The sequence below is a fragment of the Excalfactoria chinensis genome, chromosome 25 (assembly GCF_039878825.1).
Source record: "Excalfactoria chinensis isolate bCotChi1 chromosome 25, bCotChi1.hap2, whole genome shotgun sequence".
NCBI classification, from domain to species: domain Eukaryota; kingdom Metazoa; phylum Chordata; class Aves; order Galliformes; family Phasianidae; genus Excalfactoria; species Excalfactoria chinensis.
Window position 1 is genome coordinate 233,332 of NC_092849.1, and position 275,721 is coordinate 509,052.

The 275,721-nt window shown below is 48.6% G+C and overlaps 15 protein-coding genes and 1 long non-coding RNA gene across 34 annotated transcripts; 8 read left to right on the top strand and 8 right to left on the bottom strand.

Moving 5' to 3' along the window:
* Nucleotides 1–11,901: 11,901 nt before the first annotated feature.
* LOC140262656 (uncharacterized) lies at nt 11,902–15,363 on the bottom strand. Its single transcript, XM_072357120.1, has 9 exons — nt 15,167–15,363; nt 13,906–15,019; nt 13,735–13,791; nt 13,508–13,564; nt 13,309–13,368; nt 13,167–13,231; nt 12,862–12,937; nt 12,670–12,716; nt 11,902–12,578 (listed from the first exon to the last, which is right to left on the bottom strand). The coding sequence occupies exons 2-9, from the start codon at nt 13,975–13,977 to the stop codon at nt 12,377–12,379; spliced, it is 636 nt and encodes a 211-aa protein (XP_072213221.1). The 5' UTR covers nt 13,978–15,019; nt 15,167–15,363; the 3' UTR covers nt 11,902–12,376.
* Nucleotides 15,364–15,406: 43 nt separating this feature from the next.
* On the top strand, nt 15,407–22,411 carry POLB (DNA polymerase beta). Its single transcript, XM_072357230.1, has 14 exons — nt 15,407–15,526; nt 15,595–15,652; nt 15,763–15,829; nt 16,368–16,442; nt 16,914–16,972; nt 17,544–17,593; nt 17,927–17,978; nt 18,655–18,709; nt 18,797–18,869; nt 19,273–19,343; nt 20,027–20,113; nt 20,587–20,651; nt 21,142–21,281; nt 21,813–22,411. Exons 1-14 carry the CDS (start codon nt 15,466–15,468, stop codon nt 21,905–21,907), a joined length of 1,008 nt encoding a protein of 335 aa, XP_072213331.1. The 5' UTR covers nt 15,407–15,465; the 3' UTR covers nt 21,908–22,411.
* A 318-nt stretch (nt 22,412–22,729) lies between these two features.
* Nucleotides 22,730–31,564, top strand: VDAC3 (voltage dependent anion channel 3). Of its 3 annotated transcripts, none has more exons than XM_072357231.1 (9): nt 22,730–22,825; nt 23,478–23,549; nt 24,082–24,131; nt 26,767–26,919; nt 27,504–27,556; nt 28,699–28,926; nt 29,735–29,885; nt 30,555–30,612; nt 30,837–31,564. In XM_072357231.1, exons 1-9 carry the CDS (start codon nt 22,774–22,776, stop codon nt 30,926–30,928), a joined length of 909 nt encoding a protein of 302 aa, XP_072213332.1. In that variant the 5' UTR covers nt 22,730–22,773; the 3' UTR covers nt 30,929–31,564. The 3 variants fall into 3 exon arrangements, with proteins under 3 accessions (XP_072213332.1, XP_072213333.1, XP_072213334.1); XM_072357232.1 differs by lacking the exon at nt 22,730–22,825 and adding an exon at nt 22,914–22,956; XM_072357233.1 differs by lacking the exon at nt 22,730–22,825 and adding an exon at nt 23,323–23,397.
* Nucleotides 31,565–31,711: 147 nt separating this feature from the next.
* On the bottom strand, nt 31,712–43,546 carry IKBKB (inhibitor of nuclear factor kappa B kinase subunit beta). Its single transcript, XM_072357225.1, has 21 exons — nt 43,385–43,546; nt 43,216–43,310; nt 42,554–42,671; nt 41,392–41,461; nt 40,144–40,232; nt 39,810–39,899; nt 39,308–39,432; nt 38,873–38,980; nt 38,453–38,582; nt 37,840–38,022; nt 37,544–37,658; nt 37,076–37,199; nt 36,681–36,832; nt 36,512–36,573; nt 35,041–35,150; nt 34,759–34,808; nt 34,128–34,227; nt 33,809–33,956; nt 33,489–33,616; nt 32,726–32,816; nt 31,712–32,163 (listed from the first exon to the last, which is right to left on the bottom strand). The coding sequence occupies exons 1-21, from the start codon at nt 43,487–43,489 to the stop codon at nt 32,095–32,097; spliced, it is 2,262 nt and encodes a 753-aa protein (XP_072213326.1). The 5' UTR covers nt 43,490–43,546; the 3' UTR covers nt 31,712–32,094.
* Nucleotides 43,547–43,587: 41 nt separating this feature from the next.
* PLAT (plasminogen activator, tissue type) lies at nt 43,588–57,175 on the top strand. 2 transcript variants are annotated; one of them, XM_072357227.1, is made up of 14 exons: nt 43,588–43,702; nt 46,639–46,740; nt 47,484–47,523; nt 47,909–48,040; nt 48,402–48,515; nt 49,407–49,581; nt 50,140–50,231; nt 50,474–50,648; nt 50,993–51,078; nt 51,443–51,638; nt 52,118–52,254; nt 52,346–52,486; nt 54,882–55,030; nt 55,723–57,175. In XM_072357227.1, the coding sequence occupies exons 2-14, from the start codon at nt 46,660–46,662 to the stop codon at nt 55,879–55,881; spliced, it is 1,677 nt and encodes a 558-aa protein (XP_072213328.1). In that variant the 5' UTR covers nt 43,588–43,702; nt 46,639–46,659; the 3' UTR covers nt 55,882–57,175. The 2 variants fall into 2 exon arrangements, with proteins under 2 accessions (XP_072213328.1, XP_072213327.1); XM_072357226.1 differs by lacking the exon at nt 43,588–43,702 and adding an exon at nt 44,973–45,107.
* A 559-nt stretch (nt 57,176–57,734) lies between these two features.
* AP3M2 (adaptor related protein complex 3 subunit mu 2) lies at nt 57,735–65,796 on the bottom strand. The gene is made up of 8 exons (XM_072357229.1): nt 65,395–65,796; nt 64,088–64,259; nt 63,644–63,781; nt 63,034–63,119; nt 62,178–62,311; nt 61,148–61,355; nt 59,849–59,993; nt 57,735–59,389 (listed from the first exon to the last, which is right to left on the bottom strand). The coding sequence occupies exons 1-8, from the start codon at nt 65,665–65,667 to the stop codon at nt 59,289–59,291; spliced, it is 1,257 nt and encodes a 418-aa protein (XP_072213330.1). The 5' UTR covers nt 65,668–65,796; the 3' UTR covers nt 57,735–59,288.
* Nucleotides 65,797–67,359: 1,563 nt separating this feature from the next.
* On the top strand, nt 67,360–96,203 carry KAT6A (lysine acetyltransferase 6A). The gene is made up of 18 exons (XM_072357224.1): nt 67,360–67,475; nt 69,149–69,198; nt 69,310–70,080; nt 78,407–78,515; nt 78,987–79,102; nt 79,346–79,427; nt 80,200–80,335; nt 80,964–81,277; nt 82,207–82,325; nt 82,506–82,621; nt 84,481–84,622; nt 85,047–85,208; nt 85,363–85,456; nt 86,154–86,385; nt 87,168–87,372; nt 87,571–88,260; nt 88,779–89,097; nt 91,338–96,203. The coding sequence occupies exons 3-18, from the start codon at nt 69,478–69,480 to the stop codon at nt 93,923–93,925; spliced, it is 6,027 nt and encodes a 2,008-aa protein (XP_072213325.1). The 5' UTR covers nt 67,360–67,475; nt 69,149–69,198; nt 69,310–69,477; the 3' UTR covers nt 93,926–96,203.
* A 4,290-nt stretch (nt 96,204–100,493) lies between these two features.
* Nucleotides 100,494–150,100, top strand: ANK1 (ankyrin 1). Of its 9 annotated transcripts, none has more exons than XM_072357207.1 (45): nt 101,140–101,423; nt 117,649–117,741; nt 125,932–126,033; nt 129,490–129,588; nt 130,162–130,260; nt 130,956–131,054; nt 131,167–131,352; nt 131,490–131,588; nt 131,794–131,892; nt 132,238–132,336; nt 132,550–132,747; nt 132,861–132,959; nt 133,252–133,350; nt 133,497–133,595; nt 133,749–133,946; nt 134,101–134,199; nt 134,284–134,382; nt 135,383–135,580; nt 135,760–135,858; nt 136,008–136,106; nt 136,370–136,468; nt 136,564–136,656; nt 136,884–136,956; nt 137,282–137,305; nt 138,093–138,195; nt 138,367–138,514; nt 138,719–138,816; nt 138,900–139,124; nt 139,324–139,478; nt 139,664–139,875; nt 139,990–140,194; nt 140,347–140,443; nt 140,606–140,834; nt 140,918–141,043; nt 141,124–141,243; nt 141,361–141,445; nt 141,678–141,752; nt 141,901–142,032; nt 142,225–142,371; nt 143,745–144,297; nt 144,869–145,127; nt 146,209–146,292; nt 146,579–146,743; nt 147,037–147,160; nt 147,854–150,100. In XM_072357207.1, the coding sequence occupies exons 1-44, from the start codon at nt 101,283–101,285 to the stop codon at nt 147,133–147,135; spliced, it is 6,009 nt and encodes a 2,002-aa protein (XP_072213308.1). In that variant the 5' UTR covers nt 101,140–101,282; the 3' UTR covers nt 147,136–147,160; nt 147,854–150,100. The 9 variants fall into 9 exon arrangements, with proteins under 9 accessions (XP_072213313.1, XP_072213308.1, XP_072213309.1 ...); XM_072357208.1 differs by having other exon boundaries at nt 101,140–101,408; XM_072357213.1 differs by lacking the exon at nt 101,140–101,423 and adding an exon at nt 117,044–117,061.
* Nucleotides 150,101–150,502: 402 nt separating this feature from the next.
* On the top strand, nt 150,503–152,564 carry NKX6-3 (NK6 homeobox 3). The gene is made up of 3 exons (XM_072357199.1): nt 150,503–151,102; nt 151,810–151,979; nt 152,056–152,564. Exons 1-3 carry the CDS (start codon nt 150,724–150,726, stop codon nt 152,284–152,286), a joined length of 780 nt encoding a protein of 259 aa, XP_072213300.1. The 5' UTR covers nt 150,503–150,723; the 3' UTR covers nt 152,287–152,564.
* Nucleotides 152,565–155,106: 2,542 nt separating this feature from the next.
* On the bottom strand, nt 155,107–163,886 carry GPAT4 (glycerol-3-phosphate acyltransferase 4). 3 transcript variants are annotated; one of them, XM_072357197.1, is made up of 15 exons: nt 163,797–163,846; nt 162,922–163,082; nt 162,220–162,363; nt 161,471–162,114; nt 158,871–158,940; nt 158,304–158,601; nt 158,072–158,146; nt 157,590–157,679; nt 157,379–157,472; nt 157,062–157,177; nt 156,903–156,958; nt 156,623–156,708; nt 156,234–156,362; nt 156,073–156,152; nt 155,107–155,486 (listed from the first exon to the last, which is right to left on the bottom strand). In XM_072357197.1, the coding sequence occupies exons 4-15, from the start codon at nt 161,633–161,635 to the stop codon at nt 155,378–155,380; spliced, it is 1,368 nt and encodes a 455-aa protein (XP_072213298.1). In that variant the 5' UTR covers nt 161,636–162,114; nt 162,220–162,363; nt 162,922–163,082; nt 163,797–163,846; the 3' UTR covers nt 155,107–155,377. The 3 variants fall into 3 exon arrangements, with proteins under 3 accessions (XP_072213298.1, XP_072213297.1, XP_072213296.1); XM_072357196.1 differs by lacking the exon at nt 162,922–163,082 and having other exon boundaries at nt 163,797–163,886; XM_072357195.1 differs by lacking the exon at nt 162,922–163,082 and having other exon boundaries at nt 161,471–162,363; nt 163,797–163,886.
* Nucleotides 163,887–164,324: 438 nt separating this feature from the next.
* On the bottom strand, nt 164,325–165,322 carry LOC140262721 (protein phosphatase 1 regulatory subunit 3C-B-like). The gene has a single exon (XM_072357235.1). It carries the CDS (start codon nt 165,320–165,322, stop codon nt 164,456–164,458), a length of 867 nt encoding a protein of 288 aa, XP_072213336.1. The 3' UTR covers nt 164,325–164,455.
* Nucleotides 165,229–172,024, bottom strand: GINS4 (GINS complex subunit 4). Of its 4 annotated transcripts, none has more exons than XM_072357238.1 (8): nt 171,892–172,024; nt 171,608–171,694; nt 171,289–171,402; nt 170,730–170,827; nt 170,292–170,380; nt 169,957–170,047; nt 169,759–169,874; nt 165,229–165,365 (listed from the first exon to the last, which is right to left on the bottom strand). In XM_072357238.1, exons 1-7 carry the CDS (start codon nt 171,982–171,984, stop codon nt 169,778–169,780), a joined length of 669 nt encoding a protein of 222 aa, XP_072213339.1. In that variant the 5' UTR covers nt 171,985–172,024; the 3' UTR covers nt 165,229–165,365; nt 169,759–169,777. The 4 variants fall into 4 exon arrangements, with proteins under 4 accessions (XP_072213339.1, XP_072213337.1, XP_072213338.1 ...); XM_072357236.1 differs by having other exon boundaries at nt 165,332–165,365; nt 169,771–169,874; XM_072357237.1 differs by lacking the exon at nt 165,229–165,365 and adding an exon at nt 166,817–169,164 and having other exon boundaries at nt 169,771–169,874.
* Nucleotides 172,025–172,205: 181 nt separating this feature from the next.
* GOLGA7 (golgin A7) lies at nt 172,206–176,023 on the bottom strand. Of its 2 annotated transcripts, none has more exons than XM_072357054.1 (5): nt 175,771–176,023; nt 175,188–175,340; nt 174,572–174,673; nt 174,072–174,135; nt 172,206–173,428 (listed from the first exon to the last, which is right to left on the bottom strand). In XM_072357054.1, the coding sequence occupies exons 1-4, from the start codon at nt 175,879–175,881 to the stop codon at nt 174,088–174,090; spliced, it is 414 nt and encodes a 137-aa protein (XP_072213155.1). In that variant the 5' UTR covers nt 175,882–176,023; the 3' UTR covers nt 172,206–173,428; nt 174,072–174,087. The 2 variants fall into 2 exon arrangements, with proteins under 2 accessions (XP_072213155.1, XP_072213156.1); XM_072357055.1 differs by having other exon boundaries at nt 172,206–173,431; nt 175,771–176,011.
* A 9,871-nt stretch (nt 176,024–185,894) lies between these two features.
* Nucleotides 185,895–195,011, top strand: SFRP1 (secreted frizzled related protein 1). Its single transcript, XM_072357067.1, has 3 exons — nt 185,895–186,612; nt 189,674–189,751; nt 193,155–195,011. Exons 1-3 carry the CDS (start codon nt 186,090–186,092, stop codon nt 193,475–193,477), a joined length of 924 nt encoding a protein of 307 aa, XP_072213168.1. The 5' UTR covers nt 185,895–186,089; the 3' UTR covers nt 193,478–195,011.
* Nucleotides 195,012–212,213: 17,202 nt separating this feature from the next.
* ZMAT4 (zinc finger matrin-type 4) lies at nt 212,214–255,632 on the top strand. Its single transcript, XM_072357033.1, has 7 exons — nt 212,214–212,958; nt 223,241–223,342; nt 231,395–231,484; nt 234,790–234,946; nt 239,196–239,420; nt 242,535–242,631; nt 246,636–255,632. Exons 2-7 carry the CDS (start codon nt 223,241–223,243, stop codon nt 246,649–246,651), a joined length of 687 nt encoding a protein of 228 aa, XP_072213134.1. The 5' UTR covers nt 212,214–212,958; the 3' UTR covers nt 246,652–255,632.
* An 11,714-nt stretch (nt 255,633–267,346) lies between these two features.
* On the bottom strand, nt 267,347–269,185 carry LOC140262706 (uncharacterized). Of its 2 annotated transcripts, none has more exons than XR_011905854.1 (3): nt 269,103–269,185; nt 268,770–269,018; nt 267,347–268,466 (listed from the first exon to the last, which is right to left on the bottom strand). It is a non-coding gene; the product is annotated as an uncharacterized lncRNA (long non-coding RNA). The 2 variants fall into 2 exon arrangements; XR_011905855.1 differs by having other exon boundaries at nt 267,347–268,509.
* Nucleotides 269,186–275,721: the final 6,536 nt, after the last annotated feature.

The window sequence follows — 275,721 nt, forward strand, 5'->3', positions numbered from 1 at the left end:
GGTGAGCGGCACGGGGACACTACAGCCCCACAGGGCACTTGGGGGACCCTGGGTGTCTCCGCAGCCCTGAGGACCGGGCATCAGGGGCTGGGAATTAATTGATGGCATGGAGGGGACTGTCCGTGGCCTGTTCCAGGGGGACCTGGGCACTGTCACTTCCAGCCCTTCCTTTGCGCTCTATGGGGCTGTGCAGAGGAACGGATCTGGAGGGGGCAGGCTCAGGGTGCCCTATGGATGGCCAGAGTCACCATGCAGGTGGGACAGGGGCTGTGGCTTCCATCCCCAGTGGACCCACATTCTGCCCCGGGTCTCTTGGCTGCTGCCAGTCCTTCTCCTGCCCTGAGCCCTTGGAGACAAACCCTGCAAGGACAAGGTTCCTCCTTGCCAGTGCTGCCCTCTGGTGCCCAGTGAGGACCCTGATGGTCAGTGACACCCTCCGATGATCAAGAAATCCCTCAGCAAACCTACACTCTGTGTGTCTGTGTCCTTGTTCTCATGCTCAGCAGGGACTGCTGGGATCTGTCCCTGCCTGGCAGTGCTCACCTCACAGTTCCGGGAGGCCTCCCCAGCTCCATGCCATGCGCACCATGTCCTGCACCCCTGTGGGCTTCCCCTCCCTCACTCATCATCTGCTCCAAAGTCCTAAAGGATGGAGCTCCTCATGCTGCCATCAACCCCAGTACCCTCCCTCTGCTCTCTCTCAGTTCCTCCATACAGTTCCTCCCAAACCCTTCACCCTTTGATCCACCTCTGCATGGACACAGTGTGACCACGTCAACCTCCTTTTAGCCCCTCTCTTATTGCAGCCACTTGTCACTCCTTTAGGTCTGCTTTAGGCCGCGTGCCTCAGTGCCCCAACCCCCTACCCATCACCCAGAACAAGGGTTGCCTATCCCCACCCACGGACACCTCCAATCCCTTCCCTCCCTCCCCTTCCCTCCTATTTCCTCCTTCCCTTTCCCATAGCAAGCCCTCCAAGGCCAAAATCCAGCCGGCCAGGTGCCCTGCCAGGCCAAAAGGCAGTGGGCCAATCCACAGGCTTGGAAAGGCATTACAAGGGTTAGGGTTAGTGTAGTGTTTGGGGGGGATGTTTAACGTGTACCACAAGGGAATTTGACGCTAGGGCAGTGCAGTCAGTAACTCTGTGTATATATATGTATACAGATCCATGTGCATATTGTGTTTTGATATTGTTTATTTGTAGGTAGATGTTTATATTAAGTATGATGTTGTGATGTAGAATAGCAAGAGGAAATATTACTAAGCCGTGACAGTCTTTATCCCTTGCCTCAAACATTTCCAGCTCCTAAACAGGCAAGGGGTCTTGGAAGAGTCCTCACTCTCTCTCCTTGTTCCTTTGCTTTTCTTCAAGGAAGTGGTGTGCAGGAATGTCACAAATGGGTCTCAATAACCCAAAAGGGACACAGCAGCTGCTTTGCAGCCGCCAGTGCAGCTCTGACTGTCCTGGGCACCCCATGCCCAGATCTGATGGTGGGGGACTCCATGGGTGGGCTGGACTCAGCACGAGATGCTGCTGCCGCCATCTCTTCGGTGGGAGATCCTGTTCCACCCTTTATGGGCAGCAGCAACCCAGATGGGACAACAGAGAGCTCCTTGGGCAAGCTGGGCTCACCATGAGATGGTGCTGCTGCCATCTTTTCAGTGGGAGACCCCGTTTTTTCCCTTATGGGAGGCAGCAATACAGATCTGTCGCAGGACTCCTCGGGCAGGCTGGTCTCACCACGGGATGTTGCTGCTGCCATTTCCTTGCCTTGTTCCCACTCTTCTCTGCTCTTCTCAACCCTCTTCCTCAGAAGTGTCACTGAGTCACATGCCTGAAGCGCCAGCCTGGATGGTGTGCCTGGGGTCTCATCTTCCTGCAGTTCGGGCAGCGCAACCTCACGCTCGACTTCCCCTGCTCCTCCTTCTTCATCGAGGAACTTGACCCGTCTTGTTCGGCCCAGCCCTTCTTGGTTATCCGTTCCCTCCTGGCCCTGCAGCTGGCAGCTCATCGGCTGCTGTGGGGCTGCAGGCACTGCCCGGATGGGTGGCAGAACACTGAAAGGACAGAGCGGGAGGGGTCCGCATGAGTGGCTGATGGCTTTGGGGCCGCATCCCTCAAGGCTGAGCCAGGAGCCTGGGCTGTAATGCAGCCTTCCCCACAGACAGCTGAGCGGCTGCCCCGGGGCTCTCTGCTGATGTGGAGAGGGGCCAGCCCTGTGAAATGGGGGACCCAGGGGAACCCTGCCAGGCCAAAAGCTGAACAGGAACCGGGGTGCCCTGCCACGCCAGAAGCCAAGCAGCCGGCACAGAGGGCGCTGCCAGACAAAAACCCGGCGGACCCAAAACCTGCCAGGCCAAAAGGCGGCAGGCTGGCTGGGCGGGCCCTTCTGGGCCTGAACTTCTGTGCCCTTTGTCCGAGAAGTTGGAGTGAGCCCCAGGCCAGAAGTGGCTGCCTGGATGCTGTGTCTTGGGGCTCTGGAGACAGGCTGGGCTCAGCCCTTGAGAAAGATCTCGAATCTCTGATGAAAGCTGGCCGTCCAGACAGGGAAGCCCTGCATGGCCAAAACCCAGCTGGCAGACCCAGGAGTCCCTGCCGGGATAGAACCAGCTGGCTGGCCTGTGGGGTCCCTGCTAGGCCAAAACCCAGCTGTCCCAAGGCGCCATACCAGGTCAAATGCCAGCCGGGTGGCTTGAGTGGGCCCTGCCAGGCCAATAGCCGGCCTGCTGGCACATGGGGTCCCAGCCAGGCCAAAAGCCAGCTGGCAAGGAAGGCCCTCGGGTGAAAGCCATCTGGTCAGATAGTTGCAGGGCACCTGCCAGGCCAAAGGCCGACTAGGGAAGCCCTGCCAGGCCAAGAGCCTGCCGCCGGCCAGCAAACACTGGCAAGGCCAAAAGCTGGCTGGCCGGCTTGGGGATTCCTACCAGGCCAACATCCAGCCTGCCTGGGGCTCACTGCCTGGCAACAAAATGGCTGACTGACCCGCTGGGCCTGTGAGGCCAAAAGCCGGCCACAAAGTTGGGGGCTACCTTGTCAGGCCTGAAGCTGGTAATCCGGTTAGGGGGGCCCTGCCAGGCTAAAAGCCAGCTGTCTGGTCTGGGGGGCACTGTCATCCCAACACAGCCCCAATGTCACCCAAACGTCACTCCCTTCAGTCACCTCCCAGTGAGCAGCACCCCAGCCTTAGACCAACAATGTCAGTACTCAGCACTGGGGGGCCCCAGGGGGAAGTGGGGGCTCTGAGGGATGCAGGGGGGCTTTGGTAGCACTGGGAGGTTCTGAGTGCTCTGAGGGGCACTGGGGGCAATGGAGGGCATTGAGGGGCACTGGGGGGCAGTGTAGGGCATAGGGAGGCTCTGAGGGACACTGGGGGGCAGTGGAGGGCATTGGGAAGCTCTGAGGGGCATTGGGGGGCAGTGGAGAATATTGGGGGGGCTCTGAGGAACACTGGGGACAGTGGAGGGCATTGTGGGCCTCTGAGGGACACTGGGGGGCAGTGGAGGGTATTGGGAGGCTCTGAGGGGCACTGATGGGCATTGGAGAATATTGGGGGACTCTGAGGAGCACTGGGGAGCAGTAGAGGACACAGGGGGGGCTCTGAGGAGCACTGGGGACAGTGGAGGGCATTGGGGGGCTCTGAGGGGCACTGAGGAGCAATGGAGGACACTGGGGAGGGCTCTGAGGGTCACTGGGGAGCTCTGAGGGGCACTGGGGGCAATGGAGGGCATTGGGGTCTCTGAGGAGCACTGGGGTGCAGTGGAGGGCATTGAGGGGCTCTCAATATCTTATCATAGGATCATAGGATGGCCTGCATTGAGGAGCACTGTAATGATCATCTCGTTTCAACTGGTGCAGCTGGAGGCCATTCCTTCTCGTCCTATCATTGTTATGCAAGAGAAGAGACTGACCCCCAGCTCACCACGGCCTCCCTTTGGAAGTTATAGGGAGCAATAAGGTCTCCCCTGAGCCTTTTTTGTAGTGAGGGGCCCAACAATGAACACAGCACTGGAGCTGCAGCTCTGGATCTCATCTGGCCCCATGGACTCGTGGTGGTCCAGGTGGAACAGCAGGACTCGGGGTTATGCTCTGCTCCCCATCCGAGACAGCCAGCTGAGAGAGCAGAGAACCTATAAAGAGCCTTTTTGTCACCCGTTCTTGCTTTACACCCCTTGCCCACTGCAGCCTTTCGCTTCCCTGAAGCTGCTCTCCCCATAAACTGCTGGAAGAGGCCAAAAGCCGCAACCACCAGCCCTGGGGTAAGGATTTAGTGACAGGGATGCACCATTTGGCACTGGGGTGCACCCTTTTGCTAAAGGGGTTCAATCTTTGGCCCTTTAGAAAGGGCTTCACCCTTTTATTTCTTGGGGTTATGCAGTTTGCTATAGGGCTGACCCATTTGGCCTCGGGGTTCTGCTTTTAGTTTCCATTTCTCCCCATTTTCCATCTCTATCCCCCTCCAGGGCTCCATAGCAGAGACACTTTATCTTTGCTGCAGCCTTCATGGATAAACTGCAGTGGGCAGAAGAGATGCATGCAGACAAAGCAGCAGGCATCTGAGTGCAGAGGGATGCTGCCCATCCCATTTCTCTTCCTATCTACGTCTGCTCTGACTCTGTGCTTTTCAAGGGGTGGATCTTTTCCCACCTCCTGAGCCTCCCCTGCTCAGCAAAGAGTCACAACCACCAAATTGAGGGGAATAATAGGTATGTATTTATTGAGGGCTTTCTTAACAACCAATTGGAGGTAACATTGGGTAATGGGCTAATTGCAATGAGAGGCCGTTAGCATAGGCCACGGCTGCTTTGATGAGTCAAAGAATGAAAGAAGACCAAGAGAAAAGACAGAAAGCAGGGAAGGAGGGACAGAGAGGCAGCAAAGCGAGGCGGTTCAGCGCCCGTAGATCCAGCCACGTCCTGCTGTCGGGTGCGGATCTTCCGTCTGATGGGCCGTCGGAGGTTTGTTCTTCAGCTGACAGCGACTCCCGATGACAGTCCAGACCGATTTCCAACAAGTCCAACGTGGTGGCACTCAGCCGCCTGCCAGCACTGCCCCACTGCTGTGCCTGGGGGCAGGAGCACAGGACAGGCCCCTTCCGTGGGGACAGAGCCCTGTCCCCTGCCCCAGCACGCAGCCCCGAGCTGGGAGGGGTTATTGAGCTGGGCGGTCAGATGGGCAGCAGCCCATCACAGACCACACGCAGGGTCCTGCTTGCAAAGTACGCCACGGAAGCGTACATTGGCTGGGGCAGCACCCGCGGCAGGAGCCGATAGAGCAGCTCCTGGTCATAGTGCCGGGCGTAAAATAGGGCAAAGCCCAGCACGGCCACGAGCAGCAGCTGGAGGCAGACCAAGATGAGGCAGATGGTCCTGTGGGGCAAAAGAGGGGTCCTGGCCATCAGCCCACTGATGGGAGCCCGGCTGCTGTCGGGTGGGCACCGGGCAACGAGGGGATACTCACTGCATCCAGAAGGAGAGCCCACGTCTCCTGGCCCGCTCCTTCTTCTCCTGTAGGTGAAGATGGGGCAGGGATGGTGGTCAGGGCCTGCTGCGCAGCAGGGCTTCATGCAGGACTCGGGAGCCCAGCAGCACAACAGTCCCCAGGGAGACCACTGTTGGATGGGGTGAGGGTGCCGTGTGTTCTGCCCCTTACCAGCTGTGCCTCCACCAGCTCCGGCAGCACAGCCCCAGGCACGCGCTCTACCTCCAGCTCCATCTGATGCTGCCGCCTGTGGGCAACAAGGCTTGGTTGGAGGCTGCCGGCCTCTGTCACCGCGGGGGCTCCCCAGCAGCGTGTGCCCACCCCAGGGCTGGGACGGGGCCGCTCTGCCACACCATGCAGGAAGCAGAGCCCCATCCCCAGCAGCGCTGCAGTCCCATTGCTGCCCCAGGTGTGTCAGAGACCCCCGTGTGCAGGCGTGGGCTGCAGGGTCCCATGGGTGGCTCCCATGCACTCACCAGGCACCCTCCAGCTCCAGCTCCTCCCGCTCCTCTCGCAGGCGCTGTTTCTCCCGCCGCAGCACCTGGCAGACAAAAGGCTGAGCTCCATGTCCACAACACGGGGGTGGGCAGCCCCGCTCCCCTCGCCCCTCCACACTACCTCCATCTCCTCGCTCCCAGCCTTCAGCTGCTCCTCCAGCTGGCCAATGAGCTGCTTCTCCTGCAAGACAACGGCTGTCATGAGGGCTGGCCGACTCGGGTCCCACGGATGGACCCGAGGGATGGGGACCGAGGTCCTCCTGCACAGCCAGAGGCGTGAGGATGCCGAGCTGTGAGGACGAGCCCTCACTGCCCCCTACCTGCTCCAGCTCCTCCTTACGGGCAGCCGTTCTTTCAGCCCGTATTTGCTGGGCGTCCTGTGCGAAAGAGAAGAGCAGCGGCCGTCAGGGCACCGGCGCTCCCACGGGGCTCCGTCCCCTCCTGCCTCCTCCATCGGGGCAAGCAGGGCCTGCAGGGCTGGAGCTGCAGACCCACACGAGGGCACTTCTCCCACCCCACCGCACCCCACACAGCAGCATCTGCTCACCTTCAGCAAAGACGCCCTGGCCGCGGCCGTGCGCTTCTCCATCAGCCGCTCGTGAGCCTGTGCGAGGGGAAAGGAGCGGCGTTGGCACCCGGCTCTCTGCTGCCATGCCGTGGGCAGGGTGCCCTCCAGCCGGCAGCTCGGCCCTTCTGTGCCCGTCCACCCAGAGCTCACCTGCTCCAGCTGCTGCAGCAGCTCCACGCGCTGCAGAGCTGTTAATGTTCCGCTGGCAAACTGGGCCCGCATTGCTGCACCACTGGCACAGCTGCTCGCAGGACCTGCACCGCCTGCAGAATGGGGCCGGCAGGTTCGGCGCTGACCCACTGCCCCTGCCCCACCCCGGGGGGGCTTCTGTGAGGTCAGCGCGACATTGTGACGTCACCAGCACAGGAGGGTCCTGGGAGGTCACAGGGACAGAACGTGGTTTGTGCTGGAAGAGTCCTTGAAGGTCATTAAGAACCAGAGAATGCCCTCTCTTTGGGTTCCCATATCCCATCCTTATGGAACCAACAGATCTCTTTTCTTTAGCAGCCCTATTCTCATCTCTTTTGGTCCCCAACCCCCGTTCTTCTCCCTTTCAGCTCCCCCTTCCTCTCTATTTGGCACTCCCAAGTCTCTAGGCACCTTTATTTCCCTCCCCTTAGTCTCCCTGCCCCTCTGCCCTGCCCCTATTTCCAACCCCAACCGTCCAGGTGAGCGGCACGGGGACACTACAGCCCCACAGGGCACTTGGGGGACCCTGGGTGTCTCCGCAGCCCTGAGGACCGGGCATCAGGGGCTGGGAATTAATTGATGGCATGGAGGGGACTGTCCGTGGCCTGTTCCAGGGGGACCTGGGCACTGTCACTTCCAGCCCTTCCTTTGCGCTCTATGGGGCTGTGCAGAGGAACGGATCTGGAGGGGGCAGGCTCAGGGTGCCCTATGGATGGCCAGAGTCACCATGCAGGTGGGACAGGGGCTGTGGCTTCCATCCCCAGTGGACCCACATTCTGCCCCGGGTCTCTTGGCTGCTGCCAGTCCTTCTCCTGCCCTGAGCCCTTGGAGACAAACCCTGCAAGGACAAGGTTCCTCCTTGCCAGTGCTGCCCTCTGGTGCCCAGTGAGGACCCTGATGGTCAGTGACACCCTCCGATGATCAAGAAATCCCTCAGCAAACCTACACTCTGTGTGTCTGTGTCCTTGTTCTCATGCTCAGCAGGGACTGCTGGGATCTGTCCCTGCCTGGCAGTGCTCACCTCACAGTTCCGGGAGGCCTCCCCAGCTCCATGCCATGCGCACCATGTCCTGCACCCCTGTGGGCTTCCCCTCCCTCACTCATCATCTGCTCCAAAGTCCTAAAGGATGGAGCTCCTCATGCTGCCATCAACCCCAGTACCCTCCCTCTGCTCTCTCTCAGTTCCTCCATACAGTTCCTCCCAAACCCTTCACCCTTTGATCCACCTCTGCATGGACACAGTGTGACCACGTCAACCTCCTTTTAGCCCCTCTCTTATTGCAGCCACTTGTCACTCCTTTAGGTCTGCTTTAGGCCGCGTGCCTCAGTGCCCCAACCCCCTACCCATCACCCAGAACAAGGGTTGCCTATCCCCACCCACGGACACCTCCAATCCCTTCCCTCCCTCCCCTTCCCTCCTATTTCCTCCTTCCCTTTCCCATAGCAAGCCCTCCAAGGCCAAAATCCAGCCGGCCAGGTGCCCTGCCAGGCCAAAAGGCAGTGGGCCAATCCACAGGCTTGGAAAGGCATTACAAGGGTTAGGGTTAGTGTAGTGTTTGGGGGGGATGTTTAACGTGTACCACAAGGGAATTTGACGCTAGGGCAGTGCAGTCAGTAACTCTGTGTATATATATGTATACAGATCCATGTGCATATTGTGTTTTGATATTGTTTATTTGTAGGTAGATGTTTATATTAAGTATGATGTTGTGATGTAGAATAGCAAGAGGAAATATTACTAAGCCGTGACAGTCTTTATCCCTTGCCTCAAACATTTCCAGCTCCTAAACAGGCAAGGGGTCTTGGAAGAGTCCTCACTCTCTCTCCTTGTTCCTTTGCTTTTCTTCAAGGAAGTGGTGTGCAGGAATGTCACAAATGGGTCTCAATAACCCAAAAGGGACACAGCAGCTGCTTTGCAGCCGCCAGTGCAGCTCTGACTGTCCTGGGCACCCCATGCCCAGATCTGATGGTGGGGGACTCCATGGGTGGGCTGGACTCAGCACGAGATGCTGCTGCCGCCATCTCTTCGGTGGGAGATCCTGTTCCACCCTTTATGGGCAGCAGCAACCCAGATGGGACAACAGAGAGCTCCTTGGGCAAGCTGGGCTCACCATGAGATGGTGCTGCTGCCATCTTTTCAGTGGGAGACCCCGTTTTTTCCCTTATGGGAGGCAGCAATACAGATCTGTCGCAGGACTCCTCGGGCAGGCTGGTCTCACCACGGGATGTTGCTGCTGCCATTTCCTTGCCTTGTTCCCACTCTTCCCTGCTCTTCTCAACCCTCTTCCTCAGAAGTGTCACTGAGTCACATGCCTGAAGCGCCAGCCTGGATGGTGTGCCTGGGGTCTCATCTTCCTGCAGTTCGGGCAGCGCAACCTCACGCTCGACTTCCCCTGCTCCTCCTTCTTCATCGAGGAACTTGACCCGTCTTGTTCGGCCCAGCCCTTCTTGGTTATCCGTTCCCTCCTGGCCCTGCAGCTGGCAGCTCATCGGCTGCTGTGGGGCTGCAGGCACTGCCCGGATGGGTGGCAGAACACTGAAAGGACAGAGCGGGAGGGGTCCGCATGAGTGGCTGATGGCTTTGGGGCCGCATCCCTCAAGGCTGAGCCAGGAGCCTGGGCTGTAATGCAGCCTTCCCCACAGACAGCTGACCGGCTGCCCCGGGGCTCTCTGCTGATGTGGAGAGGGGCCAGCCCTGTGAAATGGGGGACCCAGGGGAACCCTGCCAGGCCAAAAGCTGAACAGGAACCGGGGTGCCCTGCCACGCCAGAAGCCAAGCAGCCGGCACAGAGGGCGCTGCCAGACAAAAACCCGGCGGACCCAAAACCTGCCAGGCCAAAAGGCGGCAGGCTGGCTGGGCGGGCCCTTCTGGGCCTGAACTTCTGTGCCCTTTGTCCGAGAAGTTGGAGTGAGCCCCAGGCCAGAAGTGGCTGCCTGGATGCTGTGTCTTGGGGCTCTGGAGACAGGCTGGGCTCAGCCCTTGAGAAAGATCTCGAATCTCTGATGAAAGCTGGCCGTCCAGACAGGGAAGCCCTGCATGGCCAAAACCCAGCTGGCAGACCCAGGAGTCCCTGCCGGGATAGAACCAGCTGGCTGGCCTGTGGGGTCCCTGCTAGGCCAAAACCCAGCTGTCCCAAGGCGCCATACCAGGTCAAATGCCAGCCGGGTGGCTTGAGTGGGCCCTGCCAGGCCAATAGCCGGCCTGCTGGCACATGGGGTCCCAGCCAGGCCAAAAGCCAGCTGGCAAGGAAGGCCCTCGGGTGAAAGCCATCTGGTCAGATAGTTGCAGGGCACCTGCCAGGCCAAAGGCCGACTAGGGAAGCCCTGCCAGGCCAAGAGCCTGCCGCCGGCCAGCAAACACTGGCAAGGCCAAAAGCTGGCTGGCCGGCTTGGGGATTCCTACCAGGCCAACATCCAGCCTGCCTGGGGCTCACTGCCTGGCAACAAAATGGCTGACTGACCCGCTGGGCCTGTGAGGCCAAAAGCCGGCCACAAAGTTGGGGGCTACCTTGTCAGGCCTGAAGCTGGTAATCCGGTTAGGGGGGCCCTGCCAGGCTAAAAGCCAGCTGTCTGGTCTGGGGGGCACTGTCATCCCAACACAGCCCCAATGTCACCCAAACGTCACTCCCTTCAGTCACCTCCCAGTGAGCAGCACCCCAGCCTTAGACCAACAATGTCAGTACTCAGCACTGGGGGGCCCCAGGGGGAAGTGGGGGCTCTGAGGGATGCAGGGGGGCTTTGGTAGCACTGGGAGGTTCTGAGTGCTCTGAGGGGCACTGGGGGCAATGGAGGGCATTGAGGGGCACTGGGGGGCAGTGTAGGGCATAGGGAGGCTCTGAGGGACACTGGGGGGCAGTGGAGGGCATTGGGAAGCTCTGAGGGGCATTGGGGGGCAGTGGAGAATATTGGGGGGGCTCTGAGGAACACTGGGGACAGTGGAGGGCATTGTGGGCCTCTGAGGGACACTGGGGGGCAGTGGAGGGTATTGGGAGGCTCTGAGGGGCACTGATGGGCATTGGAGAATATTGGGGGACTCTGAGGAGCACTGGGGAGCAGTAGAGGACACAGGGGGGGCTCTGAGGAGCACTGGGGACAGTGGAGGGCATTGGGGGGCTCTGAGGGGCACTGAGGAGCAATGGAGGACACTGGGGAGGGCTCTGAGGGTCACTGGGGAGCTCTGAGGGGCACTGGGGGCAATGGAGGGCATTGGGGTCTCTGAGGAGCACTGGGGTGCAGTGGAGGGCATTGAGGGGCTCTCAATATCTTATCATAGGATCATAGGATGGCCTGCATTGAGGAGCACTGTAATGATCATCTCGTTTCAACTGGTGCAGCTGGAGGCCATTCCTTCTCGTCCTATCATTGTTATGCAAGAGAAGAGACTGACCCCCAGCTCACCACGGCCTCCCTTTGGAAGTTATAGGGAGCAATAAGGTCTCCCCTGAGCCTTTTTTGTAGTGAGGGGCCCAACAATGAACACAGCACTGGAGCTGCAGCTCTGGATCTCATCTGGCCCCATGGACTCGTGGTGGTCCAGGTGGAACAGCAGGACTCGGGGTTATGCTCTGCTCCCCATCCGAGACAGCCAGCTGAGAGAGCAGAGAACCTATAAAGAGCCTTTTTGTCACCCGTTCTTGCTTTACACCCCTTGCCCACTGCAGCCTTTCGCTTCCCTGAAGCTGCTCTCCCCATAAACTGCTGGAAGAGGCCAAAAGCCGCAACCACCAGCCCTGGGGTAAGGATTTAGTGACAGGGATGCACCATTTGGCACTGGGGTGCACCCTTTTGCTAAAGGGGTTCAATCTTTGGCCCTTTAGAAAGGGCTTCACCCTTTTATTTCTTGGGGTTATGCAGTTTGCTATAGGGCTGACCCATTTGGCCTCGGGGTTCTGCTTTTAGTTTCCATTTCTCCCCATTTTCCATCTCTATCCCCCTCCAGGGCTCCATAGCAGAGACACTTTATCTTTGCTGCAGCCTTCATGGATAAACTGCAGTGGGCAGAAGAGATGCATGCAGACAAAGCAGCAGGCATCTGAGTGCAGAGGGATGCTGCCCATCCCATTTCTCTTCCTATCTACGTCTGCTCTGACTCTGTGCTTTTCAAGGGGTGGATCTTTTCCCACCTCCTGAGCCTCCCCTGCTCAGCAAAGAGTCACAACCACCAAATTGAGGGGAATAATAGGTATGTATTTATTGAGGGCTTTCTTAACAACCAATTGGAGGTAACATTGGGTAATGGGCTAATTGCAATGAGAGGCCGTTAGCATAGGCCACGGCTGCTTTGATGAGTCAAAGAATGAAAGAAGACCAAGAGAAAAGACAGAAAGCAGGGAAGGAGGGACAGAGAGGCAGCAAAGCGAGGCGGTTCAGCGCCCGTAGATCCAGCCACGTCCTGCTGTCGGGTGCGGATCTTCCGTCTGATGGGCCGTCGGAGGTTTGTTCTTCAGCTGACAGCGACTCCCGATGACAGTCCAGACCGATTTCCAACAAGTCCAACGTGGTGGCACTCAGCCGCCTGCCAGCACTGCCCCACTGCTGTGCCTGGGGGCAGGAGCACAGGACAGGCCCCTTCCGTGGGGACAGAGCCCTGTCCCCTGCCCCAGCACGCAGCCCCGAGCTGGGAGGGGTTATTGAGCTGGGCGGTCAGATGGGCAGCAGCCCATCACAGACCACACGCAGGGTCCTGCTTGCAAAGTACGCCACGGAAGCGTACATTGGCTGGGGCAGCACCCGCGGCAGGAGCCGATAGAGCAGCTCCTGGTCATAGTGCCGGGCGTAAAATAGGGCAAAGCCCAGCACGGCCACGAGCAGCAGCTGGAGGCAGACCAAGATGAGGCAGATGGTCCTGTGGGGCAAAAGAGGGGTCCTGGCCATCAGCCCACTGATGGGAGCCCGGCTGCTGTCGGGTGGGCACCGGGCAACGAGGGGATACTCACTGCATCCAGAAGGAGAGCCCACGTCTCCTGGCCCGCTCCTTCTTCTCCTGTAGGTGAAGATGGGGCAGGGATGGTGGTCAGGGCCTGCTGCGCAGCAGGGCTTCATGCAGGACTCGGGAGCCCAGCAGCACAACAGTCCCCAGGGAGACCACTGTTGGATGGGGTGAGGGTGCCGTGTGTTCTGCCCCTTACCAGCTGTGCCTCCACCAGCTCCGGCAGCACAGCCCCAGGCACGCGCTCTACCTCCAGCTCCATCTGATGCTGCCGCCTGTGGGCAACAAGGCTTGGTTGGAGGCTGCCGGCCTCTGTCACCGCGGGGGCTCCCCAGCAGCGTGTGCCCACCCCAGGGCTGGGACGGGGCCGCTCTGCCACACCATGCAGGAAGCAGAGCCCCATCCCCAGCAGCGCTGCAGTCCCATTGCTGCCCCAGGTGTGTCAGAGACCCCCGTGTGCAGGCGTGGGCTGCAGGGTCCCATGGGTGGCTCCCATGCACTCACCAGGCACCCTCCAGCTCCAGCTCCTCCCGCTCCTCTCGCAGGCGCTGTTTCTCCCGCCGCAGCACCTGGCAGACAAAAGGCTGAGCTCCATGTCCACAACACGGGGGTGGGCAGCCCCGCTCCCCTCGCCCCTCCACACTACCTCCATCTCCTCGCTCCCAGCCTTCAGCTGCTCCTCCAGCTGGCCAATGAGCTGCTTCTCCTGCAAGACAACGGCTGTCATGAGGGCTGGCCGACTCGGGTCCCACGGATGGACCCGAGGGATGGGGACCGAGGTCCTCCTGCACAGCCAGAGGCGTGAGGATGCCGAGCTGTGAGGACGAGCCCTCACTGCCCCCTACCTGCTCCAGCTCCTCCTTACGGGCAGCCGTTCTTTCAGCCCGTATTTGCTGGGCGTCCTGTGCGAAAGAGAAGAGCAGCGGCCGTCAGGGCACCGGCGCTCCCACGGGGCTCCGTCCCCTCCTGCCTCCTCCATCGGGGCAAGCAGGGCCTGCAGGGCTGGAGCTGCAGACCCACACGAGGGCACTTCTCCCACCCCACCGCACCCCACACAGCAGCATCTGCTCACCTTCAGCAAAGACGCCCTGGCCGCGGCCGTGCGCTTCTCCATCAGCCGCTCGTGAGCCTGTGCGAGGGGAAAGGAGCGGCGTTGGCACCCGGCTCTCTGCTGCCATGCCGTGGGCAGGGTGCCCTCCAGCCGGCAGCTCGGCCCTTCTGTGCCCGTCCACCCAGAGCTCACCTGCTCCAGCTGCTGCAGCAGCTCCACGCGCTGCAGAGCTGTTAATGTTCCGCTGGCAAACTGGGCCCGCATTGCTGCACCACTGGCACAGCTGCTCGCAGGACCTGCACCGCCTGCAGAATGGGGCCGGCAGGTTCGGCGCTGACCCACTGCCCCTGCCCCACCCCGGGGGGGCTTCTGTGAGGTCAGCGCGACATTGTGACGTCACCAGCACAGGAGGGTCCTGGGAGGTCACAGGGACAGAACGTGGTTTGTGCTGGAAGAGTCCTTGAAGGTCATAAAGAACCAGAGAATGGTTTGTGTTTGTGATGGCATGCTCTCCTTGGGAGGTTCCTTGATGATCAATGAAGCGTGGATCGGCTTGTGTTGGAAGGGTCCTGGATGGTCACAGGACCGTAGGATGGCGTGGGTTGGGGTGTTCCTTAATGATGATAGAAGTAGTGAAGGGTTTGTGGGGGAGGATCCTTGAAGATCTTAGCACTGCAAGGAAGGTTTGTGTTGGAAGGGTCCTGGAAGATCTTAGGAAGTACAGAACGCGTTGGTTTGGAAGGGTCCTGGACGATCAAAGAAGCATGGAGTGGTTCTTGGGAAGAGCTGTGCCAGCTCAGGAACAGAACTGGGAGTGGGCTGTGGAGTTTGCTGTCAAGGGAAGATTAGAAGGTAGAATAGATGTGCTGCTGTTGAAGATAAGATGGCAGAACAGATGCTTCAGCTGGATGTAACATCAGCGGGAGCCGGTTTGGGCAGCCCCCCTTAAAGGGTTGGGCATTTACAGCGAGAAGAGCTAGTAGCCTTCATCCCACCATCACCAGAGATGTTCATTAATGCTTGGAATTCCTGCCCACGTCCTTGGAATCAATGACCACGGATAGGCTATGCCTATAAATGAGTAGTCGCTGCTTCTCTGGGTGTGTGGGTTGGTGCAGCCATCCCCATGCACCCAGCGCCGCAATAAAGGGAACAGAACCCATTGGTGTGTCACATTCCTGTGTTGGTTTTCTCGGCTTCAACATGGCTTGTAGGCCTGGTCCAAAGCCCCTTATTTTAAAGGAGATGCCACGATCCAAAGAGAGGAGCTACTGAGCTTCTAGCTTCTTTTACCTCAACTGGCTATCTGTGTAGGAAGAAACAAGAATTAACATGTGTTACACATAAACATACCTATATACGTATATATACACGGAATCACTGACTGCACTCCCCCAGCATTAGATTCCCTTGTGGTACACACTGGACGTCCCTGTGTTTCTCCAGCACCCACCGAGTGCACCCAGCTCCCTGGGCAGAAGCAGTTCCATGGAGAGTCTGTCCTTTCCAGAGGCTGGAAGGACCCAAACTGCTTTTCCCATATTCTTTATTAGGGCACCAATGTCTTTCCACAGTTCAGCAGCCCAAATAGGTTTACCCCTCCGCTGCCGGTTCTTTTGCCAGCCGCGCCTGCGCTGTGCCGGCGGAACCCGGAACCGAACCCGGAACCCAACCCGGAACCCAACCCGGCTCCTCCCCGCCGGAAGCGTTTGCCGGCTGCTTTTCCGGCGTTATTCGTTCCTGCTGCCCGCCATGAGCAAACGGAAAGCGCCGCAGGAGAGCCTGAACCAGGGCATCACGGACTTCCTCATGGGTACGGGGGGCGCGGGGGGCGGGTCGTGGGGTTCGACTCGACTGGTCCGACTGTGTTTCTTCCCGTAGAGCTCGCGAATTACGAGCGCAACGTGAGCCGGGCCATCCACAAGTACAACGCGTACAGGTACCGGCTCCTGCCCGTTTCTTTAACCCGCTCCCGTCTCTCGGGTGCAGGAGCCGTGCTTGGGGCTGAGCACTGCTCGGCTTCGGGCTCTGACCGACTCCGTTCCGCAGGAAAGCGGCCTCCGCCATCGCCCGGTACCCCAGCAGGATACAGAGCGGAGCCGAAGCAAAGAAGCTGGTGGGTCCCGGGGCGAATTTGGGCTTCTCGGGGTGAAGGAGTTGTGTTATGCGGTACCGAGGGCTCCGGGAGGAGGGAAGCGGTGTGTGAACGGCTCTGCCTGCATCAGCTTCTGGCAGCCGGCTCAGGGAAGGGGGGAGTGGAACGCATGGGCTGCGGGGGTCTCTCTCATAGGCGGATCTGGGGGTCTCATAGGTGGATCTGGGGACTCCAGCTGGTCTCTTCTGTGCAAGGTTTCTGCCCAGGCAGGTTTCCCCTTTGCTGTGTTGCTCTCTCGCCATGTTTGGGGGATTGGAGTTGTAGGAATCAAAACCTGGTATAAAATAACTGTTTTCAGTGTGTTTGTAATATGGCACTTGAAGTGCTGTGTTTGTGCTGCTTGTGTTGTACCCCTCAGTGCTATTGATCTCTCGTAGACCAATGTTTTACAATGGTTTCTGTGACTTCACGGCTTTTTGTTGAGCTTTATTTTTCTTAGATACGATGGCTGCAAGTGACCTTGAAATTGAGTTGTATTTCATCCTTCTTCAACATTTAGGATGGAGTCGGTGCTAAAATAGCTGAGAAAATAGATGAGTTTTTATCCACCGGAAAGCTCCGCAAATTGGAAAAGGTGTGTTTCTTTCCCTTGTGCTTTATTTCTCAGCAGTTGTTTCACTTTGTTCTTTGGGAAGCAGGCTGCTTCTTTTGTGCAGCTTCTGTCCCTCTCTGTGGAGGGACTGATGTCGAGCACTCTGTGCAAAGTAAAGTGGGGAACAAGAAGCTCAGGCAAAGCCTCTGAACTGTCTACTTACATTTTAGATTGTGCAATTGGCACATGAATGTCCTCTGTAAGAAGTGGAATGCTGGCTCTGGAAGGCTGTGGAATTGAGTTTTAACCACGCTGTTAACCTTAGTATGGGCAGTTGAGACAATTAATGTGCAGGAATGGTACGTTGTGGCACCGTCCTAATGCACAGTATTACTGTTAGCACTGTTTTGTTCTGATTGACAATAGGTCTCCAAAGCAGAATCTGATCAAGTTGTTTTATTAGCTTTCTTTGTCTACTGGAGTAAAGAGCTTGTTCACATTATATTGTTGTAGATTCGACAAGATGATACAAGTGCTTCCATCAACTTTCTGACACGAGTTACTGGCATTGGGTAAAGCTTGGTTGTTATCTGTTGGTGCGGGGGGAAAGTAGTTGTTGTCAGAGTTGTAGAGCTGTCAGTTACAGATTTTTGCAGTAGAGGAGTGGAAGTAGAAAGCTCCTGTGTGCAAGCTGAGAGGGGAGGGAGGGAAGGAGGTGATCAGAAACTGAATCGGAAGGTTGAGAGAAGTAAAATCAAGAAGACATAGTAGGAGCCTGTGAGACTTATGGTGCAAAATCTTTTATCGTGAATGTAGTCCTTGTGCCTTCAGTTCCTTACTAGTATTTGTCTAAAGCTGTGCTGGCTGTTTGGTGAGACTGTGTTGGCTTACTTTTTAAAATCATACATCAGTGTGTACTTCCATCAATACGAAAAACGTGCAGTTGGGTAGTTGTCTCTGTTGCTTGAAAACACAAGCTGAAAATATGCACGACAAACAGATGATAAGCGCTGCAAGCAACTTTAATCTCAACCTTGAAAAATCAGGGCAGTTTGAGTGAACTCTGTTTGAACTCTGATGTCCTTTGTAGTGCTGTAAGATTCCTGCTGTTCCTAATTGCACATTGCCTTGCCCTTTTTGCAGCCCTGCTGCTGCTAGGAAGTTTGTTGAGGAAGGAATTAAGACTTTAGAAGGTGAGTATTGAGTGTGACTTTGGGTCCTCAGTTTGTTCTCTGATAGTGTTTCTTCTGTTGCATTGCTTGTTTCGCAGTGACAGTGAGATAGCAGATAAGCCTTTAGTTTGAGGAAACTATGGATAAAATAACAACTAGCTAATCTAAATGTAGCGCACAGGCTAGAGGCATTAGGAGCCTGTTAGAGCCACTATTGAGCAACCTGTTAAAAATCTCTTCATTCGAGTTGCTATTTGCTTGTTGAATATTCTTCATTTGCATCATCTTTGTGTTGTTGAAAACTCACTGTAAGAACTTTGCCCTTAAGTAACTGTTTATTTTTTAATTTTCTAGATCTCAGAAGAAATGAGCACAAGCTGACCCATCACCAGCGAATTGGGTTGAAGTAAGCTTTTTTGGCTGCTTGTGCTTGGCTTTTCTAATAACTGCTTAAGACACCAGAACGTGATGTTGGTTATGGAGGCCAAGTAAGGTCCTGTCCTCTCTTTATGCTCTCTGTGCAGGGACAGCTTTGGTGTATCTGATTCAGTGGCAGGGATGCAGGGTTTGTGGCAGAGACAAACTGCCTGCTAGCGAGTGAGAAGTGTTATGCAGCCATTTGTTTACTTACTTATTTTCCCCACTACTCAGGTTCTGTACTTAGTATGCATCTTTACATGTGTGAGTATTCACGGGAAAATACTGTTAAGGAAGGGAGTCTAAGATTATCCACCTGACCTGTTCAGGTTTCTTACGTGTTTTTAGCTTGTGTATTGTCCTTGGGTCTGCTTCTGGCACTGTGCTTAGATGTTACCCCAGCAGGAATGGTGTTCAGCTCTCTGCAGGCTTCCTTTTGTCCCTAGTTCCACTTCAACCCACCTGAAGTGGGACTAGGGGAAAGTCCCACATCTGGGAGAGCTCTCTGAAGATGTAGGGATTGGGTTGGTTCTGTGTGGTGAGAATGGGGAAGTTTTGGTGATATAAAAATTCTATTGTTTTTTCTGATACCACTTTTAATTGACTAAAATGTTAAGATGCTCCCCATGCCCCTCTTTCAGACACTTGTACTTTCCTATACGCAGATACTTTGAAGATTTTGAGAAAAGAATCCCAAGGGAAGAAATGTTGCAAATGCAGGTCAGAAAGTCTTTGTCAAAGACTTGTGGCATGGAAGGCCAATGAACAACTGGCATCTTGAAACATTCATCTTTCCTCATTCTGTAGGAAATTGTGCTGAAAGAGGTAAAGAACTTGGACCCGGATTATATCGCTACAGTCTGTGGCAGTTTTAGACGAGGTTGGTACGCTGATCTCCTGTGTTTTGTTTTGGGCAAAGCAGCAGGTCACAATAATACATGCTTTTCTGGAGAGTAAGTTTATGCTGAAGTCCAGCTTTTTCTGCTACCGTTGTTTCTAATGGGTTAGTGCAATAGTCAGACACATTGTTTGCGCTTCATTGCTAGAGAGTATAGCAGCACATGCTGGATGTTTTCTGAGAAACGTAGTGATAGCAACTTCGATGGATCAGAAAAGGTTTTCTTCCTTTCAGATCAGTTTTTCACGTGTTTCTGGAAAATTCACTGACTGTTCTCTACAAGAAATATGTGTTTATCAGAAGAGGTTAGGAGCATTTTTATCAGTGTTCATATACACTTCTCATCTTATGTGGGAGGAATTTTCTTTGCTTCTTACTTGCCCAGGTGCAGAGTCAAGTGGAGACATGGATGTTCTCTTAACCCATCCGACTTTCACATCTGAATCATCCAAACAGGTGTGTTTCTCTGCTACCATGTTTAGTATTGAGCAGCATTTCCAGAAGGGTATTTTAAATGCAGATGATATGCAGCGTCAGACTTGCATTTCAGCTTCCTGCATCTTTTTGTAGCTGTTGGATCACCATTCTTATTTTGAGTAATTAATGCGTGGATCTGAGAAGCAGTTTTAATGCTGTGTTCTCAGCACAGCGTGTTTGTTCTCATCCTCAATCTTCTTCCCCAATTCCCAACGTACTATACAAAGTAGAATTGTAACAACTATGTGAATAAGGCAGCACAGATCAGTATCTCCTTAGGTAACCTCCTTCTCTTGGAGGTGAAGCAGATGTCCTGCTGCCCTTATAGTCTTTTGTGGCTACCTCTGAGGAAGTCCTAATAATAATAATCCCTTTTCCCCTGTTGCTTCTATGGATTGATTGCAGCAAAGTTGAAGACTCAAACCAAGAAGCAAGTTTTGTCACTCTAAGTGGAAACAATCCAACATGGATTTCACTAGAAACTTTTCATTGTAATTTTATTAGTTTTTTTCTCACTGTTGCTCTGATTCTTTTCCTCTTGGTCAAATTTCACGTCGGTATTTCACATAAGTTCATGTGGTGTCCTATGGTCCCGCAGCTAAACAGGTAAGATATTCTTGTTGTAAGCCAAGTAATTTCTTCTGTGTTGTTACTGTTCCCAGTCAAAGCTTCTGCATCAAGTTGTAGAACAACTGGAGAAAGTCCACTTTGTCACTGATGTGCTATCTAAAGGTGACACCAAATTCATGGTAAGACCTTTCAGGGGACGTGGTGGGCGTTACCTGTGCTGACAAAAGCTGGTTTACATACAGTGATGTTTGGGCTGCTGGTGGTGTGGGATTCTTTGTACTTTTTTTCTCTTAAAAACTCTTTGCAGTTGAGACTCAGTGAATCTTTTGTTAAAATGGAAAATAATTCCTGTCATCCTTGCTGTTATATAACTTAAGAAGTAATTATGTGCAGTATTGAGTTACAATCCTCTTATCAGCTGTAGCTCCCAGAACTGGCTGTTCTAACAAATCATTTGATTGGTTTGATAAGAGTTTAATTTTCCTCCAGGGTAACTGATGATTGAATAAGAGCTGCCTGCTTTCGGAAATGTGTGTTTTAAAAGTTAGTGCAGCACTGGGACAGTCAAGAACACTCAAGCTCTATAACATAAGCCCATCTCAGACCTGTTTAACTTAATATTTAATTTTGTACTTCCTTTACTTTCTCCTAGGGTGTCTGCCAGCTGCCAAATAAAGAAGATGGAGCATCTTATCCACATAGGAGAATTGATATTCGGTATGCTTTCCAATAAATAATCTTTCTGCTGTATAACAGACATTCATTTAATGTTCTGCATCTAAATCTCTATTTCCCTGTTTAGAAGAAGGCATTTACTAGATTTCCAATTACCTTGTATGGAAACCACTATAAAACTGCCTGTGTCTAGAGCAAGTTATTAGCAAGAGTGCTGTACTTTAAATCACTGCTTTGTATCCAGTTTCAGAATTGTGACCTACTTGACAATACTATTTTGCCATGAATTCTTGGCAGTAATGAAAGCATCCTAACAATAGGTTCTGAGTCAGGTTAGATGTGTCTTACCTTTCTCTGGTAATGTTCTTCATTCTTGAGTTGGGCATCTGTAAGAATCAAATAGGCAGCGCTGCAGAATGCATGTGCTTGAGCACAGTTCTAGATCTGCTCCCTTCCAAAGTGGCTGAATTCCAAATGGCGTGTAGCTTCAGATTTGTCCTAAATATATACTTCTCTTCCATTTTTATTCCAGGCTTATCCCTAAAGATCAGTATTACTGCGGTGTACTGTATTTCACAGGCAGTGATTTATTCAATAAGAACATGAGAGCCCGTGCTCTGGAAATGGGCTTCACAATCAACGAGTACACAATCCGTCCCTTGGGTGTCACTGGTCAGTCTGAGCTTCTAAGCAGTATTCTTTCTAGTTGCATGTTTTGTGTGATCCTCTCCTTTAATCATCTTCTCCATTGGAAATCTTGGCAAATACTGCAGTTAACAGAATTTATCACTCTGTCCTTCCTGGAACTGTAAACCATTTTAGCAGAGGGAGGCAAGCTGCTAATGTACAGATAGAACTGTTGATTTATGTATTTCAGTTGTTTCCCATTGGAGTGGGGGGGGGGGGGGGGGCTGACTGCACATTGCGTGTGTATATTTTAATTGTATAAGCATTATAGCCTCATAGTTTTCTTCTGACACTGAGAACGATTACCTAAATATTGTGTGAAAAACGGTGCTGGTGGTTCTCTGTGGGGTTGGGCTTTTTTCCTGTGTGTTCTTTGAGGGGAGGCTGCTCATCAGCTCACTTGCAAGTATGTTTTGCTTGCAGTGAAATCGACTGTCTTGATCTTGCATTGCTTTTGGCAGTGCAGGATTACATGGAATGTCCACCTTTCCAATAGCGGCTGTGATGTGCTTGCAGGAGTTGCTGGGGAGGCCCTACCAGTAGAAAGCGAGGAAGACATCTTTGACTACATCCAGTGGAAATACCGGGAGCCAAAGGACCGGAGCGAATAACTGCCTGTATTTGTAACTTAGCTTTCGTGGCTTGTTGTGAACGTGCATGTTGAAAACGTGTGGGGTCTGTGGATGTTCTGCAAAAAATGTGCGTTACTGATCTTCAAAAGGAGGGTGTTTGAAGCTTAAATCCTTCCTGTGCTTTAGAGAAAGTGGATGAGAACCCAGCGTGAACCCGCTCCCTGAAGGGTGTTTGTAGTCTGTTTTTTGCTGTGCTTGTCCTGGTAGCCTGAAATACTTCCTGCTGTTTTAAGCTATAGCCAACCCCCGGCCCCTTAAATATGTCACTTTTTGTCTAACATCCCTAATATTTTAAATTCATGTCATTTGTTTCCTATCCATTCTTTCTGCTGCTCCTTCAGCTGGAGCATTGTATGGCTCTGCAGGCTTCAGTGCAAAGAAAGCTCTTGTGTAGATACAGATGTTTGGGGGGGCTGAAGTGTGTGTGTGGTGGGGGGGTTGTTCTCTAAAGATGAAATAAACAATTTACCTGAAGAAAGAAGTTAACTTTTCTTTCTCTCCCTGTTCCTAAGTGTTCAGGGGTCCCTTCCTGCATAAACTTCTACAGGTGGGAATACTCCTTCCCGATGAAGGATACAGATGCTGTTTTGATGGAAGGTGTGGCTTCCTTTCTAACCGTGAAGCCTTGTTCCATCAGCTCTATCTCAGTCCAAGGCTCAATCTCAGCCTCCGCAGTGTCAGCGGACGCGGCTTCGTGCGGTGAGCGCAGCGCCAACCCGCCCGGCTGGGGAAGCGGCGCTACGCATGCGGAGAAAAGCCGGGGTTCTACGCGTGCGTAGCCCATCGCCGCTCTACGCATGCGGATCTAGCCAGGTCTCCACGCGTGCGCATCCCGCTCGCTACGCATGCGCACGCAGCAGCGCTTCGGCTGCCGCCCGCAGAGCGTTCCGCAGCGCGGTACGGCCGGCAGGTCGCGGTGGGGCTGTGCGGGGCTGTGCGGGGCTGGCAGGGCTGCGTTCCTGTGTTCCCGGCCTCCCCCCCTGCCCTGCGGCGGGACCGGTCCGGAGCCGGCGACGTTGCGGCCGATGGTGCCGTGGTTCGGTTGGGGCGGGAAGCGCGGAGCTGTGGTGTCGGTCGGAGGGGACGCTGTGAGGGCGCGGCCGGCGGCGGCCCGTCCATAACGGGTGTCTTTCATCGCTGTAGCGACTCCCATTTCAATGGGTCCCTCCGGTTTTGACGGTTTAAGCAGCGGCTGCGTTTAGTATTTGTCTTATTACATCAGAGCACGAAGCTGCAGGCACGCCCGCTTGCTGTCGATCCTCCAGGCCCATGTTGTGTCTGTAGATGAATTTCCTATAGGAGAAGAGTCTCCACGCTTCTTTCTTTGTCTTGTTTTCTAAGCTGGGCTTGCTGGTGTGGAATTCCTTTAAGGCTGTAAAAGGATGCTGCTGGATGTATGTGCACAGCTTAGAAATGGTCCGGCTTGTGGCTCCTTATCAGTGAAGCACACAGAGGGCACCTGCTGATAGGTGCCTATAAATGCTTTGGACGTAGGTTAGATTTTGTGCTGTTTAAATTTGAGATTTTTGGAGCTTCCTTTATGTTTCAGATCCAATGGCTGTTCCACCGTCATACAGTGACTTGGGAAAGGCTGCCAGGGATGTATTCAATAAGGGTTATGGTAAGTAACGTGACTGAGCTTCGATGTGCCTCTTTTGTCTTTGGCAACTTGAGAACCACAACAAAGTCATTCCTATTTCAGATCATTTCTATTTCAGAGTTCCGTTTGATTCCTTACGATGGGAATTGTACAGAGAGATGGGGAGAATTTTCCTCTTAGAGAGGAGGAAAATTCCTCCCTTGGAACCAGAGGTTTGAAAGTGGATTTTGTTAGAGGAAATGGTAACAGTATTGATTGGTCCCAAGGTAGCAGAGATACCAAATGATGGCTGGCTGTTAAGCCTGGCCAGAAATGTGTATCCTAAGACATTTATTGGTAAATTCTGGCCGTTACAACCAGAAATTATGAGCCCAGCCACTCTGAATTGTCATAACTCCTTTGATCATTCATCAGTAATAGCAACATCTGTTGAAATATGAAAATAGGCTGTTTCTAGACAGTGCTCTCCATTTATTGCACTTTGGTTGTGTAGCAAATAAGTCTTGCTTGTATATTGCAGTGAAATAGATGTTATATGCTGTTCTGTTTTCAGGGTTTGGGATGGTCAAGTTGGAGTTGAAGACCAAGTCTTCAAGTGGGGTGGTAAGTACTGGGGGCTTTTACCATCCCCAGCAAGGACAAAAGGCTCCTGAATTGGTGGCAAGAACCTGCCAGCACATGTTGATTCAATCTTCTTCTTATTTGAGGATAACTGTCCCCAGTTTGTTTCTACAGTGGGATGTGGAATTGATGTAGTGGTACTTCTTTCCCTTTGGTGCACGCAGATTGCTACAGAATGGCAGAATTATAGGGACGTCAGGAGATCATTCAGTGCAACCCCCTGCTAAAGGAGGTTGCAGACAAAGAAGGTTGCAGATGGAAGCATCCAGGCAGGTTTTGAATATCATCAGCAGCCTGACATGGGTGGCAACACTCCTCAAGGCAGGAGGTTTGGAAATGGATGGCCTTTAAGGCGCCTTCTTGCCCAAGTCATTCTGTGGTTCTGTGATTTCACAGTAAAGCTGGCAAACCAAGAAATTGCTTTCCTAACTTTGGTTTTACCAACAGGCATACATCACACAGCTAATTATTATAGTGAGTCTCAACTCTTGAGTGCCAGCTCTTATTGCTGCTCTCCAATTGACAGGCTTATGCTGCTTTTCATCTGCTTTTAACCATATTTGCTTTAGCCTCCCTCCTTCTCTTGCATTCTTATCACACAAATGGTGCAAGTCACTTTCATTTCTTTGGTATTATTTCACTTGAGCTTTTGATGGATTACTTGCATCATGCACCCAGCAGATGAGGCCAAGGATCTACAACTGCTGTTAGTTGCTGACATCTCTGAATATTTATAGTTTTCCTGCCACAAAGTTATGATTCCCAGATAAATCAGTAATGGTTCCTTACACTCTGTACATGATGCCAACTATATGAAGTTTTTAAAATGGGTTTTTCCTTCTCCATGCAAATTTCGTGTTGGATCCTTTTCAGCTGGTAAGAATAGTGACTATTTTGGCATGTTGGCTTTTGGTTCTTTTGATGCTGACATTTTTGTGGTGCTTACAGTTCATCTGCCTGCTGGCTTTGAGTAGTGCAATCTGTGTCATGAAGTTTGCCTTGTGTCCATAGCGCTTAACCTTCTGTATGATGCATGCATGTGAAGTCATTTGTGATCTCTGGTTATATGAGATAAGAGCACTGTAAAAACATCAGGAGGAAATCTAGATAGATACGGTACCGGTATGTTTGCTGCTAAAGGTTTTATGCTCAGTGGTGTTACTGGCGAGCATTCCACTGCCGAATGGGGTTTTGAGGATTGAGAAGAGGTTGGGTACAAAGTGTGGAATCTAATTCATACTTGGGTGTTAACATTATCTCCATTTCAATACATAAATGTTTTGTTGGGTGTGGACAGTGCCATTGTTGTTTTGTTGGTTATAACTGTTTCACTGATTACGGCTGTTTGTAATCTGTGACATGTGGTAAGTGCATCATGTTCTTGAGGAAATGGTCATTGTGAACTGAAAGGTCAATGAGAAGCTGAGCTCGCCTGCTGAGTCAGACTGGAATGGGATACAAAGCCAGAATGAGTTTGGTTTTCAGCTACAGATAATCCAGTTAATGTTTCTGCGTGAAATGGCCTGAGAAGACTGGTTCAGAAAGTTGTGTTGATGGCAGTAGGCGCTGACTGTGTGCTTTCTGCTTTCAGAAACAGATTCAGTTGTGGGAGCTGGTTGTCCTTTATATGTTTAAAAAAAAACTATCACAACCTTCCTTTTGCTTGATCTGAGAATCAAATTGATGCAGATTCAGTGTCTTCACACTGAGTTTGTGGAAGTGATATTGGAATGGTTTGTAGTGAATTGATCTTGAAGGACAGTCGTGCATCCTGACTTATGTCCTGTATTTTCACAAGGTGGCCAGATACGCCATAAAATTGCTGTGCTGTTGTAGCAGTGCATTAGCTTGAGTATATGTCATCTTTTCTTCATGGTGTGCTAGGAATGTACGCTCATATGGCTGTATGCTGGCTTACTGCCTTGGACTTACTGCAAAAATAGGCCTGCTCTTTGCTTTATGCTGTGTACGTGAAACACTAAGCAGGCTATCTTAAAGTTATTCTCAGAAGAAATGTATTACTGAGATTTCATGGCCCTTAACAAGAAGCTCTGATATGTTAGGAGCTGCTCAAATAGCATAGGACAGGGTGTTTAAAAACAGCATGGAGAATGTGATGAAGAAAAATCAAAGGATCCAAGCAGCTTTCTATTTCAGATGAATATCTTCTTGTACGTGGCTAAGGGGCACTGAATCTATGTGAAATCTAGAACAAGCTGAAGAATGTTGGAATAACAATTGCAGCTTTGGAACAGTAAAAGACAGCAAAGGTTTTCTGTTTTTTAGTGGGGAGCCGAGGGGGAATGTTGGTGAGTAACTCAGGAAAAAAATGTGACAAAAGATCAAGGAGGGGGACAGGGGAATGAGATGCCATGGCTTTGTGTATTAGGGCCTAAGAAAGCTCCAGGGCTATACCAGCACATCTTAGTAAAGGATATATTCAGAACAGAGATGCTAAAAGAAGTGTGCATTTTGAGATGCAAAAATGACTATTTTACTTGTGGATAGGGAGGAGTGTTCTGCTGAAAGGCCTGAAGTCAGTGAGTGTTTGCGTGCTTGCGTTTGACAAGTGGACAAAGTATCCAGAGTGATGAAACTCATGTTGTCCTCTTGGCAGGAATTTACTGCAGGTGGCTCTTCCAGTACAGACACAGGCAAGGCTTTGGGTAATCTAGAAACCAAGTACAAGATCAAAGACTATGGACTCACGTTCATTCAGAAGTGGAACACAGACAACACTTTGGGAACAGAAGTTTCCATAGAGGATCAGGTAAGAGGAAGTCAATACTCTGAAAATGTTTCTGCAGTTGGTATGAGAAAGTAGTAGTGAGTGGAACAGGAGGCACTGAAACAAAACTACCTGAGGTACTTATGCTACATTTTAATGTTTTAATGCAGAAAGCTGTAAGTTTGCCTTCAGACTGAACATGTTTTGTGAGATTGAAGAGCAAGATGAGCGTTTACAGCTTGGGGTTGCTTAAGCAAATGGTTTCTAAGTACCACTATTAAAATAAGTGACTCCTTTCCTAAGTTAGCAGCTTTATGTTTTTTACAAAGTGCCTGCAGCGTTAAGTAGCAGTGCCAAAGGTAACAGAAGCTCTGTGGTGCCCTACACTGTGTATGTCCATCTCCCTTTGTAGTTAGGAGTTTGTACTTTAACCAGTACTTTAAAATGGAAAATGCTGATCAGCTCAGAATGAGGCCTGACAGCTCTTAGCATACAGATTTCATTGTAAAACCAGGTGAGATTTGCCCTTCATGTTGTGTCATCTCCTAAGACCTGAAGTAGCGTCATAGGACCAGAAACCACGTTTCGACAGAGCTGTAAGCAGACTTCTCTGTTTTTCTTAACAGCTGGCTGAAGGATTGAAGGTTGCTCTTGACACTACGTTTGTACCAAACACGGGGTAAATATTTTCTATTACTTTAACCTGGGAAGCCCTAGAATTGTCTCTACCTTTTGATTAGAAGTCCTTGTATGATTCTTTGTGATGGTGTTTGTGGTCCATCTGCTGTCCACTCGGTGCCTTAGGAACACGGGGCAAAGTACTGTTTTTCCTAAAGCTTGTGGGCGTATGGCTCTGCACAACTGAATGAGGAAGGAGAATGATATATTATGATAAGCAGTGCAATAGCATCTTTTTGCCTTCTATTATTATTGATTTCTTTTGGTTAACAGTAGAGCAGAGGAGAGGTGTATATACAGGTGTGTATGTCTGCAGATGAAGCCTGAGACTGCTTTGTAAATAATTACTGGTATTTGTCTATTGTTGGAGTCAGCATAACAAAACAGTTGGTGTTGAAGGTATTAATTAAATATAAGGAAATAGAGTTAAAAAATGAGCTCCTGGGTCTTAAGTTTGACTGATGGGCAGCACGGCATCCCGCTGTGTCTTCAGTAAGAAACATAAACAAGGTTGGGGAGAGGATGGGGGAGGTGATATGTTATTGTTTTGCAGTTTTGTTAACTATGAAGTGATAGCAAGATGAGCAGAAGGACACATTGAGAGAAAGACACGTGCTTCTCCAGAAGGCTGACCAAGTAGGCGATGCATGGAAGATGAGGAAATGTGTTTTTGGTAGAGGATTGGTATCCTGCAGTGGAGAAGGAAGGAGAGCAGGCACTGCACGTGGAAGAATGGTGGAGGGAAGCAACCAGGTTAGAACCATGGGAGATAAATGAATAGCCAAAGACAATCAAAGACAGCAAGGCCAGATATCACTGTGAGATGTCACAGATGGTGCTGAAAGAAACGGATGATACCATGGAACACTGTGCTTGCTTGTGATGAACAAGATTTGAAAACTGATGGTTTCTGGGAAATTAAAAAAAAAAAAAAGAATCCCTTAATTATTTTCTGTAAACTAGTTGATGATTTTAAGTATCTTGAGATGGTGAAAGAAGCACGACCAAAATACATAGATTAGTGATACCTGGTTGAGTAGGCATTACCTTCATTTAATTAACTAGCCTTAAGGGATGTGCATATGGCACTGGAACTAATTCTGTTATACGCCACCAGGAATAAAATGGCATGTTTCTCTTCAGGAAGAAGAGTGGAAAATTGAAGACTTCCTACAAAAGAGAATATGTAAATCTAGGCTGCAATATAGACATTGATCTCTCTGGACCAACCATTTATGGCTGGGCAGTGCTGGGTTATGAAGGCTGGCTTGCTGGCTATCAGATGGCTTTTGATACAGCCAAATCTAAGCTTTCACAAAACAACTTTGCCTTGGGATATAAGGCAGGAGACTTTCAGCTGCACACTAACGTGTAAGTATGGATTTACCCTTGGAAAAACATTCTTGGGGAAACCAAACTGATCAGTAGTGAGAAAGGGGTAGGATGGAGGAGGATGCTGATTTGTCGCAAAATAATTCACATTTGGCGACTCCATCTTCAGTACAATTACAGCAGAGAGCCAACTTTTCAACTTTCGACTGTGATTCAGGGTAATTTTATTTCTGTCTGCACAGAATAGTAGTAAAAAGGCACTTTAAACTGTTAACTTAAAATGAAACCTGTAAGCTGCAATTTCTGTATTGGCAGTAAGAGTCTTCAGTTAAGCTGTAATGCCCTTCCCCTTCTGAGAAGAAAACCTGTGTCTCAGATACAGCCAAGGTGGAAGTAGGAGGTGTCTGCTGCATCGTACTTGAGTGTTTCCAGCTATCACCTCACTGCAGTTCTAGCCTTGGCACTCAGCTGATCTTTGAATGCAGCAATAAAAACTGCAGTGCAACAGCACTGCTTTTGGTCTCACCATTCCCACAGCTGCCTTTGTCCCTTTATGCATTATCACAGGCTTTTCTTTAAGACAAACAAGGTATTTTTATGAGAATTTCAAACCTTGTGTCTTGACTGTTGGAAAATCTCCATCTATTACATTCGGTATTCATGCTTTCAATAACATCAGAAGGTGGCTGTGAGTTCCAGCGAGGAAGTAGACAACCATGGGTCCATGGAATGCTCAGTTCATTTTGAGATAATGATCACACAGCTTGGGGAAAAAAAGGGCTAATCTCAAGAGCTGCTGTTTGCTCAACGAGGCAAATCTTTATGTGCTTACATTTCTTACGAACAGGAACGATGGCACAGAGTTTGGTGGGTCTATTTATCAGAAGGTTAACGACAAGGTTGAGACATCAGTCAATCTTGCATGGACTGCTGGCAGTAACAACACGCGTTTCGGTATTGCTGCTAAGTACCAACTGGATGAGAAGACTTCCATTGTGGTAAGGATTTTTCTAAAGGAGGAACTATTCCAAGTTCTGTTAAATGCTCAAAATCAGTGGTGTGGAATAGTTGCTTCAGCTACTTCCCAAGAAATGACAGTAGACAGCAAACTTCTGTTGTGTTCAGATTTCAGCTAGGAAACTACAGGTGCTGATATTTACACCTGTAAAGTCTTGCAGGAATGCCAGGGCCTGGAGAGAGAAACTGAAGGGGGAAGTTGAGCACTGGGAAGAGATGTCCCAGAGAGAAAGCATGCCCACCAGCAAAAAGTAACTGAACGCATGGTAATACTAAGCACTTTGTTAAGTAATTCCACAATAATTCAGTTAGAATTAAAAATATGAACAGCTCAGAAGTCAGTTTAAAAACAGTTTCCGTATTCATACATTTGTTGTTTGCTCATTTATATATTAAAAATGAGGTTACCACTTTTATATAACCTTTACATATATCACCATTTAAAGATCAGAGCTGTACTCACGCCTGTTAGTTTGAATTCAAGGAGTGTAGTCTAACCGACCAGAAAGGTGTGTGAAGGAAGACTGCAATGTGCCACTGCTAGGGGTTAGTCTACAAGGAACTGGACCAATTAACATGTAAGCTGCCTTCCTGGAGTACCAGGATGATTGTCTGAATATTTACATATTGGTGTCATTTCTTTCCTGCAGGCCAAAGTAAATAATGCCAGCCTGATTGGGATTGGTTACACTCTTGCTCTTCGACCTGGTACGTAAGTTCAACTGGTAGCATTTTGTGTTACCTTAATATTATCTCTGGAGTAGAAAAGATAGATAAAAAACAAAAATTACCTAGAAATCTTACACAGATTCATAGGAATAAATAGGCACCTAAGTTCCTATAGCAACTGAGACACATCAGTGAACCTCAGATACTGGGAGGGGGATGGACACTATAAGGGAAGATCAGGATCTCATTACTTGCTTTTGTAGGTGTAAAGCTGACCCTCTCAGGCTTGATTGATGGCAAGAATTTCAGTGCTGGAGGTCACAAAGTTGGGCTAGGATTTGAGCTGGAAGCCTAATGCAATTTTAAGTAAATCTCTGGGTGGTGCTCTGGAAGATGAAGGTGAAGTGAACCCAGTGTGCTTTGGCCTTAACATCACACTAAAGTCTCAAGAAGTGCGAACTTTCTGCTTCTTCCAAAGTATGCTTTTAACGCAACACTGAAGTCCAGAGAGTACAAGCACCTCTAAAAGAAGATACTTGAAGGCATGTATGGAAGCTCTGATGTTTGTGCCACGTTTCACTTGTTTATCATATTCTACATGGGTTCTTAAAAGGAGAAGAATATTCCACCTCTTCCCCTTATTGTACTGTATGCTGCATGTCCTGTATTTCACTCCCTTTTATAAAAGGTGGTCTGTGCTGTTGTGCAAAATTTCCTTTTATGTCAGATTGAAATAAACCGATCACAGCTGGAAGAGCAAAAACCCGATTCCATCTTCATTCAGGTATTTACATACATGGATCACATTCACCACTGAGCCTCTCACTGTTCTAGGCTAAGAACTGCCTTCCCTCATAGGAGAAGTGCTGCAGTGCTTTCAAATTGTAACTGGAAAAAGCATTTATCTAACACTTTGCTTTTCTGTGCTCTTTAAGTTAACATCTTTACCTCACATTTAAGAGGCCTATACAGTAAAATCAGCTTTCTCATTAAAGTGTTTTGAGTATGTTAAAAAAAGAACAAACAAAAAGTTCACACTTTAGGTAATTTCGTTCCCATACAGGAAACAAGTATTAAGTAATTGTAACTGTTAACATTTAAGAAAAAAAGTGCAAATCAGCAAAGCTAAGAAAATGTGTTCACAGTTCAGGTGTATTAGGAAGGTGTCATATACCAGTGACAGTGCAAGCTGACTGCATGCATTGTCCGTTTGTCATCGGAAAGCCTGAAAAGTAGAAGAACCACATGTGGTGCCTAAAGGAAGAAACATCACGTTGTACAGTAAGAATGTCTGCTGTCTTAAGGCACCGTTAAGAACGTTTTCCAAGCAGTTAGGACAGGCATTTCCTACTGCGTCTTTCAGAAATAAAAGTATCTGAGATGTGGATACCAGAAGCTGTGCCACGTATCTCACACAAGCAGTAGGCAACAGTGAAAAGAGGCACTTCCCCTTCTAGAAGCAGCAGATGATCACAGTTGGCTTACTCAGGTAGCACGTCCTTAGAGGCAGTTGAGGTGATTTTACATGTGGGTTTGTTCTGGACTGCTTCTTTCTTCTACCTGAAGCTGAAGCCAGCTCCAGTCAAGAGCCTGCAGTACGAACAGTTGGAAATACAAAGTTCAGTGCTAGCTTGTATTTGAGACTGCAAAGAAGAAAAACTACTGCAAACAACTTGGTCAATATAGTTTCACGATGAACGATATCATTTATTTAAATGAAAAAAGCACAACCTTAAACTATTTCCTTCGATACTTTACTTGCAAGTCAGTACTCTACTGCAGTAATTACGCATCCCTGCACAACAGTGCATGGCCACCACAGATCCATCCCAATTGCAAAACTGCAGTTTTGCAGTATTTTTGTACTACACTCCCCCACCTGCTCCTGCCGTTCCAAGAAAGGCAAGTCTGAGTATCCCAGATGCCTTATGGTGTGGCACAAAGTGACTTAGAGCCCAAAGACGTGGCACCCACTCTCAACAAGCAGGGAATGTGCCAGCAGTTCAAATGGGAGACCAAGTGGTTTCATTTCACACAACTCCATGTTTCTGTCAACCATTTCACTTATTGAGAAGGCAATGGTACACAACTAGAAATTTTAAGCAGTAAGCTTCCCAAGTCCACACTTGTACAAGAATATCGAGCATTTTACCATAAAGCTCTGCTCCTGATCCTTCATTGTCTCATGCATCACATTTTCTAGTTGGCTGCACAGTTTCTGCGATTCCAGCAGTAGCTCCTCGCTGAAAGATGAGTGTGTTTGACAGTTATTTTCCATGGAAGTTCCTCTAGGAAATCCTTTGCAAAGGTGCGCTGCACAGCACTGAGGAGTATTAGCCTTTAGCAATCAGCTTATAAACTTGCTTTGCAACAGGGGAAGTCAGTGGCATCCCCAGATTTACTGGCATGGGAGAAGAGGAAGCACGTTCAAAGTGGAATTGGGTTCTTATATTGGAGCCACTGTCACCAGAGAAAACATTTGAGAGCAGCCTATAAACTAGAGCATGAAGCAACACACAAACAAACAAGCTAAGGTCTCATTTTAACTAGTGACCCCATTGCTTTAACCAAGCCAGAAATGCAAGTGCTTGGTAGATAATCTTTCATGACAGCCCTGCTATCATTCATTACCTTCCACAATAACGCAATTCCTGCTGTCAGTATGCTGCAAGTAAGCCCAACAAGTGCAGATAAAACAAGCCTGATTTATTGAAGTGGGGGGCATGAAGCTAACTATTATTTCCAGTTGTTCATAAGAAATATTCACAAGCCCCAGAAGAAACAAGCAAACAACCACCAGGCATTGGGTAGATAAGACACTGGGAACTGAACACTAAGCATGGAACGTAAGAAAGCTTCTGTATCAGTTTACAGTGCTGACACTTGCAGTAACGGAACTCCAGCCTTCACCTCACCTTTTCCTGACAGATTCTGGTACAGCGTAGGTTCCAGAAGGGACCTGCAGCAGCAGCTGACCAGGGCTATTAAGACGTGATGTGCTCATGCTCTCTGGGCTACCACTAACAGGACCACGTACTTTACTCTGAAAAGACAGCAGATTCAAATTGCAATTCTTTCCACTTATTTCCAATAGCTGCCAACACAAGACAGCCTAGAAATCATCTTTAATCCTAACTCAGGGTAATGAGGATAAACAACCATAGGATGTACTAAACTTATTATTTCAGTAACTTGGGTCTGCTGCTACCTTAACAACAGTTCTGATTTTACTTACACAAGCAATTTTCAGTAAGTTCCACAGTTCTTTCTGTCGTTTCTCCTGAAGCCTTACAACTGTTTCTTCATCTTCATTCATCAGATTCATCACTTTCTCCACTCTGGGGAACAATTCTAATGCCTTCTGCTTGCAAACTACAGTTTTACTTTACAAAAAGAAATTAATAATCGTTAATTAGATCACACATCGTCAATTGCAGCAGGGAAAGTTTCTTAACCCCTATAACACAGGTAAACCTGTTTCTTATACTGCCAGAACCAAACCTCTTGCCGAAAATGTTTTCTCAATAGTCAATGAAAGGTAACTAAAATCTCACCTGAGTTGAGCATAAATGACTCGGACTTTTTTTTCAAAGGTCTGGATTGCCTGTAAGAGCAACCGGACAATTTCTTGGCTGTCACCACTTGTCCTCTGATCTGGAATAAGAGTCAGAATATTACACAGAGAAGCAGTCTGTTATTACAGTGAGAAGCTTCTTAGTGGTTTGTTCCCACCTTTTCTTCAATCCTGAAACATCCCAAATATAGAGGACATGCATGTTTGGGTGGGATGAAGTGCACTGTTTTTTAGCCACCAAGAGATGGAAAGCAGAGTTGGTAGGGTGGGTTCACTGCCTTGGGGCTGTACAGCTGTTTAAACAAACAGCCATGTCTTTCATGCTCCCTACACAGAAAATGAAGCGTACGCTTGCAGAAACAGTTTGCTCTGAGAAGAGCCCAGAAGTTCCAAGAAAAGCTCAGAAAATGTCAAGAAAGCAAGGCTGGCCTGGTTTAAAATTGAATCCCTGACTCCCCTCTCCAAAATAGGCAAATCCAGAAGAGTCCACAGTACTGCTAACGTAAGTGCAGGCCTAAAAGGCAGAGAAAGTTTCCTCAATGCAGATTATTCCACCTTCAAAGTTGCAACCCACAGAAAGAAAGCGGAATTTGCCATAAAGTATCTTTTACCTCTTGGCTTCTCTCTCAGTCTCCGGTACAACTCTCTGGCTTGCTCTTCCCTAGAAGAAAGGCACAAAAGATTTCTCTAGGACCTAAAATATGAATGAGTAATTAAAAAACTCAGAGCTCTTATATAACATTCTGCTATTTCAGATCAACAGGTGAGGAGTCAAACTTTTAAGTCCCCCATAATTTAAACTGAAGAGAGCAATTTCATCATCCTGGAGTGAATAAGGGATTACATTTTGCTGGCAACACTCCTACACTGATGTTGAAGACAGCGCAACTTACAAATCCTCCAGTGTTCCTCCTTGTTTACGACCCAGTGGGCTTCTCTGAAGGTCCACAATGTCTGTTTGCAGGGCCATCATTTTCTTTACTAGCTGATCCACATCATCCTCCTGGAAGCAGAGCAGCACATAAGCAATGGGGCAGACACACACTCACTGTGTCAGACACTACTACTCACTGACTCTTCCTTTCTCATTCATATTTCTAAACATGTCAACAAAGAAATAAACAGACTTGGACAAAGATAAGTGTGAACATGAGTGAGTGAATTAACTTCAAATAAATTAGCTCCGTGCTCTGGAATAAAATAGTTTCTGAGCTTTTTTTTTTTTTTTAAAGTTAATAAATTTGGTCTGTGAGGAAGCACTACTGAAGGACCAGGCTTCATAACACACGTGGCACTAGATTCCAGGCTGTGATGCCTCCTCCTTATTTATTCACTACTCCAGATTTCTTCTCTCATCCAACCTGTCATTGTTTCCCCTCCCTCCCCCCCCTCCTTGGCATACAACTGCATCCAGTACTGGCACCCCAAGTTCTGCTTTTCACCAGAACTTGTTCATATGCAGAAGCTGCCACTTGTCAGACAGTCCTTCTGCGGCTCCACATCCTTCAGCTAGAGGAAGACCAAGTGTTGGCACGGAATAAGACTAATCCTTAGCTGGGGTCCTTAGCTGTACTTACAGAGATTACACTGTCTTATGTCTAACCATCAAATCATTTGCTTTACTACTCAGTTTAACCTACTATCCCAAATGCTTCTTTCAGCTATCTTAAAAATCTACCTCCAGGCTTGTTTAGCTGGACCTCTGAGTGCAAAATCTCCTCTCACCTTCTGCAAGATCAGCCTCACTCCCTAAGGCCTTGCAAAAACTGGTGAAAGGAAAAAAAAAAATGCAATGCAAACCAAGGCAACGTGATGTGTGGAGTCAGATGCAGTATGTTTCTATTTAAAGGAGAACAAAGGGGAATATATAACCTCTTTCTTTGCATAAGTGATGAAGATTTAGGATCTCTTGGAAAGAGTCCAGCGGAGGGCCACAAAGATGGTGAAGGGCCTGGAGCATCTCCCCTATGAAGGAAAGGCTAAGTGAACTGGGTCTGTTTAGCCTTGAGAAAAGAAGACTGAGAGGGGACCTGATCCAGGTCTTTAAATATCTGAGGTGTGGGGGGCAAAGTGATCAGGCCAGGCTCTTTTCAGCAGTGTGTAGAGACAGGACAAGGGGAAACAGCCAGAAACGAGCATAGGAAGTTCCACATGAATGCACACAAGAACTTCTTTACAGTGAGGGTGACGGAGCACTGGGACAGGCTGCACAGGGGGGTTGTGGAGTCTCCTTCTCTGGAGATATTCAAGACCCGCCTGGATGCTGAGCTGTGCGACCTGGTGTAGGGAACCTGTTCTGGCAGGGGGGTCGGACACAACAATCTCTGGAGCTCCCTTCCAACCCCTACAATTCTGTGAACGTACCCGACCACAAAGTTCCACAGCTTGCTCCATCTCTTTCCAGGCAAAGAGCAGCTTCTCAGAAGCTACAGGAATGAAAAAAAGAACAATTGCTTTTCTCACACTCACACAGGGAAAGGGAAGACACTGCGTGTGATACAAAAGACCTCCATATGCAAGATACTATACTCACTAATTCCAAATTCAATCTGCTCTTTATACTTCTCAAGATCAATCTGAATGCTTGTTTTGAAGAAATCCAGTTTTGCTTTCAGCTGCTGGGAAAGGGAGGCCATGGAATTCTTCATCTTTGAGAGAGTACTGTTATAACGCAGCAGATTCATCCTGCATGGACAAGAACCTTCTATTACAAATGCAGGCCTCCACTTAGAACAAAAGTAGATACAACAGAGCATAGCAGTGAGCACAAAAACAGCTGTGCTAAAGAACACAGTTCTCAGGTTTTCTCTAGTTGTTAACAGCTCCACTCACGGGCTTCCCCATTCTAACAGGATCCTGCTCCTGTCCTTTTACTTTCACCAGGGAGCAAAGGCAGAAATATGTATTCCAGCAAGACTGCCACCGTACATGGCTGCTCGCTGTCCCTGCTGCAGCCGGTTACAATCCTCTTTCAGCATCCTGATTGTGTGCCAGATCTGACCCCAAACTTTCCGCAGCTGGAAAAAGTGCAGATTCTTCTTTGGATCCTGAACTGGAAACAGAAGAATGGGTGGAGGGAAATCAGTATGAAGCTTAGAAGTAGTATTATCACATGACAAAACAGACTAAAACATTACTCCCTTGAAAGGCATGCAGCCAAGACCCCACCTCTTGCAAACTTTAGAGCTGGCTACCCTCTTTGCAGCTTCCCCAGTATTATTAAATCCTTCCTTCCTTCAGCTATTTTTAAAAGCTGAATAAATGCCACACCAGGCTCTTTTATTGCTTCTCCAGTGCTAATACACAAAATCTCTCTCTGCTCTTTGCCCATGGTACAGACTACAGAATACAGGCAGCCCTCTCAACATGAACATTCGTACTAGAGAAAGTTCTTACGGATGTAGTCAACACTTTCCGGATGAGGTCGCAAGGCAACCTGAGCCTCATAGGCAACTTTCTGATTATCAAAAAGGAAGAGGAGGTCTGTGTCTGCAGCTGCAGCATCGTTCACCTGCAGAAGACAGAAGACCCAACAGTGACCCCTCAAAACCAGCAAACCTCAGTAACACCACAAACAAAATGCTCTTCTTCACCCAAGAGAACATGGCCAGAACAGCAGGGAGTGCTGTACTCCCAAGAGCTGCACTTGCAAATTTGCTGAACAGCCAAGGAAGGGGAATATCCAGACTCACCTTGCTATCAGCTGCATGCTTCTGAGTAAACAATGCAAGACCAGCCTCCTGCAGCAGCTCCTGATCCTGCTCTGGGATTCCTGTATCTGCCTGGATCCTGGCCTTCACGGTTTGCAGGGTCTCTTCCTCTGTCACAGGGTAGGTGTGCACAGTTCCCGTAACCATGTTCAAAACATGCAGTAACTAAAAGGAGATCAGTGTGACATGAGAACGGCTGAAAATGCATAGGTTACGTTTGAGCAGAAATCTCTGGACTGAGACACTGACCACCAATAAATTGTTTCAAAGCACATGCAAAGTTCAAACAGTCACTTTGCAGCTACTTCATAACATTATATGCTCAATACCTCATCCTTCCTCAGCTGGAAAAGAGCTCACGTGCCAATTAACAGCTTTTTCAGCAGAGTCCTTTGCCAGAATGAAGGATCAAGAACACACAGAAGCTACTTGCTACTCCCAGCAAGCTCAATTTCTCCTCCAAAAAGCATGAGGAAAGCACATTCCTAAGTAAGATTCTGTGCTGCTCCACCTCCTAGGCTCACGACTCAGGGCTCTTCTCTCATGGACTAGGTTCAACTGCTCGCTGGGAAAGTGATCCAGGTGCATTGCTCACCTTCAAGTTCAAGATGTCATCCAAAGCTTTGAAACACCCATTGGGCCCATAGACAGGATCAGTACCTCTCTGCCGTGGGTGCCACATTAACATGAGTTGCAGCCATTTCTCCAGTTTCCCAGCCAAAACGCTGAAGGACCAAAGCAAGAATGGGATCAGAAAAGAAAGTGCATCTGCAGTCACCACGTGGCCAAGTCTCTGCAGAAAAACTGATAACCAGTTTTCTTTTCCCAAGTGTAAATGTGCTATTTAGAAGGCAGAAATGGAGACTCATCTACACATCTGATAAGGTGCACAAGCACTGTTTGTGCCAAGCACTCAACTTATTTACAGAAAAGCACAGAAAATGCAATGTGGTCCATTCTGAGTAGGAAGTTCATTTCAGATCACAACAGATCACAACAGATTTCTAGTCCTCACCTGTTTAGATTGTTTGGGCGGGGTAAACAGCTAGAAAATTTGACTTCTCCAGATAAGTCTTCTGAAACAACAATATCCAGCTCACTCTTCTGTCGCACTTTCGTGTGCCTAACGAATTCCAAGGAAGTACAACAGTAAAGTTATCGCTTGTCTTTCCCAGCATGCACGTTAGCAAACTTTTACAGTTCAAACAAAGACACTGCTTTAGTTTCTGCTACTTGCCCTGCAGAAGTCAGTCCCGATTCCAAAGAGAAATCTAAGGAATGCTCAACTTGCTCAAGTAGATCAAACTCCAGTAAAAGAAGTCAATCTCCATAAGGGTACGGAATACAGGGATATTACCCTAAAGAATCAAGGGACCACACCTCTACTTCCCATGGACAGGACAGTGGCACCGCATGCATTCTTTTTATCACCTGGCCCAAGGTCACTCACCATTGTACTGGCTGCCAGTTGGGTAGGAATGGTCTGAAGCCTGTAATGCATTCAAAAGCCAGTGTGCCAAAGCTCCAGTAATCCACTGTAACCGTATACTTCTGCTGTTCCAGCAACTCTGGAGCCTGAGACAGTTTACACACGCAGAAGTCAAAGCCATCCATCTCTCAGTTCTCTCTGTCCCTCAAGAGCTCAATAACATTTGTATCACGTTAATGGCTGTGCTGAAACACTGCCGCTCACGAGCTTTGAGATCTCGCAGAATATTCCTGCTTCTCATAAATACAACACACTGTGTTATCATAGACACTGTAATAATCCATTGGGGGTGGAAGGCAAAAGAGGGGGGAAATGGGGCAGATGTTATGTTTGCCAGCTGCAGCACTCCAAATGCACCCCATACCAAGATGATTACTTCATCCCAGTCCAAACTTGAATTACACTATTAACTTTGTCCCACAGCAACGTGGGAGTTGCCCATCTAGCTGAATACCTTCCTTACCAAGTACTGCAGTGTCCCAACAAAGGATGTGCATAGGCTACCCTGATCCAATTCCTTAGCATATCCCAGGTCAATGATTTTGTGTATTAACTGAAAAACAAAACAAAAGAAGAACACTAGAGGTAAGATTTGCTGCACACGTACAACAGACAAAAACAGCTCAGCTCTTCAAAGATATGCAGGAAGGGTGCTGAATGACACACAGATCTGAGAGAGCTGTTACTCTAGGCTGACTGCTTCTGCATGTTCACCACTGTAACTGCAGCAAGCACGTGCATCTTCTCCACTTACATTTACTTGTCCGTGTAGGCAGAGACACCACGTTACTGCTTACCCTTTGCTCTCCTTGCTGCAGCACGATGTTCTCTGGTTTCAAGTCTCTATGGATGATCCTGTTCTCATGAAGGTACCTGAGAGCAGAGGCTGAGACACAAAGAGCCACTTGCTAAGAATGTGGAAGTACCTAGTATGAGCTTGCAGAAGTTTCACTTCTGGTACAAGCATGGTGTTTGAGTTGAATCTTGTACAAAGGACAAAGTCACTGACTGAAAAATAAAGTTCCAAGTGCAAGAGGAAAAAGTTAATGTCAAGCACATCTGGACACAAATTAGTTCTCTTGGCAGTGACATCTTTAACAGTTACAGTAGATTCCCTTCTCTTCAAGTCATTTTCTGTACCCATTCCCAAGTACTAAAGGTTGAAAAAGAATTGTAACAGCTGGCAGAAGTAAAACACGTCTTCACTGGAGGAATGGCTATACTGAGCTTTTCTTTGCCCGTTTCTTCAACAGTCTTAAATCAGGATCCAAAACCCAAACATCTTATTCTGCTCCATCCACAAAGTGGTGCTTCCCCCATTTCACCTCCAAAATTTTTCAGATTCACAAGAATTTTCCACATTTTCATACAGAGCCACCGCAACCCCAAAACCAGGAAATTCTACCTAAACAAGATAAAAACCTCATCTTTGTATGGGAAATTGGTAATCACAGCCTGAACCTCTGATTAATCAGCTGAGGCAAGTGTTGGGTCAGCTGTGGGATCACAGATGAGAGTGATGTAGCTGTGCTCACGGAAGGGGTGGAGCTCGACTCCACCTCCTCTAGACCTCATGTAAGGGCTGACCCCCACTAAGGCAGCATCTCTTGGAGATCGCCTCAGCGGTTCCCAGCAGACCAAAAACTCCCATATGGGTGAGTTTTTTCCTATAAGTAACCTTTTGGATATTTACTATCATCTTTTCATTATTGTCACCGTACAATCTTGAATAAATACCCTTTATTTTCCACACTCTTGCTCAAAAATAGAATCTACAGTGTCTCTCTTTTTCCTGGATAAAATGAGAAAGTGTGTTGCTGGGAAAAACAAGAAAAACAGAAAGCTGATAGCAGTTCCAGGGTGCTTTTTCCAGGAGGAAGGTGTTGAGAAAAAAAGTAATATAAAAAAAACCTCAAAGGCTCACTCTCTTACAATGTGGGTCAGCAAAGCTTAGAGGCTTGTCAGAAATAGAGCTGTTAAAATCACTGCTGCAGTGATTCTACACTTGTGTAGCTCAGGTTTGTGAAGATATTGCCATCACTTACCAATATCAGACAGTAAGATGAGAATAGCTTCTTCCCGCAAACCACAGCAATTCTCCAGCTGATTCAGGTACTGCAAGAAAACACCAAAATGACAGCTGCTCCATCCTATATCCCATCAAAGGATCACAGCCCCACATATTCTCAAAACACAAGATGTTCAGGCATGAACAATTAAGTTTATTTTTTACCAAAAACATGGAGCTGGGACCTCTCCTAGCAATAATTAGGGCTGCAAGCCTCAGTGCATTCATAGGATGAGAAAGGGTGGGTGGAAAGTCAGTGTTACTGTAACTTTGCTGGGTCCTTCATAAGCATTTCCCCTGGAGCCTGGCAATACCAGCTCCACTGGCAGCTGTAAGTTACAGGTCTCATCTATGGGCAGGTTATAGCAAAGGTTAAAAAAAGCAGTAAGATAAGAACCAGCACTAGGAACTGTATTTTTTTCCTATTACAGACAGGGCCTGCACCTGGAGCTACAATGGCCTTGGACATACAACAAATCCTGTTGCATATCCTTCACACATGCTCTCATCTTCTACGTGCAAAATTGCTGCGTTGTTACTTGCAGACAAATAAAAGTCAAAAGCTTCAGGAAGCACTGAGATTTTCAGAACTTCATCAAGGACCAAAATCCTGTTGGTACCACGTAAAGAATTAGGAAGCATCAGAACATGAAAATATACTTTAAAGAGAAACTTCTAAAAAGAAGCCCCTAGGTTTCAATCCAGCTTTTAACCACTGTCAGCACCTTTCACCATCACCACCTGTCTCAGCTGCAGCTGGGATGGTACTGCTTTCTTCAGAGTGCTGGGCATGATGCTGTGTTTTGGTTCTATAAGAAAACCAATGCTGATAACACACCGTTTATAGTTGCTGCTAAGCAGTACTGCACAGCATCAGGGCCATCCTCAGCAAAGGCCCAAGGTGCTCAGAGGGAACAGGATTAGGACAGCTGACTCCAAAGGATATGAGGGGCTGGCTCTTCTACGCTTATTTGTCATAATAATTATCCCTTTCTCTGACTCAGTAAATAGTTTTTATCTCAACCCACCGAGTCCCACTTTTGTCTTTCAGTTCTCTCCCCAATCAGACTGGGAAGGAGAGGACAGTGAGTGAATGACTGCCACCTCCCAGCTTAAACAGGAGCACCTGGTGACCTCACCTTGCGGAGGTCCCCACCCTGGCAGTACTCCATGGCCAGCAATGGCAAATCATTTGGTGCAAGCTTCTGCATTCCCTCAGGAACATCGCGGGCAGCCACCACATTCGGATGGTTCAACCTGAGAAACAGAAACAAGGCAGATACGCACCACACCAGAACCACACCTGCAGAGCCTCACACAGTCACGGTTGTCACATTAAGTCCTATAAGGCCATTAATGGTTTTAGAAACTGAAAGTCAGCTCTAACGGCCTGCAATGTATCCATCCCTCACAGGCCTACAAACTCATTCCAGATCACACCTTACGCGTGCCACGAACGCACCACAGGTGTGCCATGGAGATACAGGACGAGCTCATCGCTTTGCCGGTCCGGTACCACCCCCAGCAATTGCTCACCAACCCAACACCGCACGGCGCAACCCAGCAGAGCCGCTAAGAGGAAAGCCGGAGACCCGAAGCTCTCAGCAATAACAAAGCCAGACCTTCAGCACGTCCTCGGCCCCTCCGTGCCGGCCCAGCCGCCTCTCCCGCCCGTCCCTCAGCGCAGCCGTTATTATAACGCGCCTCTCAGGGCCGGGCCCGGCAGGGCGGAGGCGTTGGGCTGCGTTGGGCTGCGCTGGGCCCGGCCAGGAGCGCCAGGCCCCGATCCCGCCCGCCTCACCTCTTCATGATCTGTATCTCCAGAGCCCAGCGGTCGCGGTTCCGCGGGCTCAGCTCCTGCCGGCACTGCTTGATGGCCACCTGCTCGCCGGTCTCCTGAGGACACAGCGCGGGGTCGGCTGAGCCGCGGGTCGGGCCGGGCCCGGCGGAGCGGGACGGCCGCCTCCTACCTTGTTGTGCCAGCGGATGACGTTGCCGAAGCCGCCGGTCCCCAGGCGCTCCTTCATCTCCCACGGACCGCAGGTCTGCGCCTGCAGAGCCGGCGGGCGGCTCATGGCTGGGCAGCGCCGCTTCACCTCCGCGGGGCCTGGGCCGTCTCCGCCGGCACTTCCGGCTCCGGAGGCACGTGGTACGAGGCAGCCTTAAAGGGGCCGCGACCGCCTTCCGTCGGGTCGGGGCTGCGAAGGCGGTGAGGAATTGCGGCTTTTGCTGTGAATGAATTCCGAGACGTGGGACCCAGGCTGCAGTAGGGATGCGTTCCACGGTTGGTATGTATTGTAAAAATGATACGGTACTCACCAGGCAACATAAAGCCAGAAACCACGTTTCTTCAGCCTTTTACGTTTCCTGCGTTTTGCATCTGGTGTGGAACTGAAAGCAGAGGCTTCACGCAGCACCTGAGCAGCTGCCTTACAGCTGAACAGCATGTAGGGATTCTAACTTAGCAGCCTCGAAAAAAACCCTGTCCTGATGCAGGACCAGCGGAGAGGTAAAGCACTGCTGAATGGAGAAGGTACTATTACTGCCTGCTTTCCTAAAGCACAGTAAGAAGCACACGGAGCACCCACACCACTCTCTAGAAAGCTACAGCTGTCCTTAAGCTGCAAAAAGCGAGGAAGTAACAACTTCTGAAATCCTCCCTGGAAGCCATTACTTCATTAGAATCTTTAGAATAGCAAAAAAAGATCGTCTTGAAAAGAAATAGAAATGAGCCCGTTTGTTCAGCAGTGCCCGACCATCCTCAATACAGTCCCATCTGGAAACAGTCAATTCCATTTGTTCCTAAAGCAGATTTATGGCACGTATGTTCACACATGCAGATGCATATGACAATCTTGACACAGGTTTCCATACAGAGAAGACTTGAACATTCGAGATGGAGTTTCTTCTTTGCCAGCGTGCAAAATGACCCTTAGCATGTTTGCTGACAGGATTCTGTGCACTTATGTCCTGAAAATGAGAGGTCCTAACATTTCTTCATTGATATTAATTAACTTGGGAGTTGATTTCTTCTTCCAGCAACACACGTTGTGACATGAGGTCTCTGTGCCCAAGATTCTGAGGGGATGTCACTGCAGTGCAGCACACTGCTCCACCTCAAAGCAGGGCTTTCTCAGCACTACAGCTAAGCCTGCAGAACTCTGGTCATGTTAGAAACTGTGCACCTGTGCATGGTGCTACCTGCTCCATTCCTCCCTCACATTTCTAGAAGCACATTGAGACAAGACAGCTCTTCATAGGGGATACATGCAATTCTCAGTCTCACTGCAGCTTACGGTGTCGAATGCAGAACATTTTGTTTTGAAGGCTGTATCTGCTCTCTGAAATAAAGAACAAACAAAGCAAACTGGCCGCAAAATCCATTATGTAAAACCCAGTGTGTAAAATCAACAAGTCAGCTCTCCTCCCATCCCATGCAGAAACCCCACAGCTTGGACACATGCCACGCTGTCGCAGACCATCCCAAGATCTCAGCCGCTGCTTTTTCTCTTGGAGCAGTGGGAAGCACACCCTACGGCCCTCTTCAAGCTCCACCCCCTTCAGTGCAGTTTTAAGTAGGACGGAGCTTTTCAGAGATTGTAAGAGAGATGTGGAAAACATAAAAACAGAGCAGTCTGGGAGGCGAATCAGCGGCAGAAAACGAAAGAGAAAAAACAAAACAAAACAAAAAAGGTACGTACTACTCTCCAGCCACTTCATAAAATGCATTTCCTGCTTTTGACATGATTGGCATTTCCATTAAATGCTTTTAATAAATCCTGCTAAAATCCCACAGCAGTTAACTAACTGAGCTGTTGCCTTTCACCTCTTGAAGACGTGCACTGCTGGATGAGACATCTAGCTGCCAGGTGCTTCAAGCCTCAGCAAGCTGTTCCAGTAAAAAGGCAAACAACCTCAGGCTCAAACAGCAGGGAGCTCTCCTGGTTCTTTAGGTTACTGGGAGGGAAACAGAAGAGGGAGCTGCTTTCAATCACTACAAATGACTTTTTGTTTCACCTTTCAAGCTAGGTTTTTATTTCTTAAGGTGTTATGCCGTATCTGTAAGATAATACACTAAGAGTGTAAGTATTACTCAGAAGAACTCTTACTAACAAATTATAGTAGAAATGTGTGATTTAAAGCATTACTGACAACGGTGCTTCAGCAAAACCAGTACATCTGCAGCATTCTTTAGGTCAACTCGAAGTCTGTACTGCTTATGAGAACCTTACCAGAAAGCACACTGCTGGCAGCTTTCCACGTGGAGTTTTGTAAACATAGTATTCTTCACACAGCTATGTGGTTTCAGTTTGATAAGGCTTTATCGCTCAGAAGATTCCAGTCTACGAGCATACACTGTACTTTTCTCAAGACCGGAAAGCATCTGCTAAAATGTGTTAACAGTTTTCCACATATAGCAGGACAGCAACCACCAGTGGTTAGAAAGGCAAAGGAGAAGGGAAGAAGGAAAGAAGGGGTGTAGTGCTGTAATATGAAGTATCTGGAATGGGGGAAAAAATGGAAAAAGGATGAAGCAGAGCAAAAGACTACAGGCCACTTATACATATTAGACCATCTGCATTTTAATAATATAAGAAATGCCATTTTGGCCAGAAGAGAAAGAATATATATTGCTCAGTTTCATCAGTAACATTTCCATGTACCCAGGACTGACTCTGTGTTGTGAAGATGTCACTTGATGCTCACAATGTGTTTTCTGTCCAATGAATACTCAAAACCAGACAGAACTTTTCAAGCCTCAGTGAAAGAAACCATCTGCCTCCTTTGTTAGAAAGCAAACTGGGTGAAGGGAACTGAGTACAAGACTGTAACACATTTACCTCCCTGTAGTCAGAGGCTACAGAATCCCAAATTCATGCTTCTGCCAAGAAACTTCCCACTCAAGGCCAATAAATGTCTGAATTTTGCAACAGTAAGGTGAAATACAGTGGGATCACGGTATCTGAATGTCCTTCCTATGCTTATTTGTAACCAGATCTATGATGCAGAAACTTTTCCAGGTAAGAGATGTTCAAAGCAAATGAGATGAGTGGAGGCAAAGATCCAAATTCATAACTAGACTGAACTGCAGAGTAGAAAGTGCATTTTAATGTAAAAAGCATTCTCGTTATTTGAAACCTTAAACTTGAAGCTTTGAAACCATTCACTCTGTAGTAAAACATCCTTTTCAACAGTTTGTTTTTTTTTTCTTTCATCTCCACAGATAACTTGAGGTCTGGAGGTGATGTGGAAAACACTTAGAATGAAAGGTGAGCTCCTAAGTCTCCTCCTGCTGGTGGGAGCAATCAAGACTATTCAGTGCCAGGTAAGAGGATAATACATCAAGTAATGCTCTTACCATCCTCAGACACTTAACCTAGTTTTCAGCAGCCCTTTCTTACCACTGACTCCAGCCATATGTATCAAAGGAAGGATCTAGTCCTACTGCTAGAAAGCAGGGGAAGAAAGATAATTGGCTGCAGGATATGTATGTGTGCCTTTCTGCTCCTTCCTCCCACCCCACTTTCAGTATTTAAATACAATGGGCAACAAGTGGAAGTCTTGCACCGAAGGATCACACGTCATTGCATACATGTCCAGTCCATGCTGAGCTCTTACTATGACTAATCTTATTAACACATGCGCTGAAAAATGAAAATCAGAGTACTCACAGGGAAACTACAAGCAAAAGCTGCTGAGCAAAAATAACTGCTTGTTCACATTTACATATCTGCAAATTATTTTCTTGGCTCTCCTGCAAACAGCAGAAAGTTGACAAGCTTTAGTTAGGAGTTGGAGTGCTCCACCAGCACATAAATACTTCACAAACGATGCAAGTATAGCACACCACCCAGTTTACATCACTCAAGTGACAAGCCGCAGCCTGATAATCTGAACTAATTACATTATTTGCAGTTTTTCAGTACCCATGCTGAAATACTTAACACACTTTTCGCTGTTCCCTGATTTTCAAGACCTCAAGAAGAGGTGTGGCTTCTCAAAGGCACTTGTTCTCTCAGTTTTCTTCAGATAGCAGTTACTGACAGAATTCACCTTCTCTCCTTGCAGGGCTCACACATGCGTTACAAAAGGGGAGCCAGATCTAGAGGTAAGCCAAGCAAACTACAGCTGCATGAGCCAGGGGCTTTGAAAGCACAGGGGAGAGGAAGGGAGATGTTGTTTTCCATGGCTGGGGGGCAGATTCAGAAGACAAAATACTGAAGTATTAATACCATCCACACCTTTAAGAACAACATTCTCCCCTCTCTCTGTTCTTCCAAGTAATAATGAGGATGGTCATTAGCAGAACAGAATATTCAGCAGCATAACAGTGACAGAGATGGGATAGCTTGGGTCTGGGAATAAGAAAGAGTGGCCTGTTAGACTGATTTGTCCCTTTGTGGATACTTTTTACCTCGGCAAGGGGAAGTTATTTTGCTCAGCACTGTCTTTTCCATGAATCTCTAAAAAGGGTCCCCTTTCTCCAATTACAGCCATTTGCACAGACAGTTCATCTGGACAAATATACCAGCACAGGGAGAGCTGGCTGAGACTCTCAGGGAGCAGAATAGAATATTGTAGGTGTGACAGTGGTTGGAGCTACTGCCACACTGTGCCCATCAGAGGTGAGTATGAAGAAGAAAAAGAATGGAAAGGGTGGGAGATGACAGACTATCCATTTAATCACCCTAAAGAAAAACTCTGTTGTCAGGGAAGGAGCGATCACACAAAACTTGGCTTGAAATGAAAGCATCAGTATACACTGACTCAGGCAGTAGTAAGGAGGAATGGGCAAGAGGCTGAGAAAAGCTTATGATACCATTAATGGAAAGAACGGAGCAAAGGAAGAGTCGAACATGGCATACACATATTAGGGGAAAGCAGAACAGGCTAAAGGAGACCAGCAGGAGGAAAACAAATGGGCGTGTTGCCAGCTGCTTACTTCTGTGAATTCTAACTGTTTCCTGGCTTTTGTTTATTCCACAGCCTGCACTAGAAATAAATGCTACAATGGGGGCCAGTGTTCACAGGCATATTACTCCCCACAGCTCTTCATCTGCCAGTGTCACCACGGTTTCTCTGGGAAGCAGTGTGAAATAGGCAAGTATGCTGCTCCAGCTATTGGGAACAACACTGCTGGTTTCAGCTGTGCAGTGTGGAAGGATTACGTACTCAGAGACCACTGCTGTATGGGGGTCTCTCCACTAAGCTGCCTCTTTTTGTGGTAAAGCTAATGCTACAAACAACTTTAGAAAAGGACACATGGGTTTCTCCGTGTCTCGTGAGGCCTCAGGTGGGATACTGCATCCAGATCTGGGGCCCCCAGCTCAGTAACGACATAGAAACATTGGAGTGAGTCCAGAGGAGGACCACAAAGATGATTAGAGGGCTGGGGCACCTCTCCTAAAAACACAAGATAAGAGCATTGAGCTTGTTCAGCCTGGAGAAGAAAAGGCTCTGTGGACACCACATTGCAGCTCTCCAGTACTTTATAGGAGCTTCCAGTACTGGCAGGAGGGAGACAGACTTTTTATACTGATTAATAACAATAGGGCAAGGAAGGTTTTAAACTAGAAGAGAGGAGGCTTAGATTAGATGTTAGGGAGATATTTTTCATTCAAAAAGTGGTGGGGTGCTGGAACAGGTTGCCCAGAGAAGGTGTGGATGTCCTGTCCTGGAGATGTTTAAGGCCAAGATGTATGGGGCCTGTGCAACCTGATCAAGTGCTTGATTTAGCGGCTGGCAACCCTGCCCACATCAGGGGGGCTGGAACCAGATGATCTTTAAGGTCCCTTCCAACTCAAGCTACTCCGTGGCTCTCTGTCCTCTTAACAAAATACTAAGTTTTGAAGACAAAGACATTAATGTATATGCAGAGCTTGCTTGGAAAGATATTTCCCTGACTTACAAGTCATCTGGAGCCAACTTTAAACAGAGCAGAGTCAGAGGAAGCAGAATTTGTGATGCTGTTTTTTGTTCCCTTTTGCTCAGATACTGAAGTTAAGTGCTACAAAAATGCTGGAGTAACATACAGGGGTACATGGAGCACAACAGAGAGTGGGGCTGAATGCCTGAATTGGATTATCAATGGCTTGATGGACCGTAAATACAGTGGCCAAAGAAAGGATGCTGTCGAGCTGGGATTGGGCAATCACAACTATTGCAGGTGAGGGGCTCACAGCACACATTAGAGATGTAAGAATCTGATTATTCCAAGAGCTTGGGGCAAAAAAGGCTATTTGCAAAAGCTTAGTATCAACCATAGAACACTGCAGACGGGTGCAAACATGTCCAAGAGCAGCAACTGATAGATTTCTATTTCTGAACCATCTAAGAGTGGATGTTTGACAGACTACAAAAATGCATGCCTCTCTCACTCCATAGCCTTTCCCTTGCACCCATTGCTTCCTTCTTAGTGTTAAAAACTCCTGTTGCAAACCAGTTTCCTGTCACATTTGCCTGCAACTCTAGACACTCCTCAGAACTCTACAATGCAGAGCTTCCTGCACGTGATCTAAACTGCACAAACAAGCTATCCTCTCTTGCTACTGGCCATCTCGTCCTCATCTCCATGCTTTTCTAATTAAAATAAGAACACAGATTACTTCTGCAGGTTCAGTTCACCCCTTCACTGCTGCGCACAATCAAGTTACTGAACTAGATGGCACACCTGAGACTAGTAATTATAGCTTTATAATGATGCATAATGTCATAACTCTTTCAGAAACCCAGATGACGATTCCAGACCTTGGTGCTATGTCTACAAAGGGGGAAAATACACCTGGGAACACTGCAGTGTGCCCTCCTGTTCAAAAGGTACATGCAGGACAGAGAATGGGCTTTAGATATAAAGTGAGTCATAGCAGCTCTAAGAGTTCTCTGTGGCTTTGTGAAAATCAACAGTTAACATATTATGTTAAATCGTGTTTAAGGTTTTAATATTTATTACAGAGCCTGAGAGAAGTATAGCTAGTATATAGAAGTCTTGACAGAAATCACAATGGGAGCAGCTGATGGTTCACGTGCACCATGTAACATATGCAGTTTTCTTATTTAAGCTGGAAACATCGATTGCAAAACTGGAAGAGGCACGGATTACCGAGGTAGTCACAGCGTTACCAGTTCTGGAGCTACCTGTCTGAGGTGGAATTCTCCAGTCATTGTCAGCAAGTTATATACTGCTTGGAGAAGAGATGCTTACCAGCTGGGCCTTGGCAGTCACAATTTCTGCAGGTATGTATTCAGTGGTACAGTGTACTTAAAAACAAACAACAAGTTTCCTTGTGGTAATGTTGAGGCAGGGCTCTAGTTGTTTACTTGAGTTATCAAAGGACAGTAGGGATGTTATGGCTGGGAATCAAACTCACTGCTAATGGTAATTTTCATTCCACTTGGTCTGTCTATACTTCTCTAACACCATAAATGAAAATTTAACATGCCCTTGTGCCCTCTGTGTCTCTAAAAAGATCAAAAGGAGTACACTCAGAACCCCATCTGCCGTCCTTAAGTGTCTCCTTCTCCCTAAACTCTCTGCAGATCTGACAATACAAGTTTTTCTTCTCCTTCCTGTACTGCAGGAATCCTGACAATGACAGCAAGCCCTGGTGCCACGTACTAAAAGGAAAACAGCTCACATGGGAGTACTGCGATGTGCCTACTTGCTGTAAGGATCCTAGCACTCCTAATGCTGCTCTTTCTCCTGTACTGTATGTTGGAAGCCTCTTATAGCAAAATAAGAGATGGGGAAAAAACCTCCTTAGGATAAAAAGGGATTCTGTAGCTCAGCTGTCACAGAAGTACCTTCTCTGCCCCTGATGAGATGATCACAGAACGAGGAAATAGGAAAGACAGTTTATTTAATGTGTTTTTCAAATCAATACAAGTTTCCTAGGAAACACGAATGAGTCAGATACCGAGCAGTTCATGCAAGGCTGCCTCAGTATGCATTGATAGCCAGCAGGCTCTTAACCTTAACTTAATGCAAGAGTCCCTGAACAAAAAAGATATTTCTGGGTTTGTCACTACAGCCACCTGTGGTCTACGGCAGCGCAGAACACGCCGGTACCGGATTAAACTTGGCTCCTCTGCAGAAATTGAAGCTCACCCATGGCAAGCTGCCATCTTTGTGAAATATCGCCGAGCACCCGGAGAACATTTCCTCTGTGGAGGAATTCTGATCAGTTCCTGCTGGGTTTTGTCAGCTGCTCACTGCTTTGAGGAAGGGTGAGTTGAGGATTTGGTGTATTTTGGGAAATCGTGATTAAAAAAAAAAAAAAAAAAGTCTGGAAAATTGAAGCATCCGGTATTACTGGAAGAGTGAAAGACCTGAAAAAGACATTCACTTCACTGGGTCATTCTACAGTAAAGAATTATAGTTAAATGTGACCAGTGTTACAGACAGGCAAACTAGCTGCATGGCATTGAGGTACCGTAGCAGAATATCAAATAGCTAAAGAACAAAGCTATGCAGAGCCATCTGAAACTTGCTAACAGCAAGGGACTTACAAAGGAGCTTTGCCATAGTGGCTCTAAGCAATTAGTGCAAAAACTAAAGCAAATAGGACATCTGAGATGAAAATGAACTGCATGACTGATGAAGTAGTAATACACTAAAATAAGATAAGCTCCAGCAGCACATCTTCGAGGAAAGGCTCTACTCCAGTTAACTCTGGAAGAAAGTAAATATACTTTCACTTTTAAAGTTTTAGTACTGATCAGCTGAAGATTGTGCTGGGCAGGACTTCTCGAGCAACTGCAGAGGAGAAGGAACAAAAGTTTCAGGTGAAGAACTACATTGTACATGAGAGATTTGACTCAGAGAATTACGACAATGATATTGGTAAGAATTTCTTTGACCTCACAGTTTGAGGGGTTGTGATCTGCTAAAACTTAGTCAAATGGTAATTCTTGTTTCTTTCCCAACTGTTCAGCTCTGCTGCAGTTGAAGTCGGACACAGAAGCCTGTGCTATTGAAACAGATACTGTTCGAGCAGCCTGCCTCCCAACACCAGACCTGCAGCTGCCTGACTGGACTGAATGTGAGATCTCTGGTTATGGCAGAAATGAAGAATGTAAGTAGAAGGTGTATTGTGGCCAAAGCCAGGTCCTCTGCCCCAAAGAATTAAAGCCCTTAGCACTGTTTAATCTGTGGTTCCTGAACTATATTAGCACTCCAAAATATGTCCAGGTGGAGGCCGGTATCGAGTGGTGTCCCCCAAGGGTCTGTCTTGGGACCGGTGCTCTTTAGCATCTTTATTAATGACATCAATGAGGGAATTGAGTGCACCCTCAGCAAGTTTGCTGACGACACCAAACTGAGTGGTGCAGTCGATACGGTGGAAGGAAGGGATGCCATCCAGAGGGACCTCGACAGGCTGGAAAGCTGGGCTCAGGTGTACCTAATGAGGTTTTGCACTTGGGCTGGAAGAACCCCAGGCACCTGTACAGGCTGGGAGGAGTTGTCCTTGAGAGCAGCTCGGCAGAGAAGGACCTGGGGGTCCTGATGGATGAGAGACTTAACATGAGCCAGCAGTGCGCTCTGGCAGCTCAGAAAGCAAATGGGATACTGGACTCCATCAGGGAGCAAATGGGATCCTGGGCCAGCAGGGATAGGGAGGTGATTGTCCCTCTCTACTCTGCTCTTGTGAGGCCCCATCTGGAGTACTGTGTCCAGGTGTGGAGCCCTCAGTACAAGAAAGACGTAGAGATTTTGGAAAGGGTCCAGAGGAGGGCCACGAAGATGATCAGGGGGCTGGAGCACCTCCCCTGTGAGGACAGGCTGAGGGAGCTGGGCTTGTTCAGCCTGGAGAAGAGAAGGCTGCGGGGTGACCTCATTGCAGCCTTTAGGTACCTGAAGGGAACCTATATCCAGGAGGGAGTAAGCTCTTGGAAAGGGCTGACAATAGCAGGACTAGGGGAAACGGATCCAAGTTGAAGGAGGGAAGATTTAGGTTGGATGTCAGGGGGAAGTTCTTTACTAGGAGAGTGGTTAGGCCCTGGAACAGGCTGCCCAGGGAGGTTGTGGATGCCCCGTCCTTGGAGGTGTTCAAGGCCAGGTTGGACGGGGCCCTGGGCAACCTGATCTAGTAAAGGTGTATGTTTGGTGGCCCTGCCAGGCAGGGGGGTTGGAACTACATGATCCTTGAGGTCCCTTCCAACCCGGGTCATTCTATGATTCTATACATGGAATATACATGAAAACAAGTTTGGGGTTATTTCATTCATCTGCCAGCTGCCCACATTAGCAGGGTTAGTTTTCCTTGAAACTCTCAAACAGTGGAAACACAAAAAATGGCATGATGAATGAGACAGAAATTGTCAGTCAAGGTCCCGCATTTCTGCTGTGCTATTTATTGCATCTAATTATTAACGTAGATAATTGTCATTCTCACAGAAATCCATTTCTGCCAAGATTTAATATACTATGCAGTTGTGGGTGGTTGCATTAACCCAAAGCATACATTGACTGTACAGCAATTAGCAAAAATCAAAAATAAAATTAAAAAAAAAGGCTAAGGATGTAAAAATCCTGTATATATGTTAAAAGGACACCCAAATTAATCAGGATAGTTCAATAGTAATAGTTCAACCAGAGCCAAGAAAAAGCCTGGAATAAAACCTGCCTGGAAGCACATATAGACTAACCTGTATTTCAAAAAAGAAGAAGCTCTAACCTTACTGGCATTTATTTTTATTATCTTCAAATGGTAAATGCTGAGGCAGAGACCATGAAGCATCCATCATAACAAGGACAAATCATGATTTGAGCTATTAAGGCTTTTGGAACAGACTTGACAGACAGTTATATCACAAAATGTTTTTAAAAAGCTAATGCTGGTCCTTAAAGCTTCCTTTCCATAGTGAGCAGAGTTAACTCTTTCAGAGCAAAAGGACACTGCAATTATAACTTAAAACCAGACTGAAAAACAGTCCTGCCAATTTTCAGCTTTGTGCAGTTGCAGCTATGCAGAAGAATAAAACCAACATGCAAGGCAGCAATAAATCAATTCCATTCCAAGATAACATGAGTGTGCATTCCTATCTAGTTATTCAGTATTTTGCAAAATAAGACATCTGTTTTTAACTAACCCAAATCTAATTCTAAAAGTCAGGATCCCTCTTCATACATGTAGTGCTTATTAGATGCACGTCATTTAGATTGATGCTATTCATACAAAGACAACCCCCTAAGAAACCTAGCAAATTGCGCCCTGTAAAAATCTCTAATACTTAAGTTTGCTGAGGTAGAAAAACTGTCTTTTAACTGTATTTAGGTTGTTCTCACTAGCAAGGCAGAACCCCCATAATTAAAAAAAGAATCCTGGCGAAGAAATTAGTTTTGCCACCCTCCTCTCCTGCCTCTAGTTAACGTACTCTCTCCCAAACCACAGATACTGAACTGCAAAGTTAGATATATTAAAAAAAAAAACACATTCTTATATTCATTTATATTCACGTCCCTTTCAGTTTCTCCCTTTTATTCAGAGCACCTGAAGGAAGGCCACGTCAGACTGTTTCCAGCCAGTCGGTGCACCACAAAGCATCTACACAACCGGACAGTTACAGACAACATGTTATGTGCAGGAGACACAAGGCACCTTGATGATGCTTGTAAGGTAAAGCCAGTTCTATTCCTCTTCCCCCTCCTCCCCCCCCCCCCCCCCCCCAAATCTGTTCTTGATTATCTAAATTAACTAAACAGAAATTTTCATTAAAATAATGTAAAGAAGTCCTGCATCTGACTACACGGACATTCTAGAGAACTTCTGTTTAACAGAACTCGACTGCTGGGTCTTCTTTTATAATTTCCTCTCCACCTTTTCCTCATAGGTAGGAATACAGTCTACATTCAGTCAAGCAAACCAGAATACAGACTGAAAATTCTAAATACAGGAAGTACCACAAAACTGAACAGGAAACCCCACGTCAGCAGTTTTCTATTATTTTCTATTTTGTCAGCAAACACACCTAAATAAAGATCAGTATCTTTTCAGTTTCACTTTACTCACAATAGTATAAAGCAGCTTGGGAGGCAGACATCTTAGTTTCAGACTATTTGGGTTCCCTCCTCTGATACAAGCACTAAATGAAGAGTTATGTCTGAAACACAGAAGGTGTTTATGTGAAGGTGCTTTTCCTAAGAGCACTGGAAGCACGGTGTCCCTGATTTATCAGTATCCTACAGAGTGTTTAAGGAGACACGAGAGGTGGCATCTAGCATACCATTATGGCCACTGAATAGGGAAACAGTACAAAACATACACACACACGAAAAATAGGTCCTTACTAACCTGACACTTTTCTGCAGGGTGACTCTGGAGGGCCTTTGGTCTGCATGAAGGATGACCGCATGCATCTAATAGGAATCATCAGCTGGGGAATAGGCTGTGGCCGCAAAGACACACCTGGTGTTTACACAAATGTGAACCGTTATCTTCACTGGATTCAGGACAACATGAAATCCTGAGCAAGAAAGGAACTTTCCACGATCCCACGAGCATGCCCTTACAACTTGCTTTGAGGTGTTGTAAGGATATTGACAGGGCATCCTATCTGACCAGATGCTTATGACTTCCAGTGTAAAAGGAAGACATACTACTGTGTGTGATACGGGCAATTTCTCAGAGTACTCCACTTCTCCCACTACCGTTGTAGGTGTTAACGGGGCGCACACGGCAACACACTACAGGTTGTCACAATCTAAGAGCTCTTTCCCCTTGAATCTCCAAGTTTTCTCCTTCCACCAAATCACACAGATAGAACTAAATTTTGGATTGCAAAATGTGAGGTATGTTGTTTTGGGAACAAAAACTGATGATGAACTTAAGGCAGATGTGAGATTTCATTTCCTGGTACTTTCATCTCCCTCTTTAGATCACCAAGACTCAAGAGACACATGGACGCGTGCCTTCTATAACATGGCCCTAGGGCATACCTAAACAATCAATCCCCTCTGTGAAATATCTTCGTTATTCAAATTATTCCCACAAACCCCTTCCTTACCCCTCCTCTTTGGAGCAATATTCTTTTCTAGCTTTTAAGCCACAAAGCTGTGTGGCAGGAAGAAGCAGAGCAGGGATGTCCCTTTGAACAATGGGAGGGACAACAAACTCTCACAAACTCCTATGAAAAACTATCATTTAAAAAAAAAAAAGAAGCGCATTGGAAATTCACATACTTTCTTATCCAAAATACAACAGCCTGCAGCAAAGTGAATCAAAGGAGGACTGAGCTTGAGCCTTTATTCTACATTGACTTTTTCTAGCTTGGGTTATCCCCATTTGTGCCTCACATAGCAAAAACAGCACATGTCCGCTTCAAAAAACACACTGCTGTAACACTTGTGTGTGTGTGGGCAGAATAAGTCTTTCAATGTTATTTTCTTTACAGTTTTGAAAGGTGTGCTTTTCTGGTTTTGTGCTTGTTGAAGTACTACACCAGCATTTTTAGTTATTCTGTACTTGTCTGGCTTAACAGTAAAATTTCCACCACTGTAAGAACAACCAACAGGTCTAAACTTGTCCAGCAAAACAATAATCCACACTTAGCACCACTGAATTTACAACTGCACTCTTTGTAACACAGTATTAACAATGGATTTGTAAATAAAAATGCTAACTCTCATTTGGATGTATATTGAGAATAATTCCAGATAGAATTAAGCTCCATTCTTACAATGTTTTACTCCAGTTATTTAAGCTGGTTTCCAACTCCAGTAGAATAAATGTTTAAGCATGGGCTGCTTACTTTCTTATCAACCTACCACTTGCTTTTTCAGTTTGGAACAGATTTATTAACAGAGCCTAAGTTTAAGCTATCTGAGCAAGAACAGAATGGCATGCTTGTTAGACACTTGGCTCTTGCTATGCTTTTCCTCCTTTAAGGAGCCAAACATAAATAAATAACGGATAAAAATCAAAATACAGCCTTACCTGCCACAGAAACAGCACTCAATATTTGACTACTAAACATCTATGCATTACCATCAGTTACAAAAGCAAAAGAATAAGTCTAACTGTAGCCTCTTCAAGTGCTTGCTAGACACACATCTATTTAAAAGTGAAGATTGTATCACACAAAGGCTGTATTTCTCCTTTAACAGAAAGCAGGATGAGTTTAACAATGATCACAAAACAGAATCCTGATAATTAACACTAAGCAAACATTACCTGTACCGCAATTGCCATGCAATACATTGCAATGCAATGCTAAGTGGTGTCTATACACTTTCTAACAGTTAAGCTTCTTTAAGAGATGCTTTCTAAAGCTTCAACTGCATATCTTGTAAAGCCCACACAAACCACTCTGAAATGATACGGGTGACAAGTAAAAATCAATTTTATTTATGCTTTTGTTGAAGTATATGTTTGCAATAAACATGCTCCCAAGGAGGTCACCTGCTGTGGCATTCATCAGTTGCACTTGAAAATGCAATTCCAAAAGCAAAATGCCACTCATCCACTGCTAGTTCCCATCACAGGAAAAACAGAGCACACGTTTTATTCTTCATTTAGGGTCATGCTGTTCTGTTCACAAGTGTGGACTACACATGCTGGATTGGACAGCCACCTGATAAACACTGTAACCACATGTACAGCAGTTTATGAACCAGTTCTGCTACCAAGAAATTAACACATTGGCATCTAGTGGCCAAAGAGCACACTACAAACAAAACAAAACTGCATATGCCTCTCATTTGGTATTTAAGCTTTACAGAGCGATGCAGCACAGACCGGGATGGGCATATGTAGCAACAACTCTTGCAGAAGAGAGTCTTAGTAAGAAATCAGGCTTGAATCCACCAATCATCACAGCAGCTAATTGAGACAGGAACTAGATTGAAGTACAGTACATTAAAATGGTACCAGGACATAATTATTTGAGATAATGACACCAGTGAGCAGGAAAACAACAGTATCACCTTCATTTGTAATAGGCAGGCAGAAAGAAAAAGAGATTCCAACAAACTACAGGATAGTAACCATCTTCACTTTGCTGCAGGTTCAGTTTAAAAGGCCTTCCATCAGAGTGCTACATCTGCACACTAATTCTCCTGCTTCTGCCCCGACTACCCAAAGAGACTAGGAAAAACATTACCTCTACATACTGAGGACATATGAAAAGCAACAGAACTACGCTCAGATATCACCGCCCATTAGTTCCAAGATAAGTGCTACAGTCAGCTCTTCACAGGAGTCCACATTAAGATCTGGGTGAGTTTTTAGTCTACCCCAAAATCTTTAAGATACTTAATGACCAAGACAGATTATGAAATATTAAGGAAAAGAGGTCCATTTTTCCACTTCTCTCTGCAGTACCTCCCCCATTCCATCCTGGTTGAGACAATCTACCTCTCTGCTTTTTTCAGCCTTTCCAAAGCATAATGGCCAGCCAATCTCACTGCTGCCAAAAGCTATAGCACTCCAACCTAACATCCAGTGATGGAGAAGGGCCAATGCCAGACCATCACTCTGCAGCTGAACTCTGTGGAAACTGAATTTCACATCATCTACAAAGGGATAAAAAACAGCCAAAACGTAAGGAACAGAAGTTGGAAAAACATTCCCTAGGATTTCCTTTTAGGCAGAATGATGAAGGTGATACAAACTTAGATATTTGACTTGCTAGTCCCAAGGGTCCCAAAGTCCTCCCCCATCTGCCAGAGTTGCAAACACTCGAGGCTCAGCTAAGGATGAGATAGTTTCAGGTCAACCTTATTTTTCCTGCCTCCCCAGCACTCCAAGCACTGGCTATCCTGCTCATGCTACCAAAGGAAAGGGAGCAACCCGAAATAGAAAGACCAGGGAGAAGCTGTATCCAACAGCTAGGGACAGGAGAAACAAGAACGTGTTTTTTCCTCGCTATAGTGATCCTCTAGGTTCGGACTTGGAACTTGCCAGCTTTAGTCATGTATTTTATCCCCTTGAAGGGCTTGTACTTCTCCCCATACATGTCCAATCGATTCACTTTCAGTCCTAAAAACAAATAAAGACAGAATAAGATTGGCTGTTGCCACAAATACAGCAGACAGAACTCCGGGATAAAGGAAAAGAAGATCAAACCAGAAAGACAGAAGGCCCTAGGAGAAGTTTTTGTAAGCAGAGAATAAATAAATAAAAAGGGGAAAAAAAGAAAAAAGAAAGAAAAAAAAAAAAAACACATAGAAAACCTGGCAATTATTAATTGTCAGAATCATTCTTACACAAACATACTCTGAAATTATTTCTGGGACTGTAAGAAATGCTAAGCAATGTAGATAGACCATTTCACAGAACAACAGAGTGAAAAACCCAAAAAACCCATTTAGCTGTTGCTTAAGCATACAATTCTTCATCAGAACGTATTTCGGAAGGCCTGCAGAGCTACACCAACTGTGCAGAGTGAGCACTGGCAGAGCAGAAAACATTCAGCTTCTTTATCTGATGGTCACTTACCAGAAATAGCCAGCTGCTGAATTTTAAATTGCAGGTTAATAGTGGGGTTTTCATCTGGTTTCGACGTCCCAGCTTGCAGATTCATGCTACCCTTCAGGCTTGGCAGCTTCTGGGAGTTTATCTTCCCCACATCCCACGTGAGCAACTTCAAGTAACAGTAAACACAGTAGTAAGCAGAAATGCCACCACCCTCTAAACATCAACTACGTTGACATGACAACTTTTATTGTTTCTCTATGAAAGAAGTTCTTTGTCTCAGCGTAATACTGTAATGTGACAGAAAGCATAGCAATAATAGCAAGACGGCGAAGTCCTAGGCTGCAGCAAATGAGGACAAGCCCAAACGCAGCAGCTGTAGATGCAGAAACAAAGGAAGAAAAATTGCTTACCTTTGAAAGGCCTCAGGCAGGCAGGGATTTCCAGCGAGATCCCCTCACCTCTACTACCAGCTCTCAAATGAGGGCTGGAAGCAGTAGATCCCGGCTCCAGCCCTTCCTGTCACTCAGGTGCACTGCTTGCAGCTGAGCTTCCCTGGCTTGTCCCTGTCTTACCACCGGGCACTCCATCACTGCTTCAAGCATTTCTGCTACACTCAGTATCTTCCTTTTCACGTCGGATACACATTCCTCAGTCAAGTCTGGGTTCCTCCAGCTTAGATACAGCAAAGACTTGGGGAGAACAAAGACAGCTGCTCCTTATCTTTCCAGTGATGTTTCTCAAAAGCACATCCACTATTTGTGCCATGAGTTCTACTTCCTATAGGTAACAGTAACATAAGTAATGCAGAATCACCTCCCTTCCATGTGGCTGAAGCAAAGTTGCCTGATTCTCTACTATGGATAAACCTTACAGCTTGTAGAAAGAAAAAAAGAGAAGTAGAAATCCTGGTTTATGTGTTGGGAGGGAAATCAAAACTCACTAACCAACATACTCAGTACTGACAAAGGATTAAATGTTGGCAGTCAGCATGAAGCATGATAACCAGATAAGCAGAAATTTGTGAACCAGTCACTAGACTCATGCCTCATCATACAACATCAATCCCTGACTTCCTGCACACACCGAGAAACCAGAACTATAATCCATTCCGGCACTTAGCTATCTACCATGTGGCTTAAGACACAAGAAACAGGAGTATACATGTTCAAGAAACAGGGGTATATTAAGTTCACACCTCAAAATAAGAGACTGCCTTCATGGCAGCAACATTCAAAGCAACATTCTCTTAAACATGAGCAGTTCAATTTCATTTGCTGAAAGGATAAAATTAAACAAAAAAAAAACCCTAATTTCTCTCACCTTTGTAACTGGATCAAAGGTGTGTGTACCCTGAGAGGGTGTGAGGCTCATATTCAAGACACTTTTTGGCATCTGGCTGGTAACCATCACTCCCTCTATAGTCTTCCCCATAGTCTGCTTTGGTCCCACCGTGATTTCAAAGCGTCCCAGTGAGCTGCTATCACGGAAACTGATGTTGTGTTTAACATACACAGGAATTGCCACAAGACTAGAAGACAGAGAAAAACAGTCCTTGTTAATTTTTTACCTTCATTTTTGGTTTTCACTGTTCCCAGTAAAAAAAAAAATAAAAAAATACAAGGACTGCAGGAAACATGATCTTCCTAAAGGAGAAGGACATCCTATTCTTTTTAATCTGAGAGCAAATTCCGAATGCTGTCCTGAAGCTTTAATTACTTTTTCTTTTTTAAACTAAACTTTCCATACCTTAGTTTTCTACTTCCTCCAGGACATCCAACATAGTGGAAGAAATGAGCAGTAGACAGCAGAGTCTTTTTACATGTCATAATCAAGCTAGTAAGCAGTCCTGGACAGTGCAACAGCACTTGAACTGCCTGCTTTCAATTTATTTTCCCCTGTTCCTTTTCACTGACTTAAGTCTGATAAAGTTTAACAAAATGCTTTAGCATCTGTAACCTCAATTGCTGTCAGCCTGCTTCCAGAACTCCTAGCTCTATGAAGAAAGACATAAGGAAAAAAAAGATTATCAGACTATTTTGTTTTATCTGAAAGTTTGTTATAAATACAGGTAATTATCAGCACGTTCACTCAATTCTGCCTCACTCATCCTCACTCCAGTTTGTTCACCTGCTGCCAGACTGATCAGAAATGAAAGACAAAAATCACTGCTCCAAACATGAGATGCCACATTTTAAAAAGCACAAGTTACCATGCACTCCTACTTCATGTGGCACAACAAGCCACCAAATCTTTAAAAGCAGATCTATTTTTACTGTTCCCCCAGCCCTTCCTTCTCTCTAGTCGGGAAGATCCAAATTCTATAATTCACAGCACTAAATGCAACACTTACTTCTGAGCACTGACATGGTAAGACAGCAAGCGGAAATTTCCATCAGGTGGAATGAAAGAGAGGATCCTCTCCGACTCCCAGCGCTTAAAACGCACACATGGATGAAAACTGACATCATCCAATAACCGAGGGTTCTGAAATAAAAGAAAGGTTGATGAAGGCAGTACTACCTAAAGCAACTGCCTGAATTCTTTGCAATCTTCTGTGTGTGAAGGGCCTACCACTTGACAGTGTCCCCATTTGAACACCTACACTGAGGCATGTTAAGCTATCCGAAACTGTTACATCTGTGCATAGTGGTACTCAATATTCTTAGTCCTATCCAGACCGGGTATCAGGGGAAATCCCTTTACTTTGAGGGTGGTCAAACACTGAAACTGACTTCTTAGAAAGGCCACTGATGCCCTGTGCCTGCCAGCATCTGAGATGCACTTGGATAACACCCTCTGGAACACGCTTCAACTTTTGCTTAGCCCTTATGTGGTTGGATTAAACTAAACTATTCTGTTCTATCTTAGCAAATTCAAGTCACATCAAATAATTACACTGATGCACATTCATAAAAAGATAGGTCATTAGAATATTTGCCTAAACACCAAATCTCAGAAACTTAGCCAGAGAACACATGAGCAGTAATTTTAATAAAGAACCTGAAAATAAAACCTTTAGGCTCAAAGTTGTTGGAAGTTCATTGTGGACCATTGTCAATTGTCCATTTGTCAATTCCTTCTCTTCTTATTTGGTGTACATAGGTTCTGACATACTGGAAACCATCACTGTAATCCAGAGATCTTAGTGGCATGGCTGAGAAACTCTTTTCAGAATACTTAAGTAGAGATACATCCTTGAGCTTTACCATAAAGGAAAGGGTAAGATCTGGCATCCCCGTCAGCTTGACACAAGCATCAATTACTCCTTGGATTTCAGCTGTAATTGTAGAACCTACAACAACAAAAGCAAACACAGGAGGTTATATGAACCTTACCAAAAGTCATCACAACATGGAAAAATTATCCATGAGAAGGGAATTTAATATCTTTATGAAGTGTCACCACACATTATGTTGCCTGTTCAACATATTTCTCACTTCCAAACACTTCTAGAGAAGATGTATACAAACAAGAAACACTGACATCTGTAAAGGCCATCCAATGGGCGATAGCAGTAGCTCCCCGCTCTGGTAAGACTAAGACACATTAAAACTAAGGAGATAGTCCTGTACAGAATTCCCAGTTGCCTTCTATTTTCCCTGTACAGAACTGTTTACAAGACAGTACAAGAACAGTCAGAGGAGAAGAACAAGCGAAAATGTTAACACTTCTCTGAAAGTTCTGACAGAATGGCACCTACAAGTTGGCAACATTTCAAAGTAAGAAAAGGAACAAAACTTTCCACGTTTACATGAAGGAGCACCTCTTTGGAAAACAAGAACTATTGCTGGTCTTAGCAAAAAGCCACTTCCATACCTGATTTGTCAATTATTGCATCTATCTCCTCAATCACATCAAAATATGCCTCATTGTTGGTGTATTTCACACCAGTACGTCTCCAAGGCACCACTGATAGCTGTCCAGTAGGGAGCTGATCACCCACATTAGTACTTCCTAGAAGAAGAAGTGGAAAAAGAAGAGTAATCACACATAGTGTTCCAGAACAAGTTCCTGGCCTCCCCTAACTAGGCTGCAGTTAAATTTCCAAGAAACCTCTGTCTCTTTGTGGGAGAGCAATTATTCATTGTATTCTACAATTAGCATCCACAAGCACTAACTCGAGACTCACAAAATACATCTGTGCTGTGGTTTAGAAGGGTATGGAACAACATATGTTTTTTTCACCTATGTCCGGATTGACTTATGTAGGAGTACTGCCACACAGTCACACCCATTTGTCTACTTTTTGTTTCCTTGTACCTGTGATGGTGTTGACCACTGTTCTCAGGATAGTTGGAGGCTTAATCAGTTCTTTGAGAATATTGGATTCTGTTGCCAATGGAAAGCCATTGTCTAGCATCTCTTCCAGCACCTCATAAACCACCACAACATTGTCCTTGATCATTACCTCTGAACAGACGCCGAAGTAATCCTGTGCAAAAGAAATAATTACTTAATCTCTACAGGAGGACATTAGTGACCATTCAGTTCATTTTCTCCCACAAATAAATAAATCAAGCTTCTCCTTGCAGCAGGTGAAACAGCACTGACACTCCACATGTTAACAGAAGCACATCATACTGAACGCTCCAACAAGCAAGTACAACTCTAAGCAGACTTCCTCCTCTGCCCCAGAAAGCTGGCAAATCACTGCACTGCTGTACGCATCTATTTCCTTTCTATATAACAGGATTCGCCCTAATAGCCAAGAGAGTTCTCAATTGGCACTTGAAAGCAGCTTTAATGCAACTGGATAAGTAGCAAAATTAACTAAAAATAAACAATTTCCTGAAGTACGTTTTGGCTTGAACATGAAACAAAACAGACTTCCATATCAATGTAAGTAACTCAGATTTTGGCTGTAATTTTACCTAGTTACTTCAATACTGATGGCCTTCAGAATCTAACAAACAAACCTATAGAACAACGGTTAGGAATCTACCTGTGACAACATCATCTGGAAATTCCAATTAAATTGTTTTTCCACTCAAGCCACACCTAGCTAAACAGCTCAGCACAACATGAGAATCAGCCTCAGGCAACCTAACGATAACAGGTCACACCAAAAGAAAGTCAAATCCACACACACACAAAAACAACCACCAACCAAGATGCCTGAATTCAAGCCCTGGGGGTAAACAAAGAGTCACGACTGTGAACTTGAATTTGATGAAACATAATTCAGAGCCCACTGCTTCATCCTGAGGAGCATTTGGAAGGAAAGTTCACATGATACTCATCTGACCAAGCACTTTCCTGTGTTTCAGCAGGATGCTGATCACAAGACAACTCAAACCCAGACTATACAACCACGTTGCTGGTCTTGATCGCTGAAAGGTCCTGTAAGCAAGCATTTATCTTAAATCCATCGCCTAACTGAGAGGTTAATTCTACTGCAAGCACTCAGCACACACTCTAAATCCTCGCCGGTGGAGGGTGAGAGTTAAGAGAGAGCAAAAAGAGAGAAGCAACTGTCGCTAACTTAGCAGACTCCCTTTTTTCTCCTCCCTGTCACCGTTCTCCATCGCAATACTGTCATCTCAGGCCCCTCCTCTCCTGAGCCGCACCTGGAAGGTGTCGACGACACGGTGCAGAAACTCAATGACGAAGAGAGGCGGCACCTCGGTCTGGATGACAGCCACAAAGAAGATCTTGTGGCGGTACACGCTGAGGAGGTAGTGATGCGGCGTGGAGATGACCGGCGGCACGTTCTCCGCCTCAGAGGCCCTCTCCTGCGCCTCGAAGAAGTAGTCACAGACAGAGCGGCTGACGACGCTCTTCCAGTGCTTCTCTAGGAAGATGTCCCCCGAGGCGTTAATCAGGAACAGGCTGTGGATCATGACTGCGGCGGACGGGCCGGAGCAGCGCCGTCACACGGCAGGACGGCACCTCGGGCCGGGCGTTCGCAGCGAGCGCTCTGACAGGAGCGTCCAATCCGGCCCGACACGCCGCGGAGGCGCGCGGATGATGACGCACAGACCGGCACGGAACGCCGCGCTCCGATTGGAGGAGCGCCCCGCCGCGGCGCACAGCACGCTCCCGCCAGCAGGGGGCGCAACGCCGCCTTTGCACGGTCGCGATCAACTGCAGCAGCAACGAGAAAGTGGAGTGTTATAAAAGCGGGCTGTTCTAGCACGGGAAAACAGCTCCGAAAGCTGGTCTGCACTGCTGCGGAAGCAGCGGAGCTTGTTGTAACTACTCGCTGTAACTATTTTCCCCCCACATTCCCCAGTTTGTTGCCGAGGTCAGGCCGTCTGTGCTAACACGTCATTAATCCAGCCTAAAAGATGAACTCGTTCACAAGAGCAGAAAGGACTGACCTATTTACCGTCATTTACACTTAAGATTTGTTTCCAAGTGAGTTTTTAAACACCAAGTTTTGTTTTGTTTCGCTTTTTAACGTCTAATTCAAAGCGGCGCAATGAATTACACAGAGAGCAACCAAGAGGAATATGGCATTTAATTACAGCGTTTTAAATTGAAGCACGAGGCTCGTGCTGCGTCCTCAGAAGTCATACAGGCATCACAGATAGAAAGCAGCAGCACACCGTTAAGTTGAACAACAGAAAGCCTTTATAACAGGTTATATCTCCGAGAAGCTCAAACCTCTCTGTTTTTAACCCAGGAATTCAAGTCTATAGTCATGAGATGCTTCTTATCTATGTGAGCAGCTCAGGAGTCTGTGCAGGCTGGAATGTAAAGGACACGGCAGAAGGTACAGCCAGGATTCTGTGATGCTGGTTAATTTCCTGACAGCCTGAAAACAACTCAGCTGAGGGGAGCCGAGCCCTGAGGGGCAAAGATCAACACTGGAGAGAAAAAGCTGTTGGCAAACCGCGCTATCTTCATAAAACAATCCCTTTCTAACGTAGGTTGTCTCATAGAAGAATTCTGACTGTGTAACTGCGCTGTGGAAATAGAAAGGCTGCCAGAAACAACCTCCTGCGAACTGAAACAGAACGGGCTCCACAGACGGACGGCAGCCTTCAGGAACACAGCGGGCTTCCACACTGACTAGTACTGAGCCCTCCCTGTGATGTGCGAGTAAGTTCTGCTGCACTTACGCTGTTCTCTGGAAATTACGCTTTTATTTCACACCGAACGTTTTCTTCTGTACTGAAAAACCTCGTCCCAGGATGTATGTCAGAAAGTTACTGAAATTGCCTGAACAAGACGCCCGGTCACCGAACGAGGGGCAGGCGCTGCAGAACACACCGCTTCATTCCGCCTACGAGGCAGATATTCGTCCTACCTTTTCACGACGGTCCGCCCGGGCCGTTCCCTCACAACTCCGGGCGGCGGGGAGCCCCACCGCGCCGACAGCCCCACCGCGCCGACAGCCCCCCGGCCCCGGTGCGCGCAGCTCTCCCGCCGCAGCGCCGCTTCCGAGCAGCCCATCCCGCCCCGCGCTCCGGGCCGCTCCCGCAGCCGCCCCGCCTCCCGGACCCCGCAGCCCCTCCAGGCCGCGGCCGACGCTCCTGCCCGCTGCGCTGTTCCCGGGCGGCGCCCCCGCCCGCCGCGGGCTGTTCCGCTGCTGCGCCCCCTCCCCCCGTCGCAGAGCTCCGGACCCAAGATGGCCGCCGTGTCAGTTTCGGGCTTCGCCGCCGTTCGGCCTTTGCTTCTTGGTTCCCGTCTCTCGCAGTCTTCGGTGAGTAGCGCCGGCGGGATCTTCCCGTCTCCGTCGCCCGGTGCCGGGTAACACGGGGACGGGCGTCCGGCAGGCCCCGCGGCCCGAGGAAGGGGAAGGCCCGCCGGGCTCCCCGGGCTCGCGGCCTGTTCCGGCCCCGCCGCCGCTCTGCGCCAGGCCCGGACCCGGCTGCTCGCCGCCCTGGGCCCTGCCGGGCGCTCAGCTCGGACGGGCGCGGATGAGGCTCGCGGTCGGGCTGCGGGCTCGCGGTCGGGCTGCGCTTCAGCTCCGGCGCGAAGGAGCGCGGATGAGGCGCGCGCGGGCCCGGCCGGAGCGGTGCAGGCGCCGGGTGCGCTGCCCGGCCGCGGGGGGGTGGGGAGCGGCGCGGCGCCTGGCTGGTTCGGGCGCTGCGGCCCGGGCACGCGTCTCCCGATTCCCCGGTGCGACTCTCTCGGCTGAGGCGGGGCGCCGCGCTTGGGGCCCGTCCGGGAGAGGGATGGGCTTGAGCTGTAGCAGGTGCAGGGCCGTGCTCCGCGCGCTGAGCGAGCAGCGTCGGGACGGTCCTGGCGTCGCCCCGGTCTGACCGGGCGGTTACGTAACGAGCCGGGCCCGGAGCCGTGCCTTCTGTGGTTGCTGCCGGCTGGGTATAAAAAAAAGGAAAACTCCAGGCACGGACGTTAGTGCTAAACAGTAGTTTTGAGTCCTTCTGGTACTGGCTGCCTGGAGCTGTGGAGTTTGATGTCTGTATGTAAATACGTTCAGTGCATTGATAACTTCCTGAATACTTGCTAGAAACCAAAATGGAAGAGAACGGTGCTGGCTGGCTTATGAATGAAACCTGCCTTGAAGAAAAATGTTATCCATTTTAATAAATAGATCGTGAATTCTTCAGGGTTTGTGTACTTTTACACAGGCGCTGTTACCACACTAAGGAAAAGTCTTTGTTGAAGAGAACTAAAGACTATGAAGTAGAACCCTTACATCTGCATCTCTAATTAGCAGTGACATAAGCACTCCTTTTTCATTTCTATATGATCACTTGTTACTTTGTCCTCAAGTGTGCTTCATCCGTGGAGGATTTTACTGTTGTCTCTTCTACGGTCTGTAGAAGTAGAATATTTAATTACAATCTCAAGCTGTGTTTTTACCTTTTTTTACCGATGGAACAACTGTCTCAGCTTTTCTCAGCAGGAGGGGAGTCAGGGCTACGATTTGTGCTCCTGGAAGAGTTCTGAGAGTTCCTCGCTGTTTGCTCAGGACTCTTGATTATTCCTACTGTTTTCTGTTCAAATTTCAAGCAGTGTGTGCAGAAATGAAAAGAGCTGCTGGTTTGGGTTGTTATTGTTTGGTTGTGGGTTTTTTTGCCAATAGATCCTTGACATATATATATATATTTAATGTTGGTGTAGGTTGTGCTCAGCATTGATATAAAAGTTGGAGTAGAATTTATGCCAACTTTATAGATCAAAACAAGAAGAGCACTTTTTTTTTTTTCCATCCTCAAGGTTGTATAGAATTAATTTTTCCAATATTAAACCACTGTTTCTCAGCAGTGAAGATAGAACCTTAATTGTTACTTCTATGTAACAACCGTAGTAACGGATTAAAACTTTGCTCTGTGTGTGCAGTGAATTAATGTTGGCTGTTATTTATGTTTTTTAATTGTTAATTTCAAATATCTCTTTCTCTTCCAGGTGTAACGTTACAGTTCTTCTAATTGTGAGCGTGCAGACCAGAAGCTGAGGTGAGATGCACTGAAATCTTTATATCTCTGTGGAAAAACCTTGAGAAGCTGTTACTGCATTTATTGGAGAGAATTAGGAAATTTCTAATTGTTTTGCTTTCTTCCCCCCAGTGTGACAACACTTAATGTTTGAGAAAGGAGAAGTAATTCAGAACAGAAAACGTGTATGCTATGGTTAGCTGTTTCCCATCATCCGAGAATCTGTTTTCCCATTGTGTGAAACTTGTTCAGCATCAGGATAAAGGATAACGACTCTATGGATATACAGAAGTCTTCACCATGGTAAAGCTCGCCAACCCCCTGTATACGGAGTGGATTTTGGAGGCAATCAAAAAGGTAAAGAAGCAAAAACAGCGTCCTTCAGAAGAAAGGATATGCAATGCAGTGTCTTCATCACATGGCTTGGATCGCAAAACTGTTCTGGAACAGTTAGAGTTGAGCGTTAAAGATGGAACTATTTTAAAAGTCTCCAACAAGGGTCTCAACTCCTACAAGGATCCTGACAACCCTGGGAGAATAGCACTTCCGAAGCCTCGGAACCATGGAAAGTTGGATGGTAAACCAAATGTGGACTGGAATAAACTTATCAAACGGGCAATTGAGGGCTTGGGTGAGTCCAGTGGCTCATCCTTGAAGAACATTGAGCGTTTTCTGAAAGGTCAGAAAGATGTGTCTGCGTTATTTGGAGGTAGTGCTGCCTCCATTTTTCACCAGCAACTACGATTAGCTGTCAAACGTGCAGTTGGCCATGGCAGGCTCCTTAAAGATGGACCTCTGTACCAACTCAACACTAAAGCAACCACTAATGCTGATGGGAAGGAGAGTTTTGAGTCTCTTTCCTGTCTGCCTCCAGTGTGTCTCCTTCCCCATGAAAAAGATAAGGTAAGACCCAATTTACTGGGCATTTTTGTACAGTTGGTGAAATGTGTCACTATACGATCACAGTTTGAGGTCAGTTTGTTTAACTTGCATCTGGTAAAACAGGAACAGCAAATGTACTTTAAGGATCCTTTGAATTTCTGAGCATGACCAGAGAGACTTGTATAGATGGTAATTTGTACATTGGACCTGGAAACTGCAAATGAAGTACTGTGGAGAAATTACCTCTTGTGTGCTCAGTACTGCTGTGTAGAAACATGACGGGCTTACCACGTGGTTACAATAGAAAAACAGGCTCGCTTGTCTCCTCACTTTAAGTTGCTTTAAAATAGGGTAGATTGGTAAAGCCAACTTGAGATTATCTTATTTCTGTGTTTTAATTTGACTGCCACTTTAAAAGCTTATCTGAGTACAGCTAACACTGCGAAGTACCAATGTGCTGCTGGTGCCAGATCTTGTCATAGAGGCTTTAAGCGTTCACAGTGAAGAATTCAGTTTTTGTCCTCATGCAGCTTTGTTGTTAAGTATGAAGAGAAGGTACATGGGTTACAGCAGTTGAAAGGAGGAGTGAAATCAGAGGATGTGGAGAGCAAAGGAAGTGCTGTAATGAGCAATCATGAGCTACTACTCTTTTGTGTGCCTTCTACCCATCCTTGAATGTAGCTCATTATATAAATCAAAGCACTTCTCTGTTGTTTTCTCCTATTTTCATGTTTCCTTTTTCCCCTTTCTTCCATCCTTCTGTGTGCCTAAGGTCTTTGACTCCTCTCCAGCCTCAAGATCAAGTTGTTGCATTGACACTGATACCCAGTCAGTATCTTTCCTATAATTTTCATACTGCTGTGGAAGCAGAGTAAGACTGAAGTCTTTGTTTATTCAACATCTATTTGCCACTAATCATATTTATGCAGGAGTCTCCAGGAGTTTTACAACTTAAAAATAACTTTTTCTATCCATAATATATATATTTTTGGATGGATTTTTTTGTTGTTGTTGTTGTTGACCTCTTCAGTGATGAGGTTTTTGAATGTTCTGCTCACAGTTTTCCTAATCAGTTTCACTCAGCAGGGGGAGGACGTATTTCTGATCTCTTAGGATTTGAAGACTTAAAGTTACTGTAGGAATCTTCTTCCTAACAAATCTGTACAGCTGCTTTGATACCAGTAAAGATTGTCTGAAATTTTAATTGTGGGTATTTTGTTATGGACGGAGTAGTTGATAGAGCTGTGTTGTAGGCTGGTGGAATGTAATAATATGCTGAAAATTCCAGTAGCTTTTTCAAGTTCTCCATCTAAATATGTTTCCTGTGTACTTCTTCAACTCTGTCTGAAATGAAATCAGCAAAGAAAACTGATAATAAACAAGTCTCATAGATGTGGGAGCTGGACTGAGGGTGGGATATACTAGCTATACATATTACTATTGGCTGTGTGTGTTTCACAGCCTAATCGGTCATCTGTCAAAACCCAGGACCAGTTTGATACTCTTTCAGATGAAGTGTTTCCTGTTTTTGTCATAGAGCAGTATAGATCAGATTGGCCGTTGATATGGGCTACCATAAATACTAAATCTTTTTGAGGTTTGTTTGTGTTTAGGCTGTAATATATTCTACTTATTTCTTCTTGACCTGCTCAAGTCTGAGGAGCTTGAATGCAGCATGGATGGTTGTTAGGTTTAGAAGGTCTTACTGTAAGCTTTTAAACATTAGCTATAGTAGAAATATTGCAGAGGGTTTCTTCACTCAATTCTGACTTATTTTTTTTTATCTTTAATATTAAGATTCCACATTTCTACTCTTGCACTGTCTTCATGCTGCGTAACTCATACTGAGTTTCATACTAAGTTTCTTGAGTAATTTTGAAGATATGATACAAAAACATGTATGTAAATTCTGTCAGCATTAGCTGGCATGTCAGTGGAAGCCAAAAGATCATTCCTGTTCTGCAGGATTTTTAACACATATTTTTTTCTTTATGCAGATGTTGTGATAATCTTCCTCCCTTCTACTGTCTTACTGCATCTCAACCAGTTAGGTGTGTGCAAATGCATGCTGAGGTGTAGTAGTTTTCTTGCTGGGTACTTGAGAGTGGTGAGGTTGTTTTGTTTTCGTTAAGGGAATTATTCAGCATAGCTTTTTCAGCAATATCACTTTTCTTTAGTTCAGCTCTTGATGTGGTTTTGGCAGTATGAACGAACCCTTGGTCTCCCAGAACTGCTAAATTCTACTGACATTTTTCAATAATCACTCTTATCTTCTTTTATCCTTGTACTGTTTGGTCTTTAACATCCTCTTGAGAACGCTTTATGTATTTGTGTCCAAACTTAGGATTCTTAAGGGTGCAATAGTTCATTGTTTCATTTAGAAAGTGCTTACCTGTCTGTGTTTGACAAAAGCATCACTTGGTTTAGGTACCTAAAAGTAAATATTCAGTTACGTATATTTGCCTGTGTGAAAGTTGACACTTAAACTTCTTAAATAAAATTAATATAAAACGGTACCGTAGAAGTTTGTTTCGTAAATATTATTTACTTTTTTTCCACCATCTTTCTTCCTCGACTTATGTAAATACCACATCACAGTACTGAGGGTGCAAATTACGATCAAGTTATCATGGTTCATCAGGTATCAGTGGTGTGCTGATGGCAGTAAAGTTTTGATATCTCTAGCCTAAAGACACAACTTGGATGAAAACAAGCAAATAGAGCAAAGCCCATTGATGGGTAGAGTCCAGTGCAGAAACTGGCTTATCTGTTAGTGACAGTGACTGACTAAAAAAATGATAATTGTCTTTGAGTGACCTTCACTTTAAGGAAGAAACACTTTTTTCTTTCGGTTTCCATTACTTTAGGAGGTAGAATGGGAATTGCACTTCATTGTATCGTAGTAATTCTTCTGACTGTAACTGAATTTGGCATTGATTGTGTGGTAAGTAACAGACTGGTAACATCCACACAAAGGAAGAAAGGTAGGAGAGGGAATAGCAAATCGTTGCAGTACCTAGATGTAAAGGAAAGAGAGGACTGTTGAGTTGCTGCTGCTTGCCTAAGTACCAGGCAAACACCACCTCTTCAGAATACCTGTATGTGAGGAAGCATAGATGGCAGGCCTCTTGTGTTGGGTTAGCCAAAGAGATGGTGAGCATGGAGCAAAGAACATTGTGCACTGAGTCAGTTATCTGTTAGTGGCTTTTCTTCCCACATCTGTAGGGAGCGAACAATACAAGCTAGATTCCAAATAACGCAATCCCACAGTTACAGTGCAGTTTCCAGTTACACTGTGAGACAGTCTTATATGCCATTTAAAACTGGGATGTGGTAGATGTAAATACCAAAATATTGACTCTCCTGGCAGTGCAGCCAGGAGAGAAAAAAACATTCAGAAAGTGCTCCCTGGAAAACAAAAAAGTGAGGAGTGTGCCTCTGGCTGAAAGAGAACAAACACTTCAGAGTAGATTCCTTGTGCTGGTTTTTCATATGTTCTTACAGCATGTCTGTTTCTCAGTTTCAGGATGTTAACTGTATAGGGGTTACTATAAATGCAGCATCTTGTAGGCTTTCCCTATAGCAAACAGTAGGTCTGAATCACCTTATCACATCGTGGTGTTTACCTAGTGAAGGCAAACTTCTTGTATCTTTTTGAAAAGTTGGTATGCTTAAAAGGCCTCATAGTTGTTTTGGAGGAATTAAGCATGCAGTTGTTGCTTTAACATTGTGTCTGTTTTGAGTAAATACCTGTTCATTCCATATCTTAAAACAAATTGCTGTCCCAGTACTGGTAAGGAAGTTATTTTTGGATTGGTCTGTTCTGGGTGGAGTACAAAAAGTATCAGCAACTGGAGCATTGTGATTCCATTTTGTGAGCTCACCAGTGTTCTCCACAGGTGCTCTTCAAGCTTTGGCTACCAGCTGGAGGAGGATTAGGATTCTCTCTCTTCCAGCTGGCTCCTTGGAAGAGTGGTTGTAGTTCTTTCTGTCTAAATAATTGTGGTTGATAACAGATGGTCTCCATCTGTACTCTGTAACTCTGGAAACCCAAGTGCTAAAAAAAATTACCTTGAACTTGATTTGCTTGATTAGTGAACAGGTGAAGTAGCTCATAATAATAGAGCAAATGTAAGCGTGTCGGAAATGTTACTATCATGAACAACTTTAAATGGATGCTTTGAAATAATGCCCTTAGGATGAAATAAAGCATGATGATACCAAGAGGTGATCTGTCAGAATTTGGAGAATTGTTAACTTAAGCAAAGGCTTGTGACTGTGGGAAGACATGAAGTGTTATGATGGAGTGATGGCAGTGGGGTACTGCTGAGGGAAAGGATTTGTAATGGCATGTGCTGACACACCTTCAGGTGAAGGTTAATGTTAACTTTCTAAAAAGTGTGAGATTGGACCACTGTGTTGGCTGAATCCCTGTTGATAGTTCATTTTGTTCTGGCAATTATTAATGGATATGGAAAGATGTATCTCTGAAGTTTGGCTATGAAAGGAATCTTATTTACTGCAGAGTCATAAAGCACGGACAGACAGGATGGATGGATGATGGAGAACATTGCTAAATAAATGACAGCTTGACTCCAGAGTTAAATGTGTTATGTAACAAGGGAGGAAACAGCGGGGAGGAAGAAAATAATCTGCTGTCATTCTGCCCTTTCCCTGCTTTCCCAGCAATTTTGTGTTATGTCAAAGTGATGGTAGAATAAAACAGTTTTAGGCTTTCCTTCCATTTAAACATGCTTCCCTAAGACAGACTCAGCTAAGTGAGTTAGAGACAGAATATCTCCATAGGCAGACATACACGCATGTTGTTTTAATAGGCACACAAAAGGCTATTACAGTTTACTTATGTTTTCTTCAGCACAAAGTTTACTTTAATATTATTTCCCAAATTATGTTGGTTGTTTTGTTTTGGTTTTGGTTGTTGTTTTTTTTTCACTATGTACAATAACAACAAAACATTATCTGTAAAAGAGCTTTGGTAACCTGAAACCCAGCCCAAAGCAGCACCATACCAGTTACTGGGAAGAAAATTTATGCCAACCAAAACCAGGACAGAGGCTAACAAAAACCTATGGCCTAGCATGAATTCTAAGAAGCCATCTGTCAGTGCTCCTAGATAGGAACTTCTGGCTAGGATTCTAAGATACTGTAGTGGCAGTGGTTCTCTAAGCACTGATTATGGTAGATTCTCTCACTGGAGAGCTGATAAACATTCAGGATGTCTTAAACAGCAAAGTAAAAAAAAAAAAGAAACAAAAAACTGGGGGTGAATGTGTGTGTTTCTTTTACTCTAGCTTTGTCTTTACACCTAAGTGATGCCAACAGGCAGATGTGTAATGATGGAGCAAACACAGTCCTGGTATCTAGTGAGTCTGTGGTACTAAAATGTTTGCAGTAGGTTGTGCGTTCAGGTTATTGACAATTAGCACTGACAGCGTGGGCTGCAGAGTTTGCTACGAAAGCTTATCTGTCAGTTTTGAGTAGCTTCCTAACTCAGTTTTCCTGAATTAAGAAGAGAAGAGCAGATGGATTGGCCAAAACTGATTTTGTTTGTTTGTTTGTTTGTTTGTTTGTTTGTTTCTTCTCCCCCTTAGGTACATTTTTGAAGTCTCCTAAAGGGAGAGGATATGGTTTGTGTAGAGCATGTTTGGTTTGTAGACATCCTTTGTATAGTAACAACATGTGTTTAGAGGCTGGCAGCCTGTAAGACACTGTCAGTCTAATTTTTTCTGGCTTCCTCCCTCACTGAGTCTGGTGACATCATGCAGATGGATGCTCTTGTGAGAAAAACAGCAGAAGGAGTTGAAAGTCTGCCAAAAATTTGCTGTACGAAACTGAGCTGGCTGCTTCCAGTCTTATTTTCATTCTTATTGTGTGCTTGCGTTTCTCACTTGCCAGGATGTTCTTTGCTGAACAAACAGAGCAGCAGTGAGGTCTCTCCCGTCTTTAGCATAACACCCTTCACTGAGAAGCTTTAGAGGAGTAGCAGTTCTATATCTGTTCAACATCATTTCAATTTAATTAATTATTCTAAAACATTTTGATTTCTAATAGTGCCTAATTCCCCGCAAACTTGAACTGTTTGCTTTGTAAGTCTTGTTAAATGTGTGTTTGCAGTCTGTCTTATGTGGTAAACGCAGGAAAACATCAGAATTGTGAAGGTTAGCTTTGGAAGGATCAAAGACTGGACAGTGATTATGTGTGAGCATGCAGATTTGAAGGACTTTGGGAATGGGGCATGCAGATGTACCACCTAGAAGAGATGAAAAAGATTAACCTAGACTGTTGGTCCTTACAGACGCCTTATAAAATTCTCTTTGACTGAATAAATAATTCTCAAACTTCCTGCAGAGGATCCTTGAAATATTTTGCTGCTTTCCTGAAAAACGGTGTGAATGTTGCAGCTTTGCTAGAAGGTTGCAGCTTTGCTAGAAGGTTGCAGCTTTGCTAGAAGGTTGCTTTCACAAACTATTAGTGTAGCTGTTGTTAAATGAGGCCTGCTGTGTTTGGGGAATTTTTAATTCTTTTTTTGTGAAATCCTATGTCAGTCTGCAGAAAACTGCTTATATATGTATAATATATATATAAGGTTTGGCTTATATATATATTATAAATATATAAGGTTTGGCTACTTGATCATTTGAATGACTTTTATGTGCGAATAATCTTTTCCTGCAAATTAGGTTTTCTTCTGGCTATCGTTAAACTTTGCTCTAGCTGTATGAAGTTTGTAGAGGTGGTGTTGGATAGAAACTTGCATGGTGTGATTAGAAATGAAATTAGGCACTGATTAACGTTAATAAGCGATTTTCAAATACAAGTGCAGTGTAACTGAGACATTTCTGTGTTAAAAGATGACAAAGGATCCCTAAACAGGTGATTTTTAGCCAACATTACTGGGATGACTGTGGGTGGAGAATCCTTTCCTGACTTCCTGTGGAAGTGAAGATGCTGTCTTTTCCTCACCCGCTTGAAGACTGTGTGCTTTGCATAGCTATGTACAGTTACCAAAGGCAAGGATAAATACTTGCAGTCAGGATGTGGGATGTTAGGCTTTGGTTCCCCAGCAGTCATTCCTTGCTGCGTGGCCTAGTTCAGACTGAATTTATTCTGGTTGCTTCCACCTAGTGGCTGTTTTCAGGTGCACATCTCAGCCTGTAAGAATGCTGCATCTGTACATCATTGTAGGGACACAGCTTGAATCTCCCCGTTTCTGTGTGAATGAGAAGCAATATAGAACAAGGTGATTTCTGCAGGGAACCATTCTGGATGTAGCTGTTTCTATAATCTGTAACATGATACAGCCGTGCAATGTATGTTCCTGGAAACCTGCCATAATCTAACTTCTTTTCGTGGCTCCATGGTTTTAAATGTGATTCTAACAAATGCTTTTATTTTGTATGCTCACACAAGTCAAAATTTCTACTTGTGTCTTTGCTCTTAAAACTGTAAGTCACAGACTTTTCTTGGAAAACACAGAATTGGATTAGAAAGAAATTCCTAATCCGGCACTTAATGTTACTGTAGGCAAGGCTGTACTTTCCCTCTCATTAGTTGATCAAGTATTTTTAATTTAAGCCAATCAGTTTACTGTGCTCATTACTTCTTTGAGGAAGCTGTTACAGAATGCCAGTCCAACGGCACAAGAACTTTACAAGTATTGCTGACTGGTTAATATCGAGCTATGATTTTGCAAGTGTTGTTCCTTATCTTAAATATCTCTTAGGGAATGTTTAAATGACCTGAACTTTTCCAGAGGGGACAAACCTTTTCATGTGCTGCTTCTGAGTGCTAAATAGGACACTTGTGTAATTTCTTGCGCAGAAATGTCCTTTTATTTTCACTTTTCATCCACATGTTAATGGTATCGTAGTAGTTATTGTTCCATGTGATACATTTTATTTTAGTTAATAAAACACTTCTGAGACAGTGGCTGCCTGGATACATGAAGGGAATTTCTAAGATTGCTGTGTTCTGGGATCATGTGTGTGTCACCTCATAGCTCCTTCATTTGGTGACAAATTGAGACATCAACATGCTCTAATTTTCTTTCTCTTACATATTAATTTGCTGCTCTTGCTTTTCCAAGTTTCCTCTAGTCCTGGAATTCTGTTTTCTTTTCTGTTTGAGCCTGGAATTCTTTCTCTTTAGCATTCTAACTTTTCTTTGGGTTACAGTGTTGGTGCAGTATTTACTGTGTGGTGAGAACCAGCGCAGTGTGCAGTACATAATATTTACATGTGATGTAAATGCCTACGTGATTTGGTGTATTATATAATTTGCTGCTTTGATATACTGAGTTATTTTGTTGTCTGTTTTTCTCGTGTAGCCGGTTGCTGAACCAATTCCAATCTGCAGTTTCTGCCTTGGTACAAAAGAGCAAAATCGGGAGAAGAAACCTGAAGAGCTTATCTCTTGTGCTGACTGTGGCAACAGTGGTAGGTGACCACTTACATTGCTGCTGGTAATAACCCAGTCACCTGTGGCAGAAAAGTTTAGTGTAGTGACTGACACTGATCCATGCGTACTGGGAGTATGCATCTGTGACATGATATAGTTAGTTGAACTGAATCTCTTGGTTCTAGAGACACTTAAGTTAACCTAACACACAAGTAGTTCATTTACTCCATGGAAGTTTCTGGAAAAAATCCAGTAATGATGACTAGCATAACTTAATTAAGTTATGAAAAAATATCTTGGTGTGCTTTTGAACATGGCCCTGCCATTTACTTTCTAGGGCGCTATGTAGAAGTGGATAAGAGTAGGTGCATCTATAAACAGAAGCATCTGAATAATCACATTTCTTCATGGAAATATGTGATTAACAAAGTGAACTCTCTGTGAGCTATCTGTGATCATTAGCAGCAGTAGGGTGGTTTTACTTGTATCACATTCTCTATTTCCTACAGGTCATCCTTCTTGTTTGAAGTTCTCACCAGAGCTGACAGTTCGAGTCAAAGCCTTGCGATGGCAATGTATTGAGTGCAAAACCTGCAGTTCCTGTCGAGATCAGGGCAAAAATGCTGTGAGTACAGTAGAGTATGGTCTGATTTAGTATGACATCAGCCTTGTGAATGTTCTGTTAAAATATAACATAAAACAATTCTGGAGTTAAGTATTTGAAGCTTCTGTTTTATAGTCTTTCTGACACCTGTCAAATACAGTGTCAGTAGTGTGAGAAATACATGTGTATTCTCCCAGATGGTGACAAATTAATGGAGAGATTTATGCACATCAAAAAGAGATTAAGTTTATCTGTCTTCAACAGGATAACATGCTATTTTGTGACTCATGTGACCGTGGCTTTCACATGGAGTGCTGTGATCCTCCTCTTACCAGGATGCCAAAAGGTGAGGAGTTTGTGATGAAAGCTGTAATTTAATGTGGTGTAAGAAGAGATCAGTGGCTAGAAAGTGCTTCAACACACTTTATTCTCTTTTAGCTACTTCTAACTTGCTCTTTTCGTTAGTGCTTTTCAGGCATTAAAAACTAAAGTTTTCTTTGGGAAGGGTCAGAGCTGAACATCCAGAATTTCCCCTGTCTGTTTCTGCTTCCTATACGTTATTTTCTGTGAAGAATTTTGAAAAACAAAGACTTCAAGAACTGAGGGAATAAAATTGATCCACGCAGATTAAGGTGGTCAGCTTTGATTTGAAAGAATAGCTTTGTACGTCAGAAAGAGTTTGGCTTGTATGTTTTTGAAACAGTATTTGCTTGGACAGTAGAGAATCCTGGAGTGTAACCAAGCTTGTTATTTCCATCAGAGTACAGGTTATCTGTGGAAGGTTCTTCTTGATAAATGAAAAAAAAAGTCCTATATAATAAATAATAAATAATAAAATGATACTTTTTTACATTTTTTCTGACAATGTGCTACCAGTTCAAGAGGCTTCTTAAATGGATGTGGGAAATATATCGTGATGGGGTATGAGGGAGTGGGAATTAACCAAATATGAATTTAGATTGCTGGTTTATGCGTAACTTTCCTTACATGTGTATCTGTGGAGAGGACCTTTGATCCTATTCTTACCCTTTCTTTTGGAAAGCCTGGGGCCTTTAGTTGTACCTTTCTTCAACGCTGATGTTCTTTGCATTCAGTAGTGGAGACTGTGTGTTTTATAGGTATGTGGATATGTCAAATATGTCGGCCACGTAGGAAAGGAAGAAAACTTTTACACAAGAAGGCAGCACAGATAAAACGACGCTACGCTAATCCAATAGGACGTCCCAAAAACAGGTTAAAGAATCAAAATGCAACGTAAGTTTCTATATAAAGAGGAATGAGGTGTGTGATTCTGTAGGACAGTGAGCATTTCTGAAGTGTCATGTCTGCTTTCCGTGAGATTTATTTATTTTTTTTACAATGAAAAGTTTTTCATTTTTCTTTAATACAAAATTTCTGAAGGGTTATGTAAAAGAATGAAGCAATCTCACGGTTTATTTGTGCCTTGATTTTTTTCATTATTATTCTTTGCAATAGCTCGCTGTTTTGTTACAAACTGTTCCTTCTAGTCATTGATTTATTTTGCTGTTTTTGTCAGATCTGTTATTCTGAATGGCTGCTTCTTCTGATAGAATAGCTTTGCTTTGCATTGTTTCTGATGCTTAAAGAGACATAAATTGAAAAATCTTAATTGAAACTTTGTGTATTCATTCTGTCTACCATCTCCTGTAATCTCATTTATTAAATTCAGTAAATATCTGTTATTTATACTTAAATTAATTGCACAAACTTTTCAATGTGCAGAACCAAGGTGTTTAGAATTAGTTCACATTTAACTTCCGTGTGATACATAAATAAATAGGGAAGACATTAATCCACTCTGTAAGTCACTCCAAACCACTTTACCAGCTCTTACCATATGTTTCCCTTTCTGTTTCTTTAGATCAAAAGCACCCTTCAGCAAAGTTCGAACTGGCCCTGGTCGGGGTAGGAAGCGTAAGATGACTCTGTCCAGCCAGTCAGCATCATCAGAAGGAGGATACCTGGAGCAGACAGAAGTGTTGGACTACTGCAGAGATGGCAGTGCTACCTTGAAGTTTAACAAGAAAACCAAAGGGCTTATAGATGGCCTTACTAAATTCTTCACTCCCTCCCCTGATGGACGAAAAGCTCGAGGGGAAGTGGTAGACTATTCTCAGCAGTATAGGATAAGGAAAAAGGGTAACAGAAAATCTAGCACTTCAGAGTGGCCCACAGGTAAAGATTTTTCATTCTGCCAGTGCAGGTATTTTGTACTCCAGGAAAAATGTTCGCAAAGGCTAGGATGCTGAAATGATGAGAGTTGTTGGAGGCTGGAAAGTTACTCAAATGCAGCTATCTTTGGTGCATTGTCGCAGCTGGAAAAGGGAAGAAGAGACCTTTGCCACTTTATGATGGCAAGATGTGATTAGGGACTGAATGATTACTATCAAGTAAAATGTCCTTTTGGTAATGAGGAGCTGGCTTATAACCTAAATTAATTTGCTAAATAATGTCATGGTTGAAAGGAATAACATAGGGCGTAGCTAATGCAATGAAGAAGAAAGAATGTAGAAGTGTGAAAACATGTTTCAGAAAGACTTTTTTCTGATCAGGCTTACATGCAAACATTTCTTACCTTTTCCTACCCATAGAGGAGCTTGCTTCATGCAGTGCTTGTCTTCCTGCTGGAGAGCATCCCTTCCTTGAATGTAGTTCTACTTCGCTTGTTTTGCTTTTTTTTTTATTCTGTTTGCTGGGGTTATTAGTTTTGGGTCATTGGTTTGCTTTGTTTTGTGGGAGGGTGTTGCTTGGGTGATAAGCATCCTGATTTTAGTTGTAGCAAATATAGCATTTAAATAATTGTGATCCTTGTTTGACAGGTGCAGCGGTAAGCCATTTATCCACAGTGGTCTCATTAGTACCATGATGACATTTGTAACATGAAATCCTAAGTGATGATCTTTGGTTAAATATCTGACATTCCTTCTCACCTGGTTAGAAATTCAAAAATGGTTTTTCTTTTGTTCCCAGATCTAAGTAGAAAATGTTATTACAAAACTCAACAAAGTGACTGAATGCAGATAGAGGCTGCATCGTGCTGCACTAAAAAGTATGTGCTCCTTTGTAAATATAGGTGATGACAAGTTTTTCTTTTTTATTTACAGACAATCAGGATGGCTGGGATGGAAAGCAGGAAAACGAAGAGCGTTTTTTTGGAAGCCAGGATGTCTTAACTGAAAAAGATATGGAGTTATTTAGAGATATTCAGGAGCAAGCACTGCAGGTAAATTAGTTTTTTAGTGTTCAGTGGAAAATACTTGTAAAAGAGGAAAAATTATGCCAAGGAATATGAAGTTCAGATGAGTCAGTTTGCATTGAAGCTATGTGAGCATTGTAATTTATTTTAGCTTAGAAATCTTTCACTTGGAAAAATAAAGTTTTTGTGATTTTCCTTCTTGCATAGAAAGTAGGGGTGACTGGACCTCCTGATCCACAAGTTCGATGCCCCTCTGTCATCGAATTTGGCAAGTATGAAATTCAGACCTGGTACTCTTCCCCATATCCACAAGAATATTCAAGGTATGACTGAACATTCTTCTTTGTTTTGCTTCAGTGTTTATGGGAAAGCTGCATTCCAGCAGATGTAGAGCTCTTAACAAGATTCTGTGTAGGACAGAGGAAAAGTACACATAATACAGATACTTTTCCTGTTAGTTGGTAGATGTCTTAATGTTTTTTTAGACAGACACGGGCTATAAAGTTTCTAACAACCTGTATATACTCTGAGCCATGGGAGTGTATAATTACATGGATTCTAACAGGTGTGACTTACTGCACTGCAGAGAGAGCAGTCTCAGCTACATGATAAGAGTATCTTGATTGTGACTACAGTAGTTCTTTACACATGGAATCATCATGACAGAAAATAATAAAATTGTTGAGGTAATAAAATGTTAACCACTTATTAAATGAGTTCATTAGAAAGGGCTGTCTGCTATTCAGGACTTGAAAGAGAAAAATATGTAGAAATTCAAGATGAATCACTTTTGATGTGTTATTTTTATGCTGTTTGTTGTTCAACACATCTATAAACGTTTCACGTTGTGGTGTCTCAAAGGCTGTTGCTGTGATGTTTTGATGTTCTTTTATGAATAACTTTGCGAACTTGTCTTAACAGTAAACTCTCCCAACATAAAGGTGATTCAGAAGGAATAACTTCCAAGGGCCTTAGCTAGAGAGAGAAAATGAAGTGAAACTTATTATTCTACCATTTCTACCACAGAGCATGTGGTCTGTCATCAGGAATTATTCTAGCTTTGCTAAAGGTGCTGGGGGTAACTGAGAAGAGTAGATCTCAAGCTGGAATTAAATTGCAGTAGTATCAGGATAATTGCATTCAAATTGTTTGGGTCAATGAATGTCACGGGGTTATCCCTGGATCAATCCATGGCAGGGGGCACAGGCCCCAAGAGAAAGAAAAAAGGAGAGGCAAAGGAATGATGGAAAGAAAAAGAAAAGGAAGGAGTTTGCCATGCAACCCAGTCAGCCCCAGGCCACGCGTTCCGGTCGAGGGGGGAGGGCAGAGAGCGAGCAGATCGTTTTAACTAAGAGGTAACACAATGGCAACGATCTGAGGAAGAACTGAAATTGACCAAATATAACCAAATCAAACCAAACAGAGAGAGACCAAAGTAGGAGTCAAACCACGGCAGTGCGAGGACAACACGTGCTTTGCTCTGCAGCAAGCTGAGATGGCCAGAGGCAGAGAATGGCTGGGATCTGGTCCAGAGTCCCACCCCGCTTCCTCCTCCAGGGATGCTGCCCCTCTCCTCCAGGAACCCAAAATCACCCAAATGGCGGTAACACGGAACCAGGACACAAACTCTAACTGCCACAGTTCTGGGTGATGTTCTGATGTGGAATAGCAACAGAAATCACAAAACCACAACAATATAATATGAAAAATTATTTTAAAAGTGCTTGATGACATTGCAACCCTTTTCTCAGTGTATAACGCTGCTTTTTCCACAAGCAGAAGTGGGAGAACAAGAGCGATCTATTTAATCCACTCTAGCATCACTAGTGCAAAACTATTATTTGTTATTTATCTAGTATGTTAATTGATTAATTTATTTCTTCTGGTATAATAATGTAAAAGTAAATAGGTAGGATATTAAATATATCTTTTTTTCTTAATATGTATTTACTATAGAATAAGTAAATGTTGTGACTATAAGCACGGTAAGGGTGCTGGGGTTTTTTTTGTTGTTTTTTTTTTGCACGAGTAGTGCACACAAGTTTGCTCTATCATAGCGTCATAGATCTGTGATTATATATATAGGTTTTGTTTTCATCAAGTTTTTTATCTTCAGGAGTGAGGATTTTCATATGAAATTCGTTTTCTTCAGTCTTCAATTTTTCTTTACCTTTGCTTATAGGCTACCCAAGCTGTACCTTTGTGAATTCTGTCTAAAGTATATGAAAAGCAGAACTATTCTCCAACAGCATATGAAAAAATGTGGCTGGTTCCATCCTCCAGCCAATGAAATTTATAGAAAAAACAATATTTCAGTCTTTGAGGTAAGTTAAGAAACTAAGCCTCTCACTGTTACCTCTAAAGCAGAGTTTTTAGTATCCAGTAGTGTGATAAGTGTTCTGTAGCCCTCAAGATCTTCATGTTTTTAAACATTCACATGCGGAGAGTAAAGAGGTACAAGCAAGCAGCAGTTGCTGACCTTTTCTTAATGGATAAACAGTCTGTATACATAAGAAAAGGCATATACATTTTTGAGAAAAGAGTTTTAAGTTCTCTTTTAAATTAATGAATCTAACAGACTTGGCCAGGGCCCTTATGCTGTGAAATTTGAAATCTCATGAGATTGTACCTGTAACTTTGAAGCTTTCATTTTGTGTTAGGTGTTTCAAATGCATGCGGGTACCCAGATGAAGCATTTCCTCGTATGCCAGCATATAGAGTGACATAACTTTTCCTCATTTTTCTAAGGTGGATGGCAATGTCAGCACTATCTACTGCCAGAATTTGTGCTTGTTAGCCAAACTCTTCCTGGACCATAAGACTCTTTATTATGATGTGGAACCATTTCTTTTCTACGTGCTGACACAGAACGATGTCAAGGGTTGTCACCTTGTTGGTTACTTTTCCAAGGCAAGTATCTTAGTACTTCAGACTTGGAAGAAGCTTCATAGTTATCTCGGTTTTCATTAAAAGTAATTATGGAGTTGTGTGGAATAACATCTGGCATTTATTATGTTCTTTTGTTTTTAAAATGTGCTACCTTTATTCTTTTTTTCCTCAACAGGAAAAACACTGCCAACAGAAATACAACGTTTCCTGTATAATGATTCTTCCGCAGTACCAACGTAAGGGCTATGGCCGGTTCCTCATCGACTTCAGTAAGAATTTATTTTGTTTTGCTTTTTGACTCTTTTTCTTTTCACATTTTAAAGAGAAGCTTATTTTGAGTAGAGGATGCTTATCTATTTTTAATTTAAAAAAATCTCAGGGGATACTGAAGTTTACAGTCATCTGAACTTAACTGGCGCTCTTAATTGGTAGGCTTAAATTCTGAAGAAAAATTGATATTTTTTTCTTCTATCTCATGTGTCCTGTTTCCATAAGCTGGAAACTCCAGGCACATGTCAGTATAGAGGTTTTGCAGAAGCTTACCTTGTGTATGTAGTTATTTATACAGAAAGCAAACTGTAAAACTGCAATCTGTTGAAACTTGATTAATTAAATGTGTCTTAAGCAAAAGGTAGCCATAGTTAGGTTTTGATTTAGTTTTAAGAGCAACAAAAAAAATGGCTGTTTTTCAGCAGTGGATGTTCTATGAATGTTCTCACATTCTTACAGAAATCCATATGTTCACTGGAAAACTTGCTGTTCTAACTATACCTCTCATTTTGGTGACACAGACCTCTGTGTGGATGTGCTAATGCTCAAGTTACTGTCTTGAGGAAGAATTTTCCTTACCTAATTATAGTTTTAGAATTAAAAAAATCCTTGTGTATATAATCTGTTGTTCTCCTAAACAAAGCAACTGAGTGAATTGTCTTGAGAAATCAATGCTTTTTTCCTGTGCTTCCTTAGGCTATCTGCTTTCAAAGCGTGAGGGCCAAGCAGGATCACCAGAGAAGCCTCTGTCAGACCTGGGGCGGCTCTCATATATGGCCTATTGGAAAAGCGTAATATTGGAGTGCCTTTATCATCAACATGACAAGCAGTTAAGCATCAAGAAATTGAGTAAGCTGACTGGAATCTGCCCTCAAGATATCACTTCCACTCTGCATCACCTCCGAATGCTTGACTTCCGTAGTGATCAGTGAGTACATAGTTCTGTTGCATTTCCAGTTAGACTGATACGTATTCAAAGGAAGTGTCTGGGGGCAAGCTGTGTCTAATAAGCTTAATTTTACTTAAAAGTTAGTTGTCCAAATATTGTCTACTGAGATCTGTGATGCTTTCTTGTGGTGGAATAATTGTTCAGTGCCAACACTGTACCATATTACTAGCTGTGGAACTCTGCAGCTGTGAAACTTCCAAGTAAGCTGCATCTTCGAAAGAAAGCAAGCTGGTCTCTTAGCCACATTCTCTTGAAGTCCTTCTAAGTAATCAGTAACCTCTGCAATGAATGGAGCAAAAGAGGATCTCTAGGGAGACATATGTTCTATTTTCCTGACACTGAGTAAAAGTTTCCCCCTTTTCAGTGTTCATCCAAGGTGTCATTAACTTGTTTAGATAATAGGCTAGATCACTGGGAGAAATTAGATGTTTGGATATAGAATAGAGGTAGTTCACTTGATCAGCGGAGTGCACCAGTCAAATGAAATTCAGGGAATTACTATTAATTCAGACAGTTGCTGTTTTGGAAGCGGAGTGATATTCAGTCTTAGTTTGTGTTAAGCTCACTTTAGAGCACTTTGTGATACTTTCTACTTTGATACAAAAATAACTAGTGATGTTACTCCCAGACAGCTGAATTTAACTTTCTTAAGTTACTTACATTGAGATTACATTGATTCAAAGTACCTTATTTTATACTCGTGCCACATGACAACATGTATATTGTGTATCCTGTTGTTAATCGGCGTCATTATTGTTTAGATTTGTCATCATTCGTCGAGAGAAGCTTATCCAAGAACACATGGCAAAGCTTAGAAATAATGTTCGACCAATAGATGTGGATGCAGAGTGTCTGCGTTGGACACCTGTTATAGTTTCCAACTCTGTTGTGTCTGAGGATGATGAAGAGGAGACAGAAGATGGGGAAAATGAAGAGCAAGAACATCATAAAGACTCAGAGTCCAGTGTAAGAGTGAATCTGTTACTTCTGTGTAGTGGGGGGGAAAGGAGAGACAGTGGGTGCTGTGACAACCTTGTACAGGTCAATTCAATTGTTCTGAGATTCTGAAAGGTTGTCCTTGTTACAGTCTAGCAATTTCTTGTTCAAAAGGTTCCATTGCAGCAAATAGAAAGAATGAAATCAACTTGTTTTTATTTATACTAGATGGTAAAATCCGTGTCATGGGAGAAGAAAGAACAAGAACCCTATTCACCAACAAAGAATGAAAAAAAGCCGGATGTCATTGCTCCCGTCAACTCCACGCGGCCAAACAAGCATGTTTTTTCACTGGACAGTCTTCCAGCAAACAGTCAAACATCACGAAGAGGTCGATGGAACCGCAAGGGCAAAAAAGTTCGAGAACCCTTTTGTGAGAAGGAACCAATATTGCCCATTGAAGACAAAACAGCCATTCCCGGTGAACAGTGCAGCGAATGCGAGGAGAAATCAGCAGCTTCACGAGGCCGGTGCAGTGAATGTGAGGAAAAGTCATCAGCCTTGCAGGAAAGGTGTGAATGTGAGGAAAAGTCTCCAACCCCAAGAAGCCATTATGCTGAAGATGAGGAAAAGTCCGTGGTTTCCCAAGCACAGTATGGCAAAAATGAAAAATCTGCTGTTCCCCATCAGCATTATAGTGAAGGTGTGGAAAGGTGGAGAGGACAGATGAAAAAGAACACAGAGCCACTGAAGAACAGGTTCCCAGAGGACTGTGAAAGATTACCCCACTGCTACAGCGATAGCGATAGGGCACTTCTGAGGTGTTTTAGTGAGAGCAGTGAGGAGGAAGATGATGACCCTGTGAGTCCCCGATCAAACTCTCCTCCTGTTCTTACCAAACCAACGTTAAAACGAAAGGTCTGTGCTTTATTTCTTCTTGTTGTCTCTGACTGTGTTATGCAGCCTGTTTTATCAGTATGCTGGTGGCGTTTTGAGGGGCAGGGCAATTCATGATATAAGTATCAAATGTACAGGTAGCATCTGGTCAGTATGATGGAACTCTGGAGAGTGCTGTTCTCTTACAGTTAGTGGTCTTTTTTGTTAGATCAGAGGTAATTTTTTTTCCCAATTTTTCCTTGTGCTTTTGCTGTTTTCTGGCTTGGTTATTGAAGTTTTATTCATTCAAAATAAAAATAGATATGCTACTACTTTTAAAAGAAGCATTGAAAATACAAATACTATCTAAACAACTAAAATCACAGCATAAAGTCTTTGAAATGGTTAACCATAGAGGAGTCAGTCCTGTCAACATGAATAAGAAAATCCTATGGATGCTGCATTAAGAAGTAAAACTCAGCTGTTCATGTTTTTTATTTTAAGTGTGCTATTTCTGTAGTCAGTAAAACATCTTCTCTTCTCCCACCATCTTTTCTCAGAAGCCAGTTCTTCATCGGAAGAGGAGAGTGCGCAAGCGTAAGCACCACAACAGCAGTGTTGTTACTGAAACAATCTCAGAGACCACAGAAGTGCTGGATGAACCATTTGAGGACTCAGATGCTGAACGACCAATGCCCCGTTTAGAGCCTACATTCGAAATTGAGGAGGAGGAAGAGGAAGAAGAGGATGAGGAAGATGAGGAGAATGAACTTTTGTCCAGTGGATACTTTCAGCACTTAGCCCCACAAGACACCCTCAGGAACAGAGCCTCTTCTAAGAGGAAGTCCAAAGATGAGGAGGAGTCTGATGACAATAATGGTATGTTTGGTGGTAAGCTTTAAAAGCTTGGTTAGGCACCACTGAAAAGAGCCTTGTTCCATGCTCTTTGTTGCCCCTTTTCAGGTATCTGTGCCTATTAAGATCCTCCTGAACCTTCTGTAGTCCCTGTTCTCTCAAGCTTTCCTTATAGGAGAGATGTCATCTTAGTCATTTCTGTAGCTGTTTGCTGGACTCTCTCCAGTACATCCACATCTTTCATGCACTGGAAAGACCAGAACAGGACACGTTTAATATTAAATTACTCTATGGAAAGCCCACCGTCATAAAATCATTTACTTTTTTTCCTCTTTAGAGTTGTTAAGTCAAGGACAGTACAGATAAAAGTACAGGGTCTTTACAAAAGAACTAGTAAAAGCTAATCTCTTTTAGAAGATAGGAAATGTAAAAGAAGAAGAGAAATAGATTCTATGGGTTTTTAAAGACATGGATTCTATTTATTTATTTATTTGGAATGTTTTCAATGTTAATGCTTTAACAAGTACTATGAAAGAAGCATTTTCTTCTCCAACCTCGTCTCATCTGGCAGATCCTTTCTTTCCCTTATTCACATTCAGGGTATTTTTTGATGGATGACTTAAAGGGGTTGTTAAATTTTGAACTCAGTGTTTAAGCTCATTTCTCATACTCAGAATTTTTTCTAGTATGCTTTTGGTCAGAGGTATTGAAGATAAGTACCTGTCAGAATTCGTTTAATGTCATTTTTTAGTGGATATCTAACTTTGAATAAATAGCATCTTTGAAACCTTAGAAAAAAAAAAAGTGGCTTACCATGGATGAACTTATTTGTAAGTGGATTGAGTAACTTCTGGAGACGCCAAACGCTGTTCACATCCAGAATCGCAGGGTTAAAGTTGAACACCAAGGGCAAGAGTAACTCAGCTGACGTATTATTGGTTCTTAAGATGAACTTTTTTATTACTAGGAACACATTTAGTGTTACCTTTTGAATTCTTTGCATAACTGGGAATTTACAACAGCTCTCTTTGGAAAATGCCTAGAATGGAACTGAGTTGGTCTTTCGAGTTCGTTTACTGTTTTCTGGGTGAATATTAAAGAAACTGTGTTGCAGCTGACGAAAGAAAGGATTTGGTAAATGAAGGGAAGGACATCTCAGTGGCATACATAGTCTGTGAGGAAGTATTTGTAGTTCATGTCTAGTAATCAAGTGAGCATGGTATTCTAGCTCAAAGATTTGGATGACCCTTAAGTATATGAATGGGGAAATTTCAAGTGGAACAGAGATGCCTTGTCATCTTTGGTGAAGCTGCTGCTGCTGTCCTTATTGTTATTCACACTTGATAAGAGAATCAGCAAATTGAAATATTTCAAAGAACAGTCGTGGGTTAATAAAGGCACTGAAACAAATTTTCTATTATGATAGATTCAAAGAATACAGTCAACTTGGATTATAAGCAGAGGCAAGAGCAACTTACTACTTTTGTTTACCTTATGTGAGAACTGTTAATTGGTAAGAATGATTCTCTGTCCAGCAGATAAAATAAAAACTAAAGCAAAAGCAGATTAAGAAGACTGAGTGTCTGACAACCAAAATTCAGGTGATAAAGTGTGAATATTGACTAATGTCAGTGCAGGAATTTTTCAGCAGTTGATTGAAATGCCACTGACTGTTGATTGTAATTGACAGGTTCAAAACAGAATTACTAAGGGGGAGGCCTTGCAGTGTTTGGTAAATTCGTTAAACATCAGTTTCTGATAGTATAGGCTGTGGAACTGTTACAGTATTTGAAAAGCTACTGAAATAGAAAGTAATATTTCATCCAGCAAAAGTCAGATGAGAGAGGAATTTTGATTCCATTAAGTGTTTTCTTAGGATAAAAACAGCCAAGTTCAGTCATTCGTGTATTTCTGTAGGCATTCAAAAATGTAAGCTGTGACAAGGTAAAAATATGTCGCTACTGCAGCAGATGCACCAAATACAGATCTAAACGGAAGCATAACTTTTATTATAACGTAGCCTCATGTTTAATTTGACTTGTTTATTAAAGACTCGGGTGTTTGACCATGTAAAATCTTGAAAGCATTGCTCTTTGGAAGTGTAGTATGCTTTGCAACTGCTGATGAGCAGACCTTGATCTTTCTTACTACCCTTTGCAATAACTTCCTAAACTAGAAATCTAAGTTGGTATATATGATAGAATGCTTGGTAAAGTTTCCATGAATGCTCAGGGTGAACAGCATTTTTCTCTTTGTGTTTTTAGATACTCCAACTTTGAAACCATTATCTATGCTGAGAAAGTGTGAAGCAAATGATTCTTCACTTGATCCAGATACTTCTACACCCATGAAAAAGAAGAAGGGATGGCCAAAAGGCAAAAGCCGAAAACCAGTCCATTGGAAGAAGAGACCTGGCCGAAAACCAGGGTTTAAACTGAACCGGGACAAAGTGCCACCTTCAGTTCAGGGAGAGGGAATTGATGCAGTGATAGCTAATTCAAAAACAGGGCGTAAGTCCAAAATTTCAGATAAAGAGGAAGGTGTTGAGCAAAAAGAAGAGCTGCCTCTTAATGAGGAAAGGAAAGAGGAAGATGTGACTATGGAAGCAGAAGAGGTTGGAGAGGGAGAAGAGGAAGATGCAGCCAGCAGTGAAGTAAGAGCAGTTTCTCCAGTGGACAGCAGCAGTAGTCCAGTGCCTGAAGTTAAAGAGCCTGAAATAGAAGAGGAGGTGGAGGAGAAACCACAAGTATTAGAAGAGCAAAGGCAATCAGAAGAAGAGCAGCAAGAGCTAGATGAACCTGAGCAGGACCATGAGGAAGATGATGAAATTGCAGCAGTGGCAAATCAAAATGAGGACCATGATGCTGATGATGAAGATGATGGTCATCTGGAGTCTGTGAAGAAAAAAGAATTGGAGGAACAGCCTGTAAGAGAAGGGGTGAAGGAGGAACCTGATGTTCAGGAATGTTTTTTAGAAACAAATATACCAAGCAGTAGAGAAGATGCAAAAGGAAAAGATGAAGCAGAGGCAGATTCTGAGGAAGAGCAGGCTTCCAATGAAACATCAGTGGGCTCAGAGCATGTCCCTGGGTCTGAAGATGATCGTGAAGAAGATCCAAGTAATAAAGAAGGTTTGATTGAATTAAAAGAAGAGGAAGAGATTCCTCATAGTGAACTAGATCTCGAAACTGTTCAAGCAGTCCAGTCCTTGACGCAGGAGGAAGGCAATGAACATGATGTCGCTTACCAGGACTGTGAGGAGACTCTTGCTGCTTGTCAGACTCTGCAGAGTTACACCCAGACTGAGGAGGATCCTCAGATATCAATGGTTGAAGATTGCCAGGCCTCGGAACACAACAGTCCAATATCCTCTGTTCAGTCTCACCCCAGCCAGTCTGTTCGTTCTGTCAGCAGCCCAAATGTGCCTGCTCTGGAGAGCGGCTACACCCAGATAAGCCCTGAACAAGGATCCCTGTCCGCACCCTCTATGCAGAACATGGAGACCAGCCCCATGATGGATGTGCCTTCAGTATCAGACCACTCTCAGCAGGTGGTGGATAGTGGCTTCAGTGACCTTGGCAGCATTGAGAGCACTACAGAGAATTATGAAAACCCAAGCAGCTACGACTCCACTATGGGAGGCAGCATTTGTGGAAATAACTCTTCTCAGAGCAGCTGTTCCTATGGGGGGCTGTCTTCTTCCAGCAGCCTCACGCAGAACAGTTGTGTTGTCACTCAGCAAATGGCAAACATTGGCAGCAGTTGCAGCATGATGCAGCAAAGCACTGTCCAGCCTGCAGCAAACTGTAATATCAAGTCACCTCAGAGCTGCGTCATAGAAAGACCTCCAAGTAACCAGCAGCCAGCAGCGCAGCCTCAACAGCAGCAGCCTCAGTCACAGCAGCCACAGCCTCCACCTCCACCCCAGCAGCAACCTCCACTGTCCCAGTGTAGTATGAACAACAGCTTCACCCCAGCACCTATGATCATGGAGATACCTGAGTCTGGAACCACTGGTAACATAAGTATCTATGAGAGGATTCCAGGGGATTTTGGGGCTGGGAGCTATTCACAACCATCGGCCACGTTCAGTTTAGCCAAGTTGCAGCAGCTGACAAACACCATTATGGACCCTCATGCCATGCCTTATAGCCATTCTCCTGCTGTGACTTCCTATGCAACCAGTGTTTCTCTGTCCAACACAGGATTGGCTCAGCTAGCTCCCTCTCATCCTTTAGCAGGCACACCACAAGCACAAGCCACCATGACACCCCCACCAAACTTGGCATCCACCACCATGAACCTCACGTCACCTCTGCTTCAGTGTAACATGTCTGCTACCAATATTGGCATTCCACATACACAGAGGTTGCAGGGGCAAATGCCAGTCAAGGGGCACATTTCAATTCGCTCTAAATCAGCACCCCTGCCCTCTGCAACCGCACACCAGCAGCAACTCTATGGCCGCAGCCCACCTGCTGTTGCCATGCAGGCTGGCCCTCGTACGTTGGCTGTTCAGCGAGGTATGAACATGGGGGTCAACCTAATGCCAACCACCCCATACAATGTTAATTCCATGAATATGAACACCCTTAATGCCATGAACAGCTACAGAATGACACAACCCATGATGAACAGCAGTTACCATAGTAACCCTGCCTACATGAACCAGACAGCACAGTATCCTATGCAGATGCAGATGGGAATGATGGGGAGCCAGGCCTATACCCAGCAGCCTATGCAGCCAAATCCTCACGGAAACATGATGTACACTGGCCCCTCCCATCACAGCTACATGAATGCTGCTGGGGTGCCCAAGCAGTCTCTCAATGGACCGTACATGAGAAGATGAGCAAGATAAGCTTGCATCCAAAAAACTTAAATATATAAATAAAGGAACCTTTTATACTGACGAACCAGAGAAAACGGACCTTTTTCCAGTTAAAATATTGCTGTAGATTTAGAGGGATTTTCTTTGGTTTATTTTATTTTTTAGGAAGCTTGGTGGTTTTTGTTGTTGTTGGTTTTCTGGGTTTCTTTTTTTTTTTTTTCCTGTTTGTTTTTGTTTGTGTTTTTTTTTTTTTTCCGGGGGGTGGGGAAGGGGAAGAGGGGTTGTTTTCTTTACAATCCTGAAACATTTTACAGCTGAAATCATTTACAGATGTTTTTTAGAGGGAAAACATGCACAAAATGTTTTCATAATTTAAAAAGAGCCTTACTTTGCTGACCATGTGGACAGAATATGTGTAATGGTGAAATCATCTAATTTTGTTTTCAGATGTATGTCCTCCTCCCTCCCCCCTGTCCCTCCGTATGCATTTCTTTAGCGCTGCAGTAATGTAAAATGTCTGACATCTCAAAGAGTAACAACCCGCCCCTCCAAGCCCCACTTAGAATGTTCTACTTCTAGCAGGAGGCACTTATTGGGAGAAGTGGAAGGGGACACAGAGGATAAATGAAGCTGTTTATTTCTGCAAGTCAGGAAAAACAGTTTATCTTTGAACTTTTCCTGACTCTCGCCTTCAGTAAAATTTGGAGACATGTAAACAAACTATTCACATTGGTGTTTTTTGTAGATGAGTTAATTGAAATTGTATGTTTCATTCTGAAAGTATAATGTACTTTTAAAATGATCCCATTTACAACCCAGGCATGCACGTCTGCACGTGCACACGTTGTCACTCTGAACTACTGGAAGCATCTATGAGCTGTTCGTAGCCATCATGCAGTCATGAGGAGGGTAGGATGATTGCTGGACAGAAAAAAAAGGGTTGCAGGCTCTTCTGGTGAACTGCAAGTCAACCACAACTCTGAGATCCCAAATTCTGCTTTAGTGTGTACTTGGAAATGCTGAGGGTCTTGTTCTGAACCTTTGAGCAGTCTGAGCTCAAAAGCATCTGATTCCAGCGATCTGCCTCTTAGTCTCTATACTTCCATTATCTTGCAAGATAAAAATGTGTGTTAAGTGACTCGGTGAGAGCCTTGTGGTGTCCTTGTTGCTCTTCCATTCCTGGTATGGCACAAGCAGATGCTGAACGTGCCACTGTTAGGGGGGGAATCAGATATGCTGAATGTTTCCCTGATTCTTCCACTGTTTGAGACCATTTTGTCAGAATCGCTTTGGATCTCGTGTGGGGAAACAAAGGGACTCAGCCTGTTTTACAGGAGTGAAACAGTCCAGACACCGCAGCAGGATGCAGGTGGCAGGATTTTGCTGTTTATTACCGCATAATCCAGTCTGTGTTTTTCTTTTGGCTGTACTGCTCTGATAGAGACAGCACCTGCTGGCACGTCACACGTCACCCAGCTCCAAAAGGGACACCCCTTCATGTAGAGACCTTTTTTTTTTTTTTTTATTGTATATGAAGCAGAAATACACGTTAATAAGACTAATTTCTTATTTCTTTAAAAAACAAAAAGAAAAAAAAAAGAATCTACAAGTTGGGTTTCTTTGTATGCACTAAAATGGACTTTCTTCCAATAACTGCTAACCATAAAAGGCAGAATTCAAAGGACTTCCTTTTATCTCTTTTTTCTTTGTTTTTCCTGTTTAGTTCTGAGCACGTACGAGGCTGTGTAAGACTCATTTCTCTGTACGTACAATTCCAGTTCCAAATAACCCACGTAAGGAAGCACGCTGTGCTGCCCTCCCTGCACCTCCAGCTGCGCTGCTGCTTCCTGGCTGCTGGGCTGGGCGGTGGGGTGGAATGGATCTGAGACAGGAGGAGAAGCTGTTGAGACGAGGGCCACGAATTCCATTTGTTTGCTGTTCTGTTTGCTTTGGGTTTGTATTTTATTTTTTAATCAATTGGGCAGCTCCCTTTTCCACAACCTTTGTGACTGTAGAACTATTGTAGAAAAAGAAGTTCTTTTCTATATATAAAAAGAAATTATCCAAACACAGTAATATTGGTACCTACCATTTTTTTCACTTCTGTTTAAAAAAAAAAAAAAAAAGAAAAAGAAAAGAAATAAATGTATTTTTAGCAAGATAACTTGGGTAATCTTCTAAAAGAAATTAAAGAAATCTCACTGTTAGTGACTTTGATGCCTTTTAAAATAAGAGCTTTTTCATTTCATTCCATCTTCAAAATTTTTTATCTTTGTTGTAGAATATTAAAAACTATTTTAAGAAAGAAAAAAAAAACAAAAAAAACAAATGTTCTCTTTAAAGAGATCTCTAGAGTGTGTGAATAGGAGCTCCAGATGCCTCTAAAAGCCGCATGTACAAATGACGCTGAGTTTATTCCTGTCTGTTTATATTTGCTTTTCCTGTTTTGTAATCTCTTTGTACTTCGTTCATGGTGACTTGTAAGCTAAGGGGAAGGGGGTGCCTGGATGCCTTTGGAATTCTCCATGTCATGCTCCTGGCTGGATGGTCTCCCTTCCTCTACTTGTATGTAATATCACTTTTTTTTCCCCTTTCTAGCAAGTACTTTCAAAAGAACTCTGTACATTTTAACATAAAAAATAAATTATGTTGAGCCATTTTGGATGTCTGTTGTGCTCGTGGATTCTTTTTTTCTTCCACGTGAGCACCGAGCTCCGTTCCTATCTCTATCCTGAGAACGCGGTTCCCTGTTTGTCCTCTATTCCTCTCCCTGAGGGTGGCGTGAAGCTGAACCGAAGCGCTGCGGCTGCGCCAGGCGGCAGCAGAGCTCCAGAGCTGCAGAGCTGCGCTGCTGCAACCTGCGGCCTCCGCCCGTCTGCATGCGAAGGGCAGGCCGGGTGCTGCTGAAAAGCGAGAAGCGCCCTGAGAAGCACGAGCTTCCTTTTGAACGGCAGTTTGCAGTCCTCGCGCAGGTTGAAACGTCTCTTTTTGCTGGCGATGCTGCATTTAGGCTGACGCTTCTCGGGCACGTTGTTCCCAAGTTTGCAGGTCTGGCTGTGTGAGGACAGACGGCCGCTGCTGTTTGCGATGCTCGGGGCAGCCCGCTCTGTTCTGCTTTTATTTGTCTCCAATTTTCAGAAACGTTCTCATTTTTTATATGCAATGCAGGTTTTGAAAGTAAAACACTAATGGAGAACAGCTGGATGTGCTCCACTACTTCGGACCAGCTTTGACTTCTGCAGTTTACATGCTGAGTGATTGGACCAAAACATCATTGTGTTGATTTAGGTAGCTCCAGAATCCAGACTGATGGTGGCAAATCACTGCCATGAAATGAGGTCGTGCATCTCTCCTGTAGTGAGATCCTCCCATCATAAGCTGATGGGTAGGGCGAATCTCAGCCTTCATCTAATGCCCTGGTGCCAAATGGTGGTCATGTATGCTGCTTTGAAATGCCCTTCAGTTCTTTGTCAGAGATCTTTTCAATGCTTGATTTGATGATAGCCACGTTTGGGAGTCAATATCGAAATCCTACTGTCTGTGAAGGCTTACCGAGGTGAGTGTTTGGGTTTGGGTTTGGTTTGGTTTGGGTTTGGAGAGCTGCCATGCTAAAATGGGTTTTAAATCAGGCAGTACAAGAACCACCAGCATCTTACAGCATGGCGTGAGCAGCTGCTACTGCCTGCTCTGCACTGCCACTGCCAGGTGTCGTGCTGTGAACACAGAACAGTTCCATTCAGTAGTGACAGATTTGCTCAAAATTAGCTGTTATGTGGACCAAAATGTCTGTTACCAACACAACGTGTAAGGCTGCATATGTTGGAAGCAACACACGGCAACATACAAGCTTTGGCCTTGAAGATTTCAAGGGTTTCAAAGAGGTGAACTGAAAGGCTTTGAGAGCTCATCAGTGTGAGACAGGTAAGAAAAGATCAAAAGAACAGAACAGTTTAAATTGAGTTCCTGACTCAGTGAGAGAGATCTGTGCTGAGATCCTCCCTCTGCAGCAGCAGGGAATGCAGATGGACTGAGCAAGGCTTGGTTTACAGCAGCTGAGGTGTGGCCTGCAGCATCCTTCATCTTTGCAGATTGTCAACCAGAAGAGTTTGGCTGAAAACAGCTCCTTGAAATTGGAGTTTGAATGTAAAATCCTATTGCCTCTAATACGAAGAACAACGATTTCCATGAGCTGTTCTTCACTGAGAGCAGAGCAGGACTCCAGCTATGCTTCATTCCTGGAAACACCTTGTAGGCAAACAGGACTTTGTTTCTGTACTTCCTTCACGTGGGGTTCTGTTCTGCAGGATGGCTCTGTGTGTTGAACTGACACTTAGTAGCCTTGTTCATTTGTGCAACCACTTTCTTAAGGGTTCTCCTTGCTTTCCCTTGCCAAACCCTTTATCCCGTGAGCTCTTTGCAACAGGGACTGTTGTTGATGATTGCCATTTGTCTGATATGGTAGAATCCCGATCTGTTACCAAGGTACCAGAGATACAGTAGAGATACTCTGTTTTCAAGGAAAAAATGTTAAATACAGTGCTCTGTATCAAATAATTAAATAAGGCTCTTTAAAGTCTTTTATAGTGTTGTGCTGTGTACACAGAGGTGGTATCTTTCAGCTGGAGGAGGAGGTCTGTTTACTGTCACCTTCCATTTCTCCATTTTGAAGTGCTGTTGTATTTCTCCACTAGGAACAAGCAGCAACAAGAATATGGTCCATGGAGTGATTTCTTCTTTGTATTTCCTCAGCAAGTCATTCAAAGGAGAGAAAAATCAGAGTTGGATAAAAAAAAAAAGAGTTGAAGTGGTGACTGAATAAAGGGTCCATCCATTTCTTGCTGCCCCTGAACAGAGTCCTGCCTCCATTCTGAAACAGCAAGAACGCTGACGAAGATGAGCTCTTCCTCATGTATAGCAGATCTCCATGGTCACTTTTTACCAACCATACACCACACACCAGCGCAATAAAAGCTCAACATCAACCCAGGGCAAATGCTTCACAACTTGGAATGTGACATTTGTAAGCCTCTGAGGAGGACAACCTCATGTGTATAGCAGAGAGAACGAGTTCCAGTTAACGTGGACTCTTAAATGATGCTGTCAGCATTCAAAGTAGACATTTCAAATTCAATGTCCGTGGTCATTTTTTGCATCCTAGTGTAGCAAGACTGCGGTTACTCTGGGACTGTCCTTGTCCCCTCTTGGTTTGTATTAAGAGAGCGTGCTGTTGAAATCAAAGCAAACTGCAGAGCTTGGTCCTCAGCAAGCACTCAGACCTGCCCTGGCACAGGCAGAAAGAAGTCAGCAGGTGACTGTAGAAACTCTGAGGACAAAGGAGAACTGGAAATAGTCCCTGTAGAGGCCATCACAGATGCCCTTGGTGATCTCCCTGTGCATCCAGCTGTAAGACACCTTGGTGTGTTAGCAAACATGACCACTGTTCTTGGGAACCTTTGGCACAAATGCTGTGCAGGGCTGGATGAGTCCAAGCAGAAAGGAGGCAGAAAGGGAGAGATGTTCTGAGAAAGCACTGTCTGGAAGCTCCAACACTGAATGGAAAGAGTATAGGTTTTTAGTTATTTTAAATAGGGTGCCTCTGACCAGCTGTGCACGTGGCATCTCCTGTCTATGGAGTGTTGTGCTGGGTGGTTTCTGTTTAATTCTATGTTGTGTTTTTTTATACATGTATTCATAAGATGTATAAGATGCGTAGCTCTATCTAAACCTGAGAGCTGTGTTTCTCGAGATGGGTAAATATCAAAGAACTAAAGCTGCTCTTGGAAAATACTTGTAAAATGTGATGGTTTCCTGTTCTCAGATTTTATTAGGACCCCATAAACCTTATCTGTGTTCTCACCCATCACAGTCTGAAAGAAGCTGTGATACACTGAGCTGTTTTCTGTTGTTTGGACTCTTCTTGTTCTGTGGATAAAGCAAGATAATAAGGAGGACTTCAAAGGGAAAAGAAATGCAGGAAAACTTAGCCAGAAAAGTGACCTACATTATCTACAGTTAATTTTGCATTTCTCAGCTTCCCATCACTCTAAATAACCTGTAAGTGACTGTCAAGTAGTTGCTAAGGAATAGACATTAAACCCTGCTTCCCCATCTTCTGACACAAAAGGGACCTTTCTGTCTAAAATAGGGTGAGCTATGCCAGAAACCTGCAGCATATGTAGGGCAGATAATGCTCCCGGTGCTCTGGGATGCAGTGCAGATGGGTGACATTTTGGGGCAGAGGGAGAGCAGAGAATTGAGCTGATAAAAGTGCAGACCCCAGTTTGTTTCCAGACCCCTCCTGCACTGATGCAATCCGAAGGAACAAACATTACATCTCTGGGCTACACATCTGATTTCCAGCCCGTGGTTTGTTGTGCTTTGGAAAGGTGGCTGCAGGTGAAATGGACCGATGTGCACAGAGAAGAGGTGATTGCCATGACCAAGGATCCTCTGGTGATGCCTGAGTGGGGCAGGAGCTGGGGTCTCTGGTTTGCTTTTCTACAGCTGTGTAGTCAAGGAGCAAACTGAGCCTCTGGTTTCTGTCTCCCATTCACAGCCAAGATCCCTCCCCTCCTGTCGCTGTTCACTCAGTGGAGAGATGTGGGCAGAAAAGGATGCTGTTAAGCTTCACTTTGCTCCAGCATTTGGCACAGCCTTTGCAGTATTGACTGCTTGCTGAGCAGGGATGCTGCCTGCCTTCTAAGCAACGCAGCGATCGCCTACTGCTCCCCCTGAAAGGAGCTGGAATCACAACCAGCCGCATCGCCCGCTGCACAGAGTGACTGAGGGAATCAGAGACTGGAATATGTGCCTGCCTCAGCAGCACTGCAGTGGTAGATCCACCGACTGACTACATGCAGGTTACTGCTTTCAATGTATTGCTATGGAGAGAACAGAAGTCGAGATGAAATGCACCAGCCTCCTTTTCCTCTGCTTCTCTGCTGTCATCATGCATTAATTGCTGAGAGTTATTTTTCTTCCTATGGCTAGCTGCCTGCATCTCTTCTCATACTGCAGGAGAGGCAGTGAGGAAGCGAGCACAGAACAGCCTGGTGCCCTGTCCCATCAGGAGGGTTCTGCATGATGTGCCAGTGCAGTCAGGGGCTGCTGCAATGGTGCACACAACCTCTGGAACAGCTGGATTTGGGATTATTAACGCTTTATAAAGGTGTTCTGGACTTCATCTAGCAATCAGCTGGAGACACTGTCTGTCCTTTGGGGCTTGTTGTCTGCTTTCTATCTTCCTCTCGTTACTGCTTTCACATCCATCTGGGTCGGCAGCATTTGAGCTGGAAAGGGACCTTCCTGGCCAGGAACAAGAGTGTGCTGTGTGGAAAGTGCCACTGTGAGCTCTGGAGCAGCTGCAGTCTGACCAGCCATGGCTCAAGCAGCAAAGCAGCTGAAGAAAATCAAAGACATTGAGGCTCAGGCTCTACAGGAGCAGAAGGAGAAGGAAGAATCCAATCGCAAGCGCAGGAACCGCTCTCGGGACCGGAAGAAAAAGGTCAGTGATGCTGGGGTAAGCAGCCCTATATTCAGATGCCTGTGCTTGTGGCAGTCAGTGCTGTTTGCTTTTGGAGGGGGGAGATGATGAGGGGCACTCAGTTCCCAGTACAAATCCATGTGCTCTCTGCACAAGAAACAGTCCCTACCCAACAGAAGATAACTTTTGGGGCCGGGATTCTGCTGTTTATCCTGACAGTGTAGGGATGGGGGTAGAAAAAAGGAGGGTGAAGGGAGAGAGGAAGTAGAGGGTTTGTCTAAGCATCGAATTCTCACGCAGCCCATTTCCAAGCCCTTTCGACATATGTCAGTAATGGATTTGATCTCTGGGATGCATTTTCTGTCTTTCAGCTTCATGCAGTCTCGCAGAGTTGCAGAGCAGCAGGCAACACCTACCCCTTTTCCCAGTGCAGAATGTCTCTAGTATTCTCTCTGTGTCCTGCTTCTGGCAGGACATTGCACCCAGGGTACAGTGACAGCAGGCTACCTGGGGAGAAGGAGCAGCTTTGTGCAGGGAGTGCTCTGCTGCTGCTGCGTAGCACAGGCGGCCTTGGTGAGGGGGATGTAAATCATCCCTGCCAGCAAAGGCATCACACTCGCTGGCCACCGGCACGTAGAGGGCCAGGAGCAAGAAAAGGTGCCTTTTCCTCTCTGCAGACATCAACATGCTATAGCCTTGGCTCTGCAAGCTGTTCTGAGCTGTAGCTCTGTTCTGGGAAGCCACTGTCAGTTTTTTCTTGCTGCCAGCTTTCCACAGGAGCAGATGTATGGCAAAGATTGCTTTGCTGCCCCTTGAAGATCTCTTGTTCTTCTCACAACAGGGCCTGATGTCTGTGCTATACACCAATGCAGAGAGGCTATGAGGAATGAGGTGACACCAAGGGTAATCCAGGGTATGTGTGAGAGCAGGTTGCAATACAGAGACATCTTAATGGGCTTCTCTCCTGTATTTAGCAAAATAATTTGAGACTTCTGCTTGTCTCCTGTGAGCAAGAGGTTTACAGCAGACTTCTGTTGCTTAGAATGTGTCAATAGCTGCTTCTGCACTATGTCCTGCTGAGGGGGCAGAGCAGGCACTGCTGAGCAGCCCTCAGAGTTTAATTCTTCCTGCCCCACTGCCAGACAGCTGTCCATTCAGGCAGTCTGGGCTAGTCCTGGGCACTGGAATCCCAGTTTCATTCATGTCTTTTTGGAGTGAAGGCTCACCTTGTGGCTTTGAGAAAACCATCCTGTTTCCTTCTGCCCCTCACCATGAGTCACAGTGTCAGTGTGTCTCAGTGATGGACTGGGGAATCCAAAGGTCTCTGTAAAGTGTCTGGGTTTCCTCAGGTGGAAAGGACCAGGGGGGACCTTCTTGTCAGCTCTTTGTGAGTGACTTGAGTTATGCTTGCTGCCAAGACAGTGACATAAGCAATGGAGTTGGCGAAACTCCCTTAAATAAGCCCAGGAGCTCTGCTTCCCTGAGATGAAACAGATCTTGCAGCTGTAAGCATTGCGGTGCACTGCTCAGGACTGTCACAGCATGGGGGGCATGGTGCAAGGTCTTAGGGAATTCAGCAGGATTCTGGCACACTGCAGAGCACCTGAGCTTCAGCTTTCCCTTCCCAAGCATTATGCCCAGGGAATACACTTTGGGAAGGGAGGCTGAGCTTCCTCACAGCCCCTGCTTGCCCTCCATTTCTTCTGGGACCAAAGCTGGGGTGAGGGATGCTTCTGCATGGGGCTGAGGACTGGGATGTCTGACCAGAGCAGCCCAGGAGGGCTCTATGTTTGCAGAGAACAGTGAATTTGGAGAGAGCAGCAAACACATTCAGCACAGATATAAAGTCTACAGACAGCAGCTTGGCACTGGGTATGGGGCCTTTCAACTACCACACTGGCAAGTTAAACACTGCTTTCTTCAGTGATAACTGCTTACTGCATGCAGGCTCACAGCTTTTCCCTGCAGGGCCTTTTACTGTTCTACAGAGCAGCTTGTCTCTTATGCTATCAGAAGGCAGTTAAGGAGTTCTATTCCGAACAAGGAGATTTTGCTATAGGAAAATTCTTCTTATCCCTTACTTCCCACCGCCTGAGTGTCTGCAGTGGTGGCAGTTTATTGTACAAGTCTCTGTTGGCACCACAGTGAGGGCTACCAGAACATGTTGGAGTTTCTCATTCTGTTTTGCAGTAGCTGCTTGAGGGGGTCTCCATGATGGCTTGGATGCCTGGCTGGTGCCTTGAAAGTCTGCATGCAGCTTACCAAATGTCCATACAGGAGGCCTCTCTGTCAAAATACTCTCACACTGTTCATCACTGTGGACTGAAAACACTGTTGTGTTACTGGATCCTTCTTCTTCTCCACATGTGCCAGCTGGTTGTCTCTTGCTTTATATGCAAACACAGGCTCCTGTGGGCAGAGACTTTGCCTTGTGTTTGCACAGCGCTGTATGCCTATGTTCTGATCTATAGACAGATATCTGAGCCCACCATGCACTGCTGCAATTCACTTTCTTTGTGTCAATAGCATAGGGGCAACCAGTCATCCTAAAAGGTGCTAACAAAGCAGTGGAGATAGCCAGAGGAAGGAGATGATGGCCACAGAACAAGTTCCTTCTTATCCAATGCAAGCTGATGCTTTCTATGTCTTGGGGCACAAGCGGTTTGCATTCTGCAGCATTTCCAGCCACTTTTGTGTTGCTGTGTATGTTGTGTGTTCTCTGATGCATCCTCAGTACGTTCAGAGTAAGTTTTGCTTGGGCCTCTATTTGCTCCTTTTTTGTTTGTTTTGAACAAGGAGAATCAAGCCACTTATTTTCTCTTTCACTGCTGTCTGTTTCCTTTGGCTTGCAATTGTCCAAGGCTAGGACAGTCTCTCAGTCTGAATTTGTACAGTATCTCACACAATACAGACTTGAATGCTAAAGGAAAACATTTCCTAATAAGAATCTTTTTGTACAAAACTTCTGGCTGTTTTTCTAGTTGCCCATTTCCAGGAAGCAAAACAGACTAGTTTGAAGGCATCTGTCTCCTTGTTATCAAATAGCACCTGCACTTGGGGCAGAGGTTCTTCTACGTGCTGCTGCAGGAAATACTTCAGTGCTCTTTACCTGAAATACATCACAGAAAGAGTCAGAAGAAACTCCGCTGTACCTTCTGCCTGAAACTTGATGCTGCTGTGCAGTGGAAGTGAGGAGGGGCACAGAGCATCGGGGCAACCAAAGCCTTTGAGAGCCAAGGAGGCACCACTCTGAACGTAACTGGGGTAGCATGTAGGCAAAGAATTGGAGTGTGTTTCTAGGAATGGGCACAGTCATTAGCCATCTAGCTGTTATCTAGGCTTAGAAAAGGACTTTGCAAATCACAGCACCATCTTAAATCTTTCTGTGTCCTGTGTGTGTGCGAGGCTGAAGACAGTAGTGCAAAGATGAATCTTTTCTGCTATAAATGTCCAGGGTGTCAAGCTGGGAAAGTGTTTTGTATATGCAGCTACTGATAGACTGGGGCAAAACTGAGCTCCTTTAAGGTGATCCAATGCACTGACTGATGTCGCAGTGGTGGAGGATTTGCATCCCCGCCTCTGTCTGCCCAGCGTGCCAACGAGGAATTGATTTATGTGACAAGAAGGTAACTGTGACCCTCTGAACACTGTCAAGGTTGTTGGGGAAGCAAGTCCTGTCAGGATCTGGGGAGGATTACATCAGCTGGCTGCACCGTGAGGAGATTCAGACTTTGTAGAAGCATAATAAATATTTAGCTTGTGTTTTAGGCTGGGTTGGGAAGGATGGGGGCTGTGTATGATGACGGTTCCCTCTGATGCTGTTTATCTGACCTGCCACTGGAGTGCTGTGCGGATGGAAAAGCTGTCAGGATTAGAGAAAGCATCAGCGCTGTTCTGGGCTTCTCTGCCAGCAGCTCTGTGAGAGCACCCACGGGGGCTTCCCTTCCAGCTCTCTCCGTGTCTCTGTTTCTTTCTGGTATGGAGTCAGCAGGAAGACTTACTTTTGACTAAACTCTGTCCAGTTTCACTTGCTGCCATTCACAACCTCTAGCATTTCTTCCATTAGGTTGTAATGCAGTGTACACTGGTTATAATGGGAGCATCTGTCCTCCTAACATTTGGATTTTCTTCCCAATGATAACATTAAGTATGAGGGAGAGATGGCAGAGGACGCGGCGTGGTGTATTTATGTGCAGAAAGCAAAATGGCAGTGCAGACATTAGACTTCTCTCCGTGCTCCTCCACAGCAGAGAGGCTATAGGAGCTTGTGGCTGAGCACGTGATGTTGCAATGGGCACAGCCCAAGAGATCTTTCAGATGGCCCAGTTAGAAAAATCAGAACACGTATTTGGTAGCAGTTCCTTTTACTTCTCTCACCGCCCACCTTGGCCTTTGGCGGATATGGTGCTCAGGCAAAGGGAGCTGATATATAATGGACCGTGTTTGATTGCTTTCCCAGTAAGCAGTTGTGCGCAAAAACTCAAGTCAGTTGTAAATGAAGAACAGCATGTACACTGCTGAGCTAGCAAGGCATTTCAGAGACTGTGCATCTGTCCTTTCCTGACATTTCCAGACAAGGAACTGCAGCACTGGTGATGGGAGGGGGAGAGGCTGGCGTGTAAAACATGAGCTGAATGTAGGCATCTGGAAGGAAAGGATGGGAGGTCGGAGCAACCTCTGCTGCTGCAGGCACACATCTGTGGGGGGAGGAGGCACACAGATAAAGCTGGTGCCATTGCACACTGCTGCTCTGCAGGTTCTTAAATTATTCAGGTAATAAAGGTATCCATGTATGCTTGGTGAACTCTCCGGATATCGAGATACTGGGACAAGGCAAGCAACATTCTAAACCTTGCAGCATTCCAAAATCGATTTCTGAAGCAAGGTCTTTTAACTGCACCCTGTTCTCTGTACCTGGACCCTTGTGCAGTGCAGAGCACCCCAAGTGTCTGCCCAAGCAGACCAATTCCTATGTGCAGGGGATGAGGCCAAGGGCAGTGCCTTCTGTGACAGACCTGAGCAGCACGTGCAGCTCGCTTTGTTCATGATAAGAAGCTGTTTCTATTGTGCTGCAGCTGAGGTACAGCAGGCTAGATTTGAGCTCAAAGGAAAGCAGATTAACAGAGATCTAAAATTAGAAGTTTGGTCTGAATGATGCTAATTCATTTTAATTGCCTAAGTATGTCAGTGTTCTTCAGAAATGTACGGTCTCTTTGCTGGTCTGGGAAGATGCAGCATCACTGGAGGTGTGATGAAAGAATGGGTCAAGGATTGCTGAGATTTCTGGGTTCTCTGTCCTACTTATATATTTGTAGCAACCATCACTTCCAGCTCTCAGAATGCCATCAGGGTGGGCTCTAAAAGCACCACCCCTGGACTGAATAGTCTCTTTCAAATCTGAGGTGTGCAGAAGGTATCCTTCTGGTCACAGAGAGATTGCTGACGTCTCTCTATAAAGGGACAGTTCCACACAGCAGAGCTATCTGAAAATTCCCATTTCCTTTCTCAGATGAACTGTGTTGTGTTTTGAGCCACAGTGCTGCAAACAGCAGCAAAATCCTTCCTTCCTATTTGCAAACCAAATTTTGCTGAGTGGCTGAAACATTAAGCCAGAGCCACACAGTTCTGTGCAGGGCTGCAAATGTAGGGGACTGTGTTATATCTGGGACTACAGAATGTTGCTGTGAGAAATCTACAGTAGAAACAAAATCGCAGGTATTCACCAAAGTGAAGGAGGGGGAGGGAGAGAATGCAGCAGCAGGAGAGCATCCAGAAAACAGACGAGGCTTCTATATTTATACAGCGATAAGGGAAGAGAGAGAGAGTGTGTGCATGTTTGTGTGTGTCTGTCTGTATGTCTGTCTGTTCAGGTCACTGAGAAGCCTCTTATTTAAGCAAGAACATACTGCAGCAAAACACTGAATAGAAGTGATGGTTACAGTCCTTCACTGTAGTGTGGAAATGGGACTTTTCAGGTCCTGCCCATATGCATATGTTGGACCTCTGCTATGGGAGATGCAGAGAACACAGTGCTTAAAGCCTTTGCAGAGTACAGACTATGTTTATACTTAAACTATTTAAACACACTTTAAACTATGTCATATCTCCAGCTCATCTGGTGGTGACTGCAAAGGGATAATAAACATATTTCTACTTTTTTTTTTTTTTTTTTTTTTTTTTTTTTTTTTTTTTTTACAGCGATGTTTGTTCAGAAAACAAAAGATTCTAAATAATGTAAAGGAAAGCCTTTGTGTGTTCAGAGTCCATTTAGTTTTGTCCTGTTGCCATGCCTGGAAGGGGAGCGCTGTGTCTTTCCCAGGACTTGCTGATTACAGCACAAAGCAAAGAATAAGATAAATGCTATGAGGAGTGCTGCTTGGTGGATGAGACAGACAGGTGTGGGGTGAGCTGAGGACAGTTTCAGCTTTGACAGTGCACTTCCTACTTGCACTGAGCATCTCTGAACAGAAACTGGACAGGAACGGCCCCTGTCTGTGGAAGGTCCTCGCACAGGGTCTCCGAGTGGGTGAGTGTAGTGGGAAGTGTTGTAATGGGTTTCCCAAGCATTTGACCCTTTCATCTCTGAATACGTTGTGATTAAACTTGATGTCTTCTGTCCCCAGCTGCAGGCACTGCCTCTCATGACAAGCACTGAGCCTTAGCATGCTCACATTGCTCTACTTGGAGAGGTCTGCTCTACTGAGCAGTAGATGCTATTTCACAGCCCAGCTCTGCGGTGTCAGTTAAAGTGTAGCTGCTCTTAATGGTACCTGGAAACTTCAAAATCATTTGTGCAAGAAGAGTGGGGCTGTTTTGGGCTGTACCTTTTCTCTAACTATCAGAGCTTTAGGCAGAGACCATGTGCCAACTAAACTTGCTCTTTCAGTCTTCTCAATGGGGAGGGGAGAGTGTGAAAGATGTCCTCCTTCGGTATGCCTGGGAATCAGCTCTACTTTGTTGACGACTGGTGTGAGCTTTTACTGGGTGCTGTAATTATGTGCATGGCTCTTCCATTTCTAGGTTCTTACTCCATTATTTGAATCAATAATGTTTTGCTGTAAGTTATTTCCATGGCTTCTGCTGTAGGAATAAATAGTGTATTCTTAAATAAGATGCTGAACTTCAATAATTCCATTCCCTGACCCTGCAAGTCTCTGCATGGATCTCCTTTTCAGCTGCCTCTCTAATTTGCCTTGTGGTGGATGAAAGAACTAAGGCTGGTGATGAGCTTGAGGAGTGGTGTGGGGACAGGAAATGTGCTGGAGTGCTCTCAGTAAGGGAAAACTTATCTAAGCGACTTGCAGTGCTGTACTTGATTTCCCTTTAGTGGGGATGCTTGCAGTTCTGCTTCTCATCTTAAATGCTGAAATAGGAAATATATCTGTGGGCCACTGTCTTTCGCATGACAATATTTCAGCTCTTGGGCAAGACATGCCTTCATAGGATCTATATTTGTCCTTCAGGCTATGATTTTCTAATCTCTTCCTTTCTTCAGCTTTTTTCCTGGCAGGATTAGCTCAGCTCACTAGATTTGGTCCAAGCAAAAATTGCTCAGTGAAGCATGGCATGGCAGCTCTCTTTGCACACAGGTTGGCCATGCACTGATGCACAGTAATGTATTCCTCTTAAAAAACAACATGATGGCCAGCAGGAAAAATGGTTCCTGTCAAGCTCACTGCAGTGCCAAGATTGCAGTAAAAGGAGCTACAGTATCACTGGACAAAAGTATGAAATATCTGCTACCCATCAGCACAACTTCTCCACATAACTTCTTGAACTCAATCCCATCAATAGGGTCAACAGGGAGAAATGCATCTCATACCAGCCAGCAACCAGTCCAGAAAAAACAAAAAGAAAAAGAAAGAAAAACCCCGAAGAAAGTAATGTGCTCTTTGTACTCTCTCTGGAGCTGCAGCCACTACAGTTAGCTCCCACTCCTCCAGCTGTCTGCTCTGTACTGCCAACTGCTGAGCTCTGCCAGCAGGTTATGGGGAGAACGTAAGGGCGTAAGGCAAAAGGTACTTCAAAAATGTGCATTAGTTGTGTTTATGTTTACATTAAGAGAGTCGCACGGCATGCCAATGATGTGACTGTGAGCTGCTGAGAAACAGTAGGGATTCAAGGAGCCTTTTCAGGTGCTGAACAATGAAAACAAGGACCTAATTTTGACTATGGTACTGAAAATCAGCATGGGCAAACATGCATACAAACGTTGTTTGGAAGATGCTTCTGAAGAGGTACTATAGATTGCAAAAAGGTTAGAGAAGAGAACACAGAGCTGGGGGCTTTCAGCTGCAGTTGTGTAGTATGCTGTCATTAAAATGAATGTGCTGGCAATGGCAGAGTGCAGGACACAGGCATTATTTCTGTAGGAGACCACTTTGGATATCTGCTTTTCATGATGCAAAGCATATTCTGTTAGAAGTCTGGCATAAAACCCCCTCAAATAAATGAAATTTTCCCTTGTGCCCTCACGTTTCAGGGCTCCTTGGCTTGCATTGGACCACCACAATCTGGGAACCCAACAAGGGTAGATGGGATGCAGGGGATGGTATCTCACATTGTCTGTTACTGAGAGCAAAGCCTCGGGGATCCGTAGTGCTAAATGATACAAGAGTATGCATCTCTGAAGGTATGCAGTTGTGCAGTGCTTTTGAGCTTGGAGATGCCCTTTCAATGCAGGGGATCTCTGTGAGTTCCTGGAGAGGGGATCAAGCAGCCTGCTTGTCTTGTGCTTTCCTTGTTTGTCACTGGGAATTGCTTCCTACTTTCTCTGCCTATGATGTGACAGGAGATGGGGACAGTGTTAAGCTGCATGTTGCTTGGCTCCACTAATGTTCTGACGCTGCAGCAGCCCTTTCCAGGCTCCTCATTAACTGCTCAGTGGCCAGTGCTGTGGTGGTGCTCAGCTCCCAGCACTTGCTGCCAGTGCCAATAACCTGGAGTAACAGCATCTTATTTTTTTGAATTATTTAGAGCAGATTTTTTATTAATAACTCAAATTACCCTGTGAAACAGCAGCTTGTCTGATGTTAAATATTAAACTCTGCTAAGTGTGTGAGCTGGGGCAGAGAGCAGCACGCTGTGACAGTGCTCTGGCAGTGGATGGCTGCGATGCCCACCATCATGCATCAATCCCAGCTCCTCAGAGAGCCTCCATCTTTAGGGCAGCCAGGTGCCCCACACACAGCTCCCCAGCTTCTGAACTGCATTTTGCATGCTTTAAACAGATCAGCACATCAAAGGCTGGCGGAGCCTCTCTCTGGCGTTTCCATGGCAGCAGCAGCTGAGAGGATTTGGATGTTTCTGGGGTGGGATGGTGCTGCTGGGTGCACTGGGGCAGAGGGGATTGCTGACCACAGCCAGCATCCCCATAGATCTGCACAGTGCAATGGGCTGCTTCCCCATCTTGGGGTGCTGTGATGCAGACGGCTGCCTCTGGGCTGCCCACCTCAGCTTCCTCTGGTCTGGGAGAAAAGGATGCTGTGCTGCACAGCAAGTAGGTCAGCTGAGTTATATCCTCAGAAGTGCTTGCTGGTTGGTGCGATGAAGGAAAACAGGTCATTTCAGTTGCCATTCCTGCTCCTTGCGCTGCTGCATCCTTTGGGAGATGATGAGGTGGTAGAGATAACACTGTCACATGGTTTGTGGTGGGTATGGCATCATTGCAAGTTTCTCTGCAATCAGCTGAATTAATTCCAAGCTCATGTGCATCAAAAGATGTGTTCTGTTTTCATTGCCTCCAGGGGCACAGCATTCTCTGCTTCTCCTAGGCTAGGCTAGACTCCCTGATGTAGCTGAGGGCAGTATGTTCCTACATGGACATTCCAACTAATGCTATGTATTTTGTCCATATCTCCAAAATGATGCTCTTTGAGTTCAAAAGCACTTTGCATTCAGAGGGAAAGTTAAAACTCCTCACAAGTCACAAAATTTTTCCTTTTCTTGCTGCTCATTTCAGCTATGCGTGCTCAGACTGTTTTGCCTTCATCTCTAGAGTAAGGCATTCGGTTTTGGACACGCTCTCTCTCATTTTGTTCGATTTATTAGCCTTAATCACAATTATATTATACTATATAGTGTTATCTTGTATTCCGATATCATATTTTGTAAATTAACTTCCCTCCTCAGATCATTGCTGCTGCTGTTTTTAGCCAATCTCCCATCTCCCTGTATCCCCTTTTCCCTTCCCAGGACTGTGAGTCTGTGGATCCCCTTGCCCCACCAGTCACAGCTGGACCAAACCAGCCTGTAAAGTGTTGGCACCCCCCCAGCTCTTCTGGGTTGGTGGGCCTGTGGACCTGCTGTCCCCCTGTCGTGGGCACAGAGGGACCCAAGGATAACCCTGTGACACTTTCCAACAGTGAATGCCACCGCATCTCCCATGTGGTAGCTGACAGAGCTTGCAGGAGCAAAGTTCCACTGCTGAGGCCAGGGAAAAGCGCTGATAGTGCAGGAGTTCAGTGAAAGATGTCCACTGGGAGAAATAAAATAGTCGATCTCCTTCAAGTTTAGAACAATGGTGAGACTCTCATAAACTCTGCTGGATCACTAGAGCTATACCTTCCCTCTTGTTCTACAGAATCGCTCCCTTCCCAAAGTCATGTACAAATGACTGCTTCTGGGACTCTTCTTCTGTCATCCAGAAGCATCTTATGTAACTGAATTAGACTGTAGGAAAAGATACTGTGAGATGAAATTATTTCAAATGCTGATCAGTGAGAACAGGGCCGTGGGCATACAACAGAGGTGTGCGTGTCTCTTCTGAATCATTCATTAATTATCCTTAAATGGAGCCCGTGAGGTTCAAGATTTCAAGTGGATTTTTTGCATGTCTGCCAAACCCTTCTTCAGAGCATTGCAGTACATTGGTGTGAGCCGTTGTTCTTGCTGTAATGTTCATATCATGTTGTCCAGGCATGCCAAGGATGCTCAGGAAACAGATGAATCGATGGTATCTGGAATAGCTAGTCATGCCCACAAGATGCACAGTCATCAGAACATGGGTGGATAATGGGAGGCATTTGGCCTCTTTGCTTGCTCAGCAAGGTGATCAGCAAAGGCACATGTTTCTAAGTTCTGTGATTCTGGTAAGGAGTAAGAAGCCACTTCTCTAGAGGGTTTTCTTCTGGGGTCTCCTCTGCACTGGAGCGGCTCTGCAGGCATTGCAAGCTGGTGGGGATGACCAGTACAAGGAAGTTCAGTGCCAGGATGAGCACACTGATGTTGTCACAGTCCCTCTGGACAGCATCTGTATTAAAAAGAGGAGTGACCTTGTGAGTGCAGAGCTTGATGGTACATGAAGCTCTGAGCTTCAAGGAGAAGAGTTAGCATTGTTTTTAGTCTTTCTGAGTGGGAACCATGAGAGCAGGGACAAATCCGGCTCTGTGAGCTGCTGCAGTATGAATATTCACCATCATCTCAATGGCTTTCCACTGAACAATGCCAGGACTAAATAGTAGAGACAAATTTTGATAGTACCATAGAGTTTTCTTGGCAATGCCTCTCATGGATTTTGTTGATGATGACATAACCCAGTCAATATTGCTCATCCACCTCCCAGGAGGAGTGTCTAACAGCCTCAATCAGTTAGAGGTATGAAGAGAATGGAGGTTTCCCATGACTTATTTTGCTATGACTGTGCCTTGATTCTGTAACCACCACTTATGGTAACCTGCAGCACAGCATTGTCACTGCCACGGATGTTCCTGTAAATGGCTGTGCTGCTCTCGCAGTGCCACCAAGTCTCTTGCCAATCCTCATTTTGTTATTTGTGCCCAGCTGCAATCCATGACTATTCAGAGGAAAAAGCTGTACAAGTTGCAGCTGTCTGTGGCATGAATATTGATTGGAATTCTTTTAATTTTTGGTGCAAACCTTCCTGCCTTGCTACTGATATTTGAGCCTTTCATCAAACTCTAGAGAATTTCTGTGCCAAATCACAGGTGTACAGCTTGTTTTGTTTATTGCTCTGAATATCAAAATAACTCCCTGACACTTGTCTGGCTGCAGAGCTGGTGACAGCATTGCATACAGCACAAAGAGGTGACTGAAGGCTTTTCTTGCTGGTACAAACCCAGAAGAAAATAATTCGAGAAATAAAGATAGAAAAGGTTTACAGAAATGGTTTCTAAATTCTGTTCAATTGCTTGAACTGACCTGACTGAACAGGAGGATCTTGGTGGGACCATGGCATGTAGGTACACTGCAGACCTCAAAGGCTGCTGAGAGTAAAGGTACACCGAAAGGTTCCTCCTTCCCCTTTTTGCTTAGCAGCAGAGTCAGAAATTTCTTGCCAAAAGGAGCATCTTGCCAGGTGGGGACTGTGCATTCATCTGCTCTTGCAGGATGTCAGTCTGCTCTGCCTCCAGGCATGCATTACAGCTCAATGCTGGATGTTTCTCCATCTTGAGATCCCCAAATAGGCATAATAACACTCGGGAATCTCAGTGGATCTGTAATCTTGCAGTTACAACAGAATCGTTGGACTCAATAGGATCAATAGCTGGGTTTAATTAGCAGCAGCTTGATAAAGGTCTCCTTATGTCTTTCAGATTGGTACCCGCCTGAGTGAAAGCAGAAACTTGTACCAAAAGCAGTAATTAAGAAGTGATTTGCCCTTGGCCCACATTATGGGCATAATGCCAAGGTGATTTCCCAGAGCTGTTTTCTTCCCATGGAGGCTGAGTTAGGTGCTTTGCCTCTAGCAGAGGGGAAAAACCAAATAAAACCCAAAAGTGGTTGTTAATCTTGTGGGCAAGGTGTCTTCTGGTCCACTGGATGAGGAGCTAAGCAGAGGCTGCTGAACATTTTCTATCTGTCTGTGCAGCCAGGACAGCATGGAGCTAAGCTGTAGCATAGGCAAGAGTCCATGGATATTGCTTTTATGTGAGAACTCTGCACTTCTTTCACATCTGCACTCTGTGAATGTGAGTCTCTGAGATTTCTATGCATGAATGAGCGTAAGATGAATTGGCGATGATAGCATTTTCAGCTGCATTGCCTGGCTCATCCAAATGAGGAGCAAAAAGAACATCTTATGGCTCGTATCATAAAATGTCAAAGGGGCACACACAGTGAAGCCTTCTGTTTGATCAGTGTCAGTGTAGTGAGGGGCAAGGGCTGCCCAAACCTCCTAATTTCATGCTCAGACTGTTTCCTCTAAGAACTAAGCAGTGGTGATGCTGGTAGTAGGCAGTCATCTCTTGAAGTAACAGAGCAGGCTGCTCTTTTCAATTTGCATTTCTGGATTTCCTTTGTGAATTCCACAGCTCAAACAGTTCTGAACTTATGGAAAGCCATGAAAGATTTATTTGATCCAGGGGTACAATGGGAAGAGATTACCCATACTTATCTGCTGCTGAGCTTTGCAAATGCAGTCCATTGGTTTTCTTACAAGTTTTAATCCATCTCGTGCTTCTGGGTGCGGGTTTTTAGACTGATTTCAGGGCAAGTATCTTCCCCTTTTCTCTCTGTCTCACACACACAAGATGATGGGGAGACAACCAGCATGACAGCATGGCCTGGAAGATGTGCGCAAAGTGAATCTTTGTTCCCCTTCCACCACATAGCACTGCACGGTTCCTGCTCTGACAGAAAGCTGAAGAGCAAGTGTCAGTGTGGGCCCTTCCATGCCCTTCCTCTGGCCCACAGCTGATGATTCCAGCACTTTGTAAGCTGAGGAGCTGACATCAGAGCGGTGAGGGACCAGCAGCTCCTACTGACTTTCTGTGAAATGATGGATGCCAGAAACAACAAATACCACGGGAGAGCCAGCTCACTATGCTCAGAGAACTGCCTGCTTCTAGCATCAGAGTCCCTGTCTCAGCACTGCAGAGTGCTGTTCTCTGCTTATTTATGCCTGCATCATGGCTATTCTCTCTTAGCAGGAGGAAGCAGCCTGACAGCAGCACTGGTTTTCTTTGCAACTCTCTCCTTGCATGAAGCTCAGTACCTTCCATTACCCACAGCTGGGCAGCAGTGACAGAATTGCTAAGGATTTAAATTATTCATCGTTTGTGCCTGACTCAGCCTTAAAATTGCATTCATGTTTCCTAAGATAACAGCTTGTTGACCAGAGGAGCCAGGGAGCTGGCTGCTCTTTGGAGCCCCAGCAGGTGACTGGAGCACAGGGACTGTTGTCCTCAGTAAGCAGAAAGGGGACATGCTGGATAAAAGAGAGCCTGCTGCACCTTTGTCCTTGCTCCAGGAGGCTGCAGTGAGGGCTTGGAAGACCAGCTTCCCTTCAGTGACTTCAGCCCTGGACCTGTCCTAGCACTGTTTCTCAAGCTGCTGAATGCAGGAAAGGCTGTACCTCATTTCTGAGCAAAAGCACCATGCAGTTTCCTCGAAGAACTGAAGCCCACTGTTAAAGAGAGGTATTTACTCTTCCCCAAGGCAATGTGTTTGAGGCACTCTGCTTCACTCACTCTCCATTCCCATAAATGAAAGGAAAATAACAGCTGAGAAGAGACTGGCAGCAGCCCGTGGTGCCCGGAGATCCCTTCTCTGATTACATGGAAGACAACAAGGCAGAGAAAGGAGCCTTGCATTCCTTCACAACTACATCATAGTGCAGCTGAAGATCTTCTCCAAAGGCTCTCAGGAAAGGTCAGAGGCAGGACTTCGTATCTCAAAAATCAAAAAGAAAAACAACAACAAAAACCACCCAAACTCTTAGTAGCTGTACGAGTGGTTTCCTTTAGAGATCTCCTCTTCTTCCTAATTGCTCACAGGTCACTTCCCTGTGTCCCACCTCTGTCTGCAGTTGGTGCTGGAATTGGGTCTCAGGTAGAAACCTGTAATGCTGCGGCACTGAGGCTCTAGGGCTGCTGTGTGCTGTCACAGGACAGCAGGAGAAATTGTTTTTCCTGTGTATGATAGATATTTCAGCATCTGGGGAACAATATTGGGGTGCTGGCTGGCAAAAAGTCTCCTTGAAGTCCATGGGGGTGCACACAGGAGCACAAGAGAGCTGACAGCAATAATTCATTGTTGCTCCCGGATGCTTTTTTTTGACATTGGTTTGCATTTGCTTACAGACTGTTTCTATTGCGTCCACTGAAATCTCTTCCCTTTTCAGAGCTCTGATTTAGCTCTGTTAGCAACTGTGCATGCAATGTGATGCTGACTTGTAGTCTCATAGGCCTTAAAGCAGATGTTCACATAGGTACACTGCGTGGTACTGTGTAAAATCCCAGGGAGTGAGCAACCCAGCCAACCTCAGTTCATGGTCTGAAAACAGGTAAGTGTTAAAGTATCGCCTGAGACTTCTGAAGTATTTTCATGGAAATGAAAGGAGCTCTTGGCAGCAGAACCTGCAGAAAGTTTGCATTATGCTGAGCCAGTAGCTCTGGACAGACTCATAGCCCTGGCTGGTAGGGTTCTGTCTTCAGAGGACTCATATTTGCATTCATGACGTGCAGTTACGCAGGGAAAAAAACAGCAGGATCTGAGACATGGCTGATGTTGCCTGGAGGTTCAGAGCAGCAGTACACTTCAGAGCAAATGCAGTGTGCCAAGCAGCAGTATATTGCTCATCCTTCTGATAATTAACATCTGAGCTCTGCTTGAATGGGAGGAGTTTATTATAGATCAAACGCTTGAGGGATCCTGCACTTCCTGGGAAGTACTGAATTGCACTGGACAAGGGGAATATATTCCCTAGGACTAAGGTATGGACTATTCCTGCTCTACTGTTTCAACTCGGCACAGTAAAACAATCCCAGTTTCTATATAATACAAAGCATTTTTTTCTATCCTAACAGGCTCTCTTGATTTTCTTTTTCTGCCTTTGCCAGTGGTGGGCTGGTCTGTTTTATAGGAATTCCCTAGGGGGATGTAGCTGACAGAGCTGATTTTGTTCCCCCTGCAGCTGAAAGCATCACAAGCTGTGTTTATCAGTGTGATGCTCAGGCCCTTCCAGGTGTGATCAGCTCATAGCCATGCTAGCTAGCCCCAGTAGAGAAAGTTCTTGAAGCCATAATTGGCATTGAGGACCTGCTGATTGGTAGCTAGAAACAGGAACTGAGCTGTGTGGCTTCCTTGCACTGCCCCAGGGCTTTGTCAGGGCTGCCCTGTTTGGCATCTGGACCCCAAATAGGGTAGCAAAGCACTAGCAGAAGAATGCACCCTGCCAGCCCAGAGTGCCAGGTGAGCATGGCTCTGCAGCGTGTGAGCACGAGGAGAGGGTGGGATGGGAGTGGTCTCCAAGAGGGCTGTTCCTTGGACAACTGGTGTGACTCCCTTGCGTGTCTTTCAGAGAGGGCATGCACCAACCACTGTGGACCCCTTGCCTTCTTGTTGCAAGCAAGGATCTCCTGAAGGGATGCTGGAGCAGGAGTCTGCTGTGCAGGTAGAAGGGGGGAAGGGGCGCGTTCATTGTGTTGCAGTGAGCCTCAGGCCCTACAAAGGGCCTGGAGCTGCTGTCACCAGACTTCATCTGTCACTTCAGTTCCATCTCGGTGCCCCCCATTTTGGGACCGTACCCTAGCCAAGGTCTGCAGCAACCAGTGAGCTGTTTGGGCTCTGCGCAGCACAAACCAAGAGAACAGCGTGGTTCAGGCTGCAGGATTATTTCATTTTGCCTTGTATTTCTGCACTTCCATCCTCCCTTCTTCTGTTTGATGAACAGGGTACACATAAGTGGGCTCCTCCCTGTTTACAGGTCCGAGGCATGTTTATGAAGCACGCCTCAGGTGCAGCATAGGCTGAGTGCTTGCGTACAGGGCAGCTGTAATCTCCCAGCTGCAGGCAGGGAGGTTACCCTCCCTCAAGGGAAGAGTGCCACTGCAGTAGACACGTGTGAGTGGAGATGATAGGGTTCAGTCCTGCTGATAACTCTTCCAGTCTGGCTGATAACTCTTCCAGTCTGCTCACACTTTGGCTGCAGCATTCAGCATCGGTGAGCTGATCAGACCTGGTTGCCCAGGGTGAGCTGACTTTCCTGCAGCAATGCCATGCTTGCATTACTTGAGGGTGAGTATTTGGATAGTCCCTGCCATGGTCAGGGGCTTGCTGGACTGCACTAGGGGGAGATGAACCAGGTCAGCTCAAAGAGTGATGTTGTTATTTGTGGGGTTGTTTGTTTGTTTTTCTTGTTTGTTTGTTTGCATTCAGGAGTTTAGGTGCACCCAGGCCAGTTAAATAATTTTATGTCTGCCCCAGAGAAAATGGCCTTTGTCCCCAAAGTATGGTAGCCTAAACGGGCCCTGGAATGGTAGAAGGGGTTTGCTGCCCTTCTTAGGTTGCTGGAAGCTTGCCTAAGGTCATGCTGAGATTCCACAGCAGAGTCTGGCGTTAAATCCAGAATTCCTGGGTCCCCCTGGTGCCGTGCTCACCTTGTCCTTCTTGGTGCTGCTTTGCTGGGAGATGGGGGTGCCCTCAAGTGTTGTGGTTGTTAGGGGTTTTTGTTTGTTTGTTTTCCTCTCCATTTTAATGGTACATGTTGATTTCTGTGCTATCATCTTCCTTATTTCATCCACACGAAACTCTGGGACAGGTGCACAGGATGACGTTTCTCTCTAGGCATAGTGCTGTATTAGCTGTGCTGAGGAGCAGGTGGCTGTGCTGCCACAGCTTTTGCTTGCATGTCCTCACCGGGGATAAGTTGGCAGCAATCTATTTCCAGGCTGTGCTTCAGGTACTTTCCTGTTAATGCTTTCTTCCCTGCATGGCTTCCGGAGGTTACACTGAGCCTGGCCAGCCTTGCTGCACACTGCCAGCAGTGAACCTGCAACCATGTGCTGAGTCTGTGCTGCGATCCTTCACAGCCTGTCCATCCTAGCAAGAAAGCCTCATCCTCAGCGCTTTTGCTCATGGAAGCAGGTGTGGACTGGCCCTGCTGAAGCAGAGGTAGAGAATGAGCCAGGGGAGAGATCGCAGACATTAGGAAGAGTTCATACAAAACACTAGCAAAGGGAAATAATTATTTCCACAAGGCACTGAGTCAGACCTTGATGGCACATTCTGGCCTCTGCCGAGTGCAAGGGCACTGCACTGAGCCTGGGGCAGGCTGGGAGCTGGTTTGCAGGATGTGCCTCAGTCCCTCAAAGCGTGTCCCTGTCTTCCTCCTTGTACTGACATTGTCCATTGCTCATATTGCCTGAGCCATGGCATGGCTGGGGAAGGCAGTGCATTAGGAAAGAAGGAGATAAAAAGCAGTCACAGCGCTGCTGCATCTCCCTCACAGCTGTAAATCCTATTATGTTGTAAGAAGAGGTGTAGCTCCTGAGTGACAAGCACTGGTGTATTGTCTTCAGTCACAGTCTATGTATTTTCTGATGAGGTAAAAATAGCTTTTCTTTTTCAGGATGTGCAGAGAGCAGAGGCTCCTGCTAACATCAAAGGAGTGTGACAGCTTTCCCCTGGATGTGCCTTGCCCCAGCTGGCAGGAGCAGTCGCTGTGCTAATTCTTGCTTTGCTTTGGCGCTGTGCAAGAGGAACAATGTTCTGGTCTTCAGCTCCTTATTCCTCTGTCCAGTCCCTGCTGCTGGGCTCAACACTGTGCTTCATTGACAAGAGGTGGTTTGCAAATGTCAGAAAAAGATCTTGATGGTACTGCTTAGAAACACCATTAATGCTATCTGAGCAATGACAGGCAGGCATTCATAGAATTAGGGGATCCTTATCAGGAAGGATCCGTTTGCTACATAGGGGCAGCTCCCTAGTACTTGCTCACTGCAGATTAAGGAGACATCCATCTCCTCACAGTCCTGAACCCCTTTCAGCTTCAGCATCTAGCAAAGGGGATCTGTGAGGTGGGAGGGAAGGGACCAGCACAGTTGTCTACATCTGAACGTGCTCAGCAGGGATGGAGATCATTTGGCCATGAGCTGCACCACCGGTGACAGTCCAGAACAATCTGTCCCATTCAGAGTGCATAAAAACAGGCTTTCCAAATGCTGGTTAGTTGTGATTCTGTAAGGATGGAGGACTGTGCCTGACAGAGGGGCCAGATGACTGCACCTGAAAATGTGCCCCCACTCTACTAAACTCAAAGCTCAAAAACTAATTGACAAGTTGCTTCCCTTCTCACAGACCTGAAAGGCACCCCCTCCTTTACTTTGGGATTTCTGCGCTGCCACTTGTGCCAAATTCTCTTCCAGCATTAACAGCCCCTCGATGCAGGAACATGTGCAGATCTTTCATTTCTGCATGATCCGATTCTCTTGCTGCCAGATCATAGTGCCATGTCCATGTCCTGCATTGTCATGACTGGGGATCACTGCTGCATCTATCAGCCATGGCCTCTGGTGGTCTGTGCCTTAGGGAAGCCTGGGGTATATTGTGAAATCTCCACTCAGTAACAAGGAGCATGGGAAAAGGTTTTGCTTAGGGTGGTGCATGAAACGAGAGCAAAATCACTTGGCAAATGCTTTCCAGAGATGACCTTGATGCCTTCATTCTCATAAGTTCTGTTAAGATCTGCAGACCTGTCCTAAATCGTGGGGGCGTAGGTGGTGAAAGGGTAGAATTTGGGTGCATGGAGTTATCCTTTCATCTGATGAGCTTTTCCCAGTGTTCTGCTTTTCTCTTTCATCTGAGTTTGCAGTCTGTGCCTGGCAGCTTCTTCTCTGTGCTGCTCTGGCTGCCTGCCTGAGGCTTCGTTCCTGTGGCCTCTCTAGAGATGCTGTGCACTACTAAATGCTTTCTTCCACCAGAAAGGCTGAAACTTGCTGGTAGGTTTTGTTTCCACTGCAGGGACCACCCGTGTCAAGCTTCTGTGAATGCAGATAGAGGAGAAAATTCCTGCTGATCAGACAGTGTGGTTTCTGTTTCTGGGCATTCCAAGTTGAATCCAATTCAATTTTCCTTATCTTTTTAGAGAGACCCCAGGAGCCATCTCTAACTGCACTTAATCTTAGCAGCTGCTTTATTTTATTTCCAGAACTGACATATTCTTCTCAACTGAGGAGAAAGGATCACTGTTAGCACCTGCTGACCTGGACATTTGATGTCTGCAGGGTAGGGAGAACATGGGGAGCTCTGGCCTGAAAGAAGTCCCTAGGCTGAGAACTGCTTAAAGTAAGGCAGTACATTGTTTTCTCTGCTGGAAACAATACCTCAAGGTTGAGGACCATGCCTGCTGCTGGACATATGCCCACAAGAGCAAAAAATGTCAAAGCAAACTAAAGGCTATTGCAGGGGGTGTTGTACTTCCTCCCCCCACTGGCAGTGCTGACAGCAACCGGGTGATCTCCTGGGAGGTGGTCTAGACCTTTTATATACTGTCTAGATAGGATGCCCTTTGCAACACATGGCTCCAGTGCAGGAGTCAGGCTTGCATCTCTCCGTTGGTCCTGAGGCTCTGTGCATTGCTGGAGCATTGTGTGCTGCCCCACCTGCTTCCCTTGCTGGACCTCCATGAGCATATGGCAGCCTGAACAGGCAGGGGGGTCATGCCTGCTTGGCAGGGTCAGAAGCCCCTGTGGGAGATCCCCAGGTAGGACCTTTCCCTTAGCAGCAGCATCTGGCTCTTCTGTTACTGTTTCTCTGCTGTTCACAAACTGTTTGGCCATCCCAGTTTTCCAGATGCTTCCACTGGCTTTGCTCCCAATGCATACCAGGGAAAGAGTGGCACGTTTTGCTCCAGATGTTGAGTTTCAGTAGCATTAGAGCAGTGAAGCTGCAAATGCCACTGAGTGTGCAGAGCAGGAATTGCTGGCAGGAGAACATGGCTTACAAAGAATACAACAGTGGCAAAATTTTGAAGATGCAGAGTTATCTTTAGTAATAAACTCATGAGATAGAAACGTGATACAGTGGTATAGTTGCTTTGAAGATCTCTGCTACAGAGCACACGCAGGAAGTTTTCCTTGCAGCAAAGCCTGCTGTCTGAGCCTCCTCAATAGCAACGATTTTCAGTAGCTTGGCCTGGAAAAAAGCAAACTGACCGAGTGTCAGGTCTGGCAGGCCCCAGGCATGCGGCAATTGAGCAGTGTAGTAGCATGCACATGTGCCTTTTGCCAGTCTGAAACAACAGGGCAATTTGCTTCCTTCCTCACAGCCCAGAAACCACCATGAAAGCAGCATGAGCCTATGAACTCATTTGCACTTGGGAATCATCAGCATGCAACGTTTAACAGCCTCTACAGAGTGTGTTCCTGACAAACATGGCCCCCTTCCATAGAAAGAGACAATGTTGAGAACCTTCCTTTATCGATAATGTGCAGAAGGAGCTCCTCCCTTTATCAATAACGTGCAGAAGGCGAGTGAGAGTGATGGCACTGCCAGAAGAGATTAGGGAAGGCTCTGACTGTGTCTAGGAGACAAATAGAGCAAGATTACCAAAATCCAGCCTGAACCTCTGGCTTGGCAAAACATGCCCTGTGCATACTGCCTTAGCCACAGCTACAGCTTAAAGAGCTTGGTCAGATCCAGGCTTCTGTTGAGGTGAAGGAGCCGTCATCATGCAGTGGTGATACCCTGTGTGGGCAGGGAGGGCACCTGTGAATAAGGACTGAGAAAGTTTCCCCTCAGGACTGGGAAAGAGAAATAATTTGATTATCAGAAGACAAGGGGAGCTGTTTTCTGAGAGAAGAGAAAGTGAAGGAGAAGCACAGCTGCAATGAGCTGTGTTTTCCACTTTAGAAGGTCTTGGAGCGTGTTGCAAAGTCCAGATCTGGGAAGTGCTGGAAGCTGCATCCTGCTGCTTCACAGCTTGAAGATCCGCAAGTCTATGGAGCACCTGTATGTGCAGCTTAAAAGTAGTGTGACAAATAAGCAAGTTTACATTCTCACCTTGAAATAACTCCTTCCTGAAAAATTGCTGGGAAAGTGAAGGAGAATGGAAAGAAGCATTGCAAACTGCAAGTAAACCATTGGGGGCATTCTTTTCATCTGGAAGCAACTGCTGTATATCCTGGGGCACATGGATAGCAAGCAGCTGCGGGTGCAGGCAACAGTATGTGCACAAGTGCAAAGCAAGTGCATACAGTGTGCCTGTGCTGCACTTTGTGCTTAGCTGTGGATGGCGAGTGTGCAATGCGAGTGTGTCTGTATTTAGGAGCATTTGTGTAGTACTCCCTGGGGTGTGCATGCATCTTTTTGATATGCATACATACTTATGTCCACGGAGTCTCTGCATTTCTTGCTGTCACTGTTCCCTTTTGTTGAAAAAGGAGATGGCATTGACCCAATGTATGCTTTAGTTCCATGGCTAATCTCATGCTGTCAGGCTGCCTGTGACACCCCAGAGTAATCAGCTGTTGTGAAAGAGTACCACTGAATGCCAGGTAGGCAGTTCCAGTGTGTGCAGGGACCTCAGGAGGAGAATATGACTGCAGATATGTTGTCTGCTTTTGCTGTCCGAGCTGCATCTCCATCCCATCCATCCGTTAGTTCTCTGGTTCTGGGAAGCAGAAGGGCAGTTGTTTAGCAGCACCCACACCTCTGCCATGTGGAGGGGCCCTCCACCCCTCTCCTCCAGGGTGGTGTTACCTGCAAGATGCTCCTGGGCATGTCTGTAGGGCTGCTCCTCTCTGCTCTCCCTGCAGCTCTGACTGTTCCCTGTGCTTGGCAGCAAGCATCTGCTTTCCACAGGCAGCTTGCTATTAAATATCCTGTCTGACACAGTAATGGAGAGAAAATGAACAAATTCCATTAGTGGCTGGCGATCCCTGCAGGGTCTGTGTTGGAGCGAGGAAGGAGTTGGTATTTTTAGAGAGAATGCAATGCAACTTACTGGCTCTCTCAAAGCTGGGAAGTAGATAACCAAGGAGGGGAAGAGGGGACACCGGGCTCAGGTTTCAGCTGAAGTGCTGGACTATGGCAGCACGAAAGGGCAAGTCTGGTCCAGACGTGGCTGTGAGTATACAATGCGCTTCTCCTTCATGCCCAGAGAGACCTCTGCTTTGCTCCTCTGCTTGCTTCCTGCCTGTGCTCTCTGCCGCTGGGTGCACCAGGGTTTTGGAAGCGCTTTGCTGCTGGGGTGTGTCAGGTTTTACCATATTGATCTTTGCAGCTCCATGCGTGTCCTGTGGGTGGGATCCCAGGTCTGCCTGAGCTACGCTTTGAACTTCCAAGGGGGTTGCTGTTGTAGGTCTGTGCTGAGACTGCCATGCCTGCAACATAGGTGAGGGCCTGATCTGAGGTACAGAGGTTTCCACCAGGAGCTGGAGTTAGAAAAGCCCTTTGCACTTAACCTGTTTCTTGGAGCTGTCAGCGTTTCCTGCTGACCCTAGACAGCGTGCAGGGCTCTGAGTGCAAATGTGCACTTCTAAGGGCAGCAGCGTGTTCTGCCTTTCCCAGCAGATCAGCCTGAACGAGCAGAGTGCACCCAGGCATCATGCTGACTCTCCTCCACACCTGCAGCCCTCCATGAAGCTGACAGCCTAGCTTCAAATCTGGGGCCTCCTCCCAGGCAGACCCGGTTGTGCTGCGAACCAGCAGCTTGTGGTGACAGCTGGCAGAGCAGGGCATGCCAGCAGCACGTGTCTCCCTGTGTGCAAAGGCTGTGCCAGCACAGGGCATGGCGATGCTGCCCTCCACTGCCTGTCCCTCTGTCCTGGGCAGGGCTGCAGCACCCATCTGCAGGCCTTCATTCTGCAGGGGCAGCAGGGCAGTTGGCCCTTTGCTGGGCTGTGTTTCTCTGGGTAGGATGGTGAGGGAAGGATGGAGGAAAGCAGGAGGCAGCTGAGCACTGCTGCTTCCATCTCTGAGCTGCCCAGGTCTGCTGCTGAGGCTATGCTGCTGCCAGTGCTGGCCCCACGAGCTTGATGACCCCAGGGCTGTGGGCACTGGAGGGTGAGGCTGGCAGGATGGATGTTCATGTAGCACAGGAGTTTTCTTGGACAATCCCAGCATGAGTGGTAAGAAAGGGGCTCTCATTTTCTAGCAGAGCCAAGGACAGAGGAGAGGTGTGTGTCCTGCTGCTTTGCCATGGATGTCTCATGGCTCTGTGCTGTGGACAGCCCTTTGGGCTAGACCAACCAGACAGGAACCAGTTCATAGGCCCAGCCACACAGAGCTCTCACTGCATTTCCACTTTGTTCTCCAGCTTCTGGTGAGCCATCCCATTGTCTTCATTTGCTGCCTTAATAGTGTTATACAAATGACTGCTGTGCCTTGCCTGGGGTGGTGACACTGCCTTGCTGTGCTTTTCCTGGCTGTAGTGTGCACAGTTGGGGTGGTTGTCACAGTGATTGTCACCACTGCCACTGTGGCTTTAATTTGGGTTTCTGGAAGACAGCAGAAGCAGACTCACCAACGCTGCAGTATATTGTCCATTGCTGTACTCTCAACCAGGACAGAAAGCATTCCTGTGCCTATGGAGACTGCAGCAATCCTGTTAGAGCACCTTCCCTGCCCCACCAGCACTGCTCAGACCCATACATCTCTCCTTCCTGGCCTGGACAAAGGCTGTTCTTCCCGAGCCTCACTCTCAGCCCTGCCTCGTCCTGTTTGATGAGGAGCACCTCTGTCTGCCTGGCCTCTACCTTTCCCACCGGGTCTCTGTAGTCAAGCACTGGGATGATCCCGTATTGCTGACGGGAGAGCACAAGTATGATGCCAAACCTCATGCTGTTCATTTTTTTTCCCCAAGGCTGATGCTGCGACCAGCTTCCTGAGAGCTGCAAGATCTGGGAATCTGGACAAAGCCTTGGATCATCTCAGGAATGGGGTAGATATTAACACCTGTAACCAGGTAGGTGAAACCCTCAAGGTTTCTGGTATCACCTCTAGCTCATGTGGAAATTGCCATGCTGTGGCTCCCCAAGGTTGAGGTGACAATCACTCTGTCCCTTCCTTACTCTGCTCCATGGGAGAGGGACAGGGAAGGGCCTCAGGGAGCTTGCTTGGTCCTGATCCTGCTATGGAGCAGGCCATAAGTGGGCAGTGGACACCGTGGCAGAGCAAGTTTAAAAACTGGGAGGTGTTTAAAAACAGGGGATGTTTGCAGAACACCAGTGTGGGGTCCTCAGGAGGTGGTGTTCAGGTGGAGCCCCCTCTAACACAGAGCAGGGATGGCTCTGCCCCGGAAAGCTGCAGGCACAGAGGAATGGTTTGCACGTAATTGACAGAACATTTTGTTACCTGTGCAGCTGCCAAATGCATCGACTCAGCCTGAATCAGAGGAGGTGCTGCAGGGAGGGACACAGGGGACTTGGGCTGAGCTGGGGGACAGACAGGCAGACGGCACTGTCAGCTACTTTCCAGAGCATCAGTGATGCCGGGGAGGCTGACTTGGCAGGTAGCACAAACGGATGTCCCTCTGCTTCAGCATCGAGTTCCCAAACGAAGCGTGGTTCAGACCCATCAATCTATGCACTGCAGTGGCCGGTGCATTGCTGCAGACATCTTCCCCCAGGAAATGCTGCTGTCTCCTTTTCTTTTCTGACAGCGCTGTGCAGATATGCTGGACTTATGCTGGCCACTGAGGCACGTTGCACCTTGCTTTCTCCTCCCTAGGGCACTGGAGGAGGCTTGGGGAAAGCTCAGGAGGTGCCCATTTTGTTCCTCATTCCCAATTATTGTCAATGCATAACCAGCATCTAGGTGTTCCTGTCCTGGGGTTGTGTGGACATGCACAGGATTAAAATCAGATGGGTGCTGTAGGGAGAAGTAGGTAGAAAACATTGTGTTTCTGTCCTTGAAGATGAAATAGCTTTCAATTTCTTCACCACAAGGGGCAGTCCCTGTTCGCTGGGAGCAGTCCTGCTTCCAGACAGATTCCTGCAGCTGATGGGGAGGGGGGGGGGGGGGGGTGTTTAATACCATGCTGGGGAGCACGTGGCTGCAGCAGGATGAGATGCTTCTTTCAGTAGTGCCTTTGCACTGGTTCTTGCCATCTCCCTGAGGTTAGATGGCACTTTGGGGTTTCCTTCTGAGGAATATCAGACCTGTGGGAAAGGTCCAACCTCACATGTCCTGTATAGAATAAGGAGGGATATATGTGGTCAGACCTATCCCACAGGCCCTGTATTCTTACACAAGTGCAGAGACCTTGACATGCCATCTGATCTTCATCCTACCAATTCCATCTTCTTCATGGTTGCCATCTGCATCAGTATCCTTATTGTGTTCTGAATCTGTGCATGCTGTCCTCATCGGTGAGGAGCTGGAGCTGAGGATGAGCGGAGCAGAGCCGGCTGCCAGAACACAGCAGTCATGGTGGTGTGGGCAGGAATCTCTTCTGGGTCACAACCCAGAACAGGGTCCACTCAGGGTACAGCAACATGAAGGAGTGTTTTACTGCAGAGCTGAGTTTGTTGCATTGGCAGCACCATCCAAAGCTTCTGGAAAGCAATTGCAGTTGGTGAGGGTGTGTGGCAGTGTTCAGATCGAGTACATCCCACGGCAGTTCTGGGTCAGATGAGCCATCAAGCCAGAACAGACCTGCAAAACAACCTGCATTGTACCTGGGGCAGAAATATCGATGGGCCTCTGGGAAACAGCCTTCAGTAAACACTGTGCTTATCGCTGTAAGGATGGAGAATAACGATTCCTCAATGGCTTTCAGCTTTCAAAAGGTTATTTATGAATCCTTTGCGTAAGAGGACATATGTGCAAGGAGAGCAGCTGAGTATTCATGATCTTGTCCTCCCTGCATCTTCTTACATGGATATAACAGGGAAAAAGCATGTGTTATGTCTGTGGTTCTTACCCAGCTGGTGAGGTTAACCTGTGACATGAGCTCTCAAGATGTGGGTGCAGAGCTGTGTAGCTGTGCCCTAGTCAAAGAGCTGCAGCATTCTTGCTGCTTTTTCCCTTGGCAGCCATCCCCTTGTGCTTAGAGCTCCAGGAGATGCTGGAGATGCTGTGCTGAGGAAGCCTGTAGACTTGATATCTGTGCACACCTGAGTAAAAAAGTGTCTGTGATCTTGGAAGGCTGGTGGTTTGAGCATGAGAGAGGTGGAACCTTTTTGTGCCATGGTAACTCCCTCTGGAAGCTGTTGTGAGTTTAACTGGGATGTTGAAGACTGCAACTGGAGCTTGCTCTGGCATGTTCTGCTCCCCTACCTGTATTCAGATGGGGATGAAGCAATCCTGCAAAGTGACCTTCCAGCACCCTCCATAAGCCAAAGCAGATGGTTGGGAGGTGGAGTGCTTGGGCAGCACTGTGTGCTTCTGGGGAGCTGGCAGCTCTTTGCCACATGAGAGTTGCACAGGGGTGAGTAAGCACAGTGCATCCATCTGGGAGAAGTGCTGCACTTTTCCCTTGTGGAGGGAAAAAAAAAAAGTGTCATTTGAAAGCGCCTGCAAATATTTAACCTCTCTGCCAGTAAATATCTCAGCCCTTTTGTTCACGTCTGGGAAGCTGGAAATAATGGAACATAAGCTTTCTCAGCTGCCTCTGGGGTGCCAGCAGGCATAACCAGCCACTTTTGATGGCGCAGGGGTATTCCAAGGGTGCTTTTCAGCCCTTTGCTCCTGGGAGTGTGGTTTCATATGTACCTTAGAAAAGGAGGGCTGAACTGGGGCACCAGTAGCAGTGTTCCCAAGCAGTCACCTGCACTGTTCAAGAGCTTCCTGGATCCGGCAGAGCTGAGCAGCTGCACAACCAGTGCTTCCCCCGGGTCTCTGCTGCAGCTCAGTACTGGAGGAGCAAGGCAGCCCTGGTGCTGAGCGTGGGCTGTGGGATGGAATTGGCAAGGTCAGCCTGCAAGGCCACAGTTACACAGTGTGTGCATCCTCACCCTGGGCCATACAGGGAGCTTTGGCTGTGACAAGTGTGGCTGTGGGCAGGAGATCTTAGGGATGGACACCCCTGGGAAGTCACTGAAGAAGAGATGGGAGCTGACAACAGGAATGTGTCTTGAGCAAGGAGAGCTGAAACAGTGCCTGTGGAGCCATACGCTTCCACTGAGCCATGGGGACACCCATCTATAGGAACCAGCCCAAAAGGGCTGCATGTCACAGGGAAACCTCCAGCATTAGTCAGCAGCTCAGTGCGTGGGGCTGCATGCAGCTGCCCTGGCAGCACGAAGCCTGCTGTGCAGGGCTCAAAGGCAGTGAGTGCTGCTCCTGACAGCCAGCACCTCCTCCAGCCCACACCAAGCACCTGCAGCCAGGTCCATAGAGGAGCTCAAGGGTGGTTCCCAGAGGCCATCAGTCTCATCCTGTGACTAATGTGACTAATGCCCCTCTTTGTGCCCTGCAGAATGGGCTGAACGCCTTGCACCTGGCCTCCAAGGAGGGCCACGCAAAAATGGTGGTGGAGCTTCTGCACAAGGAGATTGTTTTGGAGACCACAACCAAGGTGAGAACAAAGAAGTCTAGTCGCATTCCTTAGCCTGCTGCTCTACAGCCTGCCATTGCTGGTGCTCCATAAATAATGCATAGTTGTCTCCCTGCATGTCTTTGTCACAGAGAAAGGGGTCTGGCTGTGGAAGCTGCAGTGGCTGGCATGCCATCTCTGTGCACTAGCAAGGCTTGGGGTGCAGAGCAGAGCCTGGTGTCCTGCCCCCACCACCCCAGAGCACATGCTGGAGGGAGGTGTCTGTCTTTCAGTCCACTTCTAGCTGAGCTCTGCTGGGAGGCCTTGGCTCCCAGGGCATGCACTGTGCTTCTGCCTGAAGGCTGCCAGCCCAGTGCTCCCTTCTCCCTTCCCCTGCTCATCTCCTGGTGCTGGAGATATACAGAGCCTGACAATCCACACAGCTTTGGCTGCTGATGACTTCATAAGGAATATGAAGTCACCCCCTTTCCTGGCCAGCAAATGTGAGTCTGTAGCAGGAATGGAGCACAGAGCATGGCCCTGCTGGCTTGCACTGGCCAGGATGGCAGCAGCCCTTTTCACACCTGAGTGCTGCCCTGTGATGATGTCTTTCAGAAGGGGAACACAGCCCTGCACATCGCTGCCCTCGCTGGACAGCAAGACGTGGTCCGGGAACTGGTGAACTATGGGGCCAATGTTAATGCTCAGTCACAGGTACAGCAATCCAAGCTGGGGTAGGCAAAGCCATAGCATGTGAGTGGTGGTGTCCATGTGGTGGGAGCTGTGCCCAGCAAGGGCAGTGCGGCAGCCCCTTAGTGTCTCTTTGGTCCTGTTCAGGGACAAGGACAGCTTTGCCGATCACTGAATGATCACAAGTGTGTGAGTGGTGGGGAGGGAAGGCTGGGGGAGGTGAGGAGATGGACGGTCTCTGGTGGGAGTCCCATGGCAGCATGGACAAGCATGCTGAACTCTTCCTGGCAGAACTCGTGGAAGATGCTCCCTGACAATGAATTGGGGATGTGGGTGTTCATAGAATGGCTTAGGTTGCAGGGGACCTTGAAGATCATCTAGTTCCAACCCCCCTGCCAAGGGCAGGGTTGCAGAGCACTAGATCAGGCTACTTAGGATCCCATCCATCCAACCTGACCTTGAATGCGTCCAGAGATAAGGCATCCACAGCCTCTCTAGGCAACCCATTCCATTGCCTCACCATTCTCTCAGCAAAAAATTTCTTCCTAGCATCTAACCTAAATTTCCCCTTTTAGTTTAAGACATTCCTCCTATCCTGTCACTATCAGACTGTGTAAAAAGGCAATCCCCTCCTACTCATATGCTTGGTGGGGTGCAGCTCTTCGAGGAGCAAGGAGCTGGAGGAAGGGTTGTTCTGATGTGTATGGCTCTGTTTGCAGAAGGGCTTCACACCGCTCTACATGGCAGCGCAGGAAAACCACCTGGAAGTTGTCAAGTTCCTGCTGGAAAATGGAGCCAACCAGAACGTAGCCACAGAGGTACAATCCTTGGGGAGAACTCTGCAGCTCTACTTGTTAAGGCTGCCGTCAGATGTTCCAGGTGCTGCCATGGCTTCTTGGCTCTCCCTACTCACCTACCTCTCCTTGGCAGGATGGCTTCACACCACTAGCTGTGGCTCTGCAGCAGGGTCATGAGAATGTGGTTGCTCACCTTATCAACTATGGGACAAAGGGTAAGGTCCGCCTGCCCGCCTTGCACATTGCAGCTCGCAACGATGACACGCGCACAGCTGCCGTGCTGCTGCAGAATGACCCCAATGCTGATGTTCTCTCCAAGGTGTGTGTCTCTCCCACCCTGTCCCTGCCAGCTTTCCCACTTCCCAGGGAGAACAGCAGCTTGGTATGCTGTATATATCCATCCTTTCAGCAGGGATCATATATCTGGCTTGGCTGATCCCTCCTTCTTTCCCCTAGACTGGATTTACGCCCTTGCACATTGCAGCCCACTATGAGAATCTCAGTGTGGCCCAACTATTGCTGAATCGTGGTGCCAGTGTCAACTTCACACCCCAGGTGGGTGCTATGTGGGTCGGCTGCTAGGGAATCTGCAGCTTTCAGCCACAGGTGGGCATGTGCTCACCTCTCACCTGTCCATCCTTGCACAGGAGTTTAGCCATCCACTGCCCTCTGTCCCTTGTTTGCCCCTTGCTTCCTGGCAGCCCTGCAGGGAAGAGAGGACGGGTTGCCTCCTGTAACAAGCTGTCCTTCCTTCTGCCAGAATGGGATCACTCCTTTGCACATAGCCTCCCGTCGAGGCAACATCATCATGGTGCGGCTGCTGCTGGACCGTGGGGCCCAGATAGAGACAAGGACCAAGGTGAGACCCTTTCTGAACAACCAACAAGTGCATGGGCCGTCTCTGTCTTTACGCTTCCTGTGCCCAGGGAGCACTGATGCAATACCCTCCTCAGTCCATACCCTGGGAATGTCATACAAGGGCATGAGCACAAACCCTGGTGTCATAAGGGGATGGACCAGGTTTTTTAGTGATGCATGCTCAGGTTGAGAGGAAGCTGTATGGCTGTTGGGCCCTGGCGGCTGAGGGCAGGCTCAGTTTTGGTCTTGTTTTGCAAACAAGTCCCAAGTTCCTGTTCCTTTCTGGCTTGGGATGCTTTGCCTTTCCCTACCCTTGCTGAGCCTCGGAACCCTTCTCTCTCCCCAGGATGAACTGACACCTCTCCACTGTGCAGCTCGCAACGGGCATGTGAGAATTGCAGAGATCCTACTGGACCACGGTGCTCCCATTCAAGCCAAAACAAAGGTGCCTGTGGGACTGTGCTCGGTGTCAGTGCAGGGGTCACAAACTGCATGCATTTGCTGGATGCTCTACGTAACTGGGCCAGGGTTGAACTTTTGGCCATCGAGAGGCAAGGAGCTTCCTGATCCTTCTGCTCAGAGCTGTGGCAGGGAGCAGGGCTGGGTTGGATGCCCAGTGCCCCCCACTCAGCCCTAAGGCTCTGTTCCCTGTTCACAGAACGGTCTGTCGCCAATCCACATGGCAGCACAGGGTGACCACCTGGACTGTGTGCGCCTACTCCTGCAGTACAGTGCTGAGATAGATGACATCACCCTGGACCACTTGACACCTCTGCATGTGGCTGCACACTGTGGCCACCACCGTGTGGCCAAGCTGCTGGTGGAGAAGGGAGCCAAGCCCAACTCCAGAGCCCTGGTGAGTCAGGAGGGGTGGGCAAGGAAAGGATAGATGGGCTGGGGATGGAGGAAGAATAAGGCAGAGGAAGAGGGAATGTGCTTGCAATTGACTGATGGTGATTCTGTCTGTAGAATGGCTTCACGCCTCTCCACATCGCCTGCAAGAAGAACCACATTCGGGTGATGGAGTTGCTTCTGAAGACAGGAGCCTCCATTGATGCCGTCACTGAGGTGGGTGAGCTGCAACCCAGCCTCAGCCCTTCTGTTACTGCCCATGCACAGCAGGGCTGGGTCACTGCTGCCCTGCTGCCCCCCAGCATCTTCTTCCTTGTGGCTTGGGAGAACTGCAGTTCAGGACCCACTGGGCAGGTGGCATCTGCAGCCTGTTTCCTGCCAGACAGAAGCTCTGTGCACTGCTATTGGCTCAGCTAGGGGCTCCCAGGGGCTGAGAGGATGGGGAGGGATTACTTCTGTGTCAGGCCATCAGCCCCCAACATGACTCTTTGCTGCTTTCTCTCCGCAGTCTGGCCTGACCCCCTTGCATGTGGCTGCCTTCATGGGGCACTTGCCCATTGTCAAAACCCTGCTGCAGCGTGGAGCATCTCCTAATGTGTCCAACGTGGTGAGTCCAGGCCTGGCTGGAGCTGTGAGGGCTCACTGTGGTGGGGTGTAGCGGGGGGCTGCACCCTGCTTTCTGTGTTCCTGGGCAACCCCTTGGTGACGTGTCCCCTCCTGTGGTCTCACCACTTTATTCTGTCCTTGGTGCAGAAAGTGGAGACTCCCCTGCACATGGCAGCCAGAGCTGGGCACATGGATGTGGCCAAGTATCTGCTGCAGAACAAAGCCAAAGTCAACGCCAAGGCCAAGGTAGGCAGGAGCTCCCATGTGCTAGACCAGTGCTGAGTCCTTTGCTCTCATCTGTCCAGGTCTCTGCTGTGAGGGGTTGTGGAGCATCAGGAGTGCTGCAAGGAAGCAGTGAGTGCAAGTCCACCAGCAACAGCTTCTTTGCCTCCCTTTCAGGATGACCAAACTCCTCTGCACTGTGCTGCACGCATTGGCCACACCAGCATGGTCCAACTCCTGCTGGAGAACAATGCCAACCCCAACCTGGCCACCACAGCCGGACACATGCCTCTGCACATCACTGCCAGAGAGGGGCATGTAGACACAGCCTTGGCCCTGCTAGAGAAGGGAGCATCTCAGACCTGTATGACCAAGGTAGGCTTCTGTGCCTGCTTCAGGAAGATGGCTGGCAAGGCTGTAGGACAGTGTCCTTGTCACAGAAGGGGCAGCCTCCTCCTGTGCTGCAGTGTGCATCTGCATTCTCCTCATCATCCCCTTACACCCAGTGATGGGCTGCCTATCTCCTCAGAAAGGATTTACCCCTCTCCACGTTGCAGCCAAGTATGGGAAGGTGGATGTGGCAGAGCTGCTGCTGGCGCATGATGCTCACCCCAACGCAGCAGGGAAGGTGAGGGTTGTTCAAAAGCTGTGGGAGAGGTGAGTGTGGGCTGAGACTCCATCTCACTGCTCCATGCTCTCTTCCCCTCCTTAGAGCGGCCTGACCCCACTGCACGTAGCTGTGCACCACAACAACCTGGAGATCGTCAAGCTTCTGCTTCCCAAGGGGAGCTCTCCACACAGCTCAGCCTGGGTAAGGCTGGATGGGATCCCTGGGATGGGGGAACATGGTGTGTGCCCAGTACCCTCCAGCTGGGGCTGACAATGCCCCATGCTGTGTCACCCCTCCACCCTGACACCTGCCAGTCCCACCATAGCTCCTGCACCTGCTGCTTATGCTGGCCATGCACCCATGGAGGTGCTGAGCAGTCACCCAGTTCCAGCAGAGAGGCTTTCAGGGATATTCCCTGTTGGCAGCTGTTGCTTGGAAATGTGTTCCCATGGCAAGCCCTGCTGAGCAGTGCTGCAGTCTGGCAGTTTGGGAAACCACATATGAACGTTTCCATGCAGCTGGAAAGCCGTGAAGGCAGAAAATCCAGCAGCTTGTGAGAGTCCTGCGCTCTGACAGAGCACAAGGAGCCTTTCCTCATGGAGCAGCCCAGCAGAGTTTTCATGCTGTTTGCAGAAGCTGCATCTTCTCAGCAGACAAGCAGCTGCTGGTGCTGCCACGTGACCCTCCCCTCTTCCCCCCTTGCAGCTGCTGGCAGGCCTGCTGGGCTGGCATCAGAGCAGCTAGTGCTGGTGCTGGTCTCCCCTTGGTCTGCGTCATGGCAGCCTGAGTCATCACAGGCACAGGGTGTCTGCTGCATGCAGCCTCTGCCTGAGTACTGATCCTGGGTGTTGTGGGTTATGCCCCCTACCTCTATCAGTAGTGCCTGCCTGTCCTGGCTCTTTCAGCCCCAAGTGGTTGCATGCTAAAAACTCACATGAAGAAAACCCCAGGACAACTGATACTAACCAGACCTGAGGCAAGTGACCTTGGAGCTCTCTCACTGTCTTGACTAGGGAAGCAGGATTGGGTTCGGTGGTAGGGTTAGCTGCTGTCAGGGAGATGGTTTGGGTGCAAGCTTGTGTCCCTGAGCCCTGGAAGCAGCCTGGGAGGGCAGGTTTGGCCTGGAGAGATGGGGTGGTACTTCCTGTTCAGGCAGATCTGCTCAGTGGGTGCTGAGAGCTGCCATGGTCCCTTCCTACAGAACGGGTACACCCCTCTGCACATTGCTGCCAAGCAGAACCAGATGGAGGTGGCCAGCAGCTTGCTGCAGTATGGTGCTTCTGCAAATGCAGAGTCTGTTCAGGGAGTCACCCCTCTGCACCTGGCTTCTCAGGAGGGGCATACAGACATGGTAGCACTGCTTTTCTCCAAGCAAGCCAATGGAAACTTAGGCAACAAGGTATGTTGTACTGGTGCTTCCTGCCAGGCTGGCAGGCAGTAGCAGACCCAGTGCCTTCCTGCATTCAAATAGCAGTGCCCCAAATGTTGGCCAGTTTGCTGTATTTACAACCCAACTTACTCTCTCTGCTGGTTGAGCTGCAGTGTTTCCTTTGTGTACGTGACATGCTCTTTTTGCAGAGTGGCCTGACTCCTCTCCATCTCGTGGCCCAAGAGGGACACGTGCCAGTTGCTGATGTTCTGCTGAAACACGGAGTTGCAGTGGATGCAACAACCAGGGTAAAGTAGTGCATTGGCCATGGTTGGGTGAGAAACCACTCTTTAAAACCACTACTTTACATGCCCCATCCTTCAGCTGTAGGGATTGGCCTATGCAGTTCAACATACCCAAGCCAGACAACAGTCTGAGACCTGATCTTGTCTTTCAGATGGGCTACACCTCACTACATATAGCCAGCCACTATGGGAACATCAAATTGGTGAAGTTTCTGCTGCAGCACCAGGCTGATGTCAATGCTAAGACTAAGGTACAGTGATGCTCTGTGCTAAAAGGACCCTTCTGCCCTGGGGAATAGTGTGCAGGTTGATGGGGAAGGCTTTGTTTCACTACACCCCCTATACCTTGTGTGGCTGGAAGCTGTTGTAGTGCCCCTGGGTGCACTGTGGATCCTACACAGTCCTTTACTAACTGCAGAAAGCAGCCCATGTGAAGCACCGTGTGACACCTTGGGGGGCATTTGAGGGGCAGCATTCCCCAAAGCTGATGCAGTACTCTCTGCTCTCCCTACAGCTGGGCTACACACCCCTGCACCAGGCGGCACAGCAGGGCCACACAGACGTGGTGACCCTCCTGCTGAAGCATGGTGCCTCTCCCAACGAGATCAGCACAGTGAGTAGGGCAAACTGCCTACACTTCCCCATTGTGTGACATGCTCGGGCACATGCCCAAGCACACGTTCCCTTACATCCTCTCCCCTTGCACAGAATGGCACCACTCCCCTGGCCATCGCGAAGCGCCTCGGTTACATTTCTGTCACAGATGTGCTCAAGATTGTCACAGAGGAGACCAGCATCCCAGTAAGCTTCTAGGCATGGGATTGGCTGGGCACGGGATCCTGCGGAGGAGGGTTGGGACTGGGAACAGCCAAGTGAGGGTCTGCCAGCCTTGGCCACAGGCAGTGAGCCACAGGCAGCTCAGGCTGTGGGCTGCCAAAAAGCAGCTTGTGTGCCCAGACACATGGAGAGGGGCTGCGGGCAGCTGTGGGTTGTGTGCTGTCCTGCCCTGACTGCCCTCTGCTCCACAGCCAGTCAGTGACAAGTACCGCATGAGCTTCCCGGAGACTGTGGATGAGATTCTGGATGTGTCGGAGGATGAAGGTGAGGGGCTGGAGCTGGGTCGCACCCTTAGAGGTCTGCTAGCAGCCCCAGGGATGGGCACAGGGTGGGGAGCTGCCTGGCCTCACTGGGATCTTGCAACAAGGAAGTAAGGGAGCCCAGCAGCCACCTCCTGGCTTGGCCTCCCCTGTGCTGTGCAGGAGGGTTGTGCTCAGACCTGAGGATGGTGTGCAGAGAGACCTGGGGCTCTCTGAGCACCACACCACGCTTTGCTCCCTGGGCAGTACCAACCCACTGCCCGGCTGCAGCTGGTTTGCTCCTATCCCCTCCCATCAAGACCTTACTTTTGCCTCTTCTTACTTTGCAGGCACTGCTCATGTCACAGTAATGGGTATGAAATTTGTCCCTGTGCCCCAGCTCAATGGCCCATTTCACCCCATGGCCACTAACCATCCGCACGCCACCTCCATCTGCTGAGCCTTGCTGCTGGGCTGGTGCTACCCAGCACAGGCCCCGCCATCCTGCCCTGCCCATCTGCGTCCGTGCTGCTTGCTGTAGTGTGTCTGCATGAAGGGAACTATCCCCAAGCAGAGGGAGCCCTGGCTCTCATCAGCCTTGCTCCCAGCAGCAGGAGCCTGCTACTGTTGTGAGCCCTAGTGCTCGCCCACAGCCAGCCCATGCTGCTCTGGCATCTGGTGGGATGAAGCAGAGGAAGGTCCCTGTGCTGCTCTCCACTCTGGCTGTCCCTTCACTGGGAGGTGCTGGGCTCTTTCCAGCAGGGCTCTAGCAGGAGCTCAGCCTCGCTGGATTCCTTAGCAGGTGTTATTTGGGTGGTAAGTGGGAATGGCTGGGCTCATGCCCCCAGTGAGACGTGTGGCTGAACTTGGTGGCCTTGGTGAGTTCTTCCTGTGGTCCCAGCCCCACCTGGTGGTGGGGGGCCCCAGCAGGCTTGGCTCTGTGCTTGAGTGTTATGAGGTTGGGGTTGGCTGGTTCCTAACAGCTGCCGTGCCACACTAACAGCCCAGGCTTCTGGCAGAGGGAAGAGCCTTCCCACGGCTGAGACCCAGGGGATGAATGTGTGTGTCCAGTGGTGGGAGCAGGGATGGGAATAAAGCTGGGCAGCTGTGCTCCCACCTTGTCCTGCTGCCTCTGTGTGCTGAGTCAGCTCTTGGTTTCAGAGGAGGAGCTGATCCCACCGAAACCCAGAACACCTGAACCCAGGGAGCAGGAGGACAAGAGGAAGGTGCTGGAATTTGTGACCGTGACAACGCTGGAGCAAACGTATGAGGCACTGGATGGTGGGGAGGGGGTGGGCACAGGACATGGGCCAGCCTGGTGCTGGGGTGGGATGTCAACAGGGCAGGAACCCAAGCACTGGGGGACTGTGGGCAAGGTGAGCCTGGGGAGCCCTGGCCTGTTGCTGCAGTGGCTGTCACTGTTCTCTCCTGCTAGGGAGGAGTCTGCAGCTGTCCCACAGGTCCCCTGTGTGCCCCCTGAGACTGTGGTGACCAGAGCAGAGGAGCCTGAGCAGGTGGTATCTGTGGAGACTGAAGTTGAGCAAGGCAGCCTGTTGCCCGTGCCCTCAGTGTCCCCGCAGGAGGTGAGTGTGACACAATTCCAGCATGTTTCCTATCGGGGGGAACACCCATCCTGTCAGCCCAGAGCCAAAACACTGCGGGTGGAGGGGAGGGGTCAGTGGTACAGGGCTGCCCAGGCAGGATGCAGGAGTGCAGAGGGTTAAGCAGGCTCAGCATCACCAGACAGGACCCTATGCTCATGGCGGCTCTTCCCTGCCTTTGCACAGCCCTCCAAGGAGTTCGATGAGGACTCCTTGATTCCCAGCAGCCCAGCCACCGAGACCTCGGACAACATCAGCCCAGTGGCCAGCCCCGTTCACACCGGGTAAGTAAGTGCCAGCCCAAGGCAGCACTGTGCGTGTGAGCTGGCTGCAGGGCATTGCTTGCCTATGCCTCTGCCTGCCGCAGGTTCCTGGTGAGCTTCATGGTGGATGCACGCGGCGGCTCCATGCGGGGCAGCCGGCATCACGGGCTGCGCGTCGTCATCCCACCCCGCGCCTGTGCTGCACCCACCCGCATCACCTGCCGCCTGGTGAAGCCTCAGAAGCTGCCTGCACCCCCACCGCTGGCTGAGGAGGAGGGCCTGGCAAGCCGCATCATTGCACTGGGACCTGCTGGCGCCCAGTTCCTCAGGTGAGCATGGCAGGGAATGGGGACACCCCTTGGGCTGGGGGCAGATCTGGGCTCCTCTAGAGGCTGGGGGCTAGGCTGTTGCTAGCCGTCTGTGGGGATTCTGCTGCAGGAGCTGTCCTAGCTCTTGGCCAAGTGCAGCGTAATGCTGAGGTGAGCCTTTGCAGCATGGTGTGAGCATGCCCTCCTCCTTTAACTGCAGCCCTGTCATCGTGGAGATTCCTCACTTTGCCTCCTATGGACGTGGGGACCGTGAGCTGGTGGTGTTGCGCAGCGAGAATGGCTCTGTATGGAAGGAGCACCGCAACCGCTATGAGGAGAGCTACATGGACCAACTGCTCAATGGCATGGACGAGGGTGAGCATGCTAGGCTGGGGGCTTGACACCCCAGCCAGAGCTGCAGCCATCCTGTGAATGGCCAGCACTTGGAGGTGGTGGTATGGAACAGAGTGTGGCATAGTTGGTGCAGTCAGAGGAGGAGGTGGATGAAAGCCATGGGCTTGGTTTGAGGAGGAGCGCTGATGACTGTGTTGCACTTGCAGAGCTGGAGAGCCAAGAGGAGCTGGAAAAGAAGAGGGTCTGCCGCATCATCACCACTGACTTTCCTCTCTACTTCGTGGTCATGTCCCGGATTTGCCAGGACTGTGACATGATTGGCCCCGAGGGAGGGTGCTTGAAAAGCACACTGGTGCCCATGGTGCAAGCCACCTTCCCAGACACCGCTGTCACCAAGAAAGTGAGGCTGGCTCTGCAGGTGAGTGTGAAGAACCTGGTCTGAAGACCAGCAGGCAGGAAAAGGCAGCTTATCCAGCTGCACCTCAGCACTGCGGAGAGCTGGCCCTGATCACCCCACCTGTGCTGCCCACAGGCACAGCCTGTGCCTGACGAGCTGGTGACCAAGCTGCTGGGGAACCAGGCAACCTTCAGCCCCATCGTCACGGTGGAGCCACGTCGTAGGAAGTTCCACCGCCCCATTGGCCTCCGCATCCCTCTGCCCCCATCCTGGAAGGACAATCCCCGAGACAGCGGTGAGGGTGACACCACCAGCCTGCGCCTGCTCTGCTCTGTGATAGGTGAGGCCATGTGCATGAATGGGCTGGTAGCAGGATGAGCCAAGGTGGGATGCAGCTCTGGAAGTGAAGGACAGGTTTCATAGTCCAGCGGAGAAGGCAGATCCACTGCAGCAGGAAAGCAGTGTGCTTACCCCTGCTTTCTGCTGCTGCAGGAGGGACAGCACAAGCTCAGTGGGAAGACATCACAGGCACCACAAAGCTGGTCTATGAAAAGGAATGCGCTAACTTTACCACCAATGTGTCTGCCAGGTGAGTCATGGGCGAGCACGTAGTTGGATGGGATTCTTGTTCCTGGGGAATTTCCCTGCCCCGGATGGATTTCCCACACTTGCAGCTCCTGTGCACCCTCTGTGGTGCTGTTACCCCCTTTCCCTGCCCCCAGTGCACTGCTCTGACCCACCCCTCCTGCAGGTTCTGGCTGGCTGACTGCCCGCGCACTGCTGAGGCTGTGCACTTTGCCACCGTGCTGTACAAGGAGCTGACGGCTGTGCCCTACATGGCCAAATTTGTGGTGTTTGCCAAGATGAATGATGGACGGGAAGGCCGGCTGCGCTGCTACTGCATGACTGATGACAAGGTGGACAAGACTTTGGAGCAGCACGAGAACTTCACTGAGGTGGCCCGCAGCAGAGACATTGAGGTTTGTCTCTTGCGATGTTCCTGGAGGGCAGAAGGAAGAAGCTGCTCTGTGCAGAGTCCAATCCCATGTTCCACTCCCTGTAGGTGGTGGAGGGAATGCCTCTGCATGTCGAGCTCTCGGGGAACCTGGTGCCCATCAAGAAGGCCACACAGTCACGCACCTTCCTCTTCCAGTCCTTCCAGGAGAACCGCCTTGCCATCCCTATCAAGGTAACGGCAGGTGCAGAGTTGGGCTGTGGTGGGGCCCTGCGCCCTGTTCCAACCCCCCTGCCTGGGTGCTTGGTGTGTAGGTCCGGGACAGCAGCCGGGAAGCCAGTGGCTCCCTGTCCTTCCTGCGCAAGGCCATGAAGTATGAGGACTTGCAACATGTGCTCTGCCACCTCAACATCAGCATTCCACCCTGCACCAAGGTCAGCTCTCCTTTCTCAAAGTGGCCATGCCACCCTGTGCTGGGGCTGTGCAGGTGCCAGGGCCGAGCTGTTACTCTTTTCTGGCTGGTGACCCCTTGGTTTGTCCCCACTTTGCAGGGAAGCAGCACTGAGGAGCGAAGGAGGACACTGACACCTTTGTCTCTGCGGGAGCGATATAGCATCCTAAGTGAGAGCAGTTTTGGTACGCAGCCTACTGGGTCTGTTCAAGCCTCCCACCTCCTTTCCTTAGTGTAGGGGTGCCCAGGCCAGGAGGAAGGGCTGGGCTGATCCTGCTGCACTTGTGTGTGTGGCATCCTCCTGTTCCCAGGGAGTTTCTTTGATCCTGCCTGCAGGGCTATGCTGAGCCCCTGCAGCCTGTGCCTCACTCCTACCCCAACCCACATCTGGAGTTGTGACCCCTTCTTCTCCTCCAGGCTCTCTGAGCAGCACTGACAGGGCAGACCAGAAGATGATTGATATCGCAGAGCAGCTTGGCCTCAGCTGGGCAGGTGAGTCCACACCTGATGGATGCTCAGTGCACCTTGAAGCTCAGCCCATAGGAAGACTAGAAAGATGCTGCAGGGTTGCATGAATGTGCTTGATGCTGTCTGGGGAGCTGCGCTTGGATGTGATGCTGAGATGCTGTGTCTCTCCCAGAGCTGGCACGTGAGCTGCAGTTTGGGGTGGATGACATCAACAGGATTCGTGTGGAGAACCCTAACTCCTTGTTGGAGCAGAGCATAGCCTTGCTCAACCTCTGGGTCAGCCGTGAGGGCAAGGGTGTCAAGAGTGAGTATCTATGGTTCCCAGTACAAGGGTGATGGTGTCTGAGCTGGGTGTGCAGCCTACATGTGTGTGCTCAGGTGTCCCTGGCTGAATTTAAGCTACCAGTTCCTACATACCTACCTGATGGGGGCAGCTGGGGTATGGCCACAACCTCCAGCCTTCCCTGCCTGCTGCTGACACCAGCTTCCCCTGCAGTTGAGAACCTGTACACGGCACTGAGGAACATCGACCGCAGCGAGATCGTCAGCACACTGCAGGGCCCCGGCCGGCAGAGCCGCAGCATGAAGGGCAGCTGGCGCTACACAGACAGGGACTATTCACTCTCGCCCTCCCAGATGAATGGTGAGCCCCACATCCTGTGCAGGGGATACCGGAGGGGCTAGGAGCAGGGTTGCTGCAGACACAGTGGGGCTGATGTCTGTCCCAAGTCAGGCGCACTGCGCCTAGGAGCTTGGTGGGTGCTGCAGGCAGCTGCAGTCTCTCAATGGGGACTTGTGCTATGGGAACTTTGGTCCTGCTCTCCATGGAGAACAGACACACGGGGCTTCCTCCTCCTGAGGTACCAGTGCTGGATGCCCCTGGCTTGTTGCTCCCAGCACCACCTGCCCAGCCATGGCTGTACCAGGGTGCAGGACCACTGTCATGTATCCCACAGGAGAGCCGGTGCCATGGGCAGGGATGGGGCTGTTGCTGTTCTGCACCCAGGCACCACTCATGCAGCTCTGGCTCATCGCTTTCCCCTTTCGTGTCTGCCCTCGTTGTGTTCTTTCAAATGTGCTACCTACTGCCACCAGATGTGGGCACTCCTGGGGACACAACCTCCAAGTTCATCCTGACCTCTCATCTTCCTCCTCTGCCTTTCTACACCATTTCCACCTCAGCTGAGCCCTCTGGGAGCAGTGTCCTGTTCCAGCAGCTGCATGTCACCCAAGACTGCCCCTCTCTTGGCTGTGTCATGCTCTTCCCTTGCTGGTCCTGCACTGTTTTCCCCCCTCACTGGGGAGGCTGGGGGCTCCTGGTTGAACACTGTGCTGCAGCTGCTGCTGACGATCCCTGGCTGCTGGGGAGCAGTATTTCTCTTTCATTCCCTAGGACTGAGCAATGGGCTTGTGGCTCAGTAAAGAAGGAAACAAAGCTGCCTTGCATGCCTGAGACTGTTTGGCTTGGCTGTAGTCTCTGTTGGTGTGCCTGGGCTGTGCATGAGGCCCTCAGCGATGAGGACACAATGATCGCTTATAGACCTGGGGACATCAATGGGATCATACAGCCCTGGCTGCATCCTGCAGGGCCTTAGAGCTGCATGATATTTGCCAGGGTCATCCTTCCTTGCTCATGGGTCAGCTTTGGGAGTTTGGTGCCTGCAGCAGCTAGCTACCTGAGCTCCAGGCTGACCTTCAGATGCTGGTTGGGGGCTGTGGGCAGGGACTGGGGGCTGGTAGAGCAGGGTGCTGGAGTGGGCACCGTGTCCTGCAATGGGGGTGGGGGATCACCAGACCCCAGGCTTGTCCTGACCAGGGGAATGGACAGCTGCAGGGGCTGCCCAGCACTCAAGGCTGAGGCACGGGGACACTTGCAGGGACAGGAGGGACTGCACGAAGGCAGCAGCCACTGTGAGCACGCACCTCCCAGAGGCTGCTTCCCTTCTCACCCTGCTGTGCTTGTGTGTGTGTGTGAGAGATGGCTGCTGGAGATGTCGCCTCTGTCTGCCCATGTAGGTTACGCTTCGCTGCAGGACGAGCTGCTCTCCCCTGCCTCTTTGCATTATATGCTGCCATCCCCTCTGCGTGCTGACCAGTACTGGAACGAGGTGGCCATCATGGATGCCATCCCCATGGCCGCCACCGAGCAGGACGCCCTGATGGAGATGTCTGACATGCAGGTGTGGTCCTCAGGGCTCACCCCTTCACTGGTGACGGCTGAGGACTCCTCTCTGGAGTGCAGCAAGGCTGAGGACTCGGATGCCACAAGCGAAGGTCGTTTCCCAGGGCAACTTCTGACAGACGCACACGGCCCAGACCACATGGGCTCTATGGACTTAGTTGAGGATGACACAGTGGACTCAGATGCCATGAATGGGCTGATTGAACTGCTAGAGCAGGAGGAGGGGCAGAGGCCAGAGAGGAAGATGCCAGCCAGGGACCACCAGCTGGGGACTGGAGAGCAGAACCCAGAGAGTGAAGTCTCTTTTGTTTCAGTTCAACAGAAGGTACAAGCCAGGATCGTGGCATCACCGACCGTGAGCCACACAGTGGAGAGGAGTGCAGACAGGTATGGCGGTCCCAGGTGACGGGGGCAGTGGAAGGGGAGCTTCGCCAGCTACTGCCTTGTGCTGGGCCAGCTGCAATAACCACCCAGCCTCGCTTGCTTCCCTGCTATCCTCCAGCTCTGAAGCCCAGCACCTCACCCAGAGTGGTGGCTTGGGCAGAGTGCCTGTAAAACCTCTGGAGACTCTCTAAGGGCTCCTTGAAAAGCACGCAGGGGAAATCCTTGCAGACAGCCAGGCCCTGCATGTGGGTTGTGCCTCCCAGCACCATCTCAGGGCTGTGTTCTTCCCAGCAGCACTGGTTACATGAGAGCCCAGTGATGCTCTGAGGCATGACCTGAAAGCCTGCGGACTGGGGTGCTGGATGGGCATAGAGCATGGCAGGGAGAAGGCCCATGTCCCTTGTGCATCTGCAATGTATGCTGCTTGTGCCAGGCACCGGCAGCACCAGGAGCTCTGTGCCTGGCAGGATGCAGCTGTGCCAGCTGTCAGCTGGTGTTCTGGGTGTAACACTCCAACAAAGCTGACTGCTTCTCTCTCTCTGTCTCTCTCTCCCTGTCCCTCTCCGGTGCCCAGGCTGAGGGACTGGAATGCAGAAGGCTCCTTTATCTCCTGCCTACAGGACCTGACAGAAGGCTCCTGGCAGGAGGGGGTCACCCGACGGCTGGGCCCAGCACACTCTGCGGCTGCTGGGGCACAGGGCCAGGAGCAAGAGCAGGTCCTGGTGCCGGACGTGGAGCTGATGCGGGTCAGCTCCACAGAGGACGGTGACTGGCAGCCCCAGCACCCCGCGGGCAGCTGGCCAGAGGAGCCCGACAGCCGCTGCTTTGGGCAGGTGAGGTTGAGAGCAGCAGCAGATGCAGCCCTTTGCCCACCACCGGGTCAAGAAGTCCCAGCAGAACTGCTGCCCTGGCCCCAGGGGGGCCTCTTGGCCCAGAATAGAATGCTGCACACCCAGTATGCGAGCTGTTGCTCTCCATTTATAACCCAGGCAGGCTCCCTGCTTGCTTCCTTATTGAGTATCTGCCCTGGCCTCTGGCCTGACAGCTTGCTGGGCCAGAAATAGAGCTGGTCTGGGGGCCAGAAGGAGTGATGGGCATCCTGCCACGGCCATGTGGAGCTGATAGGGATGGGATGAGAGCAGGCGTGTGCCTCCAGGCAGGCACGGCGCAGCTGCAGCTGCAGCATGGCAGAGTTCAGCTCTGTGCCACGTGTAGCTGTCCTGTGACAGAGGACTGACTGCTCTCTGCCCTGTCAGGCTGCTGGGGAAGGGGGTCATGGCTGTCCCTGTCCCTGCCTGACAGGGGGACGGGTGTTGCTGTTACAGTCCCAATCCCATGACTTTGATAGAAGCTGTGAGTGCAAAGGACACCCCACCTGCCTTCTCCCTTCTCCCGCCCCGGGCAGCTGATCTGCAGCAGCTAGGGTTACAGCAGTGCTTGCACAGACTGGGCACGGGCAGCTCCTGTGCCCAGGGCTCTGCCCACCACAGCCAACAGCATGGCTGGGCTCTGAGCGGGGCTGCGGGGCACATGCACGACCCTGCGGAGAGCAGGATGTGGTCTTTCCTGGTCCAGCTGCTGATTGTCGTGGTGCTGCTGGCTTTCTTCCTGGTCAGCTGCCAGAACGTCCTGTACATCGTCAGGGGCTCCGTGCGCTTCCTGCTCAGTCATGCGCACCGCGAGCTGGACAAGGAGCTCGGGGAGAGCCAGGGGCTGGCGGACGACGAGGAGTCTCTCTCTACCAGAGTCGTCCGCCGGCGTGTCCTTGTGAAGGTAACGGGCAGGGAGCAGCGCCGGGGTGTGCGCAGCTGAGAGCAGAGACAGGGCTGGGGCTGTGCAGGAACCGGAGCCGTGGGCTGCGTGCTGGAGAGCTCTGCTGCCCCCCCTGAATCGCTCTTCCTCCTGTCCCTCCAGGGCAACGAAGTCCTCCATCTCCCTGGGGAGCATGTGACTGAGGAGCAGTTCACAGATGAACAAGGCAATATAATCACCAAGAAGGTGAGTGACTGGGGCCAAGAGTTTGTAGGGTGCTCTCCACAGTCTTCCTCCGCTCTCTTTCCGTGCGGTCCCTCTCTGTAGCCCAGGACCCCATACAGGGTGCTTGCATTCTGCTTTCTCCAATTACTGTCGTGGCTCTTCTCCAGACGGATTCTGCCAGGGGGTGGTGTGTGCGGGGCTGAGGGCCAGACCAGCAAGAAGGAAGGCACGGTGTCGGGGCTGGCCGTGTCCCCGTGTGGGCTGGTGCCGGGGCTGGCAGTGCTGAAGGCTGCGTGGGTCTCCGCAGGTCATCCGGAAGGTGGTGCGTCATCTGGGCCCTGATGGCACAGTTGACAGGCAGGAACATGAGGACGTGATCCTGGAGGGTTCCCTACAGGAGCCCCAAGACCTGGAGGCAGAGGCTGATCACTTCATGTACTCCATCCTACAGCGGGATGGTCTGGGAGCCAAGGTACGTTGTGGTTCGTGGCTGTGCCTTGCAGGTGCCCTACTCGAGGCCAGCGCTGCCTCTTCAGGACTTGTGGGCTCCAGAGCTCCTTCGTCCTCTGTCCTTCCTTCTGTCCTGCTCACCTCTCTCACCTGTTTCCCTCCTAAGGCTGCCAGGGGCTGCTCTTGCCCCTGCACCAGTCTTCTTGCTTGGTGTCTTCTGCTGACTGACTCAGCCTTTCCCTCTCCTGTCCTTTTCTCTGTGTCTGTCTGTTCATCTGGGTGATGTCCTGCCTCCTGTCCCTGTGGCTCCCTCAGGAGGAGGTGCAAGTGCGTGTCCCAAAACTGGAGGTCTCCGGGAGCAGGATGGGGGCTCAGATAGTGAAACGAGCCAGTCTGAAAAGGGGGAAGCATTGACCCCCCTCAAATGGCCTCCTTGGAGGTAACCGCCCCCTTTGCTCTTCCTTTTGTGCCAGCTCCTTGTGCTGCTGGGATAAAGGTAGTAGGGATGTATATGCATGGTGGTGTCTGTCTCCTCTCTCTCTCCAGTTTCTTCTTTGTGTTAGTGGGATATCTGTGGTACATGATAGTCAAAACCCCTGTGTTTGTGGACATATGTTCATGAAGTGTCTCTACGTCTGTTGTCTGCAGCTGTCTCTAGAGAGTCCCTGGGCCAGCTTCAGTTGAGGCAGTCTACCTGCTGCTTTACTCTTGCTATTTTCTGCAGCATGCAAAAGCAGTTCAGGGGAGGGTATTAAGACTTATGGGGGTCTTCCGTGCTGCTGTGCGAACAAGGTACAGTGAATCACCCTCACTGAAGCAGGACTGGCCTCCAATGGATGGGATATATCTGTCCCAGGCTCTACAGCAGCTTTCCCAACTCCTTCCAGTGCTGCCACTGGCTTTGGTGCAGCTCAAGTCTTACTTGTAGCTGCTCTCTGCATCTGAGCTGGCACCATTGGTACCATTTGTGCCATTGCTGCTGGTTCCAAGCAGGGCACTCATTGATGCTGTGATGGCATCTTCTGTAAAACTCATCTTGTGGGTGGTCAGAACGGATGCATGTGGAGCAAGTGTAGGCTGGGGCTACATGTGCCTGGTGACTCCATCTCTGTCTCTTTCTGTGTCTCCCCAGGATCTCACCTCAACACCAAACCACTGATCTCCACACCAACCTGGGAAGAGAGGAGAAGAAAACAGAGACTGGAGGGAAGCAGGGCTGGCTGTACGTGTTTCAATAGGCTAATGGCATGATTTCTGTACGAGATACCTACCGTCCTATCCGCATGACTGACTGACTGCAAGACGCATGAGCTACAGTACTTCCAGCAGACAGAGAGACCCTGTCCCTGCCTTGCTGCCATCAGGAGCCTAAAGACAGCAGCATGCACAAGGGGCATCCTTCGGCTCCTCTGGGAGGCCAGAGCTGGACTGGCAGCAAATGAGAGGGGAGAAGAATCCACTCTCGCACGTCCACCTGTGTCACTACATCCCTGTGCAGTGTTGCAGTGGCAGGTAGGAGGCTGGGGATGCTCACTGACGGAGAAGAGGGGCTCTGTCCCTGTCGCCATTCTTGCCTCTGCTGGACTCGCTTCTCATCCCTCTCAGTGAGTGCTGGGGCAGGAGGAGGGCAGCAGTTGGGAATGTGAGGGAGGAGGGCTTGTGGGTGCAGTGTTGTCCTGAGTGCTTGGCCTGATGCAGGGCTGCCCTTCCTCTCCCCAGCATGTGCAGCATCTCCTGCCAGGGCAGGGCTCTGGGCCGAGCACTGAGCTCGTTGCTTATGTTGAAAGTGTTAACTGTACAGCAATCAGCCTTGTGTATATGAACCAATAAATACTATGCAAACACCTAGGGACACTCTAGCAGTATGTACAAAGCACTAACAGCTCCACTCCCAAATACCTCTTCAGGCTGCAGGATGGGCAAAGCCTTTGGAGTATGTGAGCAGCTCTGGTGAATGGAGCTGGGAGTCTACAGGGGTGAAAGGGCGGCAGGTTGTCTTGTTCTGTGCCCTTCCATCTGAGTCTGGCCCTTCTTGGCCTGAAGAGAGAAGCCCATGGGGCAGCCCCATGGGCTGGTCCATGGTGCAAGCCCCAGTTTGTGCTGGCTTCAGCTGGGGTGAGGCTGGCAGCCTGCACTGAGGTGCTTGGGGCCCAGGGAGGATAGGTAGTGAGAGCAGGGAAGGCTTGTGCCACGCACTGGGTTGTGCATAGCTCTACTCAGCACAATATCTGCTCAGGAGATGAGCCGGGAGCTGGCAGGAGCCAGAAGCCCTGCACTACTTTGCAGAGCCTCCTGGCCTTCCTGTGAGGGCACAAAAGAGCACAGACCCTTGGCCCCATGGATGCTGGCCCACCCAGGACCAACCCCAGAAATGGGGGGAGCTGCTCCCTTGAGTGGCTGCACTTTGGCCAAGTGAATGCACTTCTGCAACCACTGGGCTCAGCAGTTACCCTGAAAGCAAGGGCAGTGCTGGGGCAGCTGCTCTGGCAGGACAATCATGGCGGTCAGGGCTGCCCAGGCAGCACTGAGATGTTCAGAAGGTTGAATCTGCTACAAAACTTGATCCTGGAAGGACAGTATGCAGACAGCAGCAGATCTGTGTCCCCAGCTCTGTCCTTTACCTAACCAGTGTGGGAGGGGCCTGGCCTTTGTAGCATGGTGGTGTGGAGACCCCCCTTTGCTCTTTCCCCAGAGGTGGCTGTGGACTTGTTCAGCAGGGCCTGATTGCTGCTCTCGGTGGCCATGTGTGGAACAAGCCCACCTCCAGCTACAGGCAGGGCAGCCCTGTCTCGCAGCGGATGCACATATGCCAGGAAAGTCTCTGGCTCTGCTGCAGTCTGGATAAGAAGCCCAGATGCAGCAAAGCTAAATGGCCCAGCTTAGCCATGGAAAGCAAAGCAACCCCTTCCTCACCCCACCTTGAAGTAGGCACAGACTCCATCCATTACCCTTGCTGTGTACAATAACCTACCTAGACCCACTGCGACAGCTGACCCTGTAGCATCACCGTAGAGTCGTGTGTGGGTCCTGTGCTTTGGCCTAGTAATACACGTTAGGGAATGTGCTGTGCTGCAACTGTGCCCGGCACCTGCAGTCACATTGCTTTGCGCTCAGATTGCTCGTAGGGCTGGTAGGGGGGAGGCTGCACCCAACATTGAGCCTAGAGAATGCTGCAGTTCTGCACACTAGAAGCTTTTTAGAAGTTTTAAAAAATAAAAATTAAAAATAAAAAAAAATAAAAAAATACTTTTATTTCCTTTTTTTAATTGTTATGGAAACGAGCCTTTTGGATCTCCCTGTCTCTTAGCCCCTGATGTATAGATCATATCCCTGTACACACCAGCTATCAGACTATGGATTAATAAAGAAACTAACACAGACCGTGTCTCGTCTCTGCTTTTCCAAGGGCGAGAGGGGAAGGCGGAGGTTGCCGGGGCTGCGCTGATGCTGCCGAGGACTGCACGCCCCCCCAGCCCCCCCCACGGGCTCCATTCTGCCCGGCGCTGTCCATCGGCCGTGGTGCTGCAGCGCAGCGTCCCGCAGCCCGAGCCCCGCGGCGGCTCCTTCGCCGCCGTCTCTCAAAGCACGATTTGTCTGTGCAGAGCCAATCCCGGGTTGTCCGTCAGCCTAACCAATGGGAATCGAGACCGCGGTGATCCGACCAATGGGAACCAGCTCTTGCGGCAGCTCGGCCAATGGGAGCGTCGTATTCTAATAGACCTCATCTTTATCAGAGAAATGTTGGCTCTTCCCAAGCTCAAGTTGAGTTCCCGGTGCCGGTGCCACGTCGGGTGCGGGGTCAGCCGGGGGCAGCCACCACCGAAGCCGTGGCCACCTGCTGCAGCAGCCCTGGCCCCCGGGGTGGCTCACCCAGCCTTTTGGCTGCCCATTGGCAACGTGTCAGCTGGTGTGGACGCTGCAGGCCAGTAGCCCCAGAGCCGACAGGGATGGGCTGCATATCATGTCCTCGGAGTGCCAGCCTCTGAGGGCAGTCCGGGAGCCATGGACACCAACCTGCCGGGCACCTTCCTGCTCAGCGGCCCTTCACTGGCCCCCTTCCCTGAGACCAAGGCACCCGTCTGCCAGTACTCGGTGCAGAGCTCCTTCTACAAGCTGGGTCCCCCCGGCCTGGGTGCCCAGCTGGCCGCCGGCACCCCACACGGCATCTCCGACATCCTCGGCCGGCCCACAGCGACTCCAAACAGCAGCCTCCTGCCCAGCTACCCCCACACGGGTGGATTTAACGGACTGAGCTCCCCGGGCGTCTATTATGGGCCGCAGGTGGGGGCCCTCCCTAAAGCCAGCAGCGATTACATGCCACGGGGCAGGAGCTGCTGGGCAGAGGCGCCCGACTGGCAGGGCAGCCAGCAGTGCGGTGGCCGTAAGTACGGGGCTGGGAGAGGGAGGGCAGCTGGTGGGACCCCATCTCCTCTATTGCTTTGTGCGAGGCACAGCTTGACACCTGGGGATGTGCTGGGGGGGCATGGCTGGGGAGCTCAGGCAGAGCCCAGGTGGACCCCCTACTCACAGAGACTCCCAACCCCTGATAGCCTCCCTTGGTGAACACCGGGGACAAGAACAGTCCTGGGCTGGCATGCAGCTGGCAGGGGCATTGTGGAGCACGCTGCTGCCATGATGGGACTGTGCTGGGTGAGCACAGACACTAACTCATGGGGAGCCCACGGAGCACCCGTGGGCTGGCGGCTCTGGCTCAGTGCCTGCAGCTCTGTTCCCCTTCCCAGGTGATGCTCGTGGAGCAGATGAGTCAGGCAGCTCTTCCTAGAGCTTCCTATTGCACACCTAGAAAGGTGGGGGGTATGGGTATGGTGCTCCCAGTGCGGTGTGGTTCCACAGTCACATGCTGCTCCTAATGCTTGTTCCCTTCTTAGCACAGCAAATAGTTTCTCCTCCCAAGCAGGAGGTGCAGAGCCCAGCCTTGGAGGTAACACGGCTCTCCCGGGACAAGGTCACAGCCGTGGAACCAGGGTGTTGTTTTACTTTGGAGGAGAGCAGCAGCATAGAGGGGTGTGGGGATTGGGCTGTCCAGAGCCATGAGGCCGGTGCTCACCCCCTGCCCTTGTCCCAAAGCCCCTGCGCACCTGACTGACAGCCTGCACAAGAAGAAGCACACACGTCCGACCTTCACAGGGCATCAGATCTTTGCTCTGGAGAAGACGTTTGAGCAGACCAAGTACCTGGCAGGGCCAGAGCGGGCACGGCTGGCGTATTCCCTTGGCATGACTGAGTCCCAGGTGAAGGTGAGTGCAGTTGGGGGGGGGTTGTGGGGTGTGGGGTGTGTGGCAGACGGCTGCTAACAGCCATGTTGGGCTGCAGGTTTGGTTCCAGAATCGACGCACCAAATGGAGGAAGAAGAGTGCCCTGGAGCCCTCCTCCTCCTCGCAGCGGGCGGGGGGCTCCAGTGGAGAGCGGGCAGCCTCTGAGACTGAGGATGATGAGTACAACAAGCCCCTGGACCCTGACTCGGACGATGAGAAGATCCGGCTGCTGCTGAGGAAGCACCGTGCAGCCTTCTCTGTGCTGGGGCTGGGTACACACAGTGGCTGAGCACCTGGCAATGGGTACTGCTGTGCACCCACTGCAGCTCCCGCCCAGGGCTCAGAGAGCAGCAGCAGTGAAATAAAGGCCCCTGCCCCAGCACTTACTACATGGGTCTGCAATGCCACAGGTGCCCCAGAGGCTGGGCTGGGAAGGGACTGAGGCTGGGGGGCCATGTAAGGGGCAGGAAGGTCCCCCAGAGCCCTCCCCAGAGTTTCCCCAGGTTGGGTGTGTGCTGGTAGCAAGAAGTGCTGTCCAAAAGTCACTCATTAGGGCCTCTTGTTGGAACCTATTAGCAGCAAATAAATATAATTTATCTTAACTGTGTGAGTGAGAGCCCATTCACCTGTCGGGGCTGCAGGATTGATGCGGCAGCAATAGCCCTGGCTTGTTTGCTGCCAGCCTGTGGGGGGCCCCCCCCATGCTGCACCCAGCTCGGTGCAGGCTGTGTGCACTGCTCTGGCCATGCCCTCCCTGTTTGCCACTGGCTCAGCCTCTGCTTGCTGATGGCACAGGGCCACCAGCTGTCCCTGCTGCCTGAGGTGCCAAGGGGCTGCTGCTGGGGCTGCCGAGAGCCGACAAAGTGCAAGCAAACAGTGCTGCGGTGTCCTGGTGGAGAAATCAATAGGCAGTGATAAGGTGCTGCTGGGCCATTGTGCAGTGGTTGGCAGTGTGGCACAGGGGCGGAGGTGCTGTTGGGGGCCCCCCTGGCAGCTGCAGGCAGCATTGGTGTTCATGTCCCCATTTGAGCAGCACAGGTCCTGCATCACAGCAGCCCCCAGTGCTCCATTATGGCATTGGGATGCTGCAGGCTGACACTGGGCCCCCACCTGCCCGGCCCCAAGGCACACACTCAGCTCCAGGTCCTTACTTTCCACCACGCTTTGAGCTCTGCAGGTACCCCCGACAGCTTTGCTGGGGACTTGGGAAAGGCTGGACTACCCCAGCAAGCACGGGAGGTGTAATGCTACCCCTGACCATGTGGCCCTTGGGTTCCCCTGAGCTGATGCTGCTCCATTGCAGGGCTGTGGAGCCACGCACCACCCCTGGGCATTGCACTGCAGGAACGTTCTCTGCGTGGCCAGAGTGTGAGGCTGCTGCTGGGATATTTTTTTGACATTTTCTAAGCTGCTCGACGTGGCTGACAATTTTTAATGTACTAACTGCCTGGTCCAGTGAGCTGATTAATTGGTGCTGTAGAGATCAATAGAAAACAGAAAATTAAAACAATTTTAAAGTGATTAAGTAGTTTAACACCTGTCTGATGCAACGTCAGTGCTGGGAGACAAATAAAGCAGGTGGCAAAGGGCCGGCTGCAACCCAGGAGTGACAAATCGCAGTCACAGCCTGGCTGCCCTAAAGCATCCCATGGCTGTACCGGAGCTGCGGGGCTGCTCATGGGGCTGCAGTGCAGGATTAATCCCACCTCCAGCTCTCCTCATCCCGCAGCCCTGCAGACAGCACTGATAGATGGTGCCAACCACGTGGCACGGCTGATGGCTGCCATGGCAGTTCCAGCCAGCACCGGAGCTCATAGGGCTCACAGAGCCCGGCCCATGGTGAGTACCAGCACTGCGACCCCGGCCCTCCTTGTGCTCCTCACCGGGCACTACTGTGGAGCGTGAGTGCGAGCGGGGTGGGCTGGCAGGCAGATGGATAGCAGCTCCACTTCAATTCCACATCCCTTTTCTCCCAGACAAACCCCGTCGGATTTTCATAAATCAAAGCGCCACACTGTTTAATAAAAATTTATTGACTTACAAGTGATTATTTATCAAAAGGCCATTAATAGCGGCTCCGGGAATGATGTGCTACTGGGTGGTGTGGGGAGACTAATAGCAAATCAATGCCAGCATCTGGGCAGAATGCATATGAGGGCCCCTGGCCCCAGCGGGCTGCATGGCTGCTGCTGCTGGGGCCGGCAGCCCCTACCCCAAGGGCTGCCCCACGCTCCCCCCGGTTATTTATCGCTTACAAATGAAATGATCAATACTTTTAATCTAGAGCTAAATTTATTAACTTTCCCATCGGAGAGAGACATATTGACTGGGAGCACACGGAGGGGGAGCTGAGGCAAGATGGATGTGTGCTTGCTCACCTGCCCAGCCTGCTGCACAGCATCCCAGTAGCAGCAGGACCATGAAGCACAACTCCAAGCACAACGAGGAGGATGGAGGCAGCCCGGAACCACAGACTGCTGCTGCCACCACAGCACCTGTAACAGAGCCAGGGGCCTGCTGCAGGCAGAGTGGCAGCCAACTGCAGCCAGGTCTGAGTTCTGGGTGCAGGAGTACTATGGACATCCAACATGGCAGTGTCTGATCCTGGCACAGCCCCTGCCTCTGTGTGCAGCTATTTGCACAGCCAAAGGCAATGAATGCCCTGACGTGGAAAAGTGGAGTGCAGGGTGCGATGAGTGCTCAGGAAAAAGTGGCTGGGGAAAGGTGAAGGGAGCCTGGAGACCCAGTCCCCACTGAGCAGCAATGCTCATGTGCAGCACAGTGGAGCACGCCTGACTGTAACTCAGTGCAGGGGCACCAAGGGGGCATGGCACAACCTGGGCACCCTGTGGCTCTCCAGAGCAGGGCACACCTGTGGGGCTCAGTGCAGAGGACCTGAGGCAGGGAAAAGCTTCATGAGCCTGGAGGCTGGAGCAGCCGTATGCATTTTGTGCTGCAGCCAGGAGAGGCACAGGCTTCTAAGCTTCCCTTGGTTGTCAAGGCAGCTTATCTGAGCACAGCTCACCAGCTTCTGTGCCGTGGGAGACTTGTGACTGACACACATGCACATCAACACACCAGCCCTCCCTCTGGGCCTGTAAACACCATATGGAAGCATATGACACCAGAAGTGTTTCATTTTAATATTGCCCCTGCAAGGGGCTTCACTGTAACAGTAACAAGAAGGCATCTGTGCCAAGAGTTGCCCAGGGCCTGAAGACTCTAGGCAGTAATAAAGCCTCCAGGAAACAAGAGCCAGGAGATGAAGGAATAAGTCCAAACAGCTCTGGAGTAGCCAAAGTCCAAAGAAATGGAGCTGCTTCACACAAGACCTGGAGGCAGAGAGCTCTGGCCAGGTAACGGTGCTGGAGACAGAGGACTCAGGAGCGACTTCGGTCTTCGTGGTTGCCTACAATCATTTTGCTGTAAAGTTTCTGTTGCTCCTCCTTGAATGTATCTTTCACCTTCTCCCTCTTTAGACCTCCATCCCTAGAAAAAGAATCATTCACAATGCAGCTGAAGGAACACGCTGACACTGAGGCTGGGGCTGCTCTGAGCAGGCTGGGGCTTCCACATCAGCCTGATGAGTGCATTTGTCCCTTAGGTTGACAGGGCACACTGCAGGCTGACTGTCCACAGGGACGGCTCCTTTCACTAAGAATGTCTCACGTAGTCCTGCACGGAGCTCAGCACATCCAACACTACTGCAGCACATCCAACACTACTGCAGCACATCCAACACTACTGCAGCACATCCAACACTACTGCAGCACACTGCTTGCAGAGGCCCTCAACCTCTGAGGCTCCAAAGATCTCATTGGGCTGACAAGGGAGGTTCTCAAACTTCACATGCTTTGCTAAGCAACGTCAAGTAAGAACTGTGTGCCCAACACACAGAACAGAAGTCAAGATACTTGTCTTGACTATATAAGGGCAGTTTTGGATATTCATTTCTACACAGCTCAACTCCGCCCAGTGCGAGACACAAATGTAGCTCTGCAGCTTACAAACACATATCAGGACCCAGGGACAGAGAACACTAGACCAGGGAGGAGAAATATCTGGCAAGACTCACCAAAGCAGATCCACAAGTCCTCCCTGCCTGGCAATAGCTGACTTCACTCGGTTGGCAAACTGGACAGCATCCTCATCACACTGTAGGAAAATGACATTGTTCAGACAGACCAAAAGGCCAAACATGCAGCAGATCAGACAGGGCAGGTTCACCTTACTTACCTGTCTGGTCATTGGGGGCAAGTACCACACGCTGCAGACAATGGCCCAGCTGGTCATCATCCTAAGGAGGTAGGTTACCATGCCATACTTGCTGCTGTTCCAAAAGGCATCTCCAAACTGTGGATCATACTATGGAGGAAGGAGAGCTTATGATGTCAGGTAATGGGTGCACCTTCCCTGAGAGTCCAAGTTCTACATCAAATCCAACCAGGAGTGCCAGCCCACCCCCACTGCACGTGGAATAACTTCAGTGTCCCCACATCCTATGGTCTGAGGTCCTGCTCCAAGGACCAGGCTGTTGTGCCCCAGCAGTGCCAATACTGGACTATCAAGGCTGACCTTGTAAGCAGATAACCATTTCTGCTGTAAAAAGATTGGCCTTCTCATACCTTGATGGCTACAGGGTAAACTGTGGCTCCAATTTCAAAGCTCCCTTTCTTGAACATCATTACAGATGTGTTGTTGATGCAGGTTCCTGTAAGAGACGAGCACAATCTTTGCAAGTCAGTCCAGAAGTCCAAGCTGTACACCTACAGGCATCCAGTAATTGCCCCTGACACTCCAAACCTCGCTGTGTGCGTGCACAACATGTGTAACATCATTGAGACACAGGAAGGCTGCTGGGCCCTCTTCCACCATGTGTCTGCCTGGCAAAGCTCCTCAACTCACCTTCCGGAAAGATAAGAATAGGCAGTTTGCTCTTGTCCTGGACGTGCTCTGTGAGCCTAAACAGAAGAGAGTCACCCATTATCATGGGAGCTGTGCTGACAATCCACAGCAGCCCTCAACCCTTTCCCAGCCTCCAGAGCCCCCCTGCAGCTGTCACACCTTTTGGCAACAAGATGACGGTCTTTGACCTCAGAACGTTCAAACCAGACGTGGGGGCAAGCTTTCACCATGGCTCTCTGTATCACACCCATGAGCCCTCCATGGATTTGACCCACCTGAACAGGGTGAGAAAAACATAAGTTACAAGACCTGGGGACATAGAAGGCCAAGGAAGCTCCTATAGCTTTACTGTTCAGTTCATCTTTCTACCCCAGCTCTTGTGAGGCTGAGAGGAAAAGTTCCAGGCTCTAAGTGTAAAGCAAGCCCCAGGGGAGGTCAGGCTTGCTGGAAAGGCAGAGCTGGGGTGCTGACCTTACCATTGCATAGTAGCCATCACTAGCCAGGATGATCACATCAATGGGGGATGTGTGATTAGCCACACAAATGCCTCCATTTTGGGGCCTGTTTTCTCTAAATGCAAAATAAAGGCACAGGTTAGGGCAGAGGAATGAAGAGCAAGGCCTATAATAGGCACAGCATGATGCAGCCGGGGGGGGACTGACACTGCAGCAGACAGTGCTACCTTACCGGTCATGGTAGGTGATGATGGCTGTGAGGGCACGCACACAGATCCGGTAACACATCAGGTGAACGTGTTTGCTGAGGAACTCTTTACACCTGCAGCCCAGAACAGAGAGCATCAGCCCCAGCTGCCCACATCGGGACCACTCAGCCCAGCTGTCTGAGCTCACGAGATCCCACTGAGACTTCACATCATGCCCACATAAACATATCTCCTGCTGGGTTTTGCTGGTTGCTTACTGATTCATATCTCATGAGAACCAAACTTTTTGTTCTTCTCTGCTTTTACTCCTTTCAGAGACCTGGGCTGAGAGCTCTGCCACAGGCTTAATGCTTTTATTTAAAGTAGTAGGATATACATTCCTAACAGGCTACAGATGACAGGGCCACCTGCCTCCTCTGCAGCGTGCAGAAGAGATAGGCCTTGCAGGAAAACTTCCTAATTATCAGGTCTCAAACAGCACAGGGCCTTTCAAAGGCCAACTCACCTTCCATTTGGCAAATATCCCACCACTGTAGTACCAATCACCAACAAACTGATGCCAGTGAATGCCAGGGCTATCCTGTAGAAAGAGGGAAGTTACGTGCTAGCAAATCCAGGCCAGAGGCCCTGCCCATCACATTACCTGTCTCTCCCAGCCATGCCAAGCAGGGTCTGTGAGCTGGGGGACCAGCTGCACCAGGAACAGCCCACAGGCAGGTTTCTGCAGCGGCACCCACCTGAGGGGCAGGAGGAAGCAGTAACGGATGAGAACACCCAGTCCCCAGAGTACAGTGAGGCGCAGACTGATGTAGTGGAAGTTGTAGTTGGTCCTGCTGAGCAGGTTCCAGGACTCCAGCTCTTCAGCTGAGAACCTCTTGGTCACTTCATCGTCCATGATGGTCTCGATGCCTTTGCGGCAGAAATAGAAGATATCTGAGAGCTCAAACTCAGGGGCATCCAGGGCTTTTCCACTGCCACTCCGACGGATCTCTTTGATCTCCTCTTCCAGTGATGTTGGCTCCTTTGCAATGATACCTGCAACAAGCCACAGGCAGCTCTGAGCAAAGTATGACTGCTGAAAGACAGCTGAGGGCCAGGGAGACTTCTGCGGACCTTCCTGCAGCCCTCCCAACTACCCAGACATGAAACATGCCCCGAGTGCCTCATGCACTGGACCTTTCCACATCTACTGCCAATCCATCTATGTGGAGAGGGCATCCCATCACACTTCAGCAATCAGAAACACTAAATTTACCACACAGAAATTTGAAGTCCAGATGTCCCCAGGAATGGCAGGATCTTACCATTGACATAGGGCTTGTATAATGGATGATTCTTCTCCTTCGCACCACGCTCTATTCTCAGTGTTGCCCACTGCAAGAGATGCACACAGCAAACAAGACTGTCAAAGCCTGTAGTTCTACTTGATATTATTCCTAATTCACAGCTGGCTTCTGGGGAAGACTATACTTAAGGGGACCAAATGAGATGAAAGCAGGATGCTTCCATACAGAACTACGTGACGAACATGCAGCTGAATTGAAGTGGAAGCACACACTAGGTTGGGAAGAAAGTTTTCTCAGCAGAGATTTGTGTGTAATGGAACAAGAGGAGTAAGGGGAAGATAACCAGCACTTAAGAAAGACATAACGTGCACACACTTGTGTACTATTCTGCATAGCAGAGCCCCAGGGGAAGAATGAGTGCCAGAAGGTGAAATTGTTCTCAGTGGTGAGATGGCACAGCAAGACTTTCTACAGCCTCCTGTAGGCTGCTGCCAATTGCACGTGGCTGCCACTGCACAGCCTCCAGATGGACCTTGCATCCTGCATGCTGGGCTGGAATGTGCTGTAGTTCAGCAGGCAGATAACATGACCAGCGCTATTTTCCACTACTGGATTCCTCCAAACTCAAAGCAGAGACTGTGTTTGCAGGCTGCTGCTAAGCACATCAGGCCAGCCTCATGAGGAGCTGGGATTCCTCCCTATTGCTTCTCAGCTCGTAGTCAATCCAAAACAGCAGCAGCAAGCACCCTCAGACAAACACCCCCAGCTACTCTATCAGCCATCCACGAAGAAGCAGAAACTACTGGGAACTCCAGGGTTCCCAGTCTCAACCCATGACGCTATTAGGTGAGAAAGCAGTGATGTGGCAATGCTAATTGTGGGTGGAGCTTCTAGCTCATCTGGCAGCCTCCTCTGCCAAGTAGAAGGAACTGCAGGCTTGCAGAGGACTGTCCAGACACTGCCATCCCAGGAGAAGGCAGAAGAGAAGCTCTGACCCCAGAGGAGTGGGGCAGCCTGTACAGAAGGCACGTTCCTTGCCAGCCCCACAGTAGAGACCACAGCGGCAGAAAACCCAGCTTGCCACATGGGAAGCAGCAGGCAGGTCTCCCACCCCACCAGTAGAGGTGTGTGGCTGCCAACCCAGGCCCACAGCCCCCCAGGTTGCCAGACTCAGGTTCTGCCTCCCAGGCTGTTTGTAACACTGGCCTCATGAACTTGAAAACTATTTCTTGTGAATAACACCCCTCATAGAGTTCTGAATGAGCAGACCCAGCCACTGAGCTTTACATCAATCTATCAGCCATTCTGCCAGAGCGCTTCTCTCTCCCACCACAAAGATTCTTTGAGAAAAGCTGAAATAGATTTCTTCTCAGAAAAAAAAACAGTTGCAAAACTGAACACCAAAATGTGCTGAGATTAAATGTTCCTTCATCGAATGAAAGCAAGAGAAATAATTACAGTAAAACAAAATGTTCCATCTCTGATAAGCCAAAATTCTTATTCATTTTTTTTTTCTCTCAGTTCAGTCACTAAATTGAAAACCAGATCTTCAGACACCAGTGTTAATGAAGCACATCACAAAGCACTGGGTCTTCCCCTTCACACCACAAACTGTTGGGAGGCCTCAGTCACAGCAAACTGCAGGGCTGTGCCCTCCAGCCAGCAGATGCTCCCAGAGAAGACCAGCTCTGTTCCTAGAGCAGAAGCTGTACTGAATACTGTAGCAATTTGGACATCACATCTAAAAGCCTGAGACTTCCCTACTATGCACAGTGTTATCTTATTCCTTTTCCCTGGGCTGCCAGGTTTGGGTTGATTTGGGTTTTATCTACTGGGAGCTTTGCAAAAATTCTGGTCTCACCAGGGACTTGATTCAAGGAGAGGTGCTGGCTAAAATGGCCCAGAAATCAGCCTGCTGAAGGCAGCCAGAGGAACAGCATAACCCCAACTTGGAAAATTCCACTTGGCTTTTTTTTGTGCCAAGAGGAGCAGTGAGTGCTGCTGCTGTCCTCTGAGGCTGCGGGTCCAGCTGTGGCTGCTGGGCTCAGCAGATAAGCAGGCAGCACTTTGGGACTTGGGAGCTCTGCGTTCTGGCTACAGACTGCCCAGCACTTGCAATACATAAAGGTCCACCTTGCTGCCTGCTTTTGCTTCATCCGAACATACTGGAGATGAGCAGCCCACTGACTGTAGCTCCTCTCTTACACATCTTACACCCCTTTTGGCTTCCCTCCACATTCAACTGTGACAGCACTCAGCCTTGCCTTGGAGATCAACCCGGCTAAGTACACACCTCCTCCCAGCACATCCCCTGGTACTGCTGTACTACTTGCATACTTATGAACTATGCTGTCCTACTACTTCACTTGAAGACTCAGAGTCTTAACCACAAAGAAAGAAAACACAACCTGTCAACAAAAGTCCAATGAATTGCATTTGGCTGAGATGACTGCAGCAAGTCATCTGGCACCAGCACGTTAACAGCAAACCGTACTCTCGTCTCTGTTGTCTTCTGTGCTCTACAAGAAAGGTAAAAGCTTCTCCTCCTACCATTCATACGCTCAATGAGAGCCCTGTAAACACTCTTCAGCAAAGAAAATTCTGAAAACATGACTTACCTGAAAAATCTTCAGTAATGTTTTCATGTAAACCTTGCGGATGCCAAAGGAGACTCCAAAAATTGCTGGCACAATGATGAAAACCAAGAGTAGAGTGAAGAGGACAGTTATGGAGATTCCCAAGAGATTGACAACTAGGCTGTCAAAGGGGAGCAGAAGGAACATGATGAAGGACCCAAGCAAGGCTGGTGCCCTGCGACCCTGCAGCCAAACAGGAAGGCTGCCTGCAGCAGTTAAACAGTCCTCCTATTATTCAGTAATAGTCTCACACATGCACTGAGTCCGCTGTTGCTCACAGACCCCATTCCAAAGTTCACATCCTTTTTGGGCTCTGTGAGAGAGGGAACGAACAGTATCTGGGAGAGAGGTTGGGAAAACAAGCAAATACTGCCAGGAGTCCCAGATAGTTCAAATAGAGCACGTCAAGGAGCACAAAGAAGATGGAGAGTGCAGGCAGGATCCTCCATGGGTTTGCAGTGCGTACTGTTCCAGAACGACTGTGTGAATACAGGCACCCCCACAGCACTGCTGAGTAAATCCTGCTGAGGAGCAGCTTCTGAAGACACTGGCTGTAGAATCTGTCTCAGGCTGCTGGCAGTACGCAGAGCCTCCTCACGGGGACAAGATGAAGTCCATCTCTGAGCCTGCATTGGAGGAAATGGTGGGAGTTGGCACTTGCAGGAGCCTACTGTATGTGGAGCTATTATTGTTCCTTCCAGGAGGACACAGGTACTGGCTCAGATCCTCACATGACGCCCGCAACAAGTTCAATTCCAGAAGCTCCTGGCATCTGCTCACATGGATGAGTTGTAACCGACTCAAATGAAACCTGCGCCCCTGGAAAGCTCTCCAAATAGTGTGTTGGCTTCTTGGTAGACCAGGCACTCACAGCACTAGAGGAGGAAAGAGAAACTGAAGTCAGACAAGTCATGCAATCAAAGACGTCAATGGCAGGAGGCCAAGGACAGTGGGTGCTGAAACCACGAAGGCAGTGCTCAGGCTGAGGACGGACACATCACTCCGAGCAGCTCCTGAGACACTTCAGACCCAGACTGGTACTCCGGCTTCCATTTCACACCATCAGACACGTCCTGTGCCTTCCTCCCAGACAAACCTTGAACTGAGCAGCTGCCACCAGAGCCACTCTGGAGTACAGGATGTTGAGTGTCTCTAAACAGGTCCCATGTACAGGAAAAGAGCCAATGAAGTAGCAGAAAACCCTTGTGAATGACAGAGCCCTCAGCAGCTCTCTCATTTCAGAGGAATCCAAGCTCAAGGAGCCAGATGTGTGCTGGATTCCTGGGAAGGAATCACTTCCTCTCCCCCTGTACGCAGGTTCCTGGGGTGTGGCTCACCTGCTGCTTACACAGGGCAGCTTTACAAACAGTGCATGACAGGAAGTTAGCCCAAGGGGAGAATTACTGCACATGATTAGCCACAGTGGAACTCACCGGGACACGGGGAGCAGTCAAAGGTCAACACACAGCACTGCAGCCCTCGCAGGGGATGACCCGGCAGAACAGGTCAGGCCAACACTGGTTGGAGCACCGGCTCAGGGGAGAACTCCCTCCAGATATTATCTCTGCCTGCTGCCAGAGGGCACAGTGTCAGCCTAAGGGTGGGATGGAACGGTGCTTAAACTCAGAGCAGGAGGGAAGAGTGACGATGCCATTCTGCTTCCCGGTACGTGCAGTGTCGCTGCTTCAAAGGAACACAAACGCCTCTATAAACTCTTCCCTGAGAGCAGCCGTTCTGCAGCCACACACACGTGAGTCAGAACCGTCACTGTCGGACCGGCCCCGCCAGCCGCTCGGTTCCACGTTCCCGTGCCGCGGACCCACACACCAGCAGCCACGTGCGGTGCCCGACTCGGCCCGACTGCAACATCCGCGGCCCGGCAGCCCCGGCCTCGTGTCCGGCCCCGCGCTCGGGGACCGAAGCTGCGCCCTTCCACCCACCGCGGTCACCCGAGGGCGGCTTCGTTACGGCCCACGGGACGCCACCCACGGGGGCAGCGAATCCGGGCAGGCCCGGGGCCGGCGGCGACCTTTGTGCGCGCTGGCAGCGGCTGCCGGCGGGGAGGGGCGGGGGCCGGAGCCGCTCACACCACGCGCGGGGGCGCTACGGTGCGGCCCGCACCTCGGAGGAGGCCGCGCTCCCTGACGCGGGCGCCGGTTAACGGTCCGCGGGCGGCTTGGGCCCGGCCCTTCTCTCCGCCTCCTCCGCCGGCCGCAGCGGAAACGGCGACCGCGGCCGGAACCGGAGCGGGACGGCGGGGGAGGAGGAGGAGGAGCGCCGGGCCGGGCCTGACCGCTCACGCACTCACCTGCCGCCACTGCCGCCGGGCCCGGCTCCGCCCCCGCCACACGCCGTGCGCGCCGCGCCTCCGCCCTGCGTATGCTGACGTCAGCACGCCTCCCGCGGGGCCGCGCACGCAGCAGCACCGCACACCTCCCCGCCGCCAGGGGGCGCCGCAGCCCCAGCACGGCGCGGAAAGCAGAGCCGAGCCAGCGCGGTGCGCTCACTTTATTGCCACCCGTAACAGCGCGGCCGGACCGCGGAGCCCCAGCGCGGCACGGAGCGGCCTCGGCCCACCCGCCACGTCCGCCGGCGGCCTCCACCCCGCGGCCACAGCCCCGACCCGCCCCGTCCGGCTGCGCGCAAGGCACTCTCCCGCTGACCGCACTGAAGCGGCCCGTAAGCAGCCCGTACGCAGCCTGTATGCAGCCCGCTTTGTCCCGCCGTCACATCAGCGCTGCCCTGAGGACGCACCAGCACGATCTCCACCCGCACGGCTTCCAGCCGATGATAGAGCAGGATCCAGCTTTGAAGCCCAGCAGCCGTTTGTAGCACAGCCCGGCCAGCCTCGAGGCGGGGTTAATAGAGCTGGGAACAGCACCTGCTGCCGCTGCCCCCATCCACCCACAAGGGACCCTGTACCAAAGTAGGGACATAAGGGACCTACAGCCCCCCTAAAGCACCTCCCTACCAGTACGGGGCGTGGGGCTCTGAGTGCCGCCAGCTCTGCAGGTGAGAAAGGATGAGGGCAGCAGCCCGGGAGGTGCCGAGGTGCTCCCGAGCCCCCTTGGCACTCTTAACAGCATGGGAGGGGGAGCGGATCACAGCCACGTGGTAGATCCTGTAGTTCTTGCCGTGGTTGTTGTCCCAGTGGGTCTTCTGCCCACAGCGGAAGGAGATGCAGAACTCTGTGACCCTGCAGGAGCTGGAGGGCTTGGGAAGGGAGAGCTCAAAGGAGAAGGTGTCCACGTCTGCCGAGCCATACGTGCTATGCATGTACTGGCAGGAGATGTCTCGGAAGCTCTTCCAGCCATCGAAGCTGATGCGGACGAGGACTTTCTTCTCATACTCAATGTTTCTGACCTTCACTGTCCCAGACAGGGCACGGTCTTGGATCAGGCAGCTCTCCAGGCAGACGAGGTTGCTGAGCAGGCAGCTGCGGAAGGTTGCATAGTCTGCTGAGGGTTGTGGGAAGTCCAGCACATACCTGCACACTTCTGAGTGAGAGTCCCGGAGCCTGGGCCGGAAGCAGGTAAGGTCTGACAGGGCGTGCTGCAAATCACAGAGATCTTCCTCAATCTTGGAGAAGAATCTGACGGCTGTCAGCGAGAGCCCCTTCATGTCAGCAAACACCACCCGCTTTTTCTTCTGACTTTTGGAGCTCTTGGTGCTCTCTCTCCACTCAGGCTCATGATCTGCGCTCTGCTTCAGGTTCAGACAGGAGCGGAGAGGTTTGCGTCCTCGGCTGCCCCGGAGCTCCTCATAGGAATTCAGCAGCTTTCGAATAGGGGGTGAGTGGCCCAGGCAGAACCGCATGGCCAGGTCCACAGGCATGGCTGGGGGAGTGACAGCTCGCGTGCTATAGACCTGGAAAAGGCTAGAGGTGAAGAGGGGTCATGCAGTGAGCCCTGGTTGCTGGACAGTTGTGGCTGCAGCCCCAGCCCGCACCCTTCCCTCCACCCTCCCCACCCGCGCTCACTCTCCGCAGCTCATCCCGTCCCTCCACCGGCGGCTCAGCGCTACCAATGGAGCCGGGGAAGCACCCGCGGCCGGGACACCCCATGGCTGCGACGGCAACCAATGGGAGCCAAGAACGCGCTGCTGAGCAGCCAATCAGAGCACGGGCCGCACCCCCCCCCTTTTTCCTCCCCCACAGCCGGGCAGCTCCCAAGAGAAACTACAGTAAGAAAAGCCTGCTTCTCCCAAGCTGTGCTCAACGCTGGCAGCTTTGAACCACTTTCATACATCTCTTTTCAAGTACTTACTCTGCAAACTATTTCTAAGAGCACGGAATATCCCAGGCTTTGGACTCGCTGCGTCGAAACAAACCCAACTCAGAAGCTTCTTTCCTCTGTCCCTCCGCACTGAAAAGCAGGGCACTGGCACGTCCCCACATTCAAAACCACCTTCACTGCTTAGCTCACATGTGACTCCTTGACCGTCACCCTAAGCCAGATCACCCCCGTCCTGCACTCCCTGCTAATCTCTCCAGAGCTGTCTAGCCATTTAGGTTAAGCAGACCTGATTTTTCCTGCTGACAGCACAGATCTTGATCAGCTCATGACACAACCCATCTATCAGTATTTACACACAGCTTTCCATTGCCATTGATCTGAATGCTTTCAGCGCAATGCGAGATGCTTCTCACTCCGGATGGCAAATTTGAATCCTTGTGCATGGCTGGGAGAAGCCTGTATTCAGCCAGTAGGCAAAAGACATGTGAGATACCAAGCTGTGCTCTGCCCTACAAGGATGTGTGGCATTCAGGTCACTGTTGGTCAGACACTCCTGCATGGGGAGGAGCACAACAGAGCCCTTTGGGGGTAACCAGGAGCCAGATACACTTGTATGGCAGGGCCTGCAGGAAGGGGTGGTGAGGGACAAGCCACATTCTATTCACCCCTGCAAAAGGTAACTGTGGCTGCACCTGCCCAAATTACAAACTCAAACATCATCTCCCAAAGGCATGACAGCAAATTGACTGTTTCCCCCCCACTGCACAGGTCTGCGTGCATAGTCACATACAGCACAGGCAATTTGTTAGCTCTCACCTGTTGCTTTCTGAGAACCATTCCTTCATCACATCCTCTCAGGCTGACAGCACGTATTCCCCCCTTCAAGGGCTTGGGGGAGTCAACAGTGACGAGGAAAAGGGTTCCTACTAATATAAGTACTTACTCCACATTTCTCCTGCACTCAGGAGAACAGATCCGGCTTAAACTGTGAAATCACAACTCAACCAGTGCCCTCCCTGTGACCTCTTCCACCATCCATCCACTTTGCGTTTAGAGCTAATTGCACAGTAAACCCAAGTTATCAAAACACCTTGAACAGAGAACAGGAGATTTATTTCAGTCCAATCTCTCCAGCAGCCCCTAGAGAAGCTGCTCTGTGCATTCTCATCATAGGCACAGACTAAGGTGGATGAACGAGTCTTCCCCTCCATCTAAAAGTACAAGCCAAAAGCAACTCTTCCTTGACAAACCAAATCTCACTGATTAGCCTGACCGATTCCAGCCTAAATAGCCCATTTGAAAAGCTGCACAGAATGCAATAATTGTGCTGGCTGCCAAACTGCAGAGAGGAGCTGTGCTCAAAGCACTCTAGGAAAAATCAGCTCTGGTGAGGATTTGGCTTCTAGAACTGGGCCCCCGATGCTCACGTTGCAGCAGCCACGTGAGATGCAGTTGTAGGGCAAGTACGTACTAGCTGCCTGGACAACTGTTCAGTCAAACTAAATAGGGCTAAGGAGAAAGTCTTACTGACATTCTTCAAGCAGCTCTTCTAGAGCACGTTTTTGCAGCAGCGGATTAAGAATGACTTTGACTGGGAGCTTCAGTCACCTCTGAGAAGCTGTCTGAGCTATAAGCGTGAGCAGGGTACAATCCAAAGCCCTTTCTTCAGGGCCAGGCAGAGGTGTGTGCTACTGATTCCTAAGGATTAAACACAACTTCCTCTTAATGTCTATACTTAAAAAAAGAATCCACTTTATCTAAATGGATTCATTAGGAACACTATAAACCACACATGCAAAGCCACTCGCACTGCAATATGCCCTGCATCACACCCTGCCTGGCAGTGAAAGCCTGTTCCCCACACAATATGGTGCAAGAAAGGCCTTGTCCTGAAGGAAGGTGAGCCTGTCTGTCCACACCTGAGAGGTACCAGGCTGTACAAGCAGGGGACCAGGAAATGCATGAGGGTCAGCAGGACAAAAGCTTTTACCCTGTGTAATCAACATTAAGGAATTCATTGTCTCTCAAAGGTAACATGCTAGCCTTAGAGGAAGTAATGCGAATACCATACAAAACACAGGAGGTAAGGCAAAAATCAAGACCATTTCTGTTCTCACCCTGCAGCAAGAGACTGTTTTGGGAAAGCCTTGCTGAACTCGTACTCTGTTACCATTCTAAACAACATGAAAGTACCACAAGTTTACAGTATTCCTTAGAGATCTTCTAGTCCTCAGCTGCTGATCATGCAGACCATCCTGCATCAAGGGCCCCATTTGCCCTGGAGTTCACCGACAAAGGCAGCCTCAAGCCCGAGGATTAGCTGTAACTGTGTTGTAATCTCCCTGGAGTCTGACAGCCCAAAGAAGGGGGTCAGAAAAGGCCAGAAAAGCAGGAAGGCCTTTCATTCCCCTTGCTGGAGTTGATCAACATCCAGGAATTTCAAAAGGTGAAATGGCAGCATTTAAATCAGTGAAGAATCTGCTGATTTTGGTTTCAATACAAAGCTTGTGCATGTAACAAAACAGTGGAACGAAATACAAATTGTACATGGGCATTTTCAAGACCTACTAAGTGTGAATCGTTTGTTCAGTTAAGAAGGTTTGTGACAAACTTAAAAATGCTGTTTGACATTTCCAAAGCTTCCATCACAACTGGATGAGTCACAGCCTGATCAGAGAAAACACAGATGCCCAAGGCTCCTGTAGGCACTCATTCTTTGGACCATGCAAGTAAAGCCACTATCAGCACAAGGGCCAGGAAGCAATTCCAAATCCAGGCCTACAATGCAGGCAAATCTGAGATACTTGAAATAGCAAAGGTGGATATTTTATGAGGACAGTGCTACTAATGCCAGAATACCAGAAAAAAAAGAAAACATCAGTGTAACTTCTCTCTAGATCAAGTCAGAAGGTGCTGTGGACAACTGTGTCCACACTGGGAAAGACACTGCACAGGCAGAACAAAGTTTATTCCATCTGCAAGGTAAATTCTGCCTTGGGACATTCCAAGGAAAAAGAGACTTGCTGTTTGGCCCGTGTAACCATCCTTCAAAGCAGACAATCTGAAATCCTAAGCTCATGGCCATTTTCCAGGCAATACTTTGAGAAAGACAGAAGATAAACTTGGTAAACTCTCCAACCTCCCTTCCTGATGCTGGTAACAAGCTGGAGTTTAGCATCTCTCACATGATCCTAGGGCTCTCCCCTGCTTGCTCATTCTCTTTGTTCTGAGTTGCAATTTCCATCCTTAATTTGCTCCCAATCCTTCCTGCTCCTTGAGTGATAATCAAGATTTGCTCTGCCAGCAAATGCCTTCATGCATGTGTTTTTGCTCAATGGATCATGTGGCAAAGACGGTGCAGAAGTATCCCTCCAGTTCACCTCAGAGCAATTGGGCACTTGCACAACATCCAAAGTTGCACAGGCTGTGATGAGATCAAAGCTGATGGGGAAAGGTGGAGTTCACACAAGTTACCACAATGTTCCATCAGCCAATTTTCACCTGATAGCCTAATCTTACAAACAGTGCTAAACTGGGACAAGAATGAACACATACATGTAAGGTTTTATAAAAGTGCACCCTTACATTTATAAAGGCATTATTCACCTCTGAAGATATATGTGCTCTGTACACGTCTGCTGTCAAACCACTCTGAGATATCAAAAAATGCTGTCTACGCTCATCCATCCCTTGGGATACCAAAGAGACTATGGAAGGGCTCAGCCAAAGCCCTGTGAGTGAGTGCTATGACACAGACTGCCCTCATTCAGCAACAGTGGGAGAAAGGAGCCTGGCTGAATTCCAAGTGTGCGTCATAAGCAATAGCTTGATGTGGGTGGAAAGAAAAGGAATAAGCCCCTTGCAAACGCAGAGAGAAAGATGTCTTGCTGGCTTACTTGAATGCTTTCAGAGATGCACCTCCCAGCCCTGCTGCTACCCTTAGCCAGCCCTCTCCAAGCCACACCCATCCCAGACCCCTTCATTGCCACCTGCCAGCTGGGCCTGGGCCATACCCAGGAGGCAGCACAGCCCCACCTCAGCGCTCACCACTTGTTCAGATGAGCTGCACTGCTCCTGAGGCCACCAGTGGGGCAATGGTCTTGTAGCGGATCAGGTGCTGTGAGCCCTCCTCCAGATCAATGGTGTACTCTCTGAAAGAGGCAGGTGCAGGGTGTTAAGCTGCTTCTGGGAAGCAAACCTTGTTCATATGCACTGTGTGGAAGGACCACCTACCTCTGCTCATCAGTCTCTGGCTCAACCAGGATGTTCTCCTGCCTCTTCAGCACTCTCAAGAACACAAAAGAATCCAGGTTGGGTTTCGGGACTGCAGATACAACAGATTTGGAGTACAGACTCAGCACTCACTCATGTTCCTCTGCAGAATGCTCAGTGAAGAAAGGAGTACTAAGGGCAACAAATGCATTGACAACAAAGGGAATGCCAGAGGTAGTTTGCATTGCCCCAGCTTAAGGAAAAAGCAGACGGAGGTGGCTAGCATGAGCCCAGAGCTTTCTCCATACCTCATTTGCAATAATTTTCCAGAGTGCCTGTAGTCTGTCTATACTCACCTGATTTTAAGAGAGCCACTTTCTGCAGGTTGGGTGGCATGTGCTTTAGGGCCACATTCTTCAGATAAGTCTCGGTGTTTGCCATGTACCTGAAGGAACAAAAAAAAAAACCTCAAAAACCCCACAACATCGGAGCATTTATTGATTAAGTCAAATGCAAATTTGCCTGCAGAGCATTTGCTCAAAAGTGCCAACAGGTGACACCTCCTGGTCATCCAGTTACAAGCAACCCACTGACAGGACTGGCTCAGATGCTAAGTATACCACAGACTCAAAATAACTGTTTCATTTTAGCTCTCTCCTTGTCCATAAGGAAAGTTGAACACCTGAATCTTACTGCAACTTTGTCTAAGGCTTAAGAACTGTTCAGTATAACACAAGGGCAAGTTCTGTACCCCATGCAAAGGGAGGGAGGAGATGCACTGAAAGCCCACTCACTCCTTAGCAAAGGCAAACTCCTCTGGTGATAGAATGGAAGGCTCCCCTCTGGCTCGAGATTTCTCCTTCTCCAACACGTGTGGGAAAAACTTCTCTATCTGTCATTGAAAGAAAAAAAAAGAGAGATTAAAAAAAGATTAAAACCCAACTTTCCAGTAGTTCAGTGCCTAAAATTCCCCAGAGACTTCCCTTACAAAGTGATCCTCTCCTGAACAGGTATATGCAGTAAACATAAGCCTACACAAATTACCTGCTTCTGACTTAGTAACAATACAGTCAGATGGGGTCTTAAAGCTGCATAAGTGCACGTGACAGGACCCAGAAGGATCATGCACCTTGGCTTAGATAAAAAAAAATATGCCATTATAACAGAACATCACAGCAATACTGTAATTCTCCACAACAGAAAAGCATGCCCAGGGGTTGAAATCCTTTCGGTTGCACTGTAGATTGTGAGATAGGGGATCTTTAACAAAGTGCCTTGCTAAAGCAGAAGATAATAAAACAGGCTAGGAATCACTCCTGAAGTAAACCTTCTCTATGCTCTGTACAGAATTACCTTCACGAGTCTACACCTCAAGTAACTACTGAGCACATAACGGATCCTTTCAATCTCCATGCGGTGGATGCTGACCTTCAAGTCTCCTCTCTTTGCCCGTTTTAAGTTTGCCTCCTGCGAAGAAAGGCAAAGAAAACTGAAAAGGCTGAAACAGCAAACAACAAGAAACAAAGAAAGAAGCCCGTTTAGCACATGAGGAAAATAAAACGTGAATTTCCCAACGCTATCCTCAGGAAACAAGCACTGAAAATACTCAGAAGAGCACCACCCCCACACACATCTACCCCCACACACATCTTCCCCCCACCGCAGCACTCACCATGTGGTCCAGCTGCTCCACAACGCACTCGATGATCTCAGGCTTGCTCTCCAGCAGCTCGGGGGCAAACTTCTCGTTCATCCAGGCCTAGGAGAAAGCAGGCTGTGAGCGAAGGCCGAGAGAGCTCCTACCGAGCACCGGGAGGCGGACCCCGTCCCCAAGTCCCCCCTTCCCGCCCAGCGGGCCCACAGGTCTGACCCTCATCCTCCCCGCGCCTTCCTCGGACAGTTCCAGCTGCCGATCGTCTAAAAGTCCCCTCGGGGCTCATCCCTGGGCCGCACTACCTGCTCCAGGCTGCGGATGAGCTGTAGTGGAGTAAGTACCAGCTCCTCGCTGCCATCGTCCGATTCCGGCTCCTCACCGCCCGCCGCCGCCATTCCAACAGCCGCTGCTCCACTGCGCAGGCGCACAGCGCGACCTGGATGTTCACTGCGCAGGCCTTGACGCGACCCGGATGTTCCCCCACTGCGCAGGCGCAAACCATGACAAAATGGCGGCCGCAAGGGGGTAGTGCAGTGCAGCCCTGCTAGGCCTTGTGGATGTGCTTTTAGCCTCTTCTCGCTTTACAAAGATAAAACGCTACTGAATAGGCCACAGACACGGTTTAAGAAAAAATTTACTGATCCATTAGCACTTCTGCCAGTATTGCAACAAACATGAAAGGCAACCACCGTTAACAGCTTAGAAAAAAAACAGGTTTTATACAGTTAGAATATTAAACAAATTAAAAAAAAAAACAAAAGAAGAACCCCCACAAAACAGAAATTACCGGCTGAGGAACAAGGCTGGAATTTCAGACGCAGTAGCACCTACAGCACCACCAAAAGCCAAAACACTTCATCTATATTATTCCTAAGCTCTTGAATTCCTTCCATAACTGGATAATGGCTCAAATCTGAACATCCTTGAGAAGGGCAAAGAGAAAAGTATGAACCCAAACCTGGTTCCTAGGAACCGCGCTTTTAGGTATTGCTGAGGAATGTCAATGCAGAAACAGAGGAAATAACACAGAGCTCAATAGTGCGCCAGCAGGCAAAGAGTGATGGAACCATCTCATACAACAGCTAGGTCTGTCGAATCAGCATTTTGCTATAAGTTATAATAAATTCATAAAGAAACAGTTTTACACTTCACGTATTAATCAGAGAAGGGGAAGAGTTACGTTTATTGGTTCAGCATCCCTTTTACTGTACTTCCTGTTTTATAGACTCTCCCTCTTCTGATCAGCACTGACAAACAATAACAGCACGTACACAGCAGTAGAAAAAACACCAGGAATAAAGTCCCTCTCTTCTAGGAATAACCAAAACATTAAAACAAGAAACGCTTTGCCTTCTAGTTTTTTCCATAAGAATCAGTACTGGATGCTTCCAACGCTCGTTGCCTTGAGTCATTTTGCACTGGGAAGAGGCACCACGTATCCCCCTCACTGCAATACTGACCTCGAGGGAAAGCCTTTCTTCTGGAAAATTCCACTCTGACTTGTAGGTTTCCAAAGCCCAATCAGAAAGGTTTAAGAAGTAGGGAGGAACGGCACCACATTTACATGACTAGACTTCTGTTGGGTTAATGCGGTTCTGTCAGAAGAGTACGCAGCTTCACCACTTCTGTGTTTCCTTGAGAAACTTCAAAGTGATCTCAAGGCTCAATAATTTGCCACAAAATGAATGCTGACCAACCAGCTGGGTCACACCACGTGGGGTAGTTTTAGGAAGTCAGTCCCTGTAGAAAATGGCACTGTGGATCTGGCAGCAGAAAGAGGAATGATGCTCTAAAGTAGGAGGTAGGGGAACTGATACAGCAAGTCCACTGTTGAGCTGTCTGCTAGAAAAGAAGTTACATGTTAGAATTGATTTCCAGGCAAAATACAAGGCAATTCTTAACATGGGTTATGACCTTTTCATAGATGCTTGAAACACAAAAGCTTTTAAAACAGAGCTTGCTACAAGGTACCTCTAAAAACATTCAAGAAAAGCTGCATCTTTCACAGCAGTACAGCACCATCAATACTTTTCCTAAGCATTTCTTCATCTCTTACGCTATCAGTCTGAAAACTGTTTAGAGAACCAAAATAAGCATTCAAATAGTGCTTTGTTTTAAAGTCAAGATTTAAGAGCAAACATTATACTTGTCTCTTCAGAAAGTTATGCCAGAAAAGCTTTGTGAAAAATCAAGACTCTTCAAATACAGAAAGCCATTCTGGGCTTAATACAGTGCAAGTTTATGCATGTTTTACCAAATTCAAATCTTGACTGTTTTAAGTCAAAACTGTTATTGTTTGAACTGGCAGTAGCATAAAATTAACCACACATTCAGAAAACCTACACCACACAAGACTTAAGTAAAAAGCCATTGATTACATGCAGTAGCTGGATAAACATTCTGTTTCAGCAGAAGAGAGTCTACCACTCTGAGCACCATAAAGAAAGCAGAGATTGGCACCTACTGTAATGTTGGTACGTACCTGAGACTCCACAGTTTTATCTTCCACTGCTCATGCCTCTGTCTTCATAAATGGTAATTTCAATCTGTGTTGAAAGGCTGTTAGGAAAATATACTATAAGAAGTTTACATAAATGAAAGTGAAAAATCGTTACGATATTAGAACTTTTGATCTTTCTGCTTCATAGCTGCTTTCTCAAGATTCTCAAGAGCTACAAAGCAAACACAACAGCTCACCTGCCTTGTGTGATCAGACAGGTCACCTATGCAGCTCAGGACTGTACTGACAACAAGAATACAAGATGCTGCACACAAAGAGCTTGTGAACCTTGCCACCTCCTCCTAAATCTCAGGAAAAGCTCCACAACAGGGCAGAAGTAAACATATCTGCTCAAAGAACAGCACATACCTGACAGTAACAAGACTGATCACGTATTCTGCAGTATCACAGATCAAGTATGGCTAGAGAACACCATACTATTAAAGAATTAAGAAATAATCTTAGAAACCACACAAGGATACAACTCTTAGTCCTCTTTCAATGGGGTCGGTCAGAAGGAGGCCCTGAGGAGCATAGATCTTCTCATTCTGTTCCTGAATGAACTTGGCAATTTTCTTTAGAACCTGATAATAGAACAGCAGATAAGTCACAGTTTATTAGACCAGGTTTCTTAATTAAGTTTTCCTATCTTAGATCCATAGCCCAGCAATACCATCGATATAACAATATTAGGAGAACCCAGCGTGAGAGCACCAATACCCACCAGAGACAGAAACTGTTTGTTCAGAAAATGTACAGAAAATGTTACACTGCTCAGGTAACTCATATATCAGACAGGCTTGTCTGTACATGTTAAATCACCCTGTAGTAAGATCCAGAGTCTATATGGAATTCATACAACTGTGGTGGAAGTCACTGAAAACCTACCAGGAAATAAAGCATCTGCAGTCTGTAAGATATACTGCCTTATAAAAAAGAAGGAGAACTAAAGAGAGCCCAGGTTCGAATCCCCCATGTGGCGCAGGGGGTAGAAGTGCCGCTTCGCTACACAGGGGGCTCGAAACCTGGGAGTTGGACTCGATGATCTCTAAGGTCCCTTCCAACTTGCACGATACTATGATACTATGATGATGATACCTTTTCATAATGTGTTTCCATGCACAAGAAGATAGTATAGGCAGTCAGACAGGCCAGACATCCCTCAAGGTACGACTGGCCCCCAAGCTTCTCAGCTTCAGCATAAAGGTTATTCAGCGTCCGGACGGTCTCTTCAAACTGCTGCCTATCGATCTGAAAGAGAAATCAGATTTAGCCCCCGCAGCTCGGAACTCATCAGTACCTTCTAATAACAGCCTTCGCTTGTTTTTATTCCCAATTTTTCCTTCCTTTTCCCCCCCCCCATAGAAATATCACCTACTGCCATCTTACACAGCTGATGTGCTTAGAGCAAAGTGTGGAGGATGCCGCGAGTTACAGGCATGAAACTCTTTGTGGTGATGCTGTTACATCAAGTCTGAACTGCAACGCAATCTGAACACAAAGCGTTTAAAAGAACTATCTCCACCAAGCAGAAAGAAGCTTACTTCACACACAACGGGCTGCTAGATTAAGAAGAGCATGAGGGATAAGCATTAACTCCTCACTGTCCGGAGGGGGGGGCTGTAAAGCAATACAAACTAAGGCGGGGGGAGTAAAAGCTAAAGCCCGGTATCCGCTATACCCGGTTCTCCAGCTCGGCCGGGAACTTGCTCTGGAACTGGCAGCGCGTCCCACCGCTGTAATCACGCTGGATGAACACTTTGCCCGACACGGGCGCTTGCTGCGGCCTCATCGCACCGCGGCCGCCTCGCTCCGCTCCCGCGGGCGCCGCCGCTCCCTTCAGACTGTCGCAAAGGCGTCCGGTAAGCTCCGGGCCGGGGAAAAGGCGGAAGCGACGTTCCGCGCATGCGCCGTCGCCCCCATCAGGCCTAGGGAGCGACAGTGCGCATGCGCTTACGCCGGAGCGAAACAGAGCGCCAAGCACACGCATGAGCACTCGCTGCCCGTGTCCTATTGGCTGAGCGGAGTCTCCTCCACCAATCACAGCTGACGCACAGCCCTCGTGACCTCCTCCACCGCCCGGAACGGATGGCACCGCCCTTTCTCACACCCCCTAACGTCCGTAGCGTGGTACAGCCCCGCTCCCCCCCGCCTACAGCTCACATGGCACAGCCCGGACACGCCCCCTCGCCGCGCCCCGCCTATCCGCGCATGCGCGCTGAGCTGCGCGCTGCGAGGCCGGCGGAGTGGAATATAGAGCTTATAAAGCGCTGTGTGAATTGGAAGGCGAATCCAATCCGTTATCAATGGAAGGGGCGTTTGTGAATCCAGATGTAGGATGGGGATCCAGCGCCTGGGTTCAGACACATCCATTGACCCCTGGTTGGGTGCTGGGGTGTCCATTGGGACCCTGGGAACACCCACTGCCATGTCCATTGCACAGCAGTGACTGCTGGATCGGGATGCTCCATAAGAACAGAGCCTTGCTTTACTCAGCTCTGGGTTTGGGTTTCTCTTGGCTGATGTAAAGTGACTCCAGCCCTCCGTAGGGAGGCAGGTTGTAGCTGTTACGCTATGAGTTCGGTACAAGGGCTTGCTGGTGTTGGGTAGCAGTGAGGCTTGTGAGGCTGCAGGTTACCCACAGAACGCAATTACTTACAAAGGGAGCACAGCTCTGAGCAAAGCAGGCAAAATGAGGTCAATGGGAAGCTGAAGCTAGGTGAGTCAGGCCTTAATGCAAGGGCAATTAATGGCTGAGGCAGCATGCTGCTGGTCAGGGTTATTCTCCTGCATCCCATGTCTCCAAAGCCACAAGTGCTGGGCAGGAGTGCTGCATGGGCTCTGATCGGTAGGGTTCAATGCCTTGCTGAGATTTATGAAGCATTTGTTGTCCCCTGCTGACCACGCCACAAATCAACGCGGAGGAAACAAATACAAGAGTGATTTATTCGGTTTGGTTTTTAACAGAGCATAATAAGCAGCCGCCATGTCACGCTCCAGACAAAACTAACAATTTTGTGATGATAAAAAACAATAAACAGTTGCTGTCACTGTCCCCAGCACACAGCCCAGGGGTGGCAGCTAGGGAAGAGGCACCCCTCTAGCCCGAAGGAGGGTTCTTCTTTGTGCTGAGCAGTTTGCAAATGTGATAATGACACCTTTGAATTGCTCAGGGAGGAGAGAAAAAGGAAACAAAGAAAAATAGAGAGCTGTCTGAGTGATGAGTGTCCCAGGAACATGGCTATCAGCTGCTGTGATCTCTGTGCACACCCCCCTGTCGTCATCGTCCCCCCATAGGAGCAGCCTGAACTAATTAACCCTCTAGCACTCCATAATGAAGACTAATAAACACCTAGTGGGTCTGCTTGAACAAATAACCCCTGTGCCTTGTGCAGGAAGCGCCCAGTCAGTTGGAGCAGCGTGGGGACAAAATGTGGCATGAGCTGAGCCCCATTGCTGCAGCCCTTGCCTGCCTGAAGTCCTCTCAGGAATGATCTGCTTCAAATGCTGCACCAGCTGGAATGCGTTTCCTTAACCTTTAGCTGCTTGCAATGTGAAAGCAGTTAAGATCGTGATGTTAAAATTTCTTCAGATGTTTAATGTGCATATGAAATATTTCAAGAAGAGTGAATGCAAACTTTGATCCAACTACGGTTTTACTGGAGTTTATAGAAACAAAAAATAGATATTTCCAGGGTGTCTTCAGGTAAAGATACCCACCGTTGAGCTTTTGGAGTGAAAAAGATGGCAAAGGCTGTAACCACGTGGAAGTTTGCTGCACTAACATGAAGGCTGAACCTGGAAATGGTAACCATGTAATCATAGAATTACTCAGGTTGGAAAACATCATTTGAACAGCTTATTCCAATCCACCATCTCTGAATCAGAACAAGCGTGTTAAAATTACACAGCGAGCGTGCATGAAATACTAAAGGAAAGCAAAGCATTGTCTCATCGGGGACAGAAGCTGCATCTTCCAGGCTCAAGCAAGACCTTGGTGTTTCTGAGAGGCACTGCAGGAGGAGCTGCTTGCCAGCACCTGGCATTGAAGGCTGCCCTGTTCCCATGGGACACTGAACACACGTGGGCAGGAGGAGGTTCCTGTGCCCCGGGAGGGTAATTTGAAGCTGTGCTGGTGGGTACCACACTCAGTGTTACACAGAAAAGGCAAGCTCGAGGAACAGGATCGTGTTTGTTATTGGTAAATCAAACCATCTGTGATCCATGGGCTGCAGACCTTTCCTCTGAGAAACACCAAATGTTGCTGCTGTTCCCCTTCCCTTGGTGCTGGGCTGCTGGAAGGGGAGCATCCAAGGGGCTGCTGCATGCAGGGACCCAGTGGGGCCGTGGAGCCTCCTCCATCCCATTGTGACAGAGCGCAGCACCTGGTTTGGTGGAGGGGACAGGGGGACTGTGGAACAAAGGAGCCTTTCAGGCCACCTAATGCAGTATGGATCCAAGAGGACCAAATGAATTTACATGGCTCAGATTGGGAGATATGCTCGCAAAGCCAATTTGTTTCATTTTATAGGCCTGAAAGATTCTACATCAGGGCTTCCTGTATGGTTTGAATTAAGTTTGGAGAGTGGCATTTTGGAGAGCAGTTCGGAGGGGTTTTCATGCAATGAAATGTCTGTCGTTGAGCAGGAGCCATGCAACACTTTGCAGTGCTTTCTGGCAACATAATCCATGTCTGCTCCTGAAATGAAGATGATAAATACCTGAAAACTGAGCTATCTGTCTCATATTGTTTTGGAATCAGGTTTCACACACCTCCTGATGGAGCAAGTGAGAAGTTTGAAGGATGTTGCATTAAAAATAAGAGCTTTTTTTTTTTTTTTTTTTCCTGCCAGTTTGTGCTGCCAGCAACACTCCTGGGGGTGATGCTGCCAACTGGGTCTAAGGGTGAGACCGGACCCATAGGCTGGATGGGCGATCCCTGCTGCCCTCCGGCTTCGTTAGCTGTTAATCACCGCTGGGCTCGGGGAGCTCTCCCGGAGGAGGCTCCTTTCAGGGCTTTCAGAAAATAGGGTCAGACGTGTCTTCTGACCTGCGACCTGCCGCTTCCCCCCTCGCTGTAATTATCTAATACCGCGCTCTCCCTGCCAAGTACAATGAAACAATTTGTCACTTCGATTGTCTGTCAGTCAACACTGGGGCCTTTTCAACAGGCCAACACATGTTTTTTGAGAGCTTGTCAGCAAGGGCTGTCTGGCCAGGCACATAACCGTGGAAAATGGAACCTTTGTTAATTCTGGTTCTTAGAAAAGTAAATCCATTCACTTGCTTTTTCTTTTTTTTTTCTTTTTTTTTTTTTTTTCCAAGGCCTTCAGCTTGGAATTTGCACAAGAAGCTGAATTGCCCCTGATCCCTAAATGATTGGTCAGAGGATTTGCATGAGGAAGCAGAAATTAATTATTCTTTTCTTTTTATTTTTCCGTAATTGTGTGTTTAGAAATGAGATTACATTCTGCAGCCGCACGACGGGCTGAGCCGGTGGGGAGGGGGGTAGGAACCGCTTTGCATTTGTTTAGCGCTTCGGAGTTAAGATCACCCTAATCGCTTCAAGCATTTCCTCGGATTCCCTCTCTCATTTTTGTTTCCCTGCTTTAATGACCAAACAAAGCTTGTGCTGCTGCTTCCCGGGGAACTTCTCTGGCGGCGAATGCCGGCGCTCATCGCTCCGTTCCTGCGCTGCGGTGCTCGGGGCAGCTCGGAGCCGTTCTACGCTGAGCTCAGACGCTGCCCCGATGCATCCCCGGTTCTGCTGCCTGCAGCTCCGAAGTGCTGCAGCCCCTAAGTAAAATACGGCGTGGAATCGCGGCACAGCCACGCCATTGAGAGCGCTGCTTGCTTGGCTAATACCAGTAATTCAAAACAGATGAGCCCAAGGCTGTGCGCTGCAGACTGCGTATCCCGATCTGCCCTGACCCCTGGCACTCACTGAAAGTTACCTTGAGACTCGCCAGAGCTCCTTGTGACTTCTACGAGAGTTATTTATTGCAAAGTCATAAATATTTGCTATAGATTTTCTCCATCAATCTACAAAACGACTCGGGTTAGAAAAAAATTGTGGACTTGGATTTTTTGGGCTTGTGTTTCTTGGGCAGGGGAGAAGAATTCGGATCTCCATTGTTCAGAGCTGCACAACTCTGGGCTCTGCTGCTGTGTTAATTAATTCCCTCCTGCAAACGGTTTGAAATGCTCAGCGTAGTAGAGAAGGGAAGAGGTTCTCCTTTACTTCTGTCTTAAAATCTTCCATAAAACTATTTATGGGAGAAGAAAAAGTCTGTTTCCCTCTCATCCCTCTGGGATTCATTGCAATTAAAACACATTGAAATCCGGGGGCTGCTGTGGCCCAAAAAAACCCACTTGTAGCCAACACTTCCCAACTGGGTGCAGTAGGGCTGGAGGAGAGCATCCACCTCCTCCTTGCACCCCAGGCACTGCTGCCCTGGGCCATGGCCAGCATGTTTTCCCACTCCTGAGGTGCAGGATCAGGGCTGTTGCTGCCCTGCAGGCACTTTCCTGCAAAATTAAAAAGCTTTTACTCAGAAAAGTTGAGCAAAAACCGCAGCTTCCTGGATGCTCTGGAGGTCCCTCGGTGAAGTGGATTCAGGCACTGTTGGATGTGGCGCTGGGGCTAATGAGCTGCCATGTTAAGAGGTTATGACTAATAGTTCAATGGGACTGCCTTTTTTTGTTGTTGTTTCAGAATCGTTTGCGGTAGATGTGCTTGCCCATGTGCAATGTTGTCATCATGCCCAGGAGAGAATCTGCCTCAGCTCAGAGCAGTTCTGTGCTGCGTTCATGCATAGCTCAGTTTCCACAACCATGGACCAGGTAAGAAGATGGATGCAGGGCTGGCAGTGTGGATGCCACGACAGTTGCTGCTGCTATTCATGGCACACCCTGCTCTCCCATGTCTGTCTGTCCATCCGTCCAAAGCCTCTTGAAAAGCTTTGCATGAATGAGCTGACCCAGCTTTGTTTCTGCTGCCCTGCTTTGCCCTTTACCCTTTGGCCTTTGCCCAGCAGTGTGGTCAGGGAGGCAGGGTTTGGCCACAGATCACTGCACAGCTGGGCAGATGATCCCACAGAAGCACAATGAGACTGTGGTGCAGCTCTTGGGCTTGCTCTACACCACTGCAGGATTTATCTCCTGATTGCTTTCTCTTCTGCCATGCACCTCTTTCTGGTCCTGCCCAATGCGTGCCACAGAGCTGGATAGGTATGTGGTTGGTGGTTGCATCTGCTAACACTGGGACCACAGGGACATGGGGGTTCTGGTGTGGATGGGGCTGTGCTGGATAAGATGGTTGTGCAAAAATCTGACAGCAAGAGCATGACACCAGGAGCTATTTGTTCGATCAATGATTTACCAGATGTGTACACTGTACTAAAGGCTTGTAAACATGCTTTAATGGCCAGCTGTAAATCCAGACAGTAGCAGTGCCAACTCCAGCTCCGTTGGACATGTCTCAGAACAGCAGCGTATGGCTCTGAATCACTTTGTTATAGGCTCTGTCAGCTCTGCAATTGTGCATGTAAATCAAAGAGCCAATGTCCTGAGGTCAAAATTATTTGGATGTCAGGAGAGGTTTTATGACCACAGTTTTTCCCTTTCTGGGTTCCCTGCAGTTTCATGTCTTCCACAAACCACATCTCCAGAACATCAGGTTTCTGTCCGAGTGCCCCAAGTGCAGGACTGTGTTTTCCCTGACTGGGTTGGAAGTCTCTTTTGTTAATCACTGAAGCAGAGCATCATTAGCGAGAAGTGCAGAATGTACACAAAGAAGAACTTGCCAAATTACTAATAAGCAGAAACTCCATCCATCTTAATGAGATGGGGTTAAGAAAATAGCAACCTAGAATGTACACAATGGAGCCTTTCCATGCTGTTTGTTTATCCATGCTAGAAAGTAGTTCGAAGCTCCATCTCCAATGCTTAGAGAGGCTGAAGCATGGTTTCCAAACCACAAGCTGCTGGTGCTCTTGCAAATCATCAAGCATGAGAAAGATAAATAAATAAACGGACAGACAGCTCAATAAATTATTAGAGGGAAGATAAGTGTCTGTTTTCCAAACAAATGAAACACCACCACAACAAAATGCTGGGCTCTCTTTGCTGCTGAGCGAGTCAGGTTTGCTCCACACAGCAGATGAGGAGCACTGCTTGGAGGAGAGAGAAGCGCACAGTGCTGCCCACCTTGCTGTGCTGCATGGAGGGCTGGGAAGGAGCAGAGAGATGCTTTTATTTGGGAAAAGCTGGGGATTGAATTGCAAATCCATGGCTTCCTGCTGACCTCCTGGGCATTGGCAGCACAGAAGGTCTCGCACCACACTGAGGTGGCTGCACACCTGTGCTGCTGAGCCACGTTTTTCTTTTGTTGGGTAGAAATGACTTGAAGTGCATTTCAAATGAGCTGCTCAGCTGCTGCTATTTTATTGAATGCCAGCACTCGCTGTACATTATTGAGACAAACTTTATATATGCTACAGCAGCCTGCACCTGGTCCAGGGCAAAGCTGAGCCTCCTAGAGAAAAATGTGCTGTAATGCAGCAAGTTATTATGGGATAAATATTTATAAGCGCCTGTAAATATTTGCCATGGGTTCCCTCTTGGGATTAGGGGCAGACGGTCAGAGTTTTCAGCAGTGCCGTTGGAGTTCTTTATGTGTTATCTCAGCTAGTAAACCCTTTGCTGATTGTGCTTAGTTATAGAATTTAATGGTGCTAATTTCACACTAATGGGAGATGTCAGCTGGAGCCGCACATGCCTTGACCCCAGCTGGGCATGGGCGGCTGCATGCCAGGGTGCCCTCTCCATGTGGGCAGCAGCACAGGGCTGCCCAGCTGCAGAACTGTGTGTGTGCATGAGCCTGAGGGCACATTCTTGGCTGCTTTGGTGCTAATGAAAGCTCTGAGCTATCTGCTGAGCAAAACCAGAAAACAAACACGGCAAAGCTAACATCCTCCATGGCAGCCTGACCCCAGCAGGGGCTATCACTTCTGGCTGCCAGGGGGGTCTGAGCTAAAGCAAATATTCCCTGCGTTTTCCAGGAGCTGCCCTGCTGCAGGAGGTGGCACCACAGGGTCCCTGCAAAAAGATGGGGATGGGGGTGGGGATAGGGTTGAGGATGGGAATGGGGATGGAGATGGGGATGGAACAGTTGCTGCCAGCCTCGCTGCTGCTGGTGGCTGTTGTGTCACTGCTGCCACATTGGGGTTGGGATGGGGCAGGCACGGTGGTGGGAAACTGGGGAAGAAATGCCAGGGCAGGCAAGGCCATGACTCCTCCATGCCCTCAAATGCTGCAGTGGAACAATGGGCCCTGGGCAATAGTGCTCACTGGATTGTTGCATGGGACTCTATTTGGGGGCTCCACTTTGCTGCTCATGCACGAAAGGCAGTCATTTGGCAAAAATCAGCTCAGTTAGCAGCCATTGTTCGTAAAGAGCCTGGGGCTGAATGGGCTCAGGGCTAATATATTCTATTATCCCATGGCTGCCTGTTCCCGGACAGCATGGAGGGAAAGGCGCATTCCAGTCCCAGAGGCCAAGCACTGTAGGCAGAGCAGCAGGGCCAGAAGGGATGGGGAGCAGTGGGCACAGCTCAGGGGCTGCAGTTTGCAGGAGTGTGCTGACCATCGCTGAGCCTTTAACACTGCATGTCCATGGTGGGGGGATGGGAGCACCCGAGCAGCAGAGCAAGCAGTCCTGCAGGGTCCCACAGTCTGCAGGACAAACAACGGAGACTGAAATAAGCATGGTTAATTGGGCTGGGCTTGTCATGGGGCAGAGAGGACTCAGGATAATCAAAAGGGTGCATGTTGCAAGGCATCTTGTTGTTCAGTAAGGATATGCCAGCCCCTGTGGGAGAGGCAACAATAAATGGCTGTAAAGTTAAATGATGACATTGCCGAAACTTAGGAAGCAGAAGAAAGCTACATAATTGTGAATGGAGATGGCTGCATAGCCATTTGGAAAAGTTAATGCCCAGTTTGGAAAGGGTTTATTGAAAGAGCAGTCCTCCTTGGGCACTGCTATATATACGGCTTATACTGCGTGTTATGCAATGCAGTGGTCTAAACCAGAGCTGCTAGATCTTTCTTCTGTTTCCTGAGGCAGTTCTATTTCAGCCAACAGTTCACCCATGAATACTCATGCAGGTGCAGCTGCCACAAATGTGGGTACCAAATACAGAAGGGTGCCAGCAGAGCTGTTTGTAAGGCTGAGAATGGAGCTGTCCTTGCTGTCTGTGGGATGTTTCAGAACCAAAGCAGCATTCTGCTGGGATGGGGAGGGCTGAGCTGAGGTGGTGCAGCACATCTCTGGAATGGGTTTGTTTCTCCCTCTGTTGAGGTGGGCATAACCAGCTCTGATGGAGAGCTCTTAGTCTTTCTGGTGCTGTTGCAATTAAAAATGAAGTGTTGCTTGCAAACAGTGGTTCTGAGCACCCAGAAGAGCAGGGGACTGTGTTCAGGACCAGACAGTTGTGCCTGCAGGCAAAGTACTTGGCTGTGAATAAAAGATCTTGAGAGAAATGCAGCCAAGCAGCCTTAAGCAGATCCACGTCCTGTTCTGTGCAGCACTGCAGCACGCTGCTTGGACTTTGCAATGTATTCTGTGTTCTATGAGATGTTTCAGTGTTTCTAAATGGATGCAGGTAAAAGCAAATTCTAGGATGTCAGGATTTCCCCAGGGATGAAAAGCCCATTTTGCAGCTGTTTCTTTGTGCAAACAGCAGTCGGGGTTCTCCTGCCATTCCCTGAGCCTGAGCAGCAGGGAAGGGCCTGCTCCATCTCACTGCTTTTCATTCAGTAACTGGCACCTTACGGTGAAGACTTCTCTTGTTTACTACTGAATTCTCCACTTCGTTAGCAGTGCTAACAGGCTGCTCTCTTCTACAGGGCCTCAAGTGGCTCTTTCACGCTTGCAGGCTGCAGAACCTCTTCCATTTACCTCTCAATGAGGTGTAGTTCCTGCTTTAAATCTCACAGGCTGTTGAAGCAGAAGGCAGCTGAAGTAACTGAGCTTAATGTAGAGCCAGGGGAAGGGGGCTCAGGGGGGCACAGGGACTGCCCGATGGCCCAACTCCTGCACACACAGTGGCTGAGCTGCACGGCCAGAGCTGAGGGACCCAGCTGTGACCATGCCTGGTGGTGGGGTGGCATTGGGTGCTGCTGCTGCATGGCTCTAGGGCTGTGGACAGGCTTCCAGGTGTAATTCCTCTTTAAGAAACAAACCTACTCTTTCTCCCGTTTTGTTTTGTCGTTGTTTTGCTTTTTCCCCTGTCAAACACCGCAGTTTGGGTTGGAATTTGTCCGCAGGGGAAATGAGATCTGCACGGTCCACACCAGGTCCTCAGAAACATTCACAACCTTGGAAAAGCTGCTCAGGAGCGCCGGAACTTTGCAGAGCTCCTTCAGCTCCGTGCAACCCGACCGCCCCCCGGTTCCCCAGCAGCTCTCCGGGGGAGGAAGCAGCAGGAGCTACGGCCGTGCTCACGCGTGCCCGAAGCCTACGGGAGCCTCCCCGTGCTTTCCTCCTCCCGCAGTGCCGCAGGTGCCCGCAGCCGCCCGCCCGCTCCGGGGCACGGAGCTCCTCCGCCGAACCGCGGCGCCGTCCGGGCTCAGCCTGGGGCGGTACGGGGGCGGCCGGGCCGGGGCGCGATTGGTTCCCGGTGCCGTTGATTGACGTCGGCGGGCGAGTGCTCGGCGGGCGGTACCGTCGTGATTGGCTGCCGGGGGGCTCACAAACCCGCGGCGCGGGGCGGTGGGGCCAGAGTGGGGCCGGGGCTGGGGAGGGAGCGGGGAAGAGAGCGAGGGGGGAGCTCTGCGTGCGGCTCTGCGTGGGGCGGCAGCGGCGGCAGCAGCGGGCGTTTGGCTCCGGGCGTTTGGCTCCGGCGTCCCGGGAAGGGGTCGTTGGGAAAAGCGCGGGGGGCTCCGGGTGAAGCTGCGGGCGGTGGCGGTGCCGCGGGCGGTGCCGTCGGGGCGGCCATGGGCGGAGTGCGGGGAGCGCTGCGGGCTCTTCTGTCGCTGGCCGCGGGGCTGCTGGCGTGCGGAGGGGCCAGCGAGTACGACTACGTGAGCTACCAGTCCGACCTGGGCCCCTACCCTGGGGGGCGCTTCTACACCAAACCCCACCAGTGCGTGGCCATCCCTGCCGACCTGCGGCTCTGTCACAGCGTGGGCTATGATAAAATGGTGTTGCCCAACCTGCTGGACCACGAGACCATGGCCGAGGTGAAGCACCAGGCGAGCAGCTGGGTGCCGCTGCTCAACAAGAACTGCCACATGGGCACCCAGGTCTTCCTCTGCTCCCTCTTTGCCCCCGTCTGCCTGGACCGGCCGGTCTACCCGTGCCGCTGGCTCTGCGAGGCTGTGCGTGACTCCTGCGAGCCCGTCATGCAGTTCTTTGGCTTCTTCTGGCCGGAGATGCTCAAGTGTGACCAGTTCCCCCAGGATGATGTCTGCATTGCCATGACAGCTCCCAATGCTACCGAAGTCTCCAGGCCTAAAGGTAAGGCATGGCCAGAGCTGGGGGAGGGGCAAATGTCAGTTCAGCAAAGGCTGTATCCTTGTCCCCAAGCAGGAAAGATGTGCTGCCTGCTCCTTGCCGCTCTTGGAGCAGTAATCATGGAGCAGGTGGAACCTGGGGAGATGTAGTGCTGTATCTATGCATTAGGGCTCCGTTTCTCTCCCGTGGTGCCACTCTTCAGCTGCAGCAGGATGTGTGCCTACACATGGCAGGAATGTCTGGCTGGAGTAGATGGTGGCACTGGTCCCAACAGAGCACCATGCTTCCCAGGCAGCACTGAGACTCAGCATCCTGCCCTAGTGGAGGCATGCAGTGGAGGAGTGCATGTGTGGAAAGGCAGCCCTGCTTTCCCGGTGGGGGCTGTATGGTGGAGGGAGGCTGCAGGCATAGGGTCCATCAAGAAGCAATTGGGGAAAGTGGACGTGTTTCTTATTTTCCTGGATTGTGCTCTTTGAATCTGCCTGTGTCAGACCAGCTTGCCTGCAGTGAGTCTGGTTTGTTGACGGAAACTTTTAAAGTAATCAAATAAACCTTCTGGTGTAAGGTAAGCATTCCGTGTTAAAGCACTCTGTAAAGCTACTGAGAGGTGTTTGCAGAGGGAGAAGGCAGGAGAGCACAGCACTTAACTGAAGCAACTGCTGGAAGGAGCTCTTTGTTTTCAGGGGAGGCTCTAAGTTCTCTGCTCTGGGTGAACCCAGACCCTTGGTCCAGACTGCTGCTGTGTCCTGTGAACAGGTACAAAGGTTGCTTTTATTCCTCAGGGACTTGCAGCCAAGCGAAGCGGAACTGCAGCCTGTAGAGCTGCCCCTGTTCTGGGCTATTTGCAGGTCAGTATCTTCAGAGGCTTTAGTAGCTCCAGACCTGGAGTCACCCTTGTAAGCAAGCAGCATCTGCCGGTCTTCCCTGGTGTGGTTCAACAGCCATCTTTGTGATGAACTTTCAGGCCTGTTTAGGTGGATGGGGCAGCATTGCTTTCTTTTGGTGCTGTGCAGCAGTTCTGTGTTCAGTACCACACTGTCACTCACATCACTGCAATGACTTTGTTACAGCAGAGCAGCTCTGCTGCATGCTGCTGTGTGCAGTCTTCTGCTGGTGCATGTTCTGGAGCCCCATGGATTTCAGGCTCTGGGGTGTTTCCTATTGATTCGAAGAGGGTCAGAGCCCAGCAGTGTCCCTCCCCCCACCCCATTCTCTGGGCATTAATAAGAACGAGTCTTTTCAGTATTTTTCCCCATTAACACCTTAAAATTGGAATTTGTTTCTGCCTCTCAAAGAGCTGACCTGCTGAATTCCTTTCTCCTTAAGCATTAGGCAGTAAAGCCTGCAGGCCCACGGGATGCATCAGGGGAGTTGCAGATTAATATAGCATTACACATTCCTTCTCCTGCCCCTGGAGTAAGCTAGCTCTTAAAGCCAGGCATTGGAAAATGGTCAGCAGGGAGAAAACGAACTAGAAACAGGCTGAAGTTGTCCTCAGAATGAAGCTGTCAAATGCAGAATGTGGGCTCTGTCCCAGTTGTAGCTTGGGAGGGGGTCAGAGCTTGGACTGTTGGGTGCTGGGCTGGGATCCCTGAGCTGCTCAGGGCGCACAGCAGCGGCCCCTGCTCACATTGTGGGTGTGCTGCAGCATCCCTGGGGCCATGCACACAGCTCAAACAAAGCCTGACTTTTCACCAGGGGACATTTATTTTACTTCTTTTTTTTTGGGGGGGGGGAGCTTGGAAAGTTTGTAAGTTGGGCACTGTGGTGCCTTTCTTGCTGTCTACCTGCCCTGTGTGGGCTTGACCTCTTGGTGTGCACTTTGGCTATAAGGTAAGCTGACAACGAGGGGTACCCCTCTGCTCTCAGGGTATGGGCTCGGGTGGTCCGCAGCACAGCTGCTCTCCTCCTGACAGTGTACAACGTGGGGTCCTCCCACCAGCATCCCTTTGCCACGAGCTCATTAAATGTACAGGCAGTATGGAAAAATTCTGACTGCTCATTTTAAAAGTGAAGCATTTGGGCTGTCGTCATGTCCCACAAACTGTCAGCTCTCTGTGTCCTCGTAAGCTAAGCTGGTAAAGTGCTATGGCATCGATAGGGTGTTGGAACCCAGCTCAGACACCAGGAATGGCATTCCCAAGGCTGCTCCTGGATGCAGTCAGGATTACCTCGTTGCTGGCAAACTGAAACAATTGGAAGGCCAATTGCTCTGCATATGTGATTAATAAAGACGTGGCTTATGACCCCAGGAATGAGGGTTTGGCACAAAGCAGATTGGGTGGCGGGAGGGGAGAAACACGGCACAGGAATGAATGAATGTCCAGCTGGGAGTCCCACGAGGCGTCTGCGGATGAGGCAGCAGCACTGTGGTCTGCACAGGGTGTGCGGCTTTGCACCCTCCTGCTGGCAGCTGTTGTGCTGCAGGGCCAGGCTCCGTCTGCGTGCAGAGACTGGCAGATGTTGCACTGCAGTGCGGGCTCCAGAGAACAGCTCTTGTGTGTGGGAAAGAGCCCTTCTGCTGGACCGAGAGCATCGCCCTGCTCAATAAATTCAGCAGCACAAACCTCTGTCTGTGCTGCTGGGTGGTCTCTGCTGGCTGGAGGCAGGAACCTGGAAGCAGTTCATTATCCTCTGGATGTGAGGAGCTCTCCTGATGAGCTGAGTTGTGCCTGTCCTGAACCCAGTCAGGCTCTGGGGTGGTTACCCTTGTGGTGTGAGCCTTCCCTGCCATACCTTTGTGTGTGCTGTGTGCCAACTTGGTGCACCGTGGGACACAGTGTCAGCAGGCTGCTCATCATGGGCAAGCATCTTCCCCAGCCAGGAGCTTGGCCGTGAAAACCCTGCTCTGTGTCAGCCCTGTCCTCTGCAAGCATCTGCCTACACCTGGACTGGGAGGAGCAGGGCTGGTAGGATGCTGTGCTGGAGCTTGGACCAGGCAGGTGCTCTCGTGCAGAGCTGGTTGCTGGCACCCCCAGGGTCAGTCTTCAGGCTGCTTTTGGTCCTCCTGGGTTTGTGATGCTCTTGAGCTTGTTCCTCATAACCTGTTCTCTCCTCTCACCAGGAACCACTGTGTGTCCCCCATGTGACAACGAGATGAAGTCAGAGGCCATCGTTGAGCACCTGTGTGCCAGCGAGTTTGGTAAGGAAGCATTTCTGCTGCTGTTCCTCTGTGGTATGGCTCTGCAGTGTGGAGAGGAGAAGGCCCTTAGTGCCTTGGCTGCAGAGAATCCTGCTTCCCTTCTGTGCCTGGGGCAGCAGGTTGGGTGCACGATGCTGGAAGGGCAGGGAGTAGGGCACTACAAGGTGCCACAGCTGCTCAGCAACCACTGTGCTACCCAGGGAAGCTGGGGGCTGCCTTGTTGTGGGCCTGGAGGTGTTCTTGGGGTGCTGGGCGGCTTCCTGGGATGTGCAGGGCAGTGCAGCTCTGCATAGGCTGGATCCTGGACCACTGGATTCCCACCACCCTCGTGGTTGACATGGGTCAGTGGTACAGTCCCATTGCCTGCAGGCAGCCTTTCCTGGGGGCAAGCATGCCTCTAGATGTCAGTGTTGATGCGTGGTGGTAGCAGTGTGTGGGATGTGTTTGGTGGGGAGTGGGGTCTTGGAGCTGCATGGCCCCATAGCAGCTTAGCAGGGAGGTATCTCAGGGTGTCTGCTGCCCAGGCTGCTGGCACCCCTGGGTCTCTTTTTTAGCTCTTCTTGCCAAGTCCGGGTGTTGAACCCAAAAGCCATCCCTTGCTTTGTTATGGCTGAGGAGTGAGGGGGGGGAAAAAATGTAGTGCTGTTGGAAAGTTATGTCCTAGATCCATTATGGCTCTTAAGTCCGAGTCAGGCAATCATAGGGAAACAGAGCTTCATTTAAAAAACAAACAATACAACAACAAAGAAAACCACAAAGAAACAACAACAAAAAGAAGCTGTTCCAGGAGAAAATATGAGCTTTTTCAGATCAAGCCTTGCATTAACTGGGTTTGACATCCTTGCTGGTATATGTAACTTTCCTGAAAAGCTGTTAAAGGAGTATTGAGCAAGGTGTGCATTCCGTGGGGATTAGCACTTGAATGTGTCCTGTTCCAGAGTGCGCCGTGCAAACCCCAACCTGCTCTGTGCTGATGCTTTACCCCTTCTGCTGGAAATGAATTCTCCACTCCTGCAGGTTTGGTATGCCAAAAGGCCTAAGTTCAGTGCATACTTTTTCTTAGGGGGAAAAGCATCCACAGGAACACCCATGTAATAGTTGCTCAGGAATGTGCGTGCTCCCGGCGTGCAGGAATTCAGTGTGGCTGGGAGCTGCCTGCCCTGAGCTCCTCATCTGTGGCCCAGGAGTTTTCTTGTGAAAATTAGATGACTTCTTCCTGGAGAAGAGTCCAGAGCAGCTGAGCAGGACACAACTGGTGTCTGCTGTGTGTGAGGCATCATTCTTTCCTCACAATGGAAAGCTGGTTGCATTTTGGGTTGCCTTTTGTTCTCCTCTTCCTCCCTTGTCACCAGAATAAATGGCAGTGGAAAAGTTCATTTGCATGGATTCTCAGTGGTGTGGGTTTCAAGCAGCTGCCTTTGGCGCTTCTTCATCTGCCACTGTGTTTTTTCCTCCTCCATTGAACTCTGTTGTTCTAGGAGCTGGGGTGAAGGACATGGGCAGGCTGCTGTGGGGATGCCTGGCAGTGGGGAGCAGCTGGTGAGCGATGGGTCGGCCCCAGGAAGTGCTCACCCAGCACAGCACGGGATCCTTAGATCTCTGTTTAGTCTTTCAGGGGTTACTGTCGTGGGGGCGATTTCTCACGGCGAGCTGTTTATCTGGCACTAACGTAAACTCCCGTCCCCTCCAACTGAGGTTTCTCATGCACATCCAGCAAGGTAAACACCGGCAGCTGACAGGTTACAGAACCTCATCACAGCCAGACATGTACTGTAAATGTTTAAACTACGTGTACTGTGAGGGGCAGCTGGTGGTGGGCTCTGCTAACTGCTCTTCCCTAGTTCTCAAGGTGCCATTGTTGCAGGGCTCCTGCACATCCCCATGCTGTGCTGTGTAGTGCTCTGCCCGTTCCTTGCAGCTCAGGGTTGGGCAGCCCTGGCATGCTGCTGTTCTCACTTTCTCTTGGTGGGTGTATTTATCGTTTCTGCCCTTTCCCTGAGGTCTGAAGGATCCTGCCCAGCGGGCTCTTGCTGAACTGGGACTGCAGTACAATCAATACATGCTGTTTATTTTTCCCCTTGACTGACAGCTCCTTGCCTGCAGCCTTCTCCAGTTACAGCCCTAATGTGTCTTCTGGCAGGTTTCCTTCTTCTGTGTGATTCCTGAAAGAAGGAGCAATAGGGCTGCAGGAACAGCAGAGCTTTCCACTCTCTTGCACTCCCTTCCCTGACCCTGGGGGTGTGGGGCTCCCACATATGGGGGAGCACTGGGATGGAGCCAGGTGGTGTGGGATGGGGTGGGGGTGATCTCAGTGATGTGTTGCTGTGCCTCTTGCTGTTCCAGGGCTCGGTGCAAATTGAGCTGGTTTGATCTCTCCTGCTCTGTAAAGCTTGCATCTCTAGCTCCCTGAGCATCCTGAATTTGGAAAGCAGATAGAAAGAAAGCTGCTTCTTTAGTTTCCAGTCCTGGATTGCTTTCCTGTACAGTAATAGTACAACACAACAGGGCTCTTGGCAAGCACAACAGCTTTTTTTTGGCACATGGGCAGACAAATACCATTATTCTTGTTGCCAATGCAGTGGCTGGGAGCATGAGGGTAGCACACAGACTGTACTGCCTTCTTGAGACTGTTATTGCTGTTCTTTTGCCATGTGTGTCTGCGGTGGTGACCTGAACGTGTGTGTTTTTGCTATAAGTTCCGGCAGGGCTAAACTCCAAGGAGCAGTGATGCAGGGGACTCTTTTCCCTTCCAGAGCCAGCGGTTCTGCTGTGCTATCTGCTGCTCACACATCTAAGAATCAAATGGGAAGGGACAGCAGTCAGTCACATATGTGAGCGCTATTTATCTGCAGCTCTGAAGTGAACTCCCATATGATGGAAATATGTTAGTCATTTTGGGCCATATGTGCCCTAAAAATGAGGCAGAGCCCAATGGCACAGAAGTGGTACTTTAATGTACAACACATTTCCACGATTTTTCCCATGCTTACTAAATTCCTGTTCATGGTCATGGCAAATGAGCATTAATTTTCTGTTATTTGGGTTGCTATTTGCTCAGGAAGGCACTGAACCCAAAGAGGAGAATAGATCTGTTGGGATGGGATGGGGTTGGCCCTGCTCCTCAGATCCCCACCAGCTCACACATACTCACTACTCAGAATGTGTTTCACAGATGCCTGAGGGCAGGAGAGCCTGAAAGCAAATGTTTGAGGAGCTGAGTTGATCCTCTTAAGAGTCTGTCTGTGCTGCTGAAGTAGGGACGTTGTGTCATTGCTCAGCTAACATTTTGCTAGCAAATCAAGTGTTGTGCTGCTGAACAAATTTCCTTCTCAATTAAAATGGCCATGTTCCGTGCTGAGAACTTCCTGTTGTTTTTTTCCCTTGTCCTTGGCTTGTTTTTCAGCTCTTAAGATGACCATCAAGGAAGTGAAAAAGGAGAATGGGGACAAAGTGATCATTCCACGGAAGAGGAAGGCGCTGAAGCTGGGGCCCATCCGTAAGAAGAACCTGAAGAAGTTGGTGCTGCTCCTGAAGAACGGGGCTGACTGCCCCTGCCACCAGCTGGACAACCTTGGCCACCACTTCCTCATCATGGGCCGCCAGGTGAAGACCCAGCACCTTCTGACAGCCATTTACAAGTGGGACAAGAAGAACAAAGAGTTCAAGAAGTTCATGAAGAAGGTGAAAGCTCCGGACTGCCCCACGTTCCCGTCCGTCTTCAAGTGACCCCCATAGGGGCCAAACTCCTCCCTTTCCTCCTCATCCTCGGAGCTCCCCACAGCCCCACCTCCTGCCCCCTGCCAGCATTTCCCAGAGTGAGCACTGAGCAGAGCCCGAGGTCACGGACCACATACATCTGCAGTAGCCAAAGACCCATTGCTAGGAGTAGATGGAAATAGCAACGGTCAGATGCAGAGGGGTGTGATACCACATGATTTTGGACCTGATCCTCGTGACCACCTGTGTTCGTGGCTGTAGGGGCACTCGAGTTAATCCCTATAGGACCCAAGCCAGCCTATTGGAAAAGTATTCTGTTCTGACAATGCAAGTTAATAAACAAGTGCAGCAGTATCCATCAAACCCCTGATAAAGCCTCCTAGTTCTAATTGCCCTCATGGTAAATACAAACCAACCAATATTCCAGCCTGAGTGCCTTTGGATTGAGCCTCAGCCCTGGGACCTGACGGTGCCCTGATCTGCTGGGTCTCATTCCCAACCACTGCATGATCCCATTCACCTGGCTGTGTCCCTCAGCGAGGCTCTGCTCGCTGGCTCGTGTCATTGCTTGTTTTACCACCAATATTTCATTTTTCTTCAGGCCATCAGCAAAATATGGCACTGCAGAAGGACAAGGAGTGGTCCCTGCAGAGTACCACAGGACTGCATCACCTCGGTGCTCCTTTTCCTGCAGTTGCTGTGGGGCTGATTGGTGTCTGGGTTTTGCTGAGTGACAGCTTGGCTTTGTATCGTTCTGTGTTGGTTTCTTTTTTTCCTGTAATCAAAATGTCACGTTAGTGTGAGGTTGAGTCGTTTTATGAAAGGCAATGAATACTGCATCCAAATGATTACACTTACTGACCAGGCTGAAATTCATTATTCTTTTAATTGGAGTGTTCTTTTCTCCATAGTCCCATATTGCTCTGCATTAATTACACCGTCCTGCTTCTATTCATCATCCTCATAAATCACGATTGCTCCTAAGAGAATGGCTGTCTTCAAACTTGGAATAATCCTGTAGCTTTGCAGTTAACTCTGCTCAGACCTGGTGAATGAATCGTTCTCTGGCTCGGGAGTGCTGTGTGTTTCTTTCATGACTGAACCATGGACTTTATTGTAGATAAATACAGTAAATATGCCGAGCACCCTGATGAATGCTGCTTCAGAACTAGCAGAGAGATGGATTTAGGATGTGAACTCTTTAGAAAATCCCACTAAGTGTCTTAGACCGCCGTGTGTATTAGCATTGTTACTATGATGCAAAGTTAATCATTGTAGATAATGTACTTTATCAGTGAATTAAAAAGAAAAAAGCAAAACCACAAGAAGAGCCATCCTTAAGCTTTAGAGGCAGCTCAGAGCTGCCGAGCTGAGCTGTGTGTTGTTTCAAGCACAGTGCATTGGGCATCTCCATATACCTGGATGGTCACTGTACCACCCTGCTGCCAAAGGGCTGAATCTGCCAGCAGCTCTGCAGATGGAGCAGGCAGAGCCCCTGTGCATCATTGCTTCCCTTGTGCTCTCTTTGTATGTGGAGGTTTTTAATAAAAAGAACAAAAAAATAACAGCACTAGGAGAGATACGTTTGATGTAACATCGTGTTGTAGGCAGGATATACTTACATTTTGTTTCAATGTAATTTTAGATCATTAATATAGAATGCGTGTGGCAGCCCCAGATTGGAGCTGCAGCTGCTGTCTGTACCTCCCTGTGCTCTCACCCCCCACCCTGTGGGGGTCCCTGGGGTGGAGCAGCACTGGGGCTGCAGTCCAGGCCCACAGTGCCAAGGCTGAGGTTGGATCAGCATCTGCTTCTGTGGTGTGGGTGGAAGCCTCAGATGTGGTGAAGGTGTTCAGCACTGAGCTCATGGTAGATGATTTCAGCCATTGGTTTTGATGTTACAGCTTGCATTTATTTGCTGTCCTTTATGCTTCGTCTTTTATGTATCAATCGTCTCTTAACTAGAACTGCTAAATTAATCCACAACAATATGATTCCCCCTCCCTGTTTTGATAGAGACGCTGTTTTCTGTCCTTTGTTGGTGCTGTCAGAGGTGGCTGCAGAGCAATGCAGTGCGATGCAATGGGACGTGATGCAGTGCTGGGGATGTCTGGGCTGGGTGTGCTGCAGCTTTTTGGACAAGAGGAGGGGGATGCTTCTCACAGCCAAACCTGACACTCCCCAGTGGTGCATCCCTGCTGTAAGAACACAGAAACTGTCTTGCAGTGCAGCCCCATGCACGCTGCAAAGAGGTCTTGGGGTGTGAGAGCTACATGGGAGTCATGCAGGGCACAGAGCTGCAGTGGGCTCCGAGGACTCCAACTGCATTATTTACTTGTGAGGCTCAAGGGGAGCAGCCCGAGCTATGCATCAAGTAGCTTTTGAAGGACAAATGCTCCCAATGTAATTGTGATGGAGAGCGTAGAAGTGCATGAAGAGCACACGCTGTGTGAGTGCTCTGGAGCAGGCACTACCCAGAGCTGTGCGAGGAGTCTGTGCTGCTGTGGGAACATCTCATGTGAGCACAATGCATTGCAGCAGAGCACAATGCATTGCAGCAGAGCACTGCTTGCTTTTCTCCTAGAATATTTTGACAAAGAAATCTGTCCTTGATTGTTTTGCTTTGTTTAAAACTTGTGGTTGATATAAACACGTTATGGCTTCTGTTCTCTCTCTTCTGTGATTGGAGCAAGAAAACCTCTCAATAAAATGTGTTTTTGGTTTTGGTTTTTTGGTCCTTTCTTTCAAAGTTATTTTTATTGTTGCCTTTTCCGTATCAGTTGCATTACTCATTCCACATGGCACCCACATCCACAGGTTCAGCACGCTGTCTCTGCAGACAACAGCTTATCTGTGCTGCTGCCTGGCAAGGAGAGATGCAAGAGCTTAAACCACGCATCCACAGTGCTGGGACAGAGAAGAGCTGTCAGAGTGCTGTTGCTGGACAGTGCTTTATCTGTACATTAATACCCCTGGTGCACACGGGTGCAAACAAAGGCAATGAGCTCCTTACAGCAAACAGCACTGTTTGCAGGAATTATTTCCTAGAGAATGTTTTTGCTGTCACTGGTTGCAAGGAAAGCAGGCACCACACCTGACACCCCTACCCCATTGGCCAGCCCTGACTCCAGCTTTCAGGTTATTCTGAGCAATCACCCCTCCTTTGAGAAATGACCCTCAAGTGTGAGCACAGCTTGGAGTTGGTCTCTGATGCAGGGGAGCTCCTACCAGTGCTCTTGGCTAGGGACATCAGCAACAGCATGTGGTGCCATGAGAGCAGGTAAGAGCAGCTTAAGCACATGAGTTCTGCTATAATTGCTTCAAATACTGATTGCTATGAGGTCTGTTTATGCAGTGTTCACACAAATGATCCTTCTAAACCAAGCCTTTGATGAGTTCTGCTGTGTAATATGTTGGGGGGGGTGATTTTCATGTGCACGTGTGTAACTGTAAAGTAAGGTGTGTGCTTAGATCTTAAATGCTTAGATCTTTTCAAGCTCCTCTGTCCATCTCTGAGTCTGGCTTCACAATTCAAGGAGGCTGAGAAGGCTTGGGGATGGCTGAGGATTGCCCAGCAGTGACTGCATTGTGCCTGTGGGCTGTGCCCCATGGAAAACTGCTTCTAGTTTGTATGAGGGTGTAACAGCTGATCTGGTAGCACAAGGGTGTTCAGCCTTGCCAGCAGCCTGCCCTGGGCTTGTCAGAATCTTGCTTAAAATAAAATATCATCCTCTTGTGTCTCCGTTTTTCTTCCCAATGATGTTTATCTTATTTGAACTAGCGCTCTTTCTGTCGAGTATTGTCTGTTAATTGAGTTTCTGGTCTCCAGTTCATAGTTAAGCTTTAAATAAATACATTTTTCTTTCATGCTACACAAAAGTCATCTTCCATTGCACAATTAATTTCTCGTCCTTGGCAATCTGTGTTCTTCTTTGACCCCTGCTGGGGAATGCAGGGCTGGAAATTGTGAGCAATTAGGGATGGTTTCTCTTGGAGAAGAGCAGATACCAGCCTGGTGTGTTTGACGAGGAGCTCTATTAATGTTCTGTGGGATGGGGAGGTGATGCACCACAGCTGCTCGGGCAGCCTGGTGACATGTCTGCCTGTGTTTATCTGCTCCTGGCGCAGTGCTGCTGCTGTCTGGGCACGGTGTAACAGCAGTTCCCACCAAAGCCCTCCCCTGCTCTGGTGGTGTTCAGCTTTGCTGGGACACAGGCTGCAACTTTAGCATTGAACTGCACAAAGCCAACTGCCCCTCTTTGTGCTGCTGAGGGGCTGAAGTCATGCAGAAGTGGCAGGGAGCTGTGTGGTTGTTTCCACAGCTAGGAATGGTGTTTGTGCCCTAACTCCTTAAAGCAAAGGGTGTCTTGTTGCATGTGGCCAAACAAAGCACACTGGGAGAGATGCACAGAGGAAACAGTTTGCAACGTCCCACTATGAAGAACAGAACGGGAAGTGGGAAAGAAATTCTTCCTTTCAGACACTCTTGTAGAGAAAAGATCCATTGAGGATAAAGGGATGCAAAGCTCCCTACTATCTGAGTGTGCCCTGAGCTGCAGGGCATGCAGACATGGGAAGCACTGCTCTGCTTCAACCTCGGTGCAGAGAAAGTCTTCCATAAGATGGAGGGAAGGAAAAACCTCCCAGGATCCACAGCAAGTGCTGTAAAAGCCTCTGTTTTGCGAGGGCTCAGACTAATTTTATTGTCATTTCTGCTCTAGTAATCCTCTGAGCATCCTACCTGTTGGCTGAGTCGCTCCCCTGTGCTAGTCTGGAGGTGACAAAGTCACATTTCAATGCCCTTTTTGGGAGCCTGGCTGGCTCCTCTGCTCTATGCATGGGGCCGGGGCCCCTGCAGTATGTGGCTTCCTTGGGCAGAGCTGTGCCAGGAGCTGTGGCTCGGCCCATCAGGCTGGCCAGCTGAGCTGCAGAAACCTCCCAGTCTCTGGAAAATGAAAACTCTGTTCCAAGACCTTCCCGGCGAAGGCTGGAATCTCCTCTGGGTTGACTGCCAGCCACAAGCTGTCCTGGTGGCAATGTAAGGGCAACGGTGTGCCCAGCTCTGCAGTGCAAGGTAACAGTGCCTGCGGGGTCATCAGCTCCACTGCACAGAGTGTGCTTCCAGGATCCAGGTTGCTGTGAGGACCCACTTCTCTGGGACACAGCGCTGCTGCTGCTCAATGTGACCCCCCCAAACTCCTGAGTTATTAACATGGATAAAGAGATTAATTTGCTACAAGATGTTTGTCTTTGCCAGGAGAGCAAGAGCATCATAGAATGGCCTGAGTTGTAAAGGACCACAGAGTTCATCTCATTCCAACCCCCTGCTATATGCAGGGTCACCAACCAGCAGCCCAGGCTGCCCAGAGCCACATCCAGCCTGGCCTTGAATGCCTGCAGGGATGGGGCACCCACAGCCTCCTTGGGCAACCTGTTCCAGTGCATCACCAGCCTCTGGGTGTAAAACATCCTCCTAATATCCAACCTAAACCAGCCCTGTCTCAGTTGCACATGCACAGCTCTGACATGCATAGGGTCAGTAAGCTGCACTAACGATGATCTGCAATTCCATTAGCCAAAGCAATTTATACCGCTGGTGCCTTAAAGCAGCAGAGTAATTGCAACCAGCCTGGGTAATCTCTGCTATTGCACAGTTGGGGTAAATCACTGATCCTGGAGAGGGCTGAGCATGTCTGTGGCAGTTCCAAGGTAATTCAGTGTGTGGCCATATGTGCTGGCTGTGCTGCCCTCCTCACCTGCAGTGCCACTGCTGGACACCCATGGGTGAGATCTCAGCATCCCCAGCGCCCAGCCTGGGGGCAAGGAGCAACCAAGGGCGGCTGCTGAGGTGATACACTGAATGTCCCATGTTAAATGGTCTAAAAAAAAGAAAAGAATATTGAGCTAAATGTTTATGAAAATCTCTCCCCCGGATTAATGGTTGCCAGAGAGCGGAGGGGTAATTACACGTGATACTACTTTAATTTCTAAGCACGGAGTTGCCCAGCTGAATCACTGTAGCTCCTAACTGCCTACTCCAGTGTTTACAATTTCTTCACCATTCCCTGTTCTTCCCTCTCACTCACCCTAAATGTTTATTTAATAATCCTGGAAGACCTTTTAAGCTTTCTGGGTTTAGTGTTTGCTAAACACCCTGTCACTTTCACTTCTATTGAGAATTCCCTGGTTCTGCTCAGCCCCAGAGCTTTGCAGGGGGACCGTGCTGATGGGGGAGCAGCCAGCATGTCCCTGCCTTGGGTAGGCACTGCATGGGGCACTGCAGAGCTATGGAGCTGGCACACGGTGCTGCCAATCGGGTCATCTCTGCACTGCATTGCCTCCATCTCCAAGCTCTCTGCGTGCTTGCTCAGTATTAGTTTCAGCAAATTCATTTTTCTTCACAAAAGCTTTTGGTTATTTGAGATTAGGGGCTGTTAGGGCTCATTGTTCCCCAAGCTGTGCCTTGTTTTGCTGTGCTGCTCTGAGTCTGGTCTGCAGGAACTTAATCTCCCCTCTCCTGTAGTGGTTCTGTTCTTAGAAAATCTGTTCGCTGCTCTTGTGCAAATTGTTGATGGGAGATAGCAGTGGGCCTTCCTGCTTCTATTTAATGTGTCAGCAGAGAAAGACATCTGCTTGCAATTAAGGTACAGCCATGCTGAAGGATTGGTGTGGTAGATGTGAAACGATAGTGGGAAGTCTTTATCAATTCCTAATTCCTCATGTTGTACAAAGGAACATATTTCACTTAAAATTCCTGGCCCAGGGAAAACCAGCAAAGCAACAAGCAGTGCGGGCAGACTTGGGAACAGAGCAGAGGAATGGGAAGGATGGAAAATCCTGGGCTCATTTCTAACATGCCATGCGTTTCTGGGTGTTGCTGAAAGAGCCAAGTCTTGGCTGAGGTAGGGAAGGAAGCGCGTGGCAGGGCGTGCAGCCGGGGCCAGTTCAGGGCTGTATCCCACTTCGAGGCAGCTGCCTTCAGTCTGTTGGTGTGGGACAGGAGCTGTGCTGTGTCCCCTGGGCCCTGCTGCTTAGGGACACGGGCTGCCAGCACCCTGTGCTGAGGATGTTTGTCCCTTGCAGAGGAGGAACAGCTTGGTTTCATTTCAAGCTCCCAGATGCTGGTTGTGTTGCCAACGTTTTTGCCTACTGAAGCAAATGCAAAACACCTCTTTCTCTTTAAGGTATGAGGCGCAGGGAAGTTCCTGTCTGTGCAGCTTGTGACCAGCGTGCAGAGCAGCCCTGGTCTGTGCTGTGGCATTGCTCCATACCGACTGCTCCCTCTGTGTCTGCAGGGTTGTGGGGTGGGTGGCCAGGAGTACCCAGACCTCAGCTGGGGCACTGCTGTGGCTGTAGGATGAGGATGATGTGTTCCCAGCAGCACTATAGCTTTCCACATCTCCACCGGGCTGTAAACCAGCTTGCAAAACCAAAGGCAAAAGCTGGATTTCACTGTTAAACCCAAGTGGAACCTTGGGCTTGGAAGGAGGAAGCCAGAGGAATCTTCATCTCTGCTCAGGGCCGAGGATCTGTGGGACAGCGATTCGAGATCCAGGAAATCTCCCCCTGTCTGCAGTCCATTCGTCAGGTTTCACACTCGTGGATGTGTTGTTAAACTGCTGGCCCAGATGCGCGGAGCGATGGAAATTCAAAGCCTTTTTCATGAGCTACTTGGAAGATCATTAACGAGCAATTAGTTTGCTAAGTGTTTGGCCGCAGGGCTGCTTTATTTCCCCTTCCTCTCCAAAGGCAGTAGCAGCTTTGCTGGGCTCGAGGTGCGATTCCTCCCATCCCCATTGCCCGGAGCAAAGCTGGCTCTCTGCGCCATGCACGGCCTGGGGTGCGCTGCCCCACCGTGCTCTCCCTGGCTCCGAGCATTGCATTATACAAGACTGAGTTTGATTTGTTCCCCCTTTCTCTGATGGTGTTTTTTTTTTTGAGTAGCTGACAGTTGCTACCAACGTGAGGCACTAATTTTTTATGTATTTTTGATTTGGGACGCATGAGTTCAGGCTCTTTAATCATTTCCAAATGCCTTCCTTTAAAGGCTATATTGTTTCAGCGTTCAGCCACTAATTTTTTTCTTTTTTTTTTTTGGAGATCTCTGAAATAAGACTCTGCTCTTGAACATGTGCCGGAGAGTTGTTCCTTTGCACTGTAGTTTTTAAATATACATGTGGTTTAATTCAATGCAAGGACCGGAGGGGACATATTTTGCACCGTTTCCCCCCCCCTCCTTTCTCTTTAGAACGGTATCTGCCAAACCACCACCGGGCTCTGTGCCAGCAGCAGCCCCTTGGATGAGCCCAAATGCAGCTGGGGGGTTAAAAAGTGTTTGCAGTGCAGCTCAGAGTCGTTGCTTCGCAATGCAGGACCTGGGGAGTGTCCGCTGTCACCTGCTAGCTGAGGACAATGCCACCAGAGCTGGGATGCTGGCTGCAAAGAAGGGAAATTTAATGTGCTTGCACCGAAGGGCTTTTTGTTCTCTTTGCTCTTTTTGGTGTTGTTGCAGGGGGTTAAAGCCAACCTGAGGCAAGTCCCTGCTCTGTTCAGAAGCTTCACAGAACAGCTGGTTTTGGAAAGGCAGAAATGCTGTGAGGTAGACAAGAAATGGCAGCACCTTTTTGAGAGCAGATGTTGAAAATCCCTGATGTACTGAAGCAGTGGGTTATTAGGATTCATAAGAATGCAGTGAGACCAGAGGAAAAGGGCAAGGGAAAGGGAAAGCTGCTGCTGAGCACCCGGTGGAGACTGAGAGGGTGCAAGAGGTGAGCGTGAAGCCGATCCTCAGTGCTGGTGGGGCTGCAGCTGTGCAACCTGAGCAGGCAGTGGCTGAGGCTGTGCAGTGCTGCCCTGCCCACAATCACGGCTGATGCAGTAACACAGCAAGGAGATTTCCAGGCAGCAGCACCGACAGCCTCTGAAGGAGCTCCCATAGGAATCTACTATTTGTGTTGGCAGCCATAAATTCCCCAGCATGCAGATGACAGTGGAGGCATTATGAGTCTGAGCTGTCTTGTGTCTAATATCTGCACTACATTCATTTGTGAGTCACCGGCGTAATTATTTCTGTTCTGCATCACCGACCCGTTCACAAAAATAAAGCAAAATAAATACTTAATGCTACTTTAAAAAGGAAATAACGCAGAGGCAGAAGGACAGCAGACGTGTTGCAGCCAGCCAGCTTCCTGCAGGGCCCAGAAGCAACAAATCTAATGGGTTCACATCGATCCTTTCACTGGTAATTTCACAGGGGCTTTTCGCAATAATTAGCTGGGATTGGCGGTTCCCCTCTGAGCAAAGTCTACGTATGTAACGTCGGCTTTCTTCGTGGTTCGCTCCCGCACAGCTCCGGGCGCTCACGGCGAGGCTCGGGGATGCGGATGAGCCCCGCATGCGGGCTGCGGCTGCCACCTGGCGGCTCCGCTGCTGCCCGCATCCTCACCCCGTCCGGCGCCGCAGTCCCTGCGGTTTTAGTGCCCGAGCCCCGCACGAGCGGCCGCTCCGTCCCTCGAGGCTGAAGATACACGCTGGGGAGGTAGTTCGGAGCTCAGGAGCTCTGTCGGAGAATGGATGCGTTTAGCCCCAAATCAGGGCTTTAACCGCGTGCAATTTCAAGTCCACCAAAGGGTTAAAGCGAGCATCTCCGTATCCATTCCCGCAACATGACCTCTGCGGGACCCTCCTCCCAGCGATGCAGCTATCTCGTCTCCGTGCTCTAGGAGCTGCTTATCCTGAGCCTGACAGTTGGCTGCTGTCTCCAGACACTTCCGTGGCAGATGGTTTTCGTTACCGTCGCTATGTGGTACCTCACCTGCTCTGTGAACTTGGCACCGAGAGCTGCTGGGAGAGCGGAGGAGCGCCACGTGGTGACCCTGCAGGCTGGGCAGGAGTTCTGCATGGGAGGAGATTTCTGTTGTCGCTCCTCTTTGCACTGCGCTGGCTCATGCCAGGTCTAAATTTGTCCCGGTGAATGAGAAACGTCTGCAGGAAATGCTTTTCCTTCCCCTCTGTGGCAGAAGGGGTACACGGGATTGTGCAGCTCATTAGGAGGATTTCTGGAGCTGGCTTTCAGGAGTCAGGTCCCAAAGATGACCCAAAACACAACCAGCACCCTCAGAGCCTCTTGGTGACAGAGTTCAGAATCTATTTGTTCGGGTTCCTTGGCATGTATTTGCAGCCAAACTAACTTTTCAGTTGAGGAGAGCACAGAGGGAGATGATTTCCCACCTCGGTGCCCAGAGGCTGTAGCTGGAAATGGTTCTGCTGTCCAAGTGAAAGCTGGATGCAAGCTAAGGGGGAACAGATGGTTTCAAGATCAAGCCCATCATATGGAGGACAAGCCAAACTGCTGATGGATGGGGCAGCATTTAACTCAGGCATGGAGCCAAATGCAGTGTTGTTCTTTCTAAACTGCAGGACCCAAACCACAAACTCTCAGGTCAAGAGTGGCCCAGCTGTAAGGACAGCAACAGTGGAACTGCAACAGCAAGGAGCGCTCCAATGGCTGACTGCATCGTGTCTGTTTTAGAGGGCTGAGACAGGTCCTTTAGGAGCATGGAAAGTGGCTCTGCAGTTGCGTTTAGGAAGTTACACTTGAGATGTATCCTGCAGTCCTTGGTGTGTTGCTGCAGAATGACTGCTGTGAAGGCAGAGACAGGAGGTGATTCCAAGGAGAGAGAATGAATTGCTTCATTCAGTGCAGCCTGGTCATCTTCCCATTGCCCACATGCCAAAGCAATTAGTAGGCGCAGGGCTGCCTTCAGCACATCCCTTACTGTGACAGAGCACACCAGAGATGTGAGATGCTGACTAGGTGGGGAGTGCTCCTCATTTGCAAGAGGAAAGGGGATTGCAGTAGGGTATGATGTGTCTGGCAGCTACGGAGGTGGAATGGAGCCACAGGGAAGCAGAAGTGCGTTGAACCACCTCTTGCCTGGCTGGGCACGTGGTGACAGATGCCTGAGCTGAGTGTTGGGGCTGTGGTGTGGAGCCAGGACTTGTGCTTGGTCAGCAGCGCGGCTTCACTCCCAGCTGCAGAAAATCTGTAAGAGGAAATTAGATTTAAAATGGTTCTGCCTAGCTCTAGGGAGAAAGCTGGGATTGAGGGAGGCTTCACTCATCACCAGCTCATTTAATGTGGAAACCCAATCCCCAGGAGCCCTGTGCTCTGGGGTAGCCCTCTGCAATTGGTCATCTGTGCAAATGCGGCAGCAGCAGTGATTTGGCACTTGTGAAAGAGCATTGTGCTGTGCCCTGAATCCACATCCAAACTGGGACGTTTTGATTATTTTTAGTGTTACTTACCAAGCATGCCCTATATTCACCCTGAAGGGCCAATTCTGAGCTATCACTGACTTTTTGAGGTGGAAACGCTTTGTTTCTGTAAGGTCTCCTGCTAGATTCGTGTTGTGTTTACATTTGCATTTCTCATCTATAACTTGGGACGTGTGTCATGCAGTGAAAGTGAGCTTTGTGCTTGAGGAAGCGTATGGTGTGGGGCAGGGATCTCCCTCAGCAAACCCACTGCAGCCTGGAGGGGTCACAGTGGGGCTGCACTTGAATATTCACAGAACATCTGGGCAGGCAGTTGATATCTCAGTCCATTTCCAAAGGCTCACGACCGTCAGCACCCCTGCCCAGATGTGTGCATTTTATGTGCCGCGCATAAAAAGGCAGATATTGCACAGGGTGGAATGTGTTGGAATCAGCACTTTGGAAAATACACGCTCTGCTGGAATGTGCTAACATCCAGCTTGTGCAGAAGGGCAATTAACTCTATTTATGTTCATGAGGCTGGGTGAACAACTGGCTTCAGAAAGCAGCTCGCTCACATTAAAGGGCTTTATTATCATTATACTAACGTATTTCTTTTGAAAACATTTTCAGTTTCTTAAACAGTTAGGATATTTATAAAATACGGCATAAATTACTACATATTTCTTTATTCATGCTGATTACACAACCTATAATTATACTTAAGCCTCTTATTTGTATATCATGGCAGCATTAAGAAAAGCTCTGTGATTTGCCTGTGTGTTATTCTTCCCAGATAGCAGAGGGCTGCAGTCTCTCCTTTAGGAGAACTCTCATGGTTGTGTGCCCAAACAGCACCCCAGGTGTCTGCATCCCCCAGCTCTGCACAGAACACACAGAACAAAGGTTTGCAATGTATTGTGACAGGTAACATTTGGCTTTATGCTCGTTGGACTGCACGCACTGTGCTTGCAGCCAGCTTTCTGCAGTAATTCACTCACAGGGAAACATTATTCTTGATCCCTTTTGCTTGCTGTGTTGGGGTAGTGGAACTCGGTGTTCCCTTCGGCCACAGTCCCACCAACACTTGGGGTCCTCTGATGAAGTCAGAGATGTGAACGTGGCTGCTGAGGGTTTGCTGCTGGTCACAGCATCCTTGGTGTGAGCAGCTCAATAGGGAAAGCCACGGGTGGGAGCAGACCTGGTCAGTGCCACTGGGGATCCATCTGTAGCTGCACTGTGCAGCGTTGCACTGCTCCAGTTACACCGTGATGTGGTGTGTAAGTATGTTAATGCCTTTTAAGGGATTTTGCATCTAAGCAAGGACTGTGAAAAGGAGGCAAATAAATGTCTGCTTGCCTTGCTTTGGTTTTCACAGTCTTTTCTGAATGTATGCGTGGCAGTGTAGGGGTTAAGGAAGTGGAGCACTGGAATTTCAGTGCTGAAAGGAACTCCCTTGCAGTGGGTAAGGCATTACACAGCTTTCCTTGTTACGCCTGACAGATGTGTGACAATAGACAATGAGTCAAAGTGGGGAGCCAGAACAGAGCTAAGGAAAAGCTGCAAAGAATTACTGGTGCGGGTGGGCGAGCGAAGCCCTCCTATAGCAGAGCATTGTTCTTCTGGTTGTAAATTTCAGCTGAAATATGAATACCAGGCTTCCAAGGACTTCCCAAAGCTGGAATGTGCATCAGCAATAACCAAACCCAACGTGCCCCGCACAGGGTCCTATTTATCACTTTTATGCTGAGGCATGAAATCCCCATGCTGTGAGGGTGAGGTGGGAGTCTGTTCCCACTCATGGTGGAACAGGGGCCAAGAGAAGGATTTTCTTTCAGAGCAGATCCTTCATCCCAGAACGTGCAACGTGAGTGGATAACAAACCCAATGACACTGAGCGTTATTATTGCTCTTTACCCCATGCGGTTGGAAGCAATGCAGTGTGTTTGCTCTCCCAGATTGCTGGTGAAAGCTTTCAGTGGATAATTCTCACTCCATTGCTGTTTACAGCACGGTGACCATTCCCAGGTGACAGTCTGGAACTCATACTGTGCTGGCAAGTTGGGAGCTATTGTTTCCCTCCTTGATAGAATGGCTGTACAAGTCTCAGCACAGCACGGGCTGTGGATTTTTCTTGTTCTATTTATGACTGTCAAATGTTGCATTGTTTCTGCTGACCTCTCTGTGCTCAGAATGCCTTTCCAATCCTGCCAGAATCTGAGAGATTTGGGGGGTGGAGGGGGGGGTGTTATAAAGTTAGAGAACTGCAAACCCACATTCCCCTCATTTTTCCTGTGTGGTGGTTGTTCTGTTCCATGTGCAGATGAGATTCTGCATCTGATATGTGTAGGAAAAGACAGATCAGTCCCACGGATGACTTGACTTGCTCCCCAGATCCCTCCAGCACAATTCTCAACCCACATCAGATCCTCAAAGCTCCTCAGTGTCTGTGACTGCACCTTCTGTCTCACTTGGGCTCCTCCTCAGTGTCTGTATACCGTGCTGGGCATGTTTGGCACAGGCTGAGGTCCTTCTGGAAAGGAGGTCGTTGTCTGCTCACTCAGGTGGCCCACAGCTGTCCTGCCCCACATTACAGGTCTCTGCTCTTTCTGGCAGTGTAGCTGGGATGCAGAGGTTTGGCTCTTTGTTGAGCATCTCCTGAAGCGTGTGAATGGGCAGGATTTGGACAGGATGACTTTGTCACTTCAGTGCAACGATCAGATTACAGTCTGTAAACCAAATTGCCTGCAATTTCACAGCTAAATTAAGGGGAGATGGGGACATCAACATACAAAATGCGGTCATTGTTCGTCAAGTAAAACTCTTCAGTTCAGCGCAGTAAAGCACCGCCGTGTTTCTCTGAGAGGCACAAAACCTCGATTTGCTGCTGCTTTCGGCTCTGTTGGAGCCCGGGCCGAATTCCCTGCAGCTCACCGTTAGCGCTGCGATGGGGGCAGCGCTCAGAGCCCTGCTCTCCGCTGGGGGTTCCGCCGTACTCGGTGCCGCCCGACCCAAAGCCCGACGCGCCGGGCGCCGCTCGGTGTCGCCGTTCGCCCACGAACGCCGCGTTCCGCTCCGCCCCGATGCAGCGCTGCTCCGGGGCTTTTAAAGGCGTTCTTTCATCAACTCGGGGCCTTTTTTTAATATTTTATATATTTATTTTTATTTTCTTTTAAATATATTTTAAATTGCAAATCCCGAGAGAATATCAGCAAGGTGAATTTGCCCGAATTTCTGCAAGTCCAAACGCTTGAAGCAGCTCTTTGCAAGCCCTTGATAATAACGTCTACAAGGATTTATGCTGAGAGCCCTGCGATGCTGCTTCTGAGTTTTACACACGTCCTGTTTGGCTGTATGAGGTGCAGCAGTCGGAGCCTCCATCCAAGCCCAAGTCGGATGGTGCATCTCTGTGGAGCAGCCAGTCTGGGCTCCAAGCTGCCTCTTGGGGCAGCCACAAATACAGACCACACTAGAGTGGGAAAAAACCCCAAAGCGTGTTGCGTGGGCATCATGAATCAATCCAAGACCCTGTGAAAAAGGGAGGGCAGCCTGGAGATGTGCTGTGATTTTACCCCTTATTTAGCTTCATGTGTTGTTTTTCCTCAGCTGTCTCTGACACGAATGTGCTCCTAATCTCTTGGTGGAGAGCAAAATTCATTAAGCTACGGGGCCTGCAGCAGGGCTTGATGATAATTTAAATTAGGAACCTGAGTTGTGGCTGTGTAACACGAGAGTGATGGCTATAATTAGGGAGGCAGCAATTTCCCCATGACCTTTTCTTTTTAAAGTGTTTTAAATGGACCGCTCTCATCCCCGGAGCTCCCTCCTCTGTGGGAAGCTCCTAATGTGGGTCACGGCTCTGCTGTTTGCAGGTGGCGTGGAACAGAATCTGCATTTTGTTTTTCAAAGTGAAAGCGTCTTTGAAATATGGTTTTGCATCCAATGCAGAACGTAATGAAAAGGCTTTAAAGAGCTGCTGATGCCTTGTGGAATAGTGAAAAAACAGTTTGTTGTGAAACAATTCTGCTGGGCTGTCTTATCTGCCGTTCCCTTTGCTCGTTTTTGATAGCAAGGGGCACTATAAATATACATCCTTATACATAAAAATGAGAAACCTTGGCAACCAAACAGAGGTTGGTTGTTTCCTCATGTTGGGTTGCTTTGGCTGGAGGAGATGTAACTCATCAGCTGGAAAGCCATTCCTACGGCCCTGATCCCACAGTGTTCCTTTACCCCTAACAGAGCAGCCCGAGGTGCTGGCTGTGGAGCTGATAGAATTGTTATCCTGTGAGACCTTAAATGAAACCTGACAAACACCAGGATCTCTGCTGCAAGGATTGCCTTGTATTGTTTCCAGATGGCTGGACAAAATAACTTGCCCCATCCCTTCCCTTCTGATAGCTCTTGCAGAGAGATGCAGTGACTGCCACGAGCTGCTGAAATGTGAGCAGCTGTGCAGCAGCACAGGGGTCAGCTGTGGCAGTGCAAGACGTGGAAAATGCTCCTTTCCAGGAGGTCAAAGTGAGCAGCTGCCTCGTAAACAAGGACGGCCAATTTAAACCCAAGGGTTAATTGGGAAGCTGATATGGAACAGCTCTCCTGCATATGCAGAGAGAGCCATGTGAGACGGAAAGAATCACAGATAATGTTTGTGCAAGCACGGCTCTGAGGAGTCTCTCAAAGCCGTTAAGGTTCCCTTTTGTAAACTTAGAGCAGGCATAGATTCCCGATGTCCTCTTTAATACCAAAGCACGTCCTTCTTCATTTGCTGCACTTCTGACTTGAGATTCCTTAGAACTGTGAGGTGATGCACAGGTATGTTCTGCAGGCAGCAGTGCAGCCAGGCACTCAAAGTGGGCTCGGAATGCTAAGCCCACTGTTACCAACTGATGTGGTATAATTAGAAGAGTCATTAATTCTTGCACAGTAGTGCTGCAAACTATTTATAACTGGGCAGACATGCAGCGCCCTGCAATACAAGGCCAGGGTGGGTAGGAAATGGCTCATGGTGCCAAACATAGTGCAGAGTCCATATCAAATATGGTGCCCTGGAGCTGCAGGAAGTCCCAGTGCTGCCTTCAGCTCAGCAAAACAGTGCTTGTGCTCTGTGCTGTGAACACAGTTTGCCCAGATGATAAAAGGTGACCTCAGAAATTACATTTCCAAATACCATCTCCTGTCTGAGCAGGATGGCACTTATCCCAGTGTTTCAGGCTGGGGCTGCCTGGAGTTCTTTGTTTAAGCTCCCTGGGTGCTGCAGTTCTTATGCATGGAGCTGAGGATGCTCTGCCAGAGTCAGGGCTCAGCCTTTTTTTATCCCCCTGGATTAAAAACTGTGGTTGAGGATGAGCTAACAAAACCAGAGTAAGCTATCCAGGGACATCCCATCAGCATGTCTAACAGTGTTGGAGAGAGGGTCAGCTGCTGTGAGTTACGATTGCTTGGTTGCCATAATGCTGATGTGCAGTCCCAGCATGAAGGAGAAGCAGAACAGTGATTTGGTTGACTGCTGCCAGGTGCCCTGAGCTGGGATTTCAGGTCAAGCTGAGCTCTGCACCTCTGGTCTCTGCGTGCACGAGATCTGCTCAGAGGGTTCCACAGAGCAAGGATCTTGTCCTTGAGGAGGGGAGCATCTGCACAGAAATGCAAGGGGTCTGAGAATTTCATATCCTCGTGGTTGTAATGTGTGCAGGAGGAAGGGTGTGCTCCTCTGGGCAGGATGATTTGAAGGGAAATCACATTATTCGCCTGCAAGGTTGTTGGCTTCTCTCTGGGAGCAAAGGGAGCTTTGTACCTCCACCACCTGGCAGTGACAGATGTGCTTTGCAGCCAGGATCCCTGCACGTGTCCTGCTGTGCTGGATGATGCTGGGTCCCAGTGCCAATGGAGCAGTGGGTACATGCCCGAGCCATCACCATTCAGTGGCACTGGTGGGGTGCTGCTGTGAAGGGTGCAGCAAGGAGAAATGGGAATAAGGAGATGATGCCCACTGAAGGGATGGGCTGGATCTGGCCAGATGGGCTGCTCCGAGGGGCAAAGTGCCCTTGTGCTTGCTCATGCAGTGCTGTGCTCTTCATTTGCTGCAGGCACCACAGTCTGCTCAGAGACATTGAGGGGAAGAGAGCCCGGCCTGAGCTCTGCTTTGTTCCGTGCCTGCAATAGCCTCTCCCTCTTTGGAGAATGAGATATTAAAGAGGTTTTGGGAATGATCAAACCCTTCAGCTTCACTACTGTGATTAATCAATCACAGCTGTTGTTTTCCTGCTCTGTATTTTGAGGCATTTCGGATTGCTCTGTAATTAGCCCAGTTCAGGGCCAGTAAACACATTCCTCGGCCTTGGCAGTGCACTGGGATGGAGAAAAACTGAATTTTCCAGTGTTGTGCTTTGGTCTGAGCCAGGGCTGTCCGAACCTATCAGGGAGAGCTATGGGGAGCTCAGCCTCTTTGCTTGGTACCAAGAAGGGCAGTGCAGCACCACTCACATTCACTGCTATCATCTGCAAGGCGAATTCTTCTTGGAGGAAGCTTTGTTGGAGGAATGGATTAGGGGGGCTGGCAGAAAGGAAGAGATTTAAGGAATCTCCATTCCCTGAATGGCAGCTGCGTCACTGCAACCAGTGTCTGACCTGCACCTCTCAGCAGGTGGCAACTTGGAGGAGTTTGTGTGAGTTTTGGATGCTTAGATACATGGCTTAATAACCAAGGATGCTTACTTTTTAAGGCTTAAAAATGCTAAGGAGCATTTGCAGCTAAAAAGCCAGACAGGATCAGGAAGCATCATAGTCCTCTGGGTGATTTAAAGACCATCTCACACTGAAGTGAATGTTCCAGACACCCAGCACAGCAGTGTGGCTCAGCCTGATTCTTGCACAACCCAAATCCATTGGTTTGGAACACCTCTGCCCCACCTTTGTGAGTAGTTCCATCCTACTGTGCCAAGAGAATGTGCTTTTAGCTCCTTGAGGCATTCCATGCAGAAATAAGGATCGTAGTGCTCTCTGAGTGTCACTATAACGTTGTTGTTGTGTCTGAGGAGATCTGGTTTTAAATATAAATCAAAATAGTAACAGATCTCTGATATTCTGTGTGTGTGTGTTTCTTAAGTCTCCAAATTAATTGGCCTACGAAACACAAAAGGAATTATCACAGCATCAAAGAGAATATTTATGAGCTGCTGAGAAGGCAGAGGGATAAGCAGCTGTTTGAGGACTATCCTCAGCTCTCTGATCCTCTCCCAAACCAAACAGGTGGGGCTCAGTCAGACAAAGCTGCAGGAAGGGGCTGTGTGAGCATCCAGCACTGCTGCTCACCCACCAGGCATCACCCGCGGGTCCCAGCAGGGCCAAGGGCAGCTCCTGGCCCCTATTGCAGCTGCTTTAGCTGGGACTCACGTGCAGGCACAGGCGGTGCTGCCAAGTCTGCTGAACGGGGACAGAAACACTGGGTGGAACCCAGCCAGTCCTCAGCATCTTTTTTTTGCTAGGAGCAGAAAGGAGGGCGGAGAGACGGCGGCGTCTCGGAGGCTTTGTGTTGGCAGAAGAAAGATGCAGGAGATTGTGCCTGTGTTCACCGTGGTGCCTGGGTTGTTCAGCCCGAGCTGTGAGCTGGGCATGCCTGGAAGATGCTCCTTACAAAAGAATGAATGCCCACTTTGCTTACCAGATTACCTGTTTCAAAGAGCCCTGTTTAGTGTAAGCCTGGCTGTGCATTACAGACTTCCAGACCTGTGTGCATGATGCTGCATTAGGTACTGTCCTCTCATTGCATGTGGTTTGAAGGGCTCTGCATCCCTTTGTTTCTCCTTCCCCCATTTGTTGCCACACTCTCGTCTGCTGCTGGCCTCGAGCGTATGTTCTTTGGCTTCAGCATCGTGTCAGCCCTGCCTGAAGGAACCTGTGACAGCTCTTGGTCCGGGGATGAACCCATCCCCTTGATAACTGCTCTCCTCTGGTTACTGCTCCGGGAAGCTCCCGATGGTCTCAGGAGCTCGAGCTGGAGGGAGGCTGTCGGGGCCAGCGCAGCCTTGCAGAGCACCACGGAGCCAATCGCTGCTGCTAGGGGTGGAGCTGGAGCTCCAGCAGATGAAACCGAGTGCCTTTCCAGCACAGTTGGTCTGGGCGACTGAGAGATCTGTTCGTGGGGAGAGGAGAGCTGGGACTGCGGCTCCAACGCGCTCCTATCCCGGCAGCACCGCAGGAGCAGCCGTTCCCCTCTGCACATCGGCGACACGAAGGTACCGCCCCTCCTCTCGGCTCTTGTGCTGCTTGTTGCTTGATTGCTGCTTAGAGTTGGAGGAAAGTTTATGGGGGAATCAGCGCTGTGCAGTGACAGCACCCGTCTGAACGCGGTGGGAGGGATGCACGGTGATGCTGGGATGCGGTACCGGGTGTACGGGGTAGCTGGGGTAGTTTTGGTGCTGCTTCTGAGCCATAGCCTGCATGCGAGGCCCACCAGCACTGCTGTGCTTCCCTCATGCTGTGCCAGAGGTCAGAAGTGGCCAGCGTGCATTGTGTGTGACCCAGAGCCTGCTGGGTGCCAGGTTGCTCTCCAGTGATGCTATGGAGCAAAACATCCACCTGTTTGCATGTGCCTGGAGTTGAGTTGGTGCCTTGGTGGGGACTTTGTCCTGCATTGGTTGATCTGCAGAAATGAGGGCTGCTTTTACTGAGTGGGCTTTGCACAGGCTTTTCCCCAGCGTAGCTCGCAAAGCAAGCTCCTTGGACTGCAGACTTGATGTCTGCAGATGCAGGAAACCAGCATTTGTCTCTGCTGCTCTTAAAGTTTGGAGAACTTCCCAGGCCAGCACTGCTTTGAGTGCAAAAGCAGGTTTTGGGGAGGTAGCTGAGCAGTGGGACGGCCGCCCCTGGCCTGCCCTGAGCCGAGCACTGCTGAAGAACCCACAGGGAAAGCAGCAGCAAAATTGCAGCAGTGGCTGATGGGGGGGCTCGGTGTGCTCCTGGGTTCAGCTGACCCCACGTGTTGCACTGGAGCTGTCTGCAGGTCTAAGCTTCAGGACAGCTGTCCTCATGCACCATGAGCACTGCCATTTGAGCTGCCTGAGAGCTCTCTTGTAATGACTCTTGGGACATCTGAATTGTTGGTGATCCCTATCCACGGACTGGTAGCACCTGACCAGGAATGTGCCCTAGTGCTGCCCTTCAGGCAGCCACATGCTCCTTTTCCATCCCCTGGTAGTACTGGAGTGACCTTAGTGTGCATTGACTGGGTGCAGAACAAGATTTGCAAAGCCTGGAGCAGGCAGTTCAAAACCCACAGTTTGCATTTTCTGCAGATCGTGCTGTTGGCTCTCACACGAGCACGTGCTGTCTGACTGCAAAACACAAACGGGAGGCTCTGAGCCATGGGGTGCAGGGCAGGAGGGGTTCAGTGCAGGGGAAAGGAGCGCTGAGTGGGGGGTCTCCTTCTGCTATCCCTGGTACTGCAATAGATGGTTCCATAAGAGGTATTTTGATAAAGGTTGCTAGACGGTGACTCATCTCCCATAGGAAGGGACAGGAGGGAGGAGAAGTGCAGGAGCATTTTAGGGTGAGATTGGAAAATGGGTCTCCCCACAACATTTGATCAGAAGCAGTGAGAGTGGAAGCTCTCTGCCCCCCAGAAGGAGAATACCCATCAGTCAGAAACCTCTTGATCTTGGTGCCCCTGCACCTGCTCCACTGCCTTCTGCATCCCTCTCCCTGGGGTGGATGTTGCCCAAAACACGACTTGATTTCTTCTGATCAGTCTTAGTCACTTCTGAGTCACTCCGAGTAATTAATCCTTATTCCCTCATAACAGTTAGTGCTTCTATCTGTACCTGCCCAACCTGGGTGTGCATGTTTTCAGAAGTCACTTCTCTTTGCTCTGTGTTGCTCTGTTGTAACTTTCCTCCCCATCCTCCCTCTGGTTCTCCTGCCCTCCTCTGCTCTTCCTGCTGTGCTGGAGCCATGAAGAGCCCAGAAGAGCTGGAGTGCTGCACCTCTGCTTTCTCAGGTGTGCTGCAGTGCACATCCACCCAGCAGGTTTTCTTAGCGTTGCTGCCTGACCGCTAACCATTCTTGGAAGGGTTTGCTCTGCGTAGATGTTTTGTTGCTACCTGCCTGTTGATACCCATTTGCAGTGGGTTTATTGCAGCTGCTGACCCCCGCTGATGTGACACTTCCCTCTGGTATGTGCACAGTTGGAAGCATTGGTGCCCAGACCATTCTTGTTGTGGGTTTACCTTCCAGCTGCTTTGGGACTGAGGTGCACAGAGAGGCCAGCACTGCCAGGTCTTGTCTGAGTGCTGTGCCATATCTGGGTTAAGCTCCTAAGGAGCACAGTGGGATGTGAAACCCAGAACCACATCGAGAGATCAGAAGTGGGCCAATTTCTAGGCCAAAACCTGGTCCCAGATGCTCCCAAGGGTGGATTTGGGTACAGAAATGGATACATTTCAGGGGGCCAATCTCCCTCCATTGCTCAGTGCTGAGTGCAGAGGCAGTTGATTTCCTGATGGCACCGCATGGAAGTTCAGTTCTTCCTTTACAACTTGTGCAAAATGCCCTTTTCTGGCAGGTGCAGGAGCTGCATGGTGTGGAAGGACCCATCCTGGGAACAGCAGCAGCTTCAGGAAACAGGGGGAAGGTTTCCCCCCACGCCACGCTGCCACCTCTGCAGTGAGATTTACTGTATTTGCATCTACAGGGGAAGGTTTAGCAGAGCCAGGTGTTGCTGCGTTGGTTTAGCAGCTTTGACCTTCAGGCAGCCTGTGGATGAGCCTGGAGAGATGCAGGCTTGGGGGATGTTGCATCTTTGCCTCTTTCTTTCAGTTCCATTGTATTTTCTTGGGCACTGTGTTGGCACCAAGCTCAGTGTCCCCTGTCCCCTGATGAAGGACGTGCAGATCGCTCTCCCCAGACTTTGCCAGTGTGGTCGTATGGCACTGAGGATGCTGGAAGTCCCCCATGCCAGGATGGAGCAGAGACCGATGCCCAAAGGCCATCCTGCTCCTTTTGCAGCGCACTGGAGCAATTTGAGTGTGCTTATCCTTAGGCAGTTTAGAAGAGGAATTAATAACTATCTGTATGGACTGTGGCCTTTGTAGAAGTTGTGCACAGGGGAAATACGTTTTATCTATGGTCACTCCTGCTTTGCTTTCTACTCATGCTTCCCACCTGGTCCTTGCAGGAGAACGTTTGGGTCTGTGTGATCCTGGTCAACTGCAACAGCTGCATGGAGGGATTTCTGTTCCCACTGCCGTTGCTCCGCATTCAGCTGACAGCTGCAGCTCAGAGGTGTGAACACTTCTACCTGCACCACCATCTGCTCCTGCAGAGCAGGAGGATGGCATTTTTCCTGGCTTGGGGGGAGCTGGGACACTCGTGTTTTATTAATTAGAAAGAAAGAAAGTTGCAGAGAGATCAGATATTGAGAAAGACCCCGAGTTCCAAAATGCTCCCAGAGGACAGATCCCTAATTGCTCTCTAATCGCATTAGGATTTAATTTGTTGTTGTCGTTACTGTAATGTTCCCATTTTTCTTGACAGTTTGTTTTGTGCCATTAACTGGGAATGGCTGGAGATGAATATTCTCAATATTACAGCTTGCCTGTTTGTGCAGTGCCTGATGGCTTTGTGCCTCGATGTGCCCATGGGAGACGTGCCTGGCTGTCGGGCTCTCCACCACGTATGTGTGTTAAGGCACATACCTGCCCATGGTCCTGGGTGCAATGGAGCTGCATGTGTGCCTTGTGGAAGGTGATACCAATGCTGGAGACACAGAGAGCTGCCGTGTGAACTTGAAACTGCTCCTCAATTTGATCCAGCCGCTTAAAACCAGTGGGAGGACTTGTGGCAAAGTGAGACATGGGCATTTAAGGCTGTCATAAAGGGTAGAGCTACAGACACACCGCTCAGCAGCTGGCTGCTAATATTCAGAGCACACTGGTTTCAAAATTACATAAAGCAAATGGGAAAAGCTCTGAGGCTGAATCTGCAGCACCCAGAGCAGCTTGTCAGAAACTCCAGAATGGGATGGAATCAAACACCCACGGCTTCCAAAGCCGTAAATTAATCAGCTAAACCCCCTGTTGTACAGGATGTTGGGTGAACTCCTCTATTATTAGAAATATAATAAGCACATGTGAAGTGATGGTGTTAGCAGGGGCGGCACAGCTCTGCCTGCCCTCCACGCGCTGCTGCACTGCATGCTGTGCAGCATGGCCGAGAACCCTGCATTGCTCCATGCCTGGATGCATCCATGCTCTTTTTGCAAGCAGCAGGGATCAGAGCAATCGGGGGTAGCTCCTTCCCATCATGCAAAAAATGTCTAGGTGTTGTTGTGCATGTGCACAGCCCCTGTGCTGGCGGCCGAGCTGCTCCTCGGGGGGACCAACCCTCCTTTGGGGGTTGGAACTACATGATCCTTGAGGTCCCTTCCAACCCGGGTCATTCTGTGTGATTCTGTGTGTGTGCTCCTGCTCTGGGTTTGCATCGTGGTGTGCTGGTGTACAGGGCCTGCTGCTTTCCCTCTGGGACTAGCAGGCATCTTTGGTGCTGGAGTGGTGCGTGGTGCTGCTTTGCAGGGCACCACTTTGCTGCACAGTGAGGAAGAACTCTGCAAAGCAGGGTGCAGCTCAGTGCCATCAGCTCAGTGCCATCAGCTCAGTGCCATCAGCTCAGTGCCATCTGCAGGTATTGTCGCTGTTCCACATTTACAAAACTCCTCAGCATTTCCATAATCTCTCTCTGTAATGCAGTCTGGTTGGCATTTGGGGCTTTTTTGTTCTGAAGCCGAGTGAGTTCTGTTGCTGCTTCGCTGTGAGAATTGACAAACCTCACTTTGAAAACTGAAATTGCATAAAATATATCACCTTGTTTTAATACCTTTCCACTGCTTCTCAGTGCCACTGATAAATCACATAGGAATGGGAGTCCTCAGGCAGTGCAGAGAGGTGAGGCCCTCCCTGCCTGGCTCTACAGCCCTTCTGCAACTGCAGCTCATTTCTCCCTGCCAAAAATAGGACAGTTTGCATTTCTGGAGACCCTTTCACACGAGGAATACTACAATGGGCATTGATTAACCATTTCTCATTGCTCATCTGGTGATGAGGGAGAAAATAGAGGTCTGTTGTGTGTGAGATGATCCTTCTTCTTTAAAGAACACAAATGCAAACACAGGAATTTCTTTTCAAAAATCAATGGTAGAGGAAGAAAAAGAAAAGGCTCGAGGAGGAACTCGAATGTTTTATGTTTTACTTAAGGTAAATCTCCTTGCTGTTGCATGCAAAGTTAATTGACAGATTACATGATAATAGGAAGATGTTTAATGAAATCTGCTGATACCCTTTAGAGGCCGTGGAATTTGGAAGTGCAATTAAATTAGGCCAGAGGTTTAGCTGCTCCATGCTAACGAGGGAACTGAGATGCACAGCATTTGCATTCCTGGTGTCTGCTTTCTCAATTACTTCATTGATTACGAAAAGCTCTGCTACAGCAGTGGACCGGAGCCGGAGGGAGCGAGGTCCATGGGTCAGTGCAGTGGGGAGGGGGGTCTGGGCAGTGCCAGTGGGCCACCTCGAGCAGCTGAGTTCAAACAGTTGGTGACATTAAACTGATGTGGAGTTTGTGCTGTTGAGGCTGAAGCTGTTTTCTGTAGAGGTGCTTTAGCTCAGTCAGCGAGGCCAGCGTGCAGACTTTTATCAAGGAATACAGTATTAAAATAATCCCCATCAGTGATGGACAGATTTGTTCTCCAAAGGATTCTTCTAAGCTCATTGGCACCTTACAGGGCTTTGCCTCCTGGGTTTCCGAGCTGAAGCTGATGGGGAATGACAAGCACTGATTATGCAAAGCACCAGAGGCTGCCGAGCTGCAGGCACGGGATTCAGCTTGACTCGTTTCCTGCCGCTTTGTACATCATTAGGGAAAAGTAGGTCCTGCTTACCCAGAGACTGAGGTGGTGCTGTGCTGGTAGGGACTGCACGTGGGGGCTGAGCAGCACGGCACTCTGCAGCACAGCCCTGGCACCCAGCACTGGGCAGCTCATGACCCGTGTGCCTGCACCCTGGCACTGCTGACTGTGCTCTGCTCTGGGAGGCACGGGGACTATTGATGCACGTTTTCCATGAGAAACTACTGTTTCCATAGCAACCACGAGCATCACATGGTAACCCTGGCTTTGCAGTGTGCCAGCCTGCTGGGCACCCAGTGCCAGCCCTGCGATGCCCGCCGTGCAGCACACAGCCCCTGGGCAGCAGTTTCCTGCCCCCCTCTGCTCCTGCATCCCGGTATGAGTGAGTCCTTCTGCTGCCTTTAGGCTGTATCATCCCTTTTATCCCCAGAGCTTGCACAAGGGTTGCTTTGGCCCCTTCTTTTGGGCACATCCCTGCTGACAAGGCCTAAGCTGCACAACTGGGATGCTCTGGGGCAGGTGCCAAAGCCTCGTCCTTGAGGTGTGCTGGGCACAGAGCAGCTGCTGTGAGGCACGAAATACGATTGCTCTTAGTGCTGTTCCCACAAACTTTATTAAATCAGTCACAATAGATCTATCTGCTTTTGAAATGTATTTTCATTCAAGTCAGCATATTCACAATTAAATTCTGCCGCACCGGGCGGTGTGAATAATCAAAACAATCTGTAGGTATAACCAGCTGCACACATTGTAGGGATGGTGCTGCTCTCCCAGTTGCAGTGTACCTCCCTTGAAACCCTGCAGCACCCACCTCTGCCACCCCTGCAGCAATCCGTGGCACTGGGTTGTGCTCTCTGCTGCATGCACGCACTTTCCTTTGCTGTCTGAGTCTCTATTGAGGTGGGTCCTGGCACAGAGCTGATGGGGAAGTTGTGCAGTGCTGGTCTGAGGTTGAGTCTGTGTTCCATCTCCTCCGTGTCACCCCCCTGAGCCTTTCCTCTGTGTTTTGACACATGCAGCAGACACGTGCTGCGTTTCTCCTGCTCTCCAGCTCATGCCACACACAATCTTGTTCTGATTTTCAAAGCTCCAATAAGGCGTGTCAAAATGCATCAAAGACTGAAGGCAGGAGTGAGGCAAATTGACGCTGGAGAGGATTTCAAGAGAGAGGAGAGAAGGAGGGAGGTGGTGGATGAACCCTGAACCAGGGAAGAATTGCAGGGAAAGTGAAGCATTGGAAGGGGTGCAGGCAGATGTGCAGCACAGCTGGAGGAGCAGAGAGCAGTTTGGTTTGGAGCAGAGCAAGCTGAACCCCAAAGCATGCAGCCTGAGAACTGAACTCATGGAACGGGCTCAGCCATCCATCACAGTGCTGAAATACAGCACTTCAAAAGGCAGTGTTTTGCATTTCTTCAGATGCTTTCTTGTAAGTGCGGTGACACAGTTGCTGAAAGCACATTAATTATTAGCACAGACTTTTTTTTTTTGTCCTTGTTGCAAGACAAATTAAACAACTGAAGATAACAGGAAGTGTTACATGAGATGTTAATCCGTGAGAGAGTGACAGTCACAAATAATTCATACAATGAAAATCGGGGCATTTAATTTTTGGCTTGTTTGCTTTTGGCATTCATGCACATGCTCAGTCGTCACTTCTTTGGTGCTCCAGTGCAGAGCTTTTGGAAGCTGGTAATTCTGGGGAAGGTGATGAAAGCCCTTGAGAGTAAATGGTATAAGGGACCACGTCTCTTTCCTTTTGACTGCAAGAAACAGAGTTGCTGAATTCAGTGCTGTGTAATACAGCCTTTCCTGCGCTTGGCTGTACAACATGAAAAACGAGCCTCTGCAGAAATTCACACTGAGAAGTGATGGAGCACCACTGCCACGGCTCACATCCCAGCATGGCATAGCACACGTCCACGTCTGCTGGGTTTCAGCTGCAGCACACCTCCTTATAGAAGCAATATGGGGCATGTCATAGAATCACGGAGCCGTTACGTTTGGAAGAGAGCACTGAGATGTCTTTGGTGTCAAGATGTTGATTTCTCTCCTCTAAAACGGAATGCAACGTAGCATCTTCCTGATGGTTGCCAAAAACTGGAGTCAGCCCCATCAAATTGATTTTCATTAAGCCGTTGTAGTCACTGAAACTGCTGAGAAGAATCGTGGCCATATGGCAGAAGGTATTTAAAACAAGGACTCTCATGACAGCGTGCCACTCCTGGAGGTGCTGAGCCAATATGTGCAGAGGTTACGGAACAGGAGGGGAACAGCAAAACCTGAGTGCCAGCATGAGGAAATAGTGAGTCATAAACCCCGCTGTGGGGAGAGCAGGAGGGGTGATGGTTGTGGTGGAAGCACCACCACATGCATCTGCACCTGAGGAGGAGCAGACAGGGAGCTTTGGATGCTCACACCATGCAGTGCAGCCTGGTGCTTCACTGAGTCTGGCTGGCAAGGTGTGAATTACACATTAATTCCTCAGCTCCCAGCAAGAAAACCTCTGGGAATGTACAGGGAACAGATCTCTCCTTGCTCAGCGTCTGCACTTCTCCAGCATGAGGCTGGGGCTGCTGGTGGGGAACAACCTGGATTCCTTCTGGCAAAGGTTACAGGTGAGGATAGTCCTGACCTGGCAGTTCTGTGAGCTGTCAGGTGCTGGTAGTCAGGGAGAGTTAAAAAGGAATTAAGTGATTAGAAATGTATAAATATTAATTGCTTGTGGACTCCCTTTATGACACTCTCAGGTGGAGGAAGTTAATAAATCACTGCTGGCATTGACCCACAAAACAATACAGAGCGTGTCTGAGACACAGTGAGGGGAGGGGGGGGAAAGGCCTTTCTGGAGCACGTGAAAATGCTGTTTTTAGGTCAGGGAGTGACACAACAGAACTGTTCTCTTTTCCCCCAGGCTTTGTGTCTGGGATCTGCCTTTGCTTCAGATGGAGCCCTTGCAGCCATGCACAGATGGCACCGGTGGGGCTGCCTGCAGTTTGGACCCCTCTGCAGGGGGCAGGTGGGACCCAGCTGATGCTGGCACAGTCCTGCAGTTGCTGTGCAGGGTCCCCAGTGTCCTGCAGCAGTGGTAGTGTGGTTTCTGTGATGTAGAGATGTGTGTGTGTGTGTGCCTTTGTTTCGCTGCGTGTTTCCTTGGCGCCTTTCTGATATACAAACTTATTCACAGGCTGTGGTATTTAGTGGTAGCTCTGCAAGGGTGCTGTGTTCAAGTGGGTGCTGGTAGGGGAATGTTGCTGTCTGCTGAGCAGAGGGCCAGCCACAGATTTGGGCTTTTTTAACACTGATTTAATTGTCACACACAGTCTGCCATGGGCTCCTGATGCATTACTTTAGAGTCTGTTGTTCCAGCGAGACTTTATTAGGGAACTTGAGTAGTTGCACATGAATCACTCCACAAAGCTGCGGAGCTTTCACGTTGTCAGCATAATCACTGCACTCACCTGTTGGGATGCATTTCATCCTTCTGTTGTAACAATGGTGCATGAAACCGAGCAGACAATATTGAAACTAACAAATCCTATCTCTGAATCTGAAGTTACTGCTTAGAGAAAAGGCATTAAATCTTGTTCCTGGATAAGCCCATTTAGCCCCTGCTGCAATGAAGGGGAGGGGTTGGGTACAGCTCCATTCACATGCATGTAATTTAGAGGCAGAATAGACCTGGGATCTGTTATCTGAGCAGGAAGGGCTGAGCTAATGCTGAGCAGTTTTGACTTACTCTGATTTTTGCAGTGAGAGTTTATACTGTGAGTGCTGCAGACTGAATGCAGATGAAGGCGATATGCCTCTGCTTGGCTGCTGGATTAAGATTTAATGAGATTCTTTGGTTTGCCTTGTGTCAATCTGTTGTATTTCAGAGGTTGTTTCTTCCACTTTATTTTGCCTTTGATGCAATTTTGCAGCACTACTTGTACTCCTAAAAGGTTCTTTTGGCGTCTTTGAAAGTTTCCCAGTGCAGCAGTACTCCAGACAGAGTAAATGAAGATTAAACCTAAGAAGAAAGAGGGGTAAAGCAGCAGTGATTTGCAGAGTCAGTGAGCGAGGGCACCAGCAGGGGAGCTCTGGGCTTTTGCACCTTTTGTCTGGCAGATCCAGAACACCAAAAGGAGCTTTTTGCTACAGCTGGCAGAGCCTCCCCTGCCTGCCTCAACTACGAGAGCTCATAACTCGGTTATTGTCATGTTGTTTTCCTTCCCAATCAGCAGAATAAGTGCCATAAAAGCTACATTATCAGTCTTCATTGTGCCTGGGTTTGTTATGATTAAGAATTAATTGACGCTTTATCTTGGCATTAGTCAAAAAGCATTGGCCTCTATTTCCCTCTTGAATTGCACTCGTGTTTGTTTTGGTTTGGTTTGAATTTCCTCTCTCTGAAGCTCCTTCTGGTGGTTTTTGTTCTGCCTGGGCTCAGTGTGGCTGTAGTGCAGGGTTTGGCACCTATGGGTGCCTGCATGGGCAGAGAGCTGAAGGTTCTGGGGCACTGCATGCTTCCCGTGCTGCCAAGGACTGCTGGCCTCCTCAGGGACCTCCATCAAACACAACTCCTCTGCCATGCTTTGGAACTAAATCTGTTTGTTATCTCTTCTCTTTGTTGCTGTGAACAGATGAAATCATCTGACATTGACCAGGAGCTGTTCACTGAAAGTTACTGCAGAGTGTGCAGCGCACAGCTAATATCTGAGTCCCAGCGCGTGGCCCACTACGAGGTAGGATGCTCTTTGTTCACCGCTGTTGGGTTGTGATGCTCCATCGGTGCCTCTCTCACCTGTGGCTTCAGCTGCTCTCCTGTTAAGCGGGTACACAAGGCTCCAAAGTTCCTCTCTGCAAAGTCAATAGGCTACAGTCTGACCTCTGCTAAAAGGCAGTTTGCAAAGAAACATAGCTAGCAAGGAGATTGCTACGGAGTTCTGCAAAACAAATGCAAGCCTTTATATTAAATGTGCTTCACTATACTTTGCTGAGCGGGATAGCTGATTGTGCAGAGAACAGATTAGTATTTGTGAATGCATTCAAGCACTTAAGAGGTAGGCAAGCAATAAACAATTAGAAGGGATATATCATTAGAGACATGTTAGAACAGCAATTAACGGCACTGCATATCTTCAAAACAAAATTAAATAAATTCCTATTAAACGAGGGAGGAAATTACTGAAAGGCACACTGCTGTGAGATCCGTCCAGAAAGGAAACTGCTGCCTGGCAATGCTGCTTCTTGGGGCTGTGGGTCTGAACCCCCCTGCAGTTATACATGTAGGGAGCCTGGGGGTGAAGGTCTGTGTATTTGCAGGGATGGAGAGGCTGGGCTGTGCCTTGGCCTGCTTCTGTATGTGCTGCACTGAGAGGGCCTGCAGCAATTCAGCAGAATCAGACTGTGATACGAGACCCTGGAGATGGAGTTTCCCCGGAGTTTTGCTGTGAGTGTTTAGCAATGAAGAAACACTTGTCTCCGTGAGGCCACAGGAGATGTGCAGGAAGCTTAATGGGTGCACAGTATCCAAGGATGCTCTGCTGCATTAGTAAACAACAACAATAATGCACGTTTATTTATAAGGCACTTTACGCGTCTGCTTTGGCAAACTCCTGGAGACGTTTCCTGTAAGTGCTCCCTTGGCTGCACTCTGCAGCACACAGCCTGGCAGCAGGGAGGGCTGCAGCTCAGGGACACCTTCAGCTCCGGGCCAACGGGTGAGTGGCTGCCAAGCTTTGCTCCACCGGAGGCAGAAGTGTTGCTGCAGGAACAGTGATGCGCGAGCAGTGGGGTGCTCAGCCAATCCCTTTTCATCCTGTGCCTGTAATTGTAACTATGAGCTGAATCATTAATTCCTAGCAGATGTTTGCAAACAGCGGAAAACAAGGTTTTTTCCCATATATTTCCAGGCTGAGGTGTAATGTTTGTGTGCCCTCTCCTGTGACCTCCCAGCAGGGCAGTGCCACCATCCTGCAGTGCCTGTTGGGCTGCGGAGCGTTTTCCTCCGTGGTTGGTTTGGTTTGGCCAGCAGTGCCTTTACCCACACTGAGCTCAAGGAGAAGGGCAGCTCAGCCCTTGGCTCTTCAGCACAGCCCAGATCTGCAGCCCTTGTGCCAGGCGTTGGGATCTTGGCTCCTTTGTGCCTACAGAATAAGACATTTCTCTGTAAGAAAATAGAGGAAAACAGTCTATGAAAGGGGGATGTTTTATCTTGCCAAACAGGAATAGGCAGTTCCAATCGCTGTCTCATCTCCTTCTCCAAGTCATCAACCAATAACACTTTTTTTCTCCTGCTGCACTACATTGCCAGGAATAAGAAATAATTTGATGTCAGTCACACAGTATTAAGCGGTATTATTTCCAAGGGCAAGTGTAGTGGAAAAAATGACAAAAGAATCAGTGTGTTTGCAGCATATTTTTGCTTCCAACCTGACATACAGCAAAATCCTTCCCTTATTTCATGTGCTTTGTGCAGCCCTGTCTCTGGCTTTCTCTGACACATCTGTTGGACCTTTGCTCACCTTTCTGTCTCTGTGGAGCTGTGGTGCCACGTGTGGGAGAAATCAGAGGACAGCAGTAATGTTGGGAGTGCTCTGTGCCATAGAATGTGCCAAGCAGAGAAGGAGAAAGAAATGTGGTTCATCTGCTGCAACTGCACCAAAATCCTTCACTCCAGAGAGGATTTCTGCTCTTCTGCATCCAATCACCCATAATTGAACGCTGCCTTCCAGCTCTGTCTTTGAGAGAGGGCTGTAGCAGTCCCTCTGGTGTGCTGCTCTGTACATTAGAAAGATAAGCTTCTTTAGTTAGCTCCGAGTCCTCATTGCTGCACAGAGGTGTTCCCAGCCATTAGAAAGATCTTACTTTCATTTTCAAGTTTCTCCTTGAAAATCTTGCAGGAAAATTACCAGATATGCAAAGTTGCTCTCAGGTTCCACCTTGAGCTGCGTGCTCATCACTACGCTGATCCTTAAGCTGCTGTAAAGCTTTCCCTTCATTGTAATCTTTATTGCTTCAGGTGTTCAGATGGTACTTTATTTTTCATTTAAAATGAAGAAATACAGCAGGCTGGTGGGAAGAGATGCCCAGGAGTATATCACCTGGATGTGCTGTTATTGGTTCACCTTGTGACATGCAGGAGCGCTGCTTCATTGCTTGCTGTGGAGGCAGGGGGAGGGCAGAGGCAAGGTGTATTAAAATTGAAATGCAGTGCAAACTCAGAGAACAAATACAGCACTGAAGCCTTTGGCTCATTGCTGGGAGCTGAGCACCCAGCCAGGTGGGCAGAGCAGGCAGTATTGACAGCCCCATCAATGCTGCTCGTCTGCGTGGTGCCCGACTTAATCTGCTTCCACGGGGCTGTCCTGCTCCAGGATACTTTGCATAGAATGATGGCTTGTCTGGAGGAATAATAAACATTGTTTACCATTGGCACCTCGGTGCTTTAAGGAGCAAGTTGTGTGTGCTCAGAAAGGCAATCCTGTGTCTGAAATATTAACACAGTGCACGTATTAACCTAAGAGCACGAATTCCTGTTAACAAAATACATGTTGCAGCAGTACACAGTGGGCAGGGATGTTCTGTGCCTGGTGGGAGCTCCCTACAGGGGATGCTGTGGGTGTTTCCAGGGTGGGGGGGTCAGCAAAGACATACTGGTGCCTGCTGTGAGCTGGTGAAGGAATGCCAGCGGTGCTAGCATCGCTGTTTGTCCCTTGGGTTTGTGTTAGGGAAAGCAGCCTTTAATTTCATAGGGGCTGGAGGAGGAGAGAACGCGTCCAAACGTTCCTATGTCCTTCCCCACAGCTGTGGAGAATTGGCTTTGCTGTGGTGGATGCACATGACCCAGTTTTTAGTGGCTGCTCCAACTTTACAAAGAGACTAAAGAAAGAATTTCTGTGCGGTTTGGGTGCAAAGATGCTGTAGGTGCTGTTCAGTTCTTGTATGTAAGCACAGAGCCCTTCTGCAGGCTGCCTCAGCACCTGCACTACTTTGTGCCACGTGCCAGCAGCCAGGGAAGCACAGCGAGGTATGTGTGGCCCAGCAGTGTGTGTGGGAGGTGTGCATTGGTGTCAGCAGTTATGGGGGGGCTGCTGTGATGCCCCTTCCCTTCTCTGCACTCAGTATGTGCTCAGCAGTGCGGTGTGAGCTGCTCCAGAAAACCTCTTTAGCTTCAGCTGGTACTTTATGAGGCTCCGTGTTACTGTGCTGTTGTCAACATTAATGGCTAAACATTATTTTTAATGCACTCCCAGTGTCCAAATCTATTGCTAAATAGCAGCAACACAGATAAAGCCTTCTCACCCAGCTCCCTTCCATGGCTCCTCTGTGCAAGTCCCATTTCTGGCTAAAAAGAGCCCAAATTCTGCTCAGAAATCAAACGCACTGCAGGGATGGTCTCATGGGGCAGAGGTCACAGAGCAGAACCAGGGACATCCCCAGCAGCTGGAGTGGCTCTGGGCTGAAAGCAGCAGCACATGGCTTTGTGCTGATGGTGCTCAGGGAGGCATTGCTGTGTACCAGGTATCGATTCCTGCTTTGCTTTAATATTTTAAACTCACAAGCCGTGTTTGGATTTGGGTTCCAGGTGTTTGAAAGCAGAGCCTTCAGTTGTCTCTGTGTTGTGACAAAGTCCGCCCACGTACTGCACGGGGGCAGAGCAGCGATTTGCACTGACATGCTTTAAAAGTGATTTGTTTCAAGCACGTGGAGATGCGATGAGAGCAGGAGCTGCTGCTGTTTGCTGGGTGAGCACCGTGGGGAGATGCTGTGGTTGTATTAACCCTTCTGGTGCTGCTTCCCACCCGGTGCCAGGACCATCGCTGGGGGCTGGCAATGGAATGAACCCACAGAGGGTCCCCGTGGCACCCTGCAGGGCTGCTCCTATGGGGCTCAGGAGCAGGGAGTGCTCTGGGTTTGACAGGCCATGAATGTGGAGGATACACGCTGAGCAGGTTTGAATAGTTCACCAGTTAATTGCCGCTGTGTGGGTATATTAATGTCCAAACTGGCAGCACATCCACCTGTTGATATAAAGAAACCTTTCCCGGTGGTGGTGGAAATTCAGATGCAGGCAATTGGGAATTGCAGACACGTCTCTGTGTGCCCACAAAGTCACAAGTCTGAACAGGCACATTTTAAAACATTAACTCCCGGAGGAAGAAGGGGAAGTGGATAGAAATGACCATCAATTATAAATGAGGCTTTGCGAAAATTACAAAGAGAGAAAAAGGACGTTGGCACCCAGCAGCGTCTGGAATAACAGACGGAGTTGGAGACCAACGGGGATCTGACAATAGTGTTTGCTTGTTGTGTGGGCAGGGGAGGCAAAAAAAGGAAGGAGCTTTCTGAAAATAACTTGTGTCCTCTGTTTTAAACAAGCAGAGGATGTTGTTATATCACAGAATGAGGGAGAAGTTGGTTCCATTCCGGTAGAAACTTGAAAGTTTGCTAAATAGATTTTGAAATCCAGACTGTTGTGATGCTGAGTCAGCTGGTCCAGTTGTTTGCAACCCAGTTGACCAGAAGGGGCTGTTCCCACACTCAGTGCTGGTTTTTGGCCAGTGGAGGGGTCCCTGGGGGCAGTGCAGCTCCAGGAGGGGCTCCATAGGGCCATTCCATGGGGACACAGTGGTTGGCATTCTGCATGAGGACTGGGGAGCTGACCTTCATCTCTTTGGAGGAGGTCGCAAGTAGGGCACATACAGATGATGCAGTTGATGTAATTGTGTGACTGCATGTTTCGAGATGATTTGATTAAGAAACAGACGGCGTACAAAAAAGAAGGTAACAGTGCACGCTAAAAGGATTAAAAACCAACCAACTGGGGAAGAATTTATTGCAGGTGAAGTGATGCCACAGCCATTAGTACTGCCCTCACAGTTTTTGCTGTCATTTCCTGCTCCTGTCCCTGTCTATGCCCAGGGTCTGCTGTGTGCAGTGGTGCAGAGCAGGCAGTGAATGAACTGTGGGACTGGAGAACGTGGGTCAGAAACAACCTCAGTTCAAGGAAGGCAGCGGAGCGGTCGGTTTGAACCTGGTGAGGTGGTTGGGACTAAGCTGGTGAAATATCTGCAGCTGTCAGGTCTTCTCATGTCAGCGGTGCTGGGTGGGAACAGACCCTGGGGCTGCTGCAGGCTGCTGCCCAGCAATCCCAGAGCCAACGTCTCTATCAGAGACCTGCTGAGATCCTTCCCAAGGACACTGCTGCTGGGAAATGCACAAAAACCTGTTCAGTTACTACAGCAAGTGAGCAAATCCTCTGTAAGCCCAGGCTCTCATCTCTCATCCCTTGCTGTTCTGGCTTCAAAAGCAGAAATCATTGCTCCATTCCAGGGTCATCTGCAGCCACGGGTCCTCAGCTGTTGTCTGCCCACAGAGTCTGCATTGTCTGCTCCTGCTGTGTGCTCAGGACAGAGCTGTGTTGCAAAACTCGATTTATGCAAAATCAGATTGCATTTCCTAGCATAACGTAGGGCAGAGCCCTTTCATTTGTTGAGGTTGAATTGCTGGGATGCTGCTGCTGCCTCTGCCACAGTCCTCGGGATTAGAATAGATTTGATATGGATATAAATGATCCATTTGCCTAATTTTATTGATGAGCCTTCCAGCAATAGGTGAGCTTGCAGTGCAGGAGCCTGCAGTTGCTATGTGAAAACAGCCTCCTCCGGAGCTCCCCCACCCCACACAGAGGGGTGTTTTTGAGGCGTGCAGTACTGATGTAGTCTATAGACTTCTTCCCTGTTACAGGAGCTGTCTGCAGACACTGGAGACAGAGGATTGAAGTGAAAATGCCTTCGGCAGAACGCTTTGTAGATCTACAAAAGGAACACCAAGGAACACAGAAACTCTTAAGATGAAGTTGTGGTGCCTATTGATGAATGAGCAGACATGCTCAAAGGCAGTGCTCTTGTTGAAGACCTTGGATTTACATCTGTGTTTTCTGAGGCTCCTGCATGCTGTGAGAGGGACCAGAATGGGATCTGTGTGAGCTCTGATCCCATCCATCCCAATTGGGTGTGTGGTGAGCACCTCCTCGACCAGCAGTGCTGCTTTTCCTAGCTGTTCTCCAGGGCTGGAACCCAGCAAACCCTGCACAGCTCAGCATCACTGTTGTGGAGCATTGCTACCAATGCTTGCCCTCCCTGAGTGTCACCACTGCAGTGGGTTTGCTGGCTCTGTGGAGGAGAGGAGAAGACCAGCAGGGTCTTTGGTGAGCAGCGCATTAAGGGTCATTGCTTTGCTCAGGCTGTGGTGTTAGAATGATAAATGCACATGTAAATGTAGGGAAGGCCAGAGATAACGCAGGCTGACAAATGGGCTGTGCTACCTCTGCTTCCTCAGGGGGAAGAGATGATTTTAAGCTCTGCTTTTAGAACCGCAGGATAATAGGGCTGCATAAGGAGTGTGTTGTTTGCAATGATGCCAAACATAAGTTATCCCTTTTTCTTGCCGTTCTTAAGTCTGAACAAATGCATAAATAAAGCGAGAAGCACTTTAGACCCACAAATAAACACAGTAAAACTTTGCAAGCAGTGAGTTGAGCGGCTGTAGCTGCACACAGTCAGACAGCACACACCTGTCTGTTGGCTTCCCAACGTTTCTCATGTCATCTCTTAATTGTGCCACTGCCATCCAGGCTGCTAATCACCGAGAGGTGGAGCTTTTGGGGTTTCCAGTGCCCCATTCAGAGCAGCAGGCGTAGAGCTGAGCTCTGCCAGGGCCAAACAACGTTTCCTAAATGCACGCAGGAAGAGCAGGAAGGGCGAGATATTTTTCATTATTTATCTTGACTGATTTTCTCCATTAAAAAAGGAAAATTATCGCGTCGTCACATTTCTGCATTCAAATTTAGCTCTGTGTAAATTTAGCTCCAGGTTCACACCGCGGGAAGGAAGAATGTTCCAGTACATGCTAATGATCATTTAATATCTTAAAATTGCAAATCTGTGATCTGAAATTATAATATTATGGGGCCGTTGTTCTGCGAGGCAATCAGAAATGGAGATTGGGGGAAACATTTGCATAATAATAGCTTCCATGCACGCCTGGGCTGCGGATGCACCACGTTTAGCGGCTGCAGGCTGCTCTCCCCAATGGAGTTATTGCTCAGGAGGTGCCCCCTGCTCCCCTCTGCAGAACCTTTCCCTCCCTGTGCACACAGAACCCCAGCACTGCTCTCTGGCTGCAGCTGGACCTGGCAGTGCTGTCTGCAGGGTGATATGGGGCCAGCAGCAGCTGCTTCCCAGCAGAGCAGGAGGTTTCACATAATGCACAATTATCTGGTAATTTACCCGCGGGGGGAAATTTCTTTCAAACCTTTGGCAGGTATCGGTTGGCTTATTTCCTAGAGTGAGATTTTATTCCCTTTATGTATTTTATTCTGCTGGATGTGAAGGAACTGCGGGCTTCCGCGTGTGTGCATCTTATCTCTGTTGATGCCGTCCCATCTCCTCCTGAAGCCAAATGGCCCTGACTTCTTTGGTCTCTCCTGGAATGGAAATGAACTGCTAACAAACGCTGTTCTCCTCTCACCTCTTCTATTTCCCCCTGTCCAGGGGCTGTGAGCAGCACTAAGCTGTCAGTGCAGGCAGCAGATGCCCTGAGCCCGTGGTAAGTTCAGCTCAGGGAGAGCTCTGTGACACCTCTGTGAGATGTGGGCGTTCTTCACCTGGAGACACATCTCAACATGATGTGAAATGTCACCGCAGTTTGGTTTTGTATGCTGAAGAGCCTTTTGCTTTTTGAAACCTCATTTCTTCCTTTTTATTTTTCCCCCCTTTTTTCTTTTCCAGAGTCGGAAACACGCCAGCAAAGTTCGCCTCTATTACATGCTTCACCCCATCGATGGAGGCTGTCCAGCCAAAAAGCTCCGCTCAGAAAACGTGGGTTTTTACCTCCAGTCCCTGTTTGCTCCATGAACTATTGCCTCTGTGCATTTGTTGTAACTGCTGCAGATAATCAGGTCCCCAGAGGTAACATTTAGATTAGCCACAATGCTAAGTAACTGGAAATAATTCTCAGTAAACTGTACAAGAAATATGATGTGCATCAGCAGCTGTAATTGCATTTCCAGTTATTTCAGTGCTCTTTCATTGGAAAAAGAAAACGTTGGCAGCCAATATCAGCTTCACAAGGACCAAGTAGCCTGCAGCAGCCGGGTCAGGGTGTGCTGCAGGTTGGGGAGTGGCTGCATCCATCCCTTATGCTGGGCTGCACGAGAGATGCTGCTGAGCTTCCAGTAGACAGCATCCATGTGTGGCTGTGCCTCATGCTATCAATATTTAGCGAGATATCTTCTAATTAAAGGCAGAAGCCTGCAAGAGTTGCCAAAGGGATCTGAAAGCTCCTTCACGCAGTAATTAACATTTTAGCAGAACTTTTATGTGGCACACAGGGTAATTGCAGACGCAGTCTGCCCCATAACAACAGGATCTCGTGCTGTTTTTTCCTGAGTGATTAATTACAGGATGTGAAAGATAGAGTGGACATGCACGTATAGACTTGGAACATAATTCTTTAACGAGCTCCTTTACATGTAATGAACCCCAGACCCACACACACACACCTCAACACACTGAGATGGTGAATAGAGAAGCAAATAGACCTTAAGTAAGTCAAAGCTGAACCACTTTCCATTTCTTTTATGAGGAGGCACAGTGAGAAGTCAGGTAATTCAGTGCTGATTGTGCCAAGGGCAGCCCTTAATGGGGCCGAATTGAGCGAGTCCTTATGAACCAGGTGGGTGATTTGCTACAGCAGACCTACATTCTGAAGTTATTAATATCATAACAACGTAGCAGGGAAAATCTGCCAATGTTTACAGCTCAGTGTTTGCAAAGTAGCCCCGTTGCTTATCAGCTTTATCCAAGATTCTGCATGCGAGGGGAACAGAAATATTTAGGACATCTCTGAGGCAGCAGAGTAACATCATTACTGCCTACAGAATGCAGCTGCATTGCCCAGCTCAGATGTCTGCCAGTCAAGCCGTGACATACTGACTTTAATGAATATTAGAAAGAATCCTTGCAAACCAAGTACATTTCCGCCACTAAAAGGGAGACATTAGCCCGCTTCTACCAAAGGGCTGCACTGCTGCAGAGCTGCGTTCCATTTCTGTTGTACCCTTTTAGGTTGCAAAACTGAAATACTTTGGTTTCCTTCCACAAATCACAGTAAGAAGGAGAAGCTGCTGCAGTTGTAGATGCTCCATGGAAAAGGCTCTGAGAGTTCCAGTGTCTGCTACCTGACCTCTCAATGGCATGGAGTGTTCTATCTGCTATTTGGGGGGACTATGAAGATATCTTGCATTCCTGCTAGCACCTTCAAAGCAGAACCTTCTTGGTGCACAGAACATTAACTCAAATACAAGACACTTTGCAGCGCTTTGAGTGCCACGTCTTATACTGCTGTATTTCAAGGGTTTGTCTAATCTTTTCTTCTCAGTAAAGCCCAGGAAATGCAGACAGCAGATTTGTATCTGCGGATTAAAAATCCATACTTTTCTTGAGGATTGCTTAGGGAACATCCAGCAAAGCGCTGCTGCTGCCTGGCCCTGTGTGAGGATTATGCCTTTTAGCAGCTGTTAACAGGCAGCTGAATAGCTGAAGCTAATTCTGTTGGACGCACGAGATTTGCTTTGAAGTTTGTAATATTACAAAGAGAAGCCCCTGCATGCTGGGCTGTCCTGCACTGCTGCAGAGCAGAGTCAGTGCTGGGAAGCAGGCAGTGATTGCCAGGGCTGTGTGTGTTGTGCTGCTCTGTGGCTGATGGAGGTTGTTATCCCACCGCCACTCCAACTTTGCAAAGGGTTGAGAGGAGACTGGAGAAAGCTATTGAAGCAGATGGTAGGAAGAAAAAACCCTTCCACACTGGCTCAGCTTCTGCGGTGTGCAGTGGCTGCTGTGGGTTTTATGGAACTAAATGGTGCCTGCTTGCTGTGCTTTGGGCTGAGCGGGGTTAGGGGTGCTGCGTGCAGCCCCCAACACAAAGGCCATGGGGAGCTGCCAGGCTCGCTGCCCTGCTTGACAAGTGATGTTGTTTTACCGCTTGGCTGCACAATCCCATCAGCGAGGCATCACTCAGCGGGTGACAAAAGACACCGGGTCAGGTTCCCCCCCAGCCCATCTGGTTACAGGTAAAACAGCCGCTGACAAAGAGCCCAGGCATAATTACCCTTCAGGGCAGGGCAGGGAGCAGTGCTGCACTGCTGCTGGGGTGGCTGCCTGAAGATGCTCCCAGCATCCCTGGTTTGGTGGTGAGATCCCACCCGCACCCTGAAATGCTCTCCCAGAAGCATCAGTTGGTGTAGCCATGAAGCTGAGCTCTATGTGAGGGGTCTGAGGGTTGTTTGAAGGTTTATTGCTTTTTTTTCTTTTTAATTAACTGTAGCCTATCTGTGAAATTGGAAAGAGAAAATCATTGCCAAAGAGCAGAACAAGAGGAGAGACCCTATTGCTACACACTGAAGTGTATCAGGTTTTCAAATGGTCTCTGTTGGAGGCTCTGCACATGTTACTGCTGCTGATGATCAATAAAGGCTGGAATTTTTTCTACTCTGCTCTTAACTTTCAAGTGATTTCTCTTTGAAGATGTAAAATATCTTGAGAGAATCCTGCTTAAAAGAGCTGCAAATTGCACACAGAACAGTACTTATCACCTCTTGAGATTTCTCCCTAAGGTTTAAGTTGATTTATAGTTAATAACAGCAACAAAAAAGCGATGAAAATCAGTCCTCCTTCTAATTGTGCTTCTTTCTTAGGGAAAGATGACCCTGAATATGGGTCGGGTTAGGCTGTATGTTCAGCTCTCTGCTTGCTGTCCATACTCAGTGCCTATGATCCATTCCATGGCTGCTGGGGCTCCATGTCACTGCGGTGCTGCTGGTTTGGGTGCTGTGGTTGCCATATGCTTGAGAACATCTTTGCTGGGTGTCCAGCAGTGAGCCAACCACTGTGCCTGAGTCTTCTTCTATCTCTCATCTGGGCAAATCACAGAAGGTATTTACCATCTGCCTGTGGAGCTAATGTGAAATGGAGATCGAGGCCATTGTGTTGCATAGGAGTGAGTCTGGGGAGAGATGTGTGGGTGGGAAGCACAGTGCTGACATAACCTGGGTCCCCCTCCTCCTCCCTCCTTGTGCAGCCTGGGGATGACGCACCTTTTCCTCGTGTTTTCTGTCTCCATGCAGGGCAGCGATGGTGACTCGGTGGATAAGAACAAATGCTGCACGCTATGTAACATGTCCTTTACCTCAGCAGTGGTGGCTGAATCGCATTACCAAGGGAAAATCCATGCCAAAAGGTTAAAGCTGTTGCTAGGTGAGCCGCCGGCGCTGAAGGCCGCAGGTAGGTGGGGGCAGCAGGGGGGGACATCACTGCTCTGTCTGCTGGGCTCGGGCAGTTGGGTGCTCATCATGCTGCCTTCTGCCAGATGCCCATCTCTGTGTTCCTAAATTGCTGCCTGAAAGGCGGCAGGTCCGCCAGGCAGTGGCTGAGCCTCACCCTAACTATCAGGAGTTATTTGACAGCTTAGCTAATGCATGTAATAAACCTTTCCTGTTATTGCACGGAGCGGAATCCCATTTGCTTTTACCTCAGAGGGAAATGCAGTCTTTAAAAATGTTTTGGATCGATCACCTTTTGATTTTCACCCAGATGGGCATTCACGCTTTCCTCCATGGCGGTTCCAATGATGCGAGCCTATTAACTTCCACATTTTAAAAGTCAAACATTGCAATCAGATAACCTGGCTGTGCCAGAGTGTGCCTGACCATAACAGCAGCACGCTGAGAGCAGGACCTGTGCTGGGACTGTGCTGTCCCTCAGGCTGAGCTCTGTGCTTCACTGCTGCCATCGGTGGCACTTAGCATAGAGCAGGATCTAAGAACTGCTGTGTGTTTTACATCCTGCCTAATGAGGTGTGTGGAAATCCCAGAAATGGTGACATAAGGTTGTTGTGTCTTTATCTGTCTGTATGCTTTTGTTGCAGTTGTTTTTAACTTCTCAGACTGATGATGCTGATGCAGAAAGCATCATTTGTCCTTTATAGGGATTGGCTTGAGGGAAGCTATGGCCTTTCCCTGGGGGATGCATGGGGTGTGTTAGTAGGTGTCTTGCTGCTTCCCACTAATGAGGGCACCCTGGGAAGGCTCATTAAGGGCAGGTGTAGCAGTTCCCTGTGCTGCCCCTGGGAGCTGTGCTGTCTCTTGGGTCTGCAGGTGTGGGATGGGGTGTCCCAGGTTGCACTGAGTGAGTGTAAGCATGGATGGGTGATGGTCAGACAACAGCAAGTCCTCCTGTCCCCAGGCAGTGACTTTGGAGAGCTGCAGCTTCGCATTGTGTTTCCATTTAATTTTCTAATCATCTGAATCAGCTTCACAGAGGCAATAAGTGAGCTGCACCACATGCTCTGTAAGTAATGGGCTCTTCAGCTGCAGTAATCACTGGGAAGGAATAACTCAAGGACTCATTGAGTCTTCCATACACTTGATCTGATGAAGCTGAGATGTGGGAATACACTAATAAGCACTTCTTGCTCTGCAGTCGTTCTCAGGAATGTGCCCATTGGACACAATGCTTTCCAATGGGACACGTCCTGCTCTATCCCGGGGTGCTGAGTGCACCAAAATAGGAAGCCATCTCCAGATGGCAGTGCCTGGCTTATAGCTTTGCATGGACACATACACTGCTACCCAGCATGGCTGGAGAGCTCTGAATTGACCCCTTGCTTAATGGAGGGATCTGATTGTAAAGGGAGGGGTGAATCTGTGAAATTCTTGGTGCATTTCTGGAAGGCATCTCAGCCACACGGGTGTACAGATGCTTCTGTTGTGCATGGCAATGGAATGAGCTGAAGGGACAAAATGAAGAGTAATGAATGCAGTTGGAGCTGCAGGGAAATTCAGGCTGAATTCCAGAGCTCTTTGAGGAGCAGTGTTTTCCAGTAAAGAAAATGCACTCCCATTCCATTCCCATTCCCGGAGGTAGCAGCACCCCCAGGATCCCAGCAGACACCGCAGGGGCTCAATCCCAGTCCTGGTGCTGGAGTTTCCTCCTGCTGGGTCTGCAGCCCTGTTCTGCAGATGCTCAAAACGCACTGAGGGCTGCAGTCTGCTGCTGAGCAAATCCCTCTTTAATATTCTGGTTTTTGTCTCATCAGTCTCATAGAAAATTAGATTTATTCTCAGCCTCTTTACGGGGCTACACCTTCCCTGTCTATTTTATCATCTCCTGATGAAACACAGATCTCCAATTTCTCTGCTGGTGCTTTCAGAGGAGGGAGGAGGGCCCTAACAGTAAGGGCTCTCACAAGGGGAAAGCAGTGTCTGATCACTACAGGGGAACATTGGTGATGATTTTCTGTTGCTTCTCCTGCAGGAGGTTGTAGCCCTCAGAGGTTTTATGTCACTGCTATTTCCAATGAATTCCTGCACTCACGTCCAACACCCAGGTACCAGGATGAGTTATAGAGGGCTGTAGGGGAAAAGAGCTGCTGCCTTCATTCCTCCATGTACAGAGCATGCAGTACCCTCAGCCAGGACTCAGCCTTTCTCTCCTCCTTTAGTTCTTGGAGAGCAGCAGTGATGACAGGTTGGGCACCATTTATGCACAACTATGAATAAAAAGCTGTACAAGCAAAAGAAGTCAGCCATGAGTTCATCACCAGAGTGCTAAGTGTTTCTAACTTTGCTTTTTGCTTCATGCAGCAAAGGAAGGCTTCTCGCTTCCCTCCCACAGTACAGGGGAATGTAAGGCAGAGTGTTGTGAGCTGTTTAGCATTTGAAGTACTTGAAATAGTCAAACTCACAGCTTTTATGTCTGTGTGTTAGGACAGAGCAACATTTTTAACGTCTTGGGAGTGTTTATTATTAATGTTCATGTTGCGGCTCGAGGAATGGTGATGTTTCCTGTTCTGTTCTTGTTATGTACCAGAGATCAGAATGATAAATCCACCTTTGTGGGAAGTCAGCTTTCATCTGTTTGTTTGCAGGAGGGTTTGGAACATGCAGGGTGTTTCTGTTGGCTGTCAGGATGGGTTCAGCACACCTTAAGGCTGTAAACTGGCCCCGAGGAACGTGGCTTGAGGTGAAAATGCTTTGTGTTGTGGGAGCTGAGAGGAGACCCCAGGCACTGGTTGGTGTGGGGTGCCGAGCTGGAGGCTGTGGGTGGGAGCACTGCTCAGCCCTGCAGCAGAGATGCTGCCATCAGGTCTCTTTAACGAGCAGGAAGATGTAACTCCTGCAGACACCACCAGCTCTGCAGAGTTAAGCCTCCGTGGTTCCCCTCTGGTGGCAGCTAACATACAAACAGGGAGAAAGCTGAGCAAAGGATCCATCAGATTTAACTCCAGGGCCCTGGGCTGGAAGCAGCTCTGAGAGCACATTGGTCTGAGGCTGCACTGTGCTGCAGTGCTCCAAAGGCAGCAATGGAGCAGGGAAATCTCTCCTGGTGCAGCGCAGAGTTACATGGAGGCCACGTGGGGATTGGATGGGAATCCTCTTGGGGGGTGGGAAATAAATCCAACGGCAGTGAGTGGGTGGTTGGCTGGATGGTAGAATGAGGAGAACAGCCATCGCCAGCAGGAGTCAATTACGGCACTCATCTTATTAACAAACACCCCAAAGAGTTCATTTTGCCAGCGCTGTGTGCATCGCAGGGCATGATGGCTGAAGTGAGAAAATCCTCCTCCAAAGCAGAGCAGGGTGGGAGCACCACCAGCAGCACTGCAGGCAGTGAGCACCCGACACCCCGGCGGCTGTCATCAGGACAATAGGAGCTCATAAAGCCCTGGAAATAGATAAGGTTGTAAGTAACATTAGATGGAAGATACGATTTCTTTCAGGAAAGTTAATAGACGCGCGTTCCGGGCAGGTCAGCAGAAGATTTACAGCAATGTGAACTCTTTGTAACCACGCAGGCAGTGAATGCTGTGCTCACAGCCTTCAAGTTGCCCTTTCTCAGCACGGAGTGACCGTGGTGTATTGTGTAGAATCAGTACTAAGAAAAAACAGAGTACCAAATAGAAGGAATGTTTGGATGAGGTGTGATAATTCATCACCAGCTGTGCATTTTTGCATCCCGGTGTTATCTACATGATATTGTCCTGTTTATCCAAGGCTTTGTGTTGTACGTGGCAGGAAACCAATGGCAAGCAAGGCCATTGGGAACCAATGGCTTCACGGTGTGAGGATCCATCACCTTTCTTTCTGTTGGAGTTATTCAGGTCACGTTTGTGACCTCAGATGGCCTCATATGAATCTGAAGGGAAATGGGACCAAATTAAGGTCGTGTCTGCTACACTTGTCAACCCATAATGCAACATTTGAGTGAGCAGAATGACTACTGAGCAGCTTTTTTTCACCCGTGACACTAAAATTGTGACAATTCTTTCCGAGGCCAAATACATTGAAAAGTAATAATCCTGAGATGGTTATAATTCTGTCTCTCTATCCTGATGGCATTGCTGTGTTTCCAACCCAAGCCGTTCTATGAAATAACTGTTGCTCATTGCTCGCCGTGCCCAACACTGGCTCTTCCTTGGGGTTTGGCAGCCTCTTGCAGCACAGCACTGATGCCAACATGTTTCCTCCTGCAGAGACCCTGGGCTCCTTGAAGCAGCCCCGTGCAGATCGGCCCCCAGCAGCATCCCCACCGCAGCCACGCAGGGATTCAGACCGCTACTGCCAGCTGTGTGCCGCGTGGTTCAACAACCCCGTCATGGCCCAGCAGCACTACGACGGCAAGAAGCACAAGAAGAACGCGGCCAGGGCTGAGCTGCTGGAGCAGTTGGGGAAGACACTGGACCTGGGCGAGCTGCGAGGTGAGAGTGTGGGGCTGCATGGGGCACATGTGGGATTGTTGGGTTCACCTGGATGGGATGCGCTGCTTTGAGCCACGTGAGGTTGTGGCCTCATCCCCAAAGCTGCTTTTTGTTACAGAGATGTAATTATGGGAGGAGAGGGAAGGGGCCTCTGGAGAGAGCGTTCTCTGTGGTCTCCAATTACAATCCAGCATTTTTGACTGAAATGGGCTGAGCACAAAGTGCAGGTTTGATTTCCAGCACCACATGGCTTACCCGCCTTGGCTTAACATTTTAAGGCAAGTTTTTTTCCTCGCAGAATGCAATAATTTTCCTTGAAGTGCCAATGGCCGCGCAGCGTGTTGTGCATTTCACCATCTCAGACCCTCCGGTGCTGCCCGGGGTGACTCAAATCCGTAAATGATTCATGGGGCTGAGTCACTGCATGGAAATACGGGACGTGGAAGGGCCAAGCTTGGGAGTGGTGGGGGATGTCATTATCTGTAAACAAACCCACAGTGACTCAAACAAATGGTTGGGCTCCTGCTTAGCAGAGCTTCAGTCCAAGGACACTGCCTTGCCCAGGACAGGATCTGTGCTTCCAAGCAGGTGGCTCTGTATGGCAGATGGGGCCGTGTACTCAGGAATGCTCCATTGCAGCTGGAGGCTGTGCTGGAGGTTTGGGCGCTGCTGCAGGTGTCCTGCAGTGCAGGGTTGGGTCATGGCCGCATTCTGTCTGCTCCCCCTGCTTGTTTTGCAGCCTCGGTTTTGGCTAGAATGCAAACTCATTTCCTCTCTGTGTATCCCCAGCTTTCCCCTCACAACTGAAATATTAATTCTATTTTGTCTGCTGTGGGAAATGAACATTTGATGCGTTATGTAAGCCCAGGATGAGCAGTGTCAGTCGAAACACAACATTTCAGCAGCCTTTGATGTTTTGATAATGGCTGTAATAAAATATTTATTGATAAATATGAATGTGTATTTGAGAAATAAGAATAGAGATGTATTTTTGGACAACTGGTATTTATAGGAAACAAAAACTTTGGTTCTTCTTGCCGAGCACTCATCTCGCAGTTCTGAAGTCTTGTTCTGAAATGAGAAAGGGAAAGGGGTGGGAAGGAGAAAGCAGCCTCAGCACCATTTCTCCCATCTGAATAAGGTGTAGATGTCCATGAGTGCTCCGTCCCAGGGGTGTGAGTGTTTGCCTGAGGGCTGCGTGGGCTGAGCAGGAGAGGTGACTGTGGGGATGGGGTGAACCTCAGCAGTGGGGCAGAATCAATGACTGCACAGGATGCCATCACCCACAGCCTTTGCATTCTCTGTGCATGGACCAATTGCCAGAGGTGCGGATGCTATCTTGCAAAATCAGGCAAGGATTTCAGTTTTCCCTCCTGGCTCGTAATTTCCTCATATGCCTTATAAATACTTTTCATTCTGTGCTGTCAATTTTGCTTGATAAAATGTGATTTAGCAAGTACTCTCCTGGAGTGCGTTTGAATGCGTTTTATGCGGAATGACATTAATGACTTCACTTCTAAATATTTTATCGAATGGATATGAGTGCATTCAATTTTACATGAACGCGTGTCATGATTCAGGGTAGGGGATGCTGATGTGTCATGAGGACACCAAGGTAAACGTGTGCATGTGGATAGGGCAGAGTTTCCTAACAGCCTTCTCTGTGTGGGATCAGTGCAGGGATAACGTGGAAAACCAACAGGGTGGTGATGGTGCATTTAAATTGTTCTTTAAAAGTATTGCAGGCTGTGGTAGGAATCCCACACCTCTGTGTTTTCATGTTGAGCCCTTCAATTAAGCTTGAAATGCTCTGTTCTGGTCTTCATGGAAGTGAATCAGTGCGAAGCAGAAACCTGACACTGGAATTTAAAATTCCCTTCTTTCTTTCTTTTTTTTTGCTAAGAGAACAAGACAGAATTATTTGAGCGTCAATGGTTTACTGTAATGCTGATGTGTGTTTAATGCAGCAATGCTAATACCACCCCTGATGCCCGGGGAATTCTTGGGATGTTAAATACAAAAGAGAGGAGGAGAGCAGAAATGGGTCTCTTACATGCAGACTATTAAGGGAGACAACAGAATCGGGGATTGGGAATGCTTAGGTCTGCATTTATGTGCTTAATTTATGTGAAGCCTCGCCCTACATAGCTGCAGTCAGAAGCTCTGATTGCCATCTCTCTGTTTCAAGGATGTCCAGGAGGGAAACGGGCGTCTAATGCACATTCAGCCACGCTGTATCTTTGCAGTGCAAACATGTTAGGTGAGGCATAGGAGTGCCTGTTTCTGTAATTCCTCTTTGCAACCGCTGTACTCTTTTTTCCCAAGGTGAAAGAACAACGAAGTTAAATTGCATGCTCTGCAAAGAGGGGAACCTTGTCCTTTCCCATGAGTTGTACCGACCCTCTGTGCCTTGTAGCCAGGTTTGCTCCGTTTATAGAAACCAGCAATTGCTTTTGTTCTGCCCTTCATTCTGGCACGGCACGCAGGGCTGCGTGCAGAGCTGTTCCTATGCTGCTCCCTGCTCTGCCATGGAGGGGACCTCAGCTGAACAGATGCATGGATCCTCTTGGAAGAAAGCTTCCAGGTGGTGCAGCCTCTGAATGTGATAGGAATGGCCCTGATCTGTGCACCAGAAAGCAGGGAAATAGGTGGGGCCTCAGTGCTCATTATTCTGAGCAGAACGATGCTTTGTGAGAGCCATGGGATGGCAGTGGGGACCGTGGTGCCCCTGGGCAGCCGCCTCTGAGCCCTGTGTGGTTCTGTGCCTTTACAAATCCTTCATCAAATGCTTCAGCAGTGCTTGGATACCCCAGACTGGAAAAGTGCATAGAGAGAGGTTACTGTAAGGAGAAAAGTCTATGAAGTTGGGAATGAGAGGAGATCTGAGAGTTTTCTGATGAATTAGAAGCTTGTGAGGGGCAAATGTTATGCTTTCCTTTCTCTGGTTGTGCAGCTGTTGGCACCCTCTGTCTGCTGCACTGACTCTGAGCAGTGTGGCACAGGCAGAGGGCATTTCCTGCAGCACGGAGATGCTTTTTCTCCCTGCACAGCCCTCAGCCTGCACCAACAAGCTCAACAGGATACACGACTAACAAACCTGGCTTCTCTTTGCAGGCCTGAAACGCAGCTACACGTGCAACATCTGCAACGTCACACTGAACTCCATAGAGCAGTACCACGCGCACCTGAAGGGCTCCAAGCACCAGACCAAGTGGGTACCACTGCGCTCCGGGGGCCCTCTGCTCATCTTTGCCTACTGGGGTGATGAGGCATTACAGAAAGCAATACCTCATGCTTCTTGCTGAGGGCTGATGGGGCTCTGTGTGTGCATTGGGGTGCTGTGAGCACCTATTGTCACACTGTGCTGGGAGCACCTTTGGTGTGCTGAGCCCCAGCAGAGGGACTGGGGGTGGACAGGACCAGGCATTTCCAAGTGAAAAATGTGCTGTGATTTACAGCAAATGTCCTGCCCAAGTTCCTGATATTAGGAAGGAATCTGCTCTGTCAGTTAGTGCAAATTATTAAAATGAAGTGATAAAGAGGCACGGTACCGAGGAGTAGATTAATGAACTAATCTCTCCTAATACACTCACATGTGAGCTTTGGGAACTGTTTCAGGCTGGAGGACCAAGGGCAGCCCAGATTAGAGGAGGACATAAAGATGTCATTTGTTACTGAAATACCTGAGGCAGCTTTAAGGGCTGTCTAAGTGATGATCCGGCAGTAAGCACCAATGTCTCCTTTTGCTTAAGCCACCAAAAGACAGGTGCAGCCCTCCCCTTGCTGATGTTAGACCTTCAAAGATTCTCTTTGCTATTCACTTTAGCTCTGTCCTGTTTCTCCGCAGACCATTCTAAATATTACACTTCCTGGACTTATATCTTTATTAGAGGTGATGATGTGTGATGCAGCTCAACCTCCTGCTCCATGCCATGGTTGGGAGGGATATGGGAGACAGCTGCGGGGTGCCCGTGGTGGCTGTGCAGGGAATGGGGAGCCCCAGGCAGCCCCCACCCCATCTCCCTGCTCCTTGGCGTGTGCAATGCAGCTCTGCCCCTTTGGGCTACACACAGGGACAGTGCTGACAGATCTGTGTCAGTGCCATTGCTGGAGAGCAGAGCTGACAGCTCGTCCTGTTGGAAACCCGAGGTGGGAGCAGCTGCAATGTGCTGCTGGGGCACGGAGCTGTAATTTATCCTTCCTCTGCCAGGCTTTCAGTGTTTGTGTTATTATCGCTGTCATTGCTGCTGTTGTTATTGCAAAGGAAAAAGGAGTTGGTTTCAAATCAAAGCAGCCTCACGAACATGAAATAAATGACGTGCAGAAAAGATGCACTCCTTTTGCTCAGCATGGAGTGAGTGAGTGCCTGGCATTCCCTGCTTGGTGCCCGCACTGCTTTGTTTCCCAATCACCTGCAGTTAGCAGAGTCCCATCTCCAGCCCTTACAGGATTCCTGCAGAAAGAGGATTCCTTTCTCATCTGTTGCTTTTCCAAAACTTCCTTCCAACTGACAGAAACTTCAAAGGCACTTTGCTTCATTCTTTTCCCTTGTCTGAATTTGGAGCCTAACAGAGTGCGTTTGCTGCAGAGCATTGGGTCGTTGTCCTTGGCTGCAAGCAAGAGTTGGGGCAGAAGGAGCACAGGAGTGGCTCCGAGGCTGCAGGACTTGCACCATTCTTCCAAGGATCTCCTCCTTTCACAAATTAATATTCTTATCTATCGTTCCAAATTTAGTTTCTTATCACTCCCTGCTAATGATTTAAGTCTCGTCCCCAGAGATTTTCATGAGCATTCAGTACAAAGAAAAACAAAGTAATGAATTTGTAAGAAAGCGCGTTACAAATGTAATAATGGAATGCCAATTAGAGACATTCGTCTGTCCAATTTCTATGGGAAATTGCTCCGATTATTCCATTTCCTCTGTCCATTGTTCATTCTTATCCAATCATCTTTGAGCCTATGGATCCCAGCACTGCACAACTATAGGGAAGTGCAGAAGAATGGGAGACAATGGCTTGGCAGCTTGGGTTTGTGCAAAACAAAAGCTCTTCCCACCCTATAATTAGTGCGTAACCAGATTTTGCTCTCTTTGTTTGAAGGCATTTCTGTAGCTTCATTGTCCTCTATATGGGCACAGGGAAGCAGAGTACTTTGCATGGTGGGGGCCCTTCCCTTCAATGCCTGGTCCAACATCTTGCCCGCTGGTTTGTGCTGTTCTCATTACTGTGGGTTAGCATCAAGGCTGTCCTCTTCCTCGTAACCCACATTGAAGCTAATGCATTGCAGTTGCCAAGGCAACAAAACATTTCATGTAGCTGTCATACTTAATATCATAAAAAAGGAGTTGTAAAGGAAGAGGTTTAGCTTGGGACAGGCAGGGTGCTGATTGCAGGCTGGAAGCTGGGAGCACCCATCACATACTGGGGAGATGAGTTCTCTGAAAAGCTGCTTTGGCAGAGAATAACATTTATGAGGACTGAGATGAGGAGCAGATACTTATAGCTCCAGAGCTCTCCAGAGGGCACCATGCATCCAGGCTGTTGCTGGAGCTGCTTTAAATAACCCAACGCACAGCAGCTCTCAGGCAGTGCACTGTGGGATGTGGGGCTCAGCCCTTTCTTTGCATCTCCACACGATGCTGAAGGAAAAGTAGCTGGAAGTGCCTTGGCTGATGTTGTGGTTGTTGAATAAAAATGTAGGAGGAGGCAGATGGTATCAAACTTGTCCTTATTCCTCTGGTCAATGGATTTACAGAGCCAGGTAATGAGTACAGTGAGTGGCCTCTCCAGCCAGATAGAGAATGTTCCTTTCAAGGTCCCCATTCTGCCAACATCACAGAATCATCATAGAATCATCTGCTTTGTGCTGCTGGGAGCTGCAGTCTGATGGGTGCTGTGATGTGTAGGCATGCTGTGCAGGCACTGGAGCTGGACTCTGGAACATCTGCAGCAGGGAGGAGCTCCAAACCTTTAATTAGGGATTTATGAACTGTGCAGTGGTGATTGAATCATTGTTTGACTTAATTTCCTGAAATAGATGTGGGTTTTTTTTTAATCTGCCCTTCCTCCTTCCCTGAAACCCAGCAGTGCTGAGCTCAGCTGGCCACGGCCAGCGCTCCATTTCTATGGGGATTGATGGCAACCAAAAGATGGGGTTGTGAGGAGCTGCAGAACGAGGTTGTGTCATATCCATGCTGGCCTTGGAATAGGCCGAAAGTGACAGAATTCTTCATTCTTGATGGTCTGATGTAAACTGTCCCCTCCCAGCCCTTCTCATGGCTGTGGGATCGCATCCAGATGATGAATGGGCAGCTCAGGAGCAACGACAGCAGGCTTTGTGCTTTTTTTAATCCTGATTCAGAACACAGATGTCTAATTGGAATGGGGCATTTATTAACATAAGCTGCTTGGCTGTTCAGCCATTGCAGCTAATCAAAATATTGTAAATATCATGCCTGGACAAATGTCACTCTTCACCGTGATTGCATTTCCATATCTATTGCAATCTATTTCAGAAAGCATAAACAAATATTTGCTGCCTGTTGTGGCTGATGGCAACTTTTATTGGCAGCAGAAACGTTTTCTGTGTGTTTTCTGTGATGCAATGGCGGCCACTGCCTAAAATATAAAGAAGCCTTTGGAGTAATAATAACTCCAGAAGATGAATAGTTCTAAAAGGTAGATGGAACTGAAAGGCATTCTAATTTGTCATTATTTCAGTGGTTCCAGAGATCAGCTGAATAATTACACTGCCTATGAAGAGCAGCAAGTAATACTTTCTCTCATTAAAGGATTAAATTGTCTCCCTTCCCTTTAAAGTAAGGGGAAATGAAGGTATCTCTGGTATCTGCTGTTGTGATCATAATTTGAAAGCCCTGGAATGACGTGACTTGGTTTTGTGGTGCCGGGTGTGCAGATTCATTATTATAATGCAAAGCATAAACAGCCCAATTTCAGTCTGATATCACCCAACGAGGAACTCCTCATTGGCCAAAGCTGTCTCCTGGTGTGAGTTTGCAGGTGGTGTTGATCTCATCCATTAAAACTGAGGATCCAAGCAAAGAGCCCTTTTTCCTTTCACAAAACCCATCCAATATGTTTTTACAGACAGAGCCATCCTCATTGCTCCCATTAAAAACTCAGCCAAGGGAAACCCAGCAGGGCCCTGCATCCGAACCAGGGCTGAGTGTGACCCTGCTCCATTTCTGTGTTGCAGCCTGAAGAATCAGTAGCAGCTCATGGGATGGAGCGAGGAAAAGCACTGAGACCTCACCTGCAGGGAGGAAGGCTGCTGTCCTGGACACTGACCCCATGCAGTGGATGACTGACACGTAATTAACCCTCGCTTTGGACAGATAGATGGATATTATTATTTTATTTTATTTTTTAATTTTGTGGTGAGTTACAATATTTCAATGGATTTTTTTACCCTATCAAGATAATATTTATTCAGCACAGAGTTTAGAGAATGATAACTACTACCCTGTAAATACGACGCTTAATCGTCACTCATCGCCACAGACAGAGGAAAGAAACTATTTGACTTTTTCCTATTTATTCTTAGATTTCTTCAGAGTATAAAACTATTCTATTACATTATCCACACTAGTGATGTAATCAGTCTTCAACCAGAAATAAACATACTTCCTTCACTTTCTCCAGCATGGTTTTGTGCCGACACGTTGACAGCCAAAAGTGAATGGCAGGGATTGAATAACAGATGAATGTTTTCCTTTCCTCTTTGTCTTCAGAGAAACAAATGGTTCACTGAGCGGAGAAAGCAAAAATGAAAGCGTAAGATCCTTTTCCTGCCATTAGGACTGCTGATGGGTGGATGGGAACTGTCTGCTCTGCTGACTTTGGATGCACACTGATGCCCAACACTCCTTGCTCTGCAGCAGAGCAGTGAGTGCCAGGCAGGGAGGCTGCCACGGAGGCTGCTTGCAGGACATGGATATGGGAGCCCTATGGGAACACTTCCCAGTGCTGGCTGCTCCAGAAAGCCCCCTGGTTCAGCCTGGCTGCACAGCCAGAGCCCCATGGCGGGGAGTGGATCCTTGCTAACAGGGAGGAAAAAGCCTCAAAGGATTGGAAGGAAAACCGCAACGGCCTCGGATGTCCAGGAGGAGTGTTGTGTGGAATCCCAGCTGGGTCCTCATCTGCAGCTCACCTGCAAGGTGTGGATTCCTCACTGGTGTTGGGGGTGAGTTGAGATGTGAGTATCAACCCGCTGGAAACGAGGGGGTTTACAGTGATGTTAGGCTTTCTGCTGCAGTCAGCAGAGAGAGACCAGATTTCTTGCCTAGCCTGCTGCAATGCGAAGAACTGAGATAACCAAGATCAAATTTCAAGTATGTCCTACAAGCAATGCAGAGCAACCCTTGCTGTGCCCCGTGTTCTACCAGCTCGTTTAGCGCACTTTGCATGCAGCGAACCTGTCTTGAGAATGTTGATAGAGATTAAGCACCACCTCTTCCAGAGCAATCTGGTTGGTTTATATATCTGTAGCAGCACAATCCTTCTGAGACTGCCCATTTCCCTGCTTCTGCATCTCCGGAATAACAGACTCTGACATCTCCTCTTTGAGCACGCTCAACCAGAGGCTGTCTGCTGTCTTTGGAAGGGAGTGGTGATGCCTACAGCTCCATCAGTTCATATACCAGACATGCAGCATCTCAAAGCGAGCGGTGTCCCGTTGCTGTTGGCTCTACGTTGGGAAACTGAATTTAACCCACAGGGCCTGCAGGTTTGTGAATTCTCTGCCAAGTGAACAAACTGTCCATAGGTGGTTAATCTGCGTCCTCCATCCGCTTCTCTGCACACTGATAAATCAAAGGAAAGGAAGAATGTGCTGCAGTGCATTTCGGCGTTGAGCAGTGCTTTCAGATGAGGGGCAGTTGGGCACATCACCTGGAAACCTGCAGCTGTGGTGCAAATGTCATTTGATGTGTTTGTAGCATCACTGCTGTCACTGAATGTCTGTAGTGTGGTTGTTGGTAAGTCAGCAAGAGTAGCAGAGGCTGCTATGGGCAGTGCCCACTTGTGGAGGAACAGAAAACTGTCATTGCTGCTGGCAGCTCTGCCCTTTGTGCCTCTCCTACCCTGGGATGTTTGCTGCAGGGCTGTGCTGCTGCACCCAATGGGCACTGCAAAGCTTCTCAGCTCTTCTCCCTGCTGGCAACGTTGTGCCACTGGTTTTAATTGCTATCTTACCTGGGACTCTGAAATCCCGCACTACCTCGCTACCTGTTAGATGAAAACAAACCCTTTTTTGTTGGTGAAAGTGATTATTTTACCTTGAGAAGGCAATTAAAAGCCTGAGCTCACCAGATGTATTTCTAAAGGACTCTTTGCAAATCTTTGGGAGAGAAGAGAAATAATTCTCCTAAATCAGGAGGCAGATCAATAACACACGTTGCTCTGCAGAGGGCCATGTTTATTTTGCCTGCCAGCAATGAAACTCAATAGACCCCCACCAGTCAAAGAAGAAATGAGACCTCTGTGGTTTTGCATTGTGAGTTTCCTGTGTCTGTGTTCTTCATTTTGCTCGTTTGTTTTTGTCATATGAAATCTATTGGCAAATAATGGGCAATGATCAGCACTTTATTTTCATTTGGCATTTAATCAAAGGGAACGTGCTACATCTGTACAATAGCTGGGCTAATTGCTCAACCAAACAGGACAAACCATTGTTCATCCTCACGGCTGATGGAATAAATATGAATATCATCGTGTTCGATCATAGAGATTACAAAGAAAATAGGGCAAAGACCCCCACTCTCCTTTTTTAGCTGCAGCAGGTGGGGGGCACAGAAACAACATTGAGATGGTGGAGGAAAATGACTGCATTGCTGAAGAGGACAGGAGTGCATCATTGCTGCGTGACCTTTGGTGCTGTCACCTCTTCCTTGACTGCTGCTGCACTTCTGCCTTCAGCTGTGCAGAGGATAAAGGTTGGAAATGCTGCAGAATGGAATTGTTTACTTTCTGGGGTCATTAGAAGTTCTAAAGAAGCTCTATGTGATTAATCTGTGCTCTTGCATCAATGCCTTTCATGTGTGCAGGAGAATGGGCTGTTTGCAGATGAGTAAGCATCTCCTTGGGTTCCATAGCTGTGGGGCTCTTTCATTTATTGTGGTCTGGGTGATAATGTAATGCTGTGTTTCTGAAAGTAAACTGCCTCTTTACAGCAGGAATGTGTACAGAAGTAGGGCACGCCATTCAGGTGGATGGGGAATTATCAGAGCTCCTTCCCCCACAGCCCTCCGCTTCCTTCCACTTTGTGCTCAGGTTGCTGCAGAGGTGATGCTGCCAGGAGAAAGGAGAATTTCCTAACTTGTGTGCTCAGGTTATCACAATGAGCTAATTGCAGCAAATTAATTACAGCACATACACAATTTCCTTTCCCAGGCAGGTGTGCAGAGAGCTCTGCTCCTGCTGCAGTGTGCTGGGGCTGAGCAGCCAGGATGGCCCTTCCCAGCTGTGCTGCCTGCCTGCATGGAAGCGACAGCCGTGGGCTTTGGTCCCTAAATCCTTCTAATCTCTTGCTTTTCTGAAGTTCATTAGGCCTTCAAAGCAAGACATAAAAAGACAAATCTGCTGGTGGGAAGTCAGCGATCCCTGCAGAACTGCCTCCAGACCGCACGCTTTGCTCTGATGTTGAGATGGGTACAGCATCCCAAGCTTAAAGGCTGTGCAGATACATCTGGGATCTTTGGCAATGGAAGCAGTGAAAACCTTTGCATCCCTTGAGGTTGGTTTAAATTAAAGGGTGAAGACTTCTGCTTATAATTTCTTCATTAAAACTCCACAGGCTGCATTTTTCATGCAGCACAGCCATACATTACAGGACGTGACTTCGCTCTGCTCAAACATTTTCGCAGCTCATAATTCAACATAAAGGGAGTCTGTAAAGGTAATAACCATCGGTTTGGCTGTGTCACACACACACTGTCCTGCAGAGCAGCGTTAACAGAGCACTGCTGGTGGCTGGAGGTGTGATTCTAACACCAGAGCTGTGATCCTGTAGATGTGTTCTGCTCAAGTTCTGAAGCACACACCAATACTGTTCCTCAGGCTGTGATGAGGAGCTGCCTGGTGATGTCTCAGAAGGTCACTGGCTGCCTTCCTGTGCTGTTCTATGCTCAGACTCATTACAGTACAATAATACATGTTTTCTTAACTGGCTTTCCATGTTAAGGCAATAAAGCACTATGGCAACAGTCTGTACAGTGACTCTGCCCTGAGGCACACCACTTCATAGGAAGAAATTAATCATGGGAGAAGAATGCTTCCAGTGTGAGAACGGTGTTTTCTTTGTTAAGTTCCTCTTGCATCAGCCTCATTAGCAAGCCATGACCTTTAGATCCACCTTCCTTACTCTTGGAGTTCAGTGCGTGAAATCCCTCCTCCAGGCTGTGCCAGGTGCTCACCTCGGTTCTCTGGGTCTTTCTGAGTCCTCTCCCACCATGAGAGCAGATTGGAACCTCCACGTTTGCTGCAGTGAGAGGCAGAACCCGATTTGGTTGTTAAATATTCATAACCTAAAGGAAGAAAGAGCAAATAGGCATTAAAATCCCAGTGTGTTCCACACCTACATTACTTCACTGAGCTTATTGCGAGACTTCAGGACACATTTTTTAGCCTATTTCCAGTACAGGAATGGAGATGATGGAGGTATTCCCATTCTCCCAGTGATGTTTCTCTTTGCCACGTGTGTTCTTCCAGGCAGCTGCAGGGCTCTTCAAACAGAGCCATGTCCTGCAGAGCGGAGGGCTCCATTTGCAGGTCCCTGCCTGGAGGTGTTGCTGTGTTGATGCACTGCTGATGGCATCAGCTCACCAGCCCTGATCAGGGTGTGCCATACCAGGGCTGGAAGGTATCAGCAGTGGTCCCTCCATGGTCTGCAGCTCACTAATTGAGCCTCGTGGTGTGCTCGTACATCTCTGACAATAGCCTATGTCTAATATGTTTTTAATCAGCGTGTGCATTTCAATTTGCATATTAATAGCAAGGAGATGTTATTGTACAGTGCTGTTGATGAGGCGGCTGTCATGCTCGGCCTTCAAGCTGAGCAGAGAAAGAAACCACATCTATTGTATAAGAGGTGCAATTGCACATGTTTTACCATCTACCATTCTCTATTTATCCCCGCCTTTCATTTTCCTTAATAGCTCAGATGGGTGACTGCTTTTTTTCCCCCCCTGTGAACAAACATAGTTTAAAAGGATTTTTTTGGCTGTTATGACAGCTCCAAGCCAGCCTAAATATCACATTTCTAATGGACTTCTTTGACTTGCAAAGTGGCAAAAGCTTCATTTCTTTCTGCTTTCCCTACCCCCTTTCTCAGCTCTTCCCCTGCTGTGTCAGATAACACTGACACTGCCAGGGCTCTGGAGTTCGGGAGGTGAGTTTTCTGCACGTTTGTTTTGCTCTTCACCTTCCTTCCCACTTGGCTCGGCAGGAAAATGGCCCGAGGGCAAAAAGCCAAGAGTTAAAGGAGAGAAACTCAAAAGAGAAATGAAGGAAGCTGGAATCAGAGGGGAAAAAGTGCATCCCCAGCAGCCTGACTGTTCTAATGGCTGTTGGAGCTCCCTGGCAGGTGGAGGAAAAGTAAATGTTTTGGCCAGCATGGGCTGGGTGCCGAGGAGCCTGCTGTGTGCAGCTGGGACTGAGCAGCAGCATTCAGCCTAGCCTGCTTTTAGTATCACTCCATTTCCAACATGCTCTCCTAATCCGGGATCAAAGCACGCAGTCAGCAGAAGGCATTTGGAGGGAGAACAGAGCTCTGTTTTCCATCCGTTCCCCTCTGCCAACAAAGCTGTTCTTGCTGAGGAGCTCCCAGCACAGGGTATGGGATCCCACTGGCTTCTGGGAGCAGATCTCTGCTGTCCTGCAAGGAGAAGAACTCAGGGAGAGCCCCGTGGGCATCCCCTGTGCTGTGCAGAATGGCAGCGTCAGGCACACAACTGCAGAGCAGAACAGGCTCTGCTCGAAGTGCTTTGGAGATACTGAGTGATAATATTTCGATAGAGGAACCTCCCCACCAGATGGGAGGCAGTGCAGAATTAGGGGGTTTTCAATCATGAGGAAAGCAATGCAGCTGCTGCTCTGAAATGAGTCTGAATCCTGCAGGCATTCACTGCTGTGCGGGACAAAGTGCTGCGAGGTGGGAGAAATCCCCGTCAGCATTCACTGCAGAGAAGGTGGATGGAGTAATGAGAGCAAGCAGAGGCGTGGGATGGATGTTTCATTCCAGAGCTCCAATCCATTTGTATAATCATAGTTGTTATCGCAGGAAATGTAAATAACTGATTGAGTTCAAATGTAGTGTTTGACAACGCTTATTCTTTGTGAGTACACACTGAATTCTTGGGGAATTACTTGATTTGATCAGACAGACCCGCAATGTGTTCAACAGCCCTTTAGGCATTTAGGTAGGACCATACTCTGTGATTTTTCTTGCTCTCCAAAGCATAAAGCCTCTTACAAGTTCATGTTTTAATCAATTGCTTGAATCAAAGTATGTGGCAGTTTGGCAGCTTGCCCTTTGCTGCACTGCTATAGCTGCAATAATAGCAATAATGGTATCATGAAAATACAAAAAGGCTGCTTTGCACCTTGTCAGCCCACAGCAATGAATAACCAGGATGACCTTAATTTGCTTTCTATCGGATGTGTTGGCCCTCAACCCTTCAGTAGCATCCAAGGTGGACATTGGAGCCACAGTCCATCTCCCCATGCTAAGCAGCCTCCCTAATTAGCATGTGTGCATCCCAGCAGCTGCTGCTCTGATCAGGGTCATGCGAGGGCTTCGCCCTGTGCAGATTTTGCTCTGTTCAGGATGGATGCTGCACCCTGCAGCCAGGACAGAGCAGGACAGACCCCACTGTGGTGGTCCCAGGGCTCTTTGCAGGGGGCTGTGGTGGCCAAATTGAAGTGAGAACAGCACTGTGGGGACAGAGGGGGGTTTCAAAGGCCTGGAGACGGCTGCATTCAGAAATAGATCAGAGCAGCACTTCCATCCAAAAGGGAAAAAATAGTAAAAAGTGGCTTCAAAATAGCCAAAATAGTCTGTGATATCCCACTTGTGCACACTTTTAATGAGGCTGGTGCTGGTCTTAACAGGAGAATGGCCTCAATTCCAGTATAGCCTCGTGCTATACTAATGCTTCTCTTAATGAGGGCATTATTATCTTTGTTTGGAAATGTAGAATGCAGCAGATGCACGGTGTTAAATAATGAACAAGAGACTCAGCGGGAGCCAGGAGCATGGATGGTGCCCTACTGGGGACGAGGGGGCCCTCGGATGGACACTGCGAGGATGTGCTCTGTGTTCATCCCTACAGAGCAAAGCTTGTGCTGCTGGGTGCTTGGAATCCTCTGCTGAGAGAGGGTTCCTGCTTTGGTCGGTGCCACGGAGCTCTCTTCCCTCAGTCTGCCTTCGGGGCCGATCGCTCACATCTATGCCTTCAATCACTTCTGTAGCTGCACCTTTGGCAAGGTCTGGCCCAAGCCCTGCTGAGTCTCTGTACCACCACTGCCACAGCTGCCTCCCCCCACCCTGCTGTGAGTCACTTCCAAAGACACTTTTAGTTCATTAATGCAGAGATGCATTAAAATGAATCTCAGTAAAATGGCAATGCTGATAAAAGCAGCCCCCATCCTCCACCCACTCTGTGCCCCAGTTGCTCAGGTTCGTTTCTGTCTTTGAATCAGACAGAAGGAAGCTCCAGTTTTCTGCAAAATCATGTCTGGGTCCCAAAGGGAGCCTGGAGCAGACACACAGTCGTTGTGCTCCTGCAGGGACACTGTGGGGTGCAACTGGAAGCAATGGATTGCTTTGAGGGCAGAGGCTTTGTGGGGGTATGCTGGTATGTGGTATGCAGTCTTACACAGCCCCAGTGAGTGCAATTGTGCTGGAGATGCCCTGACTTTGGGATGCATTGTATGGAACGAGACCAACTGAATGACAAAAGGTTTTTAGCACTGATGAGTTGGAGATGGTGACCATGGGATGTTATTCCAAAAGGAAAAGTCAAATGGAAACGGAGGATAAGTAAGCAAGGACTAAAGCAAAGCAACTTGTAGGGGCCACCAAAAGCACCACTGGGATAAATCCTTATAGAACAGAACTGATGAGCCAGATGATGATATGCTCTTTCCTAGTGAATTTACTCAGGGGCAACGAGGCACAGCTGATAAGCAGGGCAGTATAAATCAGCAAGGTGTCCAGTACAGCCCAGCTGCACTGATGTGACCAGAAAGCTCCATCAAGCTATTATATCATTTGCACAAGACAAGCTGTCAAACCTTTCTTTACCACTAGAAACCAACCTCGTGGTAAAACTCATCTTTATTTTGAATGTTGTCTTCAGCATCAGTGGCCACCTAACAATAAGTGCCTACAAGCCCTGAAAGCAGGAAGGCAAAATTGGCAGGAGAACAGCTGAGAAGTGCTGAGCATTACTATGGGGCCTCAGGCATAGGGAGTGTGGGCTGTGGGGCTGTCAGGGTGTGGGGTTCTGCCTGCAGACTTTGCTATAATGGGAACAAGGACTGTGTGAGCTCCTGCTGACATTCACCTTCATCATCAGCTCTGTGTAAATCAGCGTTAGTTGTGGTGGTGGTGATCTAAGAGTATAGGCAAGTTAAGGTTTATAGTAAAAACAACATTTATAGCAAAATGCACAGCGTTTAATTAGAGCATCCAGTACAGTTAGGACATGGACCAGCTTTAGGGCAAAGAGGCCCCAGAGGACTTCTGAAACAGGAACAAAAAGCTCCAAGCAAGATTCAGACTGGGAAAAATAAATTCAGCTTCAGTTTAACATAATTATGGCAGCAAATTAGAGTCAGGAGGAGAATCTACCAGTAAGCACCTGTGAAATCAGCTGTTGTAAACCTTGTGTATCATTTCAAATCTGGGATATTTGAATCCTGTTACAGCCATCCCCTGATTCCCCAGTACTTAAAATGCACGTACTGTTTTGCAAGGGACAAACAAAGTGGAACTGTCACTTGGCAGATGTGGGTTGCACACACTGTGATCTGCCTGTGGGGTTGTGCACAGCGTGTTGTTTGTATGGGGCAGTGCCCAACCTGGTTACTTCTGTTCCGAGAACAGCATCTCTGTGTATGTCCCATTTCTGAAGCAAGCACAATCAGAGATGTATTTCATAAAGGAATGTTAAAAATAAATCATTTGAAATCCAGACTGGATGATTGGATTTTCTCTTTTGGGGGAAGATGGATTTCCTTAAGGGATGAAGTGCTGTGGGACTGCAGGGCAGCAATGCTCAGGACTTGTGGGATGACCTTTGTGCCTCATGTCCTGCAGAACTGCTGTCCTACAGCCTCAGTCTTACCCTTGCTTCTTTCCTTGCAATTCTTCCATTGCTACGTTTGTAGCTCCTGCAGAGCCACTGGTTGGCCTTGCCCTGATGAAGCATCGTTGTACCTGTGAGTGCAGGTCCCTGCTGCACTGGGCTCATTAACAGCAACACCGTGCAGCTGCTGCTTGGGGTGTTAGCATGGCTCTCTGCAGGGGAGGCCTGGTAAGTAGCTGATTTTCTTATTGTTCTTATATCTGTGAGCACCTCATGCTCCAGCAGTTTTGCTTATAGCTGGGAATTTCTTAGCAATGTTTGCTCAGGTTTCTTGGTGGTACTGAGTGATGTGGTTTAGTCAATGTGGTAGTGATGGGTTGATGGTTGGAGCAACCCTGGATTCGCACAGCTTGGGTCATCCTGTGCTGCTGTAGCTTGCAGGGCTGTGCTTTCAGTGGGGTCTGGGAGCTCTGCACTGTTTAGAAGGAGGCAGCTCTGAGTGCTCAGGTGGTGCAGCAGGGATGTGCTGAGCTTTGTACCAATGCTGTGGAGTGATGGAATTGCCAAGGAGTAAACCCTGAATCAGAAGCAAAGATCTCCTGATCTGCTCTGCTGGCTGTGACCCTCCTTAGTGCTGTATGTGAGCGGCTCCAGAAGCTTTTGCTTTAGAAATGGGAGGTTTATTTTGCATGTTCAGTGTTGCTATAATAGTTGCAATAGAGCTTACAATCCCAATCAGCTCAAATCTCTGCCAGAAGTATTTTAAGCAGCAGTTCTGTAACATCAGTTTCTGCTCCCATTACCCAGGAGGAAGGCCTGGGGCTCGCTGGAGACTGCTGCAGTGCCTGTGGCTGTGAGGAGAAACGCTCATTAACTGCCTTATCTCCCCTGAGCTGCACAACAGATTGTCTTCCAGGCAGTTAGTGGCACCAGCAGTTCTGCTGGGCTGATGCTGGAGCTACTATGAGCAGACACTATAGAAATTCCTGTGTGGAGCATTCATTAATTTGTTGTTCTCCACCATCAGTAAATGACTGCAGAACCTCAGGTGGTCACTGGGGCACGGTTAGGAGGGTGCAGCTTGACAGCACTATGAGTTAATTAAAGATTAATTATGTAATTGGTCAGGAAGCCCTATCACAAGGGAAAGCAGAAGACCTGGCTGCTTCTCACTCCTGTTCTGCTCTGGGTGCTCCTGCAGCAGCCCAAGCTGTGCTGGTGACACCATTAGCTGAGAAGTGCTGCATCCCAGTGCAGTGTGTCTGGAGGTGCATGTGTCTTTAGTATGGAAAAAGCATCTTAAGTGGCAAACCTAAGAATTTTAATGTATCCTCCTCGCAGCTGTTTTTTCTGTGTTTGTTTCTCCTTCAGGCCTCTCCTCTGCAATTAGAAGTGCTTTGCTGAGGTGTCTTTAATACTTGCTAAATTACCTGGCTTGTTTTGCTTTGGAGATTGAGCTGTTTGCTAACACGTACTGCTTGCTGCTCTGCAGTAACAGGGGCTTTTGCTTTTGGCACCTTATTTAAAACGCCTTCACCCACCCCTCTACAAGATTCCCCTCTTGTAGATAAGGTCTCCAGTGCTGTGTGGAATTAGAATATGGATCTGATTAGAGGAACGAGTTGAGAGTTTCGTTCTCATTTCAGTTATGCTGGGCCATAGGAAATCCCTAGTAGTGCTTTCTGGTTTCTAGTCATTGGAATTTGCAGATCTGTCCCAGTCCTGTCCACACAGCACAGTGAGGTTCTGCAGCTTTGCTTTGTGCCCACACCATCCGTTATAACTAATGTTTCCCATCCCCATGAACTACCAACCATGTTCATCTTGCAGTGCAGAAAGCTGCTCCCTTTTGTTCTGCTCTTGCCCAGCCTGGTGTCTCCTTTACAGATAAGTGGTCTGAAACAAATGCTGGCTGGGTGCTGGCAGTGCATCTGCCCTGCTGGTAGGAGGCCGGGGTGAAGGAAATGTGTGTGATTTAATGAATGTTCCATGTCATGAATGGAAACACAGTCAGTTTGTCTTAAGAAGCAGCGTGGGCAAACCTCCATCAGACAGCAGAGGAGCAAAGAGCCCTGAGTCAATGCCTTTCCCTGCTGACATCTACTCTCCTGGCTGCAAAGGTGCACCAAACACAGGCCTACTTTGGCTGCTGCTTTGTTTCTTCTTTGCTCCTGAAGTCAGTGGCCAAAGCACCGCTGGGTCTCAGCATTTCAGGAACAGTGATACAGACCCACAAGCTCTGCAGTTGTCTTCTCTACCTCCAGTTATGGTATGGCCTCGTTTGGAAAACCCCTTTTGGCCCCTGGGTACAAAAGCAAAAGGATTCTCCTTCCCTCTTCATTATATCGTTGGCAGTAATTATTCTTCCCCTCCAAATGTAGCATTTTTCTCCTTAGGAGAATTTGTTCTCATTCTCCCTTCCATCCTTTAAGTGCTGTTTTCTGTTTTATTTTTAATTGAAAGGCTGGAGGGCAAATGCAATTAAGCTGCAACGCATGGACTGTAACTTGTATATGGAAAAAAATCACCTTGCCATCTGCAATTTGCTTGTTTTCTGATCTGAGGTCTGTTATCATTCCAAATGTTGGTTCTCGTGAGCAGAACAAATTGCAGAGGACTGGGAGGAAATAGATTGGATATATTTGTGTCCCTTATTTGGGGGAAGCCAAGGTGTGCCATGCAGGGCTCCAGCCCTGACTGCAGTTCATGGAGCTATGTGGGCTGGCTGTCCTTTAGAATAAACCCCTCCAGGGCTGCCTGCCCTTTTCCATGCAGACCTCACTCCTTGATAGCAGAGGGCAGCAGGGAGGATGGAGAGACCCGCTGCTATTGCTAACAGATAGGATCAGTGATATGAAGCATATCATCCTTCTTCATTTCCTCATCACGTTGAAATCAATACGCTGCCTCGCCCAGAGGGCTCTTCTGCAGGCTGAGCTCATCCGTTATAACTGCACTCCACCTCCTGGATTTACACCAAATGTTCCATTTCTCCCATGTAACAAATGGGCCGCGTGTCAGTGCTGCTGATCTCATCTCAGGCTCTGTAACCTCTGAGCAACCACACCAGAATGGTTCTGTGAGGGTGTCTGCATGCATCAGTGATTTATCCAAGGCATCGTGTACTCTCCCGTTATGACTCAGTCTGGCAGTTTGTCACTGCAGAAGGTGAGAAAAGCATGGCTGCCTTCAACTGAAATCATGTGTGCCTGTGAGAAGAGTGTGAAAGGGTAGGGCACATTTAAATAGTGAGGAATAAAAGCTCAGTGAGTGCTGGAAGAAGTACTTTGGAGTTACTGCATCCAACTCTTGCCTATCAGGATGCGCAAAATCCAATGGGAAGGTTTCCTGCAGCGTGAGTAGGGGCTGGTGGGTCTGTCCATTGGTTGAGTACTAGGGAGGCTATAGAGGTTGTTTGGAGCTTAATGTTGCTCCTTGCATTAACACTGTCATCTTCTAATTCCTCTAGGTTATGAAAAGGTTTAATGAGAGCGATTTTCAAGAGCTTTTATAGCCTTAATATCTCGAGGCCTTTCAAACCACCGTTTAAGTGCTGCTGAGGATGGGTGGGCAGCCCTCACCTGACCTTCTTTCCCTGGGGGGGTGCTTAGGAGGTCTCCATGTACGTGTGAGAGATCTGTGCTCCAGCAGCACTGCTCTGTCTGCAGAAAGGCAGTGCAGGTAAAAGGCAGCGCTGCAGGAAATAATGAACTGTGTCATTTATCAGCCCACCAAATACATGTTTAAGGCACAATTTGGCTAGCTAAGCAGCAAAGAACATAGTAAAAGCAAAGACAGCCTGAAACAAATGCCATACAGTCACCCAGAATAGCAATCTTAATTTGAGGTGTTATTGATTCCCAGTGTATGGCTTTATCTTCCTAAAATATATTTTGCAAGGTTTTCTCATGCTTATCAGATGTCCCTTTTTACTTAAAATCTGACACACTTAAAGAATGCTTAAATAGATTAATAATACCGTGTTTCTAAAATGCCACCTGTCTGCAGGCTGAGAGAAAGATATTAAGTTGTTAATGAATTCCCTTGTCCATTCTGCAGGTGCCAGGCCCTCCTGCTCCTGCAGCCATTGCATTTCTTAATTAATGACTTACTAAGATCTAAAGATTGCTCTCAACTGTTGTCACTGTCTGTTAAGTGGATTGCCTCTCCATCTTCTGGTGTCCCCGTAGGGCTAACAGAAGTAAACTCCAAAGAACAGTGTTTGAAAGGGATACCCCCATATACCAAACTTGTTCCAAGAATACAGTTAGGGAGAAAAAGCTTTAGAAGTTTGTGTAGGAAGACCAGAGCAGCTTCCTGGGATGGTTTATGTTCTTATGAAGTGCTCTGTCAGAAGAGACTTCTATAGTTGGAAGCAAATCTCATTCCTTGTGCTGCATAAGACCTGAAATAAAACCGTAAAGGTTTGTACATATTGCCCTGTGTAGTACCAGGAAGATCAGAATGGCCAGGAATGGTCTGTATGGGGCAGATGGATCTCAACCTCAGAGCTGAGAATGGCTCGCTGCTAATTGTGGTTGGGTATCCATCCCTCCTGCTCTGTTATTTGTATGCAATTGATGGGTTTAATGCTGCAAAATTACTCAAAGTACGGCAGCACCTGTGCTTTGTCTGCAGTGAAATACTGCTTGAGGTGCCTGGGTGGCATCTACTCATTCAAGTTTGCATTCAGAAAATGCCTGACATGCGTGAGGGGAAACAAAGCATCAATAATGTTCTCCTTTTTCCTCGCAGAAATGAGTTGTGTGAATACTCATTGTTAACAGAGCACAGGAAAATGATGGCTGTGTGATCCATAGCAAAGGAATTACACAGCAGATCTGCTCGCTTGCAAGTGCTGGCATTCCTTGGGATGGACCATCCATCCTATCCCCACCCCCCCTGAGAATATGCTAATTTGCCACTTAGTATCTATGAATGCTAATGACCCTAATCAGCCAGGCTGCTGCATCTGTCGTAGCAGCCAAGTTTGGCAAAGGCAAAGATAAAGTGCTGCTCTGCATGCTGCATCTCAGGAGAACTGTTGTAGTAAATTCAGCTATATGTTCCTGTCCAGGTTAAATGCAAATAACCTCCTCAGTGCTACGCATCTTGCTTATAAACTTCTCTTTTGGCTGAGCTGTATTTTATTGTCCTGAAATCTGCAGTTTGCTGCTTGCTTTCCCAACCCCTTTGCTGCCACATTCACACTAATAATATCTCCCAGCCCTGGAGCCCTTCCCATGTTGTGATTAACAAATAAGTGATATGTATTAAAAATAAAAAGAGAAAAGTAGGACAAAGCCATCAGCAAGGAGATTCTCTTCGAAAAAGGTGGCAATTAAGTCCACGTGGGGAAAGGAGAAGCAATAAAATCCAGACTGTAAGGACGGGACGATGCCTTATCGCAGGGCTGCAGAGCAGAGTGGAAAATGAACTGAAATAAATACATGGAAGATAGAGAGCTGCAGAACATGGGCAGGATGGGAGCTGTGCTCAGCCTGGAGACACAGGCAGGGTGAGGAGTGTTGGCTTGGTGGCCAAATTCCCAGCCATGCAGCTCCCACCTGCGGTACCTTATGTGATGCCGTTGGATCTGCACAGTCAATCTAATAGCAGTATTCAGACTAATTGCTGTGGAGGAAAAATACTCCTTAGCACAGAGAGCAATGCTGTGACAATGAAAGCACTCAGGAGCTTACGTTTAGGACAGAGAAGGAATCAATCTCAACTTTGTGCTTATGCACTGAGCAGTGATGGGTGCAGAGCTGTGTGTGTGGAGCTGCAGTGGCTTTTGCCTCTCCTTGGTGCCTGTTTGGGAAAGTCACTCTTTATGGATAACCTAAAAGAACAGTCATTCTGCTACTGTGAGCGATGCTGTAATAAAACGGGGAAAGGCACTGCAGCCAATAAAAGTAAATTAATAACCAGAGACAACAGAAGCCCACTTTGCAGGCCAGCAAAAAGCAATGCTTTACTGAGGGAAGGAGAGCGCATCAGTTTACGAGCAAACAGGTCAGGCCTGAGAGGAATGAGCTGTGCTGTCTTTTCTTTTAAACCTCTGTGGTTTATGACTGTGGTGGCACAGCTGTAAGTAAAGTCCTGCTGAGGAGCAGCAATTTGGAACCCATCTGTGCTTTGGGTTTGTACATGGGGATCCACTGCTTCTATGAGCAGAAGCACAGAGAAGCCTCTGGGCACAGAGTGGGATGGGAAGGAGTGGGTACCTTCAGATAGGATGAACCCTCTCCTGTGTCCCCTGCTTGTTGTCAGCTGCCACCTGCCCTTTGGTTGTGCTGGTCTTGTGGCACAAATTGGAAGGCTTAATTATTTCAATGGAGGTTAATTACATTAGTCACTACAGCAAATCTCCAGTTCATGCTACGCTTTCCACTTCATTTAATTCATTACCCCTGTGAAATTCAGTGGATTCCCACACGGAATTGATTGTTAAGCTCACATATGTCCCTTCCAACAGCAAACCTCCACACCCACCCTCTCTCTTCTCCTTCCTTTCTCCTCATTGCTCCCCTGCACGTATGGGTATTGATGGCTGTGCTGCCCAGGTCTGCACCCATGGGTGCCCATTCTCTTCCTGCAGCCCCTGCACAAGCAGTCGTCACGTGCTAAATGAGCTGTGAGTCTTCAAGAGCAGCTTCTTGCAGCTTAAAGTATTGCTATAATAGTAATAAATGGGAGTGCTGAGAGCTGGGGGTGTTATTTAATTAGTTTTACTGCACCTTCCATGCTGGGCAGATATATCTCAATAGCAGAAGGATTAAAACAGAGGCATGCTTTAGAGGTGAAATGAATTTTGTGCGTAGGACTGAAGCGCAAACTCAATGAGAGTGTGTGTGAAAACACAATTGCAATGCAATGGACACATGGTGCTCCTGATAAAAGTGAGTCTCAAAAGGCCAAAAGTGAGCCCTGGGATTTCTCCTTGTCCACAACCTCTGCTCTGACGCAGATAACGCCACTTAATCCTCCAGCAGCAGCTGAGGAGCACTGCCATGGGGAAGGGCATTCAACAAACTGCATCAGAATGGCATGCACGGACTGCAGCGATGATTGCAGCATTATTGTCTAGTTGGCACACGCTGTCCTTTGTTTGAGTGCATTGATCATTTTCCGTGCTGAGCACAGTTTAACATCTGACCACTCTAAAAGCGCTCACAGCAAACCTAGTTTGGATAAATGCAAAAGGAAATGGTGAAAAGAGCACTGGAAGAGGCATTTCCCTCTATGAGAGGTGCCAAAGCCAGCGGAGCAGCAGCTCTCTGTTGTTACAGCCTTCCTCTTTTCTTCCTCTTGTTGGCTTTTAGTGTTATTTAATTTCTTCATCACTGCACCCAATTAAGGTTCATCACTCCTCTGTTTTCACTCGCCTGGCGGTGCTGCTGGCTGTCCTGCAAAGCACAGCTGTGCATGGGTTTCCTTGCAGGAATGGTTGTGTGGCACTCACCATTACAGCCCTGGAATTCAGCCCAGTTCATTAGTGCTACACTCCATCCTTCAACATCGATCTCGGTTATTTGTTTGTCTTTTCAGCTGTTAGCACGGGTGATTGTTTGCATAATCATGCAAAGCGATCTCTGTTCCTTCATGAAGCCATAAAACTAAAACATAATTGCTACCATGGAAGGAGGGCATTGCCACTGCAGGAAGGCATCAGCCCAGGTTCCAGCGCAGCAGATGGAACCCCTAGATAGATCTGCAGGAGCTGAGGTGGGGACCCCCATCCTGCTGTGCTTTAGAAGCTGTCATATCCTCTGAGCCCCACATTTGATGCCATGATGTGGCTGGAGATGACTGTAAATTAGTCTCGTCTTTGCTCATTGTTGACAGGATGGGTTTGCATGCAGTCACATGGCCCAAATGCCCAAATCCTCTCTGCTGAAATGTGCAGGGGGGAGGTGAGACATTTCCCACCTGTTCAGCTATTTTGCAGCATGGTGGGATGTTTCCTATTTTGAACTGCAGCTGAAGGGATGAACTTGTAGAGTCAAACGTAAGGCAAACCACCGGGGGAAGGCGTTTCTAAGATGCAGATCTCTGACTTTGTTTTATTTTCTTCGACATGATGATACTTCTTGGAGAGCACAATAGAAAACTGCAGCCGTGGACGGGCAGTGCTCTCAGCTCTCCCTCTGATCATTAGCACTGTGTGATCATTAACCTTCGCAGGGTAAACTGCCTGCTTGCAGAAAGGTATTTCGCTGTTGGTCATTAGCAGATCTTGCTCTGGATGTGGAGGTGGGTTTATGGAGGTTTACAAACATGAATGTGGTCCTGAAAAGGGAGGATGAGAAGAATGTCTGCTGCTGGTGAGGAGCAGGGAGCTCAGTCCAGGGGATGGCTGGGTACCCATCAGCAGCACCCCATCATTGCTGGGAGGGTGAAGGGCATGAAGGGCACATGGAGCACTTCAGCTGCCATGGAATGAGATACACGTTTATTTGGGAGTCCTCTGGTACACAAAGAGCTTTAATAACTGCACTCATCCAAAGGCAACATCAGTAGAAATGGCACAGCCTGCTGAATGCCAGTGAGCGGGGAATGCTGTTATTAACATTTAGCAGGAGCTCCAGGTCACCTTGATAACATCAAGCTAACACACATTTTAATAGCTATTTAATTAGATTTACCAGAGGGAAGATGCCATGCAAGAAGGTTGCATTCCAGACTCCTGTGCTCGAGATGGGGACTGGATTAAATAAAAATGCAGATGGAAGTTTGCGAGTGACATAGAAGGTGAATTCATTTTCCCTGTTGGATGCAGCTCCTGTTCTGGTTTGGATGGCTGTGTTGTTTTACCTCTGCTCTGGGCAGCTGCTCACACAGCTGTGGCACAGCACTGCTTTCAGACTGCAGCAAACCCAAAGCTATTCCTCAGTGGGCGATTTGCTTTCAGGTGCCTGAGTTGCTCAGCACCTTGCTGCAAGGCTCCCCATGAATCACCTGCAGGGTGCTGTGAGCAGGGCTGGAACAGGAGGGAGGGAATCCTTCTGCTTTCCAGCAGCAATTTGCTCACATGATGGTGAACTGGTTCCTGCATCAGAGAATGAATCGCTCATGTCCATCTTCCATCAGCTCTGATACCTTCATAGAGACTCCAAGGAGCGCTTTGTAAAACTGCCAGTTGTTCTTCATAGAAAATAAAACAGGGGAACATACTGCTGTAAAAGATACGACACTTCTCTCCGTGGCTTTATTAAAAAGACTCCCAGAGTAAAGACGGATACAATTTGATCAAGTCAGCAGTTCCAGCTGTGTAATTGATATCCATTATTCTCTATTGACTGCTGTGCAGGACTTCATTTTCTGTAGCATCAACAAATTCCCCTTCTACCCACCACGGAGCTGCCAGGGGGTTTGGGAGCAGGCAGAGCTGATCAGCAAACAGAGCAGAAATCCCAGGAGAGCAAAAGGGCATTTTGCTCAATATTTTCCTTATAAACGCCTGCCATTATCGGAGTGTGCACTATTTCCATAGGGCTCTCCTACAAACGTGCTGTGCCTTTGCTGGGGAACAGAGAGGGGGGTGACAGTTTATATTCACTGATAATACAATTTCTTCTCTCCTGCCCCTTCCTCCTGCAAATCATTTGCTTTCCCAGGTGCTTTGGTACAAACTCACATCACTTGCTTTCTTTCTTTTTTCACTTCCTCCCTCACTTGAAGTAGGAGAAAGATTACCTCATTCCCACCGCTTCCGAAATAAATCCTTATTATAGATTTGTACCTGGGGTAGAAAAACTGATTTCCACTCCCAGCCAGTTCTGAGCAGATACTTGAAGGTAATTGCTCAGTCCAGGGACATTTCACTTGTCTAATAACCATAAAAAGTGCTGTTATTAGCTGTGCATTTGAGGGTGGGGCTATTTAAGAGATATTTATGGAGAAGATGTTACTGCAGGAAGCTTGAATGCGGACCTGAGATTTATGGTTGTATTTCAAGGTGGAGCAAAGGGGAAGAACCAAACATCCACCGTGTGTCCTTGGAGTCCATGGCACCAAGGCTGTGGGGCACTCGGAGGCATGCCCTGTGCTTTTCCTTTGTGCTGTGCCTTATGCTGTTCAGCTGCCAGCTCTGAGGGCAGCAAGCAGCCCTCGCTGAGCATCCAGCTGCTGCTAAAAGTTTGATGAAATATTTTGCATTATGCATGATGTGTGACATCTCAGTTACACAGCTCGGCTCGTGGGTACGAGCGGTTGCTCGTGTGGTTTGTCTGCAGTTGTGCGGTTGTTCAGTGCTTTGGGGGAAGAGGTTCTCTCCTCACTGAGCCTCCTTCCCACCCACCGAACCCATCAGTGGAAGAAGGCAGGAGGTTTCCCTTTTTATACGTCATGACGAACCCAAAGCCAAGGTGCCAAATCTGCCTAAAAGCCTTCCTGTGTTGGCAGCTGCTGGGCTGAGAGGTGCAGCACATGCCTGCATGGTAATTAACAGCTTTGTCTCACACAGATTGATTGCAGAGGCGCACTCCTTGCGCAGAGAGCCTTGTTGAACATTTCCTGCTGCTGCCTGATCCCGCTCCTTGGATGGGCCTTCAGCAGAAGGGTAATTAAGGAACTGCTGCAGCTGCCTGCGTGCTGCTCACTGCAGGTTGGGCTGCAGGCAAAGCACACGGCCCAGGGCTGAGCACAGCTGGAAGGGTGAGAAGGAGCTGAGAGAGGGGATAACACAGCAGTGTTCCAAGTACTGAGCTCTGGCTGCCCTCAGAGTGCCCAAATGCTGAAACAGATGCAAAGAAACACTCCAAAATGGCATTTGAGTGTCCTTTAAACACCCATGTGATTGCCTCTAGACCTGAACAGTGATGGTTTCCTGTTGCACAAAGTCTCTGTGGTTCTGTCATTTTCTAACAGCCCATGTGTAAGAAAGCAAGCACTAGGAGGATGTAAAGCTGAGTGTCTGAATGGTGAACAGAACCCCAGCCATGATTTTCATCTGAAGAGGCAGTTTTAGATGTTAAGAGATGGACTAAATTGCATTTGAGTGACAGATTGAAATTGGGATTCCTTTCACAGCTCCACATCCCTGCTCTAAATTGGAGACTTGGGATTAAGGCCATTAAATTATGCAGTTTATTGGAAAAATAAAATCTCAGGAACAGATGATGATGAAAAGAGATAGAAAAGCAAACTGAAAGAGTGTTAAAAAAATGATTAAGCTAAGGTAGCAAATGAAATAGAATGGCACTAAAACTAGATGGCACGTAAGGAATTCTCTGAAAGTGATGGCGCTGAGGAGGGCTGAGGCCGTTAAAGTGCAGAGTTGTGCAGTCAGATGGTTGAGCTTGGTGTTGCCAAGAGGCTGCAATGGTTTTTAGCTGAAGGTCACACCCTGAAGTAAGGTGCAATTAAAACAGGAGAGAGATGAACTGCTTTGGAGTATTGCAGGTGTCCAAAGCTGCATAACTTCTATAACTATACAGCACAAAGAAACACCTTGCAAAGCCCTGCAAAGAGTGGGGGAAATGAAATGTGGACATGAACAGAGCTGAGCCTTGGGCTGTGCTTGCTGCAGGTGGAAGGGCAGCAATGTGCTCCTTTCAGCTCCCAAGGAAGATGCTTCCAACCATGGGGATGTGTGAAAGATCAGCCCTGGCTCTGCTGTCTGCCCAGCAATGCCAGCACTCCTGCACCAAACCTGGCAGGTGTGTTTCTGTCTGCTGGCTCTGAATAACTCCTTTTCACCTCTCTGAGCCTCTGCATCTGTATTGCCTGCCTCGTTCGCTCCAGTAATTACATACAAGGCCATGGAAGGAGATCAAATTCCGCCGTCTCCTTTGAATCTGGAAAGCTATCTCTTGGTGGCACCCTTGGGTCTCTTTAAAGGAAACAAATTAAAACGCTGCAGCCCAGATGATTGCAGGTAGAGCCGCACATCAGAGGACCCAGCAGTTTCCAAACAGCCCTCTGTATGGCCGCTGAAATGCTGCCAGGAGATTGATTTTGCACCAGGGCTGGGGAAATTCCATAGCCCCAGTGATGATCCATCACTGCCTGCCCAGAGGAGATGAGGAATTCTTCATCCCATTCTCGAGCAGCCTCTGTGATTGCAGGAGGGGCTGCAGTGCAAACTGTTTTCCCTGCACATGAAGAAAGGCTCAGACTCAGGTCAAGGAGCGGTGCTCAGCCCTCCCTTCTCCTCCTGTCATCATCCATTGGGTCAGGCTGCTCCCAGCACCTTGCTTCCCATGGTGTGGGTACAGCTGTGATGGTCGGCACCCATCCTGAAGTGTTTTACCCCCTCTGTGCAGAGGGCTTTGGGTATATGGTGCATGGAAACAACTTCTCTTACATAAGATCACTGTTCTGTGTCCTGTTGCCATTGGCAGCCTGAGGGATATTTTGCGTAGATGCTAAAACACATTGTAAATTAAGAAAACAAAATAGAAACCAAACCAAAACACCATATTGCGCTGGGATTATTTCTCTCGGTACCAGAAAAGCTCAGAGTGAACCAGTTCATTCATGCTTTCCCTTCAAATAACCAAAGAAATTCTTCATTTCTGCTCTCTCACTAATACCTTTGCAGCCCTGCATTGCTGTCTGCAGGACACGGTGCTCACCCCATTGCTCAGACAGGAGAGCACTCAGTTCCAAAGGTGTATTTTGGGGACAGGAGGCAGTGGTAACCATTCAGCACGGTGGCACTTTCAATTATTTTTCTGCTTCTGAAACAGCTGCTATCAGATTTCCCCAAAGAGCTGCAGGAGAACCAGGGGAGATCAGATGTGACATTCTAGACTTCTAAAGGGGGGAAAAAATTAGAATAAAATAAAGCATGAGAGAGACTCCTGGTTATACTTCATACATTTAAAGGAGGATAAAGCGACACAGAAGTGTGTGCGGGTCAATCCTACATAAAACATCAAATAGAGGTGGGAGCTGCTGCTCACAGAAGGAACAGCACCAGGGAGCAGCAGCCTGAGAGCAATTTCACAGCACAGCCACCCAGGGAGCCACACAGAAATAATGGGGCTGTCAGTGTGCCCTGTGTGTGCTCATACCTGAGTGAAGAACCCATGCAACGCTGGGAGAAAAGCTCTGTTCTCTGAGTCACAGCCCTGCAGTGCAAGCTGTCCCCCCAGGCTGTGCCCTGCAGCAGAAGGAATGGCACAGACATCAGATTGCTCCAACTTTAGGCAGCATTTGAAAGCCCCGTGCTTGATAAATTTGGAGTTCTTCTCTCTGGCAGCCATAAATTCTCATAATATCCCAGTCAGGAGCCCAATGGACACTTGTCGCGAGAGGCAACTCTTGAAAAATAATGTTAAAATGGAAAATAATAAGCATTTCCTACTAGTAAATCTGAGCCAGCCCTGCTCCCGAGCCAATCCCACCATAGATCCAGGGTTGGGTACAGCACTGTCCCAGGGCTGGGAGCACCAGCTGAGCCCACTGCAGGGCTCGTGGAGCACACAGCTCTGCAATTAACAGCCACCTCCTGCTGATGGCTTCTTAACTGGGAGCAGCTGAGGCAAATTATAAAATTAAAAGAAATAGCTTGAGAACAAGAAATAAAAGCAGTGGCTGTGAGCTGGAACTGCCTTGCTGTGAACTGAATGTGTCTCAGGCTGGTCATGGCTGAGTGGAGCCATTCCATGCAGCATTGGATTAACTCATCAGTAGAGAGCCTGGAATCTGATTTAATTTGAAAGGCTACAAAATTATATTTCTCTTCTGATTTTCCAGGTGGTAGGATTAGATGTGGAGCTTTTAGTTTCCTGCTCTTTTTCTTTCAACTTAATTTGACAAGAAATGGCTTTTGGTATGAGACGGTATTTGATGGGTGCTGCATCAGGGATAATGAAAATGTCAGACAAATGGCAGGGAATAATTGGGGTGGAGTGTTTTCCTCTGTGTGGGAATGTGCTGGGTTTGGTATATGAGGAAGAATTTGTCCCCACTGCAGGAGGAGCAGCTCTGAGGTAAGTGCCTGCTCAGTTCCCAGAGCAGCAGCAGGGATTGCTTTGGTCCCTCTGCTTGGAGGGCTGGTTGGCCCCTGGTTTGCTTCTTGGGATGGATCAGTGAAGACCACAGAAACGCTCAGAGGCATGCAGCCTGCTGCCTTCATGCTGTGCTTTGTTCATTGTAGGGAATCACAAAACAGGAAGCTCTTCCTTGTTCCAGCCAATTTCTTGGGTTTATTTACCATGAAATGTCACCTTCTTAAATGAAAGAGAGGGATTTATCACAATTAAGGGAGGCTTTGACATGTCCCTTTAAGTGAATTGAGCGCGCCTTTAATCCCAAATCCATGCAGGATTGTGTTGATGCAGCACAATTCCCTTGCAACTCACAATGCCCATAAAACCCTTGTGTTCTTGGAGAGCTGTTGCATAATCCTTGCTGCTTCCAGCAGCGCCGGCTGTGAAGCTGCCAATCCTTGGCCAGTGCTGGCTAATGAAGCGTGTTTATGGTGTATAAATGTGCACGCTGACGTAGTGCAGAATGCTGTTGGGTACCATTGCAGCACAGCATGGTGACCCAGGGCAGCGCCTTGGCTGAGCTCCTCCACCCCCCAGGCAATGGGACAGTAGTGGGTGTTTTCAGCTCTGCTGAAGGGGGGTGCTGAGCTGAACCCTGCTCTGGGTTGGGATGGGCACTGCAGGCTTTAGGATCTCACCAAGTGCTGTGTTAGTTCAGATGCTTTCCAGTTTTTGTACTGTTTTGATTAGAAGTTGTTTCTGGAAGTGGAAAAAGTAAAGCTAGCAAGAGAACAAATAGACTTCTTTGCTCCTGGGTGATTATAAACTCCCTGCTGGCATTAAAGGTAACGAACACAAGCTGAGAAGCCATGAAGCAGCTTCCTCTACTTGGTATCCTGCTCCTGATGCCCACAGAGCTGCTCTGCAAAACTCAGGGCTCAGTTCTTACTCAACAAAGTCACCTCTCTGCATAGCAAAGAATTCAAAGATCAGATGAATGATGCGGTGTGCTTTGTGCATGTTTGGGTTTCCCTTTGCTGAATGGCATTCTGCTTAAAGCCAGCCAAGAGCAGAAACAAAGTTAGTCTAGGTTGTACCACAGTCCTTATGGTGGCAGGGTGTCTGTTCTCTAGACTAGAAATGAGCCCCAGAGATTCGATCAGAGCTTTCTCAACCAAAATGAATTTGGCTTTGGTTAAAATCTGCTGTTTTGCACACAGAGGGGCAGCGGTTTGGCAGCACAACCCTATGGCTGCCCTGCACCAAAGCAGCTGTTTGCTGTTTCTTAAGGTGCCCTTAGCTTTGTGCATTGCTGGGTGAGGGCTGTGCGATGCTCCGCGTGGTTTCTTAGCAATTCCACTTTGGCAAAAGGTCACGGCATGAAACACTGCACAAAAATGTGTTGTTCTGGCTGTTGCCATAGCACAGCTGGGAAACCCAGAACGCACCATAGAAGTGGGTGAGTCACTACAGTGATGCATTTGTCCCAAATCCCCTTCCCCTGCAAACCCTATGGTGTGCGTGAGCTGTGCAGGGTTGAGAGGAGCAGTGACCTGGGTGCGTGTGGTCTGAGCACAAGGAGCTGCCAATGCTGGGGGCTGCTGTCTGCACCAGGGAGGCCTGGAAAAACTCTTCTTGCAGGGCTGGAAATCACTGTTTGTTTCTGCTCAAGCACAACTTCTGCTATGGTAACGCAAAGCCAAATGGTGAGTGCGGCTCTCAGCATGGTGGTGTATGGAACCCCTCATTTGGAGGCTGGGAGCTCCAGCAGGGCCAGAACAAAACCGAGGCCAGAAATGCGAATTTCTCACATCCAATTTGAAGCTGATTTTATTACAGCTCGATCAGTGTTGCAACCACAGGAGGGCGGTAAAAGTGCTTTCCCAGCTCGCCAAGACTGCTGCGTTTGGTAGAAAACAAAACTGCTTCAAAGGAAGAAAGGGGGGGGGGGGGTGGGATCTTTTGATACCTGCCCGGAGCACTCGGTATGTGTGTGTATGGGCTGCTTTACACAGGACTCGCTTCCAAAACGCATTGCCAAAAGCAGCTGATTGCTTTCTGGCCCCACGCTCCAGTTTCTGCTGCTGCGTTTGAGGCTGTTGCTGAAATTTCACAGTGCTGACATGAGATGCTGAGCGCAGTAATGCTGTCAGGCAGGCCCAGGAGAGGAAGAAATTAATTGATTCCTAAACGAACTGAAAACACTTGGCTCTCTTTGTGCCAATCGCAGCCCCTTTGCCTCATGCCACCAGGCAATGTGGAGCAGCACAATCTGCAGCAAGCTGTGAGGACTGGCACCACGGCTTGCAAGCAGCACAGCATCTCAGGTTGAGCTCTAAAGTATGCAAACTCCCCTACAAGTGCCCTGAAAACTCATTGCAAAGGGGTTTTTTTTTGTTGTTTGCTTGTCCCAAGGTGACTTCATTTCACCAGCAGAGCAGTTCTAACCACAAACCAGGAGAGGTTTCCAGCACTTCCTCAGCAGGCTGCGTGGGCTGCTCTAAGAGTGCGGCTTCCAGAAGAGGCAGATGGAAATTAGCTTTCAAACCCAGATTTATTCCCCCAAATCAGTTTTTGAGTATTAGAGGAAGGTCAGAAGGTCATGAAGTATGCAGCAGAGCAGGAACTCTGTGCTAGGAAGGCTAGAAGAGCTGGGAAACCAGAGTGATTTACAGGCTGTTCCTGGGACCTCTCCGTGACCACAGTTACTGCAGGGACAGGGACCTTAATGTACCATTCGTATGCAAACAGTATTCTCAGCTTTAAATTTCTTGTGGAGGGGGAAAGGTTTACATTACTGGCTGTTTTGTTGTGTGTTTACAGCGGCTGGAGAAGCAATTGAAATAGAAACCTGGGTCTTGTTTGAGTGGCTGCTGCGTGCTCTGCTGTGAAGCAGTGCTGGGAGAGGGCTTGGGGATGTCCTGGCAGGAGGAGCACACAGATGTGGCTTTAAAGGAGCTCATGCAAAGTGTAAATGGTATGAAAATGGGCAATTGCTCCTGTGCTCTGCAGCACTCGGTGCTCAGCTGCTGCTTAACCTGAGTTCTGGGGATTTTGCTTGGTTAAGGGTAAGGCCGTGCTGATGCAGGCTCAGAGATGTTTCAGACAGTTGAGGATGACTCTGCTTTGCTGAGTCAAAGCTCCGTCACCCTGCAATGGGCTCCCATCGCTCCCCATCCTTCAGAGCAACCCCTGCGTGCCGACCTGAGAGCAGTCAGACTGAACTCCTCTGGGTTAGGTCCTGAGAAACAAGTGTGGACTTGGAATCTTCCCCTCCCCAGATTAGCGGGTGTTATTTTATTGGCAGTCTGAGTATCGTGTCCTTTATCTGCAGCTGTGTGGGAAGAGGTCGTGTTGCAAACGCGGTTCCCACAGGATGGCACTTTGAGCAATCGGTTTGAGGGCCTGTTTGAGCTGCTTCTGAAGAAGGGCTCAAACATGCAGATTGCACAAGGGCTGCTGAGAGTGGTGGTGCAACAGAGAGCAAAACAAACAGCTGAGGGGAGCCCTTCCCCTGAGACAAAGGGGAGCACTCTGAGTTCTGAGGATTCACGGGCACCTCATTGAGCTCAATTACTGAGCGTTCACCTGAGAAGCCATAATGTGCATCACAGTGGTTCTTACAATTAAATAGCAAATTACACCTAATTTATTTACTTATGGCAGAGCTCTAGACCTCCTATCAGCTGTGCAGAGGTGTGTGACACCATGCTGAGGGTGCAGCAAAACAGAGGGGGCAATGCAGGAAGCAGGGGAAGGAACGTCCTGGCACGAGCAAGGAGGGTTTATCTGCAATGCAGCGGTGTGCATGCAGGCTCTGAACTTGAGAGAGGCTGTGCAGGTTTGCAGAGCTCTGAATGTGGCTCCGTTTCTTCCTGCCATTGCAATGAGGGATTTGAGCTGGGACAGTGCTGTGCTCTTGGGTCTGAGTTTTCTTCAGAGAGAAAAAGTAGCTTAAGCAATCCTTACTGGGCCACGTACTCACATGGTGAACATGCATGTCCTGATACTAAGGCTCAAGCCCCATTGCAGAGGCTTTGTGATCTGTGCATGAGAGTGCAGGGAGATTAAGTGTCGATGGGTTTGTTTGGAGGAGCTGCTCCCAGCATCCCAGTGTGTTCCTGTACATCTTGGCCTCTCTGCTCATCCCCACGCATCCCTGCAGTGCAGTGCAGCCACGAGCTGGAGCTGCAGCCCCAGAGTATGCATCCTCCTAGTCGCACACCTTGCAGCAAGCACAGCTTCTCCAGGTGTAAATCATCGATGAGCTTTCAGGTTGCTCTTTAAGCAGACTTCAGACCTTATTTTCACCAATCTGCTTTATATAACATTTTCTATTTTCCGTATTAAATAACACAGGAAAAGTGCCCTAAAAGACACTGGAATGCTACAGCAAGCAGAATGTTCTCTGCACGTGGTTGTCTCTAAGGAATGCCTGCGGATGGTGGGAGGAGGTATAGGTCACTTTTTTAATCCAATCCACAGATAATTAATTGCATGAGGTAGATAAAGCAAACACAAAGCATTAAAAAGCTATTTTATGTCCTGGCCAGTTAGCTGGGGAAATATGCTCTTGTCTTTGATAAATCTCTCCAACATCGTAAAGCATTCCTGCATGCTTCCTATTGCAGATAGAATGGACAACGCTTTGGGAAGATGGGGTAAAAGCAGTGCATGCTTGGCAGTGCTTTCTGCAGAGTGCATTCAAGGTTTTACCTCTGTACAAACTGCAGCTCACCTGGCTGATTCCCCAAAGCCCTCACTTGGTAGAATTCTGATGTGGCTTTGAGTGCTGCCTCTGCCTGCGAACTCTCTCAGCCCTCTGCAGCCATTCTGCATGTGGGCTCCAGGACAGCACACAGGGGAGGGTAAGTGGTTGTGATTCAGAGCCTCCCCAAAGCTCTGACAGAGGTGTGGGGATGGATGGCTCAGCAGCACTTTGTGGAGTGACAAATGGCGTTGTGTGTGAATGGGAGAGCTGCCTGGGTCTGAACTTCTTTACCATTTGGGATGGCAGGAGAACTTTGAATAGAGGCCCAGCTGGGGAATATGCACCAGCATGTTACGTTGGCAGTCTTTTTTTTCTTTCCTTTGGATTATGCAAGTCAGTTCAAGTTCATATATTCAGTGCTTGGTCCCTTGGTATAGACATTACAATGCCAGAGCAGAAACCAGGCAGGCTGGGAAAGCACCGTGTGTTCTGTACAGCATTTGTATGCCAGCTTGTCTACTTCCTTGAGGCATAAAAGCACCTTTGCTTTGGAAAGGCGATGTCTCAGAAAGACATCCCTTATATTAAGATTCTGATCATAGTTTACCTTTTAATTTTTAGCAGAGATAGATGGCAACAGTGCCATCCCCTGTTGGCTGCGGTCCTTTGGAGGCTTTTCTTCTCCTAAACAGCTTCCATCTATCACTCCAAAATGGCACTGTAGTATCATTTTGCTGCTTGTGAAGCATCTGTGCTCTAAAATCCCCAGTCAGCCCTTTGCTGTAAGAAGTACACTATCCTGCCCATAAGCCTCACCACATTACATCCTTTCAGCTGCACTTAATGTGTTTCCTAGCAGAGATGCCCCGGTGCAGCCATGGCTGAGGTGTGCTCTGCCTGGTGCTGAGCTGACTCTGGGTGTGGGGTGCTGTGTGCTGGCGCTGCCTTTCCCAATGGGTGCTTTGTGCTCAGCTTCTCGCCCACGGGTGCCGATCCCTCTGGGTGCACCCAGGCTGCTGAATCACCCGTTTGCTTATGTACGTGTGGGTAACGCAGACTTGGAGCTCAGCTCAGCAGTCAATGTTTAACTCACCCATTGCTCAACAGGAGGGACGGCTGCCTGGCGCTGTGCTGTGCTGGAGCACCCTGTCCTGTGCAGGGACATGGCCCCGCACCCATCGGACTCTGCTCTTGCAATGTATGTCTGATAGAAGGTCACTGTCCCCACTGTTGGGACATCAGGGAACATCCCATTTCTTTCCAAAGACAGTGGACCTATAGAGTTGGACTTTCTTCTTCCAGCCTTGTTTTCCCATTAGC

Excerpts from the sequence above, each read along its gene's own strand:
- LOC140262656 (XM_072357120.1), bottom strand. The coding sequence starts at position 13,977 with ATGCGGGCCCAGTTTGCCAGCGGAACATTAACAGCTCTGCAGCGCGTG. Across the intron at positions 13,792-13,905 it reads TGCTGCAGCAGCTGGAGCAG|GCTCACGAGCGGCTGATGGA; the intron begins GTGAGCTCTGGG and ends CCCCTCGCACAG. Across the intron at positions 13,369-13,507 it reads GTAAGGAGGAGCTGGAGCAG|GAGAAGCAGCTCATTGGCCA; the intron begins GTAGGGGGCAGT and ends GTTGTCTTGCAG.
- POLB (XM_072357230.1), top strand. The coding sequence starts at position 15,466 with ATGAGCAAACGGAAAGCGCCGCAGGAGAGCCTGAACCAGGGCATCACG. Across the intron at positions 17,594-17,926 it reads AGGAATTAAGACTTTAGAAG|ATCTCAGAAGAAATGAGCAC; the intron begins GTGAGTATTGAG and ends TTAATTTTCTAG. Across the intron at positions 18,870-19,272 it reads CTGTGGCAGTTTTAGACGAG|GTGCAGAGTCAAGTGGAGAC; the intron begins GTTGGTACGCTG and ends TTACTTGCCCAG.
- VDAC3 (XM_072357231.1), top strand. The coding sequence starts at position 22,774 with ATGCGCACGCAGCAGCGCTTCGGCTGCCGCCCGCAGAGCGTTCCGCAG. Across the intron at positions 26,920-27,503 it reads AAGTTTCCATAGAGGATCAG|CTGGCTGAAGGATTGAAGGT; the intron begins GTAAGAGGAAGT and ends TTTTCTTAACAG. Across the intron at positions 30,613-30,836 it reads CACTCTTGCTCTTCGACCTG|GTGTAAAGCTGACCCTCTCA; the intron begins GTACGTAAGTTC and ends TTGCTTTTGTAG.
- IKBKB (XM_072357225.1), bottom strand. The coding sequence starts at position 43,489 with ATGAGCCGCCCGCCGGCTCTGCAGGCGCAGACCTGCGGTCCGTGGGAG. Across the intron at positions 38,023-38,452 it reads ATGACATCTTGAACTTGAAG|TTACTGCATGTTTTGAACAT; the intron begins GTGAGCAATGCA and ends ATCTCCTTTTAG. Across the intron at positions 32,817-33,488 it reads CCAGAATCTGTCAGGAAAAG|CGAGGAGCTACTGCTGGAAT; the intron begins GTGAGGTGAAGG and ends CTCATCTTTCAG.
- PLAT (XM_072357227.1), top strand. The coding sequence starts at position 46,660 with ATGTGGAAAACACTTAGAATGAAAGGTGAGCTCCTAAGTCTCCTCCTG. Across the intron at positions 52,255-52,345 it reads GAATTACGACAATGATATTG|CTCTGCTGCAGTTGAAGTCG; the intron begins GTAAGAATTTCT and ends CCAACTGTTCAG. Across the intron at positions 52,487-54,881 it reads TTATGGCAGAAATGAAGAAT|TTTCTCCCTTTTATTCAGAG; the intron begins GTAAGTAGAAGG and ends CGTCCCTTTCAG.
- AP3M2 (XM_072357229.1), bottom strand. The coding sequence starts at position 65,667 with ATGATCCACAGCCTGTTCCTGATTAACGCCTCGGGGGACATCTTCCTA. Across the intron at positions 64,260-65,394 it reads GTGTCGTCGACACCTTCCAG|GATTACTTCGGCGTCTGTTC; the intron begins GTGCGGCTCAGG and ends TCTTTTGCACAG. Across the intron at positions 62,312-63,033 it reads ATCTTACCCTTTCCTTTATG|AACCCTCGGTTATTGGATGA; the intron begins GTAAAGCTCAAG and ends CTTTTATTTCAG.
- KAT6A (XM_072357224.1), top strand. The coding sequence starts at position 69,478 with ATGGTAAAGCTCGCCAACCCCCTGTATACGGAGTGGATTTTGGAGGCA. Across the intron at positions 79,103-79,345 it reads GAGATCAGGGCAAAAATGCT|GATAACATGCTATTTTGTGA; the intron begins GTGAGTACAGTA and ends TGTCTTCAACAG. Across the intron at positions 86,386-87,167 it reads CTTGACTTCCGTAGTGATCA|ATTTGTCATCATTCGTCGAG; the intron begins GTGAGTACATAG and ends ATTATTGTTTAG.
- ANK1 (XM_072357207.1), top strand. The coding sequence starts at position 101,283 with ATGGCTCAAGCAGCAAAGCAGCTGAAGAAAATCAAAGACATTGAGGCT. Across the intron at positions 136,469-136,563 it reads CTCCCAACGAGATCAGCACA|AATGGCACCACTCCCCTGGC; the intron begins GTGAGTAGGGCA and ends CCCCTTGCACAG. Across the intron at positions 141,244-141,360 it reads GCATTCCACCCTGCACCAAG|GGAAGCAGCACTGAGGAGCG; the intron begins GTCAGCTCTCCT and ends CCCACTTTGCAG.
- NKX6-3 (XM_072357199.1), top strand. The coding sequence starts at position 150,724 with ATGGACACCAACCTGCCGGGCACCTTCCTGCTCAGCGGCCCTTCACTG. Across the intron at positions 151,103-151,809 it reads CAGCCAGCAGTGCGGTGGCC|CCCCTGCGCACCTGACTGAC; the intron begins GTAAGTACGGGG and ends CTTGTCCCAAAG. Across the intron at positions 151,980-152,055 it reads TGACTGAGTCCCAGGTGAAG|GTTTGGTTCCAGAATCGACG; the intron begins GTGAGTGCAGTT and ends GTTGGGCTGCAG.
- GPAT4 (XM_072357196.1), bottom strand. The coding sequence starts at position 161,635 with ATGTTCCTTCTGCTCCCCTTTGACAGCCTAGTTGTCAATCTCTTGGGA. Across the intron at positions 158,602-158,870 it reads ATACAAGCCCTATGTCAATG|GTATCATTGCAAAGGAGCCA; the intron begins GTAAGATCCTGC and ends GGCTTGTTGCAG. Across the intron at positions 156,709-156,902 it reads TATTCTTATCTTTCCGGAAG|GAACCTGCATCAACAACACA; the intron begins GTGAGTTGAGGA and ends CGTCTCTTACAG.
- LOC140262721 (XM_072357235.1), bottom strand. The coding sequence starts at position 165,322 with ATGCCTGTGGACCTGGCCATGCGGTTCTGCCTGGGCCACTCACCCCCT.
- GINS4 (XM_072357238.1), bottom strand. The coding sequence starts at position 171,984 with ATGGCGGCGGCGGGCGGTGAGGAGCCGGAATCGGACGATGGCAGCGAG. Across the intron at positions 170,828-171,288 it reads TGAGGTGTAGACTCGTGAAG|ATAGAGAAGTTTTTCCCACA; the intron begins GTAATTCTGTAC and ends TTTCAATGACAG. Across the intron at positions 169,875-169,956 it reads CCAGAGACTGATGAGCAGAG|AGAGTACACCATTGATCTGG; the intron begins GTAGGTGGTCCT and ends TGCCTCTTTCAG.
- GOLGA7 (XM_072357054.1), bottom strand. The coding sequence starts at position 175,881 with ATGAGGCCGCAGCAAGCGCCCGTGTCGGGCAAAGTGTTCATCCAGCGT. Across the intron at positions 174,674-175,187 it reads TGGAAACACATTATGAAAAG|GTTCTAAAGAAAATTGCCAA; the intron begins GTATCATCATCA and ends TTCTATTATCAG. Across the intron at positions 174,136-174,571 it reads TTGAAAGAGGACTAAGAGTT|ATTGAAATTACCATTTATGA; the intron begins GTATCCTTGTGT and ends CTTTCAACACAG.
- SFRP1 (XM_072357067.1), top strand. The coding sequence starts at position 186,090 with ATGGGCGGAGTGCGGGGAGCGCTGCGGGCTCTTCTGTCGCTGGCCGCG. Across the intron at positions 186,613-189,673 it reads CGAAGTCTCCAGGCCTAAAG|GAACCACTGTGTGTCCCCCA; the intron begins GTAAGGCATGGC and ends TCCTCTCACCAG. Across the intron at positions 189,752-193,154 it reads CCTGTGTGCCAGCGAGTTTG|CTCTTAAGATGACCATCAAG; the intron begins GTAAGGAAGCAT and ends CTTGTTTTTCAG.
- ZMAT4 (XM_072357033.1), top strand. The coding sequence starts at position 223,241 with ATGAAATCATCTGACATTGACCAGGAGCTGTTCACTGAAAGTTACTGC. Across the intron at positions 223,343-231,394 it reads AGCGCGTGGCCCACTACGAG|AGTCGGAAACACGCCAGCAA; the intron begins GTAGGATGCTCT and ends TTTCTTTTCCAG. Across the intron at positions 231,485-234,789 it reads AAAAGCTCCGCTCAGAAAAC|GGCAGCGATGGTGACTCGGT; the intron begins GTGGGTTTTTAC and ends GTCTCCATGCAG.